Source organism: Poecile atricapillus, chromosome Z (genome assembly GCF_030490865.1).
Source record: "Poecile atricapillus isolate bPoeAtr1 chromosome Z, bPoeAtr1.hap1, whole genome shotgun sequence".
NCBI lineage: Eukaryota > Metazoa > Chordata > Aves > Passeriformes > Paridae > Poecile > Poecile atricapillus.
The window spans coordinates 113,817,044-114,105,401 of NC_081289.1; the positions used below are offsets into that span (position 1 = coordinate 113,817,044).

A 288,358-nucleotide genomic window follows, 5' to 3' on the forward strand; every position below is an offset into this window, starting at 1 on the left:
GTGGATTTCACATTCCAGCTAGCCATAAGACGTACTTAGTGAAACATTCTATTGAATACATCTTATAAGATGTATTTATTGAAACCTCAAGGAACTCAAACAACTTCCACTTTTACTCTTGAAAGATTTTCTCTGAAGATGTTACTGGAAATCCTCACATAGAGCATTTCTCAATTTTGACCATTTCTCAATTTTGACCATCTCTTTTTATCAAACCTTATCCAAAAAAAAAAAAAAAAGAAAAAGGAAAAAAAAGGTACTGTATATTTGACAAGGATACTGAATTGCCAGATCCACCTAGTTTTCACACAACTATTGATAAGCTAACTCATCTGTCACAACTGTTTCAGAGATAATGGGTCACCCTGACACTGCTTCAAACCACTAATTGAAACTGGATGCAGCGATGAAGGCCCTGATTGTGTGATGCAATCATTCTGTCCATACAGCTGCTTGGGGTTTTGCTGCCTAAATTTACTGCCAAATCAGAAATAACCTAAATTCACAAAGTCTGGTAAGACTGGTGAATTTAAAGTGAATTTAATTTTAAAGTCTGGTAAGGATCTCACCTTGAAAGATGCCTAAGTGGCCCTAAACTGTGTCTTTTGAAAGATACAAGCATAAGAGCTGAGACTGACTGGGGAGTCACTTAAAGTCTTACAAGGAATAAGACTGATTCTTTCTCAAGAAAGAAAACACAGCTATGCACAAAATTTAAAGCAGAGTTAACTTTAATAATAGCATCCCTACTTCAAGAATGGAGTTTACTACAGCTTAAAGTATTGTGCAGCCCTGTTGAGTTGCTCATCATTCAAGTACACAGGGGACTCCTGTGGTAATGTTACAAATGTCTGGATAGCACTGGGAAGTGCTGTAGCACTTCTATATCAATCATGTTTTACTAACACTAAAATCAGAGGGACTTCTCTTCCTCAATACAAGAAAGAGAGTTTTGTGTCACCTTGTCAGCAAGGCAAAAACTTTCTTTAGGGAGAGAATCTGCAATACATTTGGGAAGTTTGAAATAACTTGTAAAGGATCATACTGCATAATGACTGTTTAATAAAAAAACATCAAATCCAAAAGCTAACCACAGATTCAGGTTAATGTTTTTGAGATTCAACTAGCAACACAGAGACACGGGATTATTAAGAAGATTTTTTTTCTCATTTTTTTGTCATGGAATAATATGCCTGCTTGGTCATTTTCATCATGAAGACACTCATAGCATTTAATAAGTTGCTAAAACAGATATCCAGCTATAGAGATTTAGCTACAAATGGGCCCATTATGCAATGCTGGATTTCACTAAGAGGACTCATTCAGAAAGACTTTCCAAATCAAGACCAGACCCAGTTGTCCCATCACAGCCTCTGGGATCTTTAAAACCTATGACTTAGTGTAACCTTTTTGTTCCATCAGTTAAGTTTTGTTTTATCAGTTAAGATGAATCACTGAATATGAAATAGGACCATGTCATACAAACAGCAAACTTCTAATATGATTCTCCTCTGTTCTGTAGTTAAGCATTGAATGCTCTCGACTCCTACACCCAGACTGTGACTAGCTTCTCTCTGCCTTACTGGAAGCGTGGGACTGGCCCACTAAAATTTCTTTATCTGCTGGGACACCAATTTTTAAATATATTTGACCTTAACTTTTAATTAAGAAGATAAATGGGTTGTGTGAGAGACAGCATATTTGAGGCAAATCAATTTAATGAGTCAAGTCACATTTTGCCTTTTCTCTACATCTAAAGAAAAAAAAGAGCCCCCCCCCCCCCCCCCCCAAAAAAAAACCTACTGATTGCTGCTTTAGAACTCGAGCTAGCTCTCTGTATGATACCCAATCCAATACTGAAGAGGACTGGGAAACCTGTATATTTATGGCAGACAGCTGAAAGAGGAGGAGATAGGGGAAAAATAAGGAGTAGCAACTTGGAGAACGAACATGCTGAAGTTGCAAAAGTTGCAACCAGAGCTGCATAGTGAAGGACATTTAAAGCAGCTGCTGCAGCACCACAAAGCAGCCCAGCCCCAGCAGATGGACTTTCACAGTTGTGATGGGCAGAGCACTCCCTTTTCTGCAGATTCCTGAAGGATAAGAGAACTATCACCACCTGCTTTTACAAGTGGTTGGTTCATTAAAATACACAGGCCAACAGCTGGCTGGTTTACAAGACAGGAAAAAAAAAAAATTTTGTTGTTCCTAAAAAACGCATGGATTTATATTATTATTTAAGTATGACTTTATACACCATCAGAAAGCAGTAAGATAAGGGAATGATTAGTGGAGTCTTGCAAGTGCTTCAGATACCTTTGTTTCAAGACATCTAAGATAATCAAGTCAGCACTGGCAGATCTGCAGCTACAGGACCTGAACAGGATTCAGTTTGTCACTTTTCTGTATCTGAATTGTCAGAATACGCTGTCTTCCCCCAACCAGAACTAGCTGAAGTTTCCAAAAGAAAAGCAGTTAGCACTAACTTTCCTAAACAACAAAGATCTCTGCTAACATCCTCTTAATTCCAGAAAACTTAAAAAAAAAAAGAATATCTTGTCTTGACAGATTTTCAGTTTAAAAAGAGATTAGGAACTACAAATTTGCCGCATTTTAATAAAAAAAAACCCATTACTTACAGTAACAGAATGATAGTAAAAAAAAAAAGGGCACCATGAACACTGCATACACTGTAAACAGTTGACAAAATTATTTAAAAGGCAAGACACAATTCAGTAGTGAATAATGGTGAAATGTAGTTTCCTCTTTACTGAATCAGTCATCAGAGTCAGAAACCAGGGACAGCAGAAGCCTTCAGATGCGAGCTTTCATTTGTAGGAAAGACCGAAGAGTTCCAGCATTCTGAGCTTCTCTCTCAGAAAGCATTCTCCTCCCTACAAATTCTGTGCCATCCACCCTTGTTCAAATATGGCACTTGCCTAAGTTTTCAAGGTAAGATAAGTACAAATCATGTTCTCATGCTCAGATGTTTACAGAGCCTTAAATACACAGAGCTTCTCAAAATCATAGTTTCTTTTGCCAGGCACTCTCAAACATCCACATTTTACAGTCCATAGCATCCAAACTACTGTATGTTGTAAAAGTGTACTATATTTTTCCATTCCAACGTATCTATAAAATCATACTTACTCAGAAAAACACACGAGATAGACTTCAAGTGCAAAGGACTCCTTCCAGCTCACGGGAGATGATTACAAGCCTAACCTAAGACCCCACAATATGCTCAAACCTCAAGCCTTCCAGTGGTTTTAACCAGAGCATCAGATTCAACAATGTCATTCACTGAATTAATCCTGGCACAAGTCAGTTTCAGTTGAAAATCCCAGGATCGACGTAAGGATATGCAAGAAACTCCCCCAGTTTATTGCCTTCTGCATCGTAATGGAGCATCCGAAAACAGACATCACAGAAGAAACAAGGATCCTCTGGTGCCAGACTGTCTCTGTTGGTTACCCACCTGCAGGTTACAAAACACAAGTGGTTTTTTTTACCAGTGCTACACACTTGTGGCAAACATCTCAGCATTTTACTCAGGACTGGGGATGGCAGCAACAAACATCAGTAATAATTTAATATACACAAGGTACTACCTATATTGCATATCTCCCATCCCACACATACAGCTCATTTTCAAACTCCACACTCCTTCCGTGTCAATCCCAGCAGCTACAGCAGCACTTCCTGAGAAACTCCTCAAACCTGTGTAGCTGGTACAATGCATAAAAAAAATAATATGAATCATCTGTCTACCCTGTGGCCATCTAAGTCATAAAAGATAAATATTTTTTTCCCTTAATGCAAGAAACTGTGAAATGGAGCAGACATGTACTGACCCAAGTTCCTCTGAGTAATCAAAACCATTTAGGAGTATAAAAGCAGGACCCAAATGATGCAGACAGGACAAGGTGAGGATTGCAGCACACTCCAGCAAGCACTGAAGTTAACATGAGCACAACAAGTACAAAAAGGGCCTGCCATCTCACTGAGTAATTAATTTATGATAGCACTCAAGAGCCCACAACAGTTGAAGGCCTCCCTTGATTACAGATGCTATCTGCACAGATTAGAACACACTGGACAGCCAGCCAAAGCAGCTCTGCTGTCTATGGTTTAGCATGCCCCCACTTAAGCTTAGTGCTTAATCCTGGTTTTAATTTAATGCATTTACATCACCTCTGGTAATGCCCTCCCCATCCCATCTTTCCCCCATATTGACCCTTCGGCTCCACCTCCCCTTATGGCCAAATGTTTCAGAGATTATAGGTCCTTGTGAAGGCATCCTCAGGGCTCTGCTAGGAGCACTAGGATGGACTCCCATCTCAAGGGGAATTGGTTCTTTGCCTGATTTCAGGGAAGTCTAAGGCCAAACAAGCAAGACAACAAAGACACAGTTGCTTGTGTTAAACAGAGGCTGAGAGAATAAGCTGTCCTGAGGGGGAAAAAAAAGGTCAAACAGTGTTTTTGCAAATAAATCATTCACATCTATAAAATCAGAGAGCCTAGCCTAGTTTTTAGAGAAATTACTACTGTTTATTGGAAGTCTGTCTTGTATCTAAACTAACATCACTAAAGCAAATAAAGAGCACCAAATTAATATTTTAGAAAATTCTCCTTTAAATGCAGAAAATCACAAAGAGTTACTTCAAGAACAGCTGCAGAGCCCACAGTTTTCAGACAGAGGTTAGGAGTTTCCTGTGGGGAAAGTTAAATGCCTTTTAAAAAGCTCTAGATTTTACTATATTAGAGTTGTGATTTTATATGATCTGTCGATCTATACCTGTGTAGATGCTAGATTAAACAAATGTGCTCTATGAATTCTGGTAAATGAATTTGAAACACATATTTTGCAAAGGAGGAAAATGCAGCATTTTCCCCCAAAAAGTAGGATTTTCAAAAGTAATTGATAAGATAGCCAAGTTCTAGATACGTAAAAGAACATGAGCCAAATAATTAATCTCTTACTTACTTAGTTCTTTTGAAACTCCTGAACCAATTCCAAATGAACACTACCTGCAGGAAGCCTTTTCCTGGTTACAGAGAGGTCAACTGCTTGAAGAGCGAAGATTATTATTATTATGAAATATATACAGAGCTTTGATTTTTACTATTGTTTTTGGAGCTAGTAGCAGCACCTAGAAAGACTTAACTAAGATGACAATAGCATCAAGAATGTAGCATACCTTGCTGTATACATGTTGCACACAAAGCATTTTCTGGTACATAGCCAATGTTTCTTGACCAGCAAGGGATATAAAGTCCTATCCAGACAGTCATCATGATGAACAAGCCTTGAGGGAAATAAATAAATATAACACATATATTAAGATATTGCCATATTGAAATTTATCTGAACATAAACATGGACATTGAAAATAAGGTATAATTTAAAGTCTCATGCAAACTATGACTAGACTTCTGCTTAACATTTCTTAACACAGATTAAGATCTGGATATAGACTGTTAGTTGCACCATATGTGGATTTTATGGTCACAAGTAAATTCAGCTTGTGCAGTAACTCAGAAGTCTTCAGACCATCTCCTTTCTGTGGTCTTTTTAAAGTTTTTATCTCCTATACATACTAACAAACTTTTGTCAGGTGAATACTCAGATCATCTATGTGCAACATCTATGCTTTTATCTGGGTTATGTTCCCTTTGGAAAGCACCATGTATTATCAATACTTTGATACAGCAGGCTCCTGGGAACAGAAAATGACCTGTCATCCACTACAAGACAACCACAGGAGTGCTCTCTCTTTTTTGCGATGAGCAAAATCTACACAATAGTTCTATGGTTGATGTGGCTGCCACCTCACAGTACTATCACCCTCTCTGTCTCTTCCTGGCCTGTCCACCTCAGCCCACTATTTCCACTCCTCTATTCTCTTTTCAGCTCCTGCTCCTTAGCTTCAAGTTCAGACTAACAGTCCAGTTGAGTCTAGTCACAGCCTACAACATTCTGCTCTCTGGTACTCCAGAATCAGTATGTAAATCTGTCCCACATTGGCAAAAAAAAAAAAAAAAAAAAAAAAAAAGCAAGGAAGATTACTCTCCTTCCTTCAGATATTCCCATGTATATGAAAGAAAAATTTAAGCTCTGCAGAAGGCAGCAGAACAATCTTAAAACAAGTAAGTCAGTCTAACAAACATTCAGCATTCAATATCTGAAATTTCTCCAGAGAAGGCTTACTTTCATTTGCCTAAGGACTCCCAAAGAATAGTAACTTACCTTATATCTGTGATTATAATGATGTGTTCACAGTTCCCTTGGTGGCAGTAAAGGTATGGAAACCCAATTTTGAGGTATAAATCATTAAAAACATAATCCTCCATCTTAACAGACCGAAGATTCTCATAGCCTCTGTCATGAGATTCTGACCACTCTATAATTGTCCTGAAAACAGAAAGGCCATCAGCACAGCAAAGCTATGAACTGTGAACGCAGAGAAAAAGATGCCCTGGGGACATGCAAAGCTCTTCACTGAGACATGGTTAAATAATGGAAATTAAAATGGTTCACAACATTTGGTAATAATTTAAGGTGAGATACAGCACTACTACAACACTGTAGAACTGTTTGCTGTTCTTGTGGAACATCTGCCTTTCATTCCTCACCAGGCAGCTTGCTGAGGAGTTTTAGTCAGTGTATGCTCCTGATGGCACCCATCCAGGTCAGACTGTTCGCAGCACAATACTTCTTAACTAGTCCCATAATTCAAGTTACTAGCAGGTCATTTTGCCCCCTTCGTCAATGACTTAATTTCAAAAATTAAAAAGCTTTTTGTTCTAGTTTTGCTTTTTCAAGGAGAAATACAAAGCTGACAGGTGCAGTTACATTTGCAAAATTTAGCACTGGAAGGGCGGTGGCCACTGTAAATTTCTTTTTGGCTTTTCAGCACACTCCTACACACAAGGCATCTAACTCTGCAAGCTGTGCATCCTATGACAAGCCCATCTGTGAAGACCATTGTTGTTGACAGACACAAGAAGTAAAATATTAATTTCCCTGAATTCACATCAAAGTCTGGCAGAACAACAGGGTCCAACAGGGTCAGCTCTTCCATACCAGCCATTTTAAACATTTTGCTCTCCAAAATCTCACTCGTCTATCAGCAAGACCATACTTCCTTAAAATATCAGATTTCTTTTCTGATCAGTCATACAGACTCCATGTTGACTTTACCATGAAGGCATTCAAGTACAACCACTGCCACACAGCTGAGCTTGTTTTCTTTCTGACCATTTTCTACCTTTTGATTGCCATCACAAGTAGGGAAGGTACTTAAAAACCCAGTACAAAATGGCACCTGTCACTTTACACAGAAATCCCATCTCAACAGAGCAAAAAAAGGATTTGCAGGTTAAATGGGTTAATGGGTTCATACTCTTTTCAAAAGGGAAGTGAATGGAAGGAAAAAGTAGAGCAAGTTAAGTTAAACTTCTCTGTAAGAACCAATTAATCATTGAAAAACAGTAGAAAAAGTCCATTCCAGCTTAATACCCTAGATATTCCAGTATCTGTCACACCACAAGTCATAAACAAAATAAAACAAATGTTATGTTCCTTAACATTTTCCAAATACTGTACCTGCTCAGATCTCTGCACTCTGGATATCTTTTATCATTATAGAAGATGCCTTCAAAATAGAAGAAGGCAGATTTGTAGAGATCCTGAGAGACAGAGAGAGAGGTCTCCATTAGTGTTATGAAAGAATAAATACCTTAAAAAAGAACATGCCAAAAATCCAAGAATTTTAGGTATCTAAAGTACATTAAGAGACCTCATTCATTAGGTGTCAAAGAAAAGTTCTGCTTTGACTATAGATGCTGATGTGACAGCTAGGCTCATATCATTTGACTGCAAACTACGCAGCTACTGTGCTGATATTGTTCTCAAGGCATTACAGGTTACTTTAATGCTCTTCTCTTATTTCTGTCCCCATCATAGCAGTTATGGACTTCTACAAAAACACAGAACACAGGCATCACTGCACAAATCCTGTAATTTCAAGGCACTGACTTGAAAAAACAATAATATTTTTAAAAATTAGCAAGATGCAGTGTGTTTACTTTGGATGGCTACCAGACACCTATCCAGCTGCTCTCTCACTCCTCTTTCTTAACAGGACTGGGCAAACAAAGTAACACAGGCAAGCTCATGGGCTCAGACAAAGGCAGTTTAATGAGAAAAAGCAAAGGCTGCATGCAGAAGCAAAGTAAAAAAAAAAAAGGAATCTTATTCCCTATTTCCCATCAGCAGATGATGGTCAGGCAGTGGAATAAGCTGCTCAGGGAACTGGTGAAATCACCATCACTGGGAATGTTGTAAAGGTATATGAATGTGGCACTTGGAGATACGGTTCAGAGAACATAGTGATGGGAAGTTAATGTTTAGCTCAGCTTGTGGACTTCAGTTGGCATCTGGTGACTCTTGCACTGAGGGTATGAATGCCATAAATTGTTAATTTTCTTTGATGGAAGAGAATGTTACAAATGGACTGTCTACATGTGATAAGCTTTGTAATTAAGGAATAATTTTGAAGGATGATAGATTTTCTTGTGAGACCCTAGAAGTGAGGTGATTGGACCTTCCAGAATTGCCTGCCTGACCTTTTATACAGATGTGACCAGGAAGCACTCTCATGTGTAGCTGTGCATATGTGAGCATGCGTGCAGGGGACAAGGCTTCAATTACTCTGTCATTTCAGTAAGAAGCACTTTGTGCTCCGATCAAATGCACAGAGTTAACTTGGTATGGAGTTAATTTGCTTCACAGCAGCCCCTGTGCATGCTCTGCATTTTTGATGAGGGGGAGTTGATAATACATCAGTGTTTTGGCTACTGCTGGGTAGTGCTTGCACAGCTTCAAGGCTGTCTCTCCAAGTCTCCCCAAGACCAGTGGGCTGGGGCTGGGTGAGAGGCTGAGAGGAAATGTAGCTGGTACAGCTGACCCAAACAGACCCAAAAAGGACATCCCACATCACATGATGCTGTGCTCAGCAGTAAGAGCTGGAGGGAAAGAGGAAGGGGTGATTCACAGTGAAAGCATTTGTCTTCCAAAGCAGCTACCATGCATGCTGAGGCCTCAGGAAGTCATTGGAATAGAATCATAGAATTACTAAGGTTGTAAAAAACTTTTAAGATCATCAAGTACAACCATTAACCTAGCACTGCCATGTTCACCACTAAACTATGTCCCAGGTGCCACATCCACACATTTCTGAACACTTTAATAGCTGATGACGCCACAACTTCCCTGGGTAGCTTGTTCCAATGTCTGACCATCCTAGCTGTGAAGAAATATTTCCCAATATCCAATCTAAACCTTCTTTGGTGCAATTGGAGGCTGTTTCCTCTAATCCTGTTTCTTGTTACCCAGGAGAACTGGCCCCATACCTGGCTATACTTGCCTCACCCTCCTTTCAGATAGCTGTAGAGAGTGATAATGTCTCTCTTGAGCCTCCTTTTCTCCCTCAGCCACTCTTCAAGGACTCAATATAGATGTTCCCTATTTATCCTAAATGAGAAAACCATGGACAACCAGGCACTCTCCATCACCAGACCAGTCTGGGGATGCCCATTTGTGACCAGAAGTCTCTTTGAGCTATTAACTCTGGGCTGTCAAAACACAGGTAAAGAAGACACCGGGACCAAAGACAGGACTTCTCAGATGACCTGCATGAAGCCACAGTGGTAGGAATGTGTTTTACATTCAGACTCTTCGATTCAGTTCTGCCTGTTACCTCTCTGCTACTGACACAAAACTGGAAGGAGTGGCTGATACAGCAGATGATCCTGCTGCCAGCCAAAGGAATCTTAACAGCCCAGAGTAATGGGCCAACAAGAACTCGGTGAGGTTAAGCAAGGAGAATTGCAAGGTCTTGCCCCTGGGGATAAACAAGCTGGTGCTCCACTGTATGCTGAGGGCCACTCAGCTGGACAGCAGCTAGGCAAAAAAAACCTGGGGATCCCAGTAGATCCCAAATTGAACATGAGGCAACAACATGTCCTTGCAGCAAATGGAGCAGATGGGATCCTGCACTGCATTAGATAAAATAACACCAGCAGGTTAAGAGAGGTGATCCTTCAGTACTCCACAGAACTAGGGAGGCCATACCTAAAGTCCTGTCTTCAGTTCTTGGATGCTCAGTATAAGAGAGACATGGACATATTGGAGAAAGAATACCACAAGGTCCATGAAGATGAAGGGACTGCAGCATCTCTCCTAAAATGAGTGGCTGAGAGAGCTGTGAATTATAACCCTGAAGAGAAAGCTCAGGTAGGGGAATCTTATTAACATACACAATACCTCTGAGGAGGGTGCACGGAGGATGGAGCCAGGTTCATTTTGAGTGAGAGGTTCAGAGTCAGTAAGCACAAACTGAAACATATGCAGCTCCCCTGAACCTCAAGAAACACTTTACTGACACAGGTGACTGAACACTGACACAGATTGTCCAGGGAGACTGTGCAAACTCCATTCTTGGAGATATGCAAAAAATATCTGGACATGGTCATGGACAACCAGCTGTAGGTGGCCTTGCTTGAGCAGAGGGAGTAGACCAGATGACCTCCACAAGTGTCTTTCAACCTCAACCATTCTATGATATTACATATATTATATGTCATACAATGTATGATCGAAGTGATTCAATTTCAGTTTTTTCAACTAGATGACTTGTTTTGTTCTTATGCAGAAAACACGTAGGAACTTTGGGAGAGAAGAATAATCTTCATCCCTACATTTGATCAGGATCCAGTTGCAAACAACAAAACACAGTGGGATGGTCTATCTTATCATTATTAGTGGGATTAAGCTATTACCTCTGGTGTTTCAGCGCAAAATAAAATCAGTCCACAGGAATATATCAATGCAAAACTCACTGCTTGTGTAGAAACTTCCTAGCAGTAGCAATGATGATGTTTTTCTTGATATTGCACAAAACAGATCATCTTGGTTATGCCACTATGAGGTATTTACTTGCAGTGCAACCAACAGGCAGAACCAATGGAGCTGAATTTAGTGCTGAAGACAAAACAACAAGACAAAACTCTGCCTCCCTCTCTGCTTTCAAGACTCCTACACATGTAGAGGGTTCCACATAGGAAGTTTTACCTTGCTGATGTGCTCTGGTGCTTGATCTGGCTGACTGCTGAACTCACCACCTATCTGGAGGTCACTGACGCAGGAAATCGAGTCTCTCAGCTCAGTGAGCTTCTGGCTGCCCAATACAAGGACTGTTTGGTAGGGTTTGTGATCCTTATGCTACAAAGAACACAGCATACAAACTTCAGATAAATTATAACTTGTCAGCATCAGCACTGCTCTTCATTTGACAGCTTAAGGTCATTACTGGCAGCATCTGGCTTATCGCTTCTCTGAAGAGCATCTTGCCACGGCCTCTCTTATGACTGACACTTAATAGTTTTGTTCAGAAACTGAAAAGTTACATTCTCCATCAGAAAGTGCAGAAAAGACAGAAAGTCTGATCTCACTTATACCAAATACAGAGAGAGTACCTTAATTTTCATGTATTTAGTTTCAGGCTTTGAGCTTTCTGTAAAATAAATTAACAACTGAATAACTATTGTATGAGTTTTGTTATGTAAACCACTAACAGAATGAAAGCTAGATGATGCAAGTGCCTTATGAAATTACCAGAGCTGAAGAGTTTATAAAGTCTTCAGTAGACTCACTGATTTTAGCAGCTTGGGAGAGCACCTGAATAGGAAAGAATCAGAATCCAACCCAGAAAATTTCATACCAACCTTCTGAAATATAACAGGATAAAAGATGTTCAGGGTTAAAAGTAGCTCTCCCTCCTCAATTAGATCTGTTGGATTGTCTGGCCTCTTTCCAGTTGCAAGTGACTCCTGGAAAAACATACAAACACACACACGCATGTATGTATTATATTGGCAACCATACATATATACATATATATATATATACACATACACACACACACACACACATACATATATATGTAAAATAAACCCTGCATAACAGTCTGAGAAATGCTAACTCATTTTTGACTTCATGTAACCTTCTGAATTGAAAACGGACTACTTCCTTCAAGGTAGAAAGGTGAGAAACTTCTCCAATTACTGATTTCAAGCATGCTCCTTCATTTCTCAGCTTTGTTACAAGACAGCTGGCTGCTCCTTCGCTATTGAGAGGCCCCACATAAAGGAATTAGAGGCTGCTGTCATTCTGCCTTCATGGAACCCAGCTGCTACGAACTTTCACCACTTAATGCTTTGAAATGCTCTTTGAATGCTTTCATATATAAAAGGGGATTGCAACCCTTAACTTGGGAAACACTAACCTAGAAAATATACACAAAATGAAATAAAGGAAAATTACAGTCAGTGCAACACTTCCTCTTATTAGGGAAGCTAGACATAACCGGAGGCCACAATTTCTCCAAAATCGAAACCCAAAACCCAGCACTGCCCTTGCCACAGGACTGTGTTTTATAAAATAAGTAAATGCATCACTACATTTCCATCCTGCTTTGTATTTAAGACACAGCCCAGCTGTGAGAATGAGGGAGAATACTTTTCTGTGGCAGTGTCCTCCCTTTCCAACAAATCAAGAGAGAATACTGCCTGCACAAACACCTCCCACCAGCATGGAGTATTCCTCAGATTCAGTAACAGGAACTTGTACTCCTGTGAGACTCAGATATATTTGTGCTCTCTGCCTTGCATCAGCCTTCTTCATGCGACACATTCCTTGAGCAGTTTCTTACTGCTCTCCTCCCGTATGAAGGCATCATGGTCCCAACCACAGAATCACAGTTCTGACACAGCTTGCTTAAAGAATGCAGTGAATGACCATGTGCTCATTCTTCAGAGACAGCAGTAAGACACCACTCATTGAATCCCTTTATGAAAGTTTCTGTTGCTAATATTTTCTCAGATAATCCCCAGACTAAGAGTCCAGCAGAGTAGTTGCATCATGTTGTTTACAAAGTGTGCCTGGGTCTCTGAACAGCTGAAACATAACTCAGGTCAGACCAGGAAACCTCAAGGGGAAAAACAAGTCTAGTAGTCACATGAGGTTCTTTCCTCACTACACTTCTGTTCCTAATTTTTACAGCAGTTCATGGCTATGTACTCCAGCCCTTCAGTGTCCCTGAAAGAGTTCAAAGAATGCATATATGCGGTGCTTAGGGACACAGTTTAGTGGTGGATCTGGCAGTGTTAAAGTAATGGTTGGGGTCAACAATCCTAAAGGTCTTTTAACTTTAATGATTCTATGAACATTTATGAATTGAGGTTTTGTTGTTTAAGACTTCAATGGTTGTCAAGAAATCATTAAAAAAAGTATTAAGCATAGTTAAAAAATTCCAGGAAGACTTACTGGAGGGGCTGATGACTACACTCTTGGTTCCTGGCAGTTCAGAATGGCTGAAAAACTTGGGTTATGAGGCTCAGAATTAGGAATTTACCACCACTGTGCTGCTACTGTCCCTTCTTTCAGCCCTACTGAAACTAGCTAATAATCATTCATGCACTGAAGCTTAGTTTCCAACACCGGACTCCAGGAGCAAAGCCATCACACATTTTTTCTAGCTCTATGTCTAGCTGTAAGTTCACAGCACTTAAAAAAAGCAGTCATCTAGTGGTAACGAGCTGGAGTTGCTTCTTAACTACATCCAGTATTAATAGAAAGAGCAGACTTCCTGTCCCATCTTTTTATAAAATGTCTTTATCCTTAATCACTACTTGCAAATTTGTATCTGCAAACATTTACAGTGTATATTTCATAGTGGTGAATAAAAAGCAACCAGAAGTTGGATTTTGGATGTCTTGACTACCTATAAGATCACAGGCAACTCACCATCTCATAGGTAAGAGTTTCTTGTCTGCAAGCCCGATCCACAATAATTGTTTCTTCTCTTCTTTCTAAGGCCTTCTTTCTAATTCTGAAGGGCAGGAACACAAGACAAAATTTCATTCAACAATTTCCCTGTATAATTTCAAGAATTTCATACTTTTAAATGACACAAACTACTACAGAGCAGATTTCAAAGAACAGGATTCCTGTCTGTCTTAATGGGACAGACTGACTTAAAATACTCATCTCCTGACTCTCATAAAACCTGATAGGGCACAGGCCAGCTTGTGCACTTCAGCTGGTGGGTTTTCCCCCCTTAACTGCAAATGACAGGTTATTTGTGAGTAATTTTACACTCAAAATAAAAAATAGCAAAATGTTGTTTGAAGAGGTTGTCCTAAGACAAAACACTTTGCGACCTTTGAGGAAGCTATTTCAACAATTCTTTCCGCTTCAAAAAAAACTGAACGCACATTCAAGCAAAACACAAGTTAAAAAACAACACACAAGTATTTTTTCTCAGCCCCATATCACAGACACTTTAGAAAAATCCAAAAATAAACCTTCATTATCATTTCTAGAAGAAAGAGTATCAAAAGTAGAATACTGACTAAAATACATTTAACCACTGCATGAACACCTAATCCTTAACATCCAGGACAAGTTTACTTATCCTCTAGACCCTCTCAAGGATCTTCAGTAACAATCAGGCTTAACACTGACCACAGTCTAAACACATTGCTTTACATTAGTGATATGCAGTACTGCAAAGGCCTGAACTGGCCAAGTTTGCCAGTTCATAGAAACCTTACATATATTGGTTAATATCTGAAATGCACCAGCAGTATCAGTGAACTCCATGAACAAAACAAAATTCAACAAAATAGAGTGGGTTCATATAAAGATGTTATCTGGGTACAGCATCAATACTTACAGTCTGGCTGTTACAGCATGACTGTGTTACTTAGAGGTATGAGAGAGGTTTCTTTGGAGGAACCTCACACACATGATTATCAGACAGCCCCTGCACATTCCAAATTTAGGCATTTACTTCAGAAGCACCTAGGTCCAGAAATCCTTTTCCAATAAGAAAAACGGCATATTCTGTATATCTTAATAAAAATTCCTAAGCAACATTCAAGCCGAAGACTCATACCAATGGCCCTGTCATAAGCTGGTGTTTCTGCCCTTATGGTATTTTTGCATGGTGCTCCAGAAAGCATTGCCTGTGAAGGGAATAAGCAGCCAGCCATACTTCCATGCTGATTTTCCACCCCACCCGAAATAAGGGTACCATGAGAGCACTCTAACAGCATACCGAAGAGTGAGCAGACTGCTATCTTCAGGAATAACATCTGGGTCCTCTTCTTTTTCAGAAGACATTAACATATCAATGCTAGAACAATAAACAAATAACAGATAGAATCACAAAAACATAGAACAGTTTGGTTAAAAGGGACCTTACAATATCATCTAGTTCGATTCCCCCCAGCAGCATTGGCATGGACATTTTTTGCTGGACCAGGTTGCTCAGGGGCACATACAACCTTCTCTAACTTCCAGGGATGGAACATCCACAAATTCTCTGGGCAACCTGTTCCAGTGCCTCACCACGCTACAGAGTAAACAATTTCTTCTTGATATTTAATCTAAATCTAGAGCTGTCCTCTTTGGACACAGCAGTGATTTCTCACAGTATGTGTACAAGTACGAGAGGCAGGAACCCAGAGGTGGTTTCATACCTGGTTCCATTTATGAGTTCCCATTTCAGGTTGTGCACTGCAGCACATCAGAATCAGAGGAATCATCATACGCACATCCCTTCCTCTGTAGTCCTTCCCAGAAGCATTTTGCATTAATCACAATAGAATTTTATCCAGCTTAAAGATAGTCTGAGGAAAAAACCATATTTAAAGCAGAGAACTGCTTTGAATGAGACTTGGCTGCTTTTGTCTCTTCTCTTTTGCAGTCTAAAAGGCAGGGCTTACTCCAGTGTCTAAGTCCACCTGCAGTTTGAATCCCAGCAAACTGTGTTTCACAGTTTTCACCTCAAACAGAAAATATTTTTTTTTTAAGTTACTGAGAAAATGGGATTCTTTCAAAAACATCATTTAAAAAGGAACTTTAGAGTAATGAGCCACAACCTCCTGGAAACAGAATGAACTTTGTGCTTAGATTCCCACTTGAGGAAGTGGAGGCAGAGACAACCAAGTGAATCCTGTGTCAAATGTAGACTGAAACACAGCTGAGAAATAGTAATTTAACTAACAGAAAGATGGAGAACAGCACTTTGGAGAACACAGTTCAACCATTAACCTTTTAGATACAGTTGTTCTCCATGTGGCATAGAGCTGTGCTACAAGCAGTCCACATAATAAAGTAAAGGATATCCCCTGACAGATAAATCAACTCACAACTGACCCTTTCTGTAAAACTGACAACGTGAACAAATTATTTATCCAAAGTCTTCAGCACATGGATCAGTGATCCCATTCACCACAGAGAACAAGTCACTAGATTAAGTACCATTTTGAGGAAATGACTACATATTCAGTTATTTAAACACCACAGGTATGATTTGCAGGATCTGAAAATGTCTATTACCTACCATTGTGAATTTTCATTTGCATCAAAGGTGACAGTTTCCCATATCCCTTCTGTGCCAGAATCCACCGATAATATGTCAGATCTTACTAACAATACTTGTGCTTTTCTTTCTTCCCATAGCCCTAGGTGGGATCTCCGACTGTGCTATCCACACCATGACCATTAATTGCCTGCTTCAGGGAAAAAACTAATATCCCCAGAAAACCTGCTACAAGCAGACACTATGTAAAATACTTGTCATTAAAACTGCTTCTTCTTTTTCCTTGTAAGGACTGAAAGGTATTTAGTGTAAAGAGATACTGACATTGAACCCCTGACAAGTTCCATGGAAGCTTGCATGCACTAGTACTGTCGCTTCTCACTTCTGAAAAGTCAGAAACCATCAATTTCTAAAGGTAAAGCAGAGCACCTTTTTTAGTATTAAAACTCATTCTGATAATTGATTACATGTGTTTTTGTATCACATACACTGAAGTCTTGAAAGGCTTTGCTGTGTGGCCTTACACACAGGCCATGCTGGAGCTCCCACTGTGTAACTCCACTGCTGCCAGTGGAACCACATAAGCAAAGCTTGGTCCATGGTCCTGAGGAAATCAAGCTTTACAGACATGAAGTATATGCTGACCCTCCAGAAATGAAGGCTAAGTCAATGTCAGACACAGAAGTGCATGCAAGACAGAGTTTGCACCAGGAACACCCTCACTCCTGACTGCCACAAGATTGGGATCCTGCTGTGTCCCCACAGAGACTGTTCCTGCACGCACAACAAATTCATTCAGTTGCATAGCTGCAACAGAGAGGAAAACACTGGCCATGCTGTTTAACTGAAACCAAGGTGAAGCGCAGGACACTAATGAGGAACAATAGTTGAAAGTTTGAAAAAAGCCACATGCAAAGTGTTATCTGAATTTATGTCCCCTATGAAGATATTTTAAGGTGACCAGAAATAAAAATGCCAAAGAAACTCTCTGGAAATGTAGACTTGGAAACAGACTACCAATGAAGCATTTAATCACTGTGACTTTACCTTTCCCAGAATATTCTAGCAGCACAATGAGTTTTCTCTTTTAGAAATTCAAAGATACTTTAGCATTTGGCCTGATACTTTATAATAAGCAGATACAATGTCCATATTACTCTTTATATTGCACATATTTTAAAGGTACTACTTTCATCACCTTTGAGACACTAATACCACAAGACGCTAAATACTAATACGTTAAGACGTTAATGCTAGCTTAATGCAGCTTTATAACACATCCCAAGAGATATTTACAACTACCCCTTCTAATAAAACTAGAAGGTGAATTAGGGCTGAAGTTGAATAAGGTACCTGCAAGCCTCACCTCTCCTGACCTGCCTAAAATCCACAGTGATTTGAGGCTTAGCCTGCCCTACACATGCATGCAACAAGTCACACGGTAGACAAAACAGAATAACATAACTTAGCATCTCCAACATTCAACAACTTCAGTCACTCCAGCACCAATTATGAATAATACGTGTTTGCTCACAGACTCCTGAGGCACTTGAACAAAACCTAGAATTTTTCTCTTTTGACACCTTGGTTAAGAGAATTACTGATGGAATCTACCAGATAAAGACACAATTTTATACCTGTTTATGATCTGATGAAAACACAAGCAATCTCTATAATGATTATCAGCACACAACTTGATATAACTTGCAATAGGCAAGGCATTCTTACTGAGACAAATGCAAGTGGGTGAAGACACCAATTTTTTTCTTCATTCTGTTTGTAGGAATCTATTACAGGAAGAAAATATAGTAAAATACTAATAATAAAACAAAAACAAACAAGCATAGCAACAACAAAAAAAACCACACAAAAACCCCCATAATACCCAAAAAAAACCAACCCAAAAACCAAACCAAACATACCCTAAAGCAACCAAACAAAAAAATCCCACAATAACCACATTGCACTGGGGTGCCCAAAGAGTTATTAAAATAAAATAATTTAAACATGATACATTTCAATGTATTGTATTTCAAGGAAATTTTATTTCAATGTATTCAGTTCAATAACATTTCTCACCAGAAAACTCTACATTGTCAGGAATACTTAAATGTCACTATGTCACTACTCTAAAAAAGAAATTTAATGACAGATACTGAAAAACTTCATCCTGAATCCATGAAAGATTCCTTTAATCTAACACTATTTTAAAAATAGATGTGGGAGTGTCCACATCTTCCTATCTTTCTTCTGCCCAAAGAAAACCTACTTAATTTGTCAGAAGCCTCCTCAGTTTAGAGTCACAAAAATCTGTGTTTATTTTCATGATGCATTCATTTTGGCACTTGTAAAGTTATATTTACACCAGTAATACACGTGATCTCAGGATATTATAGAACAGATCTTGGTATAGCCCACTGTTCTTATCTCTGCTCAAGGGAGAAGTATGAGCAGCTCAGAGCAGGAGAGTGGAAGTGATCAGAGGTACCAGTTGGAGGTTGGTCAATGTTAAGGAGAGATTCAAGAGGCTAGGGCTCCTTAATTTAAAAGCAAAAGCACATGGAGATTATGGATTGGGATTCCAGCCTGAACAGGGGAAAGGTCACACCAGGATGTGCAGGTTTAGCTTCACTCTCCTGCAAAGCCAACAAAAGTCTGCCAGATGATCAGTTTTCTCCCTGTCATAGATCACCAGTCTTTTTCCTCTTTCCTAAACAACCACCACTGACAGTACACTCAGCCTCAAACTGACAGCACTGCTCTGTAACACCAGCAAATGCAGACAGCAACTGAAATACAGCAGCTGTAAACTGAAAAAAGCAGAACAGAAGAAAAAAGCAGAAGGAATGCGGAGAAAAATAAAGAAACAACAGGAGAAGGTCCTTGGAACTCAAATGAAAACATCAACACACAGGATCAGGCAATAGAGTTGCCAGATAATAAGGAGCACAGGAGCAATCAGGGACCATCTACACTGGAAGAGCTTACAGAGTAATTGTCATAGTTTCTGCCACACCAGAATACAGAATACATTTTTTTTAAAACCAACATCATAGTCTATTTTCACTAAGTCTAATAATGGTAAAAATTTATGCTAATCATCAGAACTGTGACAGCTGAAGCACAAAACTATACATATAGAATCAAAACTCTGGCATGTCTTCCTTACTGATGGACTACAGATAAATTACCAACTGTGATGCTTTCTACAGGAATTACTGCCTGAAATCAGGCCTTTCAACAGTTGAAAGACAATTCTTACTATCCACGTGACCGGAAAGCCTTCCAGCCATAGCGTGTTAGATGCTGCTGCTGGTTCAGCACCCACAAAGCACTTTAATGGCTCTGACTTCACCAGTGCCCTGAGAAAAACAAGTCAGCTAAGGACCAAGAGACACTCAACAGGTACTGTATGCTGCCAGCTACCTGAAATACTCTAAACGATTTTAAGGGATTCAAACTAAAAGAGTGGAATTAGTATTAGGAAGAAATGCTGTGACAGTGTTGAGGTACTGGAACAGGCTGCCCAGAGACACTGTGGAAGCCCATCCCTAGAAGTGTTCGAGGCCAGGCTGGATGGGGCTTTGGGCTTTGAGCAACCTGGTCTAGTGAAAGGTATAGCTGTCCATGGCAGAATGATTGGAACAGGATGATCTTTAAAGTCCCTTCCAACCCAAACCACTCTGTGATTTTATGATTCTTTGTTAATACAAACAGATGCCTGGCTTATTTCTTCATATAAGGTATATGCTTCATTGTGCAACTGGGGCCTCCTAAAACCATGAAGATGTGCAGGTACCTTTAAGTACTTAACCAGTACCAGGTTGCTAAAAGTCTACCCATGTAACTTTAAGCACCAAACTGCTCAAATTCAGAGATGCAACAAAGTTTCCCCTACTGGAGCACTGTTCTCCAGAAAAATTGTTTCTCTTTCTGCATATCTGGCCTCCAGAAATGTTGGTGACCAATTCTTCATAAGGAACTTTACTACAGTATAATGAGTATTCAGTACAAATGAAAAAGTGGCAACTTTAGGTTTGGTATTGGGAAGAAATTCTTTACTGTGTGTGTGATGAGCCACTGGAACAGGTTGTCCAGAGAAGTTGTCGATGCTAGAACTCTGGCAGTGTTCAAGACCAGACTGGATGGAGCTCTAAGCTATCTGGTCTAGTGGAATGTGTCCCTGGACATGGCATGGGACTATATGCCTTTAAGGTCCATTCCAATCCCCTAATAGTCTATGACTCTGTAATTACTCGGGAAGTAGAAACAAACGTTTCACAGGCCCGGAAGAGGTTGCTCTGAAGTGGTTTTGCCGGAGCACCTTCCGCCTCTCTTGAAGAAGCACCGCGGCGTCCGCCGACAGCACCAGCCACCTCCCCCGCACCAGCGCCGAGCGAGGCCACCGGCATCCCCCTCGCACCGGTGCCGCAAATCCCGGCCTGAAGACAGCCGGGCTTCCCCACCTGCAGACGGCGCGCAGGTCGGCCGCCGTGCCCGGTACGCAGCCCAGCGCCGCCGCCACGTCCGTGTCCGCCTCTTCCGCCGCCTCCTCCTCCAGCGAAAGGTCGGGCGGCCCCAGCAGCCGCCGCCAGCCGAGGCCCAGGGTGCCCACGCGGAAGGCGCGCGTGTACATCTCCGCCGATTCGTAGTCGGGCGCAGCGGCCGTCTCTGCCATGGCCGCCGCCATGGTCACCGGGGCCCGCCCCCAGCCCGGCCCCCAGCCCGGCCCCCAGCCCGGCCCCCAGCCCGGCCCCCAGCCCGGCCCTCAGCCCGGCCCCCAGCCCGGCCCTGCCACACTCGTCAGGGGCTGCTGCGGCGCCGCCGCGAAAGCGACTGCGGAGCTTGTCCTGCCAGGAGGGAAACACCAGGCAGCGTCCGCCAGGGAGCAAACAATTCCCAAAAAAATGAAAACCAAACAAACAAACAGAAAAAAAAACCTTAAAGGAAAAAATAAAAAAAAAAAACACACTCCGTCTTCCCCCAAAAATTTCTCAGTTTATAAAAAAACGCACCTCGTCAGTGGTTCTAGAGCGTTACAAGCACTTTCACACAGAATCACAGAATCCGTGAAATCATTGGGTCCAACCTATAATCGAACCTTGTCATCTAGACCGCCAAAACTTAACTGCCACAACCAGTCTGCTTAAACACCTCCAGGGACAGTGACTCCACCACCTCCCTGGACAGCCCATTCCAATGCGCAGTCAGCCCTTCTGTGGAGAATTTCTTTCTAATGTCCAGCTAGACCTTCTCTGGCACAGCTTAAGACTGTCCTCTCATTCTGCCACTTGTTATCTGGGGAAAAACACCAATCCCCACCTGGCTATAAGCTCCTTTAGTATCTTTATGCTTCTCTCAAAGTGAAAACCTAATGCATTGGCACAATTACCAAGGCTAATGAGATGTATTACCTTTTACCTGACTAACACTGCTCATACCAATACTTATGAAGTATATGTATGTGTCAATCATCTGGGAATTCCCCACTAAAGTATTGTGACAAAGCTGACATGGGCACAACCTGTTAAGGAAGATGACAGAAGTAACTCTGGATTGCCCTAACTGATATGAATACCGATTGAACCACAGCCTTAGCACTTGCTTTGAGACAAAATATTAATGGAATCAGGGAATCAAAGTATGGTTTGAGTTCAACAAGGAACCTTAAAGATCATCTAGTTACAACCCTCATTGCTGTGAACAGGGATACCTTCTAGTAGAACAGGTTGCTCAAAGCCCTGTTCAGCCTGGTCTTGGACAGTGCCAGGGATAGGGCACCCACAACTTTTCTGGGCATCCCACTCCAGTGCCTAGCTCTCACAGTAAAGAATTTAATCCTAGCCTTCTTGAAATTTAAAACCATTGCCCCTTGTCTTGTCACTAACTGCCTTTATAGAAACCCTTTTTCCTTTTCATGAGACCCCTTGAGATGCTGGAAGACCATAGTGAAGTCTCCCTAAAGCCTTCTCCATGCTGAACAACTCCAGTTATCCCACCTATTCTTCATATTTCTCTAACTAGGAAAATAATTCTGGGAAAAGTGGCATGTTATCAGATGGTCTTGAAGCAAGGGGTGATGGTAAGACCTGAAAAAGTTCATGAAAGGAGACTGGATTTTTGCATGCTGTATGGAATGGGCAGAATGCCAAGAGAAGGTTATGAGATTTGCCTACTAGTTTCATTAAGTAAAGTAATAAAGAGGGAATTAAGAATGTAAGAAAGCCCAGCCAGAGCATATTTTGCTTTGCTTAGCAAAAGCAACGTGGCCTAAAGCCCTTATACCTCCTTAAGACTTGCACTGCATTTCAATGCTGAGTTCTTTTACTAGCTCTCATTAACCTCTGCCTCTTAATTGCAGTTATTATTCCTCATTATGAAAGTTTTGCTAAGCTTCATTTTTCCTGTAAGTGTAGATAGTCTCTGTTTCCTTCCTCAGTTACGCCCTCTGCTTTCTTCATCCATCACCTTAGTGCTTCATGAGATTCCTCAGCTCTAGAAGAAGCTCTTATTAAGCCCTAACTCTTATTATAAGCTCTTATTATTGCCCTAACTTCCTGTTGGATCCTCCCTGAAACTTATGAGCTGTTCCATAAGGAATCTCATTCCAATTTCCAAGGCCATGCCTGCCTTGCCATGTGTTTGTTGTTATTGCCTATGCTCTGTTTATTTTATGAACATACCTTTTCCCTTTGTGCACTTGCAGCATTACCTGAAATTTGAAAACACCCCATCACTTATCTGATGTAGCCATATCTAGGGTGGAAGTTACAGGGCTGTACTGATCTAAGCACAGTGTTGACATAAACAGGTGAGAGGAATTTCAGCCAAGAGTTGCAGGATTAAACTCTACTCTTCCAGAAATCTATCAGGAATTTTTGATGTTCATAGAAAGGAAATAAGATACCTGTTTCAAAAACCTTCCTTAGAAAACCAAACACTGTGGAAATCAGTGACCAGGGTTTGTTTTTGGTTTTTTTTGTAAGACCATGTGAAAATGACATCACAGAATTCCCCAGCACAAGGGTGGTCACTGCCAACCACAGCACTGTCACAGAAGGGAGCAAGCTTTGGAAGGAGCTAGAGGCTGCTGTACTGTAATTATTCATGCTTTTTGGCATAATACCATGCCCTTTTCAGTTAGATATATGAACTTCCCTCACTGCCTCTCTTCCTTTTCCTCATGGTGCATTTGATTTTGGAGTTCTGTATTTATTAAAAAAAATCCAAACCTGTAAAGTACACAGACCTCAATCAGGAAAACTGAATAAAAAGCTCAAGGAACAGCTAAGTTGAAAATACCAAAGCCAGTAATTTTTAACTGTGAATGGATAATACATTTTCTGTTTTGTTTCCAAACTTCAATACTAAGCAATACTTATAAAGCCACTCCACTCAATCCAAATCCTCTTAAGAACAAAGAGAGCTGTTTATTTTTATAGCTTGGAATTAATCTGTCGTGTATATACTAGGCATAAGGCACATGGGCATTTCAAGCTTTCCAAGAATAATAATTCAATAATAAAGCAATGAAGGATGTATGAACAACTCAAGGAATATGAACATGTATTAGGCTGAAATCTTTAATAAGCGCTGAAATCCAAAGAACATTGAAAGTACGCTGAGTTAGAGAAGTGAAGATAGTACAAAAGACAGCTGGAAAATAAACTAATAAAAGTACTGTACTTGCAAGAGGAATCAAGAAAAATTGTAACTTATGTGCTCCTAAAGTAATCAGGTAGCTTGTATTTTGTAGTACTGTAGTATCCTGTGAGCTTGAAAGACTAATTTTCAGAGCTTTCAAGTTCACAATTACATCTACAGTCAGTAAACACTGTAGATAGATAACAGCTTTGAAAAGCCAGTCCTAAATGGTCCAGTGAATCTAAGGTAAAGACTAAACCCCTGAGTTCCAGGCTAGTCTTTTAACACAATACCCACCGTTCCTTTCTTGATTCACACAACTCCAGAAGCACATAAATATTTGTAAAGCTAATCACATTCAGTGGCAGTATTGAATAGTACTTCCTCTAAGCCTCTATTAGAGGCTTAATATAATGACATGAGAATGCTTATTAAATGGTAGTTTTGTGGCTTAACCATAAATTGAATTTTATGCTAGTTTCAGCCCTGTCTCACATCACTGAATTTACTGAGCTTCCACTCCAATCCAGAAAAATCACAATGATCACCACCTAAGGAGTATCATGACTAACAAACTTAGTGTTTGTAGGTAGTCCAAAAATACCTTTGGCAAACTGGTGTTGAACGTTATTTTTATTCAGTGTTTTAGAATTAGCTTCATCCTTGTTCGCTACACCAAGACTGTGCTCTATGTTACCATTGTGTCTTGTCAGACAAGGAACACTGTCACTGTTTTTAAAGCACTGACTGTGTCAGCACAGCAATTACAGAACTATGCAAAGGGCTATAATTTTGGGAGATGAGCTTTCAGCAGTTGTCAGTTTTTTTCTTTGTCATGTACTCTACTTCTGGCCTTTGTTCTGAGGATTCTGCTGACTTCTGGACAGCAGCACCCAAAGAACTGATCAAACCCATTTGAAAGCACTCCCCAAAACTTTCTGAGCAAGGATTTTTTAACTTGGCCTGTGCTAAGCTGTGGTGTTTATAGTATAATCTCACACAGGTTTGCGTCAACACAGCTGTTCCCACCAGGGGCAGGAACAAAAGGGAAGGCCTAGAAACATCTGTCCTGTCACTGCTTCCAAAATTCCCATGACAATGAAGAGTGGTCTATGGGTGCAGCAATTTTTGCATCAAAGACTCTCAAAGTCAGCCACTAGCATCCTCTACTGTTACATCTGCACAAGAATGTTACGTTCCTAAATGTAGCTATAGTTGGGAAAAAACATATCTTAAGTTACTTTTATAATAAATACAACAGAATATTAATGCATGGCGACATATCATTATGGCTCTACATGGATCTTTGTTTAAACATAAAAAATTGTAGCCAATTTGAAAGCTGTGTAACTAAAATATGATTCTGTCCAAAGACAACTCACTTTTGGTTCAGTTCGCATTAGGTTCAGATGATTTTTGCATCTCTTCTTGAAAGTGAGAGCACTTGCTAAAGGGTAGCATCTTGTTTTGCCAGAGTATATAGTGTGTCTATAGTATGTATATAGTATATGCTATCACTCAAGGTAAACAGAAACAACTAAAAAAAACCTAAACCAAATGAAAACAAAATAGGAAGGAACATATATGATGGGAAATTTCTGAATTTTGTCATGTCTGAATATTGCTCTTACATAACTTAATTGAGAATCAGATAAGTACAGGATGCTTTCATCTCATGAATGTTGAATAGTCAGAATGATTTTCCTGAAGAGTTTTCATCTATCTCTAATGCTTGTTCTTGCCTGCCATTAAAACAGATGAAAGCTGAAGAAGAAAAGCTTAAGAGAAAGATGATAATAGGGATGCAAATAATCCAAACCAGATCAAAGAGTGATTTAGTTTTTAGATGTTGCTGAACCACATCATTCTGACAGCTGAATTTGGGTAGATTATTGGAATAAGCAATGAAGTCAGCCAATAGGGACAAATAAATTTAAAAATTGTAAGATGTAGGATATGTTTAGCACTTAATCCACCTTGGTGGGATCTCTTTTCAAGATTCACACCAGTCTTTATAATATACATGTTTCTTCTAGGAAATTTCTGCCAGAATTTTTCCAGCATCAAAAGTTTAGGTCTTCTTTACAGAAAATTTGATCTATATCTCAATGACAGCCAGCAAGACTTCACTTTTTAAGGTGAAACTACACATTTATGGCATAGGAATCTTTTCTGAGTCTAGCTAAGTCACATATCTAACAGAGGACTAATAAAATGTTTACTAGTACAGTTTTACATACCATTTACCTAAGAAGGTGAAATAGTACAGTAAAGGTGCAGATTTGCAAGGATAGGTTCCACTACAACAAAATTACTTAGCCTTTTTCCAGTGTCAACTACCAGTGTGCTTGCACAAGACCTAAGGAACTATAAACTTCTTCCAGGCACTTTTTCCCTTCTAGTTGAAGAATTTCCTAGAGTATAAAAAATATTCCAAAGTATAAAAAGATTTTATGGGACATCAAGCAGGACTACAGCTGAGCTTCTGCAAGATGTCTTACTGGATCCATCTTCTCCCTTTGACTGAAGACTCAGTAACAATCTTTAATTTGCAAATCTTTCATTTGCATAATTTTAACTGTCCCCTCCAATTTTGAACTTACCTTTGAAAGGAACCTTCTCACACAAATCTATAATTCATTACCGGAATGTTTCATTTCTGTTTTAGAGGTGTTTAATTTCAGATTCGAAGGAGTGATTACAGAAATACTCAATACTTAGCTGGGAAAAAGAAGTGTATCTTTCAATGAAAAGCAAGATGCATTTGATATCAGTGTAAATTTCATTGTCTTGGAAGTACAGAAGACTTTATCTATCTAAAAAATACCCTGTTTTGAACTGTTATAGTTTAGTCATGAAACCTAAAAAAATGAACTAATTTCAACTAATCTGCCTTGAAATTTTAGCTTCCTAGAAATTTAGTAGATAATATCCCGTCTTTGACTTCAGAAAGGTATTTCAATGCAGCAGCTGGGTAATTTCTATGCTTGCTTTATGCTATAGTCACCAGAAATGAATCTGTACACTTTGACATAGTTAAAAAAAAATGAATGCAATAAAAGGAAATAAATGGTTCTGAACAGAGACTGACTTGAAACAATTCCAAATGACTGTTTGGAATGTTTGCAGCCTTTTTAAGTAAGAAGAGGGTGAACTAACAGATATATTCTCTCCAGTCCAAAAGCATTGTAACACTACCTCTTTTATGGTCAAGGTGTCCACTCAAAGAGATGGATGTAGTCTACAGACTGTATTATAGTTATTGTTTTTCTGACTTTCAAATCTAAATATAGAACTCTCTGTTGGTCTTTAGAATATTTTCCTAATCTGATTAGGGAATAAACTATTATTTCTTCTTTTTCATTTTTTTCATAATTAACTTTTTTTCCACCAAGACCCTTAGTCATGTCCAAGGACTCCATTTTGGCCTGTACACAGAACAAATAGAGAAAAGAGGACAGGACTATAGTGCATGTTTATTGAGTAGACAGCTGTGACACAGTGTTCTGCCCACAGTGCCAGCAGTCATGTCCTACTGAAGAGTTCCTCCATATTCCAACCCTATTCAAGCATGAGGATGATTGTTCTTGACGGCACCTGAGGGTCTTGTCCCCATCTTACCCTTTGTACCATCTCCACAGATTACCCCTAGCAAAATTTTTTGTGCAGTTTAAAGGGCTTTCTATTACACCAAGTGATGATACAACCTCCTTGCTGAAAATTGGCTGTTGCCATTTCTTGAGAATAGTAGTAATGAATGTTCAGTTTTGCCAGGATGCGTGCCAGAGTCTGTCTATGTACATTTGTTCTCCTCCCACCAAGAGTCAGTGAACAGAGTACATTCTGCACAGTGTTTTGGTCACAAGCATCTGCATCTGGCATAAATTGTGTGTAAATTTTTCATTTTGCTTTGCAGGGGACCACTTTTGCTTCTTGCTTTGTGCCTGATGCTCTTATAGTGAAGTTGTTTTGAAGTGAATCAATGCTGTGTTTTTTTTTTTTCTTGTGTGTCAACCATTGAGCAGGGAGAGATAAAGTAACATACCATTGTTTAGGTAATAAAGCTGACTGGAAGAAGGTAAGAGAATCTTTTGTGTATAGTTATAATTTTTGCTTAGTAAACTCCACTGAAGCTGTCAGGCTCTCTGGTTAGGTCAGTGAGAGGCTTCCTAGCTATCAACATGAAGGCAAGCCAGTTTGCCTTTACAAAGATATATTGGCTTGTGTCGTGAAGGGACATCCAGAGGAAGGTATTTTGAGCCTCTTAGGCTGTTTCTTGTGCTGCAGTACTCATGGTGTTTGTCCCTTACGTCCCTCTATTAAGGAATATTAAGGTATATTAATCCTTATATCCAGACCAGAAAATCTGATTTGTCTTGAGTAGCTGAATAGATGTAATGGAGTGTTTCACTCTATATAGCATCCAAAACTATAAATAGAGACAAGATACCAATAAGCAGTGCTGTCCACAAGAAAAACGCTTTCTGTATCATTAGTAACCAGTGTATAAAATCAGAAGGCTTGGGGAAAAATCATCTTCTGAAAAGTCAGGGCAAACATGGATTGTAATGCTAGCAATAGCCAAATAACATTCTACAGTATACTGGCTGGCACAAAAAGTAACCCTAAAATTGTAAGGGTTTTGTAAAAACTTTTTGATTGAAGGTGGCTCCTGCAAAGAGTGAAATGTTCATGGGGTGAAAAGAACAAAAATCTCCATCATAGCATGTTCTGCTGAGAGCTTATGACTTCTGATCCTGATTATTAACAACTGCCCTGTAATTAAGTATTTTCAGTGTTTTAGTATCCAGACAATCACAGGCAGAAAAATTTCAGCTATGGATGGTGATTCCAAATGGATCTACATTCCTGAAAGTTTCAGTGTCATTGCATGGAACTGAAAGGATGTGTTTTTTCCTGGTGAGTATTATTATTTGGGGGTTTTTTTTAGGTTTTTTTTTTCCCTTTCTTCATAAATTGGTCAAAAAAAAAGCCCTCACTGAGTGATTGTTTACACCTTGTGGTTAAAGAATGTACTGACTTGGGCTGGGGTAGAGTTAATGTTCTTCACAGTGGCTAGTATGGAGCTGTGTTTTGGATTTTTGCCAGAAACAACGTTGAGATGTTTTTGTTAATACTGAGACCCAAGGCCTTTTCCCCTTTTCATACTCTCCTGCTGGTGAGAAGACTGGGGATGCCTGGGAAGCTGGGAAGAAACACAGCCAGGACAGCTGATCCCAGCTGGCCAAGTGGATATTCCTGACCATATTGTATCATTCCCAGTATATAAAATGGGGGGAAGAAGCAGGAAGTGGGAGGACATTTGGAGTGGTGGTGTTTATCTACCCAGGTAACCAATATGCACAACAGAGCCCCGCCTTCCCGAGGCTGACTGAACATGGAAGTAGTGAATGAATTTCTTGTTTTGCTTTGTTTGCACATGCAGCTTTTGCTTTACCGATTAAACTGTTTTTATCTCAACCCATGAGTTTTCTAGCTTTTACCATTCTGATTCTTCTCCCTACCCTGCTGGTGGGGTGTCTCCCTGAGAATCAGGCCTTTTGATATTGTTATCATAATTTCTAGCCACTTTCCCAGGAAAGTAAATATAAACATAGATGCTTATACATTCCATTAAAGATATCTTTTGATAGATGTCTCTCACGGCCAGTGTGGTTTGGAAGGTAGTAACCTGACTATCCAATCCCTAGCCATTGTCAAAAATCTACAAATACTGAAAGGACAGACTAACCATTCTTCTTCTTTCATCATACTTCGAGCTACGTCTGTGTGAATCATTTCGTGTCCGACAGTGGCAGTGGGGGAATGAGCAAGAGGCTTTGTGGTGCTCATTTGCCAGCTGGGGTTAAACCACAACGGTAACAGTGAGTTCTGAAGCACTTTGTGATTTTGTCCTGCTTGCAATGTGTTTTGTTTCATCCGTGGCTTTCTCTAGAATTCTGTGTTAAATCCATCATGCCAATCATCCCCTTCATATCTTGCTGTGGTTAAAGTTACTAGAGAGATTGTCTCACTTCTTCTTATGGTATGACATGAAAGCTACATCCCACTTGATTATTTAAAATATCAGCTGTGTGAGGCAGATAGACTGTTCATACTGCCAAGTAAATTAATTTACCCCTCTAGAGCAGTACAAAAGCAAAGCTTGATGTCCTCTGGAAAAAAAAGACATGGTAACCTCCTTCAATACAGGCTTCCCACTCCATTGCCAACAAAATAATTTCCAATCTACTAAATAAAGCCCAGCTGTTAGTGACATGACTGGCAATAATCACACACATTTTTCATCATGCAGGCATAATTCAGGGAGGTACACTGAAATCAGAAACTGGAAGCTATTCCTCTAAACAAATTTATTGAATGCCAGTGATGATAATTATTAGTGATTAGTCACTGGTTGCAAATGTGTTCTAGATTTAGACATTCTAAAATAGGGACAGCATGGCAGTTTTTCACATGGATATGAAGGTTACATTTTTTATTTTAACTTCTAACAATGACTCTTCTAGCAAAAAAGTACTCAGTAGCTGAAATCTGAACTGCCTAAGTTTAATACTGTTTTATATTTACTTCAAAAGCACATAGTATTTCAAGTTGGAAAAAAAGAGTTGAACTCTAGGAGGCAGAGGAGGAAGTGTTGCCTAAAGCCTGTTAAAATAAATAATGTCAGATGAAAAATAAAATCATCTTTCTAGCAGAAGATATTTAGACTAGGTCAAAGGAAAAATGGAAGTTGTTATAATTGATTTTTACCCTGGAAGCTATGCTGCATGACATTTTTGGAAGAAATCAGATCTTTTGTGAGACCAGATGGCACAGCTGGAACCTGAAATGGCAGTCCATGTGAACCATTTGAAAACTGATTTTAATTCCTGTGGGTTTTGTTGCTGTTGTTGTTGCATTCTTTTCATCTGGAACATGGAGCTCATCTTACTGTGTGATCAGAGCAGCACTATTGTAAACTAAAGTGAGACAAGAGAAATGCATGAGAAGGAGAAATGCAGTTTCAATCACTGTTAGGCCTCAAGGGAAGCCTAATTAGGCAAAGAATTCAAGGAGGGCATTATCTGTGCCCCTCTTTTCACTGATAATGCAGGTAAGCTTTGTAGACATTACAGTAAAATTTGAACATTAAATAGTGCGTTGAAAAGTTGTTTCAATTTCTTCTTACCAATGGTAATTTGGAGACTTATGTAATGCTTCAAATAATAAGATTTTCTACAACTAATAAAAATTAATATCTCTTATTGTTGTGCTAATAAATCTGCATCCTGTTAAATGGACAATTGCAACTGATTGAATTCTTTGAGAGTTACTGTACATAACTAGATAGAACTAGAATCTCTGAGATAAGCAGTATGAACAGGAGCATGGTTACATATGATTTGTGACCTCAAAGAATTACTCTGATTTGGTCCTCAAAATACTCTTCTCCCTGGCTGCATTTGTACTGCCACTTCTGTGGCTCCGACGATGTCTGCTGCCCACATTCCCTGTGGCAATGTGCCCTCTGGACAGCAGCTGGCTGTGCCTGGCTCTCTGTCATACATGACTTCTTAACTGATTGTGCTCTCCACGTCTTCCTCTGAGCCATGGACCAACCCAGAAATGCGAGGGAAAGGAACAAATAAACCACCACTGTTTGGTTAACTGCTTCCCTGCACTTTCCTGTGTTTTCCATTATGGAAAAAGTAACTTCACGCTGCACAAACCTCACATGATAGCATCTTCTTTTTGTAGCCAGTACAAGCAAATTAATTGGTGCCATCTCAGCTGTTGTCGGTGTTTATGGTGTCCCCATACCAGAAACATAAACTTAAACCCACACATTTTAAGTTAATTTAAACATAGGTTCAAGTACTACTGCTGCTCTCTAGGAGACATTTGGTTATTATTAGCTAGTAAGGCTGCAGCTGTGGTTTGACTGACCCAGGGAAAAACTGTAAGTAGAACAAGATTCTCTGTGGTCTCTTCATCTCCCACAGCTCCCAGTGAGAGGAATATGTAGTTATAAACCAAGACTAATCTGGAGATAAGCCCATTGACCTTTGGAGGTTGTGCTATCTGTACACTGTCCTATTATTGGCAGGTAGTGTATAAATATTCTGGTTAATTATATGGTCTTACGTGGTTATGCAAATACCTGTGACAGTATCACAATCACAGGTAATGATACCCTGCTTATGCAAGTTAGTCTTCTTATTCCATGTTATAGTACTGTGTCAGGAAAGCCTGGGCAGCCAGCATAAGGTCATCCAGTCAAAATGTATCTGGACAGGCAGTAGAACTAGTTACTCAAGCTCCATACTAGTCCCTGTCTTCTGTCTTGTCCTTTCTATCCATCTGCCTTTTAATGTGGCTGCATCCCAGTGCTCTACCTTGTCTTCCATTGTGGTCTACCTTGCATACTGGCTCAAGCAGGCATAAAATCTTGTGAATACTTGAGACATGACATTGCATTTCCTATTCCATAGGAATATCCCCATTCTATTTATAAGAAAATTTCAGAACCTAAATCTGCAGGCTTTATTTGCAATCAGAAAGAAAACATGATCAGACACATCATTCTTAAGCTTCAACTTGCTGGATCTATAATTTATTTTAATTCAAAACTCTCTAATCAAAAAGATTTTATTTTAAGGACTACAAATATATGCCCTTCTGCTGAGTAATCATTGCTTCAGTGGGGAATAGAAAGCCTGCAAATATATGCTTGGCTTCTCAGCATGACCTAGTGTGGTTCACAGCCATCTGTGTTTACAGTAAGACATCGCCCACATGCATTAGTCTGTAAACAGTATCAAACCCCAAAGTTTTTATTTTTTTCTCTTTCAATCTCTATATATACTCTCCTCTTCAGTGTGTCTCCATATAGGTATAAGTGTCCGCAAAAATACGTTTTTTTGAGGCTTAAGCAATTTAACATTTCTCTGAGCTAGTACTTCAAAGATGCCTTTACAATATTAATAAATCAAAGAATTGCTAGATGGTTGTTGTTAGTACTAGGGGAGCATTTATTAGCTGCCTAAAACCCTACCTGGTCCTTTAGCAGTGGTTGCATATTCAGAAAGCTAGTGGATATTCAAGACCCAGTCAAAAAGCCAATGAGAAAATCTCACGAGTTTCCCAAGGGTGTGAGGGGTGTTTGGGACACCTCCACTTGGCATTTGGGAACTATTTCTCCATGTCAGTTGATTTCAGACTGTCAGTAAACTGTCTTTCAAATCAGTGCTGGTGCCATGAACAGCCACAAAATTTATTTTTCAGCTGTTATGTTTCTGCTAGCCTACATATATATTTGTGAATATGATTATGCAAAAAGCTTAAAACCCAAGATTTCCCATAGATATCATTGGCAAAGAATGGAAGTTAGATCAAGTTAGGACTCACTATTTTTTACAAGGCATTAGGAGCACACCCACATTTCAGGTATTATGCAGGAACATATTTGTGGAACATGTAAAGCACAGCCGTTCTTAAAATTTTATGACCTCCAGGACAAGGAAACACTCTTGGGCTTTACCTGTTCATAAAAGACACATTGCCCACATCCAACAAAAGTAAATTGACTCAACAGGGTAGGAGGTTCCATGATTATTGAAAAGATGAGGAAATACCACCATATTCTTACATAATAGAATTAATGGCTATCTGCAGCTCATGAAGCAGTCTTGGGATTGTCCTGCATTCCTGTTCACTGCACAACCACTCCCACTGCCAGAGGGTGAATTGCTGCAGCCATGGAAGAAAACAAGGCATTTGGTGAGAAGAGATCTGAAAGAAAGAACATCCCTGTGACAAGTGTTTGTAAATGCATATTATGCATGGTAGTATGGGGAGGAACTCACTGATTGCTGTCAGCCAACTTTTTACTTTTTTTATAAAGTCTTTTTTGACCTCCAGGCATTGACTGATCTGATTTGAAAAGTCAAAGTTTTGGACAGCAAAGCAGAGTCTGTTGCCTCCTTGCCACATGCTTCATTTTTGACTTCCTTGAACTGATAAGAATAATGTGACTGCTCTGCTTAAGGCTTAACTATTTCTTGTCCCCCAAGTGTATTAAGAATATTCTTTACTAAGAATAATTATTCTTAATAAAGCATTAAGAATATAATGAAATATGAGAAATTACCTTAAATGCTTGGTTAAATAAAGCAAATACGCCATAAATCTTGGACAGATACAAGGGCATGTGATAGATAGACAGACAGGATAGACACATGCTTGTCAGCCAGGTCTCAGTGCCTGGCAAGGTTATGGAGGACATCATCTTAAGAGAGATCACATGGAACATACAGGGCAACCAAGGGATCAGACACAGCCAGAATAGGTTTAGGAAAGGCAGGTCTTGCCTTACCAATCTGTTCTTTTATGACCAGCTGACCTGCCTGGTGGATGAGGGGAAGGTTGTGGATGTCTGCCAGGACTTCAGCAAGGCCTTCACCATCTCCCACAGCAGTCTCCTGTAAAAGCTGGCAGCCCACGGCTGGACAGGTTCACCCTTCCCTGGGTTCAGAACTGGCTGGAGGGCAGGACCAGAGAGTGGTGAATGGTGCTGCATACAACTGGGGGCTGCTCACTAGTGGTGTCCCTCAGGGACCTGTGTTGGGCCTGGTCCTGTTTAATATCTTTACTGATGATCTGGATGGGGTGATCGAGGCTACTACTAGCAAATTTGCAAATGACACCAAGATGGGCAGAAGTGTTGATCTGCTGTAGGGTGGGAAGACTCTGCAGAGGGAGCTGGAATGTGTGGAGAGATGGGCCAAGACCAATGCCATGACATTCAACAAGGCCCAGCGCTGGGTCCTGCACTTTGGCCACAGCAGCCCCAGTAAGTGCCACAGTCTGGGGGCAGAGTGACTGAAAAGTGGCCCAGCAGAAAAGGACCTGGGGTACTGGTGACAGTGACTGTACCAATGGCATCCTGGCCTGTGACAGCAATGGTGTGGCCAGCAGGAGCAGAGCAGGGGTTGTCCCCCTGTACCTGGCACTGGTGAGGCCACACCTCCAATCCTGCGTCCATTCTGGGGCTCTCAATTCAGAATGAACATCAAGGTGCTAGAGAGAAAGTCAACAAAGCTTGTGAAGGGTTCTGGAGCTCAAGTCCTGTGAGGAGCAGCTGAGGAAGCTGGGGTTCTTTAACCTGGAGGAGACTCGAGGGTGACCTTATCACTCTCTACAACTTTCTGAAAGGAGGGTGTAGCCAGGTGAGGGTTAGTCTATTCTCACAGGCAACCAGCAATTAATTTTGAAAGCTTTTTTAGCTTATCAATACAGAAACTAGAAACATGCAAAATACTATCTGGTCTATTAATGCATTGCATTCTGCTGCAACCAAAAAAACAGATCTATTCTGTCCTCTTATAAAATCCTCTTGTTCAATAAAAGTAGTTTTGTGTATTTGAATAGAAACTGTAAATACTATAAAAAGTCTGAGCTGTCTCTTTATCAGTATGAGCCTTAATTTTCTTACCAAAAAACTGTTCTCTGCATAATTGATAGGAATACAAATCACATTGTCTCCCAAAGGATCTCATATCCTGCTACAAGAACATAATATATTTTTTTTGGTCAGAATACCTCTGTGCCCAGCCAATTTATTGCTCAGATGAAATCTTCTCTTCTTATCTGTCTGTAAACCAAACTTGGAACACTGAGAAAACATTCTCTTTAGAGCTTGTATACAGACTATTAATTCCTGACTACATGCTCTTCAACATGGATATTTTGCTGATGTGTGAACAGAAAATTTTCTTTAGGTTATATGTGGCCAGTAAACAAAATACTCATTTGGGAAATATCCACCTTTATTTGATGTTTTGACATCTCCTGGACTTGTGGAACACAAGCTGAGGACATTAATCAAGCATAATTTGAATTTGTCATCATTGCAGAAAGAAGCATCCACATGAATTTCACCCATCCAAGAGAATTTCTAATGGTTTAATGGTTTTTCAAGTCAAAGTAAATGCATACTCATAATATACTGATTTCCCTATCAGGATCTGCACATGGCCTCTAGTCAGCATATGACTAAACAAAATATTTTCACAAAGAGCATAGATAGAGCTTTCTGCAAGATGTATTAGCTCTTTTGTCTCAGAAGCCCAAAATTAGCTACAAAAAGACTTGAAATTCACCAAATGCTTGCTTTTCTGCATAGTCCTCCACAAGTCCACTTATCCTTAGATCCCTTTGTGAAGTATTTATATTCATTTTTCAGTTCTTTCAGATAGTCTGCCAAATCATTGGACAAGTGAGCTCCCACAAAGTACTATGTTAACATTTTGACACAGAATGCATACTTTCAGCCCTAATGGAAGAACAGTGAAAAAGTGCTACACACCAGAGTGGCATGGAAGCATATTAGTTTGGGCACAGCATCATCCTAACATGCCTACTGGCCTCTTGATTAGAGCCAGATCAGATACAACCAATGTAAAATGTGGACAAGGCAGGCTTGGATTCATCTATAAGTCTATTCATACTCTAAATCTATTAATAAATTCTAACTAATAAACTAAAGTAAACTAAAGTAAATTAAAAAGTAAAAAAGTAAATAAAAATATTTTAAAGAAACTTGTTACACAAGTCTTGCATTTTTAGGACTTCTAAAATAACAAGGGGTTTGAATGAGCTGATTAAATCATGGATGCAGTTAAAATTCAAAGTAAACTTAAGAAACACAGTACTTGAAACCTACAGCACTTGTATTTAAGTTACTAATGGATACTGTTCACTCTAATAAACATTAGTAACTCATATTATTCTTAATATGTGTCTCTCCATTGGCTAATGTAGAATTTTGCAGCCAGAACAATGAGCTTCAAGAGCTCTTACTAATATAGAAGCCAAATGCAATGATGTACAGAACAAGGTTTATGTTCTCAGATGAGACACCTTAGGCTTTTCTCAGCTAAATGTATGCTGTATATATTTGGCTGTAAAACACAGAGACAGTTCCTAGCCAAACAGCAGTAAAATTTCTTCACCTAAGAGGGACCAGGCCTAGCATTACTGTAGGAGCTTCTGAACATGGCAGCCTACATGACAAGATGAAGGAATCCTGTCTGTTTTGTAGATCTATGTTTTTTTAGAAAAAGCATCTATAACATGGATAATCCAACAATTAACAAGAGTTAAAATATGTAAGAATATGTAAATAAATCAATCAATAAATGTATTTTCCAACAGTGTGAAGGGAAGGCCTTTGAATACAATTTAGCAACATGCTCTCTGAGAATCTTTTTTCTTTGTAGGAAGAAGAACATTGATTTGTATATGTGGCATTTTGGATTTTGTCTCAGTGATTTTATTTCGGTGGGGGGAAGGAAGGGGTTCCTTTCAGGCATTTTCATTCCCTGATGACTTGGACACATAGCAACCATCTGTTCAGCTGGTTCAATCCCGAACATGTTGTCTTCAGAGCAATGAAAGAACAACAAAATGAATAGACAAAAGATGTGACATATTTTCTGGCAAGCACATATTTGAAAACTTTTGTTATTAAGGCAAAGAACATTTCTGTAAGGTGCAGTTACAGCTTTTTCTGTTGCTTTTCAAATAGTACAGTATGTGAAGAAAAAACACATGGAAGAGACTCCGCTACATAAGTAATATAATTTCAAAGATGTCATAGTCTCCAGTAATTGCAGAATTTACAAGAAAGCTGCTCCATTTCTTGAATAAAAGTATCAAATGACAAAACTCACTTTGGATTGTTAATAGGACCAAAGGTTTCAAAGGGAAAAAAGAGCCAATTAAAAATTAACCTTAGTGCAGCAGTGCAGGCACTTCCTTAAAGGTTTATTTAACAAGAAATTCTGCAGGAAGACGTGTTCTGTCATTTACAATAAGGCATTCAAACATCAAGCATCATGTTAGTGTCAAGGGTAGTAATGGCACATAAATGGATTTCATTTTCTAAACAAGTATTACAATTTAGTGTGGCTTTTTATATCTTAAGGACAGTTGGATGAGAACAGTCACAGAGGTAATTTCTGATCTCTATTAATCTGTAATTTTGTGAAAATGCACTTTGACAAGAGGCTGGGAAAAAGATCATTAAAATACTCCCAATGAGATGAAAGAGGGAAGGGGAGGGGAGGGGATACCACATATCAAGATAAATAATTTCCATCAGCTCTAGGAGAGGAAAGGGTTAATCATCTGGCCTGATGTAAGGAGTTATAGGGGAGGCCTCTTAATCCCCTGCTAGAAAATGCTTTTGGTTGGATAAATGACCAGAAGAGGAGATAAACAGAAAAGAAAATATACAAAAACTTAGAAAAACAAAGGGAACATCTCGTTTTTCTTTTGGGTAGGGGGAAAGGAAATGTGCTGGAATGTGCTGGAATGGAACAGAATGAAATAGAATGGAATGTCAGGGAGTGGAGTGGAACAGGATAAGAATGTTGAGAAGAGAGAATGTTGACCAGTAAAGTTAGGAGGCATGTAGGTGACAGGATGCCTACCTGCACTTAGAAATGTAGTGAAATGCCAGGTAGATCATTGGCTTAGTTGTCTGAAATCACACAAAACAGAGAGACTTTTAAGCCTTTTAAAAGATGATAATGCTTTGGTGTTTTGTTTTAGGGTTTTTGTTTGCTTGTTTGTTTGTTGTTTCTTGGTAGGTTCTGCATGATCATCTTACTGGTTTCCTCATGGATTATCCTGTTGAGTCTGACCTAGTACTCTGAGGTTTTGCATGGATGTCTGTACTTACATGGTGTAATAGCTGTTACTGAAGTGTGTGTCTAGTGCAACCTTCTCTAACCTTGAACTTGGCTGTACATTCTGAAGAGGGTGGATCCAGTGCTCTGTGACTTATACAGTCGTGAAAAGCTGTGCATTGCCTGTGAATAAATCCAATTTAAATGGTGTCAGTCTAAGAACAGCTTGACTCCTAGAGCAGGAGAAAGTATGCAAATGTTGGGGGGTATTTTTTGTTTCTAGGGCTAGAAAGTTTAGGTAGTCTTTCTTAGTGGCATCTTTCATGGTTCTCCCCTAGGAAGCTTATAAGAACTTACAAAAATAATCCAAATGTAGTCTGTAAATTAGAGATGGCAGTTGTAGAAATGTTGCTAGAAACTATTTTGCAAACAATGTCTGTGTAGATACATTGCTAAAATAACTAGAGGCTGCCTGAAATCTGTATGAGTTAATTGCATTATGTTTTCACCGAGGATCACTTATACAACCTGGCTTAGGTATACAGAAACAAGTCACATGGTAACCAAGATAAACCTCTGTACCATGGCCAAAGTTCATTGCTGTCCTTACCCTGGCTTTGTGAAAGAGGCAGGGCTTCCCTAAACAGAGGAAACTTTCTCATGTATCTTGTTCAAGATCCTGTTTGCGCTGAAATGCCTGATCATTCTCTCCCTATCTCAGGGGTTTGTATGTCTTTCCACCTCTGCAATATTTGCTTCATGCTAGTATGGTAAGTGAAGACAAATACGTCTGTTTGACAAAAAGAGGCTTTATTTCAATATGGCCACCACTTTTAAATATGGAAACAAGATCTGAGCGTTAAAAACTATCTGGCTCTCTAAAAGAATGCCTAGCAGAATGTGAAAGTTTAAATATTCAAATAAAATTTCTGCACATACATATTTGTGAAAGAAATAACGCCTAGGATCTTCACTTTCAAATAAAATTTTTGAGAGGTCTTACAAACAGGATTTAGATGAAGCAGCTTACTGCGTGTAGAACACTTCCACTCCTAAGTGTAACAACTCAGTACTTTAAGCTTTACTTGATGCTGTAGTCTGCAGAACATGAGTACTCTAGGCTGTAGTACTAGGCCTCCATGCATGCCAGGTGTTTTGGAAAGCCAACTTTCTTTCACATCTCTCACAAAAATTATGTGTTGATTCAGTTCCTTAGTTCAGCCCTTTTGGGGTTTTCTTGGGGTCCAAGGCCAGACCATATGTTTTGAGCATACTGACTTGCCTTACTCTAGTTTAATTTGTTTACTCTAGTTTAATTGTTGCATTTTCTTAGCTAGGTGGGCTGCTTTGTGTCTTGCTACATCCTCCTTTCAGCTGGATGTAGGAAAATGGGTGCTGGGACTGAGAGTCAATATTCCTTCTAGAGTCTAGGGTAAAGCCTGAGATGACTTGTTGCAGGATTGGGTAATGTGTGTGTGTATATGTGTGTATGTGCAGGAATCTTAGAATCTACCTTAGCCTCCTCACTACATATATGCATCAATGCACTCTCATGTGTTTTAATTCTAAAGGGATTACTGCTGTTGCTATAGTAATGGCTGAAATACTGTTTGTGTCTGGACTAGCTCAGCTTGTGGAAAGAAATAATATTTTCATACTGGTTCCTGTCAAGAAGTGTTGCTTCACCTCAACTGGCAAAATAAGTGCTGGTTAAAAAAACCCCTAACTGCCTAGAGGTTATGGCATGGCAGTTATAATCCAAAGGTAATACACCATCAGCAGTTTTTTGCTCTTGGCTGTTACATCTTGCTTTTCTTATTTATTTTTTTTTAATTAAATACTATATCTGACAAGTTGCTTCAAATATATATGCCTGTGGTTTGTTAATTTAATTTTTTTTTGCCAGCTTCTAACTCAGTGCAGCAGCAAGAATTTTCAATCTCTTGATCCTGAAAGATGTTCCTCAAATATGGTGATTCTGACTGTCTCAAAAAATATTTCACAAGGTATTTTTGTGATTAGAGTCACATACAGTTTGTACTGCTCAGAGTACTGATTGTTCTAATAGGTAGTTTATGAAACAATACTTCTGGAACTAGGTGGGAGTTGGTTTCTGACCTGCTCACTTGCCCTAGCTCCATCAGGGAACCTGCTAAATGTTTAATGAGTGTTATTTACAGCTCTGATGTTTGTTTGGGTCTAAGAGAGAGTAACCCTACTGGAAAGTAGCTGTACGACTGCTAGGGCAATTTCCTAGGCTTCTGTTATAGAGAGGCTATTTTCAAAGATTATTTTCTAGTCCTTGAGAAAACTGTATCAGTTTTATATATTTTTAATTTTAAATTTATATATTTAAATATATTTATACTGAGGTGGATTTTATTATTCTATATTATTTAATCATGAGAAGTAGAATAGGACTCTTCATCCTTGCAAAATCTTTATGTAATTGCTGAGACTCAAAAAAATAAAAAAGGTACTTCTTTCTTCAAATTGTGCCATGAATTCTTTAATGATGTAAATTCACAGTGAATAGCTATACTGTGAAAGGATACACTAGAAGAGTTATCAAGTGTCCAAATAATGTTAACACACAGAAGCAGGCAAGTGATGGTTGTGAAAATGAAGAAAACGTAGGCAGGCTTCTTCTGTGTGGGAATTCTATCCAGCTGTACCTGACAGAGGAGAACAGACTCCCAAGGTCTTGCCTCCTCTGTCAGATCACAGCAAAATCCTTTCAACACATTCATTGGAATGTTCCCTGAATGCTCTTTGAAAGATTAGTAATCAGCTCATAATCTTCCTAATTCTTGCTGCAAGATACCTACAGTCAAATGGATAGAAACTAGAGCTGGCTGAGAACTGCTGCAGGCTTCTCAGAGGATTAAGACTTATTACTTCTTGCTCACATTCCTTCAGAAGTGGTGGGTTTGGTTTTATTTTTTTAAAAATTGAAAACTGTAAGAGGAGTTTACAAGGATTTTCTTTAATGCTTACATTTCAAGTGAGAAGAGGAGGAATTATTAAACTTAAAGCCAACTGGGGTGTGGCTTTGAGATGTCCTTTTTGACTATTGCAATGACTTTAGCAAAAGCAAGCACTGAGGAAGTTTGTAAAAGACTAAGCAAAACTCAGTTATGGCTCTGCCATTCCCAGGACTTGTATTCAGGCTTCAGTAGCAATTTTCATGCCTTAGCTACCTCAATCAGACACTATTTGATGTAGTCATCCTTTCCACAATTATTTTAGTACTTGTTCTGATTGTTGAAAGGCCACTGAAATATACAGCCCTAAATATGACCATGAGTATAAGTGAACTAAAGGACTTGGTGGGGAAGAAAGAATACAATAATATAAATGAAACCTATCAAGAGCTAGTTTTGACAAAATGGTGATGAATAGTCCTTGATCTGAGCTTGCTGAGTACATTAACTGAACCTCTGACTCATGGAGCTATGTCTTCCACATGTAGAATAACCACCCATGACATAACACACACTTCAAAGGGATATCCCCAACCTAACTTTAGAAGTGTTGGTGCTATAGTCCATTAAGAGTTTCTACCAGAACTTAAGTGATTGTACTCAGTTTTTATTCTCTGCTGGTAGCACATAACTACTTAAATGTGTGGGTTCTACAGATTGACATAACTAGTTCTCATCCAGACTTTATGTATTAGTTATCCTATACATTTACAATATACCCCACAGTATCCTAGTAAATAGTAACAGTGGTTAAAAACTGAGTCTGAAATGGAGGTAGTATGCTGCTCTAAGTTAAAGGATACCTCAAAGGGATTGTCTTTGGAGTTGAAAAACAGAAAGAATAATGTCTTCAAAAGAGAATGATAACTTGCAGAATAATCTTGTAAACAGCATAAAAAAGGGTTTCAGGTGGAGCTGACATGTGGGCAGACATGACTGTGCTGTGAGTCAAATACAAGGCATGTATGAGCCTGTCTGCTGCTTTTGCATGACTGGTATATTTAATGTGCTTCAGTTCAATCCTGGAAAAATATTAATATCACTGGAATATCTTCCTACATGTTGCCAGAAGAAACTCATTCAAGTGCATGAGTATGGAAGAACAGTGTGTTTATGGTACCCTAACTGAATTTTGCCGGAAAGATGAACTTATTCATGCTAGGTCCCCCTTCCCTTTTTTACTTAGCTGAGCTGGGTAAAAATAGCAGACATAGCAAAACAGTCTACGTAAGATTAGTAGGGACACTTCAGTTGTTAGTCTACATTGAAAGCCCCTACCTCTGTCTCTTCTTAGACTTAAGACTGCATTCCCAAACCTTGCAAAAAGTTCTTAAACTTTATGTGCCTCCTGGTTAGCTGAACCTGTTCAATTCTTTCTCTCTTAATCTCTCTCTGGTTCTAATGAAAGACAGATATCAAAACTATGTATTTTTTAACAAGGGCTGTGACACAGAACTAACCATTAGGAAGTGGGTATCATGCTACCTGCCTTTTAGTTGGCATTTGCCTTAGCAGGCAGAATACAGAAAAGTGGAAATCGGTAGATTTTGAGCAAAAAGCTTCACCATACTGTCACCTATAGACAGGACAAGGTGAGGTGGGAGACTCTAATAGCTCTCATAGAGCTGGCGGCTTTGTGAACTTTCTTTGTAAGTGACAGCTAGCATGGTGATGAAACCGTTCGTCCCCAGAGCCTGGCCTCTGGGAGCTGAAGGACTCTATGTGCAAGTTTCTCCCGGACATCAGATACTGAATACCTGTAGCTGACTGACAGCATCGGAGTGGCAGGGTCTGCACGCAGCGCTTCCGGAGGCCCCTCCGGACACGAGCACTGCCCGCGCTGTCCTTCCCTGGAGCAGCCGGCCGGGCGGCGCGGCAGATCCCGGCGGAGGCTGCTGGCGCCCGGCACAGACTGCCAGTCCGCCACCGCTGGCTCAGGTGTGCTGTACCGGCCCGGGCTGCCGCTCAGGTCGCCCGGGCACTGGAAGGACACCGCGGGAACACCTGCGACAAGCTTTGCGGCACCTCTGTCAGCGAAGCCGCTCACAGTGGCGCGAAGCCGTAACGTGTTTGGAGGTAGGACTGCAGGACGGAGGAAGGACGGGGGCCTCGACACGAGTATGGGACGACGCTCCGCTTGCTCCGACCCGTTCAGCCGCACTCTCCGACCGCCCACGGGCCCGGCGGCCCCGGGACAGCCCAAGCCGCCCCGGCCGGGAGGCAGCGCGGGCGGTGTGCCGCGGGCGGACACCAAGGGCCAGCGGGGCGCGACCGGCGGGGGCGGGTCCTGCCATGCAAACGAGGGGGCGCGGCCGCCGGAGCCGCGGGGCGGCCGGGGCGGGCGGAGGCGGCGAGCGCGGCCCCGGTCGGACCGGGCGGGAGGAGCGGTGCCGGGCCAGAGCGGGCCGGATCGAGCGGGGGCGGCCGGGAAGGGCGGGGGGCGGCACCGCCGCTGGGCTGTGAGCAGTGGACGGGGCGCGGCGGCCGCAGAGATCTCTCGCGGCGGGCAGCGGAGAGGGAACATGGCGAGCGTAGGAAACGGCACGGAGGAGAGCGGCGGCGGCGGCGAGGAGGTAAACGGAGGGCGATTGCTGAGGGGCTTCGGGCGTGCGGGCAGCGAGCGGCCGTCCCCGGCGGCTCGGCGGCGGCGGGAGAAATGCAGGCGGGGGCTCCGCTGCACGGGCCGTCCCGGTCGCCCACCTGCTCCGCGGTGGGGGCTGATGGGCGGGCGGCCGGACAGGACAGGGGCAGGCCTGGCCGCCGGTCTAGGGACGAGTCCATCGCCTGGAGTTGAGGAGAGCTGTCCCGGCACAGCGGGGCCGCAGGCGGCCCCTTCCCGCATCCCCCTTCTTTGCTTTTTCTTTTAAAATTATTTTTTTAAAAAATTATTATTATTATTATTATTATTGTTAAATTTTTTCTTTAAGCCCAGCTCCTGCGCTGCTCCGTGCGAGTGTGCCGCGCCGGCGCTCCCGTGTGCGTCCCTCCCGGCGGTTGGGCGGGCGCGACCCCTGCACGGGAGCCAGGGACAGGTGACAGGTGTGCGGGCAGCGGCGACCCCCGGCTCTGCACAGCGGCCGAGGCCTCGCTCTCGGCGTGTCCGAGAGGGCCCCGTGTGCGTGGGGTCTTCCATGAGCACTTTCTCTGTCTGGGAAGTGCAGTCGGTCAGAGCTGTAGTTGATTTAAGATGTGTTTATAATTTCGCCGTTGTTTTATTAAAGGTCTTTCAAATTCCCCAGACAGAAGTCCCCTTCAAACGATCGCTTGAACTGGAAGATATACCTTGTAATACTGTCAGTCTAGGAGAACACGGTAGCAAGATTCCTTGACAAAACCTCTTGGAAACTGGTGATTATGAAGTATTGTCGTAGACGGGCTTTTGAGAACGGTATTACCTAACTGAGGCAGTTTTAACTGGAACGTGCTTTTAAACACAGATCACAGTCCTGGCGTGCGCGTGTGGGAATACAGACTTGTCTTATGACTGTCCAGTCTAGAATGAGCGATTTTAGTGTTGTGTGCATCCAGCAGCTTCTTCAGGAAGATTGGCAAGGCAAATCTGCCCACATTTTGCTGAAGACAATTTATGAATGAGGATGTAATAGGTTGGGTTTTATCCAGTGCCCAGAGTTTGAGGTGTGGCAGTGCTTTGTACGATGGGGCAAGTGACTAATGTCTATGTAGAACTTGCTATGCTGTAGTTCAGTTGGACTAGCTTGTTCTTGTTCTTGGTTAGAGAATGGGAATATACGTTAGCCTGTATTTCAGAGCATGGTGTGAAAGTTTCTACTTCCTGAGGTTATATGTGGCAGCAATGAAAGGATGTGAAATGCTTCAATTTCATTGTGTACTAGAGTGAATCACTGCAGAATGATAAAGTCATCTCTTTGAAGCTGAGAGATTTGTTTTCCAGAGTAGGGGGAAAAAAGTTATTAACTACCTCTTGCAGCTCTCAGTAAGCAAATACTCAGAGTTTATAGTTGGGTATTCAGCAACTTCGTTGTTTCCAGTCATTCTGTGTGAACAGTAGGAAAGAATATACTTCATTGAGTTTGGTGTTAGATGCTAATGCTTTTTAGAGTAAAAGAAGCTGCCATTAAAAAAAAAAAAAAAAAAAAAAGGCATGAAAGCCCATGAAAGAGGCATTATTTGAGCAATACTTTACAAAAAGTGTGAAGTTTCCTCATTATAAGCCTAAAAAACATGCTCTTTGCAAGTTCTTGATTTGCTTAGTGCTTGATTCTTTGGAGTCTGAAACAGACCTGTAGTGGTAATGCAGCAAGTACTTCAATCTTTCCCGGTCAGAATTCAGGAGGAGAGGGTAGGTGGTTGTCTTGGGGATGGATGGTCACTGCTTTTGTAACAGAATTTTTCTAGACCACTGTAGACTGTCTTTGCCTACAGGTTCAGTATAGTGTCTTCACTAATAAATAAATAAGCTTCTTGTGATTTCATTCATATGGTAATTGTTTTAGTGTGTTAGCTTTTTTTTTGGTGCTTGCAGTGGCTGTGATGCTGAGAAACAGAGGTAGCAGAACAGCTCTTTTTTTATGAGCTACATGCATCTAAATAGTATTGTTTACTAAGAACATAGCAGATAGGAGCCTTGCTTCCTGATTTAAGTGTACATGCTTAGTACTATATGAACATAGCTTTTAGCGTAGAATTTTGCTTTGCAGGGACTTGTGAATACTTCTTCGCCCCTGAAGCTTTGAAGAGGAATATGTTAAGCTAAACCTTGAAGTTGTTTCCTACTTAACAGGACATAGACCAGCAAGAGCTCTTCTTCTAAAGTCCAAGCATAAGGTACCAGATAGCTGCCCCCTGCTGTAGTCTGTCCCTGAATAAAATTTGTGCTTTTCCTGATGCTTCTTGCAACTCAAGGAAGTGCCAGATACCATGGGGGTTTTTTGTTTGTATGGTTGGGTTTTTTTGTTGTTTTTATTATTGTTTGTTTGTTTGGGGTTTTTTTCTGATTTATGTCTTGCTGTTCTGCAGCTGTGGCTTTCTGATGGGAACAGCAAGAAAATGGTATGAAGCGTAAATAAATCTTGAGATTCTTTTTAAGTAAGCTAACACAAGTGTATTGGTTTTTTTATTTAAAGGAAAAGAAACCCACCAAGAGGAACCAGAGACCTATGAGTAAGAGGCTGTATAAATGAGATAGTTATGGGTATGGCATCTGGGAAAACAAATGCTGTTAAACTCAAGATTTTCCTGAGTGCAGTGTTGCTTCTGTGGTGTTGAAGTGTGTTTGTGGTCAGTCTCTACTAGGGAGCAGTTTCCTGATTACTATGTGATCAGTGTATTCACCTGCGGTGTGGCCAGTTGTGAACTCAAACATGATATACCATCGACACTTAAACTTCTATATGACACTGAATATACCCCCTAAAAGAATTCATACTGTATTCCTTTGGAATGGGTTGGAAATCTAGAACAGATATACTTCATTTTAAGAACAAAGTAGCATTCACAGCCACTGGAGAGTCTTCAAGCAAAACTTTATTCTTCTCCCCGTCCACCCTCTTCTTCCCACCCCCAACCCCCACCCCCTACCCCGCCCCAGTGGCTAAAGATTACTTAAAATAGCGGGCCAGATCTGCTTCCCATTAAGTTCACTCTTTGCTGCCCTGGTTTTTCAAAGTCTTAAAGCCAGCTTAATTGGTTACTTGGGGATTCCCTAGCAATTAAAAAAAATTGACCCTCAAACCCAGCCGAGGTCCTTGTGTATCTGAGGATTCTGGGTCGACAGAAAGGTTTACAATCAAGAAGCATCTAGATGCTGAAAGAATTCCTTACTTGGCCAAAGGGAGCCAGACTAAGGTTTATTTACAGATTGGAAGGTGATTTGGTGCCCTTGCTGTGGTAAACTCTAAGGCTTTGTGCTGACTTTTTCTGGGATACAGTTAATTGGTGAAGTGCTGTGTTTTGGATTTAGTATGAGAACCCTTTGAATAGCAGTGATTTCTAGTGTTGCTAAGTAGGGCTTACCCTAAACCAAGAACTTTCTCAGTGTCCCATGTGCTGCCAGCAGCCAGGTGCACAAGAAGCTGTGAGGGATCATGGCCAGGATTGGTGGCCTGTATATTCCATACCTTTGAACATCATGCCCAAGATACACAGTGGGGGAAGTTGGCTTGGAGGGGCCAGTAACTGCTTGGGAACAATCTGGGTGTCAGTCAGCAGGCAGTTCGAAATTGTATTGTGCATCACTTCTTTCTCTTGGGTTTTATTCCTTTCTCTTTCCTCCTTTCTATACTGTTATTATTATTAATTTTACTTTATTTCAATTATTAAATGGTCTTTATCTCATGGCCCATGGATTTTACCTTTTCTGCCCAATCTTATTCCCATCTCACTGACTAAAGGGGAGAGCAAATTGTGTGGGTGTGTGATACTTCATTACTGACTGGTGTTAAACCAGGACAGTCTTTTTCTTGTGCCCAATAGGAGGTGTGATGAGTTCAGGTAATAACAAATCTGAATAGAACATGTTAGAACAAATTTTTAAAAGCATTCATTGTATTAGTGACGAAAGGAATACAGAGATGCTGCTCCCCATTGTAAGGAGAAAATTGTGCATCCAAAGCTCAAATGGTTGAGTTGAAGATAGCCAGGACTGTCAGAACAATAAAAAAAAAAGTTTTTTTCCTTTGATAGGTCAGTAGCAAAAGATAGTGCAGAAATAATGTTGGCCCATTACAGGATGAGGATGATGACTTCACAAGCAGGGACATAGACAAGGCAGAGATGTTTAAAGCTTTCTTTGCCTCTCTTGTCAACACTGAAAACGGGCTAAGCATGTCCCAGCACCCTGAGCTGGAGGACCGTGGCTATGAGAATGAAAAACTAGCTTGATCCCCTGAAGTCTGAGAGCCTGATGGGATTCAGCCAAGAGTAGTCAAAGGAGCTGGCTGATGTCATTCATCACAATATCTCATTCAATAATTTTTGAATGGTCTTGGGAATCTGGAGACGTCCTACTCAATTGCAATCTGGGTAACATTTTCCCAAGAGAAGGGACTAGAAAGGTGATCCTGGAAACTACAAGCCTCTCAGTCTTGCTCCAGTGACCGGTAAAAGCATGGAGAAGATTGTTCTGGGAGTTATTGTAAAACACCCAAAGGACAATGCAAGTACTAGTCAGAGCCAGTATGGCTTTGTGAAGGGGAAGTCCTACTCAGTACCCTCAGAGGAAGAGAAGGTCTTTAAATATGTCAAGAAGGTGACAGGCTCTAACTCCAGTGACGGGCATTGCTGCTGAAACAACCCTTACCAGTCACTTGTATAAACAAGAAAAAATGGACATGGAAGTCAGCTCATAGAAAAGGGTGAAGCAGGAGGAAAAGACAAAAGAAGCAACAATTCAGTACCTATCCCTGAGTGAACTGTGGAATATAGGCATCATCAAGATGAGCACATTGTTACCTGCTTGCTCTGGTGCTGCAATAACAGGGCTAGTAGCCTGGAATTTTGGAGTGTGGAAGCAGCTGCGATTTCTTTCTACAGAAGGTGGCATTAACAAGGCAATTAGGAAAAGAATACAAGTCTTCGGCCTCTGGAGGTGACTCTTGTCAAGTGTGAAGGAGAGGTATCCCTTCAAGGGAGATGTTATATGCCACCCAGGCAAGTGGACCACCATGTCCAGTACCTGAGGGAATCAGCCATGCTAGAGATGATTTCTTATGATGTCATGGAGTGACTTTACTTTTAAGATGGTTTTGGGAGCTAAAGAAGTTGAAGCTGCTGGTGGCTGATGGGAGTCTTTTCTCGTGACCGATTATCGGTCATTTCTAGGAATTGACAGCAGTTTTAACCATTGAAAAGTGAGATCAACTTGTGAACACCCCCTTAAGATGTAAAATCAGAGCTCTCTTGTTCTCTTTTTGTGTTTCCTGCTTCTGACAAGGTAACAAGGCTCTGTGTTGGCCTCCTCCCTGCCCCCCCACTTCAGGCTGGACAAGGCCGCAGAGGACGGAGGAGGGGGGGGAGGAAGAGAAACGGAGCCGGCCAGCCGGGCTTAGTTTGTAGTTTCTGCTGCTGGACTGAAACCTGACACTATGAACATCTGCAGCTTTTCTAAGGCTTTAATTCGTTTATTACCTGGATAAAACGTACAGATTACTTCTTTTTCCCAGAAAGACAGAAAGAGAGAGAGAGAGAGAGAATCAACATGAAGAAGACAGTGAAGAAAAGAATTAAGCTTCAGAAGAGGTAGAGAATAAAGAGATGCTTTATAAGCTGTAATATTTTTCTGTTAAAGCTCTGGAAATAGACAATAGTGTTCTGAAAAAAATCCTTTAATTCATGACAGAGTATATAGAGAGGAATAGAGTGTTCAAAGTTTAGATTTTGAGCAAAAAGTAGAGTAATTATGATACAGTGAAGTGCTGAAACAGAGTGAAGCGAAGATTTGAGGCCTTGAGGGCACTGAGAAAACTGTTTTCCAGCGAAGCTCACAGAGACAGATGAAGAGGACTTTTGCCTTTGAATAACTCATCTTTAAAATGACATCCCTAGACTCATGGCCCGTACACACCTCAGAGTGATGTGAAATGGGAAGAGTGAACTCTGATGACAAGATTTCCAGGCAGCTGGCATCAGAAAAATAGAAAGCTATAACAAAAGTAGTTTTCTTGTGAGAAATTCCATAGATTAGCAGAAGACTTCTGTTTCTCTACAAAGACTGATGAAAAGACTCTAGCAGGAATTGAGACTGTTTTAAACACTAAAGTTCCAAAGTTTTTTGTCTCTATGTTGTCATGTGAATGAGAGAATAGTTGAGTAGTAGGAGATAAAAAAGTTTTCTGGAAGTTTATTCTAGTGTTTTTATTCTTGTAATTTTGTTAATAAACTTTCTTTATTTCCTTTTAGGTTTTAAGCCTGTTTTGCTCTTGTTCTAATCCATATCTCACAGCAAAAAAAAAAAAAAGTAATTTTTTAGTTACTGCTTTAAAACCACGACATATGACCAAAACAATGTGCAGTTGCCCACAGATCCAGGTGAAATCCAGTGCATGTGCACCATTGTTGTGTGCCAGTTTATTGGTGGTAATGAGACAAAGCTGGGTAGCTGGGGAGACAAGGCAGTGATGGTGGGCAAAGTGGCTTGCCAGCTCTGGCAGTACTGAGTCCCTATTTTCCACAGACTTTGCTGTGGAAAAACTGCTTGAAAAATGGGAAAAAATGTTCCAGAAGTTCCAACAACAAAAAAAGATACATCCTACTCCCCATCTGTATGGCCCGGTGTCCCTACTATTAGCAGTAAGTGTTCTTCTGCTCAAGAGAGAGGATGTAGAGGGTATAGACACAGTGGGTTGCTCTGTCTTTTTATCTGAGGGATCACAGAGTCGACATGAGAAAGTGGCATAGAAAACCTGCCTTCGACTCTGGAGGCAGTGGTACCTGAGTTGTAGGGGAAAAACAGTTCCAAAAGTTTTTTTTACCAGGAAAGTTGTTTCTCCAGTCTCCAGTGGGCAGTTTACCAGAGTGGAAAGTCTTATCTTACTCCTAATTTTTTTAAAAGCAGTTCTAATATTTATGTTTTCTTTATGTGAAGTAAGTGGACAGTCCAGTGACCAGGAGTGGAGGGGCCCTGCTCCAGCGAGGTGGAGGAGAGGGGCAACCATGTTCACTGGATTCTATAGACCCAATGGCCTGTCCAGTAGCATGTCAAACCCATGGGTGTATAAGGCTCTAGCAGACACCAGTGCACACTCAAACTATAAAGAGTCAGAGCCCATTTGTACTTTCGGAGTGACAGGGTTGTCCCAGTAGCTGTCTGTTGGAGGCTGAAATGAGCTTGACTGGGAATGAGTGGCAAAAGTGCCACTGTGATGGCCCCAGAGGCCCTGTGCAACCTTGGCACAGGTTTTTTCAGGATAGTACAAAGCCCCAAAAGGGTACCAGTGGGCTCTGACTCTTCACAGAGTGGCTCTGGAGCTAAGGAGTGATGAGCAGGATCTGCTTACCCTCTGATGATAGCACCTTACAAGCAGTTAAGTCTAAGGTAGGGTGGAGTCTGACAACTGTGGCCTGATTGAAGTCATACTACCTCCAAGTGCTGCTGTACTGGACATGATGAGACTTCAATAGCAGCTGGAGTCAAAGGCAGCCAAGTGGTGCCACAACTGATATTGTTAATGCATTTTTCTTAATCCCTTTAGCAGCCACAGTGTGATTTCACTTGAAGAGCTGTCATGTACACCTGGAACTGACTGCCCCAGGGTTGAAACACAGCCCTGCTGGGAGGATGGGGTGGGAGTGTGAGGTGTGATGGGGTGACAGGGCATCTATGTGGTATTTAGTTGCAGGCTTAGTTGTAGGTACAAGCCATGACAGGCTTGTGTTAAGGACAGCTTGGCCAATTCAGCTAATCTCTGCCTCATCTCTAAACTAAGCTATAAAGGAAAATTTAGGTAATGAAGGTCTTATGATGCATGTTGTACTCTCTTGAACTGCCCAAGCAGGGATAAACACTGTATAGGCTGGCTTTACCAGCCTGGACAGTTTATCTTAAGAGCTAATTTCAAATGAAACCAGCATCGTCTTTAATTCAAAAGCCGGTTAGTGCTTGGTTTAAGTACTCAAGAGTTTCATCCACTGCTGCACCAGCTGCTGCAATTAAGATGAAAGACCTCGCTAGTGGTATGATTTTTTACATCAGTAGCTTAATATAATGCACTTTAGAATAAATTACAGAATGTGTAGCCCTGGCAATTTTATCTCTCATGTTTATGCTGAGGATTCTTCAGCTGTCTCTGTGGTGAGAGATGGTGGTAGCTGCATTTCCACAGAGACTGAGAAACTGGAAGCAAGATACTGTGGTGCCTTTTTCACCTTCAAAACTAGAATGTGTTGGAAATACAGAGTTGGGAAGCAGTAGTGGGGGTGCTTACCGTCTTGAAGGATAATTTTTTATTTTTTTAAAGGTCTGCATGAGACTTGTATGGTTTTGTTTCGTTGAGAAATAGATTTGTTCAACTGAAGAATGTAAAATTTGTATTCCTCTTGTCTGCTTTTTCCAAAGTGGTGTGCTTTGGCATGTGGCTCATCTATTTTTCCTGGTTCTGTGTTGGTCTTTCCTACTGTCAGAGCACATCTGCATCTAAGATAAGGACCATGGTATTTCAGCAACACAAATGGAAAACTAAACATGACTAGTAATTTCTTTTTTATTAAATAAAATTAGGTTGTGCTCTCTCGTTCCAATATTCTGAATTTCTTAAGTTCAAATAAAACTTTGCTTTACTTACAGGTTTACCTTTTGAGAGGTACTTTGTTTCTACTATTCAAAATAAGGATGTGTACTCCAATTTTTATAGTACCTATGTTGTTCTGAGATGGCTTGCTTTTATTTTTTGCATTTTTCCATTTCTTATTTGCTTCCTAGAGTCGTGCATTTGCGTTCCTTAGTTGACTGCGACCAAACTTGAAAGCTGGGTAGCAAAAAAACCACAAGTCTCTATTGATTAACTGGAGGGAAAAAGGAGTATGGAGGGAAAAAGGAGTATGCAGTATTCCAATTAAATTTTCTTATTTAATATTCACTATTAACGTGTGAGCTGTTTCTCCTCAGAGCAAGAGATAAAAGGTGCAGAAGAAATGGGAAAAGTTGGGGTCACTGTAGGAAGCACTATGTGCCTCTTAGGGAGGCAGAGCTGACATAAACTGGGAAAACTATGTAATTTTATGAAATTAAATTTTAAATGGAAGTAAATTTTGCTTTTACTTCTGTTTTCTGAAGTTTGGTTTTTGGTTTTGTGTTTTGTTTGTTTGTTTTTCTTGGAGGAGGAGTGTGAGGTGGAGATACTTAAATACTTGTATATGAATGGAAAACAGTATAACCAAAAGGTAGAGTTAGCTTTTTTCATAACATTTAGGGTATTCTTTGAATATTGAACAGTGGGAAGTATCATCCAGCATCTTTTAATGTAGGCTTTTCTTGGAGCAGTGAGTTTACTGTTATTACAACTGTAAATTGTACGAGTGGCATGGTAATTGTAGCTAAAAGCTTGCCAGTCACTGTAGAATCACAGAATGTTAAGGGCTCGAACAGACCTGAAAGATCATCTAGACCAAACTCCGCCCCCTCCCGCTAGACCAGATTGCTCAAGGCCTTGTCCATCCTAGCCTTGAACACCACCAGGATTGAGCCATCCACAACTCTAAAAAGACAGCTCTGTTTCATGTATAAGCTTAAAGCAGCATGGTTTGCTTCTTGTAGTTCTGGTCAATCTATGTGAGAGTTATGACTCTGTGGAAACCTGTTTGGTTCTGCAAATGTTTATTCTTCTTTTGCTGACATATTGGTGCCAGTATGCTTGGAAAAACCTCTAGATCTGATGAGCTTGTTGAAACTACTAGAAGTTGATACCTTGGCATGGATAAAGGTTCTTGTTGGTCCCCTCACTTGCCAAAGAGATTGTGTATTGAAAGAGAAAAGGAACTTAGTTATTTCTTGGCATTACTTAGGATCATGGACCAGGATGACTCAACTCGGGAGTAGGTGATAGGCATGTCTGATCTTATGCCTCCTGTCTTAAGTAAATCTCCTGTCGCTTGCCTAACCATAAGGACATATTTGAAACTTTCATTGCTGTTGCAACTTGTATGGATTTCTTTTCCTGTGTGACACCATCAGGGAGATGGAGATGAGATCCCAGTTGTTGGTGACAGGCTGGCAGGAATACAACCCGGCACACTATGCCTATCTGGTGGGCAGTAATTTTAACAAACACTGTTTCTTCTGGATTAATAGGAACAGTATTATATTAGAGGGAACAGAAATGATGGATCACAGCAGTCATTTTGAAAAGGGAGCAAAACTGTGCAGCTGAAGACTTGAGAAGCTAAAGACTTGAGTCTGAGAGTTGGATACGTGCTGCTGTTGGTATGTCTTCTGATTAAAGCCTGGGCATGGCCAAGACCTGTGTGCCACAGTGGGTCAAGTGTCTGCCTAAGTAGTCAGAAATGTGAGAATTTGTGAGAGTTAAAAATTCCTTCTGCTTTTCTAAGCCCTCTCAGGTTCAAAAGGGTTCTGCTAAGTCAGCAGTAAGTAAATATCACAGATGTGTGGACTTATGCCCAAACACCAAGTGCAATAAAACGGTAAGGTTTTCTATCAGGCAAGTAAAGACTTGTTTGTCATCTTATTCTGGAGTAAGGAAGTAATGCTGTTACCACATACTAAGGCAAGATAATCTAGTATTTTAGTAGAAATGGTATTTTTTGTTGTGAGACAGTGAATGTATCGTGTTTTTATTCTAGTTCTCTTATGTATTCACTTTGCAATAGAGTGGTGTATAAACTTTTGCAAGCCAGTGTTTGGGTGTGCAGCATTCCTTTGATTTCTGTCATCCACAGAAGTCAACCTCACACACACTCTTGCTCTCCATAAATCCTCTTGTTGGAGGGTATATGAAGACAGCCTGTCATCCAGAGAGGAAGTTAGTGGAAAACCTGTTTCTGGAAATAATTGTGTGTCTGGCAACTCATGGCAGTATTAGTTCTTCTAAAAAGTGTAGTGTTGGGTAGGTGAGTAGGAATACTTGTCTGTAACTACAAGTAGGCCAGAGGAAAGGAAAAATATTCCTATTAGCCTTAGTTGAGTAAAGTGGGATTATAGCGATGACAGAGTGTATCACACTGGCTTTTATTTTCACCAAGAAATAATGGACTAGGATGAAGATGTTTTATCTGGATTCTCTCCCTTAGGACTGTTGTTACCAATCCAGTGGGATAGCTAGTTGAACTTAATGACTTCATGCCTGTGTCATTTTGGTGTTGTTTTGTTGGGGTTTTTGTTTTGTTTTGTTTTTTTGGGGGTGCTTTTTTTTGTTTGATTGGCTTTTTGTTTTGGCTTGTTTTGTTTTTTGTTGTTTTTTGTTTGTTTGATTGTGTTTTGGGTTTGATTTTTGTTTGGTTGATTTTTTTGTTTTGTGGGTTTTGTTTGTTTTTGTTGTTTTTCCTTTTCTGCAAATTTACTGTTTCCAGGGCTAAAAGGTACTTAATATTTTTCTTTTTTTTTTCCCTCCTCTTTAGTACGTATAATAATTTATGGTTAAATGGTTACTCTAAGGTCGTGTGGCAAAACCTGAGCTTGTCACTGGAAATATGATGGAGAAGTAGAATTACCAGTTGTGGATTTGGTAAATCCATCTCTTTTTATGTGAGTATTATGGTTTAAGCTCAGCTGACAGCTCACGTAGCCACTCGCTCACTCCCCTGCCAGTGGGATTGAGGAGAGACTCAGGAGGGTAGAAGTTGAGAACTAATGGGTTGAGATAAAGACAGTTTAATAGGGAAAGCAAAATCTGTGCATAAAAGCAAAGCAAAGAGTTAATTTACTGCTTCCCATGGGCAGGCAGGTGTTCAGCCATCACCAGGAGAGCAGGGTTCCCTCACAGGTGGCAGTGACTTGGGAAGAAAAGCGCCACCACTCCATAGATTCCCCTGCTTTCCTCTTCCTCCCCTTTATGTACTGAGCATGATGCCACATGGTCTGAAATATCCCTTTGGTCAGTTTGGGTCACCTGCCTCTGTCTCCTTCCAACCTCCCATGCACCCTCAACTTACTCCCCAGACTGGAATACAAAAAGCAGAAGGGGTCTTGGCTGTGTGTAAGCCCCTTTCAGCAATAACAAAAACATCTCTGTATTATCAACTTTTGTGTTCAACACAAATACAATACACAGCCACTGTGAAGAAAAGTAACTCTACCCCAGCCAAAACTAGCAGAGTGAGGCATCTTACACAGACGTTCAAGGTTCTAGCTCAGCTGGCTAGAGGAGCTGAAGAAACATGCAAAAACTGAAGTATTCCACAATTTTGACAAAACCCTCCCACCTTAGGGGAAACAGTAATTCATTACAAAAACAATTTATATTAATGACTTTGAGAAGTCGTATCTAATATGGGATGTGAAACTTAAGTGCTTTTTGACTTTTTTGGTAAACTGTAGGATAACTGAATACTTCATGAAGTATTCATGAAATACAGCTTTTTTGGCTCTTCCCAGTAAGAAAAGTATTTTGAAAAGTAATTCTGTTACTTTTTGAGGGAGACCAATGTTGTTTGAGCCATTTTAATCTAAATATTATATTATTGTTACTAGATGATAAAGATGTAATCTTATAATGTTAATTACTATGTTCCTTGTCACAAGAAGTGTAAAAGTATTGGAACTAAACTTTGGAGGCAAAACAATCTTCCTAAATTTAAGTGTATGGTTTGGACCAGAGGAAGAACTTTAAGGTGAGACTTGGTGGTTTGAGCATATGGCTAAAGAATATTTAAGTCTGTGCCATGTCCATATGGAGAATCTTAGCAGGAAAAACATGTGCAGCTCTGGGAAATCCAGTTAAACATACTGCCTGTATAGTCTTACTTGACACCACTGAAGTAGCTGGCTCAGTTAAGGAGTGGTCTACTGAGCTGAAGCAAAGTTTTCTTAAAACCTTGGGTAAGAGATGTTCAGTAGCAGCTCAGAGTCTGTCTTTTAATGTCACTTGGATTAAAGTGCCACATATGGTTATAACTCTGGAAAATATGGGATAGCTCATGGTCATTCACTTTTAGAAGATGGCATACACGGTTTGGTGCTTTGCTAAAGTGCTGTGTCTTCTGCTAAATGTAATTTCAAGTCATGCTGAGTTGAAGGGATGGCTGAAGTTGTATATTTAAGCTTCAGAGTGAACATATTGCTCAGCAAGTGATGCCAAAGGAGTCTTAAAATCCAAGTTTAAAAAAGTAAAAATTATGGTAGGCTGTTTAAAAATCCATTTTACTTATTTCAGTGGTGGGATCTTTAGCTTCTGAGTTCATTAAGTTATGTTAGGAGTGGAAGTGCAAACTAAATGTGGGTTTCCCGGCTTTGCTCTTTTTTTTGTGAACTGGAAACAGAAATATAGGGTCATGTCCCAGGTAGGAGGATCTTCCTGGAAATCATGCTCTGTATTTACTCTCTTCTGCAGTTCAGAGTTCCACTGTGAAGGACTCTTCCTTAACTGCTTTCTCAGTTCCTGCTTGTTGTGAGTTTGTACACTGGAGCATTGAAATAGTGGTTGTAATTTTAAATAGTAGTGTGTGTGTGAGTGAGTGAGTGGAGAATGTTCCAGTCTCTAAGGGAAAGTAGGCAAGGAGTTACTGTATGGACTATACAGCTCTGTGTTCATGGTGTCTTGCATTGGGGATTCATGCTGAATCAGCCAGGATGTTCAGCTTACAGGCGTGTCATCACAGGTAGCTGTGCAGGGGCACAACTGAAGGAATACTAAAAAAACAGCATGGGGAAAAAGAGTAGAGATTACATAGTAGAAGTGGCTTATGTGCTTTCTATGAGTAGTTTGTGTTGCAACATGGAACGTAGTTTGGCCCAGTGTTAGCTAGTTTCTCTACATAAAGCAGCTTGTCTTGGCCAGTGGGGTTTGTACTGTTGCCTTGAATTCCTGTCAGTGTTTCTGTGTGTGTGGTCTGGTAGAGTAGAGAAAGGAAGTCATGTGGCATCGCTGAAAGAGCTGACATCCAGTATGGTTAATGTTTTGGCTTAGTTTCTTTTTAATTTTAGACCCATGTAACATGTTGCTTTGTGTTTGACGTTTGTGGAAGTCCTCTGGTCTTAGGAGGACAGGTAGAGTGCAAGAAGGGGAAGATGAGGTTACATCTTGTGATGGCAACCAAGGATATAGGGCTTGCCTTTGCAGCTGTCTCTGGAACATGCTACTCTTGTCCTTGACTGGAAGTTTTGTGTCTGATCCTTTTTCTTTGTTTTATGTCTGGTCTTTGCTGTAGACTCTATATTACTTTTGTGGTTTGTATCTTTGTAGATAATACCATAGCACTTTGTCTCTTCATTTTATGTATGTGAGGTCTGGTAGCTACTGACCTTATATTTTAATAGTTGCAGAATTTGGCCTGAATGGTATCTTTCTAACGTTAAAATACATTCACCCTTTGGTAAGTGTTTTTGTGGTCTGAAGAAGTAATTAAAAAATCCACGTGAGATTTCAAAAATTTGTGCAACAGCATTCACAAATTGTTAAAAACTTTAACTGTGGGCTAAAGTGAAAATGGATAAGGATACCAGCAATAGGTAGAGATGAGCTATAAAAGAAGTAGCTTCCTGGAAGCCTGGAAAAACTGTCTGTCTGATACTTCCCTTTCCATAATGTAAATGGATGAATAATGTAAAAAGTTCTCTACACTTCATGTAATGTGTTTGGCTTTTTTCTGTTCTGTGTCTCTGGGTGCTGGCGGAAGGAAGAAGTGTGCAAGGAGAGGTTCAGTGCTTTGGATTGAACCATCCTGTGGTCGTGCAGGATTTCCTTTGGCAATGTGTGAGTCATGAGAGCAAGTGTCTCTTCACTTGCTGTAGTGTGGGCTTGCTGCAGAGGACCCAGTGCTCTGATTGCCCATGAGTACTCAAGAGTGGGAGGAAGAGGAGTGTGTGTCTGTGTGTCTCTGTGTGTGGTATGTGTGTATGTATGTATGAAGAGTTGCCTAGAGGCAGTGACATACTGTAAACTTACATTTGTGGTAAAGTGACCCTTTGGGTAGAAGGAGTGACAAATGTGGTAACAACTGTAAATTAATCCTGTCCTTGTTATTACATGCCAGCTGGAATTTTCAAAGGCTATAAATTCCCCATGACGTCAGTAAGCTGTAGGGGGGGTGTGCATGCGGGGCAGGGGGGTGGCACTACGACTGTTTGACAATGTCTATCGAATGTTACAACTTCCAACTGGGAAACACATGCTGCTTTCAGTGCACCTGAGTAGTCCATTTGCTGTGTGTCTTCTGGATCCTGCAGCTGTCCTGCACTACCTGAAGAAATACCATGCTCTGGTTGGGGATGGACTGGATGAAGAATTTACATTGGGGGAGTCGTGACAGAAGGAGGAAAGATGTAGGCTTTCATGAACACTTGACACATCACCAGAATTTAGGGGGCATTAATAGGCTAACTATTACTTTATGTTAATTAAATTTTTGTGTTACTTGTAGGGTTTTTCTGTTTTATTTTCTTGGTAAGAATTATTGTAACTTCAAATGAGAATCTGTTCTTTTTATGTTTGCCTGTAAGCAGCCCAGGAAGAACTAATACTTTAGCTTACTGTCTGGTTAATTCAATATCTGATTTTGCCTAGTGTAATTTAATGAGATACTTGGTCTGAATGTGACACTGTATTTCTGTGGCTTTTTTTTTCTGATGGAAAGAACGAACTCTCTAGAATGCATGTATAAGTCAGTTGATAATTAGTTAATATTATACTGGTGATTAAGTAAGGAAGTTAAATTGCCACAACCTTGAGACAGTGCTTTTCTGTTAATGAAAATAATGAAAATAAAGTGGTTTCCAGAAATGGAAGCTGGTCTTTCACAGAGAGAACAAGCTGTGCTCTGGACAAAAGTTACTGCTTTGATCTTGTATTACAGCCACCTTTAACTCTAGATAATGTTGACTTCTAAAGGTCTCTTCTGTTACTGCAGTTAGCACTACTGATGGATCAGAAAATGTAGACACTTTGAAGTTCTGAAGTAAAAACAACTTTATCAAAAACAGCATTATTGGAATTACTGTTACTGCAGCAAGATCTTCTTTTAAAGGAAATGAACCAGTTAACAAAAATAACTTGAATTGCTTTTCACTATAAAGTAGGACCTTGTGGTGCTAAATATGCAGCAACTGCTGTCACATTCTTAATGAATGAGTGACCAGCTTTATAGTCAAGAGCATATTTTACCTGAGGAGGACGGGAGAAGAAGGTTAAAACCTAAGATACTCATTTTAATGCCCCCTTCATTTTTTTTTTATTAGTTATAGGGAAAGCTGTCCTTTATTAGCTATAGGGAAATTGTTTTTAATATGAGGTAAACCTGTTCTGTTCCCCAGCTTGGGGTCATCTCTGGAAAGTATTATTATCACAGTGGCAAGATAATGTGTCTTTAATGAGATTTCGGATTGTTGATTACACTGTAGTTGATAAGCATTCTGGAACACTGTCAAAGTATCCCTCCAGGGAAGATGTAATTTGATTTTGTCTGGATAGTGTATATTAAGTGCATAGTGAACCATAATTAGGGTTTTACCAGGTAGCTTGAGATACCTATTGGAAGCAGTAAGTAGCAAGTAGCAGTAAGTATCAAGCATCTTTAAGCAATATGAAATGGCTTAGTAAAGTCCAGGACAACACAATGTGCTTTTCCTCTTAGCTATCTGTATTTTACTTTAATTTTCTACTTAAAGTAGAATCCACTTTGTCTGTTTCTTATGTTGATTCAAGACTGTCTCTTAGTTGTAACTGCAGCTTGACTTTCACTATGTCTTTGTGTTTGATCCGTCCTGATATGTGTAAGTTATATGTAACTAAAAGCTGTCGAGTTCTGCCTCATCAGTCACATCACAAACACAGATGTATGGGAATGGAGGTGAGAAGGTTAGATGAGACTGCTAAATAGACCTACCCTTGTGAGACAGGAGGCATGATACTCCACCTCCAAGAAGAGCTCTGTTTTCTGATGTTTTTTAAATGGATCTTCCAACCATGTTTTTCTTTCCTCTTCACATAACTTTTATCTTATTTGGTAGGTTATGTTGACTCAAGTGAGGGCAAAAGGTATCTTGGCTTCTTATCTACCCTATCTCTTGAAGTGATAATGTTTTGTTATCAGCAAACTGTCTAGCGATCCTTTGGCTAAACTGAGCGGAAGATTCTGTGAGTGTTACCCAGTCATGGAAAGTTAAACTTGATAAGAGAGAGCCAATTCTGAACTAGAATAGATGATAAGTCACTGGATGGGAAATGCTTCCTTGCAAAGTTGGGAAAGACCAAGCTTTTTGGTTTGCATTGCAGTGTGGCTTGTGACTTTCAAGTTGCTCATGCCTTGACTGCCTACAAGCATGTTAAGAAAGTAAATGCTTGTTTGTGCTGCTTTACCTTCAGTTAGTGTCTGAAAGTACTCTCTGTGTCTCTGAAATTACATTGTGTCTATCTCTTTTACCAAATGAAAAATAATAACTGAATAATCTTTATTTGGAAGCTAACAGAAGTTTACTAAAAGTTTATTGTTAAGCTGTGTGGCTGAAAGTAGGAAAGTCTTTATCAGATTGGTCTTTCATCAGCAGTGGTATCTCATCCATGTTTGTCCAGTGTCCAGGAAAACACAGTTGTTCCTAGTAGTTACTGGTGATGGTGTTGGGATTATTAGGACTAGAAAGATGTAGCAGAACTCTTGCTAACTTTATAAACATAATAAATAGCATCCTCAAATTATTTTTGATTTCAGTGGGGTTTTCTGCAATTTCTGTGGAATGACTGAATGATGGTACAAGATTTTACAAAAACTAATGAGCTTGGCACAAAACTCTTGCCATACTTAGAGGCTTGTCTGCTGCAACAAGAATTAATTTGAATAATCTTTCTTGTGGCTAGGGAGGACAAACTTAGTGTTTTCCCTTGTGTAGTATCTGTTTAGAGAAGAATGCTTACGTATTCTTACTGTCTTCTCAGGCTCCTTAGTTGCCTTCACATTCTTCTCAAATCTCTCTTCCTACAATTGGAAAAGGAGGATCTGTCCAGACAAGGTGGTTGTTTGTATTTGCCTTTCAGTTTGGGATTGCTTGGCAATCAGTTTTGTGTAATGAAGCTGACCAAGACTAGAGTCATATGCAATATGTGTAGAGATTTTCTATAAGGAGTGCACTTTGCAACTGTGCAAATGTACTGAATGTTGAACATTGGTTGAGTATGTGGTTTGTTTGTTCTCTTGCATTTTGGTTTTTTTCTGGTACCACTTTCAAACAAATAGAAACTACATGACACTCCTTGGGTCTTGGGGATGACCAAGGAGGTTTGTGTGAGACAGACAGGAAAGGTGATCAGCTAGGAAGATCAAAGCTTTGTTGCAGCAGTGAAGTTCTATGCTACTGCCCTATTCTTCTGCCTCTCAGAAGTGCCTTCTGTGCTGAAACAACTGCAGGTTGAATAGCAAGAAGGTGCCACTGTAAACAGTAAGGAAAGGTGTCTTGGTGTTTAGCCAGCTTTTAACTGAAACTATGCTGCTTTCTTGTGGGTCATGTTGGACATGAATCTGAACATAAAGTAGTCATAATGCTTTACTTGGTGAGCGTGTAACTGAACCTGCTGATTTCCATTTTTCAGTCATGAGGGAGAGGTGCCATTTAAAACAGTAGAAGCTCATCCAGTTGTTCACAGCAGGTGGCACAACGAGTGCGTGAATTAGAAGACAGCAAGACTCAGTTTATTAAAATGTGACTTCCTGGTGACCCATCTTTACAAGTAGGTTCAGAAAAACCTGCATCTTGAGGCTGCGTCTGGTATGCAACCAGCCTGACTGACAATGTCTGACTGTAATTCCTTTGGTTGTGGTTTGTTCTTGGTCCTGCCCTGGTTTATACAAAATGGCTGTCTGAGAATTGTCTGGCTTGCATGTTGCTGAAGGCAGAGTAGGAATTGTCCACTTCCTATAACATGTTGATTAGCTGTTCTTAGTTACAGCAGTTGATTCCATTGCAAATGTCCTTTTTTTGTAGAGAATGGAGGGTAGATTTTTTTTTTTAAGACTCAATTTTCTTGTATCTTCTAGAAATTTTTGGGTGACCAGCAGCATCAAAAGGCCACTGCTTTCCAGACTGTAATGGAGAAAGCTTTGTTCTTGCAGTTACTGATGTCTAATTTTTGAGCTAGATGACACTGAAATTTGTTTTAATTTCTAATTATTCTTCAGCACTTTAGTTAACCTAACTTCTAGAAAAAGTTAATTTTCCCTTACCAGTTCTTCATTTATTCTTGGTATGTGGTTGTTTTTCTGGGTTTGTTGTATTTGGTGTCTTTTGTTTTTGTGGTTTGGTTTTAGCTTGGTTTTTTTTTTTTGTTAAAGCATGACTCCCAATCATGTCTTGAATGTAGCATGTTCTGTTTAGATGAGAGTGAATGAGTAAGACTAGATTATCAAGTCCAGTCTTTGGCTTCTGACTACTGAAGTTCTTCATCGGCAGTGGAAAACACAGCTTCTTCCAAACAACCACCACTGCCTGTCCACTCAGCTCTCTGGGAAAAAAAACACAGGTATTTTAGGCAAATAATCTTGAGAATTTTTTAAAAGTAGATGAGTTATGTTTATAGTTCAAACCAATAAATCTAAAGTAATATGTAACCAGAAAAATATGTGCATTTTTTCTTTTAGAGAAATAAATTTCACTTTTTACTTTTCACGTGAAAATTTGTTGTACTGTGTAGAGCAGAACTTGTGCATTTCCATTCCATTCTTGCAGCCTCCAGGCTATTTCTGTCTCTGGCAAGGGGAAATAATTTTCCTGTTTTGTAACAGCTTCATCATCTCTTTCCCCTTTGAACTGGGTGTTACTCATGTGTTTCTGTTCCTAGGCTATTAATTGTTAATAGCAGGATCTGGTGTCGAAGTGTCAAATAAAGCATGTGTGGCTGACAGAGATGAAGATTTGGAGGTATCTTTTCCTTCCTGTACTCCCCCAAATTATTTCTCTTCCGAGACAACATTGAAATGATGTTTCTCTCCGATGTTTGTGTGTTTTTTGACACACAAAACATAAGATGTAGTTTAACTTCCATGTTATTTTCTGCTGGTTTGTAGGGTAGACTGCTCTTTTCTGTAAGAAATTGCTATAAGTGTAATGAAGCAGTAGTTAAAAAGTTAGGATTTTTAAGCACTTTATAATGCAGAGTATTGTCAGTCCTACAGAAATATAAGGAAGTGAAAAGCATCTTATATTTGAGATGAAGTCTAAATTTTATTTGGCTCATCAAAATGCTTATTCTTTACATCATTCACTTTATGAATTAGCTGAAGATAACGTGACAAATTAGCTTTTGGGTTCTGCTGTCATGCTGGGTATTTTTGTTTCTTAACATATGGGAAAATATGCAGTTCTGAGTTAAATGGGCAGTTGCATGTTTTCTCATACAACTGCCCATTTAAGCAACAGTTCTGTCCTTATGTGACACTGTCACCCGATTGTTAATATGCAGGAAGGGTTTCCATAACAGATTATGTTTCGTAAGTCAAGTTCTCAGAACTACTTTTCTTTTTTAGTTCGTGCAGGTACTGTCTGTAGTTTGTAGATGTGTGTAGCTTTGTTACCTTACTTCTCTTAACTGCGGATGAATCAAACCCCATATTCATAGCTGAATGTATTTATTTTGGTCTGAGTGGTCTAACAGGCAAAATTTTTGTAATTTAAGACCAGTGAATTGCTCTGGTTTTCATCTCCATCATTTTTTTTTGTGAAGTAGTGATTTCTGATATTTGATACTTCAGAGTGTAGCCCACAAAAATCAGATTCATTAACTGATGTGCAACAAGCTAATAATTACACTAGAGAGACATTGATTATTTATTTATTTCAGACTTGCACAAGCCTGGATGCTCAGTAGCATTCCACAAGTCAAGCATGCCCTTCCAGACTTCCCATGCCTTTATTTGTACAGAGTTCAGTGTTAGCAACCTCCCAAGTACAGTCCCTCTATTTTGTTAAGTTAGGGATTTCCATACAAGTTACATAATCACAGGGATGGGTCTTCACTTGAGCAAGGGCCTTCTTGACTCGTACATCTGGGAGTTTCACTAATTGTATTGCTGTTCTTTGTTATTTTCCACCTTCTGTTAGCAGTTCTCAGTTCAGTCAAGTCAACTAAGGAGAGAGATAGCATGCTGTTGTTTGGTATCCTTGAGTAATATTCTAAGGAGCTTTCATGTTGCTATAATGTTTGGTAAATTTTAAATGCACAGTGATTTTAAGTTATCACTTCTGTGGACCTGGAATGTAAAACTTTTAGCCATCGGTTTCTTTGAATGATTTTTAATGGCTTAGCCTGCCTAAGACTAAGGAGAAACAAATATTCCCAAAGTTTCATAACAGAAAAGGGGGAAAAAAAGTGCATATATTTATATTCTGTTCCATTTGATAATAAAAGTGTGTGGTGACTGCTGACTTAGAGAAGCTGTTCAGAAACTGGTATCCTTGTTGAAATGAAGACCATATGGAAGGTCTTTCTTCTGTAGTTTCAGTTCATATTATAAGCAGTGTAGGTCAGTTTCTTCTTACACCTCACCCATTGTCTTCCAATGGTTGCATGTTTTTCCTGTGTTCAGTATTACGAAGGGAAAAGAGGTTTAATGCATACTCCTACATGCAAAGTATATACTAGTGTTATTTTGGCTGAGTCTGCCAACTTTTAACCAACATAATTCATGTTGTGTTTATATTTTTGAGATAATGCTTTTGGCGGGGCTTTTTTTCATTTGCCCAATCAGAATGGACTTGGAATTGTGGCTGGTGTATCTAGATACAATTGGTTATGTTGTTTTGAAGTTATGTTGTTTTCAGTGGGGCGAATTTAGATGCTTCATACCCTACTTGTTATGATAATTGTCATAAATGTGAATTTTAAAGGAATTCTTTACATTGTTCAAATTGGCCTGCTTCACTTGGAAAAGGGCAGTGTTTAAACACTTAGCTTGATAAAATGTTTAATGAACTTAAAACAGCAGTTCAAGAGTCACATGATATAGTCTGAAATTTCCTTAGAGTTGATTTATGATAAATATGGAAGAAAGTAGAGTTCACATTTGATGCTAGGATCTCTAATAAGCAAGCATAATAATAATAAGTTGTTTCTTCTTTCTTGCAGCGCGTTAGAACAGAAGTGTAGGTACTGATAGATGTCCTGTATTAGTTGAAGCACCTCTCTTCATGCTGCTTTTGTGAGGCTTGAGAAGTAAAGTGTCTGCTGTGAACGTTTCTGCTCTCATTGCTAGAGTGCAGGAGCTCTTCAGTTTTTCTACATTAGTATACTGTGTCCATTTATTTCTCTGTCTGACTTTGACTTTCTTTGCCTCAAAAACATTAGTATCTCTAAATTATGTAAACTTAATAGTTTTGAGCCTGCTTGCATCTTGAAAATAATACATAATAAAGATTTAAAGAAATAATGTAATTACCAAACAACAACAAAAAAAGACTGTGCAATTCAAGAAACATAATTTTGAGACAGCTTTATTTTACTAAATCTTGTGCTGATGATTTTCTGAAATCTGTGGGAAAAGTCTGAGTCATGCCATCTAGTGGCAGTTTTACGTCTATTTATTTGATTTTAATTCTTGGATGGATGTGTACTCTGGAAGAAGTGCACTAAAAATCTGTGCATTGCAGCATTAACCAGCATTGTACTGAGTGAGATAGTTATTAAACTGTTTCTCTTGGTACTAGCTTACGTGTTCATATACTGCATTTTCTGAGTAGAATGTGAAAAAAGGCTTTGTGGTCCTTTTTGTGGCTTTAACTATCTTTTATATTTCCTGAAGACTTCTGCTCTATGCATGTCCTGTGGACTGACACTGTTATAACAAGGACGTTCTGGAGTGGGAACCTGTCCTTTGGGACCTGCTGCAGGACAGACCTGGATCAGGTGAAGGAAATGAATAAAGGATTGCATCCACCTCAGTCTCTTCAGCCATGTAAATGATGGAAATGGTGTTCTGTGCTGAAGTGTGGAGGTCAGACTGCAATCTTGAAGGAACTAGCTGTGGCCAATGCCTGACATTGCTCTTCAATGGTGCTAAGTAAAAACACTTTTTTTTGCTATAGGCTAAAATGAACAAGTACCTCTGGAAACTGTTGTGACATCTCAGCTGTGTCAGCTGCAAGATGCAGTGCTGGAATAAGCGCTTGAAAATAGAAAATTTACTAGCCTTTAATTGAATGTACAGCAATGTGTCTGACTATACTTCTGGTCTCCTTCTGTACTCTGAAGAATAGACAAACTTTATCAATCACTTGATTATATTTTTTTGTATTGACATATAGTATATGTGTATGTGTACACATTTGTATCTTAAATATGGCCTTAGGCCTTTAAGATGCTGTGTATTTTATGTAACAGTTCCATCAATCTTTTTGTTGAACAGGCTTAATTTACAAGTAGATTTTACCGGACTACTGGGAAAAAAAGTGGATATGTTCTGAGTACTTTTAAAATAATTTGTTTCTTGGTAGGAATGTGATCACTCCTAGACCTTGATCGGGACGGAGCTGTTCTAGTTACCCCTGTTGCAGTCCTTTTCTTTACTTCTTAGGATGATGTCACTTTTTTGTTGTAATGGGCATGGGATGGAGTAGAAAATGACTGGGTTTCTCTTCTACTGCCTCCAGCATTTTTCTGAGAGTGTGTGGAGTCAACTGCAGACTCGTGTAAGTCTTTGGATATGGGATCAAGATACCAATTTGAATACTTTCTAATACCCATTTTGCATGCAGTGGGAGTAGGAAGACACAGGAAACTTCAGAAAGAACTTTCAGATTGGGTTTTTGGTTTTTTGTTGTTTAGTTAGTTTATTTCTTTTAGCATAGAAGCTGTCTTCAGTGATGTTGTTACACCTTTTAGGAGTCCCTTGAAAGGCTGTGACTATTCCTTATGCCTTGGTGTTTGGGGAAAAACATTAAGGTTGTACTTCATAATTTTAAATGTTTGGACAGCCATTTGACTGGTGTGAATGACAGGAATCAAAATTCAGAAGCTACCAGGCAAAGGAAGCATTTACCTAGACAGAATGCAAATTCTCTTTCTGTTTCTTCATGTAAGTAGATGCTGCTCTTGTATGAAGGTTTGAAAGAGCCTGCAAAAGGTTCACATCACAGATATTTATTCATGTGAACTTCCAGTCATTACTATTCTTTATTAAGTACCTGACAATTAAAAGTACCTTGACTTTTGCTTTTCAAGTTTGTTCTCTTAGGAGAGATGGAATTGTACTCAAAAAGCTGTGTGTTTTGCTTGTTTATTCTGCTTAATTTCTTCTCTTGTCTCCAGAAGTGTCTCAAGGAGGCAATTAGTCTTTAGAGAAGGAGTTTATTAGAAGACTGGTGACATCCGTCAGTGTCTGGGGTGAGACATGGATAACAGAATTTCTGTTGAGGATGTTCCTGTGGGTTTCTATTCAGCTTTTTGAAACTCCAGTTCTCCTCAGATCAGGAGGATCATTTAATTGGCTTTTTCCAAGTTCTTTTAAGTTCCCTCTATACTTGGCACTGGTGAGACCGCTCTTGAAATTCTGCATTCTGTATTGGTTTAGTCCCCTCATTCCAGGACAGACAGTGAGGTGCTGTGGGGTGTCCAAAGGAGGACAATGGAAGTGATGAAGGGTCTGGAGCACAAATCCAGTGAGGAGGGGCTGATGGAGCTGAGGGTATTTAGGATGGAAAAAAGAAGACTCTGGAGAGATCTTACAACTCTCTACAGCTAACTGAAAAGGGTTGTACAGAAGTGGGGGTTAGTCTCCAGGCGTCTTCCTGGCATATGTTAAAAGTCTGTTCCATCAAGCTTCCAGTTTTTCTTATGGAAAGAGTAGAAATCACAGTTACATAGTAGAAAATAGTTTCGGTTTGAAGAGTGAGTAAGGTAGCAGTCATGAGCTCAGAGGAGAGATGAGTTTGATGACCTAACGAAAGCTTTCAAAATTTTAAGTGTCAAGGAAAGATCAAGTACAAATTGGTTCTTTACTGTTTTTGAATAAATAAAGCTGGAGATTGTTAAACAAAGGTAGCTGGAGCCAGGCTCAAGTAGAAAGTCTTATTTTGCATGAAATGGGTATCAGGCTCATGAAATTCCATACTAATGTATAAGTCATGAACAAAGTCTGCATGGTATTAAGGGAACCAGGCTTGTATTTAGAACAGAGATCTACTGAAAATCATAAGATAAGGCCAAACTATTTTGCTCTGGAATTCCCAGAGTTGCCAGAGGCTGGAAACTATGAGGTAGAGAGGTATATGTGAGGGAGGGCTGTTTGCCCATTTCTCCTTGCTACACACTTCTAGAGCCCAGTTTTGGAGGCTGGATACAGAAATAAATGATTTTTGAGCTGAGCTGTTCTCCTCATTTTTACATTTGTGCATTTCTTCCTTTATTTCAATTTGAAATTTGAACGTAGGTTGAAAGAGCTTTGGTTCTAGGTGGAAAGAATCAACTTCTAGATTTCTGGACTAAGCTGTTCACATAACTGCTCACACATGTGAACTGGCTGCATGTGTGCACTATCTGTCATGCATTCCAGACCTCTTGTATGTACTGTGGCCAACCTGCATGTCAGGTACATGAACAGAACACCTTTTGTTTCATGTGTAGATACACTGCTCAGCTAGTTCGTCCTGAGTACATCACATGTGCTGCACAAACTCCTGAGGCATAAGTCTGCATTGTCTTCTGTGATATACGTGGTGGAAGTTTAGAATCTAAAAAGGAAAATATCTTTGGTTTAATTTAGCTGTAGTCTAATGTAGCAGGTCCATGGGAAATCTCTCTGTACAAATGATTTGCAGTGAAAGCTTAGCAAACAGTCAGTAGACTGGTAATATTCTGGTAATTACTGTCTGTTGCAGAAGTAAGTGCTATCTGGTAATGGTAAATTTCTGCTATGTTACAAAACATATATGCATTTAATAGAAACTTTTTCTTTTCTTCTGCAGGAAAACTTCGAAGATGCCTATGAAAACATCCCTGTGTAAGTACAATTTTTTAAAATGTGTCTTTGTTAAAACTCCTTATACAAAGCCGGAATACTGTGTGGACAGCACACAGCATAATTTTATATACACTGACTATATTCATGTTTTTCAGAACAGTTAAAGTCCTCAAGAGTTGAGAAATGGAAGTGTAATTAGGTTGATATATGTGATGAAATATTTGTCAACAAAGGTGAAAATTGTAAAGAATTAAAAATAGAAATCTAGTAGCTTAGTTAAATACTGACAGCTCTAGATATTTTTGCGTGCTGAAAAAATAGTCACAACGTTATTAGGAAAACTTTGGATCATACATTATGCAAAACAATCTAAGCAAGATTTTCAAATGGAAATTGCTATGTCTTATAATGTACAGCTGTGATACTTTCCCCTAATGAAGTGATGTAGTCACTTCTCTGGTACAAGATCTCATGGCGAAGCAACACCTTATTTGAACTGTGATGAAAACACATTATGCTGTTCATAAGTGGTTTTAGTTTTTCTCTAGAATTTTATTTAATTTTTGTGCCATGAAGCACACGAGAAGGGGACTTCTGCTGATATTCTCAGATTGCTAAAACACTTCTAGACCCAGCAGTAGGGTAACTTCATGGCCAAAACATTCATAGTCTTGGCAAACTGTATTTTGCAGGTTTGTCAGACTTTCTGAGACCTAGAGTAGTAAGGTCTGATCTGTGTAGAGCTGAGAAAAATTAAACATTGTTTCCTGACACTCAGAAGGAAACCTTATGTTCAAGTTGAGAATCCTACATGTTAATGATTGCTTATTCTTCCTTTGACTGCCAAAGGGTTTGTGTATGATTAGGTAACATCTCTTTGGCCACTGTTTTCCCCTGGGGCAGGGACAAGAGTAACTTTGAAATACCGTATGAGAATATTTACCCAATATTCATTACTTCTATGAGAAAGTGGTTTTGTTGTTTTCTGTTGATGTCTGAGCTGGGTATGGATGTTTATTTTTGGCATGCAGAGCTTTGATTTGTTCTTCCTGAGTGTCTTCTTCTGTGTCCATAGCTGTCTCACATATACTTTTTATAATAGAAGTTAGGATGTCCGTTTATTCTGACTGATATTACCTCCATCTGCAATAAGCATTATATAGAAGATGATAGAATATTAATGGGACAAAACATTGTGTTGTTACTTAACATCACATTGAACATAGTGAATGTTTATATTCTTTTGTATCTGGACAGGATTCTTCCCTGGATTAGACTCTACTTTCTCAAATTCTTTTGACTATATGGCTATTAAAAAAGAATGTGCCTAAGGAACTGAAAAAGATCTTGGAATGTTTTGTGAAGGTCTTCAATCTTAGCTTTCTTGAAATGCTTTGATCGTAGTTTTCAAATGATGTTAGTAGATTCCCTGAGGTGAAAACCTTATGTAAATCCAATGCCATACTGGTTGTTCCTGAGCTTTATCTATGAATACAAAATCAATTGTAGTTTTCTCATTACTATATTGAAACAATAACTGGCCAGTGGTTTAAGCTTCTGGGAAGCTGTCTCTATTTTTTTGATTTTGGTATTGGTAACATTCACTTTCATAATTTTTCTATGGCAGTGTTTCATTCTCCCTTATTTTGGATAGGAAGGTGGCATTGTTAGAGCTCTGTGATGACATGCCTGGCATTAGTTTGAGTGCATCGTTGTAGTTAGTTATATCCAATTGAATTATCTGAAATGTACCTTTTTTATAGGGAGTTGTGTCAACAAATACTCATGTTTACTTTTGAGATCAGTTTTGGTTCCAGTTCTGTCAGATTGTCATGTTGGTTTACAGAATTGGGAAAGAATGTGTAACAAGCAGATCTTTATAGTATTTCATACACCACTGCAATTCTTAGTGTGAAATATATGCAGGGTAAAGCGGCTCTGTATTTTGCACCAGTAGATGCTAGTGAGTGGTTTTGCTAATCCAACTTGACTTTAATTGGCTTTATTCTTTAAATATTAATGCTTACCAATAGATACCAGATTGTGCAGGTTAGATGTTGAAAGGACAATGAGTTACCTTAGTGTGGTAAAATCCTTCCCTAAATCTCATGTGCTGCTCATATCTGAGGACAGGCCCAGGAGGGAGACAGTCTTTGCTCAAGTGGTTTAAATGTATTAGATTCTCTGTTTAGACTCTTTTGTCATCTTCTACTCATAGTAGCTATTGTAGATATAAGCAGCAACTCCAAAGCATGTAATGATCAAAAAATACTTGCTTTGTAGAAACATGAAGAAACCTTTAAATAGAGTTATTTACTGTAAATTTTGTTCACTTTTTTTGCTAAAGCTGAAGAAAGACTTTTACAGGAGGTCACTCTGCCATTTTACTTAAAGCAAGCACTAGCATTTAATGTTTTCTCTGCCAGTAAAAGTAACTGAATTTTCAAAGTACTGGTATGATAGTAACACTAGTTACACCATTTTCAATCTTCCAAAGATTGAATAGGTGGAATATATGTCAAAGTAAATTCACCATTACCTGTTTCTGTTAACTCAGAACTAGTTTGATTAGCGTATTCTGTTGTAAAAGGAACTGAATAACTGGAGACAAACTGTGATTTCTGTTGTGGAAATTGAAACCTCTGCCAAGAATTTTGTGGTGGTAGGCTGCTTTTTACCATTTTTCCAATGGAGCGTCTGCTTTGGGCTTGGCGGATGTGTTTGACAAAGTTACCTAATGCCTGCCAAGCATCTACAGGTTCAAAAACATAAGTAGATGGAACATATTTTGTGTGGTTTATTCTTTTATTCAGTTGCTAAAAATGCCTCATCAATACTTAAATCTTACTGTGGAAAAACTACAACTTTACTTCTAGCCTTACTGAACAAGATAATTTTCTACATTGAATTTTTTTTCAATGTATTTCTACTACCTTAATTTTTACTCAAATTATTCTGAAAATCTCTTTGTAGAATGCAAATATTCATGTTTTTTGTTGCCAGAGTATAATTTTCTAAATTATGTTGTCTTGGGCTTTACAACTAGATTGAAAGTAGTTTGAGTTTTCAACAGTTTTTAACCATCACTGTATTATGCTTGGCATGTAGTGACCTTGCCACTGCTATTTTGATTTCTGTATGTATTTTATCCTCCTGAAGTTCTCAATTTGTTTAGAACATGTATGAAATATTAATTCTGTTGGTATTTCTGTCCATCTCATTTTACTTACTTTACTTTCCTTAAAATGTCATCTGTATATGAAAGGAATAAGTAGCCATCAAGTTATGTTTGTCCATGCAATCCTCCTTAGATTGCAAGGCAATAATAGTGCCTTTATTTACTACCCCAATATCAGAGGCTTATGCAAATGAATAGCAGCATTTAGTGCTGTATTATGATAGCTGTGTGGGCATTTTTATAGATGTTTTGTAGTTGAGATTGGGAAGAAACACAGTCTCACTGCTGCAAGCAGCTCATATACAGAGGAAGTCTTCATATTGTGCTATTTATATAGAAATTTCAGATGCCAGACCCTGAGTTATGTCATAAGTAGAAAGCTAGTGAGATCTCATTTAAACACATTTAAAACATGGATTATTGAAAAAGTGGGAGATTGCATTCTGTAAGCAAAGCAGACAGATGATTTTTGATCAAGAATGGAACTTTCGGGTTTTTTTGTCTTTATCAATTTCAGCACAAAGAGACATGCTTCACTGATTCTCTTTCACATTTTCTTTGCCTACCCAAAGCTGTATACTGTTAATCCTTGATCCTACCAAAGCAGCTCTGTGTGGTATTACTGGGGTGATAGATTAAGGGCCAGAAGTGTTTAAGGAAGTTAGAGCAGGTTAGCCTTGTAATCTTAGATGTGTAGTTAAGATTTCAGTTACACCTGCACCTATGAGTGTTTTGTCAGTGAATGAAACTGAACAGTTAAGGAAATGGCTCTAAATTAAAATTTTAATTCAGGGAGCCAACAACTTTTGGAAACTTACTGTCTTTGTAAGTATAAACTCATATTCTGACATTGTCTTGAGATGGTGAAAAGCCGCAGTGGCAATTGAAATCCTCCAAATTTTATTTTCTTATGTTTGATCCTCAAGGTTAGTAGAAAAAAAATCCAGTAAAGGCATTTTTTGTGTCTAGAAGGTAATATTTTCACAGCTGAAGAAATATAAAAATATGACGCACTATTGTGAGTTTCAAGATTTGAAACGGCAGTAATGATCAGCAGCCTTATATCTCTTATTTTTCCCCACCCCAAACAGTTCTAAGATTATAAATTTCTAATCTTGGAGATGTTGTCATTGGGCAATAATTATGTCATTCCTAACACGTTTGTTTATTGCCACAACACTTTATGCCTGTGCTGTAAGATTTCTCTGTGTTTGGATTTCAGTAGAATACCTCAGGCTGCACTGTGCTATTGTTTGTATTGGTGTCTTCTGTTCACTTTGAAATTTGCATTTCCATTTGTGTTCACACCTCCTTAGAAAGTGAGGAGGTAGACAAAAACCCAAAATCAAACAGTTTCAGAGACATTGTACATGGAAATGCCCAAAACTGCATGTTTTCCGCACCCTGTTAGTCTTTTTGCAAGCCTTTGCTGAAAGGCTGGTGCACAGAAAGATACCACAGCATGTTTTTCTCTTATCCCCTGTTCACCAAAAGAAATTTGTCTTAATTGGGCCTAGATATTTCTTTACTTCTCTGTGGCTTGTTCTTTCATTACAAATTAATAAACACTATAGCTTTAAAATCACATCATATTTTTGGGGGGAGGCTTTCTGGAGACTTCTGGAGTTTATTTAAGTATCATGTTGGAATCTTGATATTAGGGTGGAATGCATGATCACATCTGTGTTTTCTTTCTTTAAACGTCTTTCTGCAAAGTAATGTTTGTCCGGTGTTTTAATAAAGACTACCTAACACTATTTCTAGCCCTGCAGCTCAAGAATTGCCTTGTCTGAATAACTTCTGAGACTTGGAAAGTGATGTAGACTTTTGGATTGGTGGTGCAGCCATTAAGACATTAAGACATAAGTGCTATAGATAAAAAAAATGGAAAGATGAGTTCTAAGTCATTGATGAAGAAAAAGAGTAAATTGTTTAGATGCTGAGAAGTAGGATTTTAAAGAAAACAGACTGAAATCCAGATTTACCTGTTTGTTTATTTTAAGCCATTAAACAAAAAAAGAAAAAATCCTGGTTTTCAGTAGTGTTGTTTGGGTTATTTAATTTAGTTGTGTCATGTCCCTCCCTCTGCTTCCCTAATGATTAAATGCTGTTGCAAGAGTATTTTGAGAATCAATCTGAGTGGAAGGTGTAATGAGTGTGTATTAGTTCATTTTCCTTTAGTTAATCCAGGGAAAATCTTTCGAGCATGGGTTGATATTTGCAGACAGAAAGCTTGCTTTTGTCATCTTTGTGGAAATGTTCTCCTGACTCACAGCTTTTTCTAGAAAATAGTTTCTCAGCCATCAAGTGTGTACTGTCAGAAACTTGTGTTGTGTTAAAAACAGAGCACTGTATGTTTATATGGGTGACAGGGCAGCCTTGACTGAAACTTCTATATTCTTCATATATAGGCAAGGTCACAGAAATCCTGGTGTTTTTACTTTCCCTGTTTCTAATATTGTCAGTATATTAACTGACAATATACGTAAGCACTGCTTCAAATGACATGGTGGAGAGCTTGGATATATATATCTCTGAGCTCCTTGGTCTTTAAAAATACTGGGTCGAGTTTCCTGGAAAAAGTAGAATGTCCAGATTTTAAAGGTGCTGTTGTCTATAAATTATAGGTGTCAATCTCACCTCTTTGAAAGGTTTACAAGATTTAGAAAACCTTTTTTACCTGCTCATAGCCCTTGGTTCCCAAAGGTGTTGTAGGAAATACTGTGCAATTCTTTCCCAGTATGTTACAAATAAGAATGTTTTAACAAAAGTAAATGGTTTAAATAAATTGGTTTGAAGTATTACTGCTGATACTACTTAACCTGTGCCTGAAATAAGTAAATGCAGACCTGAGGTTTCCTGCATTTTGCTTTAACAAATTTGTTTGAGACATTTTTGTGAGTAAATCTCAGTTCATAACAGTAAACATAGCTAGAAATAGGTACTATTAGTCCAGTTGGTACAGCTTTAAAGAAAACCTTTTGAAGATAATAGTGGAGGACATAGTTTAATTTTCTGCTGCTTAGGTCCCATGTACTGAGCTTTCATCATATCTCATCTAGAGAGATTAGACCAAAGGAATGAAACTATGTGGTAGCTGATTTGCTTTTGACTCTGCTTTCTTCTATTGCAGTTGATATTCATGAAGAGAACGGTTTATTAACAGCTCTCTGTGTTAGTGAGTTGTTTGGTCATGGAACTCTAGCTAAAAATATGGATTTCTGGGGGAAAATATGTCAAAGGGTTAATTTAAAAAAAGTGATGTTTGAGTACCATTAAATAAAGAAAATCAAACATGAGCTAGTTATTTTTCTTCAGTATTGCTTGCTATCAGCTCTCATATATTTGATCTAGTTTTCCTGCAGTTGCTTTAACATACTTTACTGCAGTTTCATTAGCATATCTGTCTGACTTTAATTGTGGCTTCTTTTTTTTTATATATTCAGGAAATACTAAGGTGACTCCTTTTTTGTCTTTAAATATAAATTACTTTGCGTTCCTCATGTGTCCATTTTCCCCTTGCAGTTAGGAGTGATGGATTAGAATTAGGCTGCAGCACAGATTGGGAGAATCTCCCAGCATCCTCTTCCTGCAGAGGCATCAGCTTCTAGCACTGACTGTAGCTGCTGCCACTCTCACTGACATTTCTTTTGAATTCGGCTATGGAGAGTGCCTCTGTTGCCAGCTGCTGGCATGGAAACTTTTATTCTTTTTGCTTGATAACTCATTAATGAAATCTCATGGATATTGAGAAATAAAACAGAATCACTTTTCTCTTTATGTTTTTCTCTTTTTGCTTTTTTTTTTTTTGTGCGTGTGCACGGTGGAAAAAGACTGAAAGAAGCGGCACTTATTTTTACACAAGGACTATATTTACATACCTGAAGTTAACTGAATTAATCCTGTAAGTATATTATCTCTGCCTAATAGCCCTTGAAATCAAGAATGTGGTAGTAAGATTTATTGGATTTTGTCTATGAAAATTTGCTTCAGAATGTATGTCAAACTACAAAATTTTTTTTTCTATAGATTTCCTTGAAGATAAAGGAAAAATGATATATTCACAATGGTATTATAAAATAGTTGTTTCTCCTCTGCACTTTGCAGTGGTGAACAATGCTTTTAGAGAGCAGAAGCTTCTCTGCTGATGTCAGTGCTTAATCAGCTCAGATACTGTAGGTTGTAGGACACTGCAAGGTGTCCTGTATTTTGGGATGCCACTCTTTAAAATGTGGTAATTTAAGGACAGTATCAGACTTGGAGCTACTTTTTCCATTTATAGACTATGTCTTCTGCTCCTGGTGGCTGCGTTGATTTAACCATTTGAGGTTATATAATTTTTTACTTACACATAAATAATTTATTTCATGGGATGCAGTGCAGTGCTTTCAAAGTATTAAATGTTAAGTATAATGCAGTGTGGTGTTAGAGACTTCAGTTTTTTCAGAATGCCTCCAGCATAGGCTGTAAGTTCCCTATGTAATAAATTCAAGTAAATTGGTCTGAAGTTTAGGAAGAGTGTCTTGCTAGGATCATGGTGTCCTAATTGTCTCTTTGGATCTGGGCCAATATTTGTGTGACGCAGTGTTAGTCCCATAAACATCTGGCCTGATCTGGTGTCCTACTTGCAGCTTGATTTATTTTTTATTTTTTCCATAGCAAGATAAGTGAAATTTTTATTCATCTCATGTAAAACTGCCAGTGAGCTGTCATTATTATTCATATATGCTAGCTCTTCAAGGAGGTTCTTTCTCTATTTTCTTGTCAGCATGCCTTATTTAGACCTAATTTCTAGCAGAAATGTTAAAGAGATCAAAATTATGTATTTTTTATGGTGAACATCTATTTGTTTGTATCTACATGCTACATATTGAATTTTGGCAGTACCGCTCTCTGCCATATTCAGGTGATCAATTTTGTACACTGTATTTATTGTATGTGTTGACCTCAGCTTGACTATTTGATACAAACTATTTGTCTAATAAGGAGTATTCAAGCACAGTTAATTCTTAGTTTATGCAATGGTCTCATGTTAAAACCTTTATCTAAACATACTGTCTAACCAATAAGTTCCATTAAATAAATCTGATAACCCTTTATACTGCTATGCATTCTTATTAGTGTTGAACAGAACAGTGTGAGATTTTTCTTCTGCTGCAAACCAATACTGACACTTTATTTTTCTGCCTCCTCAGTCAGACTGTGGTCAATTCTAAATGCCTGTTTTGCTGGCAGTTTTTAAGCTTTCATATATATTGTGTCAAATTCATGCTGGAATGGCTTGAAATACTTACATAGGATTATTTTGTAATCATTTTAGGGATCAGCTCAACTGTGTATGCTTATTCAGATGGGTAAATAGTAACCTAAGGAGTTGGCATGTCTTGCTTTCACAATATGGGTCCTTATGGGAAATTTGTGTCTCCCTTTCTGTCCATTTGCAGTGCAATCTGCTGTTGAACTTAAGAACTTGGTGTGAGATAAAGCTGCTCATGTTACCCAGATGATAAAAACACCTGATTTGAAACAAATTGATTATTGCCTTACTGAATCTTAATAATGATCAGTTAAAAATGGAAACATTTGGCTATGCTCATATTTCTTTTTAAAAATACAAATAAGATAATAAAGTGGCTAGAAATGTAGCCTGTCTTATTTTCAGAGCAGTAGGCTCTGTTGGCAGTGGTGGGTTGACGGTGAGCCAGCAAGATGAGCTTCATCTTGGCACTGTATATCCTGTGGCACCTGAGATTCAAGCAGATGGTCAACTTTGCCTAGATTTTCTTCCTTTGTGCTTATTTGCTTTGTTGCATCTGTAGAGTAACATGTGTGGATACACAGATCAGTATTTTCTTGTGGTATTCAGATGCTGCATTGATAATAGATAGGTAGATAAGTAAAATCTATGTTTTAAGAAAGACAGACCACTAGGGAAGCTCCTTATCTTGTCATCCCTCCCTGCCCCCTCAGTCATTGAAATATTTGGAAGCTAACCTCTTGATCACTTTCCTGTAGTCAACTGTTAGATTCCCATGAGGCAGCACTGTGGGTGCTGGGCTTCTTTCTGACTAGAAGGCAATCCAGTGGTGCTTGCCCTCTTAAGTTGGAGATGGCAAACAAACTTTAGGTGCAGAATGTAAAGCAAATAAACATAATTCGTCTCCTGACATGATGATCTGACATTTAAGTTTCAAGATCAGATGAGACTTCTGAGAAGCAATTTTTGTTTTTATAGAAAGTTTTTGTTTGTTTGATGGTCTTTTAATGCATTTAATTTGTTGGACAGCATGACAAATATTTCTGCTGCTGTAAGCACTAATAACTCCTAAAACAGGACACTGTCACCTGTAGGTAAATCTGTTTAGTTTAGAGGAGCTAAGACTGGAACTTCTAGATCTAAAAAGAAAGAGAGGGCAAACATTTGTCCTAAAATACTAGCAGGTTTCCCCTACCCCCATCTTGTGGTCTGTAAGACAGTATTGTATTTGCCATCCTTGCCCTTGCCTTGTTGTTACATTACATGTAACATTATACCTGTTAATGTATACCAGTGGATCAATTAAAATCGTCTCTTAGTGAAATTCTGGTAGTCTATGAAAAGCTATCAGTTTGACCTTTTCTGACAACGCTAAGGTATAGATAAAAACGGTAAAGTCATTCTCAGCTCATTTTGGTGCATATTATTTTAATAAAAATTGGTTTTCAACAGGAGCAGCTACCTCCTTTTTTCTCCCTCATTTACCTCTAGAGCTCCGACTCCTTTTCCACAGCTGTTCCTTTTGAAAAATTGTTTTCAGTGCTTTCTCTTTACCTATACAAATGCGTAATATCAGCTAGCTGTTGTTTCTTTTTGCTCTGCTTAATCTTTTCTGCCACAGCTGTAAGGTGAGGGAGAAGAAATAACTTAGCAAATCCTAACCCAACAATGAAACAAAGCCCTCAGTGCTATTAAAGGAAAGGAAAGTGCCGTAGTAATGAGTTGGCTTGATCATTCAAAGGACTGTATCGGCAGATCCAATGGTATTGCAGCAATGATCCAGAAGTTGACGGATACAGATTTACAGCTAGCTACACTCAGGTAGTGCTGAGGAAGAAGGTGCAGCAACACTGATCTGTTTCTACCATGGTGTTTGCATCATGTGCTATTATCAGCTCTCTGGGTGGATAGGCGTCTCCAAAAATTCAAATGGAAGCTAGTACCAGGGAAGGGCTTGGGTAAGAACAATGCTGTGTTTGTCTCTCTCTGCTATAGAATAAGATTTCAAATACAGTGTAAGGAAGTCCTAAGGGAGGAATAAGTGAAAATAAGTGTGTTATGCTGATGGTTTTGCCTGAATACCAAACTATGTAATTTAACATAATTTAAACTAAATGACCATTTAGGGGGTGTTCATCAGTTGTGTGTTTTCTGGTGGGATTTTTTAAAATTACTTTTGTTTGTTTCTTTCTTTTCAAAAAGTGCCTGATGTTGAATGCATTTTATTATTGTGAGCTTTTAAAGTAATTTCTGCCTGTTTGCAAATTTGGCTAACACAATACTGTGTAGTTTCGCTGCCAGTTGGATTTTTTTAAGTGAATGTTCAGCATACAGAATATTGTATGCACTGGTGAAGTTCTGAAACAGTGAAGACAGTAAGCCTTCAAAGGAATAAATAATTTGTGCCTTGCATTGGCAAGAAATTTTTTTTCAATGCTTACCATAAATATTTTATTTACCTAAAATAAAAAGGTAAAAATGTAAAAAACCCATCTCATAAAAAGGGGTGTGTGCATCATGAATGCAGAATTTGGTGGGGAAGTATGACTAGTGGATTTAATAAGTGGGTAAGATAAGATATTGTTTACAACCAGGTGGTTGAAGTTTTCAAACTTTTGTATTAATGGTAATAGCCTAGGATAGAAAATGCTTGATATAAATTGCAAATATGCCTAGTGGTATGCCTTAAAGTGTTTTTTGTGTGGCATTTAGCCATTTTTCTGTTGTGTGATTATACGTGGTGTTGAAGACTGAGTTTTAGATTAAACAATAAAAGAGTTTGCAACAATTTTTCTGTTTTCATTAGAAGTACTGATCACATGATCTTATATTTCCCCAGGATCACTTTAAAGTAACACAAAAGGTGTAAGCATATTTTCGGTCATTAACTGGAAGCGATTGGCCACTTAAAAATACTGTGATCCCTTTAATGTCAGGGGTGTAATATGCTTTAATATCTTAGCATGAAGAAATGTTCAACTGTGAAACAGGCTACTCAATTTGATTCTGCATTTCTGAGTTATTCTCTGGGTGAGAGGTATGCATAGCATGCCTATAGGTGAAAGAATAAAATTCAGCTTCATGAGGCTTGCCTGATGGCCCTTCAGAGGCTAGTTTAAAATTGAAACACAGCAAAAAGAAGGATGCCCGGAACAGATTTTTGCTACAGTAATGCAAGATGTCTGGGTAAATTGAATCTAAAAACTGAGTAGTAATGTGGTAGTGACAGTTTTTCAGATGTTTTGGATATTTCCTTTATAGTAAAACCAGTCAAGAGGACATCAAGTGCGTTTTGGCAATGTAAAGATATGTAAGGCACGAACATGAAGTGATGACTTAATATCTGCATGACCTGTAAACTGTGACTTTTGATAATGTAGTTTTAGTACGGCTTTTGATGTTGGCTGGCACAAAGTCTTCCAAGGAGACAGTGAGTTTCAGCCCTCACTGGATTTGAGTTTATTTTATGCAAAGCATGTGTGGAAGTACACAGCATAGGATGACATTTGTGGAAGAAGCATAGCGTGGTCTGCACATAGTGCCCTTGGTGACACGGAGGGAAGAGGAATCCTATCAAGTAAAAAAGCTTTAAAATGACTACAGTTCTTGGACATTCCAAGGAATCAGTAAAGTTGAAGTAGAGCAGTATACAAATATACCCAGAGGCTTCTAGCAAAGAAAATGGAACTATGGAATAGATTCTGAGGATTAACTGTTATTTTCCATTAAGAAGTCATGTTGTGGCTGTTTAAGACTGACAACAAGATAGCTACTCTTTTTGATATGGTAGAACATAAACAGCTCAGTATTGAGTTTTCTTGCACCAATTCACTTCCACAAAGGGAAATATCTACTTTAGAAAGTATGTAAACATTCTGTATAGTGACAGTATCAGATTTTGACAGCATACTATGAATATTTGGCTTAACAATCTTCCTGCAGAAGACAAGAACCAACTACAAGCAATCAATTTTAAAGCTGTTTTGCCATCATTAGTTTGGCAGTAAATACTCTAGCAGATACTTGCATAAATGTTGCTCAAGCAGAGTACTGCATATGGTAGCTTTTTGCTGCCTTACCTGTTGATACTGTAGTTCATATACGAGGTGATTTTTATTTAAGTTTATGGAAGTAAGTGTCTCTAAAAATACTTTTCTTCTGATTAAGCTTCTGTAAATGTTAAGGGTCATTTGTTTGCTAAAGTATTAATGTTCTGGGAAAATGTTCTCTTAATTGTAATGCATCTTGTTTTCTTGATACTTCTACTCAAAACAGCATTCTCTCCATATCCCCTGCATTTTTTAGAGAACCTTATTTTTACTTCTTTAGTTTGTGTCAGATTTGCATCTTAATATGATTATCTTAAAACTTTTATTTCTAGTTTCACTTTTTTGTGGTCTTTATTACTTAAAATTTTGCTTTATTCCCACTAATAATTACAAATATTTTCAGTAATTGTAGTAAGACTTCCATTGATAAGAACAGCTTAAAAACGAAGATAAAACCACTTTGCTGGCAATTCAATGTTCTTTATCAGATAAGGCTAATTATTTTGGCTGTGTTGTAAAAAGAGCCAACAAAATATTTTAGAAGTTTAATAACTAAATTCTTCAATCCCTATTCATCCAAAGTGTTGCTTGAACATTTGAGTTAGCTGATGTTAATAAAGTAATGTGGGACTCAGTCCTAAATATGTAATATAAAAGGTGGAAAGCATTGGTGGATTACAGGTGATTTTTTTTCTGCAATTCTCCCGTTTCTAGCTCCTGAATCCCCTTCCAAGAGAAGGGTTGGTAAATCACTGGACCTGGGGTGATTGTTAAAAGCTTACTAAATCTTCTGCGAATACAAAGCCACATATACCAAGTTAATGTTTAACATTTTTTATATAATGGCTTCTCAGGAATACTGTTACACTGAGCCCTGATCTGGAGAGATAGATGTAATTGCCTAGCTCATTACTCATGTTTACATTACTTTCAAATACTAACACAGCGACATTTCCCTTGTTTTAGGCTAGTAGAAAGTTTAGTTCAACCCTTCTTTTATTCATACATAGAGGGTGAAAAAAGGAAAGGAGCTTAAGCTGTAAACTGTTATGACATTTTAAATTAATAATGTTTTTGTTCTATGTACATCTTGAGTATTATCTTCTTAATAAGTGGGGGTTTTCAGGTATTATGTATTATTTATTTTTATTTATATATATATAATTTATATGTAATATATAAGAAGCATAGTATACATAATATAATAATATAAAATTATTATATTATTATATATTATATACAATAGATTAATATATATATATTTTATATAGTATTTTTATATATATGTTATTTATTTATGTATTTTTATGCTTTATTTCTGCTGTGGTTCCAAGTAGTATGTTATAAAAACCTACTCAAAGTTGCTAATTTTTAGTTGCTAATTTGTAATAATTTTCTTATGGAGAGTGTATCCCCACTGAATTGGAATAATTTCATGGGTAGTTTAGCACCAAGCTCAGAGGTACACAAACTATTGCTGGAAATTCACAGTATTCTTTCTTTTTTTCCCAAAAGAAGTTTGAAGTAGTAGTGAGAGGAAAACTTAAAAAAAGCTATATGTTGGGGAAAAAAGTATTCCTAAAATGTCAGGACTGTAAGACATTTTATTCTCCTTGTAATGTGACGTTATTATCTTTGTGTAACATTCATTCAATATAGCACATTTTTCTGTTCCTTTTTATTTCATTTTGAAGTGAATGAGATTGTGCTGGTTATGGCTGGGGTAGCCTTAACTTTCTTCATAGTGGCTGGTATGGGGCTGTGTTTTGGATTTATGCTGAACACAGGGTTTATAATACAGAGATGTTTTTGTAACTGGTGAGTGTGGTTTACACACAGCCGAGGCCTTTTCTGTTTTCTGTAATGCCACAGTGGTGACGAGGCTGGGAGTGCATAGGAGGTTGGGAGGGCACACAACAGGGACAGCCAGCATGGATTTTAGAGGTGCAGGTCTTGCTTTACCAACTTGATCTCCTTTTATATCAGGTGACCTAACCAGTGGATGCAGGGAAGGCTGTGGATGTCTGCCAGGACTTCAGCAAGGCCTTCACCATCTCCCACAGCAGTCTCCTGTAAAAGCTGGCAGCCCACGGCTGGACAGGTTCACCCTTCCCTGGGTTCAGAACTGGCTGGAGGGCAGGACCAGGGAGTGGTGAATGGTGCTGCATACAACTGGGGGCTGCTCACTAGTGGTGTCCCTCAGGGACCTGTGTTGGGCCTGGTCCTGTTTAATATCTTTACTGATGATCTGGATGGGGTGAGTGAGGCTACCTATGGCTATCACCAAATGCATAGATACCATCAAGTTGGGTGCAAGTATCAATGTGCTGGAGGGTAGAAAGGCTCTGCAGAGGGACCTGGACAGGCTGGTTCGATGGGCCGAGTGCAACAAAATAAAGTTTAACAAGGCCAAGTGCCAGGTCCTGCACTTTGGCCACAACAACCCCATGCAGTGCTACAGGCTGGGGCAGAGTGTCTGGACAGTGGCCAGGCAGTGACTGACTGCAGCTGAACATCAGCCAGCTGTGCCCAGGGGGCCAAGGAGGCCAATGGCATCCTGGCCTGTGACAGCAATGGTGTGGTCAGCAGGAGCAGGACAGGGATTGTCCCTCTGTCCTTGGCACTGGTGAGGCCCCTCAATTCTGGAAGGATGTTGAGATGCTGGAGTGTGTTAAGAGAAGGTCAGTGGAGCTGATGAAAGGTCTGGAGCACAGGTGCTATGAGGCGTGGCTGAGGGAGCTGGGAGTGTTTAGCCTGGAGAAGAGGAGGCTCAGGGGTCACCTTATCACTCTCTATAACTCCCTGAAGGGAGGCTGTAGTCAGCTGGGGTCAGTCTCTTTTTGAGGGCAGCCAGTGACAGGACAAGAGGACATAGTCTTAAGCTGTACCAGGGGAGGTACAGGTTGGACATTAGAAACAATTTCTTCACAGAAAGAGTGACTCAGCATTGGAGTGGGCAGCCCAGGAAGGTGGTGGAGTCACCGTCCTGGACGTGTTTAAGAATCAGGACTGGATGTAGTGCCATGGTCTAGTGGTAGGATGGATGACCAAAGGGATGTTCCAGACCATATGATGTAGTGCTCAGTATATAAACTGGGGGGAAGAAGGAAGAAGGGGAAGACATTCAGAGTGACAGCATTTATCTTTCCATGTCGCCATTATGTGTGATGGGGCCCTGCTTTCCTGGAGATGGCGGAACACCTGCCTGCCCATAGGAAGCAATGAGTTGATTCCTTGTTCTGCTTTGCTGGTCTGTACAGTTTTTGTGTTCCCAATTAAATTACCTTTATCTCAACCCACGAGTTTTCTAGCTTTTACTCTCCCAATTCCCTCCCTGATCCCACCAGTGTGAGTGAGTGAGCAGCTGCATGGGGCTTGGCTGTCAGCTGGGGTTAAACCACAAGAGTCTCTTTTGGTGACCAGTGTGGGGTGCAAAGTGTTGAGATCAGGACAGATCTAACCTACAGTGTGTTAAAATAAAATTGTTATAAGCATTCATTGTATTGATTTAATAGTTGCTGGTTACAATGTGGATTTATTTTCTCTCATATTTGTGGTATTTTGTCTGTATTATAGCAATAATTCCTTACTTGAAATACATATTCTCTGTGGTGTATTTCATGGGATGGGCTTATCACATGATAGTGTTGCTGGTCACCAATCTGATGTATATTGCGGGCACCTTTGTGCTTTGGGAGTCACCTGCTGGGAGCAGTTAACCACATCTTTGTTTTTTTGATTCCTTGGAGGAACAGCCTATGGGAGAAACACCTTCCTGTATATTTTTCTCCTCCTTTTTTCCCTTCCTTGTCTTCCAGGCTGGTTACAGTAGTCAACATTTTAAAGATTTTTGAATATCCTTTGACTGCCCTTGAAACCAGCCTGGGGTTTTTTGTAGGAGCCAGCATGTTGCTGTGTATGGTTCATGTCTTGTTTAAGGTCAGATAAATAACTAATAACATTAGTTGTCAGAGATCTGCCCAAAAGCTGGGTATTACAGAATGGCAGGGTGTTTGCGGTTGTACGGGCCAGTACCTAGGGCAGTAAGCTCCTTCACTGTGCTTGCACCTTACTCCTGAACAAGTGCAGAATCCAGAAAAACTAGTAAAATGTTGAAAAAGGTTGTTCTGTCACAATGTTCTACATGGCTTAGTACCTACAGGAGGAAAGGGTCTCTAAATATGATAGTGAGATGACAGCAGGCCCTGTCCTTCAGATACCTGAAGGACACTCTGACTGCTCCACTTCCACTGGCTGTGGCACTGCAACTGAAACCACTAAAGCAGTGAATCAACATGGGCTGGTGTCAGTGGCCCCTGCACAGAAGCAGAAGACGGAAGAAATGTACATAAAAATCACCCAAAGTGCTTTAGCAAAAACAGTCAAGGACAAGGGAGAGAGAAGACGGTGAAGCAGAGCCATCACAAGGGTGATTTTTCAGTGCCATTATCAAGGCTATCACAGGCCTGAGTGAGCTCTGGGAGGCATGAAAGGATTTCAGCAGTCATCCATGAGTGTATTACTGCCTGGCTAGTCTGATGGTGAGACAGTGGAGCCAACAGTGTGGAATGAGAGGGTAAGGAATCCAGGCTGGGATCACTTGCTAAGGACCCAGACATTGACAAAGCAGTGGGGGAAAAAGACACAAGTCCTTAGTCTCTGGAGTAAATTCTTAGCAAGTGTGAGGGGGAAAGGTATGCCTGTAAAGATGATACTCCATGTAATTTAGGCAGATGGACTACAATAGACGAAGTTACTCAATTCCTAAGGGAATTAGCTGTTCAAGAAGTGATGTATTTTGACCTGGACAATGCCCAGGTCCCCATGGATCCAGACCACATCTTGTGTCAGTTACTCATGTGTCAGAAATTTCTACAGAGTGTCGCAAGGGCACATGGAACCCCTAAACAGCAGTAATTTGGAAAGGTGATATATCACCAACAGCAGCAGATGAAATTTGGCAACTCAGGTAATATGAAGACAGCATTCGTCCTCCATCATAGCGTCTGTGGAGAAGCTAATTGATGAACTGACTCAGGAGGTCCAGCAATTCACAGGGATATGTCATACTCCCATCTGGGTGGGCCTGTAAATCAATAACTGACAGCAGGTATCCTGTTCCTCAAGAGAGAAGATATAGAAGATACACACCACAGGATACCCTACAGTTTTACCTGCAGGACCATAGAGGATAGAAAGAACTGGGATAGATGGGAATACCTTGATTCTAGATGCACTGGTGTGGGAATTGCAGGGAAAAACAAACACAACTGGAAGTTTTTCCAGGAAAATTGCTGCTCCAGTCTCCAGTGTGCAATTTTTTCAGGCAGATTGAAGGTCTGATCATACTACTGACTATGGAGAGAAGTACTAGTCCATTTTTGTATGATCTTAGTGGGGAACATTGTGATCAGTATTAGAGGGGCCCTGCCTCCACCTGGGGGGAGGAGAGAAATACCTGGTTTGTTGGACTGTGTGGATATGGTGGCCTGGCACAGCAGTCCCATAGGAGTACAAGGCTTTATTAGGCACTGGTGCACAGTGTACCCTAATGTCATCAAGCTACATAGGGATGGAATCCATTTCGATTTCTGGGGTGACAGAGAGATCCAAACAGCTGACTGACAGGAGTCAGGAGGCTGAGACTAGTCTGACTGGCATGAGTGGCAGAAGTACCCTATCTTGACAAGATCAGGGGCTCCATTCATCCTTGGCATAGACTATCTCAGGGAGAGGATATCTCAAGGATTCAAAAGGCTGTTGGTGGGCTTTCAGTATACCTGCCCTGTGGATGGAGGAAATTTCAGACATTCCTTTTGTTCTGGGGCTGAAGAAAAGCAGATGCCAATTGCCACCACATCAGTACACTAGAAGCAGTGTCTCACTGCTAGACCCTGTAATTTCCATTCATAAACTGAATTGTCACCTGGAGAGCCAAGGAGTGATCAGCAAGACCTGCTTACCCTTTAACAGCCCCATATGGCCAGTTTGAAAGTCCAGCAGAGAGTGAAGGCTGACAGTGAACTGTTGTGGCCTGAATGAAGTCACAACACATCTGAGTCCTGGACATATTGGAACTTCCATATGAGCTGGAGCCAAAGGCAGCCACAATTGATACTGCTGTTGTGTTTTTATCAATTCCTTTGGTAATAGAATGAAGACCATAGTTTGCTTCTGTTTGGAGCTTTGTCTATAGTACCTGGAATCCACTGCCAGTGGGAAGGAAACAGAGCTCTATCATCTGCCACAGTCTGATGAAAACTGGAACAAGGTCAAGCTCCGGAACACCTGCAATGTGTTAGTGATACTATTTTGTGAGAAAATACAGCAGAAGTTTTGGCAGAAAGGAAGCAAATAATACAATCCTTTTAAAAGCTGGTTTTGCCATAAAACAGAATAAGGTAAAGGAACCTACACAAGAGATCTAGCTTTTAGGAATCAAATGTCAAAATGGACATTGTCAGATCCCAGTGATTATTATTATAATAACAGTAATGTCTCCACCAACTAACACAAGAAAGACAGAAGATTTTTTAGGTCTTGTGGGATTTTGGGGAATGCACATTCCAACTTTGAGTCTGATTGTAAGCCCTCTCAATCAGTCTGATTGTAAGACCCAGAAGAAGAATGATTTCAAATGAGGCCCTGAGCAACAGCAAGCCATTGAACAAATCAAGTAGGAAATAGTTCATGCTGTTGCCCTTTGGCCAGTCTGAACAGAGAAAGATGTAAAAAATGTGGTTTTTATTGCATCTGGAGAGAATGGACCTACCTGGAGCCTCTGGCAGGAAGCACCAGGGGGGTCTTGAGGCTGACCTCCATGTTTTTCGAGCCGAGCATACAGAGGATCTGAAACGCACTATACTCTAACTGAAAAGCTTTTCTTTTTTACTGGCAGCTTTGAAGGTGTCTGAGCTGCTTCAGAGATGATTGGTACTGAAACACAGCTTCTGACACCACAGTTACTTGCCCTGAGTTGGATGCTGAAAGGGAGGGTCTCCTCTACACATCATGCACCAGATACTGCATGGAGTAAAGGCGTTGCGCTGATCACATAAAGAGTTTGGACAGGAAACCCTTGTTGTCCAGGAAACTTATAATTAATCATGGACTGGCCAGAAGGCAAAGGTTTTTGGAATGTCACCGGGCTTGGGGTGACGAGGCCCCACTATATAATAAATTCCCAGAAACTGAGAAGCAGTGTGCCTTGTTTACTGATGAATCCTTCTGTTTTGTGGGAAGGCAGCTGTATGGAGTCCCCTATGACAAGTCACAGAAATTGCTGGAGGAGAACATGAATTGAGTCAATATGCAAAGATAAAAGCCATCCAATTGGCCTTAGACACTGCTGGAGAGAAATGGCCAATTTTTTTTTATTTTATTTTATTTTTTTTTTTAAATTATTATTTTTTTTTAACCTCTGTACTGATCCATGGGCTATGGCCCTGTGGGAGTGGTGGCAGCAATGGAAGCAGAATAACAGGCAGCCTAGAAGTAAACCCACCTGGGCTGCTAAGTTGTGGCAGGACATCACTGCCTAGTTTGAAAGGCTATTGCCAAGGGTGAAGGCCAAAGTTGTAGACTGCGTGGATTCAATAAACATTTCTTTTTGTGGATATTTTATGAACATTTGACAGTGGTGTTCCACAGACTAGGAGAATGATGTCTATCTGTATTATCTATCAAAACAGATAAGCAGGAAAGGTGATGGAATTTGGGAAGCATGAAACTTTTTGTGATACAAAAGGTGTGGAATAGGGTGTGGGGAAGTGTTAGCTTTGGCTAGGGTAGAGTTAACCTTCACAGTGGCTGGTATGGGGCTGTGTTTTGGATTTGTGCTGAACATAGGGTTGGCAGATGTTGATGTAGATGGAGATGTTTTTGTTATTGCTGATCAGGGCTTAGACACAGCCAAGGCCTTTTTTGCTTTTCATGTAGTCACACTGGCAAGGAGACTGTGTATGTGTGGGAAATGGGGAAGAGACACAGCAGGGGTAGGTGACCCAAACTGGGCCCCAAAGGGATATTCCATATCATATGATATCATGCTCAGTATATAAACTTGGGGAAAGGAGGAAGGGTGGACATTTGTGATGGTGTTTGTCTTCTCAAGTCACTGTTACCTGTGATAGGGGCCCTTGCTACCCTGGAGATGGCTGAACACCTGCCTGCCCATGGAAAGCAGTTAATTCCTTGTTTTCCTCTGATTTGTGTGTGGCTTTTGCTTTCCCTGTTAAACTGTCTCCATCTTAACCCATGAGTTTTCTAGCTTTCACCCTTCCAGTTCTCTCCCTGATCCCACTGGTGGGGGAGTGAGTGAGTGGCTGTGTGGGGCTTGGCTGTCCACTGGGGTTAAACCATGACACCAGGTGTAAAATCCATAGTAACATCACTAGGCGTAAAATGCATAATAATGACACAGAAGTAGTGTTAATTTAATCTGCTCTGGGGTAAATTAAAGGATATGCTCTTCTAATGTGCTAAAATATATAAAGTTCCGATCCATTCCAGGAAAACTGTGGAAGTAGGGAAAAAATAAGATAGAAGGAAAACAACATAAGTAAGAAGGAGAGTGTGAGTCAGCATTACTGACTGAACTGTTCATCAGTCTGGTATTGCTGTAGAAATTGGTTTGTGATGTTTTGGGAGTAGAAGAGGAAATGTGCTTATTCTGAGCCTCTGCATAGAAATGCCAGCAAAGATAGCCAAGTTGCTTCTGAATCAGTATGCTCCTTTCTTCTGACTATTCCGGTATCAAGTTATGAATTTGAGTTGAAATGAACCCTTTTGGTTAAGTTCTTCTGCTGCAGGATGTAGGAAGACAGTAGAAAATACACATGAAGAGTAATGAAACAGAAATAAGGAATTCTCTGGTAGAGAATATGATTCACTTATCAGGAATAACAGTTTGAGAAAACTAGCTTCCCAAGATTCTGTGTCTGAAGTGGCAGAGTAAGTGCATAAGCATGCTTGATGCAGGGAACAGTAAATACATTAACTTAAGGAATACTATTTGCATTGTCTTCAGACTTTGGTCACATACAGGCAGCATCAGGAGAGCTAGTCTTTAATGGAGGGAAAAAACATGATAGCCAGGTGCTGGTGCAATCTGCTGCTTTTCCATTTAACTGGGAAAACGTAGTTTTGTCATGATGCCAGGTTGTTTAAGGACCCTTGTTTATGTAATCATTTTGCAAATACTGATATGTACTGTGGTGATGCTCGAGCTGGTGGTGTGATGGGATTTAGGAGGCTGATGGCAAACTGTACACATCTGCAATTAAAATGCTATAATGTCCATAGGTGTGTTAAATGAAATAAAGATTAGATTTTCCATCCAGGGAAAGTTCCAGCAGTTTCTGATTGCAGGGTAGGAACTGTGCATTTACAACATACAAGTAAAGAAAATGTATTTCTGCTCACTAAGATGAGGCTTAGTAAAGCAGTTGAAAACAAAACATTGTGCTTACACCTTGATCCTTGCCTTCAGAAAAGTGCTACAGTGGTGGAGTACTGTAACACTATTTTTCTGCTGTTGCTTCTCACATGAGAAGCATACTCTTTTGAGGATGAAAAAATACTTTGAAACTTAAGTGTATAAAGCAGTCATCAATTGTTAAATTACCTGCAGTTACCAGTGAGCTACTCTCCCTAAGATTGTTTTATGAACTGTGTTTATATATGTATGTCTTCCTTGCCATTCTCTTCCCTCTCTTGACTTCAGATGACTGTTCATATTCTCCATACTGTGTGTGGCAGAACATTGCCTCACATGGGGTTTTTCTGTTCCCATAGTTGATAGAGTTCTTAGCCCACCAAAAAGTTAGTAACCATGCCTGCTAGGGGGAGAGGACCAAAAGGGCCATTTGTTCTCTGTAATTTCGAAGATTCCACCGACCTTAGTATGGACCCTGGCATTTGTATGGGAAGAGACTTGGAACAGGCCACTGCTTCAGTGCTACTCACAAAATAATTGTAGTGTGCAAGTATGAAAAAATAAAATCTCATTCTTGCTATCTAGTAGATATGAACTTCAATTACTGGTGTGGTGTTTTTTTATTTTGCCACTAAAGACAACCAGTGAAAATTTGGTATTGAAAGGAAGAAATATGTCCCTCCCCCACTCTCCTCCCACCCTTTTTTTAACCTTGAAAAACGTTTGAAAGCAACTAACCTATTCTTCCTAGCAGGAAAGGCAGAGTAAATGGAATGGGTAATCTAACTAGGAATGGACCAAGTGAAAGAGTTTCATTAAACACAAGTGTGAGAAGAAGATACAGAAGCATGGGAACACAGATGGGGGTAGGGATGATGTTATTAAGGGACTAACTCAGGTCCTTGCTTGTGTACTAGAAAAAGAATCAGCCTTTAAATCTAGCTAAAAAATAGTTATTTGGCATTTTTTTGCTAGCAGATGGTATTCCTGGAATTAGCTAATAAAATTGAGTACTTAAAAGATATTTTGGTCTTTATAAGCAAGCCTTTTTTTATTTTTTTAACACTGTTCTTTGGAGGGTAAAAAAGCCCCCCATCATACTTTCACGTCAACCTCTCTGTTTGTTTTGTGTGTGTGTTACTGTTAGATTTAGAATAGCTGCACTGCTTTGTTGGTCTCTCCTTAAATTCCTCCTTTAGAGTTCTTCTCTTCTGGTCAGTACTTAAATATTTATCTCATTGACATGATCTCTTGCTTGCCACTGCTTAACCTTACTTGGAGAAAGCCCATTACCTAGTTTAAACCTGTTGTTTTAAAGCTGTAGAGAGATTATCTTTTCTAGATCCAGCTGTGCACATTGATGGCTGTGTAGCTTCTAGCTGTACATCACTACTGTGATTGTCAGTTTGTCCCCAGTTCCACCCATGGAATAGTTTGTGAGTGCTCCCGAGTATTTCAGGCAGAACTGGCCAAAGAATGGGTTTGTTGAGATGTTTTCTGCATTAGCAAGTGCAAGTGTTTTTACTTGAAGTGAATTAGGATGAACAAAAGCTGTTAGCTAGCATGTCTACAGGTTTATGACAGGACTGTCTGTAGTATACCTGTTTGCTGAATAAATGTCTATTTACTGGGCTTTTTTTGATGAAAATATTATCTTGTGACCTCTTTTGAGATTCTGATATGAATACAGAGTCTGGAGCAGCATTTGCACTCATGGGAAAGATTGAGAGCTTGAGCACAGTGATAAATTTTGAGAATTTCTCTGGTAAGAATAGGAGGACAAAGCCAAAAACATTGCTTAAATAAGCAGAGGGTACACCTGTGTAACATAGACAGAGTTGAGCATATGATTTTGTTTTGAAAAGCTACATTTTGAAAACAAAATAAAATAAAATCACCACGGAAAGACCTGTGTTACATAAGGCAATTTTTTCTTTTTAATTTTTTGTTTATATTTACAGTTTGAGTAAACTAAGAATCTGTTTTTTAGGGCATCCAAGATGGATCTCAAGTGTGCTCTGGAAGAATGCTCAATGGCACTGAACTTATTTCTAAATAATAAGTTCTCTGAAGCGCTGGAGCTGCTTCGTCCATGGTGAGATTGTTATTTCCTGAAATTGTTGTAAACCGACAGTGTCTAGTACCTGAAGATCAATTTAAATCCTCTGAAGATAGTAGTTTTAATTTATTCTTTTTTGTCCAAAAGCATTTCTCCATATTTGGGTTTTTTTTAATTGATTTTTTGGGTCATTAAAACCATCTCAAAAACTGTTGTTGAAGCACTGAAATTGTTATGTTAGGGTATATCACTCAAGCTGTCTTTCCTCACGCAGAGGGGAAAAGCTGAGAAGCAAGACTTTATTCAATACATCTTTGATCAAATAATTTGTACAATGAAATGCTTTTGACAATTCAGAAAAGCTGGAACAAAATTCCATAATACTCTTTTTGTTGTGTTTTATATATTATTTGAGTCTGGTGTTTATCTTTAAGCTCATCTTTTGCTCTTCTGACTAATTTTCTTTGTTCCCCTGTTGCCTTTCCTCCACTGATAAGAAAAGTATGACAGTGCAGATATAGGAAATCAAAGAATATGGAGAGGTTCACAGGTGAAACCTGTGTTATGTGTGACTGTCGGGAGGCAGTCTGGGTGGCTGTTCTTTAGGACTGGAATCTGAATCCCATCCACCATTCTTCTCCTGTCTTTCTCTGAAAGGAGTATGCTGTGTTAAGGGGTGTGTTGGCAAGAGGGATATGTAGCCTGTGTTAATTGAGTGGAGTAGTGTTCTTACTCTGCAGTTTGGTGCTAATAAGAATGGACCAAGGGTCATGAGTTGGTATTGTATGAACAAGTTCAAGGACAGCTTTAAATGAAACATCAGAAGGATGACACAGCTATCAAGTGTTTGCCTTCAGTGTTCTGGAGAGGTAAAGTGAGAAAGGCGTTAGGCCAGGGATATTATCTCTTAAAATTTGCTGCAGTTAAGCTCATTGGAAGATTATATTACTAGGTTATATTCTCAGGTCTGTTACTTTCCTGCTTAATTCTTCTGTCTCTTCACAAATTAATACAAGTGCCTCTGTATTTAATTTTGTTTTGCAATGTGAAGTGTTGCTTAAATGCACGAGATTCATGTTTTCCCTAGGTCCAAAGATAGTATGTACCATGCACTTGGATACAGCACTATTTTAGTTATGCAAGCTGCAATGACCTTTGAACAGCATGATATACAAATGGGAATTTCTACAATGAAGGATGCTTTGCAAACCTGCCAAAGGTAAGCCCAAGCAAGCCCAACAGTTATGAGATACTAAATCCAATAAGCATTCTTTGTGAAATACCCCAGTTCTCTGCATGCTTTTAAAGCAGACTCTTACCTGCAGGATAGTGGTCTAAATTTGTAAAGGTGGAGTAAGTCCCACTACACAATTATTTCTGGTGAGGATATTTTTCTACGTGGTATTGTCGAAACAACAGACTTGTCCTGTCTGGGTATTAATAGCCACTCAGGTTGGGTAAATGGTTGGTTCACTGTGTAGACCTACATATAAGCTGACATTACACGATTAAGCTGTCTGAGCTATTGGCAACTGTGACTTTTTGTTTTCCAACAGTTTGGAAATATAACGTCATAAAAGGCCTATATTTTGAATTTTCTTTCTCAGCATGAAAACTCTTTTTAAAAAAGTTGCTTCCAAAGGTTGAACCAATAGTCTAATACAATTGAGCTTTAGTAGTAAGTCTTTAAAATTAAAGAGCTATTATTCCCATCAGAAATTATCTGATCAGAAAGACCATTTTGCTGCTGGTCTTTCTTTGGACAGAAAAAAAAAAAATCCTTAAAAAAAAGGACAGTGAAAGCTAAAGTTCTAACAAACCTCTGACAAAAATATAAATTATTTCTGCTTTACGGGTTCTTCATCATATTGGTTAGGCTATATTTTATCACAATGATCTCCCAAGAAATGAATGCCAAATATTTGTTCAGACATTTAACATCACCATCAGCAAAAAAGAAAAGAAATGGGAAAATGTTACCACATGCTGTCTGGAGAAGGGGTCAACAGTTTTTGCATCTTTTTCAGGTGTGCTATCAATTTGTAGTTTCATCTGAACTATTGTTTGCTATTAGTTTACTATTGTAACTAATACTATTATTTACTATTTAGTGTGTCTGAAGATTAGATATCCCTCTAGTCTAGACAGCTGCAGTGCAGGATTTCATCTCTGCAGGATATAAACTTTAATTCATGAGTACTCTGGTCTAGTCTGTCATAAAACTCATAAAAATGCAAGATAAAGTCAATTAAATGTTCAAAGGTGAAGAATTACCATGACTACGTGTACCTTAATTGACTCTTTTCTTGTATGCATTATGTTAATGTGTAGTGTCATAATCTTCTTGTCAGGATCCCACAATTGTCAATGTGAAGAGTAGTGTAAACAAGTGATAAGCTAATGCTTAGTATTTATTATCAGTTACTCCCTGGCTTACAGAGTGCATTCATTTTCTAAATGTAGAATTGTTTCTCTAGCTTCTTCATAAAGCCAAGTTGCTTGTAATTTTTTAATTCCAAAATTAATTTTCGGAATTAAAACTTGTGCGGTAGAGATCCCTTGGAAGTAAAGTATGTGATTGTTTTGGCATTTTATCTGGCATAAACCACCATAAATACTGAAGCATTTATATTGAAAACAGAGATTTTTATTTTTTTTCATTCTAATTCTGAGTGCAAGTTTAAGAAACAGAAAAAAACAATTAATTAAACTTCAAAGTCCAGTTCAAGTGTCTTGTCCAGAGACCCCTCTGCAGCTGGTGAGTGGCAATGGGGTTGAAGCAGTCATATGTTTAAAAGTAGATGGATTGAAGCTGCAAGCATACATTTAATGTTGGATAAGTTTTTTAGCCTAGAGGCATACAATTCTTTAGACTACTGGAAGAATTGAAACAGTTGACAAACAATCATTTTGCTAAGAATATCTGTAAATTTGGGTTTGGAAATGATAAAGAATTCAAATAATTAAATTCAGGTTTGTGTTAAATGTATGGCTTACTTTTCTTCATTGGATAACTTGCTTAGATTCAGGAAAAGAAGCACAGTGGTGGAATCCTTGTCCAATCTAGTTTCTAAACAGACGGTGGATCAGTTGAGTGAAGGTAAGTGGTTAAATAATCAGGTTAAAATAAAAAAGTGAAAAAAGCTCAAAATTAACCCTACCAATGTGTAAAAATATGCTTAACTCTGTGATTTGACTAGTGTCTTACAGTAATAAACATACAAACCATGTATATAATTTTTTTTTCTAATTTGAATGCAAAGCTTCAGTGGAGAGTTCAGCCTAATTTTCTTTTGTCTCTGAGCATGCATGAATTAAGAAAGGAATGCCTTTCACAACACATTGTAGGACTGAAGGGAAATTTCCTTTTTTGACTTAAGACAGCTCCCAAAAGTTTAAGAATCATTGATGTGGAGGAGTACATCCTTGTCATTAGTTGCATTGGAAACTGAATATATTAACAAGTTCTGTGCTTGTCTGTTTTGCCTTAAGGTGTTTTGGGAAATGGTATCAGTACATTGTTCATGGCTCTGAAAATGCTGATCTCCTATTTCTGATTCAGGCAGAATCAAGTATGCATTTTTTTCTAACCTGGCACAAGAATCCTCTTTAATACTTGGACACATCAAACTCACCACGTATGCACTGTACATACAGCAGCCTTGTGCATGTGGCTGGTCTTGCAGCATGGGTGCGGAGCAACTTGTGTCGTGTGTTAAATCAAATGTACTTTAGTGCTGCATGAAGACAGAAAGTCTGCCTGGGGCTTTCAGTTTGTTAAGCATGACTTGGTGAAAACCTGTTCATAATGTCTCAGTGGGTGTAGGAAAAGCCTGAACCTCTATGAGGGTTACCATTCATCTACAGAAATTTCTTGTAAGGCATGGAAGGAGGGCTGAAAGACTGAGTTGCTGTGGGCTATTAAGCTTAGAATCAATGAAAAGTACAGGAGACCACCTACTAGAATGTCAAGTAGCTTTTGGCACAGACTGAGGTCAGCTCTGACAATGTTTTGTCTGAGAAGAAGGGAAGTAGAATTCTGTTGGGATTTGCGTGTTACAGCTATTAATCAGCAGTTATTGAAATGGCAACAGCAGAATTTTGCTTTTTTTTATTATTATTTTTTTCCTTGTCTTGGCAGCATTTTGTTTGTTCCATTGACCCCAAGAAGACAATATTGACAATGACTTTGCTGATAATAAATAACTTTTCTTTCTTATATAGAGGAAATGCATGCTGAAATCTGCTATGCTGAATGCTTATTACAGAAAGCAGCTCTCACCTTCGTACAGGTAAAGTCAAGTTTTGATTTTATGTGACAGTGATGTCAGTAATGGAGAGAGATCAGTACTTGTAGAACATGATTCCAGCCATAGATGTGATATCTTAAACCAAATTTTTTGCTGGTGGATGTTATTTCATGGCAGTGATTGAAAGTGTGGTAAATCCTGGGCTGCTCAGCAAAGTTATCTCTATGTTTGTATGAATAAGTGAAGATGATACTCAGATACCAAGTTATCACCCTAAGGTATATTGCTATGTTATACAAGGTGATATGTTTAAATGATTTCATTACATTACAGTGTCCAGTGCCTGTATAAAAATAAGTTCAAGTATGAGGAAGTGTGTTGTTTGAAAGTGCAAGTCATTTTCTGCATGAACGGGTAGAATATTTTCCAACTAACAAAACTCCAGCTGATACACATTTGTAATTTCCAGTTCAGTCTTGCTCTCTATGCACATGGTGTCAGGAATAATACAGAAATTAATATTTATAAAATGGGCATGCCTTGGCATTGCTGAGGTAAAAATTCAGCTCACAGAAAGATCTGGTATTTTACACTGTGTGGTACTACTGATTTAGGTTGTGGTTCAGGGGCTTCATGTTAGAGTTTTCACATTCAATTTGAAATTTGATTCCTGAAAACAGGAGAGTTGTTAGTCATACTTTTAATATATGTGAGTGTTTAGCAAGTATTTATTGAATGTATTTTAGATGATCTCTTCCAGTATAAATTATGAGAAAGAAGTGAGGCACATAGATACTATGGTTGGATTAAGCTCCTTTGGCAAATAATTGTAAACTACTTTATCCAGTATTTGGCCAGAAGTTTCAGAAAGTACTGCTAGTCTTTCCTATAACTGGCTTGTTCCTTTACTAACCATGTATAAACAGCCGTCTTTATTTCTGTTGGGCAGATGGAGTCTGTTTTAACCATGAAAAGAATTTTGAAACACTTGCTGAAGGAGTTGAGTTAGGACTGTATACAGTAATAGAAACCCCTTAGCTGTATATTTTCTCTAAAACACCACATCTGTTACTACGTTTGACTGTAACACCCCACTTTGCTGGTTGCCGTACCGCCCTGTATTTTTCATCTTTGGCTTACCATGATTCATGTTAGGATGGTGATGATAACAAAAATGTAACCACTCAGAGGGAAATAGAATTCTTGTACTGTAACACTTGCATTTGGATGTTCAGACATGCAGACAAGACAGATTAGGTCTTTTGAAATGGTGATCCTTTCATGGAAGCCTTTGGTTGATTGTTCAGAGGCCTTTTTTTTTGGTGCTCTTTCATTTTGTACATTGTATATTTTGTCCCTTGCTGCCTTCTGCGAGGCAGAGGACCTGATTCAGGAACAGCACAGTGACCAATCCCAGGTCACTCGGTCCATTTGCACACAACACCAATATGGCGGATGGCAAAAATGGTGTTTATTGGTGAAGAATTTGACACTTTATAACCTAGGTTCACAGTGTCACTCCCATCTGCTTTCATCACAGCTAGGTGCTATTGGCTAATTACGGGGGTCATTACCATAACTAAGGAGGAGGGGGGTGACTTTATCTTTCCATACATTCCAATATCTTCCAACCGCCGAGCCTTAGCTGCCCACATTTCCCCCCCTCCTTATGCTTAACTAAATTTGTTAGAATATAAGGTGTATTAGTCTTCAAAGTTCTAACGTTATTTTATGTGTATCTGTCTTTAAACATTTTATCTAATTTATCTATATTATGAAAAGTTTTAAAAGTAGATATAATAGACTTGAGTAAAAATATAAGGTGCACTATACTTAACTAAAAAGGCAAAAAACTTATAAAATAGACACTGCAGTTTTTCATTGACAAACCTAAGGCACATTGAACAGGTGGTGACCAAGTGCATTCTTAGCTGAGACAGTCTCTGTTGTTGGGTCACGAGGGCAGAGACACCTGAGGCAGCACCAGCTGCTCCCAGGCTAAGCAGCATTGCTATGGTCACACCTGTCACCAGTTCTCTTTTCTGAAGTGGGTGAGTCTCTCCGCCTGCAGGTTTAACTCCTCATCCGAGTGGTACCCTGGGAACAATCACAACTTGCACACAAAAATCATTAGAAACACTGAAGTTACAAACTGATAGGCATGTAGTAATCATTGTTTGGTCTGTGCCCATCAGCTGCTGCAGGCTGGAGCCTTGCAATTTAGGGATTAATGATGAGTGGACCCTCTGTCCCTCCTCTGTCACCTGGACTGGGAACGCTAGTGCAGCTGAGGGGACCCAGCAGGCACATGCAGCTTTTATTTCTTCCCAGTCCATGAGAGGAGTATCCTCTCTCAGTTATTTTTTAATGTGGAGGGGGATATTCTTGTTTATCTTTGTTGTTTCCTCCTCTAAGGAGTCGGTCTTGAACCACTCATCCCTGCTGGTGTCTTGGTCAGAGTCGGAACTCGACTGGTTGGCTACTTCCGTTTTCTTGTACCTTTTTGTTGGGCTCCAACCTCGCCTATGTTCCTTGTGGGTGGGCTGTTCCCTCCCTCCTGGTTTGCCCCACCCTCTGTTCCACCCTCTGCTCCTTTCCCCCTCTCGGCTCCCCCCCCACCCTTCTCTTTCACATTCCTCTCCCGTTTTCGCCATGCACCACCCCCACATCTTATCTCCTTTGCTTCACATTCCCTTGCTTTCTCACGTACTTTATCTTTCTGGACCTCATTCTTTTCCTAACCATGTACACTCGTCAATGCCAGTGTTTGTTCCCTGCTCTTACAAAGGACATTTTCACTTCGCTCTTTGTCTTTTTGCTCGGCACCATCTTGGGGTACATAGGGCGGTAGTCCCTCCCGGGCTTTCCCCGCAGCACCCCTGGCTTCCTCTGTTAAATCTTTCCAAAAAGTTTTTGCTCTCTGATGTCCCTCCATTGGCAGATCGGGATTTGGGAATTGAGGGGACGTATCGCCCTCTTGTGGCCCCTTCGGCTCAGCAGAGCCGCTCTCGTCTGGGAGCTGTAACATCTGGGTGGCCGCCCCGACCCCCAGTTTCGGGGTGGCCAGCAAACAGTTTTTTGCTGCCCTCCATGTTTCCTTGACAAGGGCCTTTGTACATCTGTCCCACACCTCAGGGTGGATAATATCTACTGGTTGGTCTGTGACCCCAATATGCAAAAGCCTTGCGACTGCAAGAATAAAATCCTTAGGTTTACAATCGATACCCACTGCTTATGTAATTGTGATATGACCTTCACAAGGGCTTCCATCTCCTTGTTGGTCCAGGATTGTCCTCCCCTTCAGGACTGGTCCAGCCGTCCTGTCCGCTATTCCCCTTTCCAGGCGATCCCCGCTTTTCGAATTTGATTCCTGGGTTTTGGCACCACTCTGTTGCCTTCTGCGAGGCAGAGGACCTGGTTCAAGAATGGCACGGTGACCCCCCCCCCCCAGGTCACTCAGTCCATTTGCACACAACACCAATGTGATGGATGGCAAAAATGGTGTTTATTGGTGAAGAATTTGACACTTTATAACCTAGGTTCACAGTGTCACTCCCATCTGCTTTCATCACAGCTAGGTGCTATTGGCTAATTACGGGGGTCATTACCATAAACTGTTGAGGAGGGGGGGTAACTCTATCTTTCTGTTCACCACGATATCTTCCGACCACCGGGCCCTAGCTGCCCACAGTCCCTAAGTATTTAAATGTGCACTTCTGAAATGCCAGCACATGTTTCCCTTTTGTGTGAATTCTGGGAGAAAATATTTCATCCTGTTGAATTGATAATGTCTTGCTTTTCAGGAATTTAGTTTTGATGACAAGTACATTGTGGCTTTGATTTGATTTTTATAGAGGTTAGTAAGCACATAAATTGAGTAGCACGTGTAGTTACATTTGATCAGCAGTGGAATTTCATCTGTTGAGAGGATTGTTAAGTTTGTCTTCTGCCAGTTTGTGCAGGCTTCCTTGTGTGTATCAGGATCGCCATTCCCAAATGTTTGGAACAGTTCCGGCAGTGCCCTCTGGTGGAGAGCGTACTTGGTTCATTTATATACATTGCAAATTCTGCTAAAATAATCTCTTTTTCATCTCTCTCTTCAGTTTTAAAATTTGTAACATGCACCAAAGAAATACTTCCCTGACAACTTAGAGCAAGTGTTAATGTCAGTCTTAGAGACACATCTAGTAACTGAAAAACATTTTTAGTGTTTCCCAAGACATTAACTTAAAAATAAATGTAAATGTAGCTGGAGGATTTTTATGTATTTATTATGTGTAATATGAATGCACAATATTTTACTGTTAAATTTTTTTCTTCCAGGATGAAAATATGATCAACTTTATCAAAGGTGGTCTCAAAATTAGGACTAGTTACCAAATATACAAGTAAGCTATTAGAAAACATTAATATAAGCAGCTGGATTGGCATTAATGCCCCCAAAATAGTAAGGAATATTTTTATATCAATCATAATAATGAATATAATTTCTGTCTTGTGTTTCCCCTTCCCTCTTTTTTTTCTCCATCACAAGGGAATGTCATCAGGTGCTACAGATGACTCAGGGGAACAAAAGCAAAAATGAAACATACTACCAGTTTGAAGGAGGAGTAAAACTTGGAATTGGAGCATTCAACTTGGTATGGCTTCTTCCACTACAGAAAGGCCGTGGGGATAATTCTGTAGGACTGTCTTTCTTTGTATATGCAGTACTGCAACTGATGTAACATTTGCACATTTGTAAAATAGATATGGGGTTTGGAGGTTTTATGCAGTATGAAACCAGCAGCAGCTTCTGGCATGCATGCTTTCTGGTTTATTCCAAACTGTTTCATTCTCTGGAAATAACTAATGTATGTATTTGTGAAGTGAAAAAGCAGCTGCATCTACCTGTGTGTAGCAGGATTTTTAAAGATGAGGTTACCATGGCTGTGGTTACAGAATACTTGGAGTGACTGTTTAATTCTAACTCCCCCATGTATCCTGTTCTTTTGCTGCAATGACATACTCTAGATTCACACAGATAATTATAGTTAGAAGAATGAAAAGTACTTTACTGAGTTAGTGCAAAAGAAAATTGCATTTTCTTTACAATTTGCTACAGTTACCTTTTCACATCTGTCATGGCAATGGTGAAAGTCTCGTTTGTTTTAATTTCTATATCATTCTAGATTGGAGATGGCAAATTTTGAATATGGTCAGAACTCAAGTCTGTCTGCACCAGACTTGAAAATTCTAGCAACTGTGTTCATAAGTGCTTTGACCTCTCCTATTCTTCATAGAGTCTTCTCAGTAGGAGGCTTCACAGAAAAAGTGTCTGATGGGCAGAATATATTAGGGTGAATGGAATGGTAAAAAGTGACCCTCAAGTAGACCTGCTTCTTAATTCTCATTAAAAAGGTGGTTATGGTGTTTGTACATTTTCTGTTGCGTAGGATGTGGAGAATGCAGTTACAGAGATAGCAAAAACACCTATAATAAAAAACACCTATAACTCCGACCAAGACACCAGCAGGGATGAGTGGTTCAAGACCGACTCCTTAGAGGAGGAAACAACAAAGATAAACAAGAATGATAGCAACAGCTAGTATTTCTAAAACCATTATGCTCACTGATCTGCTGATTCAGTGCTCCCACAGGAGGAGCAAGTAGAGCTTCTGTGAGACTGACAATAAAATGGAATAACGGTCAAGGAAGATGACAGTTGTAGGTTATAAGTAATACCGAAATATGTAAGACTTTAATTCCAAAAGACCCACCATTTTCAATCAATTCTGACCACCTGAAGGTAGAAACTTCATCTGTCATAATCTGAAGAAGCACAATTGGACTCTTGTATATTTTCATGCTGGATGATCATCAGAATTCTGGTCATGCAAGTTTACTTTCAAGTTCTTTTGTGTTTTACTCTGCATTTAACATAGTAGCTGGCCTTTTTGGTTCACATTTATAGCAATTTAACTTTTTTTTGAAGTGTACATGTTTTTTAATTATCCTTTCATTTTTAAATGTATTTCAGATGCTGTCACTTTTACCAGGAAGGATCCTTCGACTTCTAGAATTTATTGGATTTTCTGGCAATAGGGTATTCGATTTGATACTTGCTTTTTCAGATTAATTTTTTCTCAGATAAAAGACTAGATTAATTTAATGTCATATATTCCACACCAGAATTATAATCTTGATTGCTTATCAGTATTTTAGCGTTGTTAAAAAGATAAATAGGTTGGATGATACAGGTATAAATGCACATATGGTGATAACCTCACTCTTTAATAACCATGGGAAATTACCAGTTAAGAGGAGATTTTGCCAATGCAGTTTCCTTTCCTTTTGCTGATCCTCGAGTAGAGGATATCAGCTTTCTTTTCTAGTTGATGTAGTCAGAAATTGACAGTCCTCAGCAGTAACTGAGGGAAGAATCACAGTTCTACATTTTTCTGCCCAAAATCCCAACCCATTTCTTTGGAAAAAAAGAATTTCTGAATATCATGTGTCACCCTGGAATCTAGATACATCTTTCTCTCATGAATGAGAAAAATATTTGTAACTTGTTTTGTAAGTATTTTACTGCTCTTTAAAACTCTTTTTGATGCCCCTAAGAAATGAAAAAACCCAAGCAAAACTCAAGCAAAAATCCCAAATTAAATAACCCACAGAACTGTACACAACTGAACTTCAAGTTATTAATGCTAGTCACCATATGATCTTACTGCTGTTAGCTTGTCCACAATATGGGTCTCCTGCTGTAAAATAAGACTTTACTAGAGACCTGTTCATTCTGTTTCTTCCTCTGAAAAACCTGGTTCATGCTGAAGCTCTTCCAAAATACATACTTTTCCCTGACTAAAAATGCAGTCAAGGCTGAAAGAAAATGAACTATTTTGAAATATCATCACAATTTTTTTGCGTGGTGCTTGAGTTCTCCTATAATTCATCAAGTTGCTGTGCAGTAAAACTGATCTGTTAATATTTGAGGCAAAATTGAGGAGTCACTGCTTTTGATCAGGAAACTCAGCACCCCCCAGACTGTTATGTAATGGGACTAAACAGGAACAAGAGGGAAATCTCATGTGTTTAGAGCTGTGTAAGGCTCCGTGAATCTGGACCTGTCTTTAGACACTGATGTATCAGCAGAGGTAGTATTTTGGTCAGAAACTCAAAAGTAGTGGCTGACTTGATGGAATAGAATTGAGGATAACCAGGGTTTTCTGTGAAGGAAGACTCACACCAACAAGTATCACTGGAACAGCTGGGAGAGTTTTTCGTTGAACATAGATTGAAGGACGATATTCTGAAAGGCTCATAGTCAACACAATGGGGAAGGGTTGTAGACCTGTGTGTCTGGATGGTTCATGTGGTGTTCCCATTTCACCAGAGCCCTGAAATGCATGATTTTATTAAGAGTAAGATTAGTCTTCTCCTTCTTCAGTGCTATTAACTGTGACAGAAACTTTTTGGTAGAGGGTTGTGTTGGATTCTAGATAAGCACTGAATTATAAACTACTTAAATCTGAAAGGAAAACTGAATTTTGGTTAGCCAGGAAAAAAAATAATAGTAACTCTGTATACTCATAGTTAATTCTGCATGTGTTTGTGATATTTCTTAGGAGTTGGGCCTCTGCCAACTACGGGAAGGCGCATCTGGCAGCAGTTTGAGGGCCATTCTGTGTACTTTCACCCTGTTGGTTTATCATACTTACGTCTCCTTAATCCTTGGTGAGACCCACTGTGTAGCTTTTCAGTCATGCTACACCTTATGGTAGATATTGTGATTTGTTTCTATAACTGAATTTCAAAATTGTGGCCTAATGTAATTAATTATGGTATAAATTAATATGACCTAATGTAGTTAATAAGGATATAAAATTAATACCTGTGACAAAGCTGTGTCTGCAGAAACAGTGAGGGTTGACAGCATTATACCAACATCTTGCTCCATTTGCAGGGCTGTCTCAACAGCAAAATATTGCAAAACAGTATTAAGTTCAGAAAAGTGATCATCCATAAATTAACATCAGATCTTGTGAAACTACGTCCAGAAAAAAGCCTTTACACCCAGAATTAATCACTTTTGCCATTTAGAGCTAAAAGTAATAATTAATTCTATATGCTTCTTTGCCATATATTTTCACATTCTCTAATATTTAAGTATTTTAGTACTTGTCCCTCAGGCTCATCAGGAAATTAAGGAGAACTTCATTTCTTCCAGTATCACTTGTATTTCATTACTGAGTTCAAAATTAGGAGAAGAGGCAACTGAAGAATGTTTTCCTAACTTGCTAAAGCAATTAAAGGGATTTAAAAATATAACTAGGTTCAATAATGGAACAGTCTAAAAAACATTCCTATAATTCTAGTCTGTTTCTACTTACAGACAGTATTTTTAAAGCACTTAGTATCTTTGGGACAATAATTTAGTTTTATAGGAACACAATATGATGAAATAATTCTGCTTCCACATAAAGTAATCATCCACTGATCTATCAAATATGATTTAAAAAAAATCTTAGTCTATGAAACTTGGATTTTTTAAGTACACTGAGGTTGATTTGCTATATTTTCTAGGTACGGGGGAAGCCAACCTTCAGGAAGCAGACACTCTCCTCGAGCCCTACCTCCATAAATTTCCAAATGTGTGTATTTTTAATAAATTTTATAACAGAAATGTACTTCCCTAAGCTCAAACTCCTTACTGGTTATTTTTCTCATCTCTTTTCAAGGGTTCCATTATTCTGTTTTATGCTGCCAGAATAGACATTCTGAAAGGAAATTTTGAAAAGGTAAATAAATTTTTCTTTCTAAGATTTTTGTATAGTGTTTAGCCTGAGGGGGTAAAAATGATTAATTCATCTACGTATCAGTTGGACTGATAAGTATGCTCTTACCCCTGTTCACGTTCACTGTCAATGTTGATTCCAGCCCTGTCTCTAAGTGAGACTGAAAGGGAAGTTTATCTTATTTTACTTGTCAGGTGTTCTCCACCTGGGTGCTAGGTAAGAATTTGCTCTGTAATTAGGCATTACTCTTACATGGACCTGTAATTGAGCCAGCTTTCGTCATTCTTCCTTCACTACTCATAGGCACAATTGAGGTTCCAAGACTGCATAGCAGCCCAGCAGGAGTGGAAACAGATTCATCATCTCTGTTACTGGGAACTGATGTGGTGCTACACCTTCCAGCAGGACTGGCTTCAAGCATATCGGTATGCAGACCTGCTCAGCAAAGAGAGCAGGTGGTCTAAGGTAAATGGGCAGGTGGACATTGTTGTGATATACCAGTGGTCTCTACAGTTAAAGTTACTTTTCATTTTGCACAATAAGTGTAATGTTTGCCTTCCTGAGAAACTCATAAGCAATGACAAAATGCCACCAAAATGTTGTAACTGGGTGGTTAAGGATGAATTTTTATTTCATGTTCTGAAGCAGCAGAACCATAAGCAGTAATGCTTTGGCCCCTCCAAAAATGGAGGTACTTACATGAGTTGGGATAAAGAAGAGGGATAGAAAACCTGTAAACTTGTCTCTCAAGTTCTAGCACTCACTAGTAAAACTTGGCTGAAGAAACTGTGTTTGGTGTTTATAAACAGACACACCTACTCAGCAGCTGGTTTGTGGCACAAAATGAAGCTGCTGGGGACAGGATCTCACAAGAAATGCTGGGCTACCAGATAACCTTTTCCTTGCAAAAATGTTTCTCAGAGTATGAACCAAGCACACACAACGTGTCAATAACTTTTAATGCATTATTATTGTCTGTTCCTCTATAGATTACTGTTTTATTATCTTAATGAAAAAGGGTATACATCTAATTCTTGGCAAAAGAGGAAGAGAATAGTATATTCAACATGAAGTGCAAGTGTCTTTAATAGAATTACGAGTTTTTTGGTTTTTTTTTTCAGCAAAGCCAAGTTATTAAACTGCCCTTAAATCAGTACTCAGATTCTTCCTGCCATTTTTGTCAAGCATATCTCTACATGTAATAGATCATATAATAACAGTAGTGGACTTCAGAACAGTTAAGTCAGTTGACCTTACCTCTTGGACAGTGGTTTGCATAATAAACTCTCCTGTTCTTTGCAGGAGATACCTTTAACTTTCTGACTAATATAAAATATTAATAAATACATTAAAAATAACATTACAGCACAAATGATGACAGAGGGAATGCTAAACTTTTATAGTTCTACCTGCCTGAGAATCATGGAAACACTTCGCTGCAGCAATTGGGGTGGGAGATTTGAGTCTTTAATGTATTGATTAAACACAGAAAATTAGATGTGGTAATCTGTTTCTGTTTCTTTTTGAAATAGGCAATATATGTATTCCAGAAGGCAGCAATTCTGTGTATGCTTCCAGAGGATGATTTGAAGAGGACTGGTGAGGACATAGTGTCTTTATTCAGGTAAACTTCTATAAAGCAGCTGAATATGCACTCTTTCTCCCGCCATGTCTTTTTCCTGTGTGACTTACTTCTTGCTTATTACCATAAACTTTTCATTTTTTTCTCTTTGCCTTTAGGATTAGAATTGCTTTTATCAGCAAAGACATACAGCTCCGGTCTCCGTGGTGTAAAACTATTTTAACATGTTATATTTCAGAGTAAAACAATAAATCTTTCTAATTGAAATGAGATTAAAAAAAATACAAAAACTACTTCCGTTTTCCATTTCCCCTTCTTGTAGACAAGTGGATGGTCTAAAGCAGAGAATTGCAGGAAAATCTATCCCCACGGAGAAGTTCGCAGTAAGGAAAGCTCGACGCTATGCATGTCCTGAACCAGTGAAGCTGATACTACCTGCCTTGGTATTTGTTCTTGCTTTGTTTTCATCCTTTTAAAAAAGAAAATGAATCAGTATATTTCATTATAGAGGGAAGGAATAATATTGTCAGGTATTACGTGTCTGCATTTTAAATTTATTATGGAGTATTGCATTCATGCAATGTGATTTTTGTGGAAAGTATTAGGGACTGGATCATACTACCAACTAAGCAGTAGTCTGAAACAAGCACCAGATTTTTCATGTGAAAAGTTCAGAATACAGCATTCCATGTTCTTTAGGTTGGCATATTTTTCGTCCTTGTCTTCTAGACTCATTAGGAAGTTAAGGAGTACTTTGGTACTTTCTGTTTTAATGATGAAAATGAAGAACGGTGGTCAGTTTTGTTGTTGATTTTTTTTTTTTTCATTGTATTGATTCTGATGAAAATGTGCAGAAGTTAAAGGTACTTTATAAATGCTATTCTTAATTCCCATATTTTAACTTCAGAGTCATTACTATTGCACAATCTGTTTATATGGGCACAGCAGTGGTACTTCTCATATGTGTATGCTGAAATCTTTGTACATGCATAATTTACCAACAACTGTACCTGAAAAACCTAATGTGAGAAGGAATTTCTTATGTTAAAATTCATTGATACAGAAAGAGGAGTCCAAAGAAAATTAATCCACCAGCTATAAAATTCATTCTATATTAAATTGCATGTAGAATACTGAAGTAAAATTTGTCTTGGGCTTGTACAGCAGAGTGCTTGTGAGTGTATATATTTGGTCTTGCTGTCAAATCCAGTATCTTTTAATTTAGGAATTTTTTCATAATGGATTAGTCATAACCAAACATAGTGTATGGTTTATTTCAGTAATTTTAAGTTACACAGGACTACAGAATTGAAATAAATCTAGCATGATGTAGTTGATGATGTTAATAACATCGTAACATAATAACTGTTTCAGACTTCTATAGAGCCAGATTTTTTTCTCTGTCTGAAAACCTACATATTTACAGTACAAATACAAGTGGAAATATTTCACCATTGTATTGTATCAGCTTCAGAATGACATCAGTCTTCATATTTCAGAGCTGTAATTTCAATTAAGGTAGAGCAAATGATACTCTAGTTTGTGATGACTGAGTAAAAGTCTTGGCAAAGCTTCTTGTTGGTTAGCATTAAGCCTCATTCCCCTTAAGTTTTACAATGTGATAATGTATCAAAACAAGCTTATTGCTTACTGTTGTTCTGAGGCATCTGGGAAGATTTGTTTACAGGATTTGCCTTGGTTTTTTTTTTCAACAAGATTTTGTAGAAGTTACAGTAAAATCATGTTAGATATGCCTACTGGGATCAAATTTTTATCTAGAAAGTGATATCTACTTCCAGTTTTGTTCTGTATGGAAGGTAGTGGTCTATAGACTAGAACACACACATATATATATATATATATGTATAAAAAAACAAACAAGTGTGTTTGTATACTGTACATACAGGCACACACACAAATGTACACCAAATTTACCTATCATCCTTTAGAAAGTAAGTACTTTTAGTTCTTTTTTAGTTCATGTGGCAGAGACTGCAGGTTGAACCTCAGGCATCCAGTTTTGCTGATGTGTTTTGCGGTGATGGTAAACTGTCCTGATAAAATCTGTTCAGCTTCATTCTTGAAGATCTGTGGAAATACATGATAGTAAAATCCACTAAAAAGGCATCAAAACATTCAAAACTTAGAAGCCCAGGTTAATTTTGTCAACACATGTTCAACATAATTTTTTCCTTTCCTATTCATAGATGTTTTGTACCAAAACAAGCTTTTGGTAGTATTCTTAAGTACTCAAGAATGTTCCACAGTAGCCTTTTCAGAGGCACTCTTGAGTTTAATATTTATGCAATTACAGTGGTTTTTCTTACCTTTTTGATTGGTTGGTTTTGTTTTCATTTTTTTTGATCAGGAAATGATGTATGTCTGGAATGGATTTGCAATTGTGGGCAAAAGAGCAGACCTCACTGAAAACTTACTGGTAACAATTGAAAAAGAAGAAACTGCTCTACAAAATGAAACCAGTAAGTGGTCAATTAAGGTGTAATTAATCATCCTATAAGAAATGCTGACATTTTTCTATGCTTCTGTCTTCCGATATTCTGAGAAGTGAGTGTTTGCTTTGATAATGTGCTAATTAAGTCTAAGCAGGGAAATTTTGAAACCATGTGAAAGTTAGGAGTGGTTCTTCAATATGTTCTTTACGCAGCTTGATTGATGTTGCAGATGAATACAGAAAACTCAGGGATGTGAAGTTATTAGTTACAGAACATGACTGGTCTAGTTTAGTTTTTCTTATCTTTGAGACTGTTCTTGGACCATAATCTGCTAATGTCTTCAATGTCTTAAATGTAAAACCAATTTACATCACATTCTATTGCAGAGGACACATGCTACATAGTGCTATGCATGAATGAGTCTGGTTTTCTTGTTTTACTTTCTGGCAAAGTAAAACATGTTTGCTAGTTGTAAAATGAAACATATTTAACAAATAAGCTTCCATGATTTTACATCTGGGGGTAATGTTTAGAGAATCAGCCCATAACTCCCAAAAGAATTTAAATTCAATTATTGCAACTGGTTTATTGCATGAGTACTTGATTTTATCAGGGTGGTTCTGTCACCTGTCATTTAATTTTTTTTGTACAGTTGTTTTTTGAATTTTTCTAGAATTAATATTATGGTTTTGCGTGTGTAATTTTTTAAACGATAATTCACTAAAATATTTTCTATTGAACCCAGACTTTAGTCATGCTTATGAGCAATTTAGCAAGTTAGTTTTACCTGTGGTTAAAACAGCAATTCTAAAACATAAGATACATCAAAGTATGATTTACAGTGTAAATTGAGATGATGCATTAGAAATTACACAGGGACATGCAAGAAATACATAATGGTCAAATGTGGATGGTATTATAAACCAAATAAGAGTAACCTGCATTGGCATACTTGCACTTTGTTATTTTACTTTCTATGTTGCTCTTCACTTTTCTGCAGAATCAGTAGTGTGCCTCCTAAATCTCAGGTGTTTTGCATTTTCATTGTTGTGATGTTACAGCAAAAGTGTAGTGATATGCAAGATATTTGCAAATAAAGTAATTCCCATGAGCTCCACATGGAGGGTTTGGCAGAACCTGCTGGAAATCCAGTGCTGTATTGTGCAGAGGTTTGTACTAGAAGTGCTCATCAGTTGTAACAGTGAAGTAACTTTCCTATCAAATCCCTAAGTAGAGATGTACAAGGTACCAAAATGAAAGCAATGGAAATAAAACCACTGTGTTTTTCTTACAGAAATTCACTGCTAGATATAGTCTGGAAGTGCATATATTTTCTGTGTTGTTTTTTTAGTAATAAATTCAGTCAGAGGTAAGTTTATTCTGGACTTCATATATGTGATTTTGATCTGCTTTTAAAGATACGGAATCAGTGAAAATAGACTCTGATTACCAGAGTTGCTGCTGAATCCCTAAAAAAAAAGGTGATTAAGGCTGCTAGCAGAGTATGACAAGGTTACAATATAATTTTAAGAGACAGTAGTAGCCATGTCAAAGGATTGCAGTGAAAAAAGGCTGTTGATTATACACAAAGGTCACTTAGGGATTAAGACTTCCTAGAACTGTTTTTACTTCATTTGCTGCACATGACCAGGCACAGCATGGAATCTTTCAAGGACTGAAAGTAATTTTGTTGTATAGAGCTGAAGACAGAGATGGTAGAAGGAACAAATGGCTTTTTTTCCCCACAAGAGTTCTGGGAATCTTTTTTGTTTTTTTAATTTCCAATATCTATCTATCTATCTGTCTATCTATCTATCTATCTATCTATCTATCTATCTATCTATCTATCTATCTGTAAAAGAATATGTAACTTCAACAAAAAGATAATTTTTTGTTTGGTTTTTTTTGTCCTGGTAGTGATACTTCCTTTGGTGCAGAGCACTGCAGTTGCTCCCACATTTATTGCAAGGTTGTTTGTGTTAAATTGGCCTGTGCTTTTGTCATCCTTTAGTGTTAATGTTTTGGCATAATAGCTTTTATTCTTTTGGGAAATAAGACTACTAGTTGAAGTTGTTAAGGACTGGTGAACCCTTACTGACATCAGTGTATGCTCCCAGTAATTTCAGTGAATGCGTCCTTCAGGAAACAGTCACAGAATCCAATGCCTTAGCCTAGCAAAACAGGCTAGAGAGAATGCAAAGTGCTCGTGCTGAATTTCTACTATCACTAAAAGCGCAGTCTTGTCAGTTACAATCTATCAAGACTTTCTGGGTTTAAACACAGACGGAAATAAGGCTGAACATAGTGGCAAAGCACTTTGCAGGATTCTAAAATGCATTACTCTTGCATATTTCAGAACTGTTTACGTAGGATTTCTTTGGCAGACTATTAAGGAAAAAAATAATGTGACCTTAGAGAGCTGGTAATTAGTTGTGAACAACATGATCTGAAGGGAGAATGTTATGCTTCCTGAATTGTTAATGTATGTGGTGCCATCTGTCTATCCATATGTGTTTGCTTTCCTTTCTTTTCCTTCCCTTTACCCAGCAAATGCTACAAACTAAGGGAACTAAAAAGGATCACACTTGATAAGTAAATTTTGAATTGATTCAAGCACCCTCTTTCATCTGGTGTTTTTAGTCCTATTGAATTTTTCAAAAACTATACACTACTACTGAGGCTTTTCAAATATTAGAGATGATAAAAATACTAGTAAACATAGTTTTTTGAATTTATGCTGCAAAATGATGCTTCTGAAGAGTTCTGTAGGACAGAGTCATGGTGTGGTTTTACAGTTTTTTTTATGTTGCCGTTGCTACTGGAGATCTGTCAGTGCTCTGTAACACAGGAAGATAATTGACTATTACAATTAACTGTTAAGATAATATGATGGTTTCTGTCTCACTGTGGTTTCAGCTGTTGCAAGTAAGAAATCTTTAATGACTGTTTATGTAATGTAATATACTTAACTAATGACTATTTGATCTTCAAGTAATGAAGTTTATACCTCTTTGTTGGATGTTTCGATTTCTTCTTATTTCTTCTTTGCCTGTCTTTTAAGAGAAAGATATGGATGTCATGGACACATCTTCTTTAGTAGACAGTATTTTAAATCATGCCTGAATGTTATGTACATTTTGAGGTATAGAACATGAGAAACAATGTCCTGAATCTTGATATATATTCCCTACTGAAAATCTAATTTCCATTTTCATGATGTCTTCAAATTGTTTGACATATCTCACTTTTACTTTCAGATCACAATGAATACTATGTGGATGATGTGTGCATGTTGCAGCTACTGAAAGGCCTCTGCCTGAAACACTTGGGAAGACTCATGCAAGCTGAATTATGTTTCAGTAAAGTAATTCAAAGGTAAGAAAGTAACAGAAATAGATATTCTAGCTTTTGGTGATATTTCTGATACTACTGTTACAGCTGTCATATTTGAATTTGGAATAATTAAGCATTGTGTTAAGGAGCTGGAACTAAAATAGCTCTGAAAATAGTTAGAGAACCAGAAAACTTTGCTTGTATTTTTCTGTCGCAGTTTGACACTTATATAGCTTTATATATGTGGTGTTTGAAGCTAAATAAATCAAACTGCCTGGTAACATACCCAAATACATTTGGAATTGTATCTGCAGAGCTACCTGTAAGTAAGGATGCCTGTAAGTAAGTTTCCTGTTTGGGTTTTTTTTATTATTATTCAGTATTTAGTACTTCAGTAGAGAGTGCTTCCCCACGTAGATGAGAAGTTGTTGTTACATGTTTTAGTTGAAGACTGGTTTTTCCTGTGTTACAGATATTCAGGTCTCAGATCCATACCAGCTGCAATAGCTTTTCTGTTTAAAACATGAGTCGGGTACTGGTTGTAGTTGAAAACTTCTTAGAAGTTTTTAGGTATTTGGGCTGAAGAAGCGTTTTTACATGTGCAGTATTTCTAACAAGTGATTTAGAAAAAATAATAATTAATAATACAGTTTGTTATTAAGAATTATGTGTGTTTTAATTCTCTTGCCATCTTGTTTTCTCTTACTGTTTGTAAGATCCCATGTAAGTTTAGTCAAGCACATTGCAAGCGACAGGCAGAGGGGTTTGATTGGTTGCAAGTTAAAGGAACACTATTTCTGAAACATCTTTTTCCAAAGGTAGCTGGCAATGGGCAAGCTTTTATAGCTGAGATATTTTTAAAAATCTAAAGACAACAGTCCTTCATAAGTGGTATGTTTTGCATGGGTGAGAGGAAAGGTTTTGTGGTGAACATTTTGTTCAGCTTTATTTTCTAAATGTTTAGGCCTGCTATAGTGCTCTAAGACTGTTTATCAATGTGTACAGAATTAAGCAGTAAAAAAGACTTCAGAATGGCTTTTCTGGCTATGTGCTGTTACTGGAAGCGATTGCTTTTAAAAGTTAACTGGTCACTTGAGACAGGGTTGTAATAATTGCTGTATTTTTCTGGTTTTCTAGTGAGAAGCAAATAAAATATGACAGTTACTTGGTGCCATTCACGCTGTATGAATTGGGTCTTCTGTACAAGCAACAGGATGAGAGAGAAAAAGCAATAAGATACATAGAAACTGCAAAGTAAGTGGATTTTATTTTATCACCTTGTAAATTAAGAATAGCTGTGTATTTGTAGCAATGAAGGCACGTGTTTTTTCTTCCTGACAGCTTCCTTGCAAAATACAAGTAATTATAAATCTATGTTCTTGATTTGCAGAACTTGTCCAATATAATTGAATTTTGCAGTTTCATGAACTGTCCATTAGACACAGTGGAATAGGCAGATTCAAATAAGACACAGTATGAAGGGAAAATGTCTCCTTCTTTATGGGCTTCAGAGATGCTGAGAGTCCACTGCCTGCATGACATGAAGCTGGAGATTCCAGGGAAGGGATATGTACCCTCTGTCCCAGAGGGCAGTGGGCAGCTGTGAGAATTAAATCAGCTCCACTAAAGTTGTTCATAAGAGCAGGTTAACAGCCAGTACACCAGTCTGACCCCTTTTTCCTTTCACATGGTGTCACAGAAGACCACCTGAGGGTTTAATTTACTGTAGAGCAGCATGTTTGCATCATCTGTAGATGGTAGCATGAGGTAGAATGTCCCTTTTGTTTACAGAGAAGTAGCTCAGTCTTGTAATAGCGTCCCCTCATGGGTTTTTGTTTGTTTGTTTGTTTTGGGGGGATGGGAATTACAGAATAAAATCTCTGTAAATATACAGAGTTTATTACTCTGGCTGAATTGTGTTCTGAGTTGGAACATACATTTTCTACTAACACCTTTTTCTGTAGTATTTTGGCTTGTCTTTTTACAGCAAATTTCAGTAATTGGGAGGGCTGTTAAAAAGATCAAAATAAGTTCAAGAGATGCTAATACACTGGTTCAGTTCATCAGGACATTTAAATTTAATACTGGTCTAAGTCTTCTTTGCTCAACTTGTGGATGTAGCTTTAAATGTCTCATAACTCATTTGTGTGTCAATCTCTGTTTCCTGTTGAAGGAATAAAGACTGTTAACTTACAAACATATGAAGTAGAAACAATCTAGTCCAAACATACTTTTCTTAAAATAAGTTGTCTGTTTTGCAGAAACAACTACAAGGAATACTCTATGGAATCCAGGTTGCACTTCAGAATTCATGCAGCACTTGACAGCTTGAAGGTGTCACCAGCTTCAACACCTTAAAATGAGGAGGGATGCTTTTCATGCAAACAATAAATAGCCTACACAATCTTTTTGCAATCTTTTTTTAATCATAGAGAAGAACATAATGATTGTTTTCTGTCACTTTTGATTTGATGTATGCTATTCCTTTAGATGTTTTCTCTATAGCGCCTGTACTGTATCTACATGCTGTTTTAAAGAAGACCTTATATTTTGTTTGATAAAAATAATTTCATATTTGACTTGAATGGGGGATATTTTTAAAACAAAGGTGATGGTGCAATAAAGTTTAATGAAAATACTTTATTTTTTTTATATTAGAACAGATGCAGGTTATGCAGTGGAGCTGGTGATAATTTCTGAATTTTTTGAAAGTTTGAATTTGTGCAGTATGCTTGAGACATTTTTTTTTTCCTCTGGAACAAAAATGCAATATCTGCAGATAACCTTACCCACATTTTTTGGCATACCATACTCTGAAACTTGTGTTCCAGAGGAAAGAATTAGTCATCTTTGACTTAATTTCATTTTGGGAACAAAATGAACTTGTCTGAAGTGCAATATTTTTACTCTGTCAGATGAAGCTAAGGAGGGCTTCAGATGAAGCTAAGCAGGGCTATAGTTATAATGTCTTTGCAGGTCTGTTTCATTCAAAAGAAGTGCTTACAGGGGATATTTTTCACTTGTAGAAAAGCAGAGCTACGAAGGACATTATGTCCTTATTCTAAAGTAGAATCAGCAGTCTTAAGTTGATCCTGACAGATTTATTTCACCTGTTTAACACAAAAAAAAAAAAAAAAAAAAAAAAAAAAAAAAAAAAAAAGCACTGAGAAAGTCATTTAGTAATTTTGGAACTTACATAGGATGTCTTTCCCAGTGAGAAAAGACTGGGAAATTATGCCTGATGTCTACCCCAGATAATTCTTGGCACAACTGAAACTGATTGTTTCCCATCTTCCCTGTCATGGATCTGGAGAAAGGATTGTTCTTTTCATTTTTGAAGCAATCATTTAATGTTTGTAGACTAGCACCCTAGTTGGTATTCTCTGTTCTTAGATCCCAACCAAAGTAAATAAAAAGTTAGTGGATTTATATATTTTCCTAATAATGAGTTATAATTCATATAAGCAGAAGTTGATTGCATTTCAAAAAGCAAATCCACTTTTAAGCTTGCAGTTAAGAAAATGTGTGTATTCTAGTACAATGTCTACCAAAAATGTGCAGTAAAATTGAGATACTTATAAGTGCATGCATTTTTCTTTTCATGCTTATAATCAAACAGCAGAATCAAATTGAATTTCCCATTTATTTAGATACACAGATTTTCTAGCTGTCTGTTCTTAAAAATAAAAATATATTTGATTTATATTTTAAGTATACACCTGGTAACTCTTTTCACTAGCTATTGCAAAACTTGAAATTTCCATATTTTATCCATGTCCAGTATGTTTACTTCTGCACAATAAATTCATAATACCTATGCTCATATATGTGATTTGCTGCCCTTAGCTACCATCCAAGCAAAATCAGTATAAAAGAAATAGGTGAAAAATATGTCCTCAGTAAATGAGTAACTGAAGTTTCTAATTAGTCAATATAATCTAAATGCTACGGCAGTTCTCAGGTTACTGAGAAAACAGCTTTCTTCTATGACTAATAAATCATGGGTTCATTTAATTGCTTATAATTCGGTAATACAGTGGTGTTTTTACAGAAGTAAGAGTTTAAAAATACTAGCTAAATAAATGTAAGGGGTCTTTTAAAATGGAAACCTGATCCAAAGTCTTTCTTTGTTGGTTTGGATTTGTGCCTATTGTAAATGTGCAAGTAATTGTGTAAAATTATACACATGAAGGTCTGAAGCTTAGATACCCAAGACACTGAATTACAGATAAAATAAGCATGCTTATTTTCAAATATATTCAGTTAACTGTAGTTAAACTTCAAAACAGATATTAGATATGCTGTCAACTGACTTCTAAAGATTTTCCCATTTATCCGATTGTAAACTGTAGTGAGCATAAACTCATATATTTTCAGAGTATACTTCTAATGGATCTGTGGGCATTTTATGTTCAGTCTAGGATTATTTTGGTTTAATCTGATTATTGGATTGGGGTCTGATTCATTTTTCTGTGGAAGGTGTTGAGAACAATTGCCAGTAAAACTTCCGTAATTTGTGTTCTAAATAGTACTTCACTCTAGAAGAGTTATTACTAGACTACAGACTCTCAGAGCAGAGCATGATGTAGTCTCTGATATCTTGTTTTTGTGGGGAGTGTTTTACAGCTAGTATTTTATGGGTAATTTGAGATAGAAATCAAAACTTAAAAAAAATTATCTTCTTTAGAAACTGATTTTTTCTAAATTTAGTACAAAGCTTCAAGAAACAGTGTACTTTTTTCCCAGGGGTGATGACTTCAGTACTGAGTGAAGAGAAACAAACAAAAAAATGTTTTCTTCAGTTCAACCTTCCAAAGGTAATATTAGTTCCCTGTGTATGTTATACTGTGTTTCTTTTGGAATCAGCCTTTTTGCACTCCTGCAGAGAACAGTCTCATCAATGTAGATTTGCAGTACCCTCTGTCATGATTTCAGGACCCAATATTAAGTGCTATTTAGAGTTTGTCTCATTGCTGTGCTGCTGTTCCAAACTTTGCTAGAAAGATTGATTGATCGATCAGGATTCTTAGCTTTAAGCTTTATTCTGGGCATTGTTTTTCCATGTTATTAAAGGTGGAAGCATAAATGTGTGAGAGTGATTTGTAACCCTTCAGTTAAGGTAGGTCTCCACAGAACTGCAAGAGATGCTTAATTTTCCAAATGCTGCAGAAAAGTGCATGTTTTCTTGACACGATGCATCAGTGATGCAGTATTATTTAGGACATTGTGTCTGAGTTAAGTGATTTCTGTTCAAGAGTTCATTCAGACAATCGGTCTGTGGCTTTTTTTTTTTTTTTTTTTTTTTTTTAAATCTGTATTCTGTACTGGGCCTTAAATGCAGCTCTGATTTGGTCTTAACTGCTGTTCATAATATTTACTGCACATGCTCATCCTCCATAGCAGTTTTGAATATTGTGCTGAGACTTAACTAAGCAAAGCTGATCACTTACCTCTGATGCTATAGCCTCTCTGGATAATAGTAGAAATTATAATATATACAAGAGCAAATTTAATTTGTTAGTTTAAGCAAGCAAGCCTAAGCTTACAGTTACATTATGATAAAAGGTCATTTAGTTCTTTCTGATAATAGATCTATTTTTTTTTTTAAGGTAAGCAATAATAATTAATTAGCCTGGTTATAGGACAAAGCTTCTCTTTGATTAAAAATTGCCTACTTAGAAACAATTATAAAAAACTTGTCTGTGCATATCAATCAAATGTTTAATCTGTTGAAAGATCATTGTACTATGGTTTGTAAGTCTTTATTCATCAGTTTTTGACAGAAATTGAAAGCAAATATATATGCTAAAATAAAGCTGATGCAAGATTGTTACATATCTGTTCTAATACACGTGGGGTAGCAGATGTGTGTAGCACTTTCTGGGCCAAGAAATGTACAATAATCAGATCTTGTTATGTTTCTAAAACACCATGCAAAGTAATGTGTAAAACATGTAATTTCCTGTAACAATTTCAACATTGCAGTTATTTTATTACTAATCTTAATGTTTCATGTCTTCTGTTTCTGTATATCCTTACACTGTCTAGTTCAACAAAGAATGTTTATATTTGCCCTGGTGCTGCAGTTTTTTGCTTCTAATCTACTAAGGTTTGCACATGTTCTTATCTGGTACTTTATGAGAAAACAACGAGGGCAGAAAAACAGAAAATGAGGAATGAAGTATGTTCTATTTTAAAGAGCATATAGAAATGTTCATTGTGATGCACTGGAATGGATATTCACTTCAGACAAATAAATCACATACGCTTGTGCCACCGAGTGCTGAATTTGGCACTGTATTCTAATGGTACATCAAAAAACTTCAGCTGAGATTTACCAAAGCATTATCATCAAAAAAGTCCTGATCTCTAGTTTAAAAATGCAACTTTTGGTGTAGAGCTCTTATACAACCTGTCCAGACTGAGAGGTTGTACAAAGCTGTCAAAGTCTATTGGGTGAACAAAGGGTCTTTTGAATGTAGATAGCAAATATAAAATAAGCTACAGGGGTTTTTTTTGTTTGTTTGGGGAATTTTTGTTGTGACGCTGGTGTTTTCGGATTATTTTTAAATGGTGTTTTGGGTTTCAGCTTGGTTATTTTTTTTTCCTTAATCTGGTAATAAAAGCTACAGGACAGCTTCATAAAGAAATGGTGTGGCTCTTAACTTTGCAATTAGTAGAAGAGTACCTTCTGGAAAAAAAATCAAGTCCATGGTTAGCATAACAAATTTAATGCTTAGTGACTGCAAGATTAAATACTTCCCTTTTTATTAGTGTGTTAGTGTAAGCATGTATTTCCCGTCAGTAGAGAAGTACATGCCTGCTAGTAATCCCAGGCTAGAACACCTTCCTAGATTTAGTCACTTACCTAAAGACAAAACTTCTTCAAACACTTAAGCAATAGGAGATGTTTCTGTTTTCTGTGTCAGGTCTTCTGTTCCATGAAAATTACAGTGGGCCAGAGTCAATATCTGTGCCATTGAAGTATGGGGAATACTCAGTGTTTGTGTCATGTGGGAAAAGTTAAGGTTCTACTAAAATTCCTCCTGAGAAGTTTATGGTCTTACCTGCTTGAGCATGTAAATGCGGACTTCAAAACTCAATTTTCTTCCTGTAAGGTGGATATAGAGTATATAAGCATAACTTCATTTACATACTCAAATGATATGTTACTTCAGTATTTACAGTCAGGGTGAAGAGGTATGTAAAATTAGGTTAATGCTACTTATATAGCTTATGTTAGGCTTAACTTGTTCCAGAGTATTGGATGATCTTCAGAATTAAACTTGGTTGTAGAAAACAGGGCAGAATGAATTTAAGTATAATTTTATTTTCATTACAATTTTGCTCAAGGTGATAGAACTTATGTCCAGGCAAAACACAAGTATACTCAGGTACAGATATAAAATTTTAATTTGTAACATCCAGCCCACCTTTATTAGATTGTTTCTCTTTTAAGAGAGGTTCTATATTGCATGCACTGATGAACTTAAGCAGTATTCTACAAAGGAATCTAGCTGTATCTTTCCTTTGCTTGGAAAAGATGCATGGCTTAAATCTTTAAATTCTAGTCATACCAGTAAAGTTGCTTCAAATCTGTCTGTATTAGTTTTTACATAGGAACGTTGTTCTTGACAGTGAGAGAATGCCAGATGTTCCTTCACCTACAGTTAATTGATTTTACACTTTGAAGAAAGTTTAGACTTTCTTTTTCTATAATACACATAAAATTCAAGATCAGTTTCTTTTCCCAACCCAAATGGAAAGTACTCCTCCAATAATTTATATTGGTAAATATGCTGTGGAAGCAACTGACTTCATTTATTACTTATTTATAATCAGTAATACTAATCATACTATAATCATTGTGTCTACTTCTTAATGAATCTTTGAAGTAGAAGCTGCTTTAAATCAGATTTTTGTGAGTTGAAAGAAAAGGAAAAAAGGTGAAAGTAAAATGTGTTGTGGAGAGTTCAGAGTGGCTATAGAAGATGAACAGTTGCATCCAGATGTTACTTTAAATGCAGTGTACTCTGAAGGCCTATGACAGTACATCTAGTGAATATCAGCTTACAGGCAGGCCATTTTTCTACAAGCTAGGATTTTAGTTTAGGTGGAAAAAAAAAAAAAAAAAAAAAAAAAAAAAAAAAAAAAAAAGCCTTGCCTGAAAAACAAGAAAGAAAGAGCCAGATAAGCTAACTTAAGATGTTGGATATGTTGCTGTCTTGTGGAGTCTGACCTAGAACAGATGCTGGAGACAGAGTTAAGAATAAAGTAGGTACTTATTGAAAAGCCTTGAAGGATACACCTTGGGCAGTACAAGAGCCTGGCCAGGGCTACACCCAAGATGGACCTAATAATGGTCACAAAATGTACAACTGGTCACAAGGTCTCACATCTTCGTAAGTTTTGCTCCATCTGTGTATTTGGATTAAGTGTCCAATTACAGCTTCAGATTACGAAGTCACATCCTTCTTGTTTTCTCTCTTCAGCCCACCGTTGTTTATGCTTTTAGGCCTGAAACTTGTAACGATTGTCCTTATCAAGCTGGAAAAGGAATAGTTTTGTCTACCTACCCTGTGTAGAGAGCTCACTAACACTTAATATGAAAATCAGAACTACACACCTAGGCAGCACAGAATCTGGAACATATGAAAACTAAAACTTAAGGCATCCATGTGATGTATGTGAAAAGTTACTTATAGAATGTTATGTGTTGGAAGGGACCTTAAAGGTCATCTGGTCCCAACCCTACCCCTCACAATGGACAGGGGCACCTCACCCTAAACCAGGTTGCTCAAGGCTTTGTCGTACCACTGCCAGGTATGAGGCATCCCCACAGCTTCTCTGGGCAACCTGTTCCAGTGCCTCACCACCCTCACAGTAAAGAATTTCTTCCTAATCTCTAACCTAAATTTCCCCTCTTTAAGTTTGTATTTATTCCTCCTTGTTCTGTCACTACAGAACTACTACCTGAATTCCCTCCCTTGCCCTGCAGGCCAGGCAGCTTTTTTTGATACAGCCCAGGGTTGGTTGGCTTTCTGGGCTACAAGTACACATTACCAGTTCATGCTGAGTTTTTTGTCAACCATCCCCTCACATCTCTTTCCCTAGGAGATACCTCTCTCCATTGATACCTTTGGGGTTTTGGAATCAAACAATCTATTCAAAATCAAGTTATATATTTTCTTGTCTAAACACTTCCACTTTTCAGTGCTACTTGGTAAATTGGTGGGCCTTACATGATGAATGTTCTATTTTCTATCTTTTTTCCTTTTTGTTCTTAATTTTTATAAAAGTATCTGTGTTTATTTGATGTGTTACCCAAATAGTATGTCACAATAAAGATACCACTTTTGCTACTGGGTTCACTGAAAAATTGAATTTAAATTTTACTGATTGACATTGGCAGGACAAAAATTGGAATTCTGGTTTCTGAAACAGGCAGGTTTCCTTAACTTCAGGAATCTTACCTGTGCATCTTAGTTCTACCAATCTGATTATTTGAATGAATATGAATATCTGGAAATTTGATTTTGATGGGTTTTAACTTGATGAATTAACTAGAAACAGTTACATGCCCAGTGTTTCTGGTGCATGGAACCCATTGCAGTAGTGAGAATTTGTCATTTCTCATACTCAGAGCATTTAAAATGAGATGGCAGTAGCAAAACATGACAATGTGAGCTTGCTTAAGTGCAGAGCATGTGATAGAGGATGGCTAGAACCATAGGTCAGCAGAGAAAACCAGCTTTTCTGCCAAATGTGAGACAAGCCACTATCAGTGAGAATAACTTGGTCACTGCCCCCCACCTCTGTGACCAGGAGAGTGAGACACAGCAGCAGAGCCTGGGATGTCCCAGTTTCAAAGAGTGACAATGACAACATGTTTCTTCCTTGCTGATCTCTGCTCACAGTTTGCAAGTGGAGCTAGTTGTAATCAGGATATTTGCTGATGTTCTTGTGACGGTAGTAAGCACATTCATGTGTGTAAAAACAGCCTTGAGCTTGAGACGTTCCAGACCTCTTAGCATGCTGCTCAATATAAGTACAGGAGAAACTGGAGGCTTATTGTGCTAGCCCAGACTTGCTGTAGTTGGGCAGGGACTCGGGAATAACACCTGTCATAGGATCTTGCAACCTCTTGATTTTTTTTCTTCCCCTCTACTATCTTTATCTTGTTCCAATAAAATAACTTAAATGACCAGATCAGCACTTCTTGGATGGGAAAGACTCTGTTCCTCAGGGAGGGCATTGGCTGCCAGAAGCTAACCACACCCTTGACAGCAAAAATAAAGGATTCTGAAATTACAGAAAAAAGTGGGGGTTGCTCTTTACAGGAGCTAATTGAAAATGGGAATACAAAATGCTGTGGGAGTTACTTTCCAGGATATGAAAGAAATAGCTGTAGCTGTAATAAGATTAGCAAAAGCTGAGAAATGTGTGCAGTGTTACTGAGGACAATTTTCTAATTTCTGGAGAATCAGTTGGAAGACTGAATGCAGACATCTGAAGGTTATAGAGAAAGATTACTCACAGAGGACACAGTAGTCTCAAAGGCAGAAAGCAAGATGTGGAGACAAAAAAAAAATTCTATTGATATCACCAAGGTAAAACTTCTTTAAAAACTGGTGTCATGAGTTTGTGATTCCAGAAACTGGTAAATTAGTCATTGCCATTTTGGCTGTATTGCCTGCAGGTGCGTGAGTACATTACAGGGCAGACAGCCAAAATACCAGCTGAGAGGACATTTTGGTGTGGAAGTCTGTAGGTACAGTACATGACAGATCCAAAGCACAGAGCTTCTATGGGGGGCTGGACAACCTTGACACTTAGGGTGGGAAGAGTAGAGAAGTATCTGCAATAACATCAGAGGGGGTGATTGAGACAGGTAGATGTTAATTGTTTTCATACCTCACTTGAATCTTGTGCATTTCCTGTTTTTCATTAAAATTCACACCTGGGGTCTGTTCCCATTTTGGAGAAGAGCAGGAGCATAACTGTGGCAGACACATAGAGAATGAGCCTGGAGCTGTCACTGCACTTAAGATTCCTGATGCACTGATGTCTTACTCCACCCACAGAAGAGAAAGCAAGCATTGCAAAACTTCAAACCTGCAATTTTCCTACTAGGGGATTGCAGATAGGTATTGAAAATAAAAGGAGGGCAGCATAGTAGTAACCAGAGAGGTGGTATCTCCTGACAGCTCCTTGCTGCTCTTGCTATGGAACCAAGAGTTAGCCAAAGTATGTGGCTTGGAAGAAATAAAGAAGACCTGCAAGAAGTACAAGCTAATGAAGTACCAGAGGCAGATGGCCATGAAGCTGATTTTATGGGATATTCTGTAACAAATTGTTTCCAATTGTAAACAAAGATTTGTAGCCCTTGAAAATCACAATTCTCCCCTCACTTAATTAGCCACCAGAAAGAAACCCACAGAAGTGTAGCATGTACAAATCTGTATCATAATCTTGCATTGACTGCAATAATTTTTAAATTAATTACTTTTATATTAGGGACCAATGTTATAAGCTTTTCTTAGAGCAAGTTTCCCAGAAGCCGCTGCTGTCTTCATCACTGCATGAACTGAGTATGTCAGCTTTGCTCTGGTGTTACAATTTGATTGACTAGGAACATCTCAGCAGGGGACTCAATTTGCCTCCTGTAAAAGTAAGCCATTCATTCAACCAGTAACTTTCTCAACCTATATGCTGGAAAACCAGGAGTTACACCTTTCCATTGCTGCTCAGGGAAGCAGAGCACTGTTGCCTTGCATGTGTCAGGGCCCCATGGGCTCTGTGCAGCCCTGATGAGTGCCCTGATGAGTGTGTGGTTCTGAAAGCACTGACACAGAAGCTCACAGCAGTGGACACCAGCTCAGTGCACAGTGACTTAAGCCTTTGTGTGGGGCTAGAGTCACACTGAGTGTGCAGTAATTGGTAGGGTTTCATATGCCATTCCCAGAGCCTTGCAGTAGCAACATTTTTTTTTGTCAAGAAGTATTTCTGAGTTTTAGGTTGTACCAGCCAAACACAGATTTTCTGTCTGTGTCGGATGAAATATATCTCCATATTCATCCAGTGGATATTATTTTGTTGACCAGTTCCATCAAAGGTGAGGATTTTGAATGATGTTACCCATTTACCAGAACCTGTGACTTTGTTCAGCGTTTTTGTTTTATTGTACAGGTATTTAATGTACATCTCTGTTAAAATGTATTTGTTTGACATTGGTTGCTTTGGTGTATATATACAAATTCTTGCAGATACAGACATATAAATGAAAATGAATGCATAAATATATGTGCTATTTAAACATGTATTTAAAATACATTTATAATTATTCCACTTAGGCATAATTTCAAATAGCAGGTTCAACTCAAGGTTTTGAACTTCTCTATGCTTGGAGAACACTTCTGCTGTGTTAGTGCTTGGTGTGCAGCTGCAGCAGACACTAGCACAGTGAGGTTTATTGCAGGAGGTGAGCCCAGCTGAGTCCCTCCATTCAGAGGGCAGTGACAGGGGTCACTGTCACAGGCTCAAGCAGAGACACTCATTTGCTATAGATAAGGTGTGATTGCTTCTGGTGCAGGATGACCCTAGTAGCTCTGATTTCCAGGTTCATACAGGTACCCAGTTTGGGCAGAATACTTCACCCTGACAAAGTTTATCTGCTTGGCCTGGAATGTGGTCAGAAGATACAAACAATGCAAACTATTTTTGTGGTGAGCTACTGGAGGTGCCAGTAATTTTTGGTATTGGATATCCTAAAAGCCCTACTTGGCTTACCATCTTCAAACACATCTGTCCCTTTGAAGAGAAGTTTGACAGATAAGATGCTAAACTGGCCTGAAGGCATGATTGGTAGCCAGATTCTTTATGCTCTAAAAGTCCATACATTCATTCACTTAGATTCTTCCATGTGAAGTATATGGAATTTCTCCCATGGATTGGGATGCCTCCTCATTATTGCTTCCCAGGGACTGATACAAAGAGGAAGTATTCCTCAAAAAGAACTGTGGTGAGATACACCAAAACTTCTACTTAAAGTTTCTTTTGCTAGCTTTAATACATAATTGCTTTAATATAGTGTATTTTGCCATTTTATGTCACAGATGACTAGGGTTATTTTTTTTGCTTTTGTACTATAAGTAATTCAGAAGCAGATTTTCTGTCTGTTAATTCCTCTTATTAAATAACTCATCTTTTATAAATATACCTGATTTGCCATCTTTAAAACTTGTGGGACATAATTATGAAAACTTAAACTGTTGACAGTCTGAGGCTAAAATGAGATTCAGCTGCCCCAAGACTCCTCTCTCTGAGGAGGAGTTTAGAAATTGAGGGGGTTTTCTTGGCACCTTGTGACTCAGTGGCAGGACTTCTTTAACAGACTTTGTCTGAAGCTCCCATGTCACCTGTGAGCAGCTAGGGCCGATGATTTTTGCTCCAACAGGAGGCAGATGAAATCTGCTGTGGAGCTGTTGCTCTCTGCTGTTCCAGGCAGCAAACTCATGTGTTACTGGGGAGCTAATATTTTGATGAGGCTTTATTTGTAGCCCCATGACCACATGCTAAGGAAAACTAAGATGGACTCCGAGTCTTCTGCACCTTTTACGTTCTGATTTATTTTTTCCCATGGCTCCGCTAAGGTTATTAATAGCATTTTTGTGTTTATATCTATTTTACCTAAGTGAATGTGAAATGGAAGCAATCCTGTCATCCTCAGTGATGTCTCCACATCCTGTATGATCACCCTCTACCTTGCTCCAGGGCCTTGTTAAATTCTGTGCATTCTGTGCACGCTGAGGGATCTTTCCAGACCACAACAGATCTTTCTGAACTTTAACAGGTAGTATTTCTCAATGCTCCTGCTGTAAAGGCAGATTCTTAGGTTCTTAGCAGTATTTCTAAAGGGACTGTGAGGTAAATAGAAATTGCCAATATAATTCTAGAAACAGCTACAGCATGACTTTTTATTACTTAGCAGTTTGTGACTTAGGACACCTCAACAACTCACATCACTGAGAAGTTCTGTTCCTTGCTGAATCTGGGAGTCATTTTTTTCAGTCATTTCTGGGTTTGTAAGGCAAATTCTAGGACTAATTCAGGGTAAAACACTGCCTTTGAGTCTTTATGTATCAAGGAAGAGGAAGAGGAGAAGTATTTCTGTTGTTTACTTGGTCCTTTGGAAGCTGTATAGAGGTATCCAGAAGCCTTTATGAAGAGTCTGTGAGAGCAAATATGTCTGTAACATCTAATAGCTTCAGCACAAATAAATTTTTTTTTTCATCAAGTTTTTTCTTGTAGTGTTGTGCTGTGCTTTCCTCAGTAGGTGGCAAACTTCACAAGCTGTAGCTGGGTGGATTTTTTTTTTGCAGGCCTTTAACCTCTGATAAAATAACATGTGCTGGGAAAGCTTTGCTTGGACCTCATCCAAATTATATTTGCCTTCTTTCACTTGCCAAAAAGGAGCCATTATTGCTCCTAATTCAAACATTTTCTTTTCTGAGCTGATCTGTGAAAATGTGTTTAGCTACTGTAATGGAGTATTTACTCTCTGCTCTGTGAAATTAGTGAATAAGCAACTGGAAAAATGTCCCCTTTGCTATTTAAAGAGAAAAACAATGTATCTATGAACCACAGCCCTGGTTTGTTGATATGATAGATCAAGCATTAGTTAGAATAATAAAAAAGCACTGCCACTTTTTTTGGAATAATAAGTATCCTCTGGTGCTACCATTTTTTTAATATCATTAAGTGTGAGGGAGCACATGGCATTCTTCATATTACAGAAACAAGGATCATCTTCAAGAAACTTAAACATTTATAATGGAAATGACTCCTGTGTTTCAGGAACTGTGGAATCCAGTTCAAGCAGTGACACTGAGTAAGCAGGCAGGTGAAATAGGGAGTGGGGTATGACTTGGGATGGACCAGTGACATTTCTGCTAACCATCCATGGACTTTGGTCTCAGGAGCATTTGGAAGGAAAAAAGTGTATATCTGATGCACAGGGCCACTAAGAAAAGAGCTGAAAGCATAAGGGGCTGTGACCTGGCTCTTTTAAGAAACCCTGGAAATATTTGTGATCACATTCACAGTACAAGACATTGTGCATGTAATGTGCATATTTTTTCCTGTGGATATTTTTCTGTGGTGTTTCTTCACTAGGAAAAGGCAGTGAAGAAAACTGTGGAAAGAAACAAGAAACAGTAGAGAAATTTTAACAAAGATTTGAAAAGAACCAGGGAGGTTCAGTCCCTAGAATGCCTGTTTGGTTGAAGCTGTTGTTGCAGCTGTTCGGCTTGTTTTTAACGACATTGAATTTAGACAAAGAACAAAGGCCCTCTATTCCACTGCAAGCAAGTCCTCTGTGGGAATGTTTCTGGGTCTGTGAAAAGAGATTGCTTCCTCATTAGCAAGAATGAAGTGTGTTGGGAGGTGGGGCAGGGGGAGAACTGAAACCAGTCCATTTGGAAAGGAGCTGTGGTCTGAAGTAGAATTTGCTCTTCTGAGTGGTAATGATGACAAGCCATGCATCCAGTGGCAGATCATTTCATTACTCTGTGCCTGTTTATTTGCATTTCCAACCATGACATCCTGAAACAATGATGGGAATTGTTTTAAAACCTAACATCTGCCTTTTGAACTGGAGGACACAAACCTCCCTACAGCACCCCTTTAAACTGAGGAAACCATATTGGCTTTCTTTGGGAGAACTCTGTTAATACTTTTCTCATCCTTGGATCAAGTCTTTACTCTTCTTTGCAGCCCTCGCCTGCCCCCTCCTTCTACCCTGCCATGTATTTCTTCATCCTTTAACCAGTAGGCTCAGTAGATCTATTAACATAATCACTTCTGTGGTCATATTGACAATACAATACCCTGTTCTCTATCTCGTCATTTGTGCTCTCTCTATACGCTGCATATTCCCCATACAACCTGTTGATCCTGTCTGAATTTGCGTTCATCTTAATCATGTTATCTCCCGAGGTTTAAGGTGAGATTTTCTCTCCATATGCTGGCCCTATTGTTTCCTCCTCTTTTTCCCCATGCACTTTCTGCATGCAACCAACTCCTCATTTTTTCATCTGTGCACTCAGTTTAGAATGTGGCAGTTATATGTCCTGAGGGAAAACCAGTCCCTAACAAAGCAAAGCAAAACAGTAGGAGCTCATAACCTTCCTGAAGAGGCACAGGGATCTTTACACGAGCTCTGCTGGGGGTAAAATGGAAGACTATGATGCATTCCGGTAAGGAATAAACAGTATTGCATGTGAAATACAAACGCAGCATACTTCTGCGAGGAAAATGTTCCTCTCCTAATCAATAAGAGGGGCTCAAAGCACAGAAATGGGGAAAGGTTTTGCAATCATGATCCTTAAGGTCTGTCTCTGACTGTTGTTATAAGAAGTATGAGAAAGATTGAACTTCATAACTTGCCACCTGGGGAAAATGTGGAAAGCAGAGATGATGCCTGGGTATCAAAGTTTGACATGTCCACAAGCTTCTGGGACACCAAGCCAGAAGGTAGACAGTGTCCTTACAGGGCAATCCCTCGCAGCCAGCTGTAGAAGAAGAAAAGGAGGGCCATGTGGCTCTGACATAACTCATGCAGTTAGTTTGTCAGGCAGGATGAAGTAGACACTTAGAGGCATGAGAAAAATAAACATCAAACCAAAGAGTTGCAAAAATGTTTGGGGTAAATTACAGAGAAGGGTGAAAGAAGATTGAGGTACATGTGTGAAACTGAATTCTGAGAAAAATGATGGTGAGGAGGCACGTCCATTGTAGAGCTCATGCTGAAGAGAACCATGTCCTGTGGGAAGCCCAGCTGTGAGTGTGTTGGGAAATACAATATGACTTATAAGGTAGAAGGAGATGGTGGGGATCATGGGAGACTGAACATAAAACAGTTTCCTGAGGATTTAGCTGAAGTATACTCACCTGCCCATTGATATCTAACCAAAAGTGATCGGTTTCTTTCCCTCTCTAGTCCCTTCAGGCACAACCCAAGATCCCTCAGAGGTTTGGGCTGAGGACTGTGCTGACTAGAGGCGTACTGTCACGGGGTTAGTTTACCTTTAAGAAAGTTAAAGTTGCTGGGGACTCCTGGGAGTCTTTTCTCCTGACCAATTATCGGTCATTGCTGAGAATTGACAGCAGTTTTAGCCATTGAAAAGTAAAATCAACTTGTGAACCCCACTTTAAAGTGTACAACCAGAAGTCTGTGGTATTCTTTGTTCCCTGACTGTGAAGGGTGGCGGAGCTCGGGCTGGCCTCTGGTTCTCTGCCCAGGCCATGCGGCCGGGCGGGGGCCGGGCCGGGCCCGCTGCGTCTCTCGTCTCCCGGCCGGGAGATGGGGCTTGCCCCGAGCCAGGTCGGGCTGGGCCGGGCCCGGCCCGATCTCTGGCTCAGCTGCAGGGTTTTGCTGTAACTACATTCACTAGAAAACTGCCGAGTGAAGAAGGAGAAGAGCTCTGAGCCTGCTGCAAGCAGAGACGGAGACCACGCTCTAAAGCAGCTATGAGGAACTTTTCATCGCAAACAGCTCCAGCTCCTGTTCAGCAGAGATCACCAAACTATCTACAAAAGCTTGGGCAAGATTTTAACTCTTTCTTATCCAGATGAGACTTGCGGATTAATCTTTTCATCCAGAGAGAGAAAAGGAGAGTGATCAACATGAAATGAGACTTTATAAACTACTAGTGGCAAGAAAGAAAAGAGACTTCAAGAAAGGTAGAGAATTAAGAAGATGCTTTAATTAAGCTGAAATATCTTTCTGTTAAAACTATGGAGATGGACAATGAAGTCCTGAAAGGAACTCCTGTAATTCATAATAGAGTATGGGGAGGAATAGAGTGTTCAAAGTGTGAATTTGAGAAAAAAGCAGAGTAATTGTGGTATAGTGAAGTGCTGGGAGATTTGGAGCCTTGAGAGGCAATGAGAAAACTGTTTTCTAGTGAAGCGCATAGAAACAGATAAAAAATACTGTTTGCCTTTGACTAACTTATCCTTAAAAATGCTATCCCCAAACTTATGACCCATAACACATTTCAGAGTGATGTGGAATGGGAGGAGTGAGCTTTGATAGCAGCAGCTCTGAGCAGCTGATATCAAGGAGACAGAAAACTATAACAAAATAGCTTTCTTGTGAGAAACTCCATAAATTAACAGAAAGGAACTTCTGTTTCTCTACAGAAACTGAGGAAAAGACTATAGAAAGAATTAGAACTGTTTAAACCATCAAAATTATACAGTTTTTGTCTCTGTTGTCATGTGAACAAAAGAATAGTGAGCAGTGAGAAATGAAAAGGTTTTTTCTAAAAGTTTATTCTGGTGTTCTTATTCTTGTAGTTTGTCAATAAACTCTTCTTTATTCCTTTTAAGTTTTATGCCTGGTTTGCTCTTATTTTAATCCATATCTCACAGCAAGAAATAAATAATTCTTTTTTCCCCCTTTTTGTTAATTACTGGTTCAAAACCACGACACGTACCCAAGCTCAGCCACCCTCGCCACACGTGCCTACACACACACCAGCTGTGCGGCAGTGGTGGGAGCGAGGGGAGGTGCATAGTGCCAAGGCTGCAGCCCCAGCTCCTCATGGCATAGTCCTGTATCAACAGGAGCCATCAGCCTGCCCAGACTGTACCAGTGTTGAAGTCCCACACTCCCCGCCATGAGAAGCCTCAATATCAGGCTTCAAGGGTCTGTCTCCTGTCACATTGACCATGGTCTGCTCTACTGGTCAAGACAGGCAGAGCCTCACAGGGTACTGGCTTGATTGGGGCACAGGCTTTGGCTGATTTTTACAGCTGACATCGATAGTGCGGTTCCAGCCCATGCAACTCATGCCTGTTGATGGAAGAAATTGAAGCCATATACACAGCCCTCTCCTTTCTCTGCATGCTGTCCTGGTGAAGACCATGTGCTTACTGAAGGAAGGAATGTTTGAGAAATGCTGATGGTTATTTATTGACATTCTGTGCAATCTGATGGGCTGAAGAAAGGGAACCCCTGGCTTCTTGGGGGTTGAACAGAGAAAATGCAACTAGCAGCGCCGTGAGGGGATTTTTGCCTTACTGTGGCCATGCGATTTGCAGTGTGTAATGTCACACAGTTGAATGAATGTTGACTCTGATGCAAACAGTCTTTTCATGTATGTCTCAGTGGTATCCCAGGTATTTAAGTCTTCCCCTCTGTGGGTTACTCTATGAGAGAAACAGTGGAAATGAATATGCTCATATACCTGCCTTTTACAATGTGTGGTGCTTGTTTAAATATATTTAAAAGTAATGTTCTTAATTTAGATGACTTTCAGAAGCTCTGATATATTTTGTTTGGCTAATTGTGTTTGGTGTTATTTGTTTTTAATAGATAATCCTCATCCTTTAGTTTATCTATTCTCTGGGCAGCCTCTACAAATTCAGAGTAGCAATCAACTGACTGCCAATTTTCCTTGTGAATATCAAGCATGCCTCCTGTCCTTTGCTGTGGCATTCTTGGGATTTCATGATCCTGCTTCCTCTCCCACTTGGATATCTGATCTGGCTATAATGTTGGAATTTAAAGCATGAAAGCACAATTGCAAGTAACTTATTGTTAGTCTGGTTGTAATTTCTTTTGTGACTTGTAGTTATTATCCATGGCTCAATTGACTGCTCTTCACCCATTAGTAACAGAGATGCATCATTCAAGTAATGAAACTATTCACAAGGCACCTGGCTGGTTATTTATAAGATAGAAGGCTTGTAAGCAATATTTTGCTGCCTGTGTGATTTAATTATTTCATTCTTTCATACAAAGATCAGAAAAAGTCACTTTACAAAAAAATCTGTAGAGGAATTAGGAATTGCATTTAAATTCAGAAAGAACATCAAGAAATGTCTTCCCATGAATACCAGTAATTTCTCCACTGGGAGGAGTGGTTTGAAAAACTGTTTTTAATTTCTCTGGAATGGCTTTCTTCAGCACACATTCAGTAAAAAGCTACAGTTTTCTGCTGTGATGCACTCTTTGCTATTAACCTTTGTGTGAATTCTCTGCAACAATTCTTGTGACCTTTCCTAGGATTATTAAGAAATTTTGAAAAAAAAGTTATAATTAGTAATTATTCAAATTCATAGTTATTCAAAATATATGCAGGTTTGAATGGAAAGACCTGGGGAATGTTACACTTACAACTAGAGGTATATTAGAGGTGAAGTATATTAGGGATCACTACTCAAAAGGCAGACTTGTATAGGTGCTTTTCAGAGACAAAATACTAAACTACTATTGCTGCATTATGGTCTTTGTTTCATTGACCTAGCTGCACTTTTAGTTTGGGAAGGTATTGCAAGAAATAAGTCCACAATCATAGTTTCACGAATATATATATATATATATATAATATATATACTCAGTATATGAACAATTTGTAGGAGCTTTCAATCTGTGCACCCTGGTGAGATTAAAAGTTACACTGTTATTAATCTTTCTGATTTTGACCAGTATATTTTACTTGAAATTTGCTTTGAAGAAAAAACACGCACCCAGTTTGCCATAGTAAAATTCAGGATAATGACTTTGCAGCATTTGACTGCTTATGGTTTTCTGACCTCCTGCCATTGCATTTGCCTTAACACTTCCTGGGATCTGATATGAAGACAAAATTTATAGCCAACAAGCCTTGTGTTTAGCCAGATTTCAACTTTTTTACCCATAGGTCTTTCATTCCTTTTAATCATAATTCCATTCTATATTAAGCTGTCAAGTTCAGTCATCCAGGAATACTGGCAATGTAATTTTGCAGATTTTGCTCCCTCAGTTCCCTCAGGCTGGAGGTCTTGCTGATTAGCTAATACAGTGCTTTCTGGTCTGCAGGGTAGAGGAGGAAGAAGTCTTGTCAGTGTTGTTCTTTCATTACAACTGGGAGACGTTATTCTCACACACATTTTCCCAATTCCAGTGCAAGGTGGGAATCACTGCCCTCTCTGTGGGAGTTCTCGCTTTGTTCACTGCATGCCTCTACGAAACAATGCAACAACACTGTAATTTTGTTTGGATTTGTTCATCAGTTGATGAAATCTGTGCTATATAGTGAGCTTAGCCCTCCAATGAAGTGCTTTTACAGAAGTTGTTATTGGGCCTACCAGGATTTATGGTATCTTGTAAAACACATTCATTCCAAGGTCTGCAACAGATGGTTGCTTTTTTAATGGCAGATATTTCACTGTTCATTTATGACTTCAGAAGGTAAAGTGACCACTGCAGTCTTCATAGAGAAATTTTCAGGACAACAAGATTTTCAGTGGCAGTTTCTTAGTTGTCTCTGAGGTAGCTTGAGATTGGAGTTTTCAAGGTATTTGCACAGTACCTGTTATTCAGAGCCGGGCCTATGATACCCATCAGGAATACTTAAGGCAATAACATTGAATCTTATTACATACATTGGGGTTGTTTGAATTTATTACAGTAAAAATACTACCCTGAACTAGTACTGGAATCTATTTACCACTGAGTCTGGCTGTGTCCACAAAACAGAGAACAAGAGTGGTGTAAGGCTTGAGATTCCAAGAATCTTCTCTTGCATTTGCTTCCTGAATCCTTCATGTTTAGGAGGAGTTTTAGTCAAATGTCACCAGCTCTGGAAAATGTATTTATCCTCACCGTGGTCAAATAATGGTGAGAGATAAGAAATGATACTCAGGTTAGTGTGCAAAAGTGTATCATTCTCTAGTTCCAGTTTAGCGATTTTCTGTTTGATTTTGCTTGTGATTACCCTCAATAGATATTTTTTGAAACTAACTAGGGCTTGGAGAATAAAGGCATGTAAATGAACAAAAAATTGAGAAAAAAAAGGTTTTTTTTCCTAAAACGATCTTGAAAATAGGCATGATCAGTTAAATGCTGACAAGAGCAGTGTTTTAAATAACACAGTTGCAATTTACTCGAGTCGTGATTTTTGTGTTGTTGTGGGGTTTCTTTTTTGTTTTGTTTTTTTTTTTTTTTTTTTTGTTTTTCTTTGTGGTATTGTTTTTTCCAGGGGTTTCATGTTTTTGTTTGTTTGTTTGTGTTTCAGTTTTTTTGTTGTTGGTTGGTTGGTTGGCTGGTGTTTTTTCTGGTTTTTTTTTTTGTTTGTTTGTTTTTTTTCATTTGCTTGTTCGTTTGGGTTTTTTTTCAAGTATTTTTGTTTCAGAGAATAAAAATGTTCCTAACTTCTGTATTGTATAACTACTGCAACTGGTCAATGTTTATGTGACTTAGCAGCCACATCTCAAGATGTAAAACATCTCCATAAAAATGAGAAGACTTATTCAGAAGAGACACAGGCTGAAGTTCCTCTTTCAACAACAGAAGAAACACCGACCCTAATAAAAAAGAAACTGAATTGCTGTTATTAATGTCATTATTGGAAGCGATTTTGATTCTCATTCTCATCCTCATCTTAAAAGAGTATTTTCCAAAAGATTGCAAAAATATAATGAGTCTGCATTGGATCTGTGAAGGGTTTCCATCCTCAGCCACACTTCCCACAGTGCCAAAAGCAGATGCTAAGGAAAGAGGGTAGAAAAGAGAGGCAACTATACATTTCAGCCTTTTTGGTTCCTCTTCCTGCCCTCTCTTCTGTCCAAGCTTTACATGGACAGTTGAAAACTGCGAATTCTGCTAAATTGTATTTAGCAGCTCACAAAGGCAGTGTGGCCATATGCTTTCTCTAAGCAGACAATCATTTTATACCTGGGTCTACCAGGAAACCCACCATGGCATTAGAGGTTTTTTTTCTGCCAACTCTATGACTCTTGGAAGGATTTCTCCCCAGGTGGGACTGTATGGCCCACTGCAATAACATTCTATTCCCGTTATCTGTAATTTTCGATTTCCAGATCCAGTAAGAATTTTTGGTTTTGTTTTAGCTCTTGCCAGGTAAAATACTGCTCTTGCCTCCCTTTTCCACCAAGCACCAAATGTAGCTGCCTGAGGTTTAGTATTCCTTTCTCTGAGATGCTTTTTCACAAACTTTTTTTAAGTGTGAGAGCCATATGTTGCTTGTCACACAGAAGACCATTAACTAAGCCAAACCTTTTGCCAAGTGCCCTGGAGCCTGTGAGGTACTGTGTCCCTGGACATTCCTTCCTTTTTCATCTTTTGCTATCTCTCTGCCTTTTGCAGGGATCTGGCTGTAATTTACAGCTGGTTTAACTAAGAGAATGTAACACAGCTGGAATTTCATCTTCAGCTGCTCTAGGAATAAATCACATCCTGGGCTCCCTTGTCAGCCATGAATGCTGTTACTGACACAGAACAAATTGCTTTACCACTGCACCAGACAAGTTATGGGCAGAGATGTGAACCTGATATGCTCTTGTACAGTCTATGCTTGAAATATCTCACATATGTATGTAGATTCATGTGAAAGGGCATGAAAAACAGCTCCCTAAGACAATTTACTACTATTAGGTTTGGTTCACTCTGGTATTCCTAAGGTGTTTTAATTATAAATTTGAGCAAAAGATAATTGAATGAATTTCAGTTCAGGACTTATTTAGTGCCCTTCAGAATCATTAAACATAGAATATGGTAGGGTACTTACTAAAGATATTTTGTTATTAATGAGAAGCCTATGTAATTTTTTTTTTTTTTTTAGCAGTGATGCATTTCAGTATTAGAATGGATAGTATTTCTTATCATCCATTGTAGAAGGAAGTAATTTTGGGTCAAAATTATCTGGACTACTAAAACTGGCAACATTCCATCTAATTTCTTTAAAGAAAAGTTGAATTTCTGCACATGCATCAACTCTATAAGAAATCTATGTAGTACTACATAAAACACTTGAATAGGAGGTCCAATGAAGACACCAAGAGTCCACATGAGCAAAGTAGCGTAGCAGCTTCTGACAGCAGAATATAGCCCTTGTGCTTACCCCTGTGTGGTGAACTCCTCAGGGCAGGAACATATCAGCTACCTAAAAACACAGCTCAGGTACTGGTCTAGCCATGTTTTACAAATACATTTCCCCTTGACAAGTAAGAGGTTTCTGTGCCTCCCCTATTAAACGTTAATGGATTAAAAATGTCATGCATGGAGGTAAATAGCAAATCTTTGCATGTGAATGGATTTCTCTGCTGACATGGAAAGCAGCTGTCTCTTCTGGAACTGATATGATGCTCCCAAGGACAGAAGAGCAGACAACTACTTCCCTTTCCCTTTCAGCTGCCTTTCTGAAGTTCTGCCCTGTAAGTCAAAGACTGCTGGAGACCTCAGGAGCTTTGCATTTCTTCAGGAGCTTTGCATTTCTCCATTTTCTAGTTTTCCACTAGACTCCGATCCAGACTTCATACCTGTCTTTTCCAGTAGCTTCTTCCATGGAAGCAAATTCCTAAGATCTTAAAAATAATCCTATATACTAAAATTTCTAATGCTTCAGAAAGAAGACATCAATGATTTTGTACAACACCCACTAGCCATTGTGACATACTTGTATTTAACCACAAGAGACAGAAGACAGACAAAAAAACAAGAGAAGAGAGACAATTGCTCACGCAGGTTAATGAAGTCTAAGGATCCTCTTGCTAATTACCTCTAAGCACTGATATGACCACACCATGTACTGAAAAGTATTTGGCAACTTTAAGGTTTCAGCTTTGTCTGTGTTGTCCATGGATTACTTTTAATAGATAATTGTTTACACGTGTATGTGTTCTATATTAGCATACATGTGTCCCCAATTGTCTTCTCTAAGTCTGCCAAACATTAATCTGTAATTATTTTATTCACTGTTGGCATTTCTTTCTTTCAGTATTTCATTAATATAGGATTAAGATTCAAACTAATTCTGCCTGATTAATGTCTAGATGAGAATACAGTTTATGATTTATTTTGATTCCTGTTGGCCCTTATTTTAACTTTTTTTTTCTGTATGCACAAAGCTCTGAACAAATAGTGTTAAGTCTTAGAGAATGTGGAATTCTTTTTTTCAGCACTTAAATTCTTGCCTGGGACAAAGCTTTATTAATAAAATACAATGCTCTGAAAATTGTTAATGGAGACTTTATTTGTCATGTTTTCTCGCCATCTTGGGAGTTTTAGTACCTGTCAGAAGAAACAAAGGATTTGAACTTTTTTTACTCCTTTCAGACTCAGTATGCTGAGTTACCCCAGAAGTTGTACACTTTCTTTGTCACTCTTATGAAACACATGCTTATACCTGTGGAGAAAATGGTGAATAAGCAGTGTGTTAAAAACAATGAAGGGAAGTTATGTGTTCAGTCACACTGAGAAAATTGCCACTTTTCACTAAAACAATTAAAGTAGATTAAGGTACGGTCTAGGGGTGATGTGCCTCATGTTTCATGGTTATCTGTCTTTCATGGAATTGTCTGGGACACACTAAAATCATGCTTGACTGGCTGCCTATTGTGAGAGCAGGTCTCAGTGCAGTTTGTTCAGCTCTAGCTGTCTCTGGCTATGCTAATCACAGAGAAGTTTTAGTAGCTGAGGTGACTTTTCATGGTTTCATCTTTGGGCAAGGTAAGTCATGTAGAACATTTAGACCTCTAAAACTTCCTCAGACTTTCTAGGAAGACATTTCTGCAGATATAGATACTGCAACCAGCACAAAATCTTCCTGAAAGACAGACCATTGTCCTGGGAAGGACTAGCTACATCCATCACACAAACTGGGCATGATTTAAAAAAATGAGAGTAGTCTTTTTCTTCAGCTGCAAGTTCCAGTCAGAGGAAAGTGAATCAAAATGAAACAATTCATAGCATTGCTAGAAGTGAAATACAAGTGTTTTTTCCACCTACATATAGTTTTGCTCTCCTGCTCATTTTGCTCCAGCTTTCAGGGCTGCTATGGAAATAATGAATTGAATATAGTGAATTCTTCCACCTACTAATGATTTTGAAGGAAGGAACACATGTACCATGCAGGTACACCACATAAACTGGATATCATATTAGCAAGTGATTTTGTTGTAGTTGTTTTTTTGGGGGGGAGGTGTTATTTTGTTTGGTTGGGTTTTTTGTTTGTTTTGGGTTTTTTTTTGTTGTTTTTTTTTTTTCCAAAAACACAGCCACTCTACCTATTCTATGAGAGAAGAGATCCATCCACTGTTCAGGAGCACAAAGGAGATATGTTTACTTTATTATGCCATGTTATCAACATTTCACTTTATCAACCTACAATCATCTTGCTCCAAAACAAGCATCTTCCAGTCAAGTGAATTTTTGTGCATTTAAACACAAAATGCACTGAAATGCCTCTATACAGTGAAATCGGACTAGTAAATATTAAATTGTTTTGAACAGAATCAAAAGATTTGATACTACAATTATTATATTATTTTGTGGAGGACCAAAATAACCTATAAAAGAGCTTTTAAATTTAATTTTTGACTTTTCTGGCTGTTAGGAGGAGCTGACTTTTTCTACTCAACTTTAAAATCTCTGATTTTAAGAAGACTCTCTGCTTGGTTTTTTCTTGATAAACATCAGGAATAGCTGCTCTGCTCAGTGCTGGTTAAAGATCTCCTGACACAGAAGATGGCTCACATATGTGTTTTCTGCATGTATTCTTTGACTGATGGGAAGATATTTCAAAGTGTTATTCAAACCATTGTTACAGTCAAGATAAGAAACTGTGAAAAAAAGCTTAAAAAACCCCCAACCTTAGAAGTTCCCCAGTCTCTTTTGCCTGGGTTTTCCATTTCTTGACTCCAGTGAGAAAACAATTTTCCCAGTTTCCCTTATACCTTAAATTTGAAATAGTCAGGATTTAATGTTATGACCTAAGTAGAAAAGAGTTTCTGCTGCAACAGATTTACTTCTCTTTCTCTTGTAAACTTGAATCTTCGCAGTATTAGTTAAAGAATATCCAAAACTCCTATTTTTTTTTAACTTCCTTCCTTCCCTCCATCCCCCCCTTCCCCCCCCCCCCCCCCCCCCCCATTTCCCTAAAGGAAATTTGAGTGAAAAGATGAGAACAAAGAGACAGGGAAAATAAGGTTGTAAGTTAACAGGCAAAATACTACTTGGCTTTCCTTACAAAAACATTCTGGATGGGCCCCTGACCCCTGAGCTCTCTCTGCTCATGGCAGAAGTTATGTGAAACACTTTTCTCACAGGAAAGGAGCAAACTTCTTTCAAAGTAAGCAAATTCTTCAGCAATGTAACCAGCAGGAGGTTATAAAGCAGTCTTAGAAATGTGTTTGCAGTGAGTAACATCATGTTTAATTTCCTAAACAAACAGTTCCTTTTGCTGTTAAACTGTAAATTATGTAACAGGTGTCAACTCTTGCCATTATTAGCAGTCTTTTATTTTTGTTAACATTCCTGTCCAGCTCCTCCTACCTCCCATCTTTCAGAAGTATGATTTTCATTATGCTATTATCCTGTTTTAACAATGCTGAGAATGGCATGCTAAGTAGTCATATGGATGTAACACAGGCCTCCTGGTATAGGTAGTGAAGAGAGATTGTTCTCATTACAGAATCAAATTATAGAGTGCAAAGCCAGTGTGAATAGTAGCTCTGGCGTTTACTTCGTTTTTGAAGGGTGATATACTTGCTCCATATCCTGTTGTCTCCAGTATTTGGCAGTGTTCTTAGCAAGAACTGATTTGGCTCATACAGCAGAACACAAATGTGGGGCCCCTTGGACTGTGGATATTCAAGAAGTCATGGTCTTGGTTTCAGAGAAGAATGCTGAAATAGAGGTAGTCCCTTTAAATACATTTAAAGACATCTCTTATATGCAATTTACTTCTGTTTACATGAGATGTTATCTAGATGATGCTAAGAATTTAAACATCATTCATTTGTGCTTACCAGGAAAAGCTGATTGTAACCATCTGTTGGAAAACAGACTCAGAAAGAGATGACCTTTTCCAGTTGCAAGTTCTTGACTGCCTGAGCTCAGCCTGGCAAAATGAGAGTGCAGTGAATACACTGTTGCATTGCTGGGACCTGGCTGAGTGCTAGGTAAGATAGAGGGGATCCTTCAACACTGTGAAAATGAAAATAGACATTTCTGTTTTGGCAGTGCTGTGTGGTTGCATTCAGTTGTTAAATTCAATCAACAATCCATTTGGCAGGGTTTTTGGCACTGGCAGGATTTCTGCTTTGTTTGCTAATAGTAGTTCTACTGAGTTGTTGATAAACGAAGAATTTTGGATCCCCTGAATAGGGAGAACAAGATTTGTTTCAGTGAGGCTCCATGGGAGTGGAAAGGTCCACGGAGACAATGATAATTCATTGCAGGATTACAGGCTGGACACTTGGCCTGCAGGGTAAGCACCTCTTTGACTAGTGTTTAAAATCAAGATAACTGAAGTTTTCTGGTTTTGAAGCACATTGATAGAATATGGTTTGAAATTAATATACTGTCAAAAATACTACATCTGAGCTTGCTGTCAGGCCTCTGATGGTGTGATTGTCATCTGAAATCCTTAATGCCTTGCAGCAGCAATGGGGGGATGCCAGGTGCTCAGAAGCTCTGCAAATCAGTATATTATTGCAGGAGGACATCCAAAGGCAGGACTGCCAATTGTCATATACATGGGACTTTCCTGGTCTGATGCTGAGTGGGACACACACAACTGAGTGGGATTCACTATGACAGACTTCTGCAAAGAGGAAGATGTTAAAAGTTGTCAGACACAGGCTCAAGAGTGAGAAGAATGAGGCTCCAGAGGTTTTCATCTATAACTTGAATAGAGATTGGGAAGGAGAAAACATGGGATGAAAACGTTAATACAGAAGAGATAGGTCATTAATTTGTATTAAGAATTTTTTATTTTTTTAAATTATAACTTTAATAAGACCTTCCCCTTTTCTTTTTGGTTTGAAACGTAATGATTTTCTGTTACTGGTACAACATGTTTGGCTACTCAACTAAATACTTTAAAAGAGAGTTCTAAAATGTGTTTTGGCTGAGACTGTTGGCTTATACAGATATTTTAAAAACACTGGTTAAGGTTAAAAAGTCTTTCTTCTATTTGCACAATTGTCTTCTCTATACTTAATAAAAATCTGTGGATCCTAAGGAGTAAAGCCCAGTCCTAAATGCAAAAATCACTCATATAATAGTCACTGGTCTTACTGATTTTAGCAGAGATAGTCTTCCATGTCAAAGGTGACCAGAATTCTGTGGTTTTGTAGCTTTCCTTCACCCCTGTTTACAACACTCCTGATAATGTCAGCTTTGGGAATAAAGGCACAGTATGAGAGACAAAATAATGTTTTCTCTCAGACAGACAATTTCTTTCATCAATTTTTTTTTGGTCAGTTTCCTACATTATACTGGAGAAAAAAGGGAAAGACTGGAAAAAGGGAAAGGCCTGTAGGGGAAGTGAGTGGTATCTGCGGCCAACACTAGCTTACTTTGAATACTAAAGTCGACATATAGTTTACATTAAACACTGAGGTCTGGTCAAGAGCTTGGCCTTCAGCTTCAGACGTTGTTTATAAATTTAATTGGCTATACTTCCCTGAAGGGTAAAGAAGCTTGACTAAGCAATTTCTTACTTCTGCAAATCCCTCTTTTTTTGGGAAGGAAGTCAACTATATTTTGAAGATGCAGTAGAGAGAGATCAAAGATGTAAAGGATAAATTTTTGTTAAAAATATAGAAACCCTTCTAAAATTTCTTAATGTACAGTAATTACCAGTATATCATTGCATCCCTCAGTTGTACTAATGACCCTCCTCTCACCCAATAGTTTTGGGTTTTGGTTCTAAATACCATGCTGTTTTACACTATTTTTTTCAGACCATAGCACAAGCTAGTTAACAGCATATGTAGGTCATTACCTTCTTTGGCCACAAACAAAACATCTTTTTATGGCATGTACATCTGAGCTAAGTGTTTTTAGGATGAAGTTTTGCTGACACCTCAATTTTCTGTTGAAGTGCTGTGACAGTGTTGTGAACAGAGGGAATAGACTTGGTGAAAGGAAATAAATGTGCACTTTTGTTTCCTCATTTTCCACTCTCATCTCAGTTAGACCTTCCATTTCACAAAAGAATGGTTTCCTGTCCTACTGGGGAGAGAGGCCAGCCCAAGCCATGCCTGAGGAAGGAATGCTGTTTGCAGTCATTCACAGGAGGTAGGACTGCCACAGCCGGGATTTCTGCTAGCAACCTGCTCCTCCACCTTGTCCTACCCCAGGTCCTACCCACCTGACACCATGTCCATTAGTGCCGTCATAGTTTGGATCCAGCCTTGGATACCTTGGCTTGGGAAAGTCAGAAAATGGGACAACTTTCTTTGTCCCTCATTCATATTTCTGTTCTTCTACAATACCCCAGCTCCTCCTGCAAACATCTGTTTTTCTGGTCAGCACCCTACACTCCTCAAGAGACTTTGTGCTTTTTCACTCAGATCTAGGCTGGCTAATTAAAAATTCTGTTCAGACAAACTGCCAAGAGAAAAGACACCTCACATTATCATTCACTGTTACTCTGTAAAGAACCTCAGCTGGAAAGAGGTTTTAAATGGAGTTTTGTCATGGGGTAGCTTTATCTTTAAGATAGCCTTGAGAGAAGGAAGTTGAAGCTGCTGGTGGCTGATGGGAGTTTTTCCTCCTGACCAATTATCAGTAATTTCTAAGAATTGACAGCAGTTTTGACCATTAAAAAGTTAAGTCAACTTGTAAACACCCCCTTAAGATGTAGTCAGAAGCCTCTTGCCCTCTTTAGTTTCCGGCTTTTGACGAGGTAACAAGCTCTGTCTTGGCCTTCCCCCCCCACTCCAGGCCGGAACGAAGCCGCGGGGGGGGGAAGAAAGCAGAGCTGCTCAGTTACTGCTGCTGCTGGACTGAAACCTGACACCATGAACTCTTGCAGCTTTCCTAAAGCTTTTAATTCTTTTACTACCTGGATAAATGTACAGATTACTCTTTTTTCCCAGAAAGACAGAGAAAGAGAGACAATCAACATGCAAAAGACATCATAGAACCACCAAAAACAGTGAGGAAAAGAGTTAAGTTTAAATAAGAAAGAGGGTATAAGAAGATGCTTACAGCTGAAATATCTTTCTGTTACAGCTATGGAAATGGACAATAGTAGTTTAAAAGACTCCTTTAATTCATGACTAGAGTATGGAAGGAAAAGGGTGTTCAAAGTGTGGACTTTAGAGAAAAAAAGAGAGTGGTTGTGATACTGTGAGTTGCTGGAAATGGGTAAAGTGAAGATTTTGAAGCCTTGGGGGGGCAATGAGAAAGCTGTTTTCCAGGAAGGCTCACAAAGACCGATGAAGAGGACTTCTGCCTTTGAATAACTCATCCTTAAAATGACATCCCTAGACTCATTGACCCATGCACACCTCGGAGTGATGGGGAATGGGAGGAATGAACTGATGGCAGTTCATTTCCAGGCAGCTGACATCAGAGAAATAGAAAACTATAACAAAAATAGTTTTCTTGTGAGAAACTCCGTAAGTTAGCAGAAAGAGACTTCTGTTTCTCTACAAAGACTGATGAAAAGACTCTAGCAAAAATTGGGACTGTTTTTGACCACCAAAGTTCTGAAGATTTTTTTGTCTCTATGTTATCATGTGTACAAAGAAATGGTCAAGTAGTGAAAGATAAAAGGGTTTTCTGAAAGTTTATTCTGATGTTCTTATTCTTGTAGTTTGTTAATAAACTGTATTTATTCCTTTTAAGTTTTAAGCCTGTTTTGCTCTTATTCTAATCCATATCTCACAGCAAGAAATGACTAATTTTTTTAGTTACTAGTTTAAAACCACGACAAGTATATTTACTTCTTTTAATTTTTTTATTGGACTCATCCTCTGGCCAGTGCAGGGAGGATGGTTCAAGTAAGAAACAGACACTGTGAATAAAAACTAGTCACTTCCAGGTGAAATTGGAATGGAGTTACATCTGGTCATTTGAAGACTTAGAAAAGAAAGACTGAAAAAAAATAGTGAAAGAAGAAGAAAAGGAAGAATTGCCTTTTTTTTTTTTTTTTTTTTTTTGAGAAGACTGCCAGCTACAGTGACTAGGTGCTGAATTTTTAGAAAGTCTCTTCATAGTGTGTCCAGGTGTTTTGTGATGTGTCTTTTGCCATTTCCCTTTTCAGATATGTAAGCTGATGAAGTTAACACAACTCAAAACACTTACTCAAGATTCTTTCTCAAACATTTAGAGGTTCTTGCTTAAGAATTTTCTCTTTCTCTTTGTATTATCTACTGTAATCCTAAGCATGATTCTTGAAAAGAAAAGGAAAATATGATTCCTTGCTTCCAATGACCAAACTTAATAGCATTACTTGCATAATTTCTTATAAAATTCCTGCTGATCTGTATCTGTTTGTACACATAAAGATAGAGCTCTGAGTCAGGCTGGGAAAGCATTTCTTTGATCTCAACAGATCACGTCTTAACACCAATGTGGTGTCCTGTGAGAATGTTGAAACAAAGGTGTGCCTTGGGCTGTATGAGAGGAAGCTGTTGGCTGTAGCTGGCATCTGGGTTTCAAGCTCTCCTTTCCAAGCCAGTCTTTGTTCTGCCTTCCTCTTCTTTTTGGCTTTGTCTCTCATACCTCTCATGTTTCCCATTCTGTTGTACCTCCCTTAGGTCTGAATCTACCTGGAGCAGATGGTGGGTATGGCTTGTGCCACAGCTGGGCTTTGATATTAAAGTACAAAGACGGCAGGAATACCCATGGGTGCAGTGGGGATATTCTGGAGAAGCCTTAATTTTTCCTTTGAAAATGCTATGTTTCATTCATTATAAGCAAGAATCAGATCTGGTGCTGCTAGAATTAAAATAACAGCATAAAATTTGGCCTGTTTAGGGGATTTCTTCAGAGAGTTCCTTGGGAAGCAAGGAATATAGCCTTGTTTGGCATGGTTTTGGCATGGAAAGCAGCCCTTAAAACCAAAGGAGTCCAGGAAAGGTGGATGTGCTCCAAAACAAAGATCCTGAGAGCACAGGAAGAGACTGTCCCTGTGTGCTGAAAGACGAGTCAACAAGGCAAATGCCCACCCTGGATGGGCAAGGAGGTTTCAGAGGAACTTACGAATTAAAAGAGGATGGATGATCTTTGGAAGGAGGGTCAGGTTTCTCAGGAAGTATTTAAAGTTGTTGATAGGGAATGTAGGAAAAAAAATTAGGGGGGTCAAAGCTCAGTTCAAACTTAATTTGGCAATCTTTGTAAAGGATAATAAAAAAAATTTTACAAATATATTAATTATATAAAAATAATTAAATATATAAAAGGGAAAGATAAGACCAGCCTTTGTTCTCTATAGATGCAGGAGCGAACTTAGTAATGGCAGATGGGGAGAAGGCAGAGGTATTTAATGCCTTCTTTGCCTCAGTCTTCAGTGATGGCTTGTCCTCAGGACAAATGTCCTCCTGGACTGGTAGATGGTGTCAGGGAGCAGAATGGTCCCCCTGTAATCCAGGAGGAGGCAGTCAGAGAACTGCTGAGATGCTTGGATGTTTATAAATCTATGGGCTCAGATGGGATCCATCCCAGGGTGATGAGGGAGCTGGCAGGTGAGCTTGAGAAGCAGTTCTCCATCATTTACCAATAGTCCTAGCTCAACGGTGGGGTTCCAGATGACTGGAAGCTGGCCAATGTGACACATTCATAAAAAGCGTAGGAAGGAAGATCCTGGTAATTATAGGCCAGTCAGCCTGACCTCAGTACCTGGTAATTACCTCATTACCAGGTAATGGAACATTATGAGTGTCATCACTTAGAGGATGGCCAGGGTATCAGACCCAGCCAGCATGGGTTTAGGAGAGGTAGGTCATGTGTGACCAACCTGGTCTCTTTTTATGACCAGATGACCCACCTGGTGGATGGAGGAAAGGCTGTGGATGTGTCTGTTTGGACTTCAGCAAGGCCTTTGACACTGTCTTCCACAGCACACTCCTGGAAAAGCCGGCCCTAAACCACTTGGTGCCATGGCTTAGTTGAGGTGTTAGGGCATGGGTTAGACTTCATGATCTTGAAGGTCTCTTCCAACCTAGTGATTCTGTGATTCTGTGTGATTCTGTGATAACAGAATCATATCTTCCTAGAATTCCCTAAGATACCCTCATCGGGTGCAAGCTAGTGTGGTTTCTTTTCTTCTTCTATCTCAGAAGGCTCCTTCAATTTTCTTTAATTAATCTCTCATCTTAATAATAGCTTAGCTGAATGCCAAGATAAGAAAATTCTTCAGAAGTAGTCTTTTTAGAGGATTATAGCAAATTAAAGCACTATTCTGTGCTTTAAGACTTATGAATACCTTCTGAAAAGGTAAGGATTGCAATAGTTTTGAGAATATGCCATCACAATAATAACACTGCTGTAGGTAAAAATATAGACTTCAGAGGCAAGGGAGGTTGTTTATGAGGATCAGCATTCCTGGTTTTCAGTCTGCATGCTCTGTATAGCATAAGATGATTTCAGTATTCTAAAAAGTATGGGTTTTCTGGAACTACTGGTTAAGGTCAGGAGCAGTATCTTCTATGTGTTAGTGCTACCATATTATGCTTCTGAGAAGTTTCCTGCCTTTGCAGAACATACACCCTTCTGTAGAGTACAAAAATTAAATCTGTGGCATTGCTAGGAAAACTCTTTTTGCATATCTTTCATAGTTGGTGTCAGAGCGAGTTAAATAAGGAAACTGTGAAACTTTAGAAACATTAACTGAGATGAAAATCCATTTGTACCAGCCGTGGTCTAAACCTATATGTGGTCTAAAGCCAAAGTAAGGCCCTGCCCCACAAAAGACCCAATTTTCAAAGAGTTTGGATAAAAATCTCCATAGTCTCATTAAATTCACTTTGATTGATCTCAATTTAAATAACTTTTCCTCAGTGGAAATTACTTTAATAGCAATAAGGTATATATTCCTTAAAGTCTTTCAGTTTGAAGTAAATTGGACAGTAGTTTAATAATGAAAATAATTCCCCTTTTGCATTAATGAGGACATGTGGTCTGTGGGTTTTGGTGGAATGATTGGACATGGAACAACAGACTTTAAGGAAAGAGAGGGAAAGTACTGGCATTTCGAACATGCATTTTGAAACTTGGTTGTGAGCAATTTCATAGAAAGTGAGCAGACTGCCAGCATGAGACAATCCTTCATGTTTTTGAGATTATTTTTAGCCTTTCTTTAGATTACGTATTGAACACATATTGTTTACCCTTTCTCTCCTATGCTTCTTGATGTGTGAAAAATTGCTTTTTCTATCCCTTGGTATATTAAAGAACAGGCCAGCTCTTTGCAAGCAGGAATGTAATTATTTCCTCTGCCAGAGGGACATTGCCATTCCTCCAATGTCTTCATTAAGAGCTGCTCTCCAGTGACGCCAAACTGATGATCTTCATGGTGCTCAACCTGTCTAGGATCTCTGTGACCAGGAAGAGGTAGGAAAGGGTTCATCCTGACCTCATGTGTGATACCTGTGTGACAGATCAGACCCTAGCCACCTTCAAAAGCTGGAAATGCTGATGGTCATCTTAGCTGCTGCCACCCACTTCATACTGTTACCTGAAGATTTGGAAAGCCTAACCTTTATCTTTTTCCTGCAGATGAGAAGGATATGGCAGCAGCTTTGAAGACGAAGAATAAATACCTTTATAGATGCTGAAGTACAAATACCCATAATTTCTAGAACAGGAATCCTGTGATGAAGCTTACACACACATACATGTCTTTTACTGCCGCAGAAAGTGTCCTGCAGAATGGTGGTAGCTGAGTTTCCCTTCCTAAGAGATTATTAAGTGTTTTTAATATCCTAGTCCAGTGAGGGACAAGCATTTCTGGTCATATATTCCCACAATCCCAGTGGCCATGCATGCTGCAGTGAGGCTACTCTGGAAGGCACGGAGGGAAGACTTTACTGCTTTGTATTCAGCTATGCCTAGTCCCTTTCTCTGAAAAGAGCACCATGGCCATGAAGAGGTGTTTTTTTGATTTACAGCCTGTATATTAATCCCTATGGATATATAATTTGAAGAAACCTTACTAGTGGTGACATGCTCTAGATATATTCAGGCAAAGGGATGCAGGGGTTGCCAAGATGCCAAAGTCTTTGAAGATGTCCCTTCACTGCCCTCTGCAACAACTGAGGGTGTAGCCCAAGATACAAAATATCAAGAAATCTTTAAAAAAAGATATCAAAGTCTTTAAAATTAGAGATAATAGGACTAAATATACTCATTTTACTGGAAGTACCACTCACATTTTCTCAAGCATTCAGTCAGCTTTTGATCTGCTTGACACAAACCAAATATTTTTGTGCTGCCTTGTTGTACTTTCCATAATACCATTCTCTATGTCTAATGCCCCTTCTGCAGTCAAAAAATTAGTGTAATTTGTCTTTGATCAAGAACGTTGCCATTATAGATTCTCTGCATGTATTTTCCAATGAAGCAGCTGGCAATGACCCGGTGCATTTGATCTTCTGACAGCTGTGCTCCATGTAAGATATTGATGCATAAGAATATTTTCTTTAAAAGTTGTATGAAGAATGGACTGCTGCTTCCAGGTATTTTTGCTCACACAATAAAATTTATGTCCTGTAGTAAGTACCTGGAAAATAATTGTATCTTTTTTCCCTCACAATGCAGCAGATCTTCCTCTTGTACAGCCTCCAGATTAGGACAGGGACAAGTCTTTTGTTCCTTTGAGAACCTCATCCTCTTTACAGAGTTAACTGAATGTACAGATATCAGACAATGTGGGTTCAGACCATTGCTTATCAATGTAAGTCAAAATGAAAGAGGAGAAATGGGGCTGTGTGTGAGGTGCATTTTTGTGTTCTTGCCTGCTTTGTGCTTCAAGTATGGCCTTTTTTTATTATTTTTCAAATTAAAGCCTGTAAAAAAAGGGGCTGATTTTGGTTGTATCTTGTTAACAAAAGCTTACAGAAAACTTTTTACTTATTACCTTCTTATCAACAGTCTGGACTGCATGATTTTACTAATGATTGATAAAAATATATACTGTGCTTAAATTTCCTCTATGGGAGGCAGGACTACTCTCTTTCCTGTGTGGGCAAACATTGAAATGGAAAGAATGAGTGTTGTAAAAAAGGCTTGTTTTCTTTTCAGTGCTCTGGCATTTATCAAGAAAAGCTTGGGTAATTTTGCTGTACCCTTTAGATAATGTGACCTTGATAGATTACAAAAATTAATTTCAGTTTAGGAGTACAATAAGAAATGAGATGCAAAGTTCATTGCTGCAGTAATAAAACCAGTTTGAAGACAGCTTCTGGAATGATATTATTGATTAATGTGTCACAGACTTTAATATAAGCTGCCACTATTTTAATCAGCTTGTAAGGACAGTTATGCTGATGCTCCTAATCAGACCACTGTACAATACAGACAGGCCATTCATCACAGTAAATTAGAAGCTATGTTTCAGCACGCAAAACCAGAAACAATCTGGCTAACCCACAGCCATCTACACAACCCAGAGGAGACAAATATTTATTGCAAGTTTTTCTGAAACCTGATAAAATGTGTGGTCTGAAATCCAGGACAGTATTCCACTCTAATATGAATAATGTACCTCAAAGAAATGTTTTACTGCTGGTGTTTTTCCCTTTGGGAAATACAGGCCAGATTGTATCACATTACACATTGTGTAGCTTTGAGTTCATTTTAATTTTCAACAGTCATCTGTTTTCTTCATCTGTACATAAGTCATGCCACAGGAACATCTGCTGTTTCTTTTCTTTCTTCCTATTGACTTCAGTTTTACATTTTTACATTGTGGTTTTGTTTCCAGATGAGGGTCAAAGTCAGCTTGCTTATTCAAAGGAGAACAAGGGGAGACAATGTTACAGTGCTACAGTTGTGATGGGTTTGATTCCTGTTTACACGAGCAACCTGGAAGCCAGTAGCTCTTCTGCATGCTGTCCCTCCTGCCCTTGTCACAATGCCCTGTGGCTGGGCTGAAAACGTTTTTGTCCCGTATACTTAAAAAACTCTTTAGGTCCCTGTGCTCAGGTGGACATAAGGTAGCCTGTCCCTGCATTGTGACTTTGCAATACAGTCTCTTTGCTGTGAAAATTAGGGCTGTCAGGTTTACTCCTCAGGGTGCATCCATGAGCCTTACAGTGGTGCATGAATGCACCCTGAGGATGCCCTAATTTTCACAGCACAGAGACTGTATTGCATAAGAAAATTTGCATTTTCTAAGCAAATTTTACTGAGAATCTCATCAGCCAGTTAAACCTGATGTGAATGTCGTAACAGAAGGCTGAGATATTTAATAATTGGTAGGATTTTGCCTATACTCTTTGTCTTTTTTGCTGTTCTAAATGGGAAAAAAGAAAATTAAAATTTGAATTCTGCTGTGGTGGTGGTGGTGTGTGTGTGTGTGTGTGTGTGTGTGTGTTCCAAAGGAAATAAACTAGCAAAAGTGGGGACAAAAAAAAAAAAAAAAGAAAAAAGAACAAACCTTGGTAACAGCAGCTTGATTTTTAGTCCCAACAGACTTAACTGGCAGAAGGGGAAGGGAAGATCTGGGGCTGGCTAGCAGAGAAGCATTACTGAATATAAACACTACAAGGCATCTCTGAGTGCTCTTATCATACAGAGCCCAAAAGTATTTGTAATTTGCGACTCTGCAGTCAGGAGCAGTCTTGCAAGCAAGGAGTGTTTATTGTGGATTTTTAGTGCAGAGAAAACTACAACCAAGCTGACCAGAAAGACTGGAATTTCATCTCTCTCTCTCCCCTCCCCCTCTCTGCTTTCTTTCTGTTGCTCACTCATTGGATATCTTTCTCTGCCAGCCTTTTAAAACAGAAATTACTGGGTCAGTGACATACATTTTCTCTCTTTTTCTAGTATGATCTCATGTTCAGCCTGCAGCAGAAACACTGCTACCTGTAAGTATCTTATTCAAGTTTGGTGTACACACTGAATGCTGTTGTGTTAGTGGTTGTAAGAGTGCTTAACAGCTTGCAGAGTTCAGTTTGTTGCTGGATGTTGCAGCAGAGCAGCCAGACAGTAATTTTTGAGCTCAAGATGGATGAAAGCTCAGTTCTAACTTCGAGGCACTGGGTTTTGCCAGGGGTTTAGTAGAAATTAACTGGAAAGTTTGGGTTCCAGACAACTTTATCCTAATATTCAAGTTGTTATTTGTAATTTCTCAACTATGCTGGCTTTTTTCCAACAGATTTGGAAAAAACTTTGTGGCTTTAAAATTTGGAAGAACTAAATAAGATTTCCCTTCTTGGAACTGTCTTATTAATGAGACAAACTAGAAAAATTGTGATAAAAAAGCACTGAAATATATGCTAAAAACTTGATGCTAGTAAGTAATTAAAAAGGATATATTTAATTTAGCTGGGATAACGTGTTTTTAAAATTGTAGACTTATTTTGCAGTAGATGTCTGTCAGCATTTTTACATTTTCATGTTCACTGAGACAGCTGATTCAGTTCATCTAAACTAGGCAGCGTTTTATTAGTCACATGTATGAACAAATCTTGTGTGTGTTCCTTAACACGTGTGTTTACAAAGGTTTTACATTTCCTGCTGATTTCTATGTATTTATCTGGAACCATGACCTTTTAGAAATAAGTTGCTTTCACTGTGTTTTGTTGAGGCATTCCAACAAATTCTGCAGATAATTATACACTGTTTCTTCAAATGTTTATTTAAAGGGGATTTTGCAAATTACATGTTTTCTAGTTAGAGAATTCTACTAGTCACAGTCTCAGCTAACCCAGGATTGCACTTTACCTCAGGCAAAATGCATCTCTGCTGTTGGCATGTGTCCAAGGTGTAACTACTTACAGGGTGTTATCTGCCATTCCTTAACCCAGCAAATACCCTGCCAAATACCTAGCTTCTTGGTGACCTGTAATCCTTGCTTGTAGTGCATGGAACAAAACCATTAAATAGCAAACAGTCCAAGGGGTGCATGTGTTAAGTGCACATTGTGGAGTGATAACCCTCTAATTTAATAGTTCATGATCCTTTCAATGCTCTGGACTAGATTTTATTTGCTGTAATAATATTCATCTAATTTCCTAGAAATCATGGAACGCTCTTACTTGTTTTCTTTGAACATGTCCTCAGAAAATTTTGCATGTTCTTTCTGTTTCTTGCAAAATTTTCTGGCATTCATTAAAACAAATCAATCCAACTTCAAACCCACAACAATCATTCTCCATTATCCCCTTCTAGCTTTGCAAAAGAATAGGGCAATTTTGATCCATCTGCTCAGGGAAATATCCCAGGCAACCAGAGATTTTGTCACATACAGAGAAAGTCTTGAAGTCTCGTCCAAATCCCCATGAAGGCTTTGGGTATCATTGAGACTTGGCTCAAGGTCAGTTGTGATTACAGGTATTTTAGTCAAGTTTTAGGTATTAAAGCTGAGACTTACTAGTGCTGTTTCAGATTTTATTTTCAGTTGATTTGTATTAGTAGATAACTGTCTAAATAATTTGGATTAATCTTTTACTTACATCAATATAGCTCTGCTCAGAATCAGACTCTCTAATTGTTATGTTTGTAATTAAACCATTGCATAATTTCTCACATGTGCACCAGCAGCCGAAGTTCTGGCACTTGGAGGAAATTTTTAACAGAAACCCTCCTCCACATTGTCCCCAGTTTTTTATGTCCCTCTGTCAACTCTACAGAGTTGCATTCACTGCCTCTTCAGAGGCCCCTTCTCCCTCTGCCTTCCCCCCAGGCTCATCTGATGGGTGGGCAGGAGTTGCTAGCAGATGAGTAGGTCCTTAGAGTTCCCCCTGCCAAATGTCAGGTTGTCTTGTTCGATGCCTTGGGCACATCTTCGTGACTTATCTTCCAGGCTTCCAAATCTCAGAGCCAGCTTGTCTAATCTGCTTCTAATTATGGGAAAGGATGTCTCTCTGCTTGTTGCCACATTTTTTATATCAGTATGGGTTTCTGTTGGATCTCAGGGGAATTACTGGACAGGTGGCAGGACATAACGCTGTGTCTTGCAAAAATACACCAGGTAATTAATACAGATCCTAGCAGTCAGATGGCTCTGTCTTTTCAGCTTAGAGTCAGCACATGATTTAGGGTGAAAAGACCCTCTGTAGATATTTGCACCCACCTGTTTCTCCAAGAAAAGACAGTTTTTTGGCAAATCTGGCTTCAAAGTTACATCAAGCAACTCAGGACTTGATTACTTGTTTATTAAATAAACCTTGCTATTTTAGTAGGTTTGTATGTCTCATGCTCCAGGCGCTCTTCTGTTAGAAGTCTAAAAATAAGCAATAAAACCTCTCTTCTTCAGGCTGAACAAATCCAGCTGTGTTGGCTTCTCCTGATAAATCATGTGCTTCATCCCACTGAGGGATAACAACTAGTATATGATAGATCACTGAACTGACATGACTGTTTCACTTCTGGGACAAAAGCTGGTAGCTTTCCGTGAGCTTGTACTCACACAGTGAGCCTGGAGTTGTTCTGTTGTTTCAGTTGTTTTGTCATATAGACAGACCCTCAGAAAGCTGATGAGAAAACAGCTTAATTTCAAAATGCTGATACTCCTTCTGTGTTGCTCATGAATACCATTATAAATACCATTCATCAGGCCACTATGTATATCTGAAATATTGTGATGCATTCAGAATTAAGCAGTCCCTTAGTTGTATGTCCATGTTACACAGGTAACATGGCAAGAAATAGGAGAGGTGAATCAGGCTCAGCTGTGATATTAAGGGCAGAAAAGTAAGGAGTTTGCAAGGAAGTCCAAAGCAGCCACAAGATGTGACAGTGGCATCACCAGCAATTGTATATCTGTTGAAAAGCAGGACACTGTCTATCAGTAAAGTACCATGTAGCACACACAACTTGATTGAGGTAATGGCCATCTTCACAGATAGGGAGGATGTTGAGGATGTTGGGGAGGATGTCTCCCCAAAACTTTCTCATTCTTATTGTCATTATGTGCTGAAAGAATCTCTTGCTACTGTATAAGTAATTGGGAAAGTAAGGTTATACTTCCCAAGATCTTCACTTGGCCACCACAGGAGACAGTCCTAGAGCATTCAAGTAGAGGCTAGCGTCTGGAACATATGGGGCAAACATATAGTGATACAGGAGCTGTATCTGCAAACTAAAGTGGTCAAAGCAAGACTGTTATACACAGTGACAACAGGACCAAATTTGTAGCAGAGAATGTCTCATGCATCCGCCATGAAATTGATCAAAATTCTCCTGATTCCTCTTGTAGGCTTTATGTTCTGTTTTTGACGCAGGGTAAGAAAAGGCAGCGTAGAAACCACTGCCTGCACCAGAGGTTTACAGCTGTACTGCATGCTGAAATTTATGGGGCAGGCACCAGAAACAGATGACCCTGGGCTGTAGCAGAGTCAAAATGTAGATGCCTCTAAATGAGTGCCATTTTCAGATTGGTAATGAAGCTATCTCTCAACTTTAACATAGTTTTATGTTAGCTATCCACAATAGAAGGGAGAAAGTCAAAACTATCCAGGCTTTTAATAATTTCTGATGAGGTGCTGTGTAAGAAAATGCCTGTGAATATAGCTATTTTGCACTATAAATCTATGTCTTAGCTTGCTATTATGGAGCAAAGAGTTAGTGGCACTATCATGAGATGTAAACCACCAGGTCTATGTGTCAGTGTCATATACTGCCTCTTAGCGCTTTTCCAGGCCCTAGTCTGAATCTAAAATTTCTAATTATTTTCTTATCTGAAAATAATGGATCCTACCATGGTTCTACCATGGATTCTACCATGGATTCCATTCCTTTTCACCAGTAGAATTCTACATTTTCTCTCAGATTTTCTTCAGACTGGTATGACTTCAATATTTTAAACAAAAATGGAAAGACTTTCAGATAAATACCTAGAAAATTAGGGTTAATTTTTTTTTGTTCAAGACTACACAGTCAACATACATCTAACTTTAAATATATGTGAGTCTCGATGTCTTCAGTCTTAAATATGTGGTGAAGTGAGGGGATCTGTCTCGTTTAACTTTAGGAAGTGAATAATTTGGCAAAATTTCTGAACTGCTGGTTGTTTTTCAGTGAAATTTAAAACTGGATGAAATTTAAAATGTGCATTCAGTTAAAGGCTGCTCATAAGGTTCTGCTGGAAACAGTGACCACTTACCTGCTAACAACAACAAAGAAAATAGAGACATACAAGGATTTATTTTTAAATTAATTTTCAGGAAAGTTCACTGTTGGTCATAAGGTTGTGGCAAATATGTAGTCAGGGAATTAAAAATTTACAGAAATTAAAGGAATGTTGACACTTTACTGCCTTGGAATTCTTATGTTCTTCCAAATTTAATTAAATAGTATCACTTCCTATTCTTTGGGTTGTACCTTGTTACTTTGGAGGATTGTAGAAATAAGGCTTTTAAAAGGATTTCAGTAGTGCTTGTTTAATGTCAGAATAAATGCTCTTTTCTTATGAGGTTATAAACCTGAAAGATTAACTAGGGGCATGAGAAACTTTCATGATTTATACTGTATTATCTTTATTTCCATTGAATTTTTCTCAGATTTTGGGATTGTCTGCTATTTTCTGAGCATGTGTGCACTGAATGGTATTCAAAGGTGAAGTCAACCTACTGCTTGAAATGAACTGCAATTGTCAGAAATGGTGGAAGTACTTTGAATGTGCTTGTTGTTTTGTTTTTATCCCTATGGTTGCCCGATGCCTTATAGCAACTTTCTTTCTCTTTTTTTTTTTCCAGGATTAACAAGCCTTGAAAGGACTTTGAGAACATATTCATCATTCTGTCAGGCTTGACCAATGAATTTTATAAAAACATAAGGATATTTTGTAAATGTCTGCCCCATAACTGCCCAAATCTGCCTTGCCCTCCAGTCAAGGAGAGCCTGTTAATAGAAAACATGTCATAAATTTTTGCCTGTGAATAATAATACCTTCATTATATGGCAAAAGTCTGCTGGTGGAGGAAGAAGATTCCTTTTAAGAAATTTACTGTTAAGAAATTTTTCCAGTGGTGAAAAAGGCTGGCACCCCCTTATAATATGAAGCCATTTGAGCAAAGCTCATTGTTTCTGCTGCTGCCTGTTGTGTTAAGAGTTGTGTCCTCCTCCTTTATTAGTGTGAACCTTGGTATGAAAGTGATGAAGGGACAGTCTGTCTTCCTGTCAGAAGAAGACCTCAAGTTTTCCATCCCCAGAGAGAAGGATGTCTGCAAAGTAGAAGTTGTGATTAATGAGCCAATAACACAGAGGGTTGGGAAACTTACTCCACAGGTATTTGGGCTCTGTTTTGCTGCTTTGAGTATTAGTGTGTGCAGGTCTGTGAGAAACTGAAATGAGCTGCTTTATTGATTTTTGTTCTTCTTTTAGGTAGTGATTAAAAGGCATGAAAATGAACACTGTGTGAGATTCAGGCTTTTGCTTAAGTAGACAGCTGGCAGAGAGCTGAAACCCTAAAATCCAAAAGCTGAGCTCACTAGCAGAAGTGCACAGAAGTGAGTCTGGTCAGAGTCTCCCTTCACAAGTGAAGAATGGGTATTTCAAAACTTCCAGTTAGGAGATAACCTCCAGTCTCTCAGCTGCTTATTTTTCTCACATGAGAGTAACCAGTGCCCTTTCAGTAATGCACAGCCCACTACAGCATTTTGAATTTTAGTCACGGAGCCACTACTTAAGGAGCAATTAAGAAAAAAAAAATCACATACAATAAGTGCATTGTGTACAGCATTATTTGTTCTGTTCTGCAACTGCTAAATTGTTAGCAGATGGCAAATACATTAAAACTCCCCTGTTTTCTGTTCAAATGTCAAACTTGTAGGATTAATGAAATATATTTCACATATTACCATTCTTCTACTCATCTGCTTTACAGATTGCCCCACCTGAGTTATAGCAGGAAGGAGTTGAAAGTAGCTGTCATGAAGATGTAATGTTATAGGCAGAAGAACTGGTTTTAATGATTTATAACCAAACAGGTTTTGGGGTTTTGAAAAATTCTGGTTTGTGCCACAGCATACACTTTTGTGTGTTTGTATATGAATATAATTTTTAACCTCCTTTCTGCAGTATTTGGTGGCTTCTGTGAAGATAAGTAAAGGAGCAGCAGTCTCAATAGATTTTTCAAAACTTCTGTCTTGGTCATCAGTATTATTTTTGCAAACCACTGACAAGTACTTCAGCTGAATCAGCACTCCTAAGGTGGAGAGGCATACCAGGGAAAACAAGAGGTGATGGGCAGGACAGTGTATGATCTTCTCTAGAGACTTGCCCCAAATAGTGTAGTGCATCTGCTGAAACTACCCAGGGCTTGTTTCCTGCCAGCACAGGGACGCTGACCATAGTACCCACCTCTGCTTCCCCAGAATGGTCCTAGACTCATACAAACATAGAATCATTAAGGCTGGAAAGACATCGAAGGACATGAAGTCCAACCATTAACTCAGCACTGACAGGTGCTAAAACTATGTTCCTAAGACCTACACATATACAAGTTTTAAATGTTTCCAGGTATAGTGATTCCACCACTTCCTTGGGGCACCTCTTTTAATGCCTGACCAACCTTTCAGTAAAGAATTTTTTCATAATATCCAATCTAAAGAAGAGGAGAAAAAGAGGGACTTACATGTGAAAACTATGGTGAACCTCTTCTGTAGGCAGTTTGTCTGGCTGCAGAGTAGCATTGCTTTCAACTTCTTCTCTGGCCTCTATGTGCAATAGGACCCAGGTATTTTGAAATAGCCACTTTGTCCCGTGCAACCCAATATGTTTCAAGCACACAACTAGAAGCCCTTTTCAAGAGATCCCAGGAGATGTGTGCATTTGCTGCACCTTATTTTCCAAACAACTTCTCCTCTCCCAGCCCCACTTCAGTTAAGCACCTGCTCTTTCATGGCCCTGAATATGTGCCCAGGCACAGATTCATTATTAGAGTTATTAATAGAGTGTGGAAGCTGCAGGCACTCATGTAGAGGGAAGAGCTCTGGTGGGCAGGTGGCCCTAGGGCACCAGGCTGGAGAGAGGCTGTGACTGCTAGTGGTGCCTGAGTTTTCACCATTCCTGAAACAAGGTGCCAGAGTCCAGATCTCCTTGTGCCACTCATGATCTTTCTACAGGAAATTCTGCAGCCAGAAAATGTCTCTGGTATGATCTGGTTTACTACCATTAAAGTGAGTAATATTCTAGGAATGTATGACAATTTAATTATAAATTGTAATTGAAAAGCAGTTGAAGTGGAAAAAAAAAAAACCCTCAACAGTAATTAGGAAAATATTTAGATTTCCTTTGTCTTGCCCACTGAATTTATAGACAATTAGAGTTGCCTGTTTATACATAAGGAAAAAATATCAGGAAATATAAACCAGATGTTTCTTTTTGCAAAGCAGATTGTGTCTTAATGCACATGTAGATTCCCTGTCAGTCAGTGGTAACAAATCTTTGTGGAAAAGTTCTAGATTTTCCAATCCCATGTTACCAATTAAGATGTGGAACTAATGATGTCTTAAAATTGAGGACATTAATTCTCTGATACGATTGGATCCAGTGAGATGCAGCCCAAAGTCCTTAGGGAACTGGTTGCTGTAGCTGTGAAGCCACATTCAATGATACTTGAAAAGACATGGCAGTCAGGTGAAATCCCAGTTTCCAGACTGGGAAAAGGGACCATCCTTACATCCATACAGCACCCATCCTTAAAACAGGTAGATCTTTCCTGGCAATTGACCCATCAGCCTCCACTCTTTCCCTGCGAAAATCATGGAAGAGATCCTCCTAGAAGCTGTGCTAAAGCACATGGAGGACAAGGAGTGGATTTGAGATAGGCAGCATGGCTTCACCAATGGCTGGTGCTGCCTGACCAATGCATTGTCTTTCTGTGATGGAGTGACTCCATCAGTGGGCAAGGGAAGGGCTCAGATGTTTTTATCTGGACTTCTGTAATCCCTTTGGCCTTGGCCCCCACAGCACCCTTATCTAACCAAAACCCTATTGACTTTGAGGGCTCTACATTGATTTATGTCAGTGAAGAATCTTAGTTTCAGTGTACAACATTAAGTTCCTGAAACTACAGTATGAATGGGCTTTGTATGTAATATGCTTATTTTTTTTCTTTAAGATAACATACCACATAACTACTTAATTTTATTTTCAATTTTGGTAGAATGTCATATAAAACTATCCAATTGATTACTTAAATATCACATCCCTTTATGTTTGTTTGTACTAAGAAGGAAAGGATATTAAGCAAGAAAAAGACATATTTGTTGTTTTTGATTGAAAAAAAAGCAAAGCACATATTTCTACGACATTTGAAAATAATATGCAACAGAACAGCCACAACATAATCAAAACTTTCATCATATGTGAGTAATTCTGTTTTCCACAAATTTCTCTTGTCCTTCCTTTCTAAGCAGTCCCAACAAACAAAACTAAGCACATTTTCCATAACACCACAGATTATTCCAAGAGGTTAATCCATATATATATGTCAGAAAATCAACTAACTCATTACTTAAAAGAAAAAAAAAATAAGCAAAAAAGGATAGACTTTGTACAAGGCACTTCTTGATGAAAGTTAAAAGCAGGCAAGAAATTTTAAAATGCCTAGGAATATAGAAAAATTATCACATTGCTTGAGCATCTGAAAATAGCTACACTGGAAGTAGACCCTTTCACTAAAATGAAAGCTGAGAAACTCTAACTACTCTTCCATTATAGAAGGATGTAAGCTCTCTCTTGTGTAATGGCTAGAAATAAACAAAGTTCAATAATTCTTATGTCCTTTAGTGTAAGTCCACAAGGTGGTCATGAGGTGCTTCATTTAACTACGCATTAACAATTAATTTAGAATTAAATTATTATATAAATTTTGCACTGAAAGTCAGAGCATCCAAAGATTTTCTCTATGAGCTACACTTTGAGCCAACATTTTAGAACCTTGTTAAAGTCCCTCAGCCATTTCACCATCATCTAAAGTGGTTGTGGAAAAAAAGGCAATTCATGCAAGGCATAATTTTTTGTCATATTTAAAAAAATTACTGTCATTAAGAAATTACCTCTTCTTTTTTTTTTTTTTTAAAAAAAAGTGGCTAGTCAGTCAGCCGTGTACATCATGTACATATATTAATTTCTATTAGTTATGGCCTCATTAGATCTGTTAATGAATGTTGGACAGATTTCACATTACTCTGTGGAAATCCATATAACCAAATACATTTATATTCATAGTGAAATACTTAGGAAATGCAGTGATTTTGATTTCTTGCTGGCTAGAATATGCCATTTTCTCTCTGTGGATATGAAATTGTGACCATCTTTCATCCTGCATGGACTGAGTAGGGATTCCCTGTTATCACAAGGACAACACAGACATAGTCTTATCAATGCTAGGAGCTTTCAGGTGGTGTTTCAGTAAAGAAACAATACTGCATGGGAATTAAAATTCCCAGTCTTGCAAATTGCAGTATTTGAGAACATGAAAATTGTATGCCTCAGAATCCAAATCCCTTTTCCAAAGAAGGGGTGTGTCAAAGCAATCTTTATTCTATTTATGTCAGGCATAAATTCTTCTTCATTGCCTTGCTTTCACAAGCCAACCAACCATTAAATAAATCAATCTGCCTGAAAGAAGTGTCTGCCTTAGATGGTTAAACTGTGGTCAGGCAGACTTACAAATTTTACCTGCATCAGCTGTGTTGTAATAATTAGTCTATTTTGAATTAGCTGGTAGGGAAATATAATTGCTTGTGTGCTGTGGATTACACTGATTTTGGGGCTGGATGTTTGTATGACACAGAGATGATGTCTGATCTAGAAAAGAGCTCCTGGTACAAAGTCAGTGTCACAAAAACTAGGAACAGCTCTGAGCTAGTGAAGTTTCTAACAGAAAAATTTCACTGGGTTGTATACTTTTGTGGTACAGTTGTAGTGGCCATAAAGCAAGATTTCTATATAATCAAGCTATTGTCATGAGCAACTTTAAAAGTCAATAAATCTCAAATTCCAATGCTGTAATGGCTGGCTTTTCAGCAACACTGCAGTTGTATTCACTGCTGGATACATCTGCACCCATAACTCCAGAGGCTGCAGTGGTAAAGAAGGCGAGGTCAAACTATTTGTTGTACCTGGGGGGGACTTGGCAGCCTGAAACAATCACATGTGACCTTTGCCCTTCTAATTGTGGAGTGCTGGCAGCCCCATATTTAACCGGTTGCTCTGACTCTCACTGGGAGATTGCAGCACAGGTGAATATCTATTCATAGAAAGAACTAAATATTAAAAATCTTCTCAGTCTGATGTATTCCAGGCACTCAGAGAGACGTGGAACAACAGATGCTGTGAAGTTAACATCTTTGGCAGCATGGTGCCAGTCTGTTCTCTCTCCTTCGTAGGTTTTTGACTGTCACTTCCTTCCTAATGAAGTCAAATATACCCACAATGGATGTCCAATTTTAGATGAAGACATGATCATGCTTAGGCTGTACAGGTAAGCAGCAGAAGCAGGTCACACTTCACTGTTACCAGGAACTCAGCTGACCTTAGGAAGAGCAAGCAGTCAATTTTTTCACAGTTAAAGTATGTTCTGCTGTACATGTTGTAACTACTTAGATCCAGTAGCTGCATCATTAGTCAACAAGAGACCATCTGTTTATAGCAAAATTTCTCACAGTATATTGCAGATATGCTCATTTAATGTGTATTATGTATTGCTGGCTTATTACACAAAACCAGTGATTTTTCATTATGCTAAGGAAAGGGACAGTAGTACTTTTGATGCCTTGTGAGGCTACCTGGAACAGAGGCTAGACAGTTTTAAAAGAATAAAGTAGGTATTTATTAAAACAGGCCTTCAAAGGATATGCCTCAGTCAGCAAAAGAGCCTGACCAAAGCTACACCGAAGATGGACCCAAGATGGACTCAAGATGGATTCTTAGTCATGTATTTTCACACTTTTATAAGTTTGGGTTCATTTACATGTTGGGGTTAATTATCCAGTTGCAGCTTCAGGTCCCAACCTGCCAGGTTGCTCCTCTCAGTTTTCCTGTTTATACCTCTTGGGCCTGGAGCTGCAACAGTGCCCTTGGCTCTCAGGCTGGAAAAGGATTATTTTGTCTAACTAAACTGTGAAGAGAACTTGCTAACGCTTTATATGAAGTTCAGAGCTATGTACTAATGCAATAGAGAATTTGGAAAATGTGAAAGCTGAAACTTAAGGTATCTCTTTCAGACTACTGCATGTTCTCCACTGCCCTGATGATAGGGACAGACACTCTCATACATACACAGCGAGTAACCTCTTCCTTCACATAGACACCCCACTTATAACTAGGAGGATTTGGGTAGCAGGGTCTGGATTATGGTGATTCAAGGCTTGAGCACACAGGAGAGAAAGGGGTTCAAGTAATTCAGTTTAGAAAAGGAGGACAATGCCCAAATCACAAGTGAGAGAAGATGGATTGATACATAACTAATTTTCTTTTTTCACTTGCAGGTTTACAGAAATGGAAACATTTGTAGAAACATTCACCCTTCATGTGCAGTTACTTGAGCCAGACTGTAACATCATAAAAATGCGCTCCCATGCTTTGGAGGTCCCTGAATACTACGGTCTGTCTAGGGTGATTGACAAGAATATCCTCACCTTTGATTATGACAGAAAGATAAACCTGGATTGCTCCATTTCCATAATCTCTTCAGAAACTCACCTGCCTGCTCATGGCCAGCTTTTTGCCCAGAAAGTGCAGCAAGCGGAGTTTCGTGGAGATCAGCCACGGGGCTTCTTCCCTGGTACTAGTATGACATGCTTTTGTTGTTTGCCTTAGCACATTCAAAGAGATGCAGCAGATTATGTGTGCAGCAGTGGGTTGTTTCAGACCTGCTGTGTAACAGTGAGAAGGTCGTGTGAAGTTTAATGAACAGCTTGAGCTATTGTGAGCATGAAAGGGACATGATGATTTTGTGAGGCACCATGCAGATCACAGATCTGGGTCAATAATTCCTTGACTGGATTCTGTTTCTGGCTCCTAGACATGTGGACCAATGTGACAGCTTTGTGAGTGCCAAGACTCAATAGAAACAGCACAAGTAGTAGCATCTAACCAAGACACCAAGAGAGAATGGAGTTGGAAGATGTCAGTTGGAAACAAAATCCTGTAGGAGAAATTAAGTCAGGAAAGGAGCCTCTCTCAGGGTTACTTTAGCTACACCAGCATGTTCCCTGATTGGTTTCTGCTCCGGTAACAGTTTCACTATGTTGGGTTACAGAGCACAGCCTGGGCCAACAGTGCAAAAATGGGAGCTGTACACTGGGACTAGGAGTTATCAACAACAAAAAGATGAGCTGTGAAGAATTTCTGGGGATGGGAATTCAGTATCAACACCTCTACCCCCCCTCACCTGACACTGATTATATTCCCGTGAGGTTGGATCTCTCAGACAGCAGAAGCAAAACTCTGCACAAGGTAGATTTTTATGCAAGTTCATAATGTCTGATTGTCACCCTGTGGTTTTGTTGTTGTTTCTTTTTTAATAAATTTTTTGCTCCTTGTCACACTTGAAGAGAGATAGGGAGCCTTTTAAGTTTTTCAGTTCTTAGAACTTTGCCAGCTAAGCTAATGAAAGGCATTATCTCCATGCCAATGGTCTATGATTAGACCATTATGGATACAGAGAAGCACCTCTGGTTGATTACTGTCAGATGTAAGTAGTTTATCCTGAGAGAAAAATTAATTCTGGCATAATTCCGCAACTTTTATACAGCATGATCTGCACTGACTTCAACATATACGGTAATTAATAAGTTAAGAGCTCTGTGAACATATTCAGTTAATAATAATTAACAGCTTGTGCATGTTTCTGTCAGATAAAGTTATTCATTAAACTTACATCAAATTAAGTAAGTAATTTCAGCCCCAAATTAAGGACACAAATAAGACTAGTGAACCTGAAAGTCATATTCTTGATGTCTCAATATTTACTCTAGGCATTTTCTAATTAAAATATTTCAACTTTTATTTTCAAAATAATTATTGCTTTAACTTGTACCCTGATTTTCTATGTGAAGCTAAAAGAAATTGAATTTATTTTTGCACTTTACTTTGCCTTTTCTGTTGTCTAATTTTTTTCCTGTTGTAGACAGAGTATGCATGGCTCCCTGTTCGGATTAGAGGTGCTGTTCCCAACCAAATACCCAAAGCTGCCCCAATGGCAAAGTTCATCCTGGAAGTTGATCAATTTATTTTAACCCCTATTACAACCACAACCATTGATGCTGAAGACAATGAAACTCCAAAGTCCCTGCTTATATTCAACATTACCAAGCCACCTCCACAGGGCTTTATCACTCACCTCTCTGACCACACAAAACCTGTTGGCTCCTTCATGTGGAAGGATCTCAGTGACATGCTCATTGCTTATCAGCCTCCAAATAACAGCCATACGGAGAGGAGGAATTATGAGGTAACAGATGTGTGAGCATTTGCTGGTTTTCACCTCCTTAAGAGTAAGTAAAATGGAAATAAATGTAATCATGTGTAATGGATATTTTTCAGGGAAAAAAGTTTAAAAAACTATATGCAATACAGGAGCAGAAGTAAAATTTTTTGCCACTTTCTCCTGTGACACATCATCTTGACTAACACAAAATAGATGTTTATTGCTCACTACATAAGAATTTCTTTGTACTGAAAACCTTTTAGTCCCCCTGAGAAATATCTAAACTGGATTTTTTTTTTAATAAGAGGAATAGTGCTTGTTCATCTACCCCAGAGCCTTCGGAAAGATCGGTCGTGCCTTTTCCACACAGCTTTTATCCCTGCATGGTGTTACTGATCCCTGTGACCTGTGCAGAGGTGACATATTTAAAGTCATGAAAGATGGACCAATTAAAGGCCTGGATTGCTATTTGGTCTTACAGCCTACCTGCTGTGATAATGGTGGTTTAGGGATAACAAAAAGGGGTTCCCAACAGTTCCTGCTGGGAGTAGTAAAAGCAGGCCAATAACACAGAGAGCATGATGCAAGTGACGAATGAGATCAGGCTTCTGTCTGCAGGCACTTGAGTAAGTTATGAAATAACTTTCTGATAAGGTACTTAAGGAATTATTCAATCAAAGCAAAATGGTTGGAAATAAAATAATAAAACTGAAGGAACAGAAAATGAGAGCAAGGTAAGCTAAGGAAAGGGTTGTCTGGAAAGCAGAGCAACAGCAACAGTAACTAGCAATTGTTGCTGACAAAAGTTGTCTTGCTTTTTCTTTTCTTGGCTGTCACAATAACCTCCTTTCCCTGTTTCCTTAATATGAGGACCAGACTTCCTACCAAAATATCTGCTCCTTAAGTGCCTCATTTCTGTTCTGCTTTCAGCATTGTTTGATTGCAGATTTTATTCAAGAATTTGACAGTTCTGGAGCCTGACAACTCAAGAGTTTGATTTTTTTTTTTTTTCAATTTAATTTTATTTTTATTTTTTTTTTTTTCTATACCAGTGCATATATTTTCTGTCAAATCTATTTTTGGTCCTACACCTCTTAAAAGAGCAGGAAATGTCTTCTACAACTTCTTATTACTACTGGTTAAAAAAAGCTCTACTAGTTAAAAAAAAAGTTTAAAAATTATTTGATGCTTTAACTGTTCCTCAAATAAAATGAAAATTACACACACTACAAACTAAGTTTCACAAAATTAACTGCAAAGAGCAAAGAATGCAGATACTCTGTTTTGTGCAGAACTTCCATGGCTCTTATTAGAAGCTAAATCAAGGGGTTTTTTTTAATTAACATATTATCAGATGGCTGTAAGATCTCTCAGGAGAGACTGCACTATATCTATTTGAAGTATATTTAGTTTCCAGTTTTCAACAAGCAGTTTATCTATTTTCACAACAGGTGGAATTTGAGGTGCATGACTTGTACTTTGAAAGGAGTTTACCAATCACTGTGCATCTTTTTATCAGAACAACAGATACAAATGCCCCTCGTGTTTCATGGAATACAGGTGAGATTTCTTAAGCTGAATTCATTTTGCTTTGGAATTAATAACATTTTTGACACACATATTTGACAAAGCTCTGAAATTCAGATTTACACCTGGAGTCTAAGGATCATTAAACTGAAAGGGCTATTTTCCCCTATATTAATTTTGAAGGGACCATGTTACAACAACTTGAAAAAGATCTAATGTCTTAACTGGAATGAAAAATAAAGAAAAAATGGAGTTACAGGAAAATCAGGATTTATTTATACAGCATTTATACATATTTATATAATTTTTATCAATTTATACATATAAAATATATAATAAAATTGGAAAATATATCATTAGATACATTTATAATATTTATACTATTTTCTTGAAGAATGAATTGTACATTAAGAAGTATGAATATTAATGGCAAATATATGATGGAACAGGAATAGTAGGGTAGCATGTGGGAAAGACCAAGGCTTGTTGCTGTTTAAAGTGGAAGTGTGAAAAAATAAACAACTAGGGAAAAGGGCATGATATACCACCAGCCATTTAAAGTCTGGAAACTTTACAGGGTTAAGTCTAATTCAAACAGATTTATAATGCCTGCTCTGGAAAGGGAACAGATTCTCTCATCTAGAATGCATTGATCATCAAAAGGAAAATATATAAGATCAGGGAAAGTGCAGTTTTCCTACAGTAGAAAAGGAAAGGGGCTGAGAAGAAGATACCTCATGTCTTCCAGAGAAACCTCACCTGAAATGACTGTCTAAGTAAGAAGGAAGACTGTCAGGAATTTTCCTCTGTAAGGAAGTTTCCTCTGTCAATATATGTTTTAACTGCAAACTCACTAAAGAATCTAAATGCCCAGTTTCAGACATTTTGAGATTTCAAGTGCAATGCTCCTGCCAGTGCAAATGTCCAGAAATGTGCCTCATTAGATTATCAGAAGACTGGAAACCAGCTACCAAGGGAACTTTCCTGCCTGACCTTTCAGATGCCCCTCTCTGTGAGGCACAATTGCACCACCTGACTTTCTCTGCTGGGACTGAAGCCATTCACAGCAGGTGGCTCCAGTGACCTGATGGATGTCCTGCTTGACTTCCTGCACTCACCACACACACACTAACAGACAACTTTCTGTTACTGGCTCAGTCTGGGTTTCCCATATCAGAATCCTAGCTCTCTGTTTCCTTTATGTAATTTAACTGTGGTGCAGCAACACAAAAGCAGCTCAAACTGGGCATCTCCAGGGAGAGACCCTGAACAAAGGAATCCCTGAGTTTTATATCCCAGTCTGTGTGTACTTGTTCCAGAGGTGGTATTTGTTCTTGTTGCTCGTGGGGTCCTGCAGTATCTGGGTGACCAGCCACACCCCATACCCTTTTTTAGACAAAGCGTCCGTGCACATTCATGGTCCTTTGCCTGGGGCTCCAGCTATTTCCTTCTACCCAGGGCACAATGTGCAATTTCCACATGAAGCTACCTGCACTTGGTGCATTCTGCAATATTGGAATTGGTTATTTCTCTGAAAAAGATTCCTTAAAGATAGTGAACAGATTCAGGTATGTCTGATGTTGTTCTCAGACTTTTAGGTGGCCTTAGAATCATAGCATTATAAATGTATTAAAGCTGAAAAGAACCTCCAAAATGATCTTCATCTGAATACCACCACAACCACTAAACTATATCATGAAGTGCCATGTCCACCTGTTTTTTGAACACTTACAGTGATAGTGACTCAACTACTGCCCTGGCAAGCTTGTTCCAAAATTAATCACTCTTTGAGTGTAGAAATATTTCCTAATATCCAGTCTAAACCTCCACTGGAATGCCTTTCACATGGAGATATGTAGATAGAATTAAACATTCTGGGTTTTTCTTTCCTGGTTGGAAACAACTTTAGAAGTGTTAAATGCTGACAGTGACGTAAGTCTCTGCTCTTTGCAGGCCTTAACCTCCTAGAAGGACAATCCCGACCTATCACATGGCAACACTTCCAAATTGTGGACAATGATGACATCCAAAACGTTCGCTTGGTCACAGTTGATGGCTTACAGCATGGGCGGCTGTCAGTGAGAGGTAGGTAATTTCAACTCCAGAGACTGGAAAAATCTCCTCAATGATAAAACAACAGCTCTGCTCCCTCTGCTGACCGCCTTCTTCTGCTACAACCTTCTTCTGCTACAACATGGGTACTAAAACAGGAATGTTCAAAAAATCAGTATTTAAACCTTTACTTTCCTAATGCATGTTTACACTCCAAAGGCAAAATTTTAAAGAGATCAGCTATGCTTTCATTGAGAAACATGGTTTAGGAGGAACACAGTCAATACATTTTTAGTTCTTACATTTTTGTTTGCAGATGTTAAGGAATGTCAAGTGATTTTGATTTACTGGCAAATACAGACAACCTTCGGATATAGTTGTTACCAGCAACTTTAAGGTTTATTTCAAAAAGTGGAAATTAAATTACGCTTCTAACTCATTGGCCTTCTGCATTATCAATATTATTAGTTTTGCTCTGCAGCACACAAGTGGTCTCAGTGCTTGGGAAAAAGGTTGTGTAACGGCAATCACTCTGCTCTTGGCAGGGTGGGAACATGTTGCCAATATCAATGCTGAGTTTTTTGATAGCTGAATGTGTTTATGTAAAATGGATCACCTAAAGACATAAAGAAACTATTTAAATAAAAGGAAAGGTAGCATTTTGAATCTAGCAAATACAAAAACTATTCAGAAGTAAACTTAAATTCAGGAAACTCCTGACAAGTAGTCCAGTGTCTGCAAGATCATCCTGCTGCCAAGCAACAGACAGGAACAGTGTGGAGTCAGCAGTGCTGGGTGGGTTCAGCCCTAGAGACTGAAGTGTTAGGGAGACTGTGCAGCCAGTCAGGGCCCATCTCCTGGTGGCAGTCCTTCCATACTGAGTTTAAGGGTTTCTAAGACTACCATGCACCAACCAGAGGTGGATATTTTGTCTCCAGTGACTGCACCTTATTCTCTTTTGTCTGTCCGCATAGGGACATGCCAAGGAAAACATCACCACAATTTTTGGCAATTGTCTTCTTTTTGTAAAACCTTAGAGAAATACTTGGTTTCTTTACTTGGTGGCTCTGAGGAGATCATACCTTTTAGTGCCAGCTTGCAATTCTTGAATTACTTAACTTGCCTGTATATTTGTCTGTATACATCACATTTCTAGTGAAGCAGAGTTATAAAACTGTCTTATTAGAGACAATAATCTCAATACATGTCATGGGGTGACTTTACTTTTAAGATAGCTTTGGGAGCTAAGGAAGTTGAAGCTGCTGGTGGCTGATGGGAGTCTTTTCTCCTGACCAGTTATCGGTCATTTCTAAGAATTGACAGCAGTTTTGACCATTGAAAAGTGAAATCAACTTGTGAACACCACCTTAAGATGTAAAGCCAGAGCTCTCTTGCTCTCTTTGGGTTTCCGGCTTCTGACAAGGTAACAAGGCTCTGTCTCGGCCTCCTCCCCCCACTCCAGGCCGGACAAGGCCGCAGAAGGCGGGAGGGGAGGGGGGAAGAGAAACGGAGCCGGCCAGCCTGGTTTAGTTTGTAGTTTCTGCTGCTGGACTGAAACCTGACACCATGAACTCTTGCAGCTTTTCCAAACTTTAATCCTTTTACTACCTGGATAAAATGTACAGATTACTTCTTTTTCTCAGAGAGACAGAGAAAGAGAGAGACAATCAACATGAAGAAGACAGTGAAGAAAAGAGTTAAATTTTAGATGGGGAAGAGAGAATAAGGAGATGCTTTATAAGCTGGAATATTTTTCTGTTAAAGCTATGGAGATGGACAATAGTGTTTTGAAAAAACTTCTTTAATTTATAACAGAGTATATTGGGAGGAATGGAGTGTTCAAAGTGTTGATTTTGAGCAAAAGGTGGAGTAATTGTGATACAGTGAGGTGCTGGAACAGAGTGAAGCGAAGATTTGAGTCCTTGAGGGCAATGAGAAAACTGTTTTCCAGCGAAGCTCACAGAGACAGATGAAGAGGACTTTTGCCTTTGAATAACTCATCCTTAAAAAATGACATCCCTAGAGTCATGGCCCATACACACCTCAGAGTGATGTGAAATGGGAGGAGAGAACTGATGACAGATTTCCGGGCAGCTGGTATCAGAAAAATGGAAAACTATAACAGAAATAGTTTTCTCATGAAAAACTCCATAGATTAGTAGAAGAAGACTTCTGTTTCTCTAGAAAGACTGATGAAAGGCTCTAACAAGAATTGAGACTGTTTTAAACACTAAAGTTCTAAAGTTTTTTGTCTCTGTTGTCATGTGAACAAGGGAATGGTGGGTAGTGGGGGATAAAAGAGTTTTCTAGAGGTTTATTCTGGTGTTCTTACTCTTGTAGTTTTGTTAATAAACTTTCTTTATTCCTTTTAAGTTTTAAGCCTGTTTTGCTCTTGTTCTAATCCATATCTCACAGTAAGAAATAAGTAAGTTTTCTCATTATTTTTTAGTTACTGCCTTAAAACCACAACATTTATTTAGTGCATTAGCCGGGAAAACGAAATTAGCAAATCTAAACCACTACAATACACCAAAATCCCCACATAATTATATTTTACTTGCAACAAAATCCTGAACTTTAACTATAAATACTATATTCTTTGATGCTTAAAATGCATGTAAAATGCTCTGATAAGAAAGTAGACATTGAAATTAAAGTGGAAACAACCACAGTTAAAAAATCTTTGATGTCTCTAGTTACCTTTAGTGAGATTTGGAGGATTTTCTCTGGTTTCACAGTTGCAAATTTTGCATTCTTATTAGCTATTCCAACTCCTACAATTTTTTTTTTTTTCGTAGATGGAGTTACATTAGATTTTTCTAGTTAGCAATATGTTGTTCATCTCTCTCCCTCATAACCTGGAAAGATACTTTTCTGGGCTGAACCACACATTTTTGATGTGTTTTCTTCCACTATTTTGACAGGACAGAAAGGATTCATGTTCACCATCTCTGACATTCAGGCAGGAGTTGTTCATTACCATCACGATGACAGCGATTCTACTAAAGACTTTGTGGTATTTAGAATCTTTGATGGCCCCCACAGTATTCGACATAAGTTTCCAATAAATATCCTCCCAAAAGATGATAGCCCTCCATTTCTAATCAGCAATGTGGTCATTGAAGTTCACGAGGGACAGACAATGCTGATTCAGAGCTCCATGCTTCATGCTTCAGACATGGATTCCAGTGACGACTACATACTATTCAATATTACCAAGCCATCACAGGCTGGAGAAATCATGAAGAAACCAGGACCAAACTTAATAGGTAAAGAAGCACATCCACAAAAGTACACTTTTCTTTGTCGCCTTCTTTTAAAAATACAGTAAATGTTACAGTCAGACATGTTATTTTGGCTCAGGACAAAAAATGGCAAATTTGGACTTCTTTCATTGTAGTGTAAAACCACATCACTAATTAATGTTGGTCTCTGCACTAGAATAACTGTCCCTGTGTCCACAATTTATCCTGAAATTCTTCCATTCTGAGTCTATTTTCCTTTCCAGTACTTTTATCTAGAAAAAGTGTTGGGCTAGCCAGGAGTTAGTTTACATGCACTGTGGCAAATTCAGAGCTAATACATGATGCTAATTGTGCATGTAATGATGAGAAATGTAATCATGAAATGTAATGATGAGAAAGCTCTCCTGTGCAACAACCCAGAAATCAGAAATTCCTGTGCTAGGCTGCAGGGGCTACTAGTCCTGCAAATTCTCTTCTGAACAGTTGCTTCATTTTTTGAATGATCTTTTAAGTGACACAGAAAAGAAGTTGTTGGTGATCTTCAGAGAATGTGGAAGACAATGAGTAACATTTCAAAGGACTTACTTCAGTTAGGGTGAAAAAAAGGACATTATACTTCCTCAGTTGCACAGCTAATGCATAACTTTATTGTAGTATTAAATTGTATTGTACTATAAATGGAGTGTTCAATGGAAGATGTATTCTTCATTTCAACAGGGTATTCTGTCAACAGTTTTCTTCAGAGGGATCTATTTAATGGAATAATTTATTATCGTCATTTGGGAGGAGAAGTGTTTGAAGATTCCCTTGAGTTTGTGCTATGTGATAGCCATGACCCTCCAAATCTCTCAGAGCCACAGGTATGAAATGGAAACATCTTTGCAGTCTCCTGATTTTTTTCTTCAAATGGCTGATACGTTACATGTTCTGACAGGTTTTCAAACAAAACTAGTCTAGTTTTTTTGTGATGATAGTCATCACCACGAACAGTATTCTTCAGGGCTATTTCTTGTTATTTCTTGTGGGGTTGTTCTCTCCCTGGCTGAATAGAGACAAGTTCATGGAAAAGACTATTTCCTATACTACAAAATGAAACATTGAAAACAAATTGTACTTAGAGACAGTACAAACAAATTAAACAGCTCTCCTAAAGTCAACTGAGAATAGACTATTTTTCTCATGCAAGAGTCCAACATACTGAATTTAAGTTTGCATTTAAAGGGAAACCTCTAAGATCAAAAGCTTTGCCTTTAACTGTGATATGCCTCTGATACTGATGTGATGATGATATGGCATGACAGCCATATCTTGTATCTCATAGTCCAGTGATCCACTTCTGGGTGCATGTTGGTTAACAGCTACTCTCTTACTGAGAGGAATGGCTGACGGTTCTACTGTCTCCCCAATTCCAGGTGATGATGGTTCACATTATCCCTGTGGATGACCAGCTACCCAGAGAAGCTCCTGGAGCGACCCGTCACCTGGTTGTTAAGGAGACTGAGATTTCCCACCTAACTAAGAAACATCTCCACTTCACAGACGTGGAAGAGCAAGACAGGGAGCTCACATACAACATAACCACTTCCCCATTTTTCTCTTGCAGCCAAGGGTAGGTGCAACCTGACACACCTTTCATGTGGGACAGGGGAATAACCCATGTAAGAGGAGCAACCTCAGTGGCAGTAGCATACTTGTGCCTCAAGTTCTTTATCTGTTTGTTGAAAGTGCAGGTGACAACAGCTAGATGCAGCTCTCCTGTTGATGATTAAGGGTAAGCCAGAGCCTGAAGGAACAGGGTAATAATACACAGAGTAATAAAAAATAGGTAATGCATAGTTGAACAAGAAATAAGAAGCAAGAAATCTTGTGAAATATTTCCTTTTGTTTCACATGCATTTTACACTGACTTGTGGGATCCCATGCAGCCTCAAGCACAAGTCACAGTACCTCCTCTAACTGTTAGAATGGGGCTGACCTGTGCCTGCCCCAGACTGAGAAGAGGAGGTGATGCAGCTTTTTCAAGAATATGTATCAGGCACTCCTGATTGTGGACTAGGAAAACAGGCAGAGCATGCTGTGGGAGCAAGGGAGGTATGGAATGAATGGATATAGTAGCAGTTTACATCACTGGTGCTGTAATCTCATTAGAGCATCAGCAACAATTTGCTAAATGAAAAGTTTGAAATCCAGATACTGTATGGTTTAAGGTAAAAATCAACACTTCCAATTTTGACCTCAAGCAGCAAAGGATCATTATGTAGCTGGGGGAGGGGGCTGTTTCCCTAATCAGTTAATTAGCCACATGGTTATCTAGTTTGCTGGTTACTGCTGTTGGATAGCTGAGTTGCTGAAAACTGGTTAATTTCAGAGTTTATAAAATGCAATATATTATAAATTTATAACCATAAATAATTAATTTTCCTACTTAAAGATAAATGCAGGTGGCATAAATGATATCTGGGATATGTAGAGATATGTAGAGACACACTTGCAGCAATTCCAGAGCTTGCTTGTAAGTTAGGAAAAGATCTTTCATGACCACTTTTGGTCAGTTTTCTGTGGTAATGTTTAAAGGGATAACAACGACAGAAGAAAGGAAAATGTTTCTTCTTTCAATGCAGTTGGAAATGCGAAGCTAATTTGAAATGCAAGATTGAGCTATGTGGCTATTTTTCTTGTTCTTTGGTACTGCTAGCCAAGATGTGACACGTGTTTTTGTGTAGCTATTCAGATGCTGGGAAACTGTTTATGGTGGACACCATCCCCAAATTGGTCAAGGATCCTGCTGCTCTTGCACTGCAGTCATTTACTCAGGTTTGTTATGTTATCTGATACCATAATGAGTTCTAAACCATTTTCAAATGTTACAAGTGTACAGCTTCTATTTGACAGGAAAACAAGAAGTGAAAACTGAGCAACAGTACAATCACAAGCTCAGTTTGCAAAGCTCAGAACTCTGCTATTCCAATACCAGATTTTAAAACAAATTTCAATCATACTTCAGATTTGCAATATGTTAATACAAATATCCTAAAACCAGCAGGGGCTACAGTTGCTTGGGTAGGCTGAATTTGGGTACACATAATGTAGGAGGAATGAAAAAGTATGCAAACTGAGGAAATGAGACCTTGAACGGTTTCCTGCTTCATTTCAGTGTCTCCACCAGAAGATGTATTACAGGATGGAACAGGCCAGAACAGAATTTTTTTTCAGGATTTTGTAGTTCAGTTTTTATGCTTTTGTAGTTTGACAAATACTAAAGTGTCCTGTTTTGTATCCTGCTCTATGGTTGAAGTTGCATAATGATCATTGCAGTACCATAATGAGATCTCTGACCCTACAGATCCTAAACTATATGCCTTATATGGATATCTGGATGCAAGATTTTGACGTTCCTATCACTGGCTTGTCCTCACCATGAAACACAGGACATGAGGTTACTATTCACACTGATGAGGGCAAATTCAGCTGCTGTGGGAGGTGTTAGCTTTTATGAATTGTTTATTTTAATGCCACAGTTAGAAAAGGTCCTTAGACCAGCATTTTTAAAGGGATCCATAAAGAAATACAGGCTATCACCTCTGCTGTTGCTTCTAAGCTGTATCTGGAATTTTTGCTACAGGTTTGAGTATTTGAACTTGTATTTACCTAATTTGTACCTAATGATGCATTTAATCAAGGTGTGGCTAATAGCTAAAGAGTACATGCTAAATTTCTGGAATTTATTTTGGTAGCTGGATAACACCTAAGCAGGGGATGATAAAGATCCCTAATGTGATGGGTTATGGATATCTCCATTATCTCCTCTTACATGCACCCCTCTTCTCTTTTTGTAGCATGCTGTGAACTATATGAAAGTTGCTTACATGCCACCCCTGCAGGATATTGGACCTGAACCTCAGAAAGTCCAGTTTATTTTTTCTGTCAGCAATCAGCATGGAGGCACTTTGTATGGGATCTGCTTCGATATTACAATTCTTCCTGTGGACAATCAGGCCCCAGAGGTAGGGTGGTGGTGAAAGTGAGAAGGAAGGACTTGGAAATTTCTTTGGGTAAAAACAGAAATGCAGAGAAATGCTCTGGTTTTACTGAGGTAAAAAAGTGAATTTTTCATAAGATCAGGGTTTCAGAGTTTTGCACACAGCTTGCATTGGGATAGAAGTATAAGGTAAAGTCTGGTGAGTGTGCAATGGGTTTTTTTTATGCTAAACTGAGATTACCTTTGGCATCTATGTATCTGTACAAAAACACTTATGTTACATCTTGATCAGCAAAACTGCATCCCTATATTTTGTGTTGCTTATTACCTATGGAGGTCAGAATCCTCCAGGAGAGGGACAAGAACTAGGATGCATGCATTATTGGTTGTTGGTAATTTCCTTAGCTTTTTCTAGCACAGCAGAAAAGAGTATATCCTTTGGCATTTTTTTAAAATCCTTATAGCAGAACAAATGAGATTAACCCTGTTTGATATATGTTTAGGGGTGCAACAGCACAGACAGCTGAGCATTTTTTCTCCCTGCAGGTTTTTACAACCCATTTGAGAGTGGAAGAGGGTGGCATGACCCCTATTACAGAAGGACACATTCTCATCTCTGATGCAGACACGAAACGAGAGCATCTCTTCCTGCTCCTGCAGAGGCAGCCGCAGCATGGGGTAGTGGAGCTGGATGACATTCCCATGAATGGAGGGGACAGGCTTTCCTATGAGGACCTGTGTACCCTGGCAGTCAGGTTAGAAGAGTAGTGGTTGTCTTTTGCGGTGGCTGAGGCTCTCAGTTGAATGAGCTGAACCCTGAAGTGGTGCAGGGTGCAAAGGCTAGCAATAGTCACCATAGCTCTAGCAGAGCTGCTCCAGGACAAGATAGCTGTCTGAGCCTTGGGATTGCAATGTCACCACGAAATGAGCTGTTGCATGGCCAGGAAATGGGAGTCAGCATGCCTGCTAGAGATAAGTTTCTCTATAAGGCACTGCTGAGGAAACTAGTTTTGTATTCATCCATGCAGTTCCTGTGAAGAAGGTTGCCAGCTATTTTCTTTCAAGGAAGTTGTGTGTTTATTAAACTTGGTTAGTTTACAAGAAAACTTTTGTTAAAATTAACTAGCGTAGAGATGAAAATTTTGCTTCTCTAGTTGTGGCAAGAACAAGACACGACACATTCATGCAGAGTTAGAGCTCCCTGGCTCTATTTCCATGTGTTAGAAAGTAAGCACTTACCGTGGTGACGTACACGTTTGGTAAACACCTCAGCAGCCAGAGAACCTCGCAAGCCTTAGGGAAACCTCTTTTCTGACTGATGAATGGTTTACTTTGGGGAGTTTCTTCTTTTAAGTTACCTCAAAAGCCCTTTAGGGGAACTCTGATGCTGAATCAGCACAGTTAAGTTGGATACCCTTACACAGGGAGAAGCTTTTTATACGAGGAGGGATACACATTGTAGGTCATGACCAGAAAGCATCAATTCTTCTTCATCTTTGTGAAGAATTTGTGTAGCTCTATAATCTTTTTTCACAGATATCGTCATGACGGCTCGGAGACTCTCACTGATGATGTTCTCTTTGCAGCCACAGATGGCATCCATTTTGTAGAGTTCATCCTGCAGGTCAAGGTCAGTGTGTGGCATATTTCTGAGAGCAGCTGTCTGTGTGGAGGCAAGCAGTTCAAAGCTTGACTTATGAAAGTCCTTGCATTACCTTGGAAACTGGAAGATAATGGATATATTATGCTTCCATTTAAACCCTAGGTTTCAGGTTTACGTGGCAAACTTGAGAGGAGCTTTGACTTACGCTTTGTACTGAAACTATAATTATCTAGTTTGGTTTACTTATGTCTTTTATTCTTAATTCAGCTGGTTTCTTTTTGCCCATAGAGAAATGCCAATGTACTCTGATATCTGCCATCTCTGGCACCGTACTGTTAGTCTGAGCTGCAAAGCAGTGTCCTGAATTAACCGCTTCCAATGAAATGAACAATAAGAAAATCTTAAATTATTTTTCTGATTAGGTGCTGCCTGTGAATGATCAGCTACCTGTTATGCAAACAGGCCTTGTTCCCGTGCTCCACTGCCTGGAGGGTGAAGAAGTAGTTCTCTCTTCACAGCACATTTATGCCACAGACGCAGACAGTGATGACATGGAACTGATCTTCATGCTGGCCCGCCAGCTCTACCACGGGGTAGTAAGGAAAGCTGGCGTTGCCGTGGATCGTTTCTCCCAAGCCGATGTCATCGCTGGTTTAGTCACATACAAGCACACTAGTAAGTGAGCTGAGGACAGAATTCAACTGAAAGGTGGTCAGACAAGTATTAGTAAAAGAATCTTAACCTGAATCCATGCCTTTGCAGAATTCCAGTAGGAACTTCCTAGAAACCACATGTTGTGACTAGGGAAAAAAATAACCTGGCTTTAAAAAGAGGGGTGATGATAGACAGCTACCAGATATTTTAATATGTTCTCCAAATCCCTGCTTGAACTGAAAATTATATTTGAACAGGTACATGAAAGCATCATAATCCCAGAGGAACTCTTTCACTGTTGCTGACAAAATATCTTGGGCTTTTTTTGACAAAATTATTATTAAGTACAAACGAGAGTATTTTGATGTGTTTCATGACACATCAGAAAACGCTTTTGTACTTCTTGTTTACCTCTCCAATCTAGAAGGTTATCTACTTTGGACAGTTCACAGTCTTTCTTTACCACAAGATAAAGGAAGTTCTGACTTTCTTAATGAGAAACACAGTGTTAAAAAGACGTTATTTTGTTGTTTTATTGTTAGTACTTTTTTTTTTTGTTTAGTTTTGTTACTGGCAGAAATCAAGTGCTGGTTAACCCCTTTTCTTACTTGAATTTATCCTTTCATCAGGATTAAAGAGGTCCTCTTTCTACACCTCTGAATGACAGCTTTAGTCTTTTTTCTTCCCCCCCAAACATTCTGGTCTTCTGTTTAATTATTCTGTAATTTTGTGTTAGCATGGAGAATAGATTTTTTTTTTTCAAGCTTGGCACTGTCTAAAATGAACAGCTGGTATTTGAAAAGGAAGCACTTAATTATGGCCACCAATAACAAACTTTTATTTTGCATTCTAAAGATATCACAAGCTGTATTTCAATGACAATATTTTGCAGGGGCAATGAATGAATATTTTACAGGGGCACCTTCAAGAGTGTGGTGTTTCTGGTTTTCATTTCCAAATTTCTAACATTAATTGTGCTGTCGGTAGGTATTGCAAGAGAGTCTGGGAGTCACTGCCTTTCCTTTGAAGGCCATTTATTAATAATATCTTGCAGCAATATGAGACACATGCTGCCAGAAGTGCTGACAGCTGGAGTACTCTGACCCACAGATGCTTCTTGCTAGGAGTGGCAGTTCACAGTTCTGTATCAGGCCACATTTTAAATGTGATTACATATAGACATAATATGCAGTACCGTAATAAAGTACAACAATAAAGTACAGCCCTTGTTAAAGTCCATTTTGAAAGGATAAGAAGCATATAGGAATGCAGGCATTACTTGCCATATTAAGAAGTTTTCTTTTGGAAGATCATGGATATTACCATCTATCATAGAGGAACATATATATATATTTATACACACACATATACATATATACATATACACATATACATATACACATACACATGTACATATACAAGAAAGATTTTTCAACATTCTTTGAGAAGGAGTGCAGAAAACCCACTTTTTCTACACAATATACATTTTGTACATTAGTGCAAAAGGAACAGAATCTTGAGGACTATTAGCCATTTTACTATTATGTAACAGGATATCATAACATTGCAATTGTAACATTATAATTCCTATTATACTAAGACTCTTTTCTGTATCCTCTTATTATATCATAGAAGTGAGCTGGTTAAAATTAATTGTAGACAACAAACCAAATCTCTAACCAAACAGCACCCCCATCAGCCAGAATTAAAAATTCCAGTACTTTTGCTGCTGCTTTCTTTTTCTTCTGATACTTGATACTGAAGACTGTCTTTGCAGGATAAAAATTAATCTTCATGAAGTTTTGGTAAATAATTTCTTCTGAAATGTAATATCTTTTCCCAGGCGGTGAGATTGGCTTGACTCCTTCCATCGAGATCTTAACCTTGATTGTCTCTGATGGTGAGGCTGGCCTAGATGTGAAAGACTGCTGTTACGATGGACCTCTTTCTCCTCCAGTTTCACGCGATGATCCATTTCCTGTCTATGACCTTAACATCACTGTACTTCCAGTGGACAACCAGCCTCCATCAATTGCAACTGGTGAAATCTTCTTCTCACTACAGCAGTACAAAGAGGGAGGGCTACACAGTACTGTAAAGGCTAACAGACGACTCAGGGTGGCTTTTTTGGTTGTTTGAGTTTTAGCATTACAGGTAGTTAGTTGAGATCAGCATACAAAAATTTTGGATCAGAATTTCCATCAGTTTTATTTTCTTTTTCTTGTACAGTGCAAACACCCAATCCAGCTGTCAGTGCAAGGATGAGCTTGTTGCTCTTCAGCTGCATGTTTAGAGCATGTGGTTAGAAATGAGAGTGCTCAGATCTGCTCCCCACCGTGTCCACATGCTAATTGCTGTGTATGTAAGCTGTGTCTAGGTAAAAGGGATCAATATCTTGTCCCTGAACTTAACTTGTGGCTCAACAGGTGTCAGGTTTATACAAAAGCATAAACATAAATAGAGATATTTAGTTACCTTTGTGTGTAGAGTATAAAAAAGAAATTTGGGCCTTACATGAAGGGACAGAATCATTGCTACCTACTTAAATTTCATTCTTTTAGAAAATAAAGACAAAAGCTATACATTAATAGATATGAAGCCACATTTTTACAAGTACTATTCAGAATGAAAGAAACTCAGTTAAAATGGAAATAGAGTTGATTATGTACGTCTTGTCCAGCTGCAGCCCATTGTGTGAAATTTCAGTCAATTTCCTGGGCTTTTTAGTGTGGTCTGTGATATACATATTAGAAGTATGTTTTCCATCTGCTTGTGTCTTTCAATGTCATTTGTTTGCATGTATCAGGTATATGTTATGTATCTCAGAGAATATTTAAGCATATGTATGAATAGCTTTGTAATTTGCAGGCACTCACCCAAGTAATGTTCTGGAAATGAAGCATTGTCTCAGCAGGGAAATTAAGAAGTGATGCATGAAAAATTGTTCATTATGAGCAATTCTTAACAGCTCTCATGTAATTAATGCTCTGACAAACAGAGGTTACAACTGTTTTTGAGCAGTATATAAACCTTACCTAATAACTTAACCAGTAAAATATTTTCATGATCCTCTTCTTTATTTTTGTGATGGCAAAAGCAGAGATGTTGGTGAAAGCAGAGAAAAAAACGTTAAAACCCCTCAGTAATTCAGTATTTGTTGTATTTCCCCTCTCAGTTATTAGTTCCATTCTTATTAACAAAAACAACAGTAAAATGAGCTCATGACTAATAATGCTTAACATGTTTTTTGTGCACAGGTGCAAGCTTTGTGGTGGAGGAGGGCTCCTCAGCAGCCCTTACTGCCAATCATTTGTTTGCCACTGATCCTGACACCATTGCAGATGACTTAGAGTTTGTATTGGTTTCTCCTCCCCACTTTGGCTACATTGAAAATATACTGCCTTCTCCTGGGTTTGAGAAGAGCAACATGGGAATAAGCATAGGTAAGTCTTAACAATTTGTGGTAATCAAGCGGATTAAATCTGGAGGGCTTGTGGAAGGCTCTGCAGTGGGCTCTGGTCATGCAGATTCAGGTGTGGGCATTAATATGGGCTTATTGAGGACTGTAGGTGCTGGCAAATGAAGAGCAATAGGACTTTGTGGGATGACTTCAAAGGGAGACTGAAGCTCTGCAAATGTGAAGAATTAGCCCTTGAAGTAAACAAGGCAATACATGTTTTATGCAACCAGCTGAGATCTATTAGAAGTCATGACATTACCAAGACATTAATCGGCTCTCCCTGCCTTCCTCTTCAGTCTCAGTCCTCCATGAAAAGATTCAGCATTCCTTCATCTATACCTCTGCCAATTAAATGCAGTAGCCTGGGTTCCACATTAGTTTCCAAGATAATGTTACAAAAGTGATAGAGATGGTGTTTGACTTAGATGGTGACATCCCTTGTCCACTTTCAAACTGTGTAAGGGAATTTCACCCTCAGCAGAACAGACTGTGACATGCTTTGTAATGCTACCAGCTTTTACCAGCATCCTCAGCTGTAAACCTGCAATCACTGAGTCTTTAACTCCTCATTTTTGTGGTCTGTCAGTCAAATAAAGTGTTGTTAGAATAATATAATCATGGAATCATTTAGCTTGGAAAAAACCATCAGTTTCAGTGATTAACGCAGTGCTATCAAGGAATCTTGGACCTCAGATATTTTCCTACATATTATTTGAGTTAGTTTCATGTGGGCTGAGTTTTGCAGTCTGAACTGAAAAGTGAGAAGCTTGAGAGTCTCACCTGAAGCAGAATGAGGCAGTATTTTTTGGGGGGAAAGGGTTTGTGTCCTGCAGTAATACATGCAAAAAACTACAAATACAAATACAAAATACAGTCAAAAAACTACAGTTTTGAAATTAAAATTTTGAAGAAGTTCAAGTTATTTATTCTTTGAAAAAAGACATAGTTTCAATGTTTTAAATGATGGATAAAACTAGACGGCATGAAAATATTGTGCTAACTCATTTTCTCTTTAAAATCTGTAGTTTCATTTCAGCTGAAGCACCTGAAAGCCATGAATATAAACTATGTTCAAGCTAGGCACTTGCAAATGGAGCCAACAGAAGACAAGTTTGTACTTTATGTCACTGATGGGTTGCATAGATCACCAGAGATCCCATTTTTTGTGCTAATCAACCCAACCAATGATGAAGTTCCAGAATTCATAACCAGGAATATTACTGTAAGGAAATAAGCAAAACGCCTGTCATAGAACTACTTTAACGAGAAACCATTCTATAACATAAAAAAGAGCACTGACCTGATACCTGTTCCTCTGTATATTTCCCTTACTTTTGTAGTTCAGTCTACTTCAGGGAGCAGCCCAGTGAAGTCCCATGTAAACCTGTAAGACAGAGCTTCAGTGAGATAGGAGCAGGGCATAGCTCTTGGAAATTTGAAGTTTAGTAAAAAGAATAGCTCAGATATTTAAACAAGTAAGTAATCTAGAAAGCAGAACAATCTTTCTGCATTCTCAAGAGCTTTCACATTTTTAATAGAGTATTTCTTATATTTCTGGCATAGTTTCTCCTCTCTCTGTAGACTTTTTAAAATATAAATAACTCTGTAAGCACAGAGTATAAACTTACTCTTACTTTGTAAACTTTGTAAAGTAAAAAGTGATCATACAAATTTATAAATTATAAATAAAAAGTGATGCATATAAATTTATATGCATCCATATTTTTAGATACCCTTATGTATTTAAAGGCTTTCTCCTTTGTGCATTTCTGAGCATTAGATTTGGCATTGACTTATGTAACATGTTTTCTATTAATATGGGAAAATATGAACTCCTTATCTCAACTCTCTGCATCACTGCAACCTGCAAATTTCTCTGTGTCTCTTAAACTCATTGAAATCAGTAGCTGGTTAAAAAGCCACAGGGTAAGGGGCGGATGAATCAAGAGATACACTTGTACACTAAAATACCCTACTCATGAAACCATGTTAGAATTCTATAATTTCTTTTTATGTAAAAGGATTGGACTTTTTTTCTTTCACATTCAGGTTCAGGAAGGGGAGATGAAAGAGCTGAACCTGTCTGTTATCAATGCGGTTGATCTGGATGTGCCTCAAGACCCTCTGGTGTTCAGGGTTGTGCAGAGGCCCTCGTACGGGTTCCTTATTAATGGTGTTCACGGCAGTGATGTTCTACACTACAGAGAGTTAATTAACCATGATCACCACAGCCATGGCTTGCTTGTTCATGACTTTTCCATGGAGCTACTGAGGAATGGTAGGTGCAGCATCCTTCTAACAATGGTCTTTCTTTCCTTTAATGAGGCAAGTGTCACACTAAAGAAATCTTCATCATTTATTTATTCACTTGCCTTATGTTTATTTTCAAGACAGTGTTGAGGAATAGAAGTTGTCCCATTTAATGTTCTTCTTGTCTATTGATTCGAGGAACTGTCAATAAAATCATCCCGCGAGACCTCTGTATCACAAAGGGTAGTAATATGAATAGGAAAATCACAAAAAAAAAAAAAAAAAAAAAGGAATGATGTAACTTGATGTAACATAATGTAACATCATCAAACAGATTTGTAAACATTTTACAGCACCTAGAATAGAGAGACAACAAGACTGATTTAAAAACACATTAACTGATCATGGGATTAAGCACTTCTTCAAATGATCACAGAATTGTAAAGCATTTTGGATTGCAAGGGACCTTTACTAGTCCACCTCTCCTGCCATGGGCAGGCACAACTTGCAGTGGACCAAGTTGCCTAAAGTCCCATTCAACTTGACTTTGAACACTTCCAGCGTTCCCCAGCCACTCTGGACAAACTGCTCCAGTGTCTCACCATTCTTACTGTAAAACGTTTTGTCCTTATGGCCAACCTAAACCTACTCCTGCCCCTTGTTATGTCACTACAGGCACTGGTAAAAAGTCTCTATCTTTCCTAGAAACCTTCTTTAGACATTGAAAGGCTGCAATTTACCATATGTCTAGTAATAAATGTCCAAATTGGGACTGCACAACTTAGCATGATTTGTCAGCCTGCTTTAAAACAGCAAATCTATTTCAAGTACCTGTAATGAAAAAAAGTGGATTTAACACTGCAAGGAATATAGTGGATTCCTCATGATTGTGGCTATTTAGTGAAACGTGGAATCTATCAGTGTAAAGAGAGGCATGAACTCAATACTGTCACTCAAATTTCAGTTCAGCCCTCAAAACCTGAGGAAAGATTTTTTTTCTCTCTGCCTGTCTAATATGAACCTCCAAAATATCAGGTGTCCACCCCAAATTCTTCTGCCTTCCCAAGCCTTGGTTTTGACTTTCCTTCTCGGCTTTGTCCTTTTGTTATCCACAATGGTGAAGGAGCCACCTTTGTCCTAGAACTTCTGATTGTCCATGGTCATAGATACGAGGCCAGCTGTCCTTCCAAAGGCTTCTTCAAAGTTGCCTGAAGGCTATTTAAAGCATTTAAAGTATTTCCAGGCAGTCTCATCCTCTCTGTGGTCCCCATCAAAGTGATTTGGAATAAGGAGAGGAGAAGAAATGTACCTTTTTCAGATTGACAGAGAGACCTTTTTTGGAGAGTCACTCCTTGCTTTGGTCAGGCTGGTGACCTTGAGTCAATAGTATGTTGTTAGATCACTGAACAGCAGTGGCTCATAAAACTCATCTTGTGGTAGCTAAGGCAAGTTTATTGTTACCCTAGCATTGGGGAGGGGAGATGGAAGAAGGGTGATTGAAGCAGAGTGAAATGATGAAGGATTTTGCAGGAGTCAGATTAAGTTGTTCTTTCCATTTCTCTCACTCATTCTTCCTCTCCCTCTCTTTCTCTCTTATTTTTTCCTTCTTCCTGCCTCATATAGGAATGAAGCTGATGTACATGCATGACAACTCTGAAAACCTCACTGACAGCTTTAGAATTCAGCTATCAGATGGAAAACATAAAATCCTCAGAACCATTTCAGTGAAAGTCATTCCAGTTAATGACGAGAAACCAGTGCTGAGCAAGTAAGTCACATGTTCCTGTTTATGACAGTGGGATGTGTTCAGACAAAATGATGGAAAAGTGCACAAAACACCAAATCCTAGGTTGGAAGGATCGTTAAGGTTGGAAAAGGCCGTTAAGATAATAAAGTCCAGCCATCAACCTAGCCTCCCACCATGTTCACCATTAAACCTTGTCTTTGGTGTCTGATACAAAGAGGAAGCCATAACCAGTAACAGACTAATGTCAGTAAAAATGTTTCTATGTAGATCTCTGTAGATCCATTTAGCAACAACAACAAAAAAATTAATGAAAGACGTGCATGTTTAGTATTGCTCTACATTAAGCAAATAGAGGAAAAAATGTCTGGGGAAACGTGTTCATTGTTTTTTTTTTCATAAATTGTTTTTCATGAGGTGTTTGCCAGGTGTTGTACCTCTGCTGAACACTGACTACCATGGTACTGTTTTTCCTTTCTCTGAGAGAAACAAACACCTGCCTAAAACACCTCTCTGAAAGCAATTCTGGATTTTAGAAGAAAATGTGAGAGGATCCACAAGGTTGAAGCAGGGGGAGGACTTTCAGATTGTAATTCTCTTATTTTATATTCTAAAATTCTTTTTCTCTGCCATAATTCTGCTGCTGCAAAGACACACATTTACTTCCCTTATGCTTCAAAACCAGGACTCATAGATGAATTAGACATGATCAGAAATGGCCTGGCAGACCATTTATAGATAGGCAGCTGGCTGCAAGAGAGCCAAACCTCCTGGACATTTTAAAAAGGAGCTCATCCCTTGGGATCTCCAACTGATGACTCGTCACAGAGCATCAGGACCTCCATACTTGTGACTGTTTTCCAGCTCCAGACAGGCAGATGGGAAGCTAAGAGTCCAAAGGTTTTGTGGGTATAGCTCTGAAACTCTAAAGTTTGCATTTCAGATTCACAACCTGTCAAGCAGACTGCCACTAAGGAGGGAATTTCTGATCCCTCAGGGTATTTGGCTTACTTTCATATCAGAGTTACATTTCCCGTTGCAAAGAATTTCTAATGTTATTTTTGCCAAGTAGAGCTTCCTACAATAACAAATGTTAGTTTCTTAGCTAAAAGATTTTCAATGACCACATCAAGCTAACATGAGAGAATGACAATTTTCAGTTAGAATAAAAAGTATAATTTATGTATGCATGTATCATGTACAGATAATTACTGATAATTGCCTATTTATTCCTCACATAATGCTATAGATTGATCTGCCATTTTCCACCTTCTCTCTCTAAAAGGAGATGGTGAAGTACAAGAAGTCAAGTGTCTTTAGCTTTTCCCAGCTAGATCCAGAAACTGTTGCTTCCTTGTCTGGCAATGTTAGGTCCACCACTCGACATTCCTGTGATGAACAGTAGCATAGATTGAGACATCTACTCCCAAAATAGCTATTCCTTTATAAGAAGTTAGTGCCTCTTGCCTGTTACTTCTAAACTGAGAATGCTGCCAGTATTTAAGCAGTAGTTCTTTAAGAAAATGTTCAGTTTGGCACTAAAGTGATTAGCTGCCACATTCTACATCTTCAGGGTAGGGTTCAAAGTTCCTTGTGCTAGTGCAGTCTTTTACAGGTGAATATTGGGCAGTACCTGTAATCTTTTCTTTATGTTTTCATCTTTGGACGCTTTCTGGTGCTCAGGGAACCCCAGGGATTTTCAGCTCTCATCTCCATTTGTTATGGTCAACAGACTGAAGAACCTGTGATGGGATGTTTTTGGCTGGCAAACAGTGCCTCTTATTCACAGTGATTGCCAAAACCTCAATCTGTCACCTTTTGGATTGCATCCTGCAACAGAAAGTGCCCTTGGGGAATGTAAGGCCTTTCTTTACACATTCCTCTTGAGAGCTTCTTCCCAAAATGAGATGTGGGTGCTAGAAGGAGCATAGAGAAGAATCCAGTTAGATATGGTTGTGTCTCTTACAGATAGAGGTGAGCCTTGAAGACTAGTTGCTTGAAAGACAGTCATTTCCTAAATAAACAATCAGTTCATCATTGCTGTGCTCTATATTAGCAGTAATAATGCAGTCTATTTGTTTACACTGTCTTCTTCCTATAAATTGTATGAAGGTAAGAAGAATAGGGTCCAGGGAAATAAGAGAGATGTGTTAAATCGTTTCGTTTTAGGTATCTTTTTTATTTGTCACCATTGTACGGAGAAGCTTGTATGCACATTTTTCTTTTTTTTCCTCTCTTTTGAACAGAAATAGGCACCCTTCTTCAATTCTCTCTGAAAATGTAATTTCTGTCAGAATTTGGTTAATCCGTATTTCTGGCAGAGAAATTACATGTTGAAAAGGTTCCTTTTATTGCATCAATACATGACTTTTAATTTTTTCAGGAAGAACAATATAGAGGTGAACATAGGTGAAACTCAAATCATTTCTAGCGCTGTTCTGTCAGCAGAAGATAAAGATACCCCCAGGGAGAGAATTTACTACTTGTTTGAAAGACTTCCAGAAAACGGTCAGCTTCAGATCAAGGTTAGTCTTTGTACTTCAACAAAAAGCAGGCATACAAGAACTCTCTCTTTTTAGGGAAAAATGAAGATCATTTTCCTTTTCTCCCAAATGCCTGTGATATTTTGAAGTAAACACTTGGCCAGTTTGATTGTTGAAGGAGTGTTTGAGTCCAACAATGATGCTGCCCCAGAGGCTTTGGCACTAAAACCCAGATCCTGAACAGGAGAAGATGGAAAGTAAAAAAAAACCGGCAGATAATCTGAAGTGAAAATTGAGAGAGATGCTGGGACAATCATCCCACAAAGAGAGAAAAATCAAGCTGGGGGGGAAAGTCCTTGATTTAAAAAAAAAAAAAAAAGAAGAAGAAAAAGAAAAAAAAAAGAAGAAAACAAGCCTTTACTTCAGTTATTTCAGGGTTCAGAAAGCATAGAAGGAGTTGCATGTAAAGGAGTAAGTAATACCTCATCAAGTAGAAGAAAAGCACAGGGGGAAGGTAGGGAAAATCAAGATGATGGAAAGGATATATCAAGAGGACTGGCAAAAAATAAGATTAGAAATGGAAGATGAGATGACAATCCATTGACCTAAAATAAGCAAAAGGAACAAAGCTGGAAAAAACTTCCTCTTTTAAATAGCATGCATATGTGATAGAAATAAAATTCATTTCTAAAACTTATGAACTTGGAAAGCATTTTGATGCTGGATCTCAACCTCAAACTGTGGATCACGTGACACTTGTGAATTAAGTCTGAGGCAAGAGACAGCTGCTGACTGGAGTCTGTCAGTTTGAACACATAGGGCACATATATATATCTTAGGTCTCTGTCCTTGATAACCTTTGCTGTAAATCTAGTGATGCTGTTACTGCTACTAAATGTCAAATTCATGGATCAGTCCAATTTAGGGTACTAGAACAGCAAGAAATTTTATGATGTGATTCAGTGTATTTTTTTTTTAGCTAAGGACCTCTGGGGCTCCAAATTTCCATGATTCCCTGAAGTTATTTCTGATACAGTTTTAGCTATGATTTCAGATAGAACCCAAGAGCAGATTTGTGAAATGAAAAAATAGAAAACATAAGCTGGGTCAGGGACTATTTAATTTTTATCTTGGTGTCTGATTGAGAAGTATGCAAAAATTTATTCCCTAGAGTAAAAGGTATGCAGAAATTCATTTCCTAGAGTAAAAGCGGATTAACTTCATATTACTCTACTTTATTAATCTATTATTACTCTATTTTATTAATGATCATTGTATCTTCTCTAGCCTTATATCTGCTGGAAAAAAAATCCAGTTATTTGCTGCCTTCCAAAACATACTGTGAGGAAAGAGCCTATAGAAGGAAAGCCAGGTAGCTGCCACTAACAGTCTACATAACTACAAAGAAACACAATTAACTGGGAAGGATGTATTTGTGATTATCAGTTAATGAAGGATGCTTGTGCTTTCTAGGTAGAACAAGAGTGGGTGACTCTCCGAACTGGAATGAAATGCACTCAGGAAGAGGTGGATATGAATCTTGTGAGATATGTCCACACAGGAGCTGTGGGGTCCAAGAAAAAAGACAGCTTCACATTTTACCTCTGGGATGGGTACAACAGATCCCCAGCTGTGGACTTCTACGTAAATATCAAGGACTTGGAAAAGGGTAAAGATCCACTATACTTGATGTTTTACAGTGCCTGTTTCTGAAATCAAGATATCTGAGTGCATGTCCTGATCCTTTCCTTAGCACTATATAGGCCCTGGCAAGTGTCCTTGCAGATCCTGTAAGTTAAACTGCTTGGACTTCACTGTTTGCCAGGTCCTGGGATTTGAAAAGCCTCTGCCAAATGCAATGTGTTCTAGTTTGCCTCCAAAGACTCCCTAGCAGCTTTGAAGATAGCACTGAAAATACCTTTCTGAAACTGCTTTTATGTCTGAGTAAATCAGCACAGAAAAATGGCAAGAATATAAAAAGGTAGGCAAAAGACTGTTCAGAAACAGCTCTGTCTCCAAGGTTGTTCTACAGTCTCATGGTCTCTCTTCTTTTATTACATCTCTATTAAAAACATAAAGGTTTACCTGACACTGCTAAGGTTGGAATACATGCCAAAAGAGGCTGTAGTCTCTTCATCCTTGGCCCCAATAGGATAATAGTTTTCAGGTTCCTAATGGATAAAGCCCTAAGCAATATGGCTTTGGCTGATCTCATGGCTGACCCTGCTTTGAGCAGAAGGTCAGAATAAAGATATCCTGAAGTTCTTTCCATGCTGAATTCCTCTATAAAGTCTTATCATTTTTCTACCAGTGGTGGCTTTCCTGTGACTAAGCAACACAGAAGAGATCATCCAGTTCAATATGACTATTTTAGTGTTGTTCTGTCTATTCTGCAGGAGACATAGTGGTTTTTACGAAACTTTTTAGTGTGCCAAAAGGAGATCGCAGCTGCATTACAACTGATGTCCTCCTTGCACTGGATGGTACTGACAAGCCAGAGGAGCTCCTTTATGTGATAACCTCCCCACCCCAGTATGGACAAATAGAGTATATCAGCTATCCTGGCATCTCCATTACGAGCTTCAGTCAAATGGATGTAGCACGACAGATTGTCTGCTATGTTCACAAAGCCAAGGCAGCTGCTCATGAAGATACATTCAGGTAAGGCATAGTGCCCCACCCCTCAAGCTCTTCCCCTTGAATTTTTGGGGTGTTTAAAAAACCTGCACTGCGCAACACAAAACACCCAACCTCCCCCCACCAAAAAAAAAAAAAAGTTAAAAAAATTAAAAAAATTAAAAAGAGCTGGAGGCTCTGTGTGAATTCTCAATGTTTACATAGCACATCTATTTCTACTGCAATAAGTATAGTTGGGAATGATTTGGTAATAAATGCATTTTCTCAAGGATGCTGAAAACATAACCAGAGACACATTTCTTCAATACTAGCTTCAACATTACTATACCACCCAGGCATACACAGCTGTTAAGATTTAAGTGAGAGAGAAGGACTGAGAACATAGTAGAACTTTCCTTTGGTTTCTTGCTACAGCTGGATGTGGTAAAGCTGGTCCATTCAGGTAAATACAAGCTTTCTTCTCTGATATAATTTATCCTATTAATTTGATTATGAATCCCTAAGTATTCTGGAATATAATGAAAACCAGTCCACTTAATTTATTTTGACAATACCATATTGTCAAATATGACAATACCATATTGAAATTCATGTAGACCCTTGAAATTTTGGGGTAAATCCATAGCTCAAAATAAAGAAAATGTTTATAAAAGAAGAATGCTTACTTTTTGCTAATATTGGTAATTTTTTTCTGAGAACAGCTTTTGACAAAAGATGGACTTACTGTAAAATTCAAAATTAAGAGCTTATTATTTTTCACTTGTGACTAAGAAAGATTAAAGACTTGGCTCCTAAGAGCTGCAATTCAGGAGAAAACCCTTTTTACACCCACCTAGAATAAATTCCTGATCTGAATGGCTTTTTCTGTGAGGCATGATGAAATTGGAGAACACGTTGCATCATCCAGTTCGGGAACTTTTTTGCAGACAAGTCAAGCAAGTGGGGCTTGGAGACATCAAATAAATCTCCCTATGATACTGGGTCAGGTAGCATTGTCCAGAGTTAACCCAAAAGTTATTCTGAAACTTTCCTCAGATTAAACATTTTTAGCTATCCTTTCCTCTGCATTCAGTGTGGTGGAAATTCTAGTTAAGAGATTTGTCTGATTCACTTGTACTCACTACAGGAAAAGTGAACACTTATTCCCTGGTTTTATGTTTCTTAATTGTGAAACATTTTCACCAAAACTAGATTAGATTATTTAAGTAAGGTTGCAGTCATGCCAGCCTTAGTTTGGGCAGTGTAGCATAGTGGCTTGTGTCAGTATGACTTCCATATCACACTAACGAAAGCAGATCAAACAATTCTAGGCAAATTGCAAAAGTGGATAAACCCAATTAGGCCAATGACAAAGAACAAACTAGAAAGTCAGTCTTATAAAAGTAAAGTTATGATGCTTTAATAAATATTCATATTTGACAACTATTTTAATTCAAATAATTGTGTTTCTTGATATTATCATTTAGAAAATAATTTGGTTTTATGTAGACATATAAATATTCTGGCAGAACAGTATTATTATTTCAACAAGGAATTAATTATATGGGTAATTGTGGGAGGAGGAGGAATTAACTGACCAGATTTTTACTTCCCACTAAAGTACTTCCTTCAGACATAAATTTACCTGTATTGTTTGGTGCTGTCAGCCTGGAAGAAAGATTTGGCAGCGCTTTTTTGGACAGATGACTTCAAGTGATTAGCAACCTGACATCAGATGCTGGCAGCAGGATGCTAAAAGAACATGCTAATGTCCTCCATTTTGACATGCTGGCTCGATTTTGTAATGAGTTGGCACTATTTATGATTCCATTTTTATCTTTTAAATGCCATGACAGATGGTAGGTCCTATAGCCAACTCCATTGCCATCAAACTGCAGAAAGCATGAAATGTTGGTAGTTGTGAAATCAAACCATGCAACATGTCCTCCAAACTTTGCCTGGGAATTGTACCCTAAATTTCATCAGAGTGAGAATACTGTCTGCTCTTCACTCCTGAGGAAATTACAAAGCAGACATAAACCAGAAATAAACAACCAAAATCTCCCAAAGTGCAGAAGAAGGACACCTTAGACATAGGCAGTTTCATTACCTGTGAAACTCAGCAGAAATGAATGAATGAAATCTATGGTAAATTTCAGTCTGATGTATATGTGAGCTTTATTCGTGTCTGGTATTCTGGAGAAGGCTGGATGAATCTTCAATTTCATGAACTGAATTATCTAAATCTTTCACTAAATATTGTTTGAGATATCATCCAAATGTTTTTACGGCAATCAAAAGAATGAGAGAAAATTCACTTCTGCTGCAATCCTCCAGGCGTTCTGGGAGAAGGTTAAGGTCTTGACTGAAGGTGCTTTACCCTTTTTTCTCCTAACACAGTATTTATCATCATTATTCTAGTTCTGTATTTGATTTCTGAAAGCTTACAAATAGCACAACCTTTTTACCATTGGCACAATAGCATTAGGTCAGTGTAGACAGATGTCTCTAGGTTCCCAGTTGGGAATACCATCCTCAGTAAACATATTTCTAACTGCTACATAGTCCCTGGTCTGCCTATGCTCATTCCCATCTGCTTCATGGCACAACGCCAGTATACAAGTGATCAAGCTCTAATCATCCAATGTTGGTGAAAGGCAATGGGAGTTTTAGGTGGACAGTCTGTGTGACACAGTAAGCTGCCCCATGACCTACTGAAAGTCACTCACATTCAAGTCACACAGTAATACACCAGGGGTTGACCCTATACTTTTAAAAATACCTCTTCAAGGTCTGCAGTCAAAAGACCAAAGGGAAACCGATAATCTACTATATGTCAGCTAGTCCCCATTTCACTGGTAGAAAAGAGTGTTAGGTGGAAAGCAGCCAGCTAGGCTGGCCCTCATACTGTCTGAAACAACTGTCCCACTGTACTAGAGACAAATTTCTTTGCACAGCAGACTCTGCTCTGACTCAGAACAAACCTGTGTGAAAACCACTGTGCAGCATAATCACTGAATTTTATAAAGACAGGTATCTGTCTTTATATGCTGTAAGTTGATGGGAAATGAAGGATTGTGAGACATTTTCAGAGCAATTTTTAGTTTCATATACCCTTAAAAGTTTTTCTTACAGGCATGAAAATGTTGCATGTAATTCTTTTCAGAAGAAAATACAGAAATAATGGTCTTCCCAATGAAATCTAAGAGGAATTTAAAAGGCTAAAAGATTGTTTTTCTCTTTCTTTTTCTCCACAACTAAATTTAATAATAAATTTCTGCATTCCATGCTGTCACTCATATGGCAAAAGCCCATACCCAGCTGGTAGGCTTCTGTCATGGTTTAACTGCAGCCAGCAACTAAGCACCAGGCAGCTGCTCACTCCCTCCCCACCTGGTAGGACTGGGGAGAGAATTGGAAAGGTAAAAGTGAGAAAACTCATGGCTGAGATAGAGACAGTTTAATAGGAAAAGCGAAAGCTGTGCATACAAGCAAAGCAAAACAAAGAATTTGTTCACTGCTTCCTGTGGGCAGGCAGGTGTTCAGCCATCCCCAGGAAAGCAGGGTTCCATCATGCACAACAGTGACTTGGGAAGACAAATACCACCACTCCAAATGTCTTCCCCTCCCTCCTTCTTCTTTCCCCGTCTCTATACACTGAGCATGGCACCAGATGGTCTGGGATATCCTTTGGGTCAGCTGGGGTCAGCTGTCCTGGTTGTGCCCACTCCCAAGTCCTTATGCAGTCCCAGCCCAATCACTGGTGGTACAGTGTGAGAGGCAGAAAAAGCCTTGATGCTGTGCAAGCACTGCTCAGCAGTAACAAAACCAAAACATCCTTATGTTATCAACACTATTTACAGCACAAATCAAAACCACAGCCCCATACAAGTGACTATGAAAAAAATTAACTCTACCCCAGTCAATAACAGCAGAGCTTCAAACAGATTTTCTCTACAGCCTTGGGCACGTTTCTCTTAGTTTTGAAAGGAGAACTATCTGTAGTGAATAAACAAATCTTTGCACTTAAAGAAACATCACTACTTGAGCGACCACTACAAGAAACTATGTAGCCGTTGATAGAAATTCCCAGCATGGAAGAAGAGGTGTGCAGATATGACCACTGATAAATGTGGTCACTGATTTATGTGATGGATATCTATGTTTTTAACATCACTCTATACAATTTGTACAGTTCTGTCCAATATCTTAGTATTTCAGTGAAACTTGACTTTTTTAAAGAAACATAAACCAGCCCCTCTGAATATATGAAAATTTAAAGATATAGGTAGTGCCTAAACATACCCATGAAGTGGGAAAAGGCTGAATCTTAATCCAGTTTGGTTTTTCAGATGGTTTGGGGGCATTGGGTAAAAAAGATCTGTAACAGTGAACAGAAAGAAACCCAAACCAAACCAGGCAGGTCATGCACTTCTCATACCTCTTTCTGTAAGCTGTAGGTGCTACTGCCAGGTAACCAGGTGAAGAGAATTTGTAATGATGTGTAAAATATGTATGCCAGAAGCTACAATAAGGCCCCCAGGCAGCCTTTCCTTTTAGATTTGCTCCACCTGTATCTCAGGTAGAAGACTAGATCAGCTCTGTTATGACTGCTGATTTTCAAGGCCTTTCCTCTGGCATCTGCTCAATCCCTGCCAGGGCATTGTAAGTCATGTCACATACCTGGCTGTCTGCTCTCACGTTTTTAAGTTTTACATTCACTCCACTCAGTATCTGGGTTTGTGCTCCACCCAGCTCTTTTGCTTTTGCAGCATCAACACAGGCAAGTCCTGTAGTAAAGGTCTGCATTATCATTTCATTTCAGTACATGGTGAATCAAGAACAGATGCTGAAGACTGCCTTGCCTCTCTTTGCCAGATTCATCATCAGCAATGGACTGAGGACTAAGCATGGGACATTCAAGATCGCCTTGGAGGCAGCTGACCAGGCTTTGCCCACTCTTTCTAGGAACATGGGGTTAAGATTAACAGAAGGATCTATGGCACTTCTTACTCCTGATGTACTGCAGCTTTCAGACCCAGATACTGCGAAAGAAAACCTTACCTTTGTCTTGGCTCAGCTCCCCCAGTATGGGCATCTCTATTATCATGGGGCTGTGCTACTGCAGTACAATTTCACACAGCAAGATGTGGACAACAGGGATGTTGCATACAAGCACCGAGGTGGGAATTCCCAGATTGACAGATTTACATTTGTTGCCACAGATAGGACTAACCAAGGCTTCATCGTGAATGGGAGGGTGCAGAGCAAACCAGTGGCATTCACCATTCAGGCAAGTGTGACCACAGGCCTACTTAAGAGAGATAAATAGCATGATAAGGTCAAAAATCTACCAGTTTTACAGTTAGTACTTGCTGCATTTAACTGTGCAGCTAAAATATTTGCTTTCTGTGCTCCATGAATAATTAACCTGGGGAATTAACTACTTGACAAAATGCATAAAAATAAGCAAGTATATACTTATATACTTAATACTTGCATGCTAAAAATTTTACATCGAAATCTTAACTGTGGGAAGGATAGAACTTTCTCCTGCTCTGCTTTCCCACTTGGTGCCTGACCCTGTGATTTGCACACATGGGGGTGTGAGTATGACTGCTGATCTTCATGTCACAGGAATCTTGAATTACAGCCATTTTGCTTCCCCACCTAGACATCCTGTCTTCTCTCTGAGAGTATCTGTAGGATACCTGCTCTGACTCTTCTTTCTTTGCTAAAATCTTTCTGTTCACTTCCCATTTCCCCTGTTTTCAAGTCCTTCATACTTCACCATAGGCTCATATATGTTTACTGTGATTTTTTGTATGTATCTATGTGGCATGTTTCAGCAAACAAAGTATGCCCAGTTGCACTGCATGTCAAAATTCTGTGTTTCAAAACCCTGATACTAATGAAGAGGCTGTTAATATTTCCTTAAGACCAAGTTTCAAGTTATATGATTTTAGCAAAAGCAGGACAGAGAATACCCTGATGTTGTAAAATGAATGTCTAACTTTGATTTAGGTGGATCATTTGGACAAAATGGCACCAAAAATCATTCATCTCCATTGCTTTTCTGATGTGGAACTGCTGAAGAATGGCAATTATGGGATCTATATTACTGCCAAGTCCCTGAGGGCATCTGACCCCAATACAGAAGATGACAAAATAATTTTTAAGATTTTGCGAGGTCCTCATTATGGCTACCTGGAAAATATAACAACAGGTGATTTCTTTTATAATCTCTGTTTTGGGCCATACCAGACCAAATTTCAAGTCCTATCCTGTTAATGTTTGCTTGATAGGGGGAATCAAAATTTCTTAGCAAACTTTGGGCAAAGTTTGACTGTAGTAACAAAATTTTTGCAATGAAACCTGAGTCTTAAGTTTGTTAAAAGTCCTCAAAGAGTTTGAGATCATTTTTAATAGCTGCTGCTGAGAAACATTTTTATTTCTATCAAGGAAAAAAAAGATTATTATTGAATTTGGCCTTTTGATAAACAGGTTACACATGAAGAAATCGGTGGGGGGCTTATAATGAACAGATGTTGCTGTTTAGCTATAAACCTGCATTTCTCTAAATTCAGATTCTTAACAAAAAGAAAAGTTGAAAAGAGTCAATATTAACAATGTGGTTCTTATTATCAGGCTTTTGGTTACCTGCATATTACTCGTCTTTCCTAGGTGGATTAATTCAGGAAGGATTTAGCCAAAAAGATTTAAACAGCAGAATCATACTGTACGTCATCAACCAATCACAAGAAGTGAATTCAGACCACTTGGAGTTTCAAGTGACAGACGCCAGTGGAAACTCTGCAGCACCCCAAAGGTAGCTCCACTCCTTGGTGATAGGGGGCTGTGCTGCACTGTGCTCGCTGCCCCCTGGGGTAGATGAACAGGTGCTGGGCTGGAAACCGTGCAGACATGGGCAATGCAACATGCCATTGCTTTTGTTGGGGTAGAGGAGGTGAAATACACCCCTCAAGAAGGTGAAATACTAGGGGTGAGCTCCAGGTTAGCATGTGTCACAGTTCTCAAGGGCCTCCAGGGCCTCCCCAGGAAACATACTGCATTTAGTGGAAGTTGGACATTTGGAGAGCTGAGATGCTGTGTGCTGAAGGATGGGACTACTGCTTCATGAACATGGTCCTGCAGCTGCAGGTCACTCTTGCCCTTAGCTGATGGCAATGCAGTTTTTGCAAGCTTGAGACTACAATGGAAGGGATGCTCTCAAATGACAAAGCTGTGAGTGCCATATTTCTGCAAAAGAGCACTGAAAGAAGGTGGAAATCACATAGCATCTTCTTTGTCATCTGCTGCATGTATTAAGCATACTTCCCACCACCTCCTTGTATGTACATATGATGAGCTTCAAGTAGAAAAATTAGAATATCATCTGAACTGTGCTTTGGCGATAAAAGCCGTAAGTGCGAGTAGCTCCTCAGCAGAGGCAATAAAGCTCCTCTTTATTTCTGAAAATAGGGCTAAATGTGCAAACAACTTATTTAATCAGAAGAAATTGGGAAAAAAAACAACAAAAATGTAGTTTTTCTGGGCTAAACTTGTTACTCACAAACCAGGGCTCATGGTAAAGAAAGAGGAGCAGAGAGCTGTACCTAGGGGCAGAGCATTTCCCTTCACGCTGGAGAGAGGACAAGGACTGAGCTGAGCTGGAGGCAGCATTTATGTGCTGTGCCAAGAGATGTCCCTATACACAAACACATCTGAGCATGGACAGCCCAGCTGCTCTGTGCTGGCTTGCGGATGAGCCAACATTAAAACCACCATTATGTGATGCCACTTCTCATGGGAAAGTGCAACTCCTTGTAAATTAATGGCAATGCATAGCACAGCTTTAGGAAAAGAGCAAAGAGAAAGCTCTTTTTGCAGAAAATAGGTGTTAAAGTGAAGTTATCAGCTAGAAGAACAAATGGGAATTTTAGTGACAAAACATTATTTTAATACTGGATTTAAAAGCTTGTGAGATATTTTTTCAGTTTAAAGTATGTATCACCTACTGATCACAGTTTCAAAATACACAATTTATTGTTCATGTCCTAGCTTTTATTTGAATGCTGCTGGAATACATCTGGCACATCTATCTTCTTTAGCAAAAATAAAGCAACACAGCTTCTAAATGGGTTTCCCACAAAATTAGCATCAGAGGATAGAGGGGGACAGGAGGAAACTTCCACTGCTGACAGAACTAGTCACCTGTGAAAGGCCTAGAAGTTTGTTTAGTAAAATTCAAATAGCTCAGCTTATTTTGCTTCTTTGCACTCTCATTCATCCCTCTCTGACTCTCATTAATTTTTATAATAGCTTTAAAAAAGGAAAGATCTTTGACTGTCTTGTGCAGCACACAATCTTCTAAAGTTCAGACACTGCCCTCATCCTCCATAAACAATTCTGAAATTCAGTGCATAAGACACCTGGAATCAGATAGGGGAATGGTTGAAGAGTGTAGTATGCAGAGACTAAAGTAAGGGGAGGAGAGAAGGCCCTTGCACAAAGTCAGAAAAGTCCCAGGGCATACTCTGTATGCTGCAGAAGGAGAGTTAGGGAATAGATGAAGGCAGATGGGTAGAAAGGAGGATATTGCTGAGAAAAGACTGGGAAGCGAGAGTATGATAAAACTGCAAGGCTAAAGGGAACCAGGATAAACAGTGATAACTTGTCTTGGCCTATTGTTATGGACAAACTGCTCTTCTTAAAGTTACTGCAGAATTCCCCTGGCTGTGAAACAAGGCTCAAGTGTGGTTTAGGGTATATCAGGGCTGGTCTGGAAGATTTATTTCTGCCTTTTCCTAATCAGTTAAATCACACAAATGTGTTGATTTGGAGACAGAGACTCAGTATGTGTATTGGCTAAATCAGCAGTCGGGAGAGAGGGCTCCTCACACAGCCTCTGAGCAGCAGAGGCTGGGGGTGGCTGGCCAGGTGGCTTTGCTCTACATGCACATTCCTTTCTCTCCCACAGGCTGGAGCTGTGGTGGTCTCGAATTGAAATGCTGCAGACTGAATATGAGGTGTGCGAGAACATGGGAGTGGTGTCTCTGAAAATCACCAGGGCAGGACACTTGGGGGAGTCTGCCTTTATAACCATGAAGGTAAAGCCAAAAGCTAACAACCTAAATTAAATGTAAGTGCAGCCTGTTGTTTTATTCCTCAGACATAAAGATAATTCAGTAATCATCAAAGAGGCCATGTGATTCAATTCATACTTACTGGGAAACTGTCCTTGCTACTACAGATGGCTGAAACATTTCTGACAAAATTTTTTGAGTTTTGAGTAGAAACACTAATTAACCAAACCTGGAATGTTTTGGAGCAGCATTTCAGTATTGATGAAAAAACAGAGCAGGCAGTTTCCTCTGGCACTGTATTCAGAAGCTTGTTTTCCAGGATCTGCCACTTTAAAATTCAGGCTTTGGGCAATCTGGGGTCTTGGGGCTTTTGTTTTGCCTTCTCAGCCTGGAAGAGCCCAGGAGGTATAGGGACTTCAACTACACAGCCATGGCAGCCTTCTCCATTTCTCCTCCTACTGCCCATAGCCTAGGAAAACCCTCTGTACCTTCAGTGACTGCCTGTCTTATGTCAAAAAGACTAGACTGAAAGCTGCAGGCTATAATTTTGTAAAACAGGTTTTGTGCAACTTGCCTTCACAAATTTTATATTTCCTCATGAAATGGAAATTCCAGTATTTTATCAGCTCCCCTAGCTAGAAAAATACTATTTTTCACCCTGATGGTTTCTCAGGGCTATAGCCCTAATTAGAAACATAATTTTGATTTTTCTTCTACTGAAGTTAGTGGGTATTCTGCTAATGATGCAGTCAGGGGCCATCCTGTCCTACCCTTCACAGATTCTGGTGATTCTACTCTAGCAGTCACTTGCAGAAAAGTCACTTGCAGTGCAATTGATTCCAGCATCAAGAGCTGGAACACATACACAGTGTGGAAACTGGTGTCCCCTGGTGCTTCCTATGAAAATTCAGGGAGTTGCTGGAATCCCTGTATTTACACATGTAGGGCTCACATCTATCCTAATGAGTCTTTGGGGATGACAGAAGGCTCTGTGTGAAAAACCTTCTTTCAAGATATCACGAAGGGCCAAATAGGAAAACATGGCCAGGTTGCTGCTGCTCTTGTGAGATGACAGGATGTGCTTGTACAGGAGCCAGGTATGGCAGGGTACCCAGGCATGGTGAGCAGCAGGGTTACCTGGTGCTGTCAAGTCTGAGAGAGGAATGAGTAAAATTGTAAGATAGGGATTATTTTTTTTTTTTTTATGAAGCATTTTCTAAGCCATGAGCAAGGACAGAATGACAGTTGCACATAAAGATGGTTTATTCTTCAGGTCCTTATCTTTTTTCCCAGCCTGAGTATATGTATGGGTTGGTCTGTCTGTTTGAAATGTGCAAAGTACCTTCAGCACGCAGCAGAAGGAGTTCAGTGAAATGGGTCAGAGCATGGCATTTACTGTTTGATTTCTTCTCAGGTCAATGAAATATCTGCTAGGCTGGGAAAGGACTTCACTGTGACTTCCTCCAAGCTTGTTCAGTTTGATCCAGGTATAAAATAGTGCACTGAATAACTCTAAAATTAATTCACTGATTCTGGAAGAGTAAACTCTTGCATTGGAGAGTGCAATCTTTTAAATATCTCTAGCTAGAGAATCTGAATACTATTTAAGACTTGGTTTCATTTTTTGGAAGCACTGTGGGCTTCTTTAGTGAATTCATATCCTTATTACTTAGATTGCCTACAGTCTTTTATATCAGTTAAAATATCAAAAGTGCTGAAATAATATCTCCTAATCTCCCAGCAACTACGCTGGATAGGATTCACCCTGAGCTGAGCTGTGGCGTGCTTTAAAAACTTCAGTCATTATAGGTAAAGCTCAGGACACAGGTCAATTTTAGATAAAACTGAGAACAAGTTAGGTTATTCAAGATGTCCAAGGCCCTTTTTCATTTACATACGAGCCTGAAGGTACCCAGTAAAGACAAGGAAACAAGAAAAAACAATGCTAAAACTTGCCTAGAAGGCTGAACTTCAATCTGACATAGTTTTTTGTCCATTTGTAGGTATTTTAAATAACTCTTACATCTTTAAAGTTAAGCTTTTTAGATAAAAACCCTATGATACATTTTCTCTTGAAAATCACAGTGGAAGTCCTAAGTCTATGCATTGCAGTGCAATTTTGCACATCTACAGCAGCTTTTTGTTACAGTGCATGCACTTCAACTGAATCATCATTGCCCAGGAACAAATTCAAACTAAGTGTTATTTGGAAGAACAGCAGGAGCCCAGTCAGTCAGTAGGAGCACAATAGCATACACAATCTACTCCATTCTAGCTGCAGACATGTTAATTAATCTATTTCTTTGACACCCTGATTGATTGAAATAGCACTTAAAGAGTAATTAAAATGTTTATTTCTGTTAGGAGTGTCAACCAAGATGTGGAATGTAGCAATTACCTATGACGGATTAGAGGAAGATGATGAAGTCTTTGAAGTAGTTCTGAATTCCCCTGTGAATGCTGTTCTTGGCACACGGACAAAAGCTGCAGTGAAAATTTTGGACTCAAAAGAAGGTATTTGTTTTGATCTTCATGAGTAAGAAGGTGGGACAATCTTGCCTGAGTAGCTACCTATTTTCAACCACAAGTTGTTCCTAAGATCAAACTGCCTAATTTCTTTTTAGAAAAAACAGGCTCAACAGTTGCAGGCTCTTTATTCACTCACAAAATCATATGCATCCTCTTAGGAAACATTTTATGTTTAGGAAACATTTCTTTAGCATGGAGGAAGCAACAACTACAAAATGAGAAAAGTGCCAGGAAAGAAACTACTTTTCATAACATGAGTTCAGTTTTCATTTATTCAAGTGGGAAAAATTGGTTTTAGATACATGAGAATTTTTTTCCAGTTATAATTTAGTTGTTACACAACCTCTGAAAGAGATTTACTTTCCTCTCAAAAAAGGAACATAACAAATTTACCCATGTCTTAGCGATATATTTTCCAATGCTTAAAAACTACAGTCCACAACTTCACAGCAAACAGTTTAGTCTTTGAATTGTTGTGTTTTTCAGTGATGAAATGTGGTGGGCCTAAAATCAGACCAAAAAGGAGGCAACTGTAGAAACAGAAACATAAGAAAACTGTAGAAATAACTAGAAAAAGCAGCTGCACCTCTGGCGTCTGAAGAGTGTTTTTTCTTCTGGTGTTTAGTGAAACAAGATTTAAAATATCCATGTTGCAATGAGTTAGGCTTCATGTTAAAAAAATTCCCTTTAAAATTTCAGATTTGTTCTCTCCTAAACATTCCTAGTGTAAATCAGGACTTAATTGATGCAACGATCTCATTGAAACAACAGTGTCCTGGATTTACAAGAAGAATCTTCTCTGGGCATGAAGTACCATCTGTGGTAGTTAAAGATACCTGTATATTCATGGCCAAAACCCCCAGCACTTCAAAGCCCAATATAAGCATAAAGCCAGGTATTATCAGCAGATGCTTGGTTGAAATTCTGACCTGTGGGTAGACAGATGCATCACATATAAAATCCTATATAGGTAGTAGTTGCAGTTATAGTTAAAGATAACCCCAGAAACGAGGGTGACTGAACAAACAGCAAATCAACTACTTCAAGTGAAAGAATCATCCAGCTTTCAAGGACAAGCTGTTTATGTGCCCATGTCAACACGACCAGTTTTCTGCTCATGCAGTTAGAACTGACCATCTGCCATTTTTTATGCTTTCAGGTCAATGCAGCTATTCCCATTCTTCTGGCCAAAGCAAGCATCACTTCTGGGGGAGAGGCACACTGTTTCCAGTTTCCTTGGGCTCCTCATCACCTTCCAGGCCTGGCAATGTTTCCTTGGAAGGGATCCCTCTGCCTCCCTCCAAAGGGATGAGAGAGCACAGAGGGGACCTGCAGCAGGAGCGCAGCCTGGCAAATCGGTCAAGGACCAGGCTGAGAGTAACTGGAAACGGCAGAATAGTAAGAAACTTCTCTAGTTCAGTGATGGACTGATAAGTGAGTTTATTGTGATGTGATATCTTCATTTAACTGCCATTTTTGTAGCAATTCTATCTGACCACATAGTAACTACATGAGTTTGCTCTGAGTCAGACCTGGGGGCTATTTAAAAAAAACTGTAAGAAAAAGCCAAAACCAAACCAAGCTGATTTTGAGGATCCATGTATTCAAGAGAGGAATAAAATCAAGACTTGGGGGAGGAAACAGGCATGAAGCAACTTCAGCAATTATGAAACTTCTAATCTTATAAAAGCTAGGGGTAAGTTAGAAGTTGTTGGAGCCAGGCAAATGTATAGAAGCTGTTCATCTGGTACTGAAGTTATAAAGCTGAAAATACTGTTGGCTTAAACAAGGAATATGTATTTAAACCTCGCCCACTGATTCTCCTGCTTAAGCTATATTGATTTAGCTAGGTATTTAGTAACTTTCTGCTATTGTGACCTTAAAAGTTACTGGAATCTGTTTTTATGAACATTAAATGTTACACACTGTATGGTACACTTTGTGCTTTTTAATAGCTCCTTTCAGAAATTATATGTTTCTATAGTAAAAGAGAAAGAACTAAACCCAAGATATGCTCTGCATGATGTATAATCTAGTAGTAAATGTTGCATAAAGTCTTCTTGTTTCTATGATGCATGAATATACCCATCTCATTCTGCTGTTCTATATTTTTCAGGTTCAGCCTTCATCTGTATTTAGAAATGAAACAGATGTGGTTTTCAAAGTAAGAGTATTATGGATATCGGTCAGACATTTCCATAATTTCTTTCTGATTCTGCTCTTTCCAGGCTTTATAGCTCTTAATAATTTGTTATGTCCAATACTTAATTTTTCTATTTATCTTTATTTTTCTTTGGTGTAATTTCCCTTGACTTACCATAATTTTTATAATAATTAATTTTTATTATTTGTTTATTTAGTTTATTTAAGAGCTGCTTGTATGTACTAACCCTCTCTGTTCCTCTCCTGTTCTTGTGTGTGTGATGTAAAATGAAGTATCATGGGATTGTATCACTCAAAAGAGAGGATGACACCTCCTTAGCTGAAACCAACAAGAAGGCACAACCACAGATAAATGTCATCTCCTCTAGGAAAACAGAAATCCCACAGGCTGATAAGGCAGAACTTGCAGTTCAACCAAGATCAAGACATAAGGTATGAAACCTTTCTATCCATGGGCATTTTCACCATCTGTTTTCAGTCGTGCTGTTTTCCCAAATTATTTAACACCTAGAAGAGTTTTCATGGCATGAAATTCTAATATAAGTCCTAATTAATCTGTTTCATTTAACTTGTTTTGTGTAATTATTTTCCTTCAAATGTTCAAATGACATTTTCTCATTTCAGCACTTTTACTCTTTTCAAAAGGCTTGTACACCAGATTTAAAGGGTCTCTTGCATTATGAAGAAAGCACAAAGAAGTTATTTCAGTGTGATGGGATAACATGGAAGTTCTGGAATTCCCGAAGCAAGATAAAAATGTAGCCATGTATAGGTGTCTACATCAGAGCATGGAATTTAGGACTGGTGGTACCCTAAAGCAGATGACCTTCCTGTAACTATTACTTACTTATTCAAACAGGGAACAAATGTTATCCAGATTCAGGTTTGCTTCCTGCAGAAACAAAAGTTTCCCAGGAATACGATGAGGACTTCAATGCTGTGGTTGTCTTTCTTCTCTGTCATCCACAGTGCTCCTGGACAAGCCACATGAGCACTAGTGACTTGGTGCTTGTGACAATGTGGGCATAACACAGTCAGTGAATGAAGTCTGTGGGGAGAACAGGTGGAATTGAGTAAAAAATAAGCTTTCTTAGGTATTCTGTAAACATACATTCCCCCCACTATTTAAGATGTCATGCTGAATTTTTGTCACACTGCTTTCTCAGTACAGATTACAGGAGACAGAAAATGGTGTTCAAACTAATATAAAATGTTTAGAGGATTTTTTGACCTGAATACTACTATCACCATTAGAGCTAGTAATTATAAATCTTAGGATCCTCTGTCAGGCATTATTTATTAACTCTTTTAAGCAATACTGTAGCTTTATTTATAGACACCAAAGTTCATGCTTGGTTTAATTTTGGATACTAGTGCACAGACTATCTGAGCACAGAAAGAAGTCTCTTTTACCTCTTCCTCTTTTATTTTAGGAGGTAACTATGAAGAAATGTCCCTCTGGATGGACTTATCATGAGGGCAGCTGCTACTTCCTGGTGGTGAATCACAAGGTCACCTGGAACACTGCTGCTCAGGCTTGCAGAGAACAGTAAGAGACCATCATGCATTTGCTGTGCACTGCTGTTGCCCTGAGCTGAATGCTGCTCTTGAGGCCAAATTTATTTGGATAAGCCCAGCTCTGGCTGTTCTGCATAGCTCCCCCCAAAAATTGAACAAATCCTGGGATTCCAACACAGTGGACAATAGAAATATTAGTCTCATAATGTTTCAGGTGGTGATGCTGTCTTAATCACAGCATGAATTCCTAAAGCTGTCCATCTGCAGTGAGGACACTTTCCTAATAGGAGAGTTGGTTTGGGAGAAGAAAAACCCAGAGTCAGGAGAGACTCAGAATTTCATCCTCTCTTACCCACCACTTCCTTGACATTACCCCCTCTTGATATAGCTGTGGTAAAATATTGTCAGCTCCTGTGTGCCTCACTGTATTCTTCTGAAGATGCAGCTTTGAAGATTCTGTAACTACTTGAAAACTTTTATATTCAATTTAACAGTGCATTTCTGACTGTTTAAGGATATAACAACAACAACAATAATAATAAAAACAGTTGTCTCAAAGTAAGAGACAAAAAAACTGCCAGTCTTGTTTTCTGGACACTTGCTTTGAGATTTTGGCTGTAGGGGTATTAGGTTAGCACTGGAAAAAAATGTTAGCAATGGTAACATGAAGCATGTCCAAGGATAGCCATGCTCTGTACCTTGTCTGGAATTGTGAGCACCAGGTTGAAAACCAATCTGAAAAATGGAAAGGGCTTAAACAAACCTCTACATTACTCCAGACCTCTCCATTACACCAAAGGAAAATTGAAACAGGGAAGAGCTGGAAATTATAGAAACAGAGTATGTTCCGTAAGTAGTGGAAGGACATGCTGAATCGTGAATCATGGGCAAGCATGCATAACAAGCATTGATTCATTCTACTCAGTTATGCCAGATTATGTTGCAAAAGAAAAGTCTTGATACTATTAGCTCCCAACTGATGGAAGATAGCCTTTACTAAAATGTAAATGTTATGTGCTCCTGTGAGTTCACCCCAAATACTATGTTATCACTTGGTTTACTTACAATTTCAGCTCCTGAAATTGTTTGTTATTATCTGCTTTTATTATGCTACTTATTAGCAAACAAAGCTATGAATAGTGAATATTTTTTTTTTTTTTCTGAAGGCTTTAACACTGAATTGATCTCTTGGAACCATATGTCACTCTACCAGGAGGTGTTTCTTATCTTCTAAAAAGTGTGATCTTTGTGACCCATATTTTTTGTAGGTGGTAGCTTCTTGATGAAGGCTATAGTGTGCAATGTAGGTATTAACCTGAATAAAAGCAAATACATGTAAACAACAGTAACTAAATGACAGTGTTAAAAATCAAGGTGTATCACTGAATCCACAAGGAAATGAGTCCTAGGGCAGTGCTAATTCAATTAATGTCATACTAGCATGGACTAAGGAAGATTTATTGCAGTAAATGGAGTACTCCTTGCCTCCATCTGGAACTGATTTACAAAAGTACAGCTCCAGGAACACGCTGAAATGTGGTACAAGAACGTAACTTATTACATTTTATCTTGTGCTTTTCCCCAGCTCCTCCAGCAATCATCACCATCAATAACTGCAGTGTTTCAGTTATTAATACTGCTTCCATTGATGTTTAAATGTTTACAACAGGGAAATAAAACTACCATGGAGGTAGGTCCTCAATTGTCAATAGATCAACAAAGTAGATATTAAATGAAAATATTTGAATTGACTTTAAGTAAATCAGCCAACTTCCATGAAAAAAAGAATAATATTTTATTACTACAAAAATGACATAATTTTAAGCTCCTATTCATTTGTCTTGCTAGAATTTTTATGTTATACAGAACAGGGAAAAGACCGCAAGCATTGTGAAAGTTGATTCACTAACAGTCTTCAAGTTTTGTCCCTTTTTGAGACAACTTTGCAATCCTGACATGATGGACTTGGGAGTTGGCTATACAAAAAGTATACAGCAGTAGGCAGGCTGAAAAGTGTCTGAAGAAGGGCCACAAAGATGACCAAAGGACAGTAAAGCCTGCCATGCTAAGAAAGAAGGCATAGGGGAACCCTTATCACCAAATTTCAGTATTTAGAGGGTGGCAGAGCAGAAGATGGTGACTCTCTTTTTACAAGGAGTCACATAGAAAAGATGAATAGTCATGGGAACAAGTTACTCCTGGGAAGATTCCAATTACACACAAGGAAATTTTTTTTTCACTGTGAGATCAGCCCTTAGAAGACTCTCCCCAGGGAGATTCCCCAACATCAGATACTTTTAAGGTTCACCTAGTCAGATTGCTGGTCCATCTTATGTGGACTGTCCTTTTGCCAAGAAAGGTTGGAATCAGATGATCCTTGAAGTTCCTTCCAACCTGATAATCTGTGATTCTATTCCATCAAAGTCATGCTATCAATTTATTGTGGAAGCAGTTGTTGTCTGGACGTAACTACATATGCACAGGCTAATGCAAGCCTATTGGAGTTCCTGTTGACATACATTGTATCCATCTGTTAGAGGTGGAATACAACGCTTTTCTTCAGTTCCCATGTACAGGGGTAGAAGCAGAAAAAAATACGTGCATGTCTTGATGCAAGTTTCTGTACGTCAGTGTTAAACTGGAGATGGGGAGGCGGACAGGGAAATGTCAGTTAATTGCTGTGAAAATCTTGCACTACTTCTAACCCTTCTCCAATTCATTGGAGAGAAAGGTGGTTTAAGAACTCATTTTTCTAGCTTTGTTTTTATGCATGAAGAGGCTCTTGGCAATGTGAAGAGAAGCATCTGGGGGATATTACGGCTGAGTGATCCCACAGCAGCCTGATTTAGAAGCAATTTTGATGATTTATGCCACAGCTCTTGTTTATCCAACAGGAACATGTCCTCCCCAAGGGTCAGTACAGCAGGGCTCACTTGTATGTGAGATGGTTTCACTTCTGCCACTGAAGGGATGGAAGAACTGGATATATAGAACCCACAGTTGTGTCTTTTGCCTTGTTAGTCATATTATACCTTTATCTTTTTTGAGGTTGAATATTTAATTGAAGCTAAAATATTATTAGATTTCAGGTAGTTTACTGCTAGCTGTGTAAGGCAGGACATGTTATTTTGTTTGATGATTCTATATCAGTTACATGTGGCCTCAGTCCTTGGGAATCACAGGCAGAACCACATCTAAAGTAATATATTAGATTCTTCATAATGGTTCAGTGTTCCCTGGTGCAAAGCAGGACAGCAGTCCTCTTCTCCCAGTACTGGTTCTTTAACAATACTGGTTTAACTCATATTATTGTGTTTTACTCCAGCAGAGGATCCCAGTACCTAGAGTCATTTTAAAGGCCTTGTGTACGCTGTCTGACTTTGAGCTGCCAGTCTGGAAGTGCAGGGCTCCTGCAAGCACTGCATCATGTCTGCCACCCTCATCTGAATGTTCTGAATTACATGAGGTGTTGATACACTAGAAACCTATTTCAAGATATCACATAGCTCCTTAGGTGACCAAACAAAAGACTGATATAAGCACAGTCTTTCAGTCACCACCCCCACCACCCCCTTCAGCATCAGTATAGGACACGGATTTACTACAGCAGTTCAAATAAAATCCCATAGACACCTTTATACTTAGTCAAGTTGTTTTTGCCAATCTTAAATTTAACAAAATGGTATAAGACTCTGAAATGTATCACAAAACTTAATGGAAAGTCAGTAAAGTCTTTGTGCCAAGTACTTTCCATATACTTCAAGGTCAAAAGCTACACAAAATGTTTCCCTTAATTTGTGCAACTGCTCTAAGATAAAGTATGCTCTTGACTAAATAAGAAAAAATATAAAGTATGAAGGAACAATTTTAAATGGATGGTTTAGCCCAGAAAAAAGTGATGTGTGTGGGTTTATTGTAGCTTCTTTTGGTTACTGTTTGTCTGTTTTTGGTTTTTTTTTTTTTTTGTTTCTTTCCCTAATGAGGAATTATAACCCCTTATCTTGACTAATTTACATTAGGAAGTGTTAGAAGCACACAGCTCCATAAATAACCTTATCTTGTAATTTCCGGTGTCTGATGCAATGCCTCGAGGTTCAGTGAGTAGCATGGAAGTGCTGTGTTCTTTCAGGATGCTTCTCATTTCCCTGCAATACATAATCCCCCTAACTAGGTGTAACAGTTAGAACAGTTGTTCTCTCTTCAGTACTGTGTTTCTTGAGCAGTACTTAGAAAGCACTCCTACTGAGAAAACATTAAACTACAATATAATTATTGCAGTGCTTTCCTTTCACAGTGATGAAGTTTCTCCCTGGTACCTGGATTGAAGTCTGAAACTGTTATTGCTCAGACTATACCTGTATGTCATAAATGATAGAGCATTTGCTGACACACACTGATGCTTTTTGGTTTCTTATTTTCTAGGACAATCAGAAGTAAGATATGCTCACCTAAAGTAAATGACTTAGTTCCTGGGTTTTGAGTGTCCTTAAAAAGAAGCCAGATAAAATGCTCCATTTTTGTTCTTGCTCACCAGGTAGTGATACCACAGAAACAGCTGCACAAACCTCTTCTCAGGTCCATTGGGTCAGTGCAATCACAGTCACTGTGAGGCAGAATGGAAGGCTGCTGCTGAAGCAGTTAGCCTGGGAGAACATTCTGAATTAACTATGCTTGCTTTCCCTGTCTGTAGAAGGAGATGAAGTACAGAACTTCCTGACAGTATTCGTCAGTGTAACAGCATTGCTCCTAGCTTATTGGAGAGTCTGTGCCTGGCAGATCTGCCCAGAAGGGTGGAACTGTCACCCTTGGGACATACAGGCATGTCTCACCATGATTAGAGGCAAAGCAGAAGCCCTGCTAACACCTTCACAGGCTGCAGTTTTGGGGACCTCTACCACAGTGGGTGCACAATCCTGACCCCTACCAGACAGTGCTGAGGCTGTTCTGCCACACCTCTAGGTGAGGAGAGTGTACACAGATGTCAATGTGGTGGCCCGGGAGCTCAGAGAGCCCCTGATGGGCCCCACATTACCCCACAGTGCTTGCCCCAGGGCAACTATGATTGCAGGGTGAGGGCTAACACCTGGCTGTCCTGCTGGCCTTGACAGATCCACCATGCAGCATGGAGCAGAGGGCCACTCCATCCCCTGCTGCTTTGGTCAGCCTGCAGGGATAATGGAGGAGGACTTTGCAGCAGGAGCATCCCCCCTCAGAAACACAATGAATTTATTTCATATCCGGACCCTGTGGGCCTAGATTAAGGAATAGTCCAGATTTCGTGCAGTAAAGACTGTGCAGAATATTGTGGATTACTGCTTTGAACTTCTCCTCATGTATATCTTTCCTGCTTCCCTATCTTGTGTGGCATCATATGGAATCCATCAGTACTCTTAGAAGACATACAGGGCAACAAAAGGAATGGAGCTCCAGGCATGGATCTCTAACTAGGCAGCAGGCTTAATGGTGGGCTTTCACTCTAATATCTGTTCATGGTCTCTATAGTTAGCTCAAGTCGGTTATGCCATTCTTCAGGCCCGGTTGCTGCCCCAGGTCTTCAAGAACAGTCATCACTTCATCTGGGGCAATAGTGATCTTTTGTCTCTGTTGTCTAGCAAAATTATTTAATTAACAAATTTTAACAAATTAATTATTTAATTAACAAAAATTAACTAAATCCTTACAGTACCATTTACTTATTCTGAGGTTAGAAACATTTTTTGCTCTCTTAAAATGTTTTTATGAGCAGTGTTTTTTGCTCTGGCCCTATCAACTGTCACCCAGGATATTCTGGGAGGCTGAAGGGGTTGGCAAGACTTTTAGACAGCAGCAATCAGAAATATGGGACAAAAGAAATGTCAGCACCAGAGGCTCAGCATCAGAGGGATGGCAACACCAGCTGTGACATGTAAAAAGTTGATATGATATCAATGCAGACACCAAGATGGAAAAATAAGAAAGTAGAGCCACTGATGGCTGACAGTTCCCAGCAAATGTAAAGAATGACATTTGTCCCTTAATGTCTAAAGATTTAGCCTGATCTCTACATGGCTTAAGAGTAGCCTTAAGAGTAGCTGGTGCTTGTATGTTTGGTACTGGTTGGAAGATTTGTCAGTGACTCAGTGGCTAGGATTTGCAAACTCTCCTTTAGAACAGGCACACTGTAGCACATGCACAGAGCAGAGCTTATGCATTGACTTAGTTCACAAATAGTCTGCTTAATACAAACCACAGCTTCTCTCCAATCTGAACTAAATGTGTAGTCACTGCAGACAGCCCTCTGAAAAATACACTGCTTTTTCAGAGCCTTTTCAGATACCAAATTTCTTGTGATGAACAACAGGGGGAACCCATGGGATACCTGCATTTACTGTGAGCAGGATCACGGGATGGAGAACCAGAATGTCTCAGCTGAAACCCAAAATTTTGAAGAGGATGAAAATGCAAACAAAGAAAGGGCTGGGATAGAGGGAGAGGAAGGAAATGGGGGGTGGTGGAGGGGGTGGTTGATGTAACAGCCTGCGTGTTGATTTTAGAGAATGTGTGTGACAGGGGAGATTTAGATCAGACAGTGCTTGGGCACTGGAACAGCCTCCCCAGGGAAATGGTCACAGCACCAACCTGACAGAGTTCAAGAAGCATTTCGACAATGCTCTCAGGCTCATTTTGTGATTCCTGGGGCTGCCCTGTGCAGGGCCAATAGTTAGTTTGATGATCTTTGTGCATCTTTTCCTCCTCAGGGCAGTCTATGATTTTGTGATTCTATGATTACTTCTCAAAACCACATTACCACTTACATGTATTATCCAAAGCTTCAGTATTGTCAAAACATTATTTTAAAAAGATATCTCCTGCTCTACTACCAAATAGGTGAATGTGTATCTTTCAGTGGCTTGGATTTCAGTGTAGGAAGTTTATTATTTCATGGAAAATAAGGTATAAAGAATTGTACCAATAGTTTAAAACACAGTTTATGAGTATGAGGCACATATTTTCTGTACACTTTTCTTTCAGTTGCCCAGCTGATTTATTTTTTCTGTTAGAAAAATCAGATTAGGACTTTGGTTCCTCTCCATGTAATCCACAGTTTTATGACCTCATCTTAAGGTAATTAATTATTCCTTCATGCCAGTAAGTTGTGGTTTTCCTGTGACTCGTTATTTATATGCTTTATACTAGAATCAACACCCATTGTTGATAAGTTGATGGGAGCTGTCTGTCACTCTGTGGAATGCTAACTACTCTGTCCTCTCTCGCTGAGCCTAGATACCTGGGGAGTCTAACAAGTGTGGCTAATGAACAACATATGCGGTGGCTGTGGGACTTCAGCGGGAGGATGCCCTTTTGGATAGGTAAGTATATTGGCTGCAAGTCCCCTCTGCAGACTGCAGTTCCTGTATATTTTGAAAAGCAGAAATGCTGCAGCAGTTCAAGCCTAGTTTTCAAACAATGTACTGTCCTCAAATTCTGCTGCTTTTATTATTTCAGTGCAAGGCATAAACCAAAAGCCATAATTTAGCTGGCTACTTTTATAAGTCTTTATCAAAAAGATGAGTTTATCATGATGTCTGTTGCTGGACTGTTTTTGTCTTGAAATCTTTCCTATTTAGACATAAGCCTGTGAAAATAGTTCTGGTGCAGCTCCTTCAATTTTGTTTATCTCATCTTTCTTTTGACTGGTACTTTATTTATCCATAATTTAGCTTTTTCTTTTGTTTTGTTTTAACTTAAATAATTATTTGTTATTTCTAATTTAATGGTGTCATCTTGTGTAAGAAATCTTGTTAATTAATTAGATGATAAGCTAAAGAACATTTAATCATATAATTTTAGATTTAGCTATTTCTTATTAGGCACTTTACATTTAATGAGAAATGCAAAGAATTTGCATGGGTCTTCTTAGTACCTCCTTTCTGTGAATGACTGTCTTAGTTCATATATTAGTGCTACTGCTTTTATCTTACCCTTCTTGTTTCTGCTATACTGTCTTCAGTTTGGCTCTTTTTCTATGATTCTGAACTGCAATTATCAGGTCTTAGTAATTTTCTGAGATGGACACACTAGGTAAACTAAATTAACTTCAAAAAACACAGTTAATTTTTGATCATGTTTAATGGTATCATAATTCTGCTAACTTGAAAGAAATAAGCTTGTTTGACAAAGATAAAGACTACAAGACTCTTAATGCAAATTTTCTTATTTTGGTCCCTCCTAAGAAGACAGGTCATGTATGAAATTATATGCAACACATACTGATCTTAGTAACTCTAAGGAGGCTATGGAAAGGATAGTAACTCTGAGCAGGCTAGGGGAAAAGATATGATTTATACTGTACTAATTAACACAAGCTAATTTTACAGCTGTTAATTTAAACAGTGTAAACCAAGTCCACAAAGATCTGCAGAATTTTATATTCAGAAGAAATCTGAAGGCATCTGATGCTGTCCAGACTCCTTGCTATTTCAAGTATCCAAAGAGAAACCTATGAGATGATACACGCATAATAGATGAAAGGAGAAAAAAACATTTTAGATATATGCTATTGCAGAAAAGTGTACTTTCCTTTATTCATATGGCACTAACTGTGATTAAAGTGGACTAATTAAATCATAAATTGTGTTTTGCTTGTGTTCTACCAGATGTTTTCTTTTTCTCTCAGCATGCAATTGTGTGCATTTTTTAATGAAGAGCAACTTATAGAACAACATGACTCTCTTGACATCTGGCTCCAATGACAATAAACATCACTGATTTGATCTTACTGATTTCACACAGGTTTGAATGACCAAGTCAACCCTGGACATTGGGAGTGGAATGGAGGAGAACCTGTAACCTACATAAACTGGAGAAGAAGCTCCCACCACTTTCCAGTGAAAGGAAGAAATTGTGTATTTGTGCAGAAGCAAGGAAAATGGCAGGCAACTGACTGCAAGAAGGTCAAACCAAACAGCTATATATGTTCAAGAAAGTTGTAATGGATGGAGGATGCCTCTGAAAGCATATGGACATTCATACTATTTCAGTACGTTAGGTGCATTATAAAACCTTTCTAGTTATCAGCAAGGCTTGTTTTGTATGCTGCCAGAGGTGCAGATGTTTATATATATACACCTAACCAAGGTACAGAGATCAGCTGCAAAAATTAATCTCAGGTTAAGGTTTTGAAATCTCCCCAAAGACTTTGATCTGTCACTTATTCATATGTATTTTTCTACCAGAGTGTCAAGTCTTTCATCACACTTCTGTGTAATAGCTTTTTCTTTTTAAGAAAGTACCATGTCAGTTGATTTGCCTTGCTCTTAAAGGAAGCGTTGTGAACTGCAGTTTTACTCTGCAGTTACAGAAAGAGGAATACTGCAGGGATTGAAAATGAGGCCAGACAGCTGTTTAAAAACAGATCTTCTTGGGTGATAATGGGAGTGACATCATGTGAGTTCTGGAGTTTCTTTGGTGATTTCCTAGTACATCTTACAAAGGTACAAATGGCTGGGCATTGCCTGGTGACAGAGTACCAAAAGGAGCAAAGCCTTGTATTTACCTTCTACCTCCCAAGGCCAGCTTCAGAACCTAATGGGTCTGCCCACACAGAGTTGCATCTGTTTCCTATTCCTAAGGAAAATTTTTTTTTTTTTTTCTTTTTTTTCCAGAACTGCAGGATGGTGCTGTAATTTTTAGTGTAATTAAATAATGGGACATCTCTAAATCAAATGCTATAGCAAATGATGATTTATTTAAAAAAAAAAAGTAAACTTAATCCTAGGATATTATCTGGGGATATTCACTGATACATGAACATCAATAGGATTTATATGTGTGTATAAACCAATGTAATCATGAGACATATTTTGTAGTAAAGCAGCTATGGCTCTGGAAAAGTATTAATCTAAGTCCTTATTAGGGATTTGAGGCTTTTAAAAATAATATTTAAAAATCCACATTTATTTCTGAGAAAGGCTTAAAACCCAGCAATTAATAGAAAAAAACCCAGCTGGCCAGAACTTACTATGTTAGATAAATATAGTTGCATTATAATTATTTTGTAACAGTACAGTAGATTTATATTTGACCTGTCAAAAGCTTGCTTTTGGACATTTTACTGCCACCCTTAAAATTACAAAAAAAACACCCCAAAAAAACCCCAAAATCTAAACCAAACATGAAATGAGGATCCAAGCATAGGCTTCCTAAAAAAAATAAAGCTCCTCTCAACAGGAGTCAGTGTGTGACAGTTTGGAAGTGAGTAGGGTGAGTTTGTCCTGTACCTTTGAACTCTCATCCTTCCCATCTGCCTGCCTGCTGCCAGCAGTTCATCCCCTCTTTGCTCGTCTATTCAGCCAGCCTCTGGATCAGTTTTGCAACAGAGCTGCAAAACCTCCTTCTTGGGTTCCTCACAGCAATTTCTCAGTCTTGCAAGGGACAGACAGAGCAGAATCACCTCTCCTTTCTGAGATGGACACTGTTTCAGGGGTTATGTATTTGTCTCTGTCATGCTTGGTGACTTGTCTTTCCTTCTTGCCTGTGACAAGTTAAATCAAAATGTGAGCAGCTGAACAGTCTGAACAGTCATTGTGTATAGGAGAGAACCTTTCTGAAAGGACTGTTGCCAATAAGTATGAGTGCATCACAGAATTGGAGAAAAAAAACATACTCGGTGAAAGAACCTCCTCACCGTTTGTTTTTTTTTTTGCTATCAACAGATGCAGACAAAAGGATTTCCAGGATTTTTTTTATTTTTTTTTTCTGGTAATATTTATGACAAGTTTCTAGACATTTCTTGTCAGAAATTTTTTGTTTAAGGAGTTTTCTAGGTCAACATAGATATGCTACTTATCTCCAACTACTTCTAAATATCTGGTTTTACATCTGTTTTTATTTCTGAAAGTTTTCGTTACAGAAAAAAAATAAGAATCTAAAAAGCACTCTCAATATCTCTTAGTGGTATGTTCTGGAATGCCAGGGGAAATTGACTGAGACAAAAATATAAACTTTATTTCTTTAGGGCCTTTTTTAATGAAAGCTGTAGAATTTATTGGTGCTAATTTGATAAAACCTATTGACATTATTCAAATGCCTCTCCCGATTATATAATAAATGAATGATATCAACAGAGTGAGGATTTTGCAAAGGTGCTTGTTATTTGATCAGTAACTAATAAATGATTTATGCCATCTGACACAACAGTGACCTCAGGTTTGCTTTTGTGAGAGTAGGGGAAATCTTCCCTTTTCTGAACTTCATCTGAACTACTTTAAAGTGATTGCAGAGTATGAAGATTTCACTACACAAAAGATTCTTGGTTGTGCAAACTGCATGAGTTTACTAATTTAATTATATCTAACACAGTACACTAAAGAAACTAAAATTCTTATATTACAGAGCAAATATATTTCTGCCCTGAAAGGCTGCTGAATTTTTTTCAATATAATTACCCGTTCCAAACATTTAATTAATAAATTTTATTTTTCCTGTCTTTAAATAAGTATTTTTCCACAGATCTTTACATCTTTTATTTTTATTATTTGAATACGGGACTTCAAAGAACAAAACAAATCAGGGAAAGCACAAATAATTATTTTTTTCTGTTGGCATAGGATATTATTGCTTCTAAGGAGTTTAGTAATGGATAGACCTACAGTCCTGAGAAGCTTTGGGGATCTTTTCATCTTCAGCATTTTTTAATTAGACTCTGAGTAAACTCCAGGAAAAATCAGTATTTAGAGGATCAGCATCACCAGGAGTATTTCAAAAGGCTGAAAGTAAGGAAAAGGAGCATGTAAATTCTGGTGTTCACATATGGATGCTACACTTTGTGGATAAACAAAGGATTTATTTCACCAGAACTATCCATATATCCCTACCCAAGAGCAACAGAATCAAGATGCTCAGTGAAAAGAACCTAGGAGTTACCTTAGATTTCTATTCAGAGATGGGCTGTGTAAGCACTGTGTGTGCGTTTGTCACTCTTAACCACTTTCACTCCCTGTCAAGTATCTTTTAAATATGTCAATATTTAAAAAAACTTGACAGGGAGGTAGTTAACTCAAAGCCAATGGTTATGAAGAAAATGGATAGGCAACAGGTCACAGGAGCACTTATTCTGAACCAAAATATTCTAAAACACTTGAGTTTGTACTAACTTCATATATATATATCAAGTATTTAGTCTGAAAAATATGAAAAAAATTTTCCAGATCTTTCTACACATGGATACTTATTGAATCCTGAATTTATTAAAGTCTTTATTCATTCAAATTATACAAATAACTTTGATATAATTATGCATAAGATTCAGTGAATACTAGTGATTCAGCAATATTTACATCTCAAGATTGGTGCTGCTGTAAGTCTTCTATTCAGAACACTGTATATATTGTCATGTTTAACTCTGTAGTGTGTGGTAATAAAAACCCCCAAAATATACTTAGGTGATTATGAATTTCTTAATTTCAAAATCTCACAAAATCTTGTTTTCTAGTGATAATTACTCAAGTGTTTAGCATAGTATAAATGCACTGAAGTTAATATACCTGCTGTATACTCTATGCAGCTTCTGAATTCAGTTTTTTGTTCTGTTTGAGGCTATTCGTGAGTGAATACTATAAGGACATTTGTACAATGAGTACATATAAAAGAGAAAATGCTGTTTATTTTGAAAAAATAAAAAAAGTTATAGATCTGCAAGCAGATACACAAGAATGAATTCAAGCAATACTCTCAGTCTATAAAAATGAATTTTAATATGATTCTTGATTTAAAGACGAATGTGAAAAACGTCACTGTCCCTCAGAAAACTCAGTCATCTTCAAAAGAAGTTTTCCTCTCTTGTTATCATTTTAGAAACTATGTGGATTCTAGTTCTTGGTAAGAGTGTACTCAAATAACATGAACAAAACAGGCTCTAGTTAAGGCTTTTTTAATGGCATTGAGGTAATGTATTATTTTCATCAGAAGTAGCCCTAATCAACAGGACCTAATTAGAGGAATAGCATGGTTTAGGGGTACAGAAGACAAGGGAATCCAGGAGAGCTGGTCAATATCCAGCAGTCCTCCCAGCTCAAGAGCAATGTATTCCCATGAGCAAGAAATTAAAGCTGGCAGGAGACCTACAGGGATGAGCAGAGAGCTTCTATCAAACAGAAGAAATTTATGAAATGTGGAAAAAGATAGAGGCTATATGGGAAGCCTATCCTGGTGATAAAAGATACAGAGAAGGCAGAGTAACTGAAGTCATTCTTCATCTCAGACTTAACTACTGAGGACATCTTTCAGGAATCCCAAACCTTGGAGGCATGAGAAGAAGGGTGGAGAAAGGAAGACTTGCCCTTGGCCATTGAGGGTTTGGTTAGAGATTGGCTAGGCAGACAAAGCCATAAATCAGTGGGCCCTGATGGGATGCATGCACATGTGCTGAGGGAGCTGGCAGATGTTGATAAGCCCACTCTGCATCTTCTTTGAAAAATAATGGAGGAGAGGTGCCTGATGACTGCAGAAAAGCCAGTGTCACTCCCATCTTCAAAAAGGGCAACAAGGAGCACCCAGGAAACTGCTGGCCAGTCAGCCTCACCTCTATCCCTGGAAAGCTGATGGCACAGATCACTCTGGAGGCTGTGACCAAGCACGTAAAAGAAAAGTTTGTGGGCAGTGGCTGATCCACCTGAAGGCTCTGCTGCCATTCCCTGGGACCTTGATCTGCTGGAGGGTTGGGCAGAGAAAATTCTAATGAGGCTCCACAAGGGCAAGTGTCAGGTCCTGCTCCTGGGGAGGAACAGCCCCAAGTGCCAGCACAGGCTGGGGCTGACCTCCTGCAGAGCAGCTCTGTGGAGAAGGACCTGGGACTCCTGGTGGATCGCAAGTTGTCCATGAGCCATCAGTGCCCCTGTGGCCAGGAGGGCCAGTGGTGTCTTGGGGTGCAGAGTGTGGCCAGCAGGTCGAGGGAGGTGACTCTCCCCATCTACTCAGCCCCAGTGAGGCCATACCTGAAGTGCTGTGTCCAGTTCTGGGCTCCTCAGCACAAGAGAGACAAGGAGCTGCTGGAGAGGGTCCAGTGGAGAGCCACAAGGATGGTCAGGGGTCTGGAGCTTCTCTCTTGTGAGGAGAGACTCTGGGAGCTGGGCCTGTTTGGTCTGGGGAAGACTGAGAGGGGATCTCATCAATGCATAGAAACATCCCAGAGGTGGGTGTCAGGAGGATGGTGCCAGATGCTTTTCAGTGGTGCCCAAAGCCAGAATGCGGAGTAACAGCCCTAAACTAAAACATAAGTTCCACCTCAACATGAGGCAGAATTTCTTTACACTGAGGGTGGCAGAGCATTGGAATAGCTGCCTGGGGAGGCTGAGGAATCTCCCTCTCTTGAGAGACTCAAAATCCACCTAGATGCATTCTCGTGTCACCTGCTCTAGGTGACCCTACTTTGGCAGGGGTGTTGGATCTCCAGAGGTGCCTTTAAACTCTAATGATTCTGTGATCAAGAATCTGGTATCTGAAGTATTGCATATAATCAGAGTGAACAAAATAATATTTTATGCATACAGAAGAAATTTTAAGATAAATCTATATTTTTTATTTTAATAAAATAAATCTTATGTGCACCTTCCTTGGATTATATTACAAACATTTTGTTGGTGGTGTCAAATTCTTCAGTGAATAACCTCTCTCTCTCTCCAATCATTCACCTAGGAAGATGCATCTTACTGAAGACTGAAATGTGTCTTTTCCCAGACTCCTTTTTCCCTGTCCCACAGGTTTTTCCAGTGTCTTCCTTGTCCTGTGCCTAAGCAATATGCAGCAATCAATCACATGCCCAAGAGAACTCCTCAGGCTGGGTCTGTAATAGGATACACTGTCAATTAGGCAGTACATATATGCCAGTACCGTTCAGAAACAGAAGCACCCGTCACATCCTGTGTATGTACCTACAGCCAGGAGAACGTGGGCCAATATATGTGAAAGGATGCTCATCCTAGCCCCACTGAAGACATAAATAAAACATTCTAAAGTGTGAGCACCTTCATTTTGGCTGCAGTATAAAACTTAATGCTGTTCTTTGTTCTGTTGCCAGAACACAGAAAAACAGAGAAATGTAAACAGGAAAACATAAATGAGTGAAGAAAGAAACAGTGCAAGAGAGGACTTGAAACAGAGGGGAGTTCGTGATGTAGAGTAACTAAGGTTGGAGGTACAAAACCAAACAAACCTATTGACTGTTTTTTCATCTCATACCTTGTTAAAAGACTCTTGGTTTCATAATTAAAAATTTCCCATGAGGCCTGTATGTGATCTGTTTCCCTGAAAATGAGTAAAACAAAGACCACAGATGGCCTTCTTTGATAAGTACAATTATTGGAGAATAAACTGCATAGTGATAATTCATTAGTTCTCAGGTCTTCATATGGGATCTGTGAAAGATAAATCTGGATACAAGTTTGTCTACATAGCATGTGTTTTGAAAATTGTAAGATATTGAATTGGACTGTATATCTAAAATCCATTTTAATGATTTTATACCATTAATCATGGTATGATGAGACTATTTAGCTCAACAGGAGGCAAGTAATTCAAGCAGTGCCCAAGAATTATTTTTAGGCATCAACTGGCTGTGTAGATAATGTCCATTAATGACGGAATAAACTCCAGCTTCGAAAAAAATGAATAATATCCCACTTTGCATTTGCATAGCACTGATCATCTATAGACCTGACAGTTTTAAAAGGATGGGCAATCAGTCACAGTGGCTATTTCTAGTGATAACAGAATATCCTGAATAAATTGCTACTATGAAGGCAAACCAAACCCTGCTTGAGAGACACTACTGCATATAGCCATAAGACTTAACAACTAGAGTACTGTGAAAACATGTTATGCTTATATGAAAGGGTAAACAGGCAGGAAAACAAGTTTTTAGAAAAGAAGCAGCTTTTTTATTTATTTATTTTTTTTTTTTTTTTTTTTGTGGAAAGCTGAGATTAGGAGCATATTTGGAGTAATAATGATTATATGCCCAGTCCAATCCCCGTAGTCAATTATTAGTCTATGCAGTTGATAACTCCAGAAAGAGACTTCCAAAGGTGTGCTATTTTTAACTTCAAAATGACCATCTGACCTTGCTGTCTGAGCTGGGATGCCTTCCTGTAATGCAGGCAGGCTCTAGCCTAAGCAGAGAGGCTGAGAGACCTGCTATTTCTGCACAGTTACATAGGCAGCTGACTTCAAAACAGATCATGGCAGTATTTGGATATTGAACAAACCCAAATATATCATGTTCCATATCTTACCAACTTTGCATCTTAGAAAGCAGCCATAGAATACTATTATAGGCATGAAGGAACAGTGTTAGGCTTCATTGGCAGAACCAAAGTGCTGCTTTTGGGTACCATCAGATCTAGAATCAGGAAGTAGAAATGGTTTGACCTGGAAGTGAAGAGAGTTGTTTAAGCAGTCTTTGGGTTGTGGAGCAGCTTGCAGAGTGACTTGTTGACACTGCTTTGCTTCGGTCTTCTTTTCTACTCTTCTGTAAATAATAATTTGTGCATTTACATCTGAAGGCTTCAAAAGCCTTCCTTCTTGCTGTATGTTACAGGACAGAATGGTATGTACTAGGAGTGGATTCTGATCCTGAAGAGGTTTTTTTCATTGCCATTGCACTGCAAAATGACATCTACAAAAACATCTCTACATATATGTCAGTACTAAGATTTGTATACATACCTCGTTAACATTGACACTGCAGGAAAAACCCAGGCCAGCTTAGTTTAGATAGTCTGGGAAGCCAAATCATTCCAGTTCTACAGTTTACTTAATTTTTATCTGTGCATTATCAGAGACATACTTAGATGATCTGCAAATATATATCTTGCTTCAAACAGCCAAATTTCATGTTTGAAAGGCGTTGACAAATGTATCACATTCTCTGCATCAACATAATACAATACAGTATTATATTTTATGTATAGTCTCAGGGGTCTTCAGCAACTAAAACAGAGAGGAAAAGAAGGAAAACTCAAAATGTAATGCTCTTGTTATTGCTGAATACTTTGAGTGACTGTTACCAGTACAAATCAGATACAAGGTATTTTAGTTACAAAAGTCAGCTGCTTCAGTTCAAATTGTTGGTGAACACAGAAATGATATGCGGATTTAAACTTCAGTTCTAGGCAATAAATAAATTCCCTGGAAATTAAGGTCAAGTACCATCATACATCTGGTAAGCACAACTTAATTTTTCAAGAATAATACAAATTTTAGAATCTATTGAAACTCTTTTGCAGAAACAGGAGTGTGTGGAGATTGGAGTACCTAAATGGCAAATTATCTGAAGCAGAATTTCTTTTTGGTATTTTAATATTAGGATTACTGTTTGCAATATTTGTTGAAAATAACTTTTCCTTTTCCCAAAGCTTTTCTCTATGTGCTGTTCTAGCAGATTATTTTTTCTTACATGTTGCATAACATAGAAATTTTGCAAGAGATGCCTCTGTTTTAAGGTGCATAGTAGTCTTTAGATATTTCTGTCGAGACTTTGATAGCCAGAATCATAAATGTATCTTTTTTAACACATTTTACTTAAATGTTGTTTTATCATTATTATCACTCTATAGGATGCCTGGAGTGGCTTTGGTGCCTGAACAGGATATGGCACTGTTAGATAATCTTTGAAAACCAAGGAAGAAGAGTTTCTTTACTTGAGACCTTCTGCTCTGTGCTGATGACATGTCTGCACTCCAGCAGCTGCAAACCTGCTGTGAGGAAGATGAAACAAGGGCTAGTGCCTCCTGACAGATTCTTCTGACAGTCTGAGCAGCAATCTGTTAGTCATGCACACCTTGAGTCATATCCCAAATCTTAAAGCCCTAAGTTAGACTTAACTTTTAAAAACACAGTCTCTAGATTGAGCTTACTGTTTCAGCAAACTTTAATCAGCTTGCCTTTTCCTATTGTAATGAAATAACACTCCCTGTTTTGACAGTCTCTGGCTGTATGGAATGGAAAGTCAAAATAAACAATGAAGACCACATTGAACATTCTAATACACAACCTCAAATGTTTACTTAATTCCTCAGCCTAAACTAGACACCTTATCCAAACATTTCCTCCTGTTGACTCCTTCTGTCCTCTACAACATCCTGGCATACTAGATTTTAGATAGGCGCTTCTAATACACATAACTCCGATTGGAAGCAGAGTTTCATTAGCACAAACTTCCCTATCATAATTGTAATCTACAGTAAATGAATGCAATTAGACCCCACCAGGGTCTCCCGTGAGCCCTCCTCTCCTCTGCTATAATCTGACTGTAGGTTCTTGTATAAAGCCAGCATACTGCATGCACTGCAATAGCAGCAGATCTACTTGGTTGCCCTTTCCAGGATCATGTCGCTGTTTTTCCTTCAAATGTTAGTGCTCTCATGTCTTGGAGCCACAGAGCTACAGAGAAATTCACAGCAAAGGAAAAGCAGAAGGCCATTTCAGCATTTTCTCTACCTGGACAAAAATCAGTTTAAAAGTCAAAGTTCTCCTGAGCTGATAAGTGAGAACCCAGCAGGAGTTGAAGAGACACTGAAAGTACCAAGCTTTTTTGTATCAATTCCACAGACAGCATCTGGAATTGAGAATAAAGAGGAGAAAAAAATGTCCAGATTCATACTTCCCAATGCGGGACTCCACGCAGACCGAAATCCGAGTACCTGGGTTGCACCCAGAGAGATCCCTCCTGTGGAAAACTTCTCTCCACCCCGTTATTCCAGCAAGAGAGAGTCTGAATTTTCCTACAGAAAAGATGCCAAGAAATTCTGGGAGCATTTCATGTTAAAGAAAAATTCAGCATCTGAAGAGGTTGTTCTGCCAATCAAGACCAATGAAATGCACCAAGAAAACTGCAGAACCCTGCCTTTTGCCCAGGTAAGAAGTATCCAAGATCAACAAACAGGCCTTTCCCCCGTCTCTTGTAATCAGCAACTAAAGGGACATGGGTTATTCAAGTGGCTTAGTCAAAGGGTTTCAGAACACTTGCTCATAAGTGGCTGAAAGATGCTAATGAAAAAGTTTTAGTCTGATGAGGCAAACTGCTAAATTGCAGCACTGGAAAGCCACAGACTCAATTTTTATAGAGTTATTTATTATTTTTATGCATCAATATTCAGACATAGTCTAAGCAGCCAGGGAAATGATGAGTAATTATCCATTCAATGAATATACATCTCAACTGTTTGTAGATTTGAATTATGATCTCCTCTCTCTATATATGTATAGATAAGTATGTGTATACACACACACATCTGTGTGTGTGTGTGTGTGTGTGTGTGTGTGTGTGTGTGCGCGCGCGCATATACAGCCTCTCAGGACAAGTATTTACAGGAAAAGCTGTTTGTTTCCTCACAGCTAAGAAAAGATTGTTTTCTCCTGTATTAATTAGAAAACTGAAGCTTATGTCTAATTCTGTGCTAAGAATTTTGGAGAACTGGTAAATTGTCCCATGCATAGATGATGTCATTCTGTCACATTGTAACATCAAGGAAAGCAAACAGTATAGGTAAAAGTGCTGTATTCCTCGTAAATCACCATCTGTTCTCAGTGTTTCTGTAATCACAGTCTGTCAAGGACCATGTCTTTTCACATCCAGAACTAAAGTTATTTCACACAGACATACATACAGATGTTGCCTAGAAACCTGTACTGTTTGTTCTGAGAAGAAAAAAGTGCATTGTTTTTTGTTTTTCCTTTTTTTTTCATTTATGCCTTCTAGCAAAGTCCATGGGCCATTTCTGCATCAGAAACATTAAACTGCTTTCTGTTTCAGGGTGTTACTCATAACAGCTGTGAGAAGGTGACAGTACAGAATAATCTGTGTTTTGGAAAATGTAGTTCTTTTCATGTTCCTGGTTCAGAAGATCATCTTTATACCTTTTGTTCTCACTGCTTGCCCAGCAAGTTCTCCATGAAGCGCCTGGATCTCAACTGCACTGATTCTGTTTCAGTGGTCAAAGAAATCATGATTGTAGAAGAGTGCAAATGTGAAACTCTGAAGATTAAAGACCCTATGACTGGATCTCTACTGTCAGACTTGTATGAAAATGTACATGAGCACAATTAACCTGTGAAAAGTACTTCTTAATTTGATCATAAGAATTTGCCAATGAAAAAATTCAAAAAAGTTGTCATCATCCTAGTACAAAAAAACATTAAAAATGTAGACTTTCGACATGATCTCCGTTTCAACAATAACTTTACCTAAAGTGTAATAAATGCTTCCCTGCAGCTGTTAAGGAAAAGGAGGTAAAATTATTGAGCTTATGTGTAAAGGTCTTACTTTAACAGGGGAAAACTTTAAAAAATTTCTACCCTCCCTATCACTGTTTCTAGGATGCTAGTAAACAAAATGTGAAATAACATGATTTTTCTGCACAAAACCCAAATGTTAACTTGTTTTCACTGCCTTTGCTTGCAGGGAGTGTCAATTTGTAGCTCTATTGGCAACAAAGATGAGATTTTAGTCTGTTCCCTACCAAAACAGGTCTACTTTTACATCAAGATAATGGCTGGAGAGTGTAAAACATAAATGGACATTATGTACATAGAAATCTGTGACTAGTTAATGTCATACTGATTGATCCCAGTTGGAGCTCAGTTCTCATTGAAAACTAATATACCACACAATTTACACCAATAGATAAAGGCAAAGGGTTATTTTGCCATAGAAACTGCGTGTTCTCTTTTCCACGTCTGCATTTGCTCTGTACTTTTATTTTTACTCAAAGTGCTCAACTGCAGAAGGAGGAAAACAAAATAAATCCATACTCCTAGAGAAAACATCACAGATGAATACACTGATGTTATTATTTAAATTCACTGTGGAAAGACAATGCACATTTTCCAGTCCAGTGAATTTTAACATTGTCAGAGAATCTAAGATAAAGTTTATATCATGTTCTCAATGCTTGAACTAAAGCAGAAAAGGCATTTGTGCAATAGAAGATCTGAGAAAGACTTTATCATATAGCAATACCTTAACAACTTTACAGGAACAGCTGAGAGAGCCCTGCTAGGAAGCACTGGAGTCTTCTGATAGGCAACACAGCACCAGTGACTATTAGCTGAACTGCTGGCTTTCCAGCTCTCTCCAGCTGCTTCTCCCTGGATTTCTCTTGCAGACCTGGTTCACCAGACAGCGATCAGCTTCCAGCAACAGAGCTCAGCATATTTCTATGCCAGTTTTTTCAGTCCTCTGGGAATCTGCTCTCAGACCTGGGCCACTGTTGTTAAACTATCAAAGCTCTTTTTTAGGGTACTGGCAATCACTGTTGACTTAGCTTATTCAATGTCAAATTCAAGGGCTGGGTAAATGACTCCTTGTCTTTGAACTGCAATGGGATTAGAAGTATCTTAATATTCTTTCAGAAAATGCGTGCAGCATGGCTTTGAAATCCAAGATACATGTTGAATATTTACAAAAAATTGCATCTGAACATTCTGATACTGGGTGTGAAGCTGTTTGCTTCTTCAGGCCACTTGCAGTGAATGAATTGAAGATTAGTATATAGTTACCTTTTATTACATATAAACCTGTTTTTAAATAATAAAAATTGTGTACTAAAACTCAAGAAAAGTCTTCTCTCCATTCTTTTACATGAAGGACTGATGTGAAAACTATACATGGTTGTTTATATGCTATGGCGTATAAAATTATGCCATTCTGAGTAACTACCTATCAAGGTCTTATCATCCCTGTATTGTGTATGAAAATTTGTGTCCATTTTTAATCAAGCCTAAGGAAGAAAAGCACTCACAGCATTAAAGTTCTCAACTTTTTTTCTCTTTATTGATGTATTTTTTTTAAATCTGAAAAAGCCAAGTGTTCGGAGACATTTTACTCAGAGTTTGACACATGTTTTAAAGCTGTCTGAATATATAAGAATGTTCATCCACATTTTTTATTGCTTTTTGTTTACTGAAATGCAAGTATGTTTTTAGGTTTGATACTTGCAAGCAACCACTTGAAGCTAGGACACTCCCAGTAAGATCACATATCAATTAAAAAGAAAAATCTTCCAATCTTGTAATTTTGACAAAACTGACAGCTATGCTATGAGTTTATCATGAGGATGTCTGAACTGAAGCTACATTGTGGACTTCAAAGTCTTCAGCCTAATTTATAAAGCTTCTTCTCTGTGCTGAAGCATTACTGCAGTCAAAGAAAGCTATTCATGTAAGGAGTTTGCAGGACGAGATTCTTAGTGTCAATTTGCACAGCTTTAAAGTAGGTGAAAAGAGGTAATGACAGCTGTAGTAATTGCTAATTAGATTAGTGCTGTAGGTTTCTTGGATGCATGTTTAATTAACCCAGCAATGACTGGTTGCATGTAATTAGCACAGTATTTTGCAAAATCAATCAATGCGTTAATTGGATCAGATAACTCAGCGTTTAAAAAATCCATATTAGGAATATGTTTTATCAAGGGCTTGACAGGATTTTGCTCTCTGTGCATAATGATGATGGCCTCTACAAGCAGAACATTGTGGATCAGAAAGGTGAGGGGTGTGATCCACATGACCATGTGCATGCTTTCAATAGGAACATTATTGCAACACAGCCTAGTGTTCCAGCGTCTAGTCAGAGTTTGCATGCTCTCTGTAATGAAAGCCTTCCCAGGGCAGCTATGCTGACAATGTAAACCTGACAATTGTGCAAACCTACTTTACAGAACAAGACTTTACTGCAGAGCTCTCTGAAAATTCTCATCAGTTTCAAGCAGAGTTTCTATGCTTCTGCCCTTTCATTTGTTCCACTGTCTATTTCTCAGATGGGTGTGCTTTGTGTAGAAAACAACGAAGAGAAGTGCTGTTTCCTGCCTACTGCTTTAGCAGAATAAATCTTCAGTCCAGGCTATTCTTTTAAGTGTGGATTTAATGCAACTAGCTTTAATGCCTGTAAATACATCAAACACCAGGGTTACATCAAACTCTTATTGAATTCTGTACAACCATACATTCCAGGGAAAAGTCTCTGAAGCTGCACTTCATGCTGTGCTCGGTACTTTGTTCACTATCTAACATTCACAACTAACCCCATGGCTCTCAGCTGACTAGCTTTTACTGGCAGGTGGTGGAATCTCTTGCAGTGCTTTCTCATAAATCTACTCACTTGCTTCCTGCTGCAAGAGCAAAACAAGACTTCTTACTCAGACAGAAGCTCTCTGCCAGTCTATACAGCTGCATAATCATGTCTGGAATCATAATATGCAAAGTTGAAAGGGGACCTCAAGAGTCACTGAGTCAAATTCCTGACACCCTGCACAGGACAGCCCCAAGAGTCACACCATGTGCCTGAGAGTATTGTCCAAACACTTCTCGAACTGTCAGGGTGGTACTGTGACCATTTGCCTGGGGAGCTGTTTCAGTACCCAAACATGCTCAGGGGGAAGAACCCTTTCCAAATATCCAACCTCAACCTCCCCTCACACAGCTTCAGGCCATTCCCTTGGGTCCTGTCAATGGTCAGCACAGAGAAGAGATGAGTGTCTACCCCTCCCCTGTCCTTCACAAGGAAGTTATCCAAAATGAGGTCTCTCATCAGGTTCCTCAGTCAGGCTGAACAGACAAGTGAGCTCACCTGAATAAGGGTTCCTTCCATTCAAGACCCTTCACCATCTTTACCGGCTTCCTTTGGATGCTCTCTAATAGCTTAGTACCTTATACTGAGATGTCCAAACCAGCCCCCAGCACTGGAGGTGAGGCTGCCCCAGCTCAGAGCAGAGCAGCTGGTGATGCTGTGCCTGATGCACCCCAGGACAGGGTTGTTCCTCCTGGCTGCCAAGGCACTACTGGCTCATGTTCAACTTTTCATCAAAAAGGACCCCCAGGTCCCTTTCTCTGACACTGCTTCCCATCATCTCATTTCCCAGTCTGTCCATACATCCAGGATTGCCTCACCCCTGGTGCAAAATCTGGCACTTTCTCTTGTTGAACTTCATATGGTTGGTGATTGCCCAGTCCCCTGATTTGTCAAGGTCTCTCTGAAGGGCCTCCCTGCCTTCAAGGGCATCAACTCCTCCAAGTTTTGTATCACCTGGGAACTTGCTTCTTATCCTTTTCAGTCCTATATCCAAGTCATTTATGAAGATGTTGAAGAGTACAGGGCCAAAGATGGAGCCCTGTGGAACCCCACTAGTGCCAGGTAACCAGTCTGATGTCACTGCATCCACTGTAACCCCTTGTGCCTGACCCATGAGCCACTTGCTCACCCATCACATGATGTGTGTATCCAGCTGTGGGCTGCACATTTTGTCCAGAAGGATCCCGTGAGACATGGTATCAAAAGCTTTGCTGAAGTCTAAAAAGATTACACCATCTCTCCTTGATAACTGGGTGTATTATCTTGTCATAAAAGGAAATCAGGTTTGATAAGCAGGACTGTCTCCTCATGAAGCTGTGCTGGCTGTGACCAATGATTGTGTTGTCCTTCAGGTGTTTTTCAATATCTCCCAGAATAAACACCATAACTTTACCAGACGCTGAAGTGAGACTGACAGGATCCTGCATTTTCTGTCCTCTGCAAGACAAGTTCTTTGTATTAAAACCTGAAAATATTCTCCAGCTTCCAGTGAGCTGGGACTGCTCTGGATTCCCAAGACCACTCAAAAATCACTGAGAAAGGCTTTGCAATGACATCAGCCATTTGAGGATTTCCAGATGAATACCATCCCATACATTTTAGGGATCCATCTGGGGCAGCAGATCCTGCTCAATGTTCCCAGAAGTATATGCTGTGCCAAATGGCACATTTTTAAGAGGTGTGGAACTGGGACTACTTTGGGTCCTCCATCAGACAGTTTGCCAGTAGAAACAGGAAACAATGGTATTGAATTATAAATATTTTGTACTTTCTGTTGTGCTAAACCTAACTCTTTGAATATCTGGCATGTAAGCACCAACTTCAGCTCACCTGAAATCATTCCCTCACAGCTGTGCACGCTCCTTCTGCTTAGGTGAGAAAGAATGGGGATTAGCTATTGCAAGAATATTGATAAAATGTTAACTATCCTCATTGACAACAAAATTGTCCTGCTTACAGGGCCTCAGGCTCGATGGCATCAGCAAACTGCATTTTCACTTGAAAATTAAAAAATTAACCAGAAGCTGCTGCTGCTACTACTACTACCACCACTACTAATTTAATAATGATAATGGTAATGATGATAACAATAACAATTATAAAAATAATGATAAGAATTACAACAATGGTAACAACAACAATAATAAATAAGAAAGTTAGGGTTAGCCTGATGTTTCTCTAAGGGCTTTTCTGAGGCATTTTAGTTTTTCCTGGTATAACTACTGCTTTTACCAGTCATTTAATCTGACATTCTGCTGGTGGCTGCAGCCCACAGTCAGCGTGTTCAAACTGAGCAGGCCTGTACCTAAGGTGCCTTATGAACTAGGCTGTATCTGCTGGAGCTTGTTCAAACTCACCTTCACACTGCATAGATGTGGAATATTTAAGCAGTCTGTTGCCATGCCTAGTCTTTAGACAGCAACTCTTGGGGGAAGAGAGGCATTAGAAGAACAAATGCTAGGCCATCTGCAGCTGGACACTGTCTGAGCAGAACTCACACCACTGAAGTGCCTAGGATGAAAATTAACTTCCTAAATTAGACTATTTCCTGGTCTACCTTAGTACCCCACCTAATCTATCTGGTCTGCAGGATCAGGAGATTTCACCATGTCTGCTATTGAGGCAGGCAGATTAGAAAACATACCTTGTCTTTGATTTCTCTAGCTATTAAGTAAGAGAGAAAATAGAGCCTGAGACTCATTTTTCTTTAACACCTACAGCCTCATCCTCAATATGCCACATTGTGACTGACAAAACTTGCGGGCCACAACAGGTTTTGTTTCAGCATGCTCTTTCATTGACACAGACATTTTTCTTTGTTATGTGGATCTTCATGACATCAAGAATTCTGCTCCCATTCTAGAGTTTACCAAGGTCTTTGTATGTATGTCACCAAGGTTTACAAGAAAGTGAAAAAAGCAGTGTTGCTGCAGGAATGTGGTAGCAACAAATTTTAGAATGACCCAAGAAACTGAATACTGCTGAGTTCTCAGCTCAGTATGTATCTGTGCACAGACAATGTCCTTTCTGCACTTTGGTCAAGGGGCACAGTTGGGCTAAAAAAGAATCCTGGAAAACAGTCTCAAGAATCTCTAAGAATCGTGGGAATCACAGTGCACACCTCTCTCTTGCATGTGTTCTCCATAACAGAGCCTCAGCTGTTACTGCACATGGCCTGATTTTAGCAGGCTGATTTAATATTTACAGAGTGCCAATAAAGTTTATAGGATGGCAGCTGGTGGTTCCTCTGATAATTTATAAACAGCAACAACAACACAACACAGACATCAGAAAATCCAAGAGGAATCCTATGCCATTGTGCAATATTCAGCACTGAAGAAGGTGAATAATTTTGCAGACTTCTAATGATCTTTCTGTAATACATCCATATTGGATTTTATGTAAAGTTGATATGCAAAGCTAGTACTCCTGTAGGTATACATTTTTTCACACAGAATGGAGTTTACTGGAAAGAATCATTATCTATCTATCCAGATTTGATATTCTGGTGAAAGAGTAAGGTAATATCTCTAGGCCAAGACTTTTTAGTCGGGAAGTCCAGCACACAAGCTGCCTGGTTTTCCTCCTGCAATGTGCTTTCTCAAAAAACACATTAACAAAAGGGTGATGCTGTGCTATGAGTAAGCCAGAAAAGACAACAGCCCTTGTTCCACAAGCTGTGTTTACTCTACATTCCTGAACAGAAAAAACCTGTCCAGCAGGACTACAGGTCTAGAGACTGGCCATTATCAGGGTACCACTATAGAAATGGAACCGCTTGGTATTCAAATGGAAGATAATATTACCGACCGATTCTTTTTCATTCCACATGAAACCTTCATTGATCATACTATTATTCTTTTCTTATATTTCCATTTTACTTCCCTAGTCCATGGTTTCTTTTAAATTTCTTGATTGTTTTGGTTTGGGTTTTTTCCCCATCAAAATTCATTCTTCAAATCAGTGAAAAGTTTTCACAGCTTATTAGGTCTTTTACATATAGACATAAATATATATATTAAATTTGTCATGGAATAGAGCCAGAGGCTGGATTTTGTTTTTTATAAATATTTATAGAAGAACAGCTTTTCCAATTGTTCTTTTCGCCTTAATAGACATATTAACAATCCAATTAATACATCTGTTATTTTCAGAGTTACCTGCTCCTATTGACATATATAGATTGTTTGGAAAGAACTGATCTTCTGTGATTTACCTGGAACATGATTCTTTCTCCTTCTGGACATCCTCCAGTTTCTGCTACAAATACATATATTCAGATTAGAGCAACGTTAGGTTGAAATGTTAACAATTGCCCTGTGTAATAGAAGACAATGAGACAGTGGACACACAATCCAGGACAAGGCTCAAAATCTTGATAACAGCTTGAAAACTACCTAAACACTAACATATTTCAGTTTGGTGGGTTTTTTTATTGTTGTTTTGTTTTGTTTTCCCCAGAATAATCATGTTATGATTAAGTTTTAGGAAGAATATGATCAGTAATAAAGATGGGTTTTCTGCATTGGTAGTGCTCACAACATTACTCTTCATACATTCCATCCATCATCATAAAGGAAAAACGCTCCAGGGTAAGAGCCCATCAATTTACAGTGGGAACCATGCCACTCAGACAGATGGGGTACCTTTAGGTAGCCAAAACATCATATATGTTCATCAGCAATGGGCGCTCAAGGCATGATTCCCAGCTGGGAACACTGAAAATTTTGTCCATTACAAGCTGTCTTTGGCTGTCAGCCACAGCTAATCCCTCACGGGTCTGAATTATCTTTTTTAAATGGAGATTGGCTTCTGTGGCTAGGTAAGGGTCCTGTGTGAGCAAGGGGCACAGCACAGCAGGCAACCTGATTGTCATAGAAATGTTGCAACTGGTCTGTGCTGACTGAGGAGAGCGGCCAGGATGCAAGGTACAGAATTACAAGAGTAATTCTTCATTCATGGGCAAGTGTAGCATTCAAATCAGGACACACTGAGTGTGCTTAACAAACGGCTCCTCTGCCTTTCACGCATTCATATACAACATGATTTGATCAGTCACTACATAACCCACATTCATGCTACTATTCTGGAAAACAGCGATAAATCTGTGGTATCATCATACAGCTGCTTCATTCTTGACTTTGGTGTCCCTGGAGTTGGTCTTGCTAGAGCTACTATGATGGGAAATAATAGCAGGGTTTCGCCAGAGGTGTTGAAAATACTGGGGTTCTGGCATTATCTTTGTAGTCCAGAGACATTTTTCTTCATGGGTGGCCATAAGATTCTGAGAGACAAGGCAGAGAATGTCCTTATCTGCAAGGAGGGAATTTTCTGCTCCTTGCACTGAGCTGGGGCCTTTCACTTACCGTGAAACCATATACAAAGTAAAGCAAGTATCTCTTAAGGAAGCTAGTGTGAGTCTATACTACTGAGTTAATACAGCTTCAAGCTATGAGGCCTACCGGGCGCAGCTGCGGGATTCTTGCAGCAGCCTGGAGACTCAAGCAGTAGCCTTGCCTGCAGCACTCGTTTTTGTCAGGGACTGCAAAGGGACGCTGCAAAAATGAAGTACGGAGAAGGGCTCATGCTGACTGAAGTCTGTGCTCGGGAACGGACCAGTTACAACCTCCAGCGCTGGGGAGATGCGGCTGATCGGTCACACGGGTTTCCCACCGGGCTGGGCACACCAGCCCTCCAAAGCGGCTCCCCCGCCCGCGGAGGAGGCGAGGTCCAGAGCCCTGCCGCACCCGCCGTCTGCGGGCCTCTCGCACAGGAGAGGACGCGAGACGCCCCGGTCCCGCTCCGTAAGGAGCAGCCGGGTCGCCTCGGGCGGGTTCGAAGGGCGGCTCTGCCCCCGCCGCTCCCTCCCCGCGGGACGCGGTCCCGCCCGCCGGGGCGCCCGGAGGGCGCACGCGCGGCTGGAGCGGCGGAAGCCCACGGTTGGTTCCTGCGCGTGGCCGGGCGGGGGCGGCGCGCGCGACCCCCGTTCCCCCGGGAGCGGCGCCGCGGGCGGGCCGGGCCGGCGGGAGGGGCGGCGGTGGTACCTCGGCGGCACCTCGGGCAGGGCCCCGCCGCGGCGGGCGGGCCCCTGCGGGGCTGCCTCCATCCCTGCACCTCTTTTCCAGCACTGCTGTTGTCTGTGCAGGGAGCTGGCTGGGGTAACTCTGGGCAGACTTGCCGGGTATCTCCCCAGCTGTGCAATAAGGAAATGGTGCAGTCGCACTAGGGTGCTGGTTGCCGTGTAAAGGAGGAGGAGGCTGTTTGCTGGTATCGAGGTGGTAGTAGGAGAGACACGTGGTTTTGATTGGTATGTGTTCCAGCAGCACGGCACAAGGAAATGCGGTGGCCTTGGCCTCCGTTGGTTTCACACTTTCATTTCCCAGCTCCAGTAGCTAGTCACATGAAATAGTAGGTCTTCGTTTCCCTCAGACTGATGATCCAAACAGTAATGCTCTTAAAGTAACATACATTATCTGTCCAGAAGTGGCTGTTTGGTCAGCAGTAGGTGAAGATAGTTTTCATTGACTTCATTGCGATAAGGAGGGTAAGGTTTGCATATGTCAATATCATGCCACATCCCTCTCCAAGCACAAGTGACATTTTTTATAGATGCAGTAGCTGTTTACAGGTATGCTTTGCTAGATCCTATCAATGAAAAGTAACTGGGTGGGAATGTCTTGCCTGCCTCAACAAACCTGTCAACAGCCACCTAGAAACTGTGTTGTGCCAAAGCCTAGTGCAACCATCCATTGTGTAAGCAGGAGAAGGGCCAGGTGTGTGGTGTTTTGTCATACCAAAAATACACTGTTGCTTATGTTAACTTGCTATTCCGATACCTGTTCTGTTTGGTTAAACAGAAGAGTTGCAAAAAGCTTAATGACAGTTCTATTCTGACACTTGGTAATATAATGCTACTTCTTTAAAATCTACTTTGTAAAAGAAGTTTAGTTGACTGGTTCAAGTTCACTTTGTTTTTTTCCTGTTGAAGTGTATTTTTAGTTTTAGTATCAGTAATCTTTTGCAGTAATTCTTAAGATTTCAGGAAAGTCACTGGTGTAAAAATGCATCTGGATCCAGAAAATGTGGCTGTTGATTGTTGCTGCCTTGCCTTAGGTATCACAAATATTATGAGGAGTATGGCTCTCTTTGTTTGTATTTTGTATTCCTTTTTCTGACTTGGTTAGGATACAGCCTTTTTAGAAAGTGGTGTTTTTTTTCACTCTTAAAATGTGTATTATAGAGTGTATTATTGTTCAGTTTGTGTGGAATCTTAACATTGTGTTTCATGGTGAACAATACATTAAGTTACTTATTTGTGTTGTTCTGCACTTGTTCAAGGATTTGTGAAAGAAGTTCTGGAAGTCAGATTTCAGAAGTTATACTTTTCTTAATGAGAAGGGCTAAAGTGAGGCACAGTTTCTAGCTGTGTATCAATGCAACACCCATGAGTGTGCAAGAAACAGTATGTCCCCAGGGCTGACTGTTGTGCTTCTGAAGGAGAAATTGAGTACTGTTCATGTTGGGTGAATTTATGAAATACAATTTTCTAATTATGTTTTGGGACAGTCTTTATTCAAAACTGTATACTTTTTATTTTTCTAGGGTTGCAAAATGAGTCTATTAAATAAATTTATACATATTGTATACATATACGTTAACACTTCTGGTTAACACAAAGCTTTCTCATTTCTCGGAATTGACTTTCTGCCTGCCTGCCTGATTCTGTAGTCTCATTATTCTATGGATGTCACCCAAAGTGTCATATTGTAGATGATTGTAGTGAACAAAATACTGTGTTTATGATACCATTGATGGAAGTGGGCAAAAAGAAAAGGGTTAGGAAAAAATTCTGTCCAGGCATCCTGTAATAAAAGTACTTTTTGGAAAAGCAAGAACAATTCCCGATCATGTAGGAAAGACTCAGTCATGTTTTGGTGCAGCTGAAGCTTTTCATAGGCACAGCTACTGTTGGCTTGCAAATTATTTGTCTTTGAGTTGTTTATTTAGAAGAAATAGCTATAAAGTAGGGTGTAAAGAAAGAAAACCACAAAACCTCTGACATTAGTGCTCTGTATTTTCTCCTAAATTATTTCATTGGGAAATTGCTTTGCTTGGAGTATTTCGTTGCTTGTTTGTATATACAGATGTAAATCACTTAATTGTTTCTCTCAGTTTATTTGTTGTAAACCTTCTCATAGAGTTTTTCCTTTGCATATTTTAGTTTTTCTGATGAAAAATTATGAATTTTGAAGAACAAAATTATATGAGATTAGCTGTCTCTTTTTTTTACACTGCATTTGAAAGAGTGATAAATTCACTTTGTTTGTGACTTAAATTTTAATCTAGTACTTCATTCCCAGTTACCTGGTTTTGAACCTCTTAGTTTTTCTTTATTCCTCACCTTATCTATTTATGCAGGTATCTAAGCCAAGAAGGGAAAAAACTCACTTTGCCAGAGTAAGTCAATATTTTAACATAATTTAGTGGCTATTGCCGATGAAATGTAATGAAAATTATAAAACTTTATTTATCATTATATAGACAGGAAGTAAATGCATGTAACTGAAATACACTGGCAGTAGTGTAGTTTTACATAGACCTTTCTCTGGACCCTTACATCCTTTTAAATATGTATTAAAATTGTGAAATGGCCTAGAACTGAGATTTGAGGAATGCTAGTTAGAATTAACATGTCAGTTTTGAGAGAGCTCTACTCAGTAATGTGGGGTTTGAAAAACAGAATAGAAAGTAACCTGTTATATGCTGCCTTTAAAACAAGTGATAATGGTTGTTAGTGTATCACACTGTTTTCTGTCTCTTCCACAAGATACAGAAGACAGATGAAAAATCACCCTGTCTTGAGAGTGAGGCCAGTATTTGCATAGTTCTGGCTTAATTGTGGAATTTGCCATCCAAGGTATGGTTTTGAGGGGGGGCTGATGTTTGTTTTGGTTTCATAATTTTAAAATGCTCATGCAGGCAAAAGTAAGTCACTGAGGGATAAAAATTTGGAATATATTCCCTTGATAGGCATTCCTTCTGTTTTCTCTTGAATCTTTCTCACTGCTTATTACTTATACACTGTACAAGTAGGTCACTGAGGAGCAGGTATTTCAGTAATTATGTCGCTGTGTTTTGTTTGTTGAGCTGTTTTTTCCCATTCTGAGGAGGTGCTATGAAGTCATGGAATCTCTGCTGCTCTGGTAAGATAAAAAACAGATGGATTCCTCAGTGGTCAGCAGTGTTTCTAGCTACATTTGGCTTTTTTGGCTTCTCTGTTTCTGTCAGTCTGCATGGTTTTCCCTTTGTAAATTCATGGTGATTACTCCCAGTTGCCGTCTTGTCCTTCATGTGTTTGAAAGTAGTTTCCAAGATTGTTTCCTTCACCTTCCCAGGGAGCAGGGTGAGGCTAGTAGGCAGGCCTGTGGTTGCTTGACTCCTCCTTCCTTGAAAACAGGGTTTTCATTGACATTTGTTTTCTTAAGTCCTCTGGAATGTCACCCATCAGCATAAAACTTCCAAATGTAGTGAGAATGACTTTACAATGACAAGACCAGTTCTCTCAGCACTCAGGTTGGCACCTCAGCAGGTCACATGGAAGTGTTAGGTCCAGTTCACTTAAAAATTTGTTAATCTGATCCTCCCTCTCTCAGAGTAAGTCTTTTGTCCTCTACACCTTCCCACAGGTCTCAGGGACCTGGGATTCTAGAAGGCAGTCTTGCCCACGAAAGAGCAAGGAAAAAAGGTGCTTTCACATTTTGGTATAATTTTGATACTTTTGGCAGCAGGCTGAAATTTCCTCTAGTCTTTCTTATGCTGCTCATTTACCCATACGAATCTTTCTCATGGAATTTCGTATCTTTCACCAGATTCAACTCTAGAAGGACCTTGGTTTTCCAAACCCTATCCTAGTGAGCCTGAGTGGTGTTCCTGTGTCAGGACACACACTTGGTGCAGCCCCACTTCACCTTAGTTTGGCTGATTACAAGATTTCTGGTTTTCACATCATCCTGCTTTCTTTGGTTGCAAACCGTGACCACCACATCCTTGCTCATTCAGAGGTCACCATCCTCCTCTGTCATCATTCCTTGTTTAAGCATTCCCCAAGCCAATTAACCAGCCTCTTGATGCTTTTACCCCATGTAATTTCAGGTGGATCTTGTTCCACTTCACTCTCAGTTCTTGAGCCTCCTAGAAGGTTCTGTGGATGTAAATACTAAACAACCATTTGCTCATTTGCAGGAGCTGTCTTCTTCTCCTCAAGTTCTCCCTGTTCACCAACAGCATGAATGGGACAGTATCGCTCTATTAGGAATGGCAAAAGAACGACACAGACTCTCGTGGGGTCGAACTGGAGAAGTTTCTCTCCTCTGTTTATTACCTCAGGTCTTTTTTATAGACTGATATGTGAAAAATACAGAAAAGAAACTCTTACTGGTTAGTAAACTAACACATCACCATCATTGGTCAGTGGGGTACATCACCCCTCGACTTTCTCTTGCAAGAAAACAAGGAACAGACAAACAGCACCTGCAAGGCTGCTTTCTATCTCTGAGGATTGTTTTAATTCCTCCCCATGATTTCCCAGGCCACTTGCTCAGGCAAGACTGAGAAAGTTATGTGGCCTGCTATTTCACAGGCACTGTGCTGCCTGCTTTAGAATTAGCATCCACAGGACACCACTTGGCTACCAGACTTCAGCCAACACCCTGTGAACTGTGTAGTCATGCTTGGTACACTTCTGGTCTCCCTGGCTGTGTTCATGGTGCCTGAACAGAAGAGCAGCTGAGGGTAATAGTCTAAGGGCCAGACTGCTACCAGTCTCAGTAATATTCTGTCCATGGTATCCAGGATGCAGACCCCTGGCAAGCAGCATACTTTGTCAGGTGACAGGTTGGACCAAAGAGGTGTCTTTGTCCCAGAAGCAGGGAATCACCACTGTTCCTTACCCCGTGCTTCCTATACCACAGAACTCAGGCACGGATGGGTCAGAGGCTTTCTTGGACAGAGCTTCCTGTCCATGTGTGCTGCCAGGGCTCAGTACCTGCTCTGCAGGTCAGAGCTGCAGGTGGAACAGGAACTCTCTGTGGGAAGTGGAAAAACAGAATCTTCCGTGGATGCTGAAGGGTTCAATCTGCAGCCTTAGAAAGAGCTTGAGTTAATGTAATGGTGAAGGTACACAAACATTAAGTAGAAAAATCATAAACTTATGTTCCCATATTGTAAGTAAGAATATGCCTTGAGTAAGTAAGAAATTACATTAGGTAAAATAGTGAGAAGTTTAAGCTGTAATAATGTGACTTATAGGGTAGGCTAGGGACGTAAAAGCTATAATAGAGGTGTGACCTATCAGTTTATTGGTTGAAAGACAGACGCAGAGTGGCAAAATTAAGCAAAGGTGATAGGTTATTAATTAGAAACAAGTTTTGTGTTAACTGCCCATTGGACCAAAATGTTATATATTGCTGTGTGAAGAAGAAACCCATGACTACCCTGAGCTATGGCTGACTTGTTACTCCTCTCCAAATGTCACACCTTTGAGTCTGATATCATATCTGGCTTACTTGAGCAGTAAATCATCTTAAATAGCATGGTGGTCCCATCCCTTGTTTTTCATCTCAACATCTCCTTTTGGTGGTGGAGCTCAGAGGCTCCCAGACTTTGCTGCGCTCGGCATCTCCATATCTGGCTTGACAAGCTCTGCTTCTCCTCATGCAGAGGGGCTTTCTGTAGCTGCATGAACTTGGTGGGGATCTGGTCTGTCTCCTTTTCAGCACTCTTAAATGTACAGTTTGCTCACCTTCTTCCTCAGCTTGTCTGCTTGATGAGATGGATCCTTCATCAGTGCATGCCTAGAAGTATATAAAATGTTTTTGTTTTTTTTTTGTTCTAAACCTGCTGGTTGCCGCAGTGTGATGGATTGCCATTTAGAAAAAAAGTGAGGAACACCCATGGAAATAATGGCTCTGAGAGAGGCTGCTGGGAGTTTCTTCTCTGTTTGAGACCCGGCTGATAGCTGGCCAGTTCTGAGAATCGACAGTATTTTTGACCACTGAAAAGCGAAATGACCTTTGTGAATACCACCTTTTAAATCTAAGCCTGGGAGCTTCCGGCTCTCTTTGTTTCTGGCCTTGAAAGGTCCCAGAGCTCTGGTGCAGCTGCCCCCACCCATGGCCTGTCCAGCCTGGGGCAAGGGGCTGAGCTGGACTCCAGTGGCTCCTGGGCAGGGGATGGAGGCTGCAGGACATCGGCCCCAGGCCGGGCCAGGCTGTGCTGTGGCTCTGGCTTCCCAGGAAGCCTCCAGGTCCTGTACCAGCAGGGTGGCCAAAGCCCTTCCCAGGGGGCCCCTGGACGGCTGTTGACCCTCGCAGACACCCCCTCATGGGCCACACAGACAGCTCCAGGCCATGAACTGTCTGCTCCTTCCCTGCAGCTGCTGGGCTGAGAGAGAGGCACCTGAACTCTGACACTGTGAAGATCTGCTGCAGTTTGGGCCAGATTTTAACCCTTTCACTACCCAGATGAGACCTGCAGATTTAATCCCTTTCCAGAGAGAGGAAAGTGAGTGATCAACATGTAAAGAGACAACATAAACCATCAAAGTCAGTAAAAGAAGGAGTTGAGCCTCAGATGGAAGGAGAATGAGGAGATGCTTTAATAGCTGAATATTATTTTGATAAGGCCATGGAGATGAACAATAATGTTCTGAAAAACTCCTTTAATTCATAAAAGAGTATTTGGGGGGAATGAAGTATTTCAAAGTGTAGATCTGAGCAAAGGTACCCACTGACGAAGCTAAGCAAATGATGGAGTACTTGTGATCCCATGAGATGCTGGAACAGAGAAATGAGAGTTGATGAAGACCCTTGGCCCCTGAGGCAAAAAAGAGAAAACGTCTGTTCCCAGAGATGATCACAGAGACAGATGAAGAGAACCTTTGCCTTTGAATAACTCTTCCTTAAAATAATACCCCTTGAGTTCATGGCCCGTGAACACACCTCTGAGTGGTGTGAAAATGGGAGGAGGGCATGATGGCAGAGTTTTTTTCCCAGGTAGCTGCCATCATGGGAATGAAAAGCCATGAGAAAACTTTCCTTGTGGTGAACTCTCCATGGAATGACAAGAGAACTCCTCTCTCTTACAAAGACTGATGAAAAGACTATTGTATAGTTGGTACTGTTTTAACCACCAGGTTTTGTCTCTTGTCAGTTGGATAAGGGAAAGGTTGAGTGGTGAGGAAGAAGAGTTTCTGGAGGTTTTATTCTCGTTTCTTATTCTTGTAGTTCTGTTAATAAACTTTCTTTATTCCTTTTAAATTTTAAGCCTGGTTTTCCCTTCTCCTAATCCATATCTCACAGCAAAAAATCGGTAAGTATTCTGGTAATTTTTAGCTAGTACTAAAACCACGACACACAGATAGCTTACCACAGAGACACATTAAGAACTGGCAGATTCAGTAGTATAATAGCCTCATTTTATATTTTTTATAGCTATTATATATTTATTATATTATTAATTTATATTATTATTATATTTATTACATTATATTATGTCTAGAGTCTGTACATAAGTGTGTAGTATATTGATACAATGCATGTAACAGCCAGTAGTGCATGCGTGCTAGATATTAAAAGAGATTATAGGGCTAAATAGGTTATATGATTATCATGAACTTAAAACCAAGTTTTAACAGCACAGCAGCTTTATTCAATATACAATATGGTTCCAAAAGCAAATGCTAGGTATTATTAGAATAAAAATAAACATTTAGTATGCTTCTATACTTGAATGGGAGCACTGTTACATTAGAAGTTATCAAACAAAGGGTTATGATAAATAATGCAAAGGAGAAGTGTGAAAAAACGACAGCTTGCTTGGGTTTGATTTTGATTAGACATGTAAAAAAAGAAGAACAGAAGACATTAATGAAATTTGTGAAAAGTATTAAGTGGAAAAATTTTGAATGGAATTGGGGACAGTGAAACATGAAAAAAGTAAGCCAAACCCCTGGAAACAGAGATGTTTGATAAACAAAACTTCAATGCAACAAGTAGAAGCTGAAAGGCATGGAAAGAAATCCATCAAGAAATGGACAAGGTTCCTGAAACCCACAAACTAGGGGAACTAATGGGTAAGACTGGGATTTATATGTGCATTGTAATAGTAAAATATGTGTATGAAGGTAGTCTGACAAAAAAAAGTAGCAGTAGTAATCCCTCCCCTGATAGTTGTGAGTAGTGGTTAGGACTTAGTGCTGTGTTGTTATGGAGGTCAGTTTATGAAACTCAGAAGTTTACATTATAGGACTTGGTGAGGTTTCTTCAGTCTAAAACCAAAAGGAACCCAGTCCACTAAAATGTATGTGATTAATCAAAAATATTTTATTTTGTCATGTTTTTATGATCTATGTGAAAGAGTTCAGGGTAATGACACCTTTCTCCCTTGGTTTGCTATTAATGTCATGAAGGAGGTTTTTTTAAGCAAGGAAACTCTGAATTCTTAGTGAAGCTTTTGACTATTTAAGCTTTAAGAAAACGACCATGAAGTGTAGTGGGGAGACTATAATAGATGGGTGGGGTGAATCTCTGTGGAACATAAATAATTCCCTATTATTCTTCATTTGCTTTTCAACCTTTTTACTTTGATGGAAGAGTTTTCCTTGCTGCTGCCACCTGACTGACAGTTGCTGCTTCACCTATTACTTAATAGTTTTCTCCAATAATGTTTTTACTTGCATCTTGGTGATAAATGTTGCTTTTTAGCCAGATATAAATAATTAATGAAATTATAAAATGTTTTGCTACCTGGTGCTCAAAAAATGTATGTGAAATGTTTGTATGATTTTATGTAATTCCTTAAATCAACAGCTGACAGTTTTGTTTCTTTCTTACTTGAATGTATGGATTTGAATGTATGAACCCTATAGGTTGCACTATACTAGTTAATTTACCCTTTTTTTTTAATATATTTTTATTTATCTCTTTAGGATTATCTTCCCAGGGTGTGACGATTTATTACCTGTTTGCATTCAATGGGGCAACGAATTCACTTTGTGGTTGACCCTCAGGGTTGGTGCTGCATGAGCCTAATTATCTTCGTGTGGCTGTACAATACAATCTTCATTCCAAAGGTCATCCTTTTTCCTCATTATGAAGAGGGAAATATTTCAGTTGTAGCAGTTTTGTGTAAGTCATTCTAACCTTTTTCTACTAATAAAATAGTGTCTCTACTAAACATACATTAAAAAAAAATCCTGTCAGAAAATAAAAACTAAGGTGAAAGTAAAGACTTAAGGATAAGATAAAGGGTAAGAGTAGTGGATGTGTCCTACATTTGTGTGTTCTGAGAAGCCTATAAATTTCATTTCACAGGTGTTATTGCAGAACTTGTTTTTGCGGAAACTGGTGAAAAGCCTGAATGTGGCTTTCAGGTCCTGAACTTGGACCTTTTTGACAGGATTTTGGGTTCACATCCCTAAGTGCCTGTCATAATTTAGTGTGATAGTACTGGTGACTGGCAACAAACTAAATTTTGTTAGTTTTGTCATACATCCCTGCACATTTTGCTGATAGGTTTTCTGGGGAAAAGGCTTGAATTATGGCTGGAGCAAATTTGAGGTGACGATGCACTATTGGGAGTATCTTCCATATGGAGGCTTTGAAGTGTGGTACAATTGATGCTTGTGTGGTAAGACTGTGGCAGTCCTTCTTAAAAACCGTAGTATGGTCATAGTAGCACATGCTGGTGCTATCAGAACTGTTTACTATGTTTTTCACTGTATTTATTGGGGAGTACTTAATGTTGCATACTTATTGTCAAAAATATATCTGGAATTGAATGAGAAGGCTGAATATTTTCCAACTCAGTTTCGAAGCATCTGTATTTTTGATATAGTATACTTGGTACATATGAAAATGACTAACAAATGCTTATTTATTTTTTTAGGTTATTACTTCTGCTCATTGTTTTGTATAGCTTCATTATTTAGAGCCTCGGTCGCAGATCCAGGAAAACTACCTGAAAATCCAAAGATACCGATTACAGGTATGTTAAATTGTCTCTATATAATTCAATGAAAGTAATTTTAATATCCTCAAACTAATTAGGAATAACTTTGACTGTGTGAGATTTAATGGAAAGCATGAGCTGTCCCTGCTAAATAAGGTTAGTATGTTGCTGTTTTTAAGGTGTAAATTTCTAGCACTTCTCCTTGTGTAGTCTCAAAACTTGCTTTTCTAAAACTTGTCTTCTACCAGAAAGTTCAGTTATGTAGGACTTTCTGCTAGGAAATTTTTATATGGAAGGAACTTTTTTGCATTCTAGACTTTCAAACATATTCCATATGCTACTAACTTGATAATACTTAATGAAAAATGTTTAAAGGTGGCTAGTTACTTTAATTCTATAGCTTTTGTCTAAGAAAATTTATACAATTTTGAAAATGGTGGTGAAAGGTAGTCCTGTGCTGGTTTCTATCTGTGTGGGTTTTTTTAGTCTTATGATTGTATAGGCTGTTAACAAAAAAACCCAAACCATGGTGCTAATTACGTTGCATTTCTGTAAACTAGCAACTTAATGGAGCAAATCCTTCCTGTCCTTGTAAATTTATCCCACAATTCCTCTATGGTATCCAGTGCTCCAGAGGTCAGAGGAAATGTAAAACCTTTATGATTCTCCACAGAGAAAGATGGTGTTTTTATGAACTGTTGGGTGCTATTATCTAATGCGCAGAGATTTTACTTAGGAGTTTAGAAAGGAGTAGGGCTGTTAAACAGCATGAGCTTTGTCAAATTAACAGATAACGCTTTGTGAGTGAAGAAAATGTATCCCATACAGAGGATGCATACTTTAGTCTTGTCTTGAGATGTTGTGAATGCCCAGAATATAATTTTGCTCTCTCTTCCTTATGTTACTCAAAATCTAGGATAATGTGTTTGGAAACATGATCTTTTTAGCCGTAGTGCTAATTTGTGTCCCTGAAGTAGGCAGCTGATCATGGAAAGGGGTGTATCTCACTGCAATTCAGCTGTGTCACCTCTAATTGCAGAAAATCTCGTGCCAGTGTACTTTCTGCTCCTGGAAACAGATCCTTTGACCCAGCAAAACATCAGGTGTTTCAGACTTAGGTTCTGGAGTCAAGAGTTGTAGTTGCAGGAAGAGCAACATGGGTTTTGCAACCTGAGCTGGATAATGGAGACACTCACTAGTTACATTTATATTTATATAGTTTTCATTTACCTTCAAAATACCAGGAGCAGTGCAAATTCCCTTTGTACACAAATGTTTTTTTCTAATTTAAAGTATCTCTTTGCATAGCTCTCCAACCTTTGCATGCTCCATTCAGTCCATATGGCAGTCATACTTAATAAGTACTTCTGAAGGTGAAACATTTATACTACGTCATGACTTCAACATTTTGATTCCATGTGTGACAGATCAGGGGTTTTGTACTTTTGGAGGTAACACTTAAATTCTCTGGTATTCTCTAGGCTTATAGGAGGATACGTTTTTGCATAGTATAAATTGTGTTAAAAAATGAGTTGGGGTGTGTCTGAACTCTGCTGGTAGCTGCCCTATTAGTGAGTGACACCTTTGTGACACTGGATTTATGGGAACAGATTGTAAATCAGTTTCCATCTGTCCTTATTACTAGTTTAATGATCTCAGATGCTGGGTTTTTTTATTTCTAGTGTCCAAATGTTATTTTGCAGCAAGAAAGACCAGATTAGAGCTTCCCTGCAGGTGGCTCAGAAGTGCTAAATATAACTTTATTTTGTTTACATAAGGACAGTGTTTTACAGTATAAATTTTCAGAATGTGTCTACTGTAAATATTAAGCTTTTTTTCCTTTTTTTTTTCCCCTCTATCCCTGGGATTTGAGAAATTTTTTGTGCCTCAAAAATGTTTGTTTAGGTAGAAACAAAGTTGAACAGTCAAAGTATTTAAGTTTCTCAGTTGTCCATCTCTTTTCCCTAAAGACAGAAAACATATGCTTTTTGTGGCTGGAATTATTTGTTTCCCATGTGAAGATAAAATTTTTGAACATATAATTTGAATTTTGATTTTCAAAGAATTCCTCTAATTTGGGTTGTGCAATTTGAGATAGCAATTTGAATAGCCAAGCTGGGAACAGTACTCCTGGAACCTTCAGCTTCTCAGTATCTCTGAAGATTAGCTTTTAAAGAATGTTACATTAATAATTTAAAAATAGTATATATTTGTAAATACAAGCCTATCTCTTCTTTCTTTCTAATCACTTTCTTTGATTGTGTTTTGTGTAAAGTTGCTTATGGTGATATGCATGTCTTTAAAATGCTTTGAGGTGGAAGATGCTCCTGAAGCATTGTATGTCATATTTTAGTTAGCTAGCAGTAGCAGTATTTCTTAGGAGGTTCTGGAATACCAGTGAAATTGCATCCTGATTCTATCTAGTGGATAATTTTTTTCACAGTAGAAATGTAATGAAATAACTGACTTACAATCTTCCTTGTCTGAGTCACAGCTTCTGTACTGTAATAATTACTTTGTAGAAATTTATAGGAAGAGAGAACATTTTGAAGAGGGAAACTGGCACAGTAGCAGTAATATCTTCCAGTTTAATTAATGTCACAGTGGGAAAAAGCTTTTTATGTGGTGCTTATCCTTCTTAGATCATAGTAAGATTTTTTTTTTAGTTAGAATTACAAGCATACAGATTTACTGTGAGCACACATTACTGAGTTTAGATCTCTCTAATGTGTCTTTACCTTTTCACCTAGAACGAGAACATTGGGAGTTATGTAACAAATGCAATATGATGAGACCAAAGCGTTCACACCATTGCAGTCGCTGTGGACATTGTGTGAGGAGGATGGATCACCACTGTCCATGGTAAAACCAGGACATTTCTTCTAATAATCTACTGTTGTTTTAGTGAATCATTTTGAATTTTGTGATCTTGACTGCTGCTCATTTTTCCTGTTTCTTTCCCAGTGGTGCTTAATCATTTAGGCTTTTAAAGCAGAGAAGTAATAAATTTGAGCTTTCATATATCTACCAGTAAAACTCAGAGTAAGTGAAAATAAACATTTCTGCAAATAGTTCTGAAGTATCCTATTTAGCAAGACAAACTGCAGAGGACAGAACTGACATCAGGATCCCCTTATGTTGATTTAGCTATTTTTCAAACTACCTTTTTTGTCAAGTTTTTGCTACTTCAGAAGATAGTACCAGTATAGTGTCATGCTGGCTTAGATAGGTACTGATGTCTGTGCCAATGCTTGCATGAAATTGTATCCATGTAACTTCTGTGAAGCAGACTATCTCCCAGTTTTGAAGGTTTTTGATCTTGTACTTAATATAGATAAAATCCTGTGTTTCTTTTCTCATGTTGGAGTATGCGGGAGTTTCAGGATAGGGGTGCCTGTATTGTGTTCTGTGCCTTTGGCTCATTTCTAAATCATATTTCTTTGTTATTGGGGTAGCCTGTGTTCACATTTATTTTAAAACATTTGCATTTCCAGTTTTTGGACTCTGTAGTTCACAACCTGTGAAATGTGTTGAATAGCAGAAGATAAGGCATATAACTGTGAAATTTTGCAGACTCTAAAAAACCAGTTTTATTACTAAAGTTTTACTTAAAATTGCAGCAGAATCTTTGCTATGATGAACGTACAGAGAAGTGTGTCTCCTGTTCTAAGCAATCATCTCAGTGGTGCAACCTACACTTTAAGTTGTGTTGCAAGGGATCCAGTAGTTTGCTCCATAAACAATCATAAAGTCTATTCACAGTATCATAACTTTAGTGTTAAAGTATTTGTATTTCTCTTTTTATATATACACACTTTGTTTCTCTGCAGGATTAATAATTGTGTTGGTGAAGACAATCACTGGCTGTTTTTACAGCTGTGTTTCTACACCCAGATCCTTAGTTCCTATACGCTGATACTTGACTTCTGCCATTACTACTACTTTTTGCCTCTGAAAAAAGAAAACTGGGTAAGAGCCTGTTTTCTCTGTGAAGCTAACAAATAGTATTGCAACGTAATTTGTTTTGGCATCTAGTTACTACACATTTTTGGTGGCTCAGCTTCACTCTCAGTGAAGAGAGTTCAACTAGCTGTATGTTATTACATACAGCTGTAAAGCAGAATTATTTACATAAAGCAAACTGATATATGATATTGCTACATAAAGCGAACTGATTTATGCTAAGTAACAAAATATTTTTATGAAAGGGTGTATGATTTCTGTGTGTTAAAAACACAACACTAGTTTTCTTAGAAATCTAGGAAAGGTGGGAAGAACCAGTAGGCTTTCTTTAGAAATTATTGTGAGTACTGGGAAGAAGTAAGGTAATTACTTTAGATGTATTCAAATTTCCTTTTACTTCCTCCAAAGTAGATTTATGCAGAATATAAAGCTATCCTAATATCATGTTTTAAAAAGCTGAAATTGCTTTTTTAAGAAAGGAGAAAAACACATGATCATTCTGCAAGGGGAAAAATATACATCGGTTCTGTAGCAGTATTTTCTATTTCTTTGTAAAGGTTATGTGGGTTAAGGGAGAATTAAGTTTGGTTTGCTTTATGTGGACCATATATAAATAGTTATGGTATTTCCATGTCTCGTCATCGGTAAAAGGGAGTTGCATACAGAGAGAAAATGGACTTACTGGCTGGAGTAGAGTAAAAAAAATTAAGGAATTTCTTCCACTATGAAACTTATATTGTAAAGTGACTATCTGGTGCTCATTTATGCCTATTATCTGTAGTACTCAGAATACTGAAGATGATTGCATGAAACTTGCTCAGAGCTTGAAAGTGCCAGAATAGCAAAGTTAAAACGTTTTCTTTATAAGAAAACTGTTACGCCATCTTGCTTATGAAGAAGCATAAAAACTTCTAGCCTAAATCTGAAATGAACTTTGTATTTGTACTGGACTACAACAAATACAAGTACGCTAAAGAGAAAAACCTAGAAAACAAGTTTAAATAATTTGCAAAATTGAGTAACATTCCAAATGTCACAAATGAAGAGAATAAGACCATCTCAGATGTTGCAGTCTAAATTTTGTTGAGATGTTTTTCCAAATACTGAGGTGCAGAAGATTTTTAAATTCTGTGTTGATGTGATACCCCAGCATACTCTCTGCTGGTGATGTCATACTCATCTTTCCAGGCTACTGGAACCTGACCCTTCATTGTGGGTAAGGCAAGTCCCATTTTCCATTTTTTTGAATGACTAAAGTTCGTCACATGATTTTGTATCTTACATTATATAAGATTTCCACTTTGTGAAAAATTCTACTTCTGAAAAAGGATTGGGCATAGTCTTCTGAGCTTCTTATTTGTTCCTGTATCAGTCTGAAGTGGATGTGATGTTCCCATAAAAGTGAATGTGAAGATGGTATGGCAAAGGAGAGCTGAAATTGTAGGAGGACTGTATTCCTTGGATAATCCAAAACTGATAAACGTGCTATATTAAAATTCATAGATAACAAGTTTTTATTATGTAAAACATTCTGAAGTTGAGGAGTTTTGTAAATCTTTCTTTAAAAAATATGTATTCTAAAGGAATTTAATTATTTTTTCCATCTACATCAATACTTCCATTTAAATCATTAAAGGGACACTATAAATATGGAACAAAAAATAATTTGCTGTCTCCTTGGAGCATGTTTCCATAGGCACTGAAACAGACTTGTTAGCTTCTAATAGTATAATGTCATGGTAGGTATTTCCTTTCTACTGTGAATGTTGCCTGAATGTATCACTTTGCGTAATTACACTTTGTTAGGTAACAAGACAAAGTTCTGTCTGTTAGCCTTGCTTTTTAAAAGTAGTATAAAAAGTAACCAAATTATTTGCTTGGAGGTGGTCTGTGCAAGAGAAGGAAAGGGAAATCATGTTTACTTCAGATGTTTTGCAATACCTAAAGAGGTGATAATAAGTAATCATTAATGATGACCGTTAAAAAAACTAGTATGAATATGTATAAAACTTGTTCTTACCAGTATAACTGGATTCATTTGATGTCTTTTGGAGAGAGGCCTAACTTTAATATCTAGCCCTTTGACAGTTGGCAGGTTAGGAGGCAGAATATATGTGCAGCAATTATTTTAACCTGTTTTAATGTGTTTGCCTGAAGAGTGCATCAAGTTCCTGTATTTGACTGCCTAAGTTTTTAGAGCTGTGGAAGAAATTGAGTATTTTGCTCTGTTTAGTTTTGTTTAGTTTTACCTGTGGTTTTATATGGCTTTATCAATTTCCATATGTGAACACTTCAAATGACACTCTTCCTTTTAAAAAGTGAATCTGTGCTATAGAGTAATATAATATTATTCTAGTATTTTATATATATATATATATATATATATATATAAAATAGTGTTCTGTGCCCCAGAGAGAAAAATATGTTTATATGGTATAAAAAACCAGAGAACACAGCAGGTCTGGGCTGTTCTGACCTCTGTTAAGTAGAGTGTAACACTGAATAGTATTTAGCTTTCTCAGTTTTTCAGCTGCAGAATGGGAGAGCACACAGTGAAGCAGAGGAAACTAAAATAGTTTGTTGGTATGCCTAGTCAATATATCTGCCTGGAAGATGACACCAGAGTTCCATGAAGCTGATTTTCTAAAGAGTTGCTAAGGATGTGATACTGTATAGGTATGTGCCATAGAATAATTTGTCAGAACTATGTCTTTGACACCAAATGAATAGGACCAGTGAGAAGATTGGCTTAGTAGTAGTTAGGGTTTTAGGCAAGCATTCTGCAAGATTCCTTTTATCTTCATATATCAATTAAAGCTGAAGTACTACAGCATTCCAGAGTGCAATACCTTCAGTTTTTCACAAAAGCACTGTTCTTTGTTGAAATTTTGGCTGTGAGAGCTTATATTTTCTGAATTGACAGGGGTTAGTATTTAGCACTAGCACTTTCGATTCGAAGAACTGGTTAATTTTTTTTCTAAACAGCCATCTGGAATGAGCTTATTTTTGCTTATTAAAAATACTTGTGAATTTTTTGGCAGTGTGCCTTCATCTAAATTTTTATTCTTCAGATATAAAGTAGTGCATAACATAGAAGCTGTAGAATTAAAATTGTTTCTAGTGCTATTGTGAAATAATAATTTTATTACAGTACTAATTAATGTGTTACAAAAATTTGATCAGCATGTTAGTATCTCCTTCCAAATTAAAACTTGTGTTTTTATTTTTAAAGAGTCAAGAAAGAAAACCCCCAAAATTTTTAATTAACTATTCTGAGTTAAGGGTGACAGCTCTAGAGGTACTTGAGGAAGCCACTTCTATAGAGAGGCAATCTTTCAGCTTTACCTTTTACTGTGCAAAATTGCTTCATTGCTTGGTTCTTGTAACTGATACACTGCCAGAGTTAGGTTGTGGTTGTTGCCTCTGTTTGTCCAGCAGGAGGAGTGCAATTACTGCTAGATATAAAGGAGATGGTAATTAAATTGATTATGTTGGACGACAGCACAAGAAAAATGTATTGTTCAAATAAAATCAGCATATTAGTTCTCCTGCTAGCTTTGGTGATTTTCAGAGGTTAACTCAGGAATATTTTTAATTTTACATCTTCATGGAAAAAAGAAGTCAGGAAGCCTGTATCTTTTAGGAAGTAGTTAATCTTGTGAATAGTGAGATGAGAAGAGTAAATACCAGACTTCTCATCACTACATAGTTGCTCTCTCTTTGGCTGTGCTGGAACAGATTCTAGATACAGCTGGTGAAATTGCAGAAGTAAATGCTTTGGCAGTGTATTTTACCTTATTTATAGAAGGCTTTTAATCTTTTAAGCAAAAGAAATTTTGCTGATACATTCTGTTTGCTAGAAATGTTGCTACAATAATTGTCATAGCCAAACGTCCTGACATACAAAAACCTATGCTCCTTTGCTTTGGTTTAGTTTTATTTTGTTCCTGTTTCTGCAGTTAAAATTCATTGTCTTTGACTTTGGAAAAGGACTTTTTTGCAGTCCTGTTAATATTATGCATTGACTAATATTAATTAAAATATGGAAATATGTATCATCCAAAGTCCATTTACACTGAAAAGAGAGACCAAAGGAAACTTTTTCTCTTAGGATCACAAAATTATCTACAGGATGGGAGAGTTTTTTACAAAATGAAATCATCAAAATTTTTCTTCTCAGCATTCTGCAAAACCCAGAGCACAACCCTGCTCTCCTACAGTGTAGTTGTAAGGACAGTACATGAACACTGAATTAAGTCCTTCCACTTTCTTCCTACAAAACCTTCAGTCTGTATTTTTCAGTTTTCTTTCTGGAAAGCCTGGCTTTCTTTTGTATTATACACTGTTTTTGTGTTAACCAAGTTGATAGACTGGCTTCATCAGCAGGCTGGGGCAGACATCCCAGACATCCCAGGCATGTACAACTGAGCACAGAGAAGCAGGCTATCATGTGTTACACAAAATATTGTTCCCCAGGAAAAAGGAGACCTCTTAATATATTTTCTTGTATATAAATTTCTCTGTGTGTTGTATTTCAGTAAAGAATAAAGATTAATTTTTTCAATCTTCCTTTGTAAATGAAAAATTATGAAGATAGTCTGTTCTGGAACAGATACAATAGTCCTGTGTTTTCTGCAGAAAGCTCTGTCCTCAGTACAGTGTGCTGCTTTAAAGGAATTTTGGAAATCCTTGAAAACAGCACAATGATGCACAGGGCAGGGACTTGCTATATGTTTTTGAGGGTTTTTTTGGGTTTTTTTGTTATTGTTTTTAGGGTGCAAAGAGAGTTGAATTTGGAAACAGTGATCTTATAATGGACTTCGATCTAGAGCTGGACCCATTGTTGTTTTTGACTTCTCTCGTGTATGATAGCATAAAGCTGTGGTAGCTGTTGTAGCTAGTAAGTGGTAGCATTCATTGTAGGGGTCATCAATAGTGGTTGATGCTCACAAATGCAGACGAGGCATGTGCTCTGCTGTGGCATTGAGGAAGTCTCTCGTTTATCTGTCACAAAGACTTGTTCCTGTGGAATGTTTTAGTATTGCCTGTTGAGAAAAAGATACCAGATCTCATGGTTTATAGTCCATTTTTCAGCATAATCCTATAGACCTACACATATTTTGTGCCAGAGTTTTATTGTACGCATTTATATCCATTTTTATGGGTAACTAAGAATCTTTGCAGTTTGAATGGATGAAGTATCAGCTAAATGGACTTTAGAAACCTTTAGAACAGGCAGCAGCTAAGTGGGAGTGCATATATATGTGGTGTAGGAAATGCTAATTAGAAAGGCAGTGGCAGCAACACATGTGAACTGAAGTTTTGACAGACCACTTAGGCTGTGGAGCTGACACAGAGAAGAGCAGAAAGAGGCTATCTGAAGGAAAGCTCTCACTTTACTAAGAATGTGCATTTAACATCTGTGCCAAGGCCGTATATGACAGCCTGGCACAATGTAAAAAAAGCTGCAGTGGCACAAAACCCTGTTGTGCCATGATAGCTAAGTCTTCATGTGTTGATGATGTCAGCTAATCTGTGTGTATGCTTTCTGGCTCAGTCTGTATTATTGTTGTGTTAGCAAAAATAGCCTGCATCCCGAATTCAAGAAATCACACTGTCTCAGTACTCTGCACTGAGACTGGTGAATAATAAGTGGTGTTTGATCAAGAGGATCTGTTCAAAAGACATTGAAAGAGGGATTGGTTAGTTAGACTAGTTTAGATTGATTATAGTTTTGATTGGTTTTCTCAACTGAAAATGTTCTTGTCAAAAAAATGTTTTGTTCTAAAAAGGAATATTAAAACCAAATTGCATTGAGCTTTCATGCAAAGCTGCAACATCCTAATTATAATTCCTTATTATTAATAAGGAATAATTATTATTAATTATGATTTATAATATATTAATTATAATTATTATTAATAATGTTTTAAAATGGCTTTTTAAAATGGTCTTTTCTTCTGTTTTCAGAAGAAAACATTAATTATGTTAATGTTAAATATTTCTTTTACAATTTAGAATTGTGTAAGCCATTTTATTATTGAAGTCTAATTGCCAAAACACTGTTACTGCATATACTTTGGTTTTCTACAGAAAAATGTTGTTCTGTCTGGGCAGATTTGAGGGCTCAGTATTCATTTCCAGTTCATAGTTGCTTAGGAATTTATTTGCTAGGGATGTGGAAAAAGAAAGAGTGTATATGGGAGGAATATTGACAGAGAATGCAGGGATGTGACAAGGATAGACAAGGCCAGATGGAATTGAGTCTGTCGAGGGATATCAAGGACCACAAGAAGGGCATCAACAAGTTCATCAGCAGCAAAGGAAAGATTAGAGAAAATGTGAGAATGCTGCTGAAATCAAATGGGTAACTTGGTGACAGGAGACACAGAGAGGGCAGAGTGAATTACTCATTTACCTCAGGAAACCCAGACCCTGGAGGCAAGAGAGAAAGGCTGGAGAAAGGAAGACTTGCCCTTGGCCATTGAGGGTTTGGTTAGAGATTGGCTAGGCAGACAAAGCCATAAATCAGTGGGCCCTGATGGGATGCATGCACATGTGCTGAGGGAGCTGGCAGATGTTGTTGCTAAGCCCACTCTGCATCTTCTTTGAAAAATAATGGAGGAGAGGTGCCTGATGACTGCAGGAAAGCCAGTGTCACTCCCATCTTCAAAAAGGGCAACAAGGAGCACCCAGGAAACTGCTGGCCAGTCAGCCTCACCTCTATCCCTGGAAAGCTGATGGCACAGATCACTCTGGAGGCTGTGACCAAGCACGTAAAAGAAAAGTTTGTGGGCAGTGGCTGATCCACCTGAAGGCTCTGCTGCCATTCCCTGGGACCTTGATCTGCTGGAGGGTTGGGCAGAGAGAATTCTAATGAGGCTCCACAAGGGCAAGTGTCAGGTCCTGCTCCTGGGGAGGAACAGCCCCAAGTGCCAGCACAGGCTGGGGCTGACCTCCTGCAGAGCAGCTCTGTGGAGAAGGACCTGGGACTCCTGGTGGATCACAAGTTGTCCATGAGCCATCAGTGCCCCTGTGGCCAGGAGGGCCAGTGGTGTCTTGGGGTGCAGAGTGTGGCCAGCAGGTCGAGGGAGGTGACTCTCCCCATCTACTCAGCCCCAGTGAGGCCATACCTGAAGTGCTGTGTCCAGTTCTGGGCTCTTCAGCACAAGAGAGACAAGGAGCTGCTGGAGAGGGTCCAGTGGAGAGCCACAAGGATGGTCAGGGGTCTGGAGCTTCTCTCTTGTGAGGAGAGACTGCAGGAGCTGGGCCTGTTTGGTCTGGGGAAGACTGAGAGGGGATCTCATCAATGCATAGAAACATCCCAGAGGTGGGTGTCAGGAGGATGGTGCCAGATAACATTTCGGTGGTGCCCAGCAACTGGTTGAGGTGCAATGACCATAAACTAAAACACAAGACATTGTACCTCAACATGAGGCAATATTTCTTTACACTGAGGGTGGCAGAGCATTGGAATAGCTGCCTGGGGAGGCTGAGGAATCTCCCTCTCTTGAGAGACTCAAAATCCACCTAGATGCATTCTCGTGTCACCTGCTCTAGGTGACCCTACATTGGCAGGGGGATCTCCAGAAGTTCTTTTCAACCCTAATGATTCCGTGATACTCTGAAATGGGTTTGTTCATCTCAGAAAAGAAAAAGCTTCTGTTACCTGAGGGGATCCCAGAAGAAAGACAGAGATTCTGTTTATAGGAGCCTGTAGTGGCAGGACAAGGGGGGAACGGTCTCAAACTGACAAGAGTAGGTTTAGATTATGTATTAAGAAGAAATTCTTTACTCAGGGCTAAGAAGGCACTGGAAGAAGTTGACTAGGGAATTTATGGATGCCTCATCCCTGGAAGTGTTTAGGGCCAGATTTGATGAAGGTCTGAGCACCCTGCTCAGACCTGTAGTGAAAGATGTCCCTTCCACAGCAGGGAATTTGGGACTAGGTGATCTTTAAGGTCCTTTCCAATGCATTTGTAGAATTGTTCTGTGATTCTATGATTCTGTGATCTTTAGTGTGCAAGGTCTATCCTTTTTTGTACCCCTAGTTTAATGTGGGTTAAAAGAATCGGATAAAAATGCAATTTCTCTTCTGTATGCTAGGATTTTCTTTTGTCATGTGTTTGGCGATGTTTTTTTTTTTCATTCTGAAAATGATGTTCAAGAGGAGGAATTCTTCTAAATTAAAGTTGCAGGGTGTGGTAGTGGGGGAGTGTCATGCTAGATTAAGAATGGAACTTTCCTGTTGGCACTCTTCTCTTACATTTTACTGTTTTCTGTGAAGTTTTGCTTGAATACATCAAAGCATTTCTAATATAATAAAACATACCGATGAAGATATGAAGAAGTACTTTACAACTAGTAGAAGTTGTAAAAGTGCAACTGTTGTTGCTTTTCTTTAAAGCTTTCATTAGCTAATGGAAAGGGAAATAAAGAATAGCACGACTCCTTTTATTTTGAGTCGATTTATCTTTGAATTAACTCATTAAATGAGTAAGAAAGTTTAAAAGAAATGGAAATTAATACATTTTCTGCAGCAGTAAGAAAGGCCAATATTAACAAGGGAGAAGAGAGGGGACATGCCATTACAATTGTTCGGAAAAAAACTGTTGGCATTTTTTTTTTGTTTTAGCTGCTTAACTACTGATTTCTACTTGTTCATTAAATACTGAGTTTCTTCACAGATTTAGTAGGCTGTTTAAACTTTTTTCCTAGGTTTATATTTTGAACCTTCATGGAAATTACGTAAAAGAAAAATCAGATGTTTGTTTTTGCTAAACATAATTTGCTTTAACTATTCTCTGTTTAATTAAAACACGGTATACCTCTTCCTCAAGTTCTAGCGGTTGAACATAAGTAGTGTTGGGGGGGTAGTTTGTTGTTGTTTTTTGTTGTTGGTTGGTTGGGATTTTTGTTGGGTTTTTTGTTTGTTTTGTGTTTTTTCATTCAGTTCTCTTCTATATTCTGTTTGTAATTTAAAGTTTACTTGAAAGGTTGTAATACTTTCCTGCCATGATCTAGCTTTTGTAAGTGGAAAACCAAATGTGTACATTCAGAAGACAGACTTCTGAATGTAATTGTAACTTAAAACTAAGAGAATGGAGTCTGAACTCACAGCTAAGTGAATACAGTACTCACAGTACACCTAATGTAACTCCTATGTAAAAATGTTCTCCTGTGATAAAAATAATGTCTTTGAAGACATTACATAACTGTCTGCAATGCTTTTTGTATTTTCTGCTGGATGAGAGCAGACTTTCCAATGCAGCTGATCAAATACATCCATATTTCTGTGTGCCCGGAAGCATCTGTACTCTTCATCCTTATCCAAAGTGGCAATAATCCACTCAAGGCCAAAATTTAAAAGTTGGAGATAAGTTTATGTTGGATAACAGACAGCACTACAGTGAAAACAATCCAGTACAGATACTTGGACTTTGTAGGTACAATCTTCAAGTTTCAATCCTGGAATGTTATTTTATTTCAGAACACGTGATGCAAAAGTGAAATGTTCTGTGCCTGGTAGCCAAGGTATAAGAGTCTTAATAAATCAGACTATTTAACAGAGTAGTTTTTCTGTATTATGTAGCTTGTGTGTAATAGTCTGGCACAGTTTGAGGTGGAAGATTCAGAAATAACTCATTTGAGCTTGATCTATTCCCGAAACCTTAACTACTTGAAGGAGTTTTTTTTAAACAGTCTGGCGAAATAAACCCCCAACTGTTAATGTGTATAAAGAAAAGATTGTTGGTTTCTGCTTTGAAAACATAAATACATCAGTAATGTGCAAGGTAGCTCAAAATCCACTATTTGCCTTCAGCTTTAAGACTTTGATTACACCTCTTACAGCTCTTATCTAGTATTTCCGTTTGGTTTAAAGACTAATTAATTTGTGACTGCTAAAGTCTCTCTCTTCTTTCTGTCTTGTTCTAGGATGTGTTTGTATTTAGACATGAACTTGCTCTCCTAAGAATATCTGCCTTCATGGGTCTAATAATACTAGGTGGAATAAGTCGACTCTTTTACGTTCAGCTAATGGGTATTTTCACTGTAAGTATCTAATTTTAGAAGTATATATTAGTTTTATTTTCAGAACAATTAGTCAAAGCATAAAAGCTGATTGTATTTAAGGGAAGACTAGAAAATCACTTGGTTTGTCCAGCCTCTTGACACCAGTGAAATCTAAGAAGCTTTCTAACAAACAGTAATTCAAATAATTCTAGTAATTCCACCATGAAATCTGTTTCCTGATTTGTATTAGTAAAAAAACCTCATACTTTGTCCTGGAGTTGCACAGTGTACAAGATATGCAATTGATTGTTGTTCTTATTTTAAACTCTTGTGTATCCTGGTCAAAATTATGTGACAATGAGGCTAACTGATAAATTTTGAGAATGCAGTGTCTTTGTTAAGTATTTTGATAAATATGCTTATGTTCATCTCTTTATTTGCTAAACTGCAGAATGTAATCATGTGCAGTTTATAGTCCCGATTAGTATTCTGCATTTAGATATACAGAAAAAAAAAATCCTCTCAGTGGAAAAAGTTTCCAGTTAAATGAATTTGGTAAGGTAGTAAATAAGTACAAGAAACAAGCTTTTTTGGCATAACATTGTGTTCTGTACATTATAAGTTAATAGCTGCCAGCAGATTCTTTAAAATTATCTTGAGAATCCATACAAATGTTTAAAATATTGTTCAATGTGAGAGAGAGTACACTGGATATGTACATGTTGAAAGAGTCTATGATCTTGCCTGCTGAACTTTTTCTTTAAAGACAGTAATGTACAGGGTGGAAGCATCTTTCTTGCTACAACTGTTGGATATCTGCCTGAGATTTCATTTTGGAATTACAAAGGTTTGCACTAACTTTTGTAGGTACATAATAGAAAACCTCCCAACTGAATTGCATAATTCTTTTGTATGGAATAAAGGAAAAAAAATTGCAGTGTAGTTTTTAATTACGTTAGATAAATCAGTAATACTGCTTTTTGGTTTTACTGTATTACCTTTACATATTTACTGGCTTTTGCTTTTCCTGTCATGGTAGTTATGCTGTCTATTATTATTATTACTGCTCTCCAGCTACTCTACCATACTTCATTTTGCACTTAATCTCAATCCCCAAGTCAACAGATTTACCTTTGTGCACCATTACTGTGTGCCTGATTTCTGTTCCAGGGTCTTGCTGACAGGTTTTCTCTTCCCTGTTTAAATGTTGCCTTTATGTCTGCATCATCTAGTGCTGGGATTTTCCTAGACCCCCACTATGGTGGCTATCTAGCTGAAGTGGTGAGTTCTGCTCACCAGTAACAGGTGAGACAGAAGCAGAAACTTAGTGAGCCTAGTTGCTCAGATACTGAAATATTAATGTCTTTTTAGTTTCTGTTAAATGGATATACATACGAGAAGAATCAGAAAACCCATCTGATCAGTACTGCACTAAACCACAGACAGGATGTAGATGAAAACAGGGAACAGACCTGAAGTTTATCATTCTGTTCTGTGTGCTGCCAGCTGGACTAAATTTTAACAGTGACCATCAGCATCCATTCCGATACTATTACTGGATGTGAAATAAGACCTCTCAAACTGAACCTGTTTCTGTCAGATATACCTGAAACCTGGGCTGGTTTTGTTCTGACACAGGATACCAACTGTGCTGCCACTGCAACAGTCACAAAGTCCCAGTTGTAACTTCACTGTCCCGAGCCTTAACACTTTCAGGCTGTTGCCACCACTGCAGTCTATTTATAAACTTCTGCAAAGTGTTTTCTTTCTCTGTCAGTTGTATAGTATACTGTGAAGTACATCCTATTTACTTACAGAGTTGGCAGCTACACTGGAACAGGTGTGGGGTAATAGCATTTTTAAGTCCAGTTTTTCTGCTGAAATCATAATCACTGAGCTGCAGTATTCCTGGACACTCTTTTCTGTTGTCTTAGCCAAACCTTGTGAAACAAACATACTGCAGTAATTGTGGATGTGGATCGTCTGTGGGAGGCAGGTGCTAAAAAGTACAGATGTTCATTAAGGTCACTCACTGTGCACCCTACCTATCCCCCCAATAGCAAAGGGACTGTTGTCACATGGATATGTTTTTAGGCTTGATGGGGTTGCTGTGGAAATAGAAATCCATTACTGGTGTATCTCCAGTCATTAATTCATTCACACCATGTGGCTGCTGTTGCATTGACTCACTCAAGAATGTAGGTCATACAGTTCATCCCTCACTCAGAGTATTTCATACCAGCAGCACAATTGTCCTCTCCCTTTTCATTCCTTTCTTTGTAAATACAGAATTAGCAAGAATACAGTAGTTTTGAGGAAATCTGCATGACAACAACCAGTCACACTTCAAACAAACAAAACAAGTGTGTTTGATGCAGTTGTGCTTAGTCCACAAGTGGTGTCAGAAACTCTTTCTGTACAAATAGTTTTTCGATTGCCAGCATTGTAGTGTGGAGACTTGCTTCCCTGCATAAGCACTCACAGCTTTGGCTAGCAGCTGGAAAAGGCAAAGGAGAAGGCAGCAGCTGAGTTAGTAGTTTCTTTGCAGGATCCCAAAAGACATGCCTGTGGTGGTCAAGTAGGGAAACAACAAAACTGGTATACCCACCCAGAAGCTGAGCACATTGAGAGTGCAAGACTTTCAAGCCCTGTAGGAGCAATGAACCATGAACAGTAAGGAGCAGTGATATTTCTGCTGTGTACTGTGCTGGAGTTACAGTTCAGCATCTAGCCTTCCTGTGCAAATTATGCAAATTGTGTCTGAAGTGAGCTCTATATTAAATATGAAATTAGTGATGAAATTAACTTATTATAAGGTATAGATCCAAACTTCATAGCAGAACACAATCGTTTAAGTGTAATTGTGCAGACAAGGACCTTGAAAGAAACTTATGATGCTTGGAGGCATGGATATGCACAGTTAAAGCATTCATGTCATATGAATTGCTCCATAGCTGTTAATGAAAGCATTAATTTCAATGATTGCTGAAGCTGCCTAGAGATGTGTGCAAGGGACAAGAGCATGGGGCCTATGGACAGAAGCAAAGCAACTTTTGTGCTTGTATGGGCGAACAGGTAATACACTTCTTCGTAGTTCATGCTCTTGTGCCTCTTCTTACAGTTTAACATACCAAGATTAATTCCACAGCTCCTGGAAAAACAAGCTATTTTTAAATACTAGAGACAATAAGTGTTGCAGCTCTGTGATCTAAACTTTGGTGGGTGCAAACTGTTGCTGAATGAGTCTAGCAGGTTCAGTTTCATTGCTGTTTAACATTACTATTTACCTGTTACTTTAAGTTCTGCAAAAATTATTGTAAAGAAAAATAAACCTAAGATTAATCAAACTTAAACCCTTTTGTAACAAGACTTCCTGATTCTCCATAAGAAAACTTGCTTGACCATCATTACCTAATTTCCCAGAAAGGAAGCCAATAGCTTTTTTTTTCCATCTTAGTAATATAAAGCCAAGGCCCTTTTTTTTTTGAGGAGTATTGGACATGCTTTTTAAAAAAATTCAGATTCTTGGTTTGTATTTTTACTTACAGAGGTTTATCCTTTTGCCACAGCACCCAGATAGATGAAGTTTAATATGTAGAATAAATTTGCATTTGTGACGTTTGTGTACATTTTTAGAAGCTGAGTTACACGCTGCTGGAGTTGAGCAAAGTGCTGGATTGGCAAACCATAAGAATGAGCAGAAGTTTTTCATAGGTTTTCATAGGATTGGCATTTTCTCCTCTTTGATGTATTTTTTCAGAAGTCATAAAATGTCTGAATGCATAATGGAAAGAATACATTTGATATCTTCCATCATATTTTGTAGAATGGGGTAGTAGCTAAAAAAAGCAAAGCAGCACATTATGAAGTGCAGGTGAAGTATTCTGCCATGTGTGCTGGCACTTTGCAAAATTCAGATTTTTTGCACAGTTGACTGATCTCTTCCTGTCATTGTGTAATTGTCATTGGTTATAACAGTAGATAATTTTTTTAAAAGGCCTTTAAAAAAAATATGTATGTAATCTGCATATGTGTGTATTCTGCTGTTATCCTGCTTCATGTGTGGTCTATAGATATCAAGGTGCTTGGAAAAAATGTGCTCTCCAGTAAAAATGAAAACTAATTTGTCTCTTACTGGCGGAATGTTCTTGAGTCTGTAGTGCTTAATAAAGTGATTAATAGACTAAGTAACCTACCACACAGTAATTTCTCTGACTACATGTGCTGCTACTGTGATTGTGGTATCACTGTTAGGGTATCATTAGCAGAAGGCTATTCATAACTCATTTGGAGGTCCAGGAAGCCAAAGAGCAAAGGAGGTGACTTCCTACAATGAGAGGAGAACAGCTGGTTGGCAAAAACTGTCCTTAGAGGAACTTTTGACATGAATTGTTCTGATGAAGAGGGGAGCAGCTGAGGTGGCCTCTGTGTACAGGATTAGTGCTTTCTCCCTAGAAACTAGCATATGTGAAACACACTTCTATCAGAAGGGGCACATGGCTCTTTTCATCCCCCTTCCCCAGTTGCTTTCCCTGAGCTTTATATGCCTCTAATTTTGTTATCATCCTGAATTTTGATACTTCTCCTAGAATGTACTTTACGTGACTCTTGGGGAAGTTTTGTTTGGATACTTCGGAAACAGAAGTATCTAAGTTTTCTCTAATTAATAAGCCTCTGAAATAGGTAGAAATTTAAAATATTAATTTAGGAACTCTAGGACTCTTGAGAAGATACTCCGCTTAAAATCTCATCAACCATTAGTATTCTTACTTAAAGTATTCAAGTTTTTAGAGAACTGGATGGAAAAAATTGGTTCCACCAATGAATTAAACACTGTCAGGGGTAATTTCCAAAATGATCATGCATTTATGTTGAAGGCCTGCCTCTCTCCAGTGCTTGTTACTTGCTTTATCATTCGTCATTTCTTGTAGCACAATTTTGAATTTTATATTCCTTAACTGGAAATTTTATATTTATATTCCTTAACTGGAGCAGTGTTCTTACATTCTCAGGCAGCATGAGTTTTAAATGACGTTATTTGGAAAGCAGAAGCAAACTTTTAAGTAAAACAAAGAAAAACACACCAGAAAGAATTTTGGGAGTTGCACCTTACAAGAATGCAACTCTTTTGCTCTCCTACTGAAAGTAGCAATTTTAAAGATTATTGTTACTCTTGACTTCAGACCTCCTTTAGCTGCTTGTACTCCACAAGTAGTATTTGGCCTGAATCTCTACAGGATAAGAGGATAGGTCCAGTATAGACACTTTATGAAGGTAGAGATATGATTTTGTTGGTGGTTTGTCCTAAGTAGTAAAAGTATGATTTATGGGTAAATTATAAATTATATCTTAAAATTTTAAGATTTTAAAACTTCAGAAAGTTTTAAAATCTTATTTTGGGGGGTGGGTGGGGAAATATAGATAGTCTGTCTTGTGCAACAGTTGTGTGCACCTATTAATGACCTTGTATTGAAGTGACAGAACCAAATTTTATCTACAATACAGTATTTTGTGCTTAAGCTAGAAGAAAATATTGAGAATGGTGTAGCTGTGTTACTAATTTTTATTTCCATTTCCTTTTTTTTTCATTTAGTTATATGAAATAATAAAATTTGTTGGGAAGCTAAGTCAAATAGTACCCAGAAACTTGATTGCTTTCTCAAGACATGCTTTCTTGACATTTTTTTAAACAATTTTTCTCTCATTTTTATATGTAACAGATACCTGTTTTTCTCAAAAAACCCACATAATTAGCCTATTTATTCATTTATTCATAGGAAAAGGCATAAATTCACCTAGGAAAAAAGTCTCTTTTATGAATGCCTGATTGTTTCTGATGTATGGTATAGAAGGTTGAAGGTACAGAGCTCTTTTAAAAAGAGCGCTTTGATTCAGTCTTTTTAAAAAAGGTGGAATGGCCAGGATGCTCATGTGTATATTAGTAGAAGACTGGCCCTGGCTTTTTTATTTCTCTCACTCATATTCCATTTTATTTTTAAGAAATTATTTCTCTATGTCTTCCATATTAAGAGTTAATTGATGACAAAACACATTTTTTCTATTTATACTATAGGATTCTTCTACTGGTTATGTTATAGTAATTTGCATTACTATAGAACATGTAAAAAATGGCATGGCATGCTGTTTTTTACATAATGTCTTTTCTGATTATTTTTATTATCTAGTGAGTTTTTAAATTGCACCAGACACTGCTGAGAAATACTGAGTTTGTTGACTGTTTTTTGAAAGCTGGTACCTTTTGCATATATGAGATTTTCTTCCTCTCAAGCTCTGTGGTGTTCTTTATTTTGTTGGCTGCCACCTGTCTGAAGCAATCAGCCGCTTCTTTCTCTTTCTCTGTACAAAAGGAAAATCCAGTCTTCCCATGGATGGTGGAAGGTAACAGGATAATCAGTTCAACAGTGATCCTCTGATGTCATTGTGGGAGCCCTGTAAAAGCAGATTATCTGTGACCCAGATAAAATAATTAGAAATTACTTGGACACTTACAAATAACTGATCTACTAATCTCATTTCCAAAGTTAAAAAAGGCCTGTCTCTCAACGTAACAGTACCAGATGTTTCAGTTAAACAGCATCCTTTGCAGACTAATCTGAACCCTAATTTTAAAGGATTACCTTTGATTGTTTTTATCTCAAACACTAAACAGTGTTTTCATTTTTCCATATGTTCTAACAAACTATTTCTATAGAGGAAAAGAAATTTTCTTAATTCTTTCACTATGGTCCATTAAATATGATTTAATGTGATTTATGCTAGTATTGCAGAGAAAAACTTTGCATTGAAATTATTTAGTAATTAACTTGTTTCTCTGAGTCAGAACTATTTAATGGATAGGCTTTTATAAATTTAATAGATACCATGTGGCCTTTGTGCAAGGTAGTGGATGTATTATCACAAACTAAGTGGACAGTGACTTTATTAATTTAATTAATGCTACCAGGGTTTCCTGTTAATTAACTGTTTGAATGAGGTACAATGATATGCCAGTATCCTGTTGCATCAGTACTTTCTGGATGTGGAAAAGAGAAATTTCCCTTTATTTTCTTTAGGAAGGATAGAAGGAAAAACAGTGTTCCCCTGTCTGGTGCACGATATGGTGCCTACCACATACATTTTTCCCTTTAGAAGCTTTTAAAAATGTTGATATTTGCTTTTTATTGTTCCGGTGTTTCTCCTTTTCACCCTAAATTAGCAAGGATATTTTATGAGGTAATTTTTCAACCTTTTTACAAAGATTAAGTTTTAAAATAATGAAAATGTAGCTGCAGTTATTCTGTTAGTAAAACCAAGAGCTTTTTAATTCTTTGCATATTTTATGGTATTAATCCATTACTGATTTATTGTACAGTGACAAGTGATCTAGTTCTGCTGAAATGCTTTTTGTCTTTAATAATAAGTATCTTGTAATTAAAAATATTTGCAATCATATCTTTAATCAGATAATCTATTAAATTCTATTTTGATTAGTAAGTACTAAAGGGCTTTTCCTGTTTTTTCAAACATGGCAGAAGTGTAATCAAGGAACTATTAATCCTCGTAATTAAGTTTAGCATATTAAAAATTAGGATTGGTAAGGGAAATTAGGATTTCCAGGCAATTGTATTCTTTATGTGGCTACAATATAGTGTAAGATATAAAGTAATTACAGAGGGAAAGCAGAGTATATATAAACTATAACCCCAAAGAGTAATTGGAAATTACTAACAGAAAATAACTTAATGTTAACATTATCTCTCTTCCTCTTCCTCATTATTCTTATCCCTTCCCCTTTTCCTGTCTTTACCTTTAATCCACCTATAGCTCGACCTCCTATTAGAAGACTGCATGAAGTTCTATAAATTATATTGTCAGGAATTAGAAATGTCCTGGTCTTTGAATACAGTTTTGTTAACTGTGTAAATTCTTTTGTATCTTTACCTTAGTTCCCTCAAATAGGTTTGTAATTTGTTTAGCATTTTTAATTAATGTATTCTGACATCTTTAAATACTTATTTACCATAAAAATAAAACACCAGTTTGTTTTTAAACCCCCCTATTTTATGAGGTATTTAAAATGTAGGAATAAATGAAACTGTAAGACACTCATCTCTTATATTTAGGTCACTACATGGTCTTATGTAAATATGACTTTTTTATTGAAGTTAATAATTTACAATATTTTAAGGAAAAAGTGCAAGTTAGAAAATGATTTTATATTGTACAAGGAGTATAAAATATAATGGAATATCATGTCAAAATTATTCCTGGTTCATCACTCAAAAAAGGAAGTTCTTTTACTAACCTATTTTTCTAGTAGTAAAGGTAGTACCTTTAACCACTTGAAGATAAATAGCTATGAAAATAATATTTGAGTGTTCCAGGGGCTGAGTACATTTTGTTTACGTGTTTCTTGTCAGATTTAGACATCAGACCATTAAAATGACTTCTGTGGGAAGAAGACAACATCTAGCTTTCTTATATATTTTTCCCTTATATTTTTGTCATAAGGTATTTGTAAGGATCAATAAATATAATATGTTTTGTCATGTATCTTGTCATGCAGCTATCTACACCAAACATGCCATGGATTTGGAATAGCCTGAAGTTAAGAGATGTGTTTATATTGCCTTTGTTGTAAATAGTTTCTTTTCATTGAGTCATTATCTGATATCCCATAAATAAATTGGAAATCTATTTAAACAGAATTAATCAGAGCATAAAGTGCAGGACTATTCCCTAGAAGTAACAGTGTAGCTTTATTTTTCATTTAGCACATGAGTCTGATATGGGAGTTTAAACTTAAAATGGAACTAATAATTTTCAGCTGAACATAATTATAATTGATAAACTTAACCATCATATCTAAAATCTAGATTAAGAAAATACATATATATATATTATATATACATATATTAAAGTCTAGGTAAGAAAACAATGCTAAAAAGTGGCCAAAGTAAGCCTAATATGTATTTAGTACCAAAAAGGAGAAAATTTTAAAAATACTATATATTCTTTCTATGTTTAATATTTTATATTCTTGAGTTGCTCGCCTGTCACTTGCATGAACAGCATGAAAGGATGTTAGATAGAAGACCAAAAAACCCCCTTTTATATAAAGGTTGTGTTGTCTTGAACTTTTAGATAAAAGCAGAAGCTGCAAATCCAGGAAGGCTTGCAAGTTTTGTTTTCTGTTTTTCTGCTTCATCATACTTTTCTGCTGATTCACCTCTACTGAACATTCAAAAATACTAAAAGCATGCATAATGCTTACATTCTACTACTGCAAATATTTAATAGAGCTGTAATGGTTGGATGTCACTTTAAGCAAACACAAAAGAAAAATTGAGCCAGGGATTATAGCTGCATGCATTGGAGTTAGTTCTGTAAATTACAAATTACAATTTAGGCTTTCGAAAACATTAATTAGTAAGTGAAAAATACCCTTTGCATGTGCTTTTTTCATGATGAATTAGTTCATGATGAAACCCATCCTATAGGACAGTTTGTTAGACAGTGCAAGTGATATTTTGGTTTTTTTTGGCAGTTGGTTATACTAAATAAAAGCATAGATGCGAAAGGCACAGTTCTCTTTGGAGGTGATGTGGATGCATTCATTTGTGAGTGAATCTGAAGTTGGTTTGCAGAACTCTGTTGGTGCTTTTATGTATGTCTCCTTCTCTTCATTCTTTTCCTTCCTCTTACAGCAGTCTTAGCTGTGTCTGTAGCTTACTTAGTTTAGAGTAAGCAAGCTGCTGTTATGGACTTGTAGTATATCCTTAAAGTGAAAAAAACACATATTTTTTCTTCCCTCAGCAGAATCGGAACAGTTTGCTCTTTGGCTGTTCCTACAAGTGTGTTTATTTTCTCTAATTTCCTTTTTCCTGTCTCACTAAGGTGTGAGGTTTTTTTCTCTAGTTGCTTTAAGATGCCTGTCATTGGATATGCCTGATACGTTGGATATGTATCTCTCTGAACAACAAGGTGCAAGGACAATTTTTATTTCCAGTCTGGATGATGACTTTGGGAATCCAGATGATCCATAATGTCATGTTAATCGGTTGTGTTTGTCAATTTCATCTTGTATTCAGTTGCAAATTTTAAGGTATTTTTAGAGATTACTAGGACTCTGTAGATATGTGATATAGATATATAGATATAGATATAGATATAGAGATATATTTGCTCCTACCAAGTTATTTTAAACTTTTGGATGAGAGCCAGTGCTCAAAAAAGGTTTTAACATTAGCATTAGCTTTGAGTCTGAAAAAAAAAAATCTTAGCAGAGTTCTATTTCTATTAATGGTAATCCAAGCTGATAGTAGATGCAGACAGCAAAAGCCTCTTAGGCTGAATGCAGTAATTCTGATGTTGTGGCAAAACCTTGGTATACATCAAATGCATAATTGAGAGAGATGATACTCTAGTTGAAAGACATTTGTGAGATGTCTTAATGAGCAGACCACCTTGTCATTCAGAAGAATAGTGGTTATTCTGGTCCTTTATCTCCAAAAGAAAAAAAAACATGTCTGAGAAGGAAGCCTTAAATAACAGTCAAAACTCAGCTGTGGTACTCTCCTTTTCCTTCATCTCCTGTCTCAAGAGGGCTACTGACTTTCCTGGGGTGCTGTGAAGTTTCACTTTCATGTCAAAAGGTAAATTGGTTTCACTCTCAAATGAAAGTACATTTCAAATGAGCCTGTTTGGCAGCAGTGTTGGGGGAGGGAAGATATGAGGGGCATTGTGTTTCTTACGTATAGTCACTAGCACTTGTTAAGCAGCTAAACTTCAGAGCAATGTTTCTTCGCTAGTTTTCAGCTTTTAAAATGTGGCTCTAATGTTTTTTTTTATTTCTGAAAAAGTAGCCAAGAAGCAAAGGACTCACTGGTCAGCCCCAGTTTCTTTACTGTAAAGCAAAAGTAATCTCAAGTATTTGTTGGCATTTTAAGAGAAGGGGAGGGAGGAGGGAAGGAAGGGAGGGGAAGTATGGAAGCATGGGAGGGAGGAAGGAAAGGAAAGGAAAGGAAAGGAAAGGAAAGGAAAGGAAAGGAAAGGAAAGGAAAGGAAAGGAAAGGAAAGGAAAGGAAAGGAAAGGAAAGGAAAGGAAAGGAAAGGAAAGGAAAGGAAAGGAAAGGAAAGGAAAGGAAAGGAAAGGAAAGGAAAGGAAAGGAAAGGAAAGGAAAGGAAAGGAAAGGAAAGGAAAGGAAAGGAAAGGAAAGGAAAGGAAAGGAAGTTAGTTCATTTGTTCCTGGTTTGGTGCTTTACCCTAATTAATTAAGGTAAATTAAATTTAAATTAATTAGTTAATTTAACAGGTTACAATTTTGAGGGGAGCGGACCCTCATAAGAACCTTTCAGGTCTTGATAACATGCCATGACAAGACTTAAAACAAAATACAATCTCCAGTTTCCAACCTATGATTTTTTTCCCCAAAAAATCTAAACCACAGTATTTTAGGGAGGAGTACAAGTGTATTAACGAATAAGCAATGTGCAGAAACGTAGCAGAAAGCCATGTTTAAGATGGTACTTCTGGACCTAAAGCTATTTTAAAGGCCCCTCTTCTGAAATGGTAGCATAAATATTCTGTAACTACAAGTCAATTTAGCGTGTGGACTCGCATGTTACTGTTTGACAAAAGACCAGTTTGCCATTATTGCTTTCAAATATGGCAATATTTTGTACTATTTGATAAACAGCTTTGAGTTGACCAGAGAATAATTCCTAGAACTGGGATATTTTTTTCAGTTACAAAAGGAGCTATAGCATCTCATTATAATGCTATTACCACCCTGCTGAAATGCCGAGGAAGTAATCTCTTGTTCACTTAGTCCTTTTTATCAAAAAAGCCAGTCATGAATTTCTCTGGTCAGCAGAGATGCTGTTTTCTCTGACAAAAGCTGAACTTTTGAAAAGCTAATCCAAGGAACCAAAGTATTCCTTGGGTGTGCTGTCAAGTAATAAGGACAAGAAGGCGAATGACTTGTGTCTTGCAAAGCTTTCCTGATGCATGGGGCAACAGAGGGAAGACAGGCCTGTAATGTGAGAGGAGCAGCAGTTTATCTGGGAATCAAAACAAGAAGCAGTGTTTACAGTTTGCTGCCTCCAGTTCTTTCCTCCCTCACTGCTGAGTAGGCATTAAAACCCACCTAACAATGGGGCCAGCATGGTTTATGTAACCTTCACTGGGCATGCCTTCTCTGCATAAACTTCTGGACAAGAACTTCAGCATCCTGCTGGATAGGTCATGGACAGAATTAAGGTTTTGACTGTTTAGAGTGTGGTAAGGGATCCTGTTCCAAAACACTTCAGAGCTGGGAAGTAGAATAGAAGAATTGTAAAGGGGGTTGGGCCAGCCATGTCTGGTGGAGCAGGGTATCAGCTTCCTGTACATTATTTCCCACTCACATTGCACCTTTCCCCCTTAAAACTTTATGAAAGATAGGGGTGGAGTCCCACTGAATTGCATGCAGGAACAATCAAGGAGCACAGTATGGTTTTTAGTGCTAGGTAATGTTTCCAGATGATGAAGTTGCAGCCTAATTAAGCCATAGTCCTTTTGTCTGTATGTGGTTGGGACAATTGAGATTAGCTCTTGGTCTTATCCAAATTATATCATAATTTGATATAAGTTCATTAAGTGCATGTCTGAATCAATGAAAAGTAAAGGGAAATACCAAGCTACCAATGAAAATGAGTTGAAATCATGAAGAATATTTCAATTAATTGTGTTTTGAACTTCACAAGTGATTTTGGGATGCAATGAACTATATATGTGTATTGAAACCCCTACATGATACTCACAAAGGAAGCTTTTTTGTGAAATCCATAGTAAAAGTGAGAAAAAAGTATTATCGGTAATTTTAAGTTTTATTTGGGGGTGATCTAAGATAAAACTGATCTGTTACTTTTCTTAACATTTTGTAATTGAAGTATGAATTTAAGTTGCTGTTAGCTGCAGCATTGTCTTCACTCTGCACATTATTTAGCTTTTATCTTTTAAGAGAACAATTTTTGTAGTTGGTATTGTAGGAACTGTAGAAACTAATGGTATATTTTCAGTTGTGCTGTTTGGATTATAAGACTCATGAAGCTAAGGTTTTAAAACTTCTGACTAGCTCCTGCATTTCAAAATACTACGTCTGTTAGGGACTGCATTTTACTAGCTTTTCCTGTGGCTATCTCAGTGGGATACTCCAAGTCTGGAATGAGTGCTTGTGGAAAGTATGGCAAGAGTGGACCTTTTCCTCATTGCTTCTAAATGTCCTGTGCATTAATTGTAATATCTGAATTATTTTTAGCTGTAATAATGCTATAAGTTTTTGTTGATATTCTTTGGTATTGTAGTCAAACTGCACAGTATAGTTTCATGTCATGCTTGTAAAATCATTTAACAGACTGAGTTAAAATCTATGTGTGTAATCTCACATTACTGTGAGATTTACATATATTTAAATAAATATATTTAAATATATTAATATAATTTAAAACTGATATGGCATATGTGTAATATGCAGCCTACTGAACTAATGTAAAACAGTGTACATTAATAATTCATTCCCTGCTATATTTACTTACTTTCATAATGACATTTTAAAGGTTAGTAACATTAAAAAAAAAATTATTGTGGTTTTTGTTTTCTTTAACAGGACACTACAAGTATAGAAAAAATGTCACACTGTTGTGAAGACATGTAAGTTCTGTAAAATTCCTACGTTGTTGAAATGGTAAGGGAGTAGCTGTCAAGACGATTTTGCATGGTATGGTGCTCTGTACTTCCTATCTCCAGTAGCACCTCACTAATCTTTTGATAGTGGTTGTACACAAAATAGCCTCATGTTGTTCCATTTCTTTCCCTACCCAAAGCCAGTGGAACTATATTTTCTTTTCAAAAGTACAGATCAAAAGATACTTTCTGCAGTGTTTTGACATACATTTCATTAATATTGAGGTCGCCTGTACTTCAAAAGGTGCCTTTGTTTGATTGATGACACAGACAGTTTCTGTTCTCCAAAGTTAAGTCTCAGCTGCATGTCATAATGAAATAAAAGTTGTATTTCTGGTGCTTGGACACAATTCATCAGGGTCCAGTATTGGAACCCCAGCCAACCTACATTGTTGTTAGCTGACTGAAGAGCACTGTGAGCATGCTGTCTTTCACTAATGATGCTGTCTTCTTTAGATCGAGACCCCGAAAGCCATGGCAGCAGACCTTCTCAGAAGTTTTTGGCACTCACTGGAAGATCCTGTGGTTTATTCCTTTCAGGCAGAGGCGACCACTGCGGGTTCCCTACCACTTTGCCAATCATGTTTAAACAGATGGATGCTGGGCACAGATGGGTCCTCCATGCTGGAAGTGCATTACAGGTTTTATGATAATAGGACTATGACAGTCTTTAAATCAATTAAAATCCAGTTGTAGGCACCACAGTGTGCCCTGGGCATTATTTTAGTTATGGTCTTGATTCTATTCTGAAATTAGTGCAAGTTAAACAATTAAACTTCAGGCTTATTTACTTTAAAATTAGAGATTCCAAAGAGATTCCTTTAGTCTTTGAGATTAATACCAAAAGCAAACAACTGGAATGTAGTCTTCATCCAGTTTGATACTGGGTTTTTTTTTTTTTACCTTTTTTTTCCTTTTTCTTTCTTTTTTATTTTTTGTGTAGGAAGCACTGAAGTTTACATTGATGGTTAGATTTCTCACTAAGTGTCTTCTTCTGTCTTGAACAATAGGTCTGTCTAGATAATAATCATGTCTTTTTTTTCCTGCAACATATGTTTAAAATTCCATGATTCTGCCAGTAATTTATGATATGTAGAAGTAATCCTGCAGCACTGCACTATTAAAGATAACATTTAAAGCTGAAGCAGAGTACTTCCTAAACCTTTCTTGGAGAGGTTTTGAAAAGGCACACAAATGTGTGTTTACATAGAGAACAATTTATGGTTTACATTTACTTTTTGGCCTAGATATGTTAATGAAAAGTGTTCATGTCTTTATGTCAGTGAGAGGGACTAAATATTTCAGGGTAAACTATGCAGATACAAAGCATGTTTTCCCTAAATCCCAAGGATTTGAATCAGCAATAATCAACAAAGAAGTTGCTTGGTGCAAATACTAGAATGATTACTTTTAAAAATTACAGAGGTAGTTAGTTAGCATAATGTACCATAAAGAAGAGTATATTGTCAATAAAGTTAAAAATTTTATATTTACTTTTCTTTAGCCTTGATTAGCTGGAATTGGTCTAAGTGTTTGTATATTGAAAATAAAAGTGATTATAAATATTTATACATAAATATAGATTTGCTACTAACTAATAGAGTACTATGTTGATGTAGATAGCTTGTTGTTCCTTTAAGTATGAAAGAAGTTAACCAAAGAAAGCATCTTTCAGATCTGGTAAAATGATAACTATTTCCAAAGTACCAGCTTGGTCTTCCTGTATCTGGAAAAAATATTTACTTACTTTAGCCCTCTGTATCTATACAAATACTAACGTAAGATGATTGGGAAAACTACTGTGGATTTCTAGGAGAAATTCACAGATCAGTGTTCCCAGTTATGCTGCTTACTGTGTTTGTTGCATAGTCTAACAGGACTAGGATCCACCTTAAATAGCAGCCATGCAGCAGGACACAAAAAAGGATGCAGAGTCAGGATTTTATATATGTAGATTGTGCGGAAGGTAATAGTTTATTTGTTACTTATTATTACAAAAAAGAAGGGCAAGATTTTTCATGACTGGTATTTGCAAAAAATTTTGAGATCAACTCTTTTGCAGTCAATTACTGCCAATGCTAGGTGTCCCTTTGTTGAATTAACAGATATTGATGATCCATTGAAAGTTCCAAAATATATATTTTAAAAATCACTTGAACTTTAAACTTTTTTAAACATCTAATATTTGATCCAACTTTACTTTTCCTGTCCTTCTAAAAATAGATGTAATGTTTTATTATTTTTAATTTCAAGCCTCATGTTCAGGCATTTTCCTTTTTTTTTCCCCTCATGCCAGTTGTACTGAGGTTAGACTTTCTTTCAAGGGGTATTGGCAATTTTGGCATATTGGCAGTAATATTTAAACAAAAAGAAACTTGAGGAAATGTGTGAAAAGACTGGAGCAGTGCTTGAAAGTTAAATGAATGTGGATATACATAATAAAGTAATGGTTCTATTTCTTTTCCTTCCCCTGCCCCAGCCCCACCTCCCCCCTCCCACCCCCCAACATTTTAGTCTCTGGGATATACAGGGAAATCCTATTTCATTTTCTGTGGCAGTATTTATATGTTCCATGAGCAAAACGTAGTTTGAAGGTTTTAATGCTAATCAGTTATCAGAGCAGATTGTACAGTTCTGAACCTGATTCAGAAAGAGAACCAAGAATTTAATTGTTTCTGGTGTATTTACCATGGAGCATACAGTTGTGTGTTCGGCTTCCCAGTACTACTGTGTCAGTGCATGGCACCGTACATGGGGCACCAAGCTGAGGCAGAACCCTTAGTTACAAAGGGTGCCAGTGGTTCCTGGGGCCGCTGGGCAGCTGAGGGATGCTGCTGTGGGATGGCAGGTCCCTGGGAGCAGCCCCTGGAGCAGCCTCAGGAGCGGTGCCCCGCACCGCCATGAGTGCTAATTTCACAAATTCACATTCTCAAGTGTTTCCATATTGTTTGATTTCCTTTTAAATCTACTTTTTCTCAGTCTCCTACTCATCACAACATTAGGAATCAATTTGTAACATGATTAAGTCTGCTAGTTCATTTCTGTCCCTTTTCTAAGTATTTGGGGGACAAAGGGGAGAATTTGGGGAGACAATATTTTAGGAGGTACTGAACTTCATTCTTTGAATGAGAGGCCTCTAAAATGGTAAAAGTAATAATTTTTTTCTTAATTTTAACTGAAGGACCTTATCATGTTATTAGTTTCTCCAAGTAATGTTTCTGAAACTAATTCTCAGCATAAGTTGTTGTGTCAGGAAAAATCAGACTTTTATGAACCAGTTTGAAATCCTTCAGACCTTGAAATTCTTGAATCCTTTGAACCATTGCTTCCTTTCCCTCCAAGTCATCCTTAAGATTCTTTGTTTCAGTAGAAACTGCATTTTTGAGATTGATTAGTGTTTGTCATGTTTATGCATTTAAAAAAATCTTACAGTGTTAATAAATTTCATCCTAATATAATATCATATCAGAAAAACACATGCTATATTGAGAGACGTGAATATTATCTTCTGACTTCGTAATATTTGACTTCCTGAGAGGCACAAAGAGTTAAAGAGCCAATGAATTTGTCCTTGAAAACATTTGAAAGTGGCTGGTTTATTTGCAGTGTGGGATAATTTCTGGTAGGACCTAAAAATGTTAACTTGCTATCTTCTCATAATCAGAGATCTGAGATTTGATTTGAAAAATGCTGATGTCTGAAATAAAAGACGATGCATTAAATGTCTGCAAATCTGTCCTCTGATCTGTTACTTTTAAGGAGAGGTTCTGTCACACAGCTGGTCTAGTAGTTCAGGTACACAAACATTTTCAGTCTTGAGGAGGAGTTATGAGTCTTGAATTCTCCTACATGTGGAGTTTTAAGAATAAATTTTCTATACATCAGTCTTTATTAACATACATAACTTTTAAAATATGTTCTGAGCTGTTCTTCAGATATTCCTGATAATTATTTTGATTCATGAGTTTATATGTACATGGCTAATAAAACACAAAGTGGAATGTCATGTATCCTGGTTTAACCTCAGCCAGCAATGAAGCACCACAGAGCCACTCAGTTGTTTCCCACCCCACCCCGCAATAGGATGAGGGGGAGAATTGGAAGAGTAAACATGTGAAGCTCTTGGGTCAAGATAAAGATAATCTATAGGTTTGATAGATAAAGCAAAAGCCATGCAGGCAAGCAAAGCAAAATAAAAATTAATTTACTGCTTTGCTTGGTCAGGCAGGTGTCCAGCCAGCTGTAGGAAATCAGGACTGCAGTGCACATGACGGTGACTGGGGAAAGCAAGCACCAACACTCCAAACGTATATATTCCTCTTTCCCCCAGCTCTATTTGCTGAGCATGACACCATGTCATATGGAATATCCTGGGAGTCAGATGGGGTCAGCTATCCCAACTGTGTCCCCTCCCAGCTCCTTGCGTAAGGATGGTGCAAGGAGCAAAAAAGGCCCTGTACTGTGTTTCCTTGTGGCTCAGCTGTAAGGAGAAAATTCCTGTGTTATCAATACTCCTCCCAGCACAAATCCAAAACACAGCCTTGCATTAGTTACCCTGAAGAAAATTACCTCAACCAAAATCAGCAGATCCTGACAAATCACATTGTTACTCACATTTAGAATCCAGAATATTTCATTTTTCATGTTACCTTGTTTGGTTGATGAGAAGCTCAACACAACCTGGTAATGTGTGCTTTCAGCACTGCAAACCACCTGTTCCCTGGGCTGCATCATAAGTGTGGCCAGCAGGTTGAGGGAGGTGATTTTATCCCACCAGTAAGTTAAATCTAATTCTAAATTAGTTGAAGTATTAGGATCTTGAAAGTAACAGTACGATGCTGAATGCTGCTAGAAACTGGTTTTGGGAAGAATAGGTACTTCTAAATACAGTGTCCATACTTAGGCAACATACTGTGGGACTGGACACTTCAGAAAATGTTCCTCAAAATATTTTTGTCCTACTTTCTCCGTGGCTGAGCATCTGAGCTTGGGAGGCATTGAAATACTTGTATCTGTGGACTGCGTAACGCCTAGGATTCCAGTTCTGCTGAAATTGTCCAGTGGTATCTTGTGTCTTGGCCAGACTGTGGCAGAGTGGTTAAAGCCACTTATTGAAACAAGGGCCATCTAAGTATCAACTGTATAACTGTAAGAATAACTTACATTTACAGTAGTTTTCAAGTTAGAAAATATGAAATTTAACTTATAATGTCTGTGCATTTCTGGGTATTTCTATGCGTATTCCCAGGACTAATACCTGTATATCACAGTAGTCTACAGACAGAAAATTATCACTCTGTCTCTTTAACAGGCAGAAAAGTAGGACTGATTTTTGTAAACTAGCATTCTGAATTTTGTATGTGATTGAATTTTATTCATTTGTTCTTAGTTTGATCTTGACTCTTTTCAAATAAAGCTGAAGGAAGTTCCTACTGGAGTTGCTGAAAATTATGAGGTCTAACACTGGTTATGGCTGAACGGTAATGTACTAGGTGAATGACTGAATAATATCAAAACAGGAAATACTGTGGTATTCTTTTGATCAAATCTGAAAATGCAAGAGTATGTTCAGCTTATAAGCAATGTATTGTTTTTTGTTTATCTTTGTTTATTTCATTCATATAAAGTTTCTGTGAGATTTTTAAAATTTTATTTAAATTACAGTTTAATTTTTTAATTTCTACTGAGAATTATTTTGTCCTGTATTTTTATGAAATCTTATTTTTGAATAAAAAAATTAAAAGTTTCTTTCTCTTCACTGAATTTCATTTACATTGGTTTAAAGTTGTGTAAATTGTTTACTAGTATTTTTCAGATCTGTTTGTAGATTTTTCTAATTATCATACAAATTACTCTCACTAGTGTATATTTTTTATTGTGACAAGTGAAAAAGCTACAATCCCAAATGATTGTTTTGAAAAAATGAACTGTGAAAAATTGCTAAAAAGTGAGGTACTTACTATCTGAACTTTGTTTGCTTTTAAGAAAAGAGCTGAATGTCGATGGTAATTTCGCTGTTAGGAGTAGTTTACCAACTAATGTTAGTACTCAGCACTTGTTACAGTATTGTTTAAATTTCTTGCCTACATTATCACAGTTCCAGCCAGAGTAGGAACCTCTGATGCAGGTATCAGCTAAGATTTATATAAATTGCCATTTTTCAAATTACAGAAATAAGAGTTTGTGATTTTTTAATCTTCAGCTTGTATTTTTTTTTTTTTGTTTTGTTTTGGTTATTTTTTGGTTAATTTTTGGTTTGGTTTGGTTTTTTGTTTTTGTTTTTTGTTTGTTTCATTTGTTTGTTGTGTTTTGTTTTGTTTACAGTGTATTAGATCGTTCATCCTTGGAACAGTTTTTGAAATGAATCTGAATCAGCAGGTCTTCTGTTTTGTGTACATTGGAACTTATGTCAGATTTTAATGCAGAAAAATTCCACATGTTTTAGTCTATTTCAAGTGAAGGACTGGCTTTAAAGATGTAAAAAGAAGTGCAGCAATGGTCACAGGAAAAAATTTTAGAGAGCAATAAAGCAAAAGCTGCTGGGTGTAGTGCAAGCAGTAGTATCAGCTTTAGAAATACAGGGAAGATTTTAGACACTTGAGAAGATCACTGCAAGACTAGTAAACCCAAGAAATAAAACCAGTGGTTATGTCTGGATGAAATGATTAACATAGCTGAACAGTCACTTAATGGATCAGGAGGGATAAACTACATAGTGATGGTTTGTGGTACTGGTGTTGCATCTTCTGTTTCAACCCAATAACTGGATTCAGTTAATAACAGTAATAAAAATCACTTCCATGTGATCTTTCCACAATAGCCTAAAACCAGCCCATAAAAGTCTCTGTTCTGTATTCCAGAAAAATCTGCTCTTACCTGGTGCCCAAATGTCAGTTTCTCTTGTCTGAAGTTTCAGTGGGCTTCTTCCCCCACATAATAGTTTCAAATCTCATTATCTCTGAAGTGAAATTTATTTAATGTTTACACATCAGAAACAATTGGATTATGTGAGTGCATGCTATCTTTTCAATGTGTGGAAACTGGGATCTGTTCCCAGTTGCCCATAAAAATAATCTTAAAATTACATTCTGGTATTTTTAGTGCCTAAGGCTCTTGAAAGTATTTCTTGATGTGTTTTGTCAATTAATAAACTGAATAAAACAGTATTTTTGAGTCTATAAATTTATTTTAAGAGGTGACCAGGTAGTACAGATGAGCAAATACATGCAAACACTCCTGTAGTCTGATTAATTAACCATATGAGCCAAAATAATACTAATGTGGAAGGGCAATTGGAGAGAAAATTGGACCCAGTCTACTTCAAGCTGAATAAACAGGCTTGAGGAAGAATGGAGGATGTGTTAGTCTGAATGAAATGAAGCTAAGCTAAGCTGAAGAGAACAGGCCATAATTTGTATCAGTTACAGCACATTTTTTGTATGTCTTCTAGTTTCACAATATTTTTCTCATTAGTTTTCCCATCTCAAAAAAATTCTCTTTGCTGAAGGATTAGTGTGAGAACAGACATGTGCAGCAAATTCTTTGTATGGAGTAAGCAAAAAAGCTGTATTTAATTTGCACAGAGATAAACATAAAATAAACTGGAAGGGTACTACTGAGAAGTAACAACTCTTTCAAGCCCAAGTAATAATTTATTCCCAAAACACAGCATGATGTTGCTGTTTAGGATATGCTTCCCAACCTCACTTTTACTCTATTAAACTTGGACTTTCCTGTAGCTGTGGCCCAAATCACCAAAATCCAGTCTGTTGGCTGCCATGTGGGTAATGAGCTTGTCTTTTTTTTGGTAAGTATAAAGTGTAAGATGTTTAAATGTGGACAGTGCAGAAATGTGAGTCCTATAGAGATGGAGTTTGTTTTAATAGCTAATGGATGCTAACTCACAGGGTTAGACTGCAAGTCTGGGGCTCAGAATATCAGCCTTCAGTTCTCTGTGTGACCTGTGGTTCTATAAGTGAAGACACCTGGGTTTCTAATGAGGGAGCTGTGCAAAGCTGCAGTGCTGAAGGTGTGCTGTCTACATCACAGAAACCTGGATAATCAACTTTAGAAGAAACAGCCATATCCCATACGTCACGTAAGGAATTTTGGCCGCCTAACATCCAGCAGTGCATAGGTGATTAGAATTTGAAGCATATGTGGTTTTTAGCTCATTCTGATAAAATTGGATACGCCAAGAAAAGCGATCACATAAAAAACTCTATTCAGTTTTCTACTTCAAATTTGGATTAAATTAAAGGATAACTGAGGAGTATATGATAGGTAATAATTTGAGAAAATTTACTTTGCTTTCAAATATTGAAGTTTTATGTATATGCCTTCATTATAGAAAGTACTTGTAGGGAAATTGAAGATATCTTTCTACATCTAATTTAGCTTTTTTCTACACAGTTACATATTCAGGGCATATTTTTACAAAAACATACATGCAGCATGTGTATGGATGAGGAATAATTCTGGTTATTTATCACTAACAGCCAGGACTGGAAATTTTTATTGTCTCCTCATTAGTATATCTTCAGCATCATCAGCTGTTCAGCTTTATGTCAAGGTGTTTTAATCTGGCATTGAAAACCCAGAATTTGGTTTCTCTGTTCTTCTACCTCAGTACCCAGAACAAAAAAGCCAGTAAGTTTTTGGGTTTTTTTCCTTAGAGTAGTCAAATGACCTCATAGCCTCATAACTCTGAAAAAGATATTGCTATAGAGTCAAATTCAACAGGTAGTACCTTTGTATTCTTGGGTAGTAAGAAGCCACAGCAACATGTATGAACTAGGAGAGGACATGCAATGCCTTTTGCTGCTGGTCCAAGTATGTTCATTTTTTAGTTACTTTTTGCTGCGTATCGGAGAGTGAGGAACTTTGTTTGATGAATAAGGCATGTTTTTTTAACCTAATGTTATTTTCAGACAGAGGAAGTAACAGCACTGCAGCCACAACACACCACACAGAGATGGGGATGCAGAGGAGTCTGTGAGTAGCAATGTGGCTCTGTGACCCTTTCTTGTTTGTGCACACAAACAGAGATCTAGCACCGTCCTCCAGATCTCAGAGCAGCCCACACTCCCTGTGGATGGGAGATAAAATTTATGTCCCTAGTTTTGTATTCATTTTCAAGTAATAGCAGTTTAAATGAAGAAAAGTCTTATTTGGTCTCTTTATCCTTTCTGCTGCCATCAGTTCAGCTGCTTTTGTTCCATTAAGCAAAACTCTTTGGAGCTTTCCTTTGGGATAGCTGAATTATGAATGGATGCATCTGGGTAGGACATACAGTGTGCCCTTCCTGAGTCTTCCTGCAAATTCCCTAGACATCTCACTTTTCAAAAACCAGACATTTCAACTTTATTGGAACTGCAGATACTTAGAAAATGTAGCACTGGAAATGGAACTGTTGAACTAAAAATGGAATGAACTGAATGGAATTGAAAATGGAACTGTTGAACTTCAGCCATAGTCATGTCCAGTTGATAGATTTCTCACCTGCATGTTTTTTTTCAAAGCAGCAAAATTATTCCTTTTCTGAATGTACCAGCCAGCCAAATTGATACACATGTACCTCAGAGAGTATTCTCATTAAAATTCAGGTATAATTAAAATTCAGGTATGGGAGTATTCTCATTAAAATGTAGGTGCTGTTTTCTGAAAAATTAATTCAAAGGTAATTGAAAAGTACTAACCTCTGAGTTAATACTACACCTAAGATGTGTCACTCCCTATATATCCCATTTTATCTGCTTAGAAAAAGAAAAATAAAAAAAAAAAATAACTGTCACAGTTGAAATCTGTGTGCACGTATGATTCATAGGAACAATTTTGCAGTTTTGGAGAAGTCTGAATGAAACCATTATTCTTACAAATAGATCTTGAATTAATCTGAATGGCAGATGGTACAGAGCAGCATTTAGTTGAAACAATTATCTCAATTACATCTCTTTTGTTTGAGAAAGTCAACAATGGCAAATTTTCTGATAGTTAGTTGCAGCTGATTCTGACAAAAGATCAATTTTTTTTTTAGCACATTGTTTCTGTTTATCAAATTTGGGGAAAAAATATATGTGAATGGGTGAAAGAGCAGCTTGTTTTCTCACAAAAGATAGGCAGTAAAAAACATTGATGTATTGCTTAAAAGGGGTTATGAAAGATATTATGTCTCCATCTAAGAGAATACTGACAAGGCTCTGTATGTCCACTTACTGTTACTAGATCTAATAAAGGTTTTGGCAAATATATCTTAAATGCATTTTCAGTTATAATGCCTAAAGTCTTTGAAAGTTAAGGTCTGTATTGTATTACAGTGGTAGTTGTGTACAAAACCAATACTATAGGTGTTGAGCTGAATTTATTTGTCATGTAAAATGGATAGCAAATATGCGATGTATAATTAGTTTGTGAGGAGGACAGCAGCTCCAAGTTTAGAGAGCTCTTTGCAGGATATACTATCTCAATCCATAAATTTTGTGCTTGTTTTATTTCACAAAGGCCAAAGGGCATTTGAAGGTAGAAATCTGTATCATTAACTAAATATGTTTTGATTATAATCACTCAGAGGAGGTGATGATAAAACCACTAGCTAGGTGGTTAGAATAATTCATTCAATTTTTCTAATATATCCTTTGAATTTTGAGTTGCTTAGATGAATTGAACTACATTATTATATGAAGTCATTTCAGAAACAAGCTTTAAAAAACAGACACTACTGAGACCCTGGAGCAGTTTTCGGATAGGTAGTAATTTTTCCAGACGTGAGTTAAATGTCACACTTCTATTTATACACAGTTTGTTCTTCTCAGTTGTAGCTTGCTGTTCTGTGCTTCATTGCTTTCATATAGAAAGATGATGAACTGAAGGAAATGGGGCTAGCTTCTTTTAGTACTGCACCACTGAGTTCCCTGTGGACTTCTAATTACCCATACTTGCTCTTTCCTGCAGAATTGTGGTATCTAATGTGGCAGCAGAGGATTAGTCAATTTGTTGAGTTTCTTCATACCCTGTGCACAGTGTGCTAACATTTATCTGGTAAAACTGGACAAAAGGAAGATGCAGACACATGGACATGAATATGAAAGAAAACACCTAAACAACAAACCAGGTCAAAACTGCTGCGGTGGCGGAAAGCCCGGAGCACCGCGACTTCTCCAGAAGCAGCCTTGAGAAAGGCTGGCCCGAAGCGCATGCGAGCAGCTTCGAGCAGTCGAGTGATTCCAGCTCAGCTCAGTAATAGTATAGTGATTTCAGCTCAGCTCAGTTCGGCAGCAGCGGCGGCAGGCAACACAGGAAGCAGGACGAGATAGCTGGTCCAGCGTTCCACCGAGGCACAAGCCTTTATTCAGGCAAAGCTTCGGCAAAGGGTGCCGGTAACAGCGAATCTCTCGAACAGAGGAAAACCCGGGATATTTATGGGGAAGGAGAGGGGCGGGGGGAAGCCCGAGATACCTGTATCGGGGTGGGACAGCAGGGGGGAACACCAATGAAACACAACAGTTTAACATAACTAACTCAAAGACCCCTGGGAGCGACATTGTGTCGCTCTTACAGAGAAGTATCTCCTCTCCAGGGGAGGGCCAGTATCTCGGGCCCAGCGGGCTCCTCCGTACCCACACAAAATTTGTATCAAGCCGCAAAAGTAGCAGGCATTGGTAACAACATATATGGATAGGTAGGTAAATCATATGCCTGTAGTTACAGGGACAGCGATAACTACTCAGATAAAAAGCTAGTGCTTTTGTTGGGAAAACTCAGTCCTCCCGTCTGGCATCAGACAGATAGCTGTGTGAGGTCCAAATATCTGGCACCAAAACTCAAGGCAAAATATGTTTGCATAGACCCTTGACACATCTGACTTGCCTTCCATGGGCTGCAACCTGAAGAAAAACCTGAAGAACTGTTTGCTGGGACAGCAGCAACCTTCCAGAACTGAGCAGGACAGTACTTTGAAGAGAAGATTGTGGCAGATGCAAGCCTTCTAACAACTGAACAGACATTCCAGTAGAAAAAGACTTGCCAGGAGATCACAGGTCTTACATGAACATCTTAGATCTACAGATACTGCTTCTGTACCCGCTGTGTGGGACTCAGTGATGATCTCTTGGAGGACCAAAGAGAAATCGACCTTCTGCCATGGGAGGCATATGCTCAGTCGCAGGACAGCACAGCCTCTGTGACTGTCTGCAGCAGTAAGGACTCTCACAGTGATGAGTGTGCAGCTGAGCACTGTTTAAAAACCTCCTGTGCTTCCTGCCTTCCTGCAAATAGGAACTCATAGTGCTTTAGCATTCATCGCAGAATGGTGCTGGGCCTGACCCAGCCTGGTGCTGAGTGAAGTCAGAATTCTTGCTTAGCATCTGAAGGAGATTGTCATCACTATCATCATTATATAAGGAAGTCTACTTTTGCTGGCAAATGCTGTCAAGAACATTGGGCCAGGGGAGTTACTAGGAAACAGAGTTCCTAGATGTTGCAAGTAGGAACTTTTAGTCTTGGCCTATTCTCCCCCTATTCTCACTTGAGTTGAAAATCACTCAGGTAAAATCAATTGGAGTTATGCCACAATGCCTCCCCGTACATAAAGCTTAACCATACCTCTGTAGTTTTCTCTTTACAAGCAAAATGGGCTTTCAGACTGTGAACTGCATAAGGATGTGAAAGAGCGCAAAAATGCTTGTCATGAGGAAATCATTAACTACCTGGGCAGCCAGGTGGAATGAAGATAGCTGTGAGCCTTACTCAGAGATAAGCCAGTAACTACACTGATACCACTGGGTTATTCTCGGCAGATACACCGATACATGATGCCTGCCAAACCAAGGAGACTCCACTATCTGTGTCTCATGTCTAGTAACAAATCCCTTTTACATCATTCCAGCAAAAACATCAAAATGAAATAAAGAATCTGAATATAAATATTCTTGGAAGAAATTAGCTGGAACAAAGCCTTTCCCTTTCTTTACTCTTCACATTCTCAGGAGTTTTTTTTTCATAATAGAAAACTGGTGGAGACCATATTTTCCTCCCCAGCTGTGCCATCTCTGGTTTGGCCAGCACTCAAACCAAGGTACCTGCCATGCCCAGTCCTTCTGCCCTGGGAGAATTTGCTGTGAGGGCCTGGAGCTGGTGTTCAACCACATGTTGAATACCATTTTCTTCCCATCCCAATTATGGTCTGCCATACCAAGAGATTACCTGGACAATCTCTAGCTAAGGAACAATGATTGCTAGTCATATTTCAGTTCCCAGATTTCCTTACCCAAGATTAAGTGGTCTTCACACCTAACCAGCTGATAGAAGACAGGCACAATGCTCAATATATGTGGTAACTATGGATTCAGTGTCAGTCAAACCTGTTTACTTTATGCAAAGTGGCCCCAGAAGCCCTGTTGTGGGTTGACTCTGGTATCCACCAGATGTCCACCAAAGCTGCTATCCCCTTCTCAGCTAGAGCAAAAATATAATGAAAAGCTAGTTGAGATAAGGACAGGGAGAGATCACTTACCGATTACTTCCATGGGCAACCAGACACATCTTGGGGAAATTAGTTGAATTTATTACCAATCAAAATCAGAGCAGTATTGTAAGAAGTTAAATC

The 288,358-nt window shown here is 38.6% G+C and overlaps 6 protein-coding genes across 6 annotated transcripts; 4 read left to right on the plus strand and 2 right to left on the minus strand.

Annotated features, from left to right (window-relative positions):
- Positions 1-1,786: 1,786 nt before the first annotated feature.
- Positions 1,787-21,156, minus strand: SNAPC3 (small nuclear RNA activating complex polypeptide 3). Its single transcript, XM_058827877.1, has 9 exons — positions 20,921-21,156; positions 15,186-15,263; positions 13,871-13,955; positions 11,791-11,895; positions 11,138-11,287; positions 7,610-7,692; positions 6,251-6,415; positions 5,202-5,309; positions 1,787-3,478 (listed from the first exon to the last, which is right to left on the minus strand). Exons 1-9 carry the CDS (start codon positions 21,142-21,144, stop codon positions 3,331-3,333), a joined length of 1,146 nt encoding a protein of 381 aa, XP_058683860.1. The 5' UTR covers positions 21,145-21,156; the 3' UTR covers positions 1,787-3,330.
- A 9,839-nt stretch (positions 21,157-30,995) lies between these two features.
- LOC131572640 (uncharacterized protein DKFZp434B061-like) lies at positions 30,996-44,302 on the minus strand. Its single transcript, XM_058825891.1, has 3 exons — positions 43,536-44,302; positions 33,751-33,893; positions 30,996-31,081 (listed from the first exon to the last, which is right to left on the minus strand). The coding sequence occupies exons 1-2, from the start codon at positions 44,300-44,302 to the stop codon at positions 33,767-33,769; spliced, it is 894 nt and encodes a 297-aa protein (XP_058681874.1). The 3' UTR covers positions 30,996-31,081; positions 33,751-33,766.
- Positions 44,102-121,320, plus strand: TTC39B (tetratricopeptide repeat domain 39B). The gene is made up of 19 exons (XM_058827244.1): positions 44,102-44,351; positions 70,304-70,338; positions 94,210-94,314; positions 95,366-95,497; positions 97,302-97,378; positions 98,503-98,570; positions 102,852-102,916; positions 103,063-103,168; positions 104,548-104,613; positions 106,139-106,247; positions 107,097-107,164; positions 107,252-107,311; positions 107,612-107,773; positions 108,841-108,932; positions 109,213-109,333; positions 111,259-111,370; positions 114,601-114,718; positions 115,814-115,930; positions 116,938-121,320. Exons 1-19 carry the CDS (start codon positions 44,301-44,303, stop codon positions 117,032-117,034), a joined length of 1,761 nt encoding a protein of 586 aa, XP_058683227.1. The 5' UTR covers positions 44,102-44,300; the 3' UTR covers positions 117,035-121,320.
- A 37,078-nt stretch (positions 121,321-158,398) lies between these two features.
- FREM1 (FRAS1 related extracellular matrix 1) lies at positions 158,399-217,106 on the plus strand. Its single transcript, XM_058826218.1, has 35 exons — positions 158,399-158,879; positions 163,991-164,085; positions 165,092-165,387; positions 165,865-166,061; positions 166,735-167,058; positions 168,486-168,594; positions 170,515-170,646; positions 173,538-173,882; positions 174,576-174,718; positions 175,271-175,467; positions 176,582-176,672; positions 177,695-177,862; positions 178,384-178,592; positions 179,374-179,467; positions 179,863-180,115; positions 181,938-182,135; positions 183,352-183,537; positions 184,580-184,776; positions 185,604-185,832; positions 187,428-187,572; positions 189,932-190,073; positions 191,505-191,700; positions 192,428-192,692; positions 197,526-197,940; positions 198,672-198,873; positions 199,332-199,476; positions 201,628-201,757; positions 203,148-203,220; positions 204,098-204,247; positions 205,422-205,660; positions 206,379-206,426; positions 206,699-206,857; positions 207,859-207,974; positions 215,207-215,292; positions 216,716-217,106. The coding sequence occupies exons 1-35, from the start codon at positions 158,649-158,651 to the stop codon at positions 216,913-216,915; spliced, it is 6,405 nt and encodes a 2,134-aa protein (XP_058682201.1). The 5' UTR covers positions 158,399-158,648; the 3' UTR covers positions 216,916-217,106.
- Positions 217,107-226,306: 9,200 nt separating this feature from the next.
- Positions 226,307-228,026, plus strand: CER1 (cerberus 1, DAN family BMP antagonist). Its single transcript, XM_058827887.1, has 2 exons — positions 226,307-226,834; positions 227,733-228,026. Exons 1-2 carry the CDS (start codon positions 226,307-226,309, stop codon positions 228,024-228,026), a joined length of 822 nt encoding a protein of 273 aa, XP_058683870.1.
- An 18,049-nt stretch (positions 228,027-246,075) lies between these two features.
- ZDHHC21 (zinc finger DHHC-type palmitoyltransferase 21) lies at positions 246,076-275,344 on the plus strand. The gene is made up of 7 exons (XM_058827187.1): positions 246,076-246,229; positions 246,990-247,088; positions 249,803-249,914; positions 250,883-251,021; positions 260,952-261,068; positions 274,679-274,722; positions 275,212-275,344. The coding sequence occupies exons 1-7, from the start codon at positions 246,076-246,078 to the stop codon at positions 275,342-275,344; spliced, it is 798 nt and encodes a 265-aa protein (XP_058683170.1).
- Positions 275,345-288,358: the final 13,014 nt, after the last annotated feature.

Excerpts from the sequence above, each read along its gene's own strand:
- SNAPC3 (XM_058827877.1), bottom strand. The coding sequence starts at position 21,144 with ATGGCGGCGGCCATGGCAGAGACGGCCGCTGCGCCCGACTACGAATCG. Across the intron at positions 6,416-7,609 it reads GAGTGCAGAGATCTGAGCAG|GACAATTATAGAGTGGTCAG; the intron begins GTACAGTATTTG and ends TTCTGTTTTCAG. Across the intron at positions 3,479-5,201 it reads TGCAACATGTATACAGCAAG|GTGGGTAACCAACAGAGACA; the intron begins GTATGCTACATT and ends TGTAACCTGCAG.
- TTC39B (XM_058827244.1), top strand. The coding sequence starts at position 44,301 with ATGGCGAGCGTAGGAAACGGCACGGAGGAGAGCGGCGGCGGCGGCGAG. Across the intron at positions 44,352-70,303 it reads GCGGCGGCGGCGGCGAGGAG|GAAAACTTCGAAGATGCCTA; the intron begins GTAAACGGAGGG and ends TTTCTTCTGCAG. Across the intron at positions 103,169-104,547 it reads GAATTGGAGCATTCAACTTG|ATGCTGTCACTTTTACCAGG; the intron begins GTATGGCTTCTT and ends AATGTATTTCAG.
- LOC131572640 (XM_058825891.1), bottom strand. The coding sequence starts at position 44,302 with ATGTTCCCTCTCCGCTGCCCGCCGCGAGAGATCTCTGCGGCCGCCGCG. Across the intron at positions 33,894-43,535 it reads ATGCTGTCAGTCAGCTACAG|ATCTCTTCTCACCAAATGCC; the intron begins GTATTCAGTATC and ends TCTTTCTTTCAG.
- FREM1 (XM_058826218.1), top strand. The coding sequence starts at position 158,649 with ATGAAGCCATTTGAGCAAAGCTCATTGTTTCTGCTGCTGCCTGTTGTG. Across the intron at positions 177,863-178,383 it reads TGGACAATCAGGCCCCAGAG|GTTTTTACAACCCATTTGAG; the intron begins GTAGGGTGGTGG and ends TTCTCCCTGCAG. Across the intron at positions 179,468-179,862 it reads AGTTCATCCTGCAGGTCAAG|GTGCTGCCTGTGAATGATCA; the intron begins GTCAGTGTGTGG and ends TTTTCTGATTAG.
- CER1 (XM_058827887.1), top strand. The coding sequence starts at position 226,307 with ATGTCGCTGTTTTTCCTTCAAATGTTAGTGCTCTCATGTCTTGGAGCC. Across the intron at positions 226,835-227,732 it reads GAACCCTGCCTTTTGCCCAG|GGTGTTACTCATAACAGCTG; the intron begins GTAAGAAGTATC and ends TTTCTGTTTCAG.
- ZDHHC21 (XM_058827187.1), top strand. The coding sequence starts at position 246,076 with ATGGGGCAACGAATTCACTTTGTGGTTGACCCTCAGGGTTGGTGCTGC. Across the intron at positions 251,022-260,951 it reads CTCTGAAAAAAGAAAACTGG|GATGTGTTTGTATTTAGACA; the intron begins GTAAGAGCCTGT and ends GTCTTGTTCTAG. Across the intron at positions 261,069-274,678 it reads AGCTAATGGGTATTTTCACT|GACACTACAAGTATAGAAAA; the intron begins GTAAGTATCTAA and ends TTTCTTTAACAG.